This window comes from Sphaeramia orbicularis, chromosome 11 (genome assembly GCF_902148855.1).
Source record: "Sphaeramia orbicularis chromosome 11, fSphaOr1.1, whole genome shotgun sequence".
Lineage (NCBI taxonomy): Eukaryota > Metazoa > Chordata > Actinopteri > Kurtiformes > Apogonidae > Sphaeramia > Sphaeramia orbicularis.
In genome coordinates, this window is record NC_043967.1 from 3,269,084 (window position 1) to 3,508,851 (window position 239,768).

General features: G+C 38.9%; 4 protein-coding genes and 1 long non-coding RNA gene across 8 annotated transcripts in view; 2 read left to right on the top strand and 3 right to left on the bottom strand.

The window, feature by feature from the left end:
• The window catches only part of LOC115428002 (uncharacterized), an 18,360-nt gene extending 8,926 nt beyond the window's left edge, over positions 1-9,434 (top strand). Inside the window, exon 3 of the long non-coding RNA XR_003936568.1 lies at positions 9,293-9,434. This is a non-coding gene — a long non-coding RNA (uncharacterized LOC115428002). The remainder of the gene's footprint in view (positions 1-9,292) is intronic.
• Positions 9,435-17,796: 8,362 nt separating this feature from the next.
• Positions 17,797-52,156, top strand: dgat1a (diacylglycerol O-acyltransferase 1a). Of its 2 annotated transcripts, none has more exons than XM_030146763.1 (17): positions 17,797-18,263; positions 22,550-22,637; positions 30,578-30,618; positions 33,458-33,543; positions 34,078-34,130; positions 34,472-34,577; positions 39,959-40,087; positions 41,849-41,923; positions 42,008-42,111; positions 42,220-42,258; positions 43,931-43,972; positions 44,111-44,155; positions 48,415-48,527; positions 48,810-48,875; positions 49,019-49,106; positions 51,541-51,603; positions 51,678-52,156. In XM_030146763.1, exons 1-17 carry the CDS (start codon positions 17,965-17,967, stop codon positions 51,816-51,818), a joined length of 1,578 nt encoding a protein of 525 aa, XP_030002623.1. In that variant the 5' UTR covers positions 17,797-17,964; the 3' UTR covers positions 51,819-52,156. The 2 variants fall into 2 exon arrangements, with proteins under 2 accessions (XP_030002623.1, XP_030002624.1); XM_030146764.1 differs by having other exon boundaries at positions 48,496-48,527.
• A 3,471-nt stretch (positions 52,157-55,627) lies between these two features.
• Positions 55,628-61,626, bottom strand: cfap20 (cilia and flagella associated protein 20). The gene is made up of 6 exons (XM_030146769.1): positions 61,390-61,626; positions 59,291-59,370; positions 59,087-59,198; positions 56,781-56,963; positions 56,546-56,659; positions 55,628-55,781 (listed from the first exon to the last, which is right to left on the bottom strand). The coding sequence occupies exons 1-6, from the start codon at positions 61,471-61,473 to the stop codon at positions 55,776-55,778; spliced, it is 579 nt and encodes a 192-aa protein (XP_030002629.1). The 5' UTR covers positions 61,474-61,626; the 3' UTR covers positions 55,628-55,775.
• A 13,957-nt stretch (positions 61,627-75,583) lies between these two features.
• Positions 75,584-163,826, bottom strand: slc45a4a (solute carrier family 45 member 4a). Of its 3 annotated transcripts, none has more exons than XM_030146757.1 (16): positions 163,667-163,826; positions 162,656-162,714; positions 127,534-128,907; positions 96,593-96,781; positions 92,367-92,546; positions 88,970-89,160; positions 88,674-88,860; positions 87,552-88,013; positions 86,974-87,245; positions 84,958-85,119; positions 83,510-83,609; positions 82,156-82,236; positions 81,922-82,052; positions 81,675-81,743; positions 79,089-79,243; positions 75,584-78,000 (listed from the first exon to the last, which is right to left on the bottom strand). In XM_030146757.1, the coding sequence occupies exons 3-16, from the start codon at positions 127,832-127,834 to the stop codon at positions 77,820-77,822; spliced, it is 2,661 nt and encodes an 886-aa protein (XP_030002617.1). In that variant the 5' UTR covers positions 127,835-128,907; positions 162,656-162,714; positions 163,667-163,826; the 3' UTR covers positions 75,584-77,819. The 3 variants fall into 3 exon arrangements, with proteins under 3 accessions (XP_030002617.1, XP_030002616.1, XP_030002618.1); XM_030146756.1 differs by having other exon boundaries at positions 77,820-78,000; positions 162,656-162,720; XM_030146758.1 differs by lacking the exon at positions 162,656-162,714 and having other exon boundaries at positions 77,820-78,000.
• An 8,854-nt stretch (positions 163,827-172,680) lies between these two features.
• On the bottom strand, positions 172,681-232,408 carry dennd3a (DENN/MADD domain containing 3a). Its single transcript, XM_030146768.1, is given in 33 exon segments — positions 172,681-173,464; positions 173,467-173,635; positions 175,825-175,962; positions 176,066-176,184; positions 178,973-179,045; positions 180,854-180,920; positions 182,052-182,206; positions 187,317-187,414; positions 192,937-193,044; positions 195,260-195,389; positions 199,181-199,221; positions 199,224-199,350; positions 200,478-200,657; positions 202,950-203,029; positions 204,573-204,792; positions 205,042-205,198; positions 205,416-205,575; positions 206,179-206,384; positions 212,727-212,830; positions 212,936-213,032; positions 214,713-214,868; positions 215,312-215,427; positions 217,940-218,059; positions 218,161-218,174; positions 218,177-218,258; positions 218,983-219,102; positions 219,223-219,334; positions 219,421-219,542; positions 219,671-219,786; positions 221,285-221,422; positions 221,567-221,720; positions 224,292-224,390; positions 232,287-232,408. Coding segments are annotated over 32 exon segments (3,783 nt in total). The 5' UTR covers positions 224,373-224,390; positions 232,287-232,408; the 3' UTR covers positions 172,681-173,441.
• Between the last annotated feature and the right edge of the window lie 7,360 nt (positions 232,409-239,768).

The following is a 239,768-nucleotide window of genomic DNA, read 5'->3' on the forward strand; positions in this document are numbered from 1 at the left end:
AGTCAGATCCGTAACTTCAGGATAAGGATTGGCTCTAGGGGCTGGGTCGGTCGGGCTGGGGTTGCGAAGCGGGGCTGGGCTGGGCTCGTGCCGTGGCCGGGGGAGCAGTCGCCCCCCTCTCCCCGATGTCGGAAGCGCGGCAAGCGACCCAGTTCGCTGGGGCCCTCGGCCGTGGTGCCTCCTGCGTTGCAGTTGTGGGGTTTCTGGTGGGCCGGTGTCTCTATTTGTAATAACTAGTAGAGAGTAGAGAAACCTCTAAGCATATTCCCCTTTAGAGGATGGTAATGGATTGTTTATTTGGTTACTGTGTACTTCATACTCTATTAACCAATACCCATATGTGTGCCCCTTTTAGTGTTGACCATGTCTACCCCGAGAAGGAGACCTGCGCCTCGTTGGGAGCTCCGCAGATCCTTGTCATCCCCGAGGGCCCATCATGTCCCGCCCCCAGTACCTGACAGACATCTTGTACATGGAGAGACTGAGAGCCCTGTTTCCCAGGCTTTCTCCACCCCCAGTAGACCGCATTGGACTCTAGTCCCTAGAAAACCCTATTTCCTCCCAGCAAAGAAAAGGGCATGTTGGTTTTTAGTTTCAACAAAGATTGGCGTCAATCTTTCACCAACAAAACCTTACCTCAGTCAGTCACCTTGGGACTTAAGATTCCTTGGACCGCACAAAAGTGTCAATTTTGCCCTATAAACCTCCCAACTGCGAGAGAAGTGTGGCGGCATGTAAAACAATTGTATAGGTCTTGTAGGGTGTCTTTCTATGCACTAAATGTGCGGGCTACTGGTTGTCCCTCCGGCAAGCTCTCACTCATGCCCCAAAATGGCGATCACAGACTAAGAGTCAACCCAAACCCATGGCAGGTCACAGCTGCGGTGATTGGTCTAGGGCAATCTCTATCTTGAGGAGTCTCTCTCTTCATAGAAGGAGAATACACCTGGAATCTTACCTGCAGCATCCCGACTTCTCTCATCCCATCACGCGGAATATGCCTCGTGCTCCGTGGGCAGACTCTGACATACATCCTAAAGGACATTCTGAATGCATACCCAGATGATAAAACGTGTGTCGAACAGGCAATGGAGGTCTTGCCTATGTGTACTAAAAGTCAAATCTAATATTGATGCAAGGTTCTATGTAAAGTACAGTATTCTCTTAAGAATACTCCCTGCCATAGGGGTCCTGGACTTACTCAGGTAATAGACAATCTCAGATTGGAAATGGACCCCATTCGCCCGGTCTCTGGGGTCAAGGACAAACTCTGGTTAGCTTTTGAGAGCCCCAAGTTTGAACATGTAAAACCATGGCCAATGACCCTCATGCAAATTGGGAAATTGGTCAGATGCGTGATAGATTCCTTAAGGAATCCGAAGATAAAAGCAAAAGTCAGAAAGATTCGCACCGGGCCCCCTAACAAATTTGGCTTAGCCCACTCACGGTTGACATACAAATTGAGGCAAGAAGCTGCAGAGAAGTCCTTCGCAACATTGGCATCTGATATACTTGATGGACGGACTGGGTCACAGTGTACCATCGACTGTGAGGAAATCCTCAATGTATGTAAAGGTATCTGGGAGAGGGCGGATACCTTTCAGTCTCTGGGCCAATTTGGTAATGCCACGTTAGCGGATAACTCCCACTTCTCCTCTCCTATCTCAGCATTTGAAGTTGTCTCGGTTATCAAGAAGCTGGATCAGGAAAGTGCTCCTGGTCCGGACAGCTTGAAAAGAAATGATGTCCATCGAAAATGCTACTCTCGGATTCAGACGGAGAAAGGGCTACCTGAGAAAATCTTTCTCCAAGTCAGTGTCAAGCAGGGGGATCCCATGTCCCCCATGCTTTTCAACCTGGCCTGGGACCCACTTCTCCACAAATTGGAAGAATTAGGCAAGGGATTCGATTTGTGTAACGGTACCTCTGCCTCGGCCATGGCTTATGCTAACGATTTGGTTCTCCTGAGCGACTCGTGGGAAGCTATACACATGAACCTCAAAATTCTGGACAAATTCACTGAGCTGACAGGGTTGGCGGTCAATCCTGCCAAATGCCACAGCTTTTTGAGTCAGAAAGGGAAACCAATCGTCAATGCCATGGCTTGGACACTAAGAGGTCAGCCTATTCACTTAGGTGGTCCCTCAGACTGGATCACGTACCTCGGCGTCAAAATTGACCCTTGGAAAGGCTTTTTGAAACCCACTATTAGGGAAAACCTCTGGGTTCTCTTAAATAGGATTTCAGAAGTGGAAGTCAAACCTACAATCAAACTTGACATACTATGTACATTTGCTATCCCCCGATTGTCCTATGATGCTGACTTTGGCATGGCAAACAAAACACTTCTGGAAGATTGTGACAGGGACATTTGAACAGAAGTACGTAAGTGGTTCCACTTACACCCCACCACGGCTAACGGCCTGCTCTACTCATGTTATTGTGATGGGGGACTGAGTATCTCTGGACTCAGTGTGGTGATCCCAGCCACTCAGATTAGGAGACAGGTAAATCTGCTCCAATCGTCAGATGTTCTCACCTGGTTTGTTGCCAATTCCTCGATTGATAGAGGTTCTCTGTCCAAGAACCTTAAATCCCTGACGGGGGATTTGGAATGTGAAACAAAATTCATCCACCAGGTTGACCTCAGTAGAATTTCTGGAAGGACACTCAAATCCAGAGAATTTAACAGGTGGAGGAAATTCAAATTTCATGGCCATGGCATCAGATACTCTCGAGATGATAAAATCTCAAAGTGTTTGCTCCGGGATCCAGTGGCGGCAGGCTTCACTCAGTCCAAATTCATTCTCGGACTTAAAATTTGGTCCAACTCCCTTCCAGTGCAGGCCTCAGTCATGTATGGAGCACACGGTGATACCCCCATTTTCCGTGGAAAATGAACCATTCAGGCATGTCATGTGTAACCCATGTTACTACTAGGCCTTGAATAGGAGAAAGGAATTAAATTAGACGTTTCAATTAAACTAATCCACTCTGATGTTAATAGCACATAAATTTCTGATATAAGGGAAAATGTCTCCATCATTTACATGAAGGGTGTGTTTTATTTCAAGGTGGTTGTAAACAAAGAGGTGATAATGGGAATTAAAATGATTGAAAGTGATTTTAGAGATAAACGCGCTATATTTTACATTGAGGAATCAGAATGCTGTATATTGACATCACCGACGAATCAGCATGCGCCTTCTTGGCATTCCAGGAAGTGCCAGCCACGTTTTGTGTCCACCTGGTGCTGCGGTGAGAACGGAGATGAGCCGTGCCTCTTTTGCTCCATTAAGCATGTTAAAAGAACTTAATTCTAATCCATGTTAGACAGTGGATTCCGACAGAGATTTTCATCATCTCTTTATTTATGATCGGTTTTAGCTAAAAGCTACCAGAGTTTTTTCCCTAGATATCATGGCACTCCCTGCTATAGTTAGCCAGCATTGTAGCTGCTAATTAGCATGCAGCTAATCACCACGCAGTGAAGCAGAGACAGCGACGTGAGTTTTTATTTGATTTACTCTTCAGTCATCGTGCTGCGTGTTAGCACACTGTTCGAACATGTGCCGGCTGTTTTGTAAAGCTAAATATTAATATTATTTTTATTCTCATGTCACCTGTTGCTACAAAGTGGATTGAAATTCGGGTGTGTGAGCTGTGCTAACGTCCATTAGCAAAGCTATATTCCAACATCCTGTTCTGGTGAGTGCACTTTATTTTGTGATAGAGTTTGAAATATTGATTATTGTTATGTGATACTCTGATAGTGTAATTGATTATCACACTGAAAGTTAAGGCAGACAGAGGATTAGAGCAGGTAATTTGTATTGTATGTTTAAATTCCAGACTAAAAAAAAAAAAGGGAGAAACTGAACACAATTATAATTACTCTTATTTTCTTTCATATTCATGATCATTGTTGTGTGTAATGATTTAATTAAAATAATATTGCTAGAATAAAGTAGTTTATAATAGATAAATGAGTAATTGTGTTTGGCCTATCCAGGCCGGGTCTTTTGTTATCCCTGTTTGTTGTCAGCGCTGGATTTGTTTTGCTCTTGGAGTGGATTTCTGCTGCTGTTCTGCTGAACTACAGTTAGTAGCCACAGAGGACAGTAGTCGTGGCGGGCCAACCCAACTTTCGAATCTGAACTGAACTGCTGTTGTTCCCGTTGCTTTCACCTGGAGATCCGGTAGGACTGATCTTTACTAGAGACTCTGAGGATTTATTTGTGAACTGGAGATCCTAACTCTTTGGGGTTTTATTTTTCCCTTTTCATTGGACTGAGAAAAAAAACAACAACAACAACAACACTTCAGTTATCACTGGTTACTGTGAAATGTAAATTGGTTGTATTCTCTTGTTGTTTTTCTGTTCAGAGATATTTTTTTGTTTCTATGTGTTATGCACTCTAATGCTCAATTGGAGCCGACAGGCTGTTCCAACTAGTCTGCCTCTAGGTTAAAAGTTACTAAATTTCAGCTTAGAAACTAAAAGGGGCCATCAGGTGCAGTGTGTATCAGTGAAAATAGATTATAAATAGATAATACTTAAGTTCATTTCAATAATAAATATAAATTAGATAGTAATAAGACAGTTATAATAACAAACAGATGCTAACTGTAAACAAATGTGCTCATTTGAGTAGCCAATTAGTCAAAATAGGGTTTCTAGTATAAAGTGTGCAAATGCCTTTGGAAGGTAAATTGGTTTAAACATTTATACATCATACCCTGTGGAAAAAAAACAATACTGTATGCCTGTTATGTTTTTCATTATTTTGTTTATTTAAATTTTCTTTTATATACAACTATGCAATACACTGTTATACTTACCCATAGGCTTCTGAGCTTTTCTTACTTTTGTTACTCCATAAGTATCTATAACACCACTCTCTCCTGTGAGCTGAATCTAGTCTCTGAAGTACTGGTCCAAGTAATTGTCTAATATAAACTGTCCACATTAGGTTAACGCTGAGTGTGGTTACACATGTCTAAATGTGAAGGGCTCAAGTCTACCCACATGAGGTGACACAACAATGTGTGTAAGGTCCTAGGCAAGGTGTGTCGAACCCGCAAATGGAAGGTTGTTGCCGAAAAGAAATTGGTGAAGAAAGATGGCAAAGTTGGGATCCCAGACTTGATTGTGTTCAAAGGCAACAAAGCCTTGATCATAGATGTCGCAATCCCACTTGAATCCAACGACATGTCGACTCTTACAAATTAGGCAAAGTCGACAAATACAAGAAATTAAAATAAGCGGTGAAAAGACAATTTCCTGGCACCACTGTTGTCTCGGTTTGGGGCTTTCCAGTTGGTGCCAAAGGAAAATGGTATGATCGTAACACCACTCTCCTCCGAACCCTGGGTGTACCATCCATATCATGCAGATCCATCGTGAGGTGTTTCTGCAAACTTGCACTATGGGGAACAATCAAGTTGTGCAAAGGATTCAGAAACGCTGCCTCGGAAACCTAATGTCACCTTACTTTCAACAGAAAGTAATTCTTGACATGTTGCCCTACTAGTCTAACACTGAATGCTGCCCCGGAACCCAATGTTGCCTGTTGCCTTAGAAACCTAATGTTGCCTTACTTTCAACAGAAAGTAATTTCTGACTTGTTGCCCTACGAGTCTAACACAGAATGCTGCCCCGGAACCCTAATGTTACCTTACCCTCACCAGAGGGTAACTCCTGACCTGTTGTCCTATTAGTCTAGCGCAGACTGTATTCCACCCGTGAAGTGGGGATTACAAGGGGAGGCATATCCAGCATGATTTCTGCATTGTGTGATATCCGGTGAGTTGGTCTCAATGGAAATGATGATTCCAATTACAATTCCCTGTTGGAACGCCTACCCTCCTCGGCTTGGTGTCACTGGCGCTGGTGGTGACATTTGGGTACCATTCATTATTCACTGGCAACGTCATATGTAGAGTGATGTATCTTGCCACCATTCACCAACACTCTCTAATGTCGTTACATCAAGAGGATGAACAGGGAACAGCAACCCCACAGTCAATGGAGGCTTAGTTCTGAAAGCGGGTCGAACTGTGTCTTATGTTCTATAGCTCTGCAGTTCCCCAACTCACCAGGGCGCCTCGGATCGGATGTGTTGGGCATCCTTGACAACATTGGTTCCCTACTTGTAAAAGCAAGGGATGATTACCGCCCATGCTGCTGTGTTTCCACGTGGAGATTCACAGTCCCTTAAAGTGCGTCGACGGTGGTCATATCTATGACCCTCTTAAAATAGCCAAATGCCTTGTCATCTAATTAGTGATGCGCATGAATGGATGAACGAGATTCCCACTGTCCCTACTTGCCCTCTAGCAAAACCACAGCCAAAGGAACGGGCTTGGCAGAATCAGCGGGGAAAGAAGACCCTGTTGAGCTTGACTCTAGTCTGCAACTGCGAAGAGACATGAGAGGTGTAGAATAAATGCGAGGCTCCGGCCACCGGTGAAATACCACTACCCTCTGGCACGTGCAAAGCAGGGGGCCGGGGGGGCTTGAGCCTCTGCCGCTTTGATCCTCTGATTACAAGTGCCCTTTTTACTCTTTTTTTTTTTTTTTTTTTTTTTCGCAAAAAACTGCATGACTAAAATTTTTGTGACTAAAATTTTGATCAATGATAATAAATGTTAAGAGTGGTTTAATTTCGCCGTCACTTGACCTGGTCATGGTGCCCTTTCATCTCTGTCACGCCGCGCCCCTTCCTCCTGTGCAACCTTGCTTGCAACACACACACTCGCACATGTCATGCGGTCTGGAGAATCAACGAGGAGGAGGGAAGAGCCGCGATTCAAGATACGTGAGAGTCCACCCCGCTATCTTTCAAAAACATTCACATGTCGCTTTTGGTCCTGGTCCTATTCTTCAACAACTACAGTTCTGGGGGCCAAAAACCGATCGTGAGTAAATAATTCAATATCATCATCATGTCATGGAATTAGCTCACAGACTAGCACACTCTAACAGCTAGGTGCCCACCTGAGTCTCAGTCCTCGCTGAAGTAGTCACAAATATTTGCTTATATTTTATTGCCATGAACTGTTGAGTTTTAGCGGCAAAATTGTAACACATGCTAATAGTCCTCACTTTTGACACTGAAAGATATATATTTTACATTGTAGAAAATGCACATCTTTTACAGTAGCCTAATGTAGCCTACTATACACAGAGTAGGTGCAGCCTGAGTCTAGTCTAATTAGTCATATGAATTTATTGAATGAAAATAAGCAACAGCCACCCCACAGTTTTCAAATAATTTTAACAAGGTATTTCCAAGGACTTGCTTGAAATATGGAGTCTGGAAAATAATGATAATTCTGAATGATAATAATACTGATAATGACACTAATAATGATAATATTGAATGATAGTAATAAATATAGTAATAATAATGATGATGATGAAGATGGAGCATTAGTATTATATATCTTTTTTGGAAACTCAGTGACACTTTTTATTCAATTTTGTATTCATTCCATACACATTGGTGGCAAGCTACTGTTGTAGCCACATCTGCCCACCACCAACCACTCACTCACCCCTTACATTCACTCATGAATAATAAAAAAAAACTTGACATGCATGGTGTGTATGTGGGTGCATTGGTTGTATTTCTTATATATTTTATTGTTTTGTTATTTAGTTTGAAGATGCCTTGCAAAGAAAGGTGCATTAAACAAAAAAGAAAGGAGCTACTTGAAGCTGCTAAAAGTAGCGGATCCCTTACCAACGGGGTGAAAAAAAGTACTACAGGTAAGCACAATATAAGGAATAACATTACATACTATTCATGGGCATTATGCACACCATTCACACACATTAATTATGTTTAAGTTGTTGTAGCCTGATTTAAACGTATTTGTATACTTTTTAATCCTAGATGGACAAACAAAGTGATAGGTCAGATGAGGAGATGAAATGGAGCCACCACAAAATTTGCAAGGGACATCAAGTCATCAGACAGACTTAATAGAAGGCAGTGACAGTGAGATACAGTCTGAAGGTGTGCAAGGGACATCAAGCCATGAGACAAAAATAATTTAGGGACATGGCCAACAGGAGACTTCTGTTGTGAATCAACATTTCAACCTTTACTGAACCTAAAACAAGATTTTGATTTTTTGTAAATAATTACCAAGATTTCTATTTTTGCATATGTTACAAAGAAGAAGATTTAATGAGAGAACTGGAAAATAACTATTTTGTATCGAGACTGAACCAGAGAAGACGAAAAATTCAACAAAAAGAGTCAAAAATCAAAAAGGAAAATATAAAAGTTGAATTAGGATCAGTTTCAAAGGGATGAAGAGTGGAAAGGACTTGGAGGAAAGAAAGAAAACGTATACAGGTATTTACAGAAGTCTTACACACAGACACCCATACAAACATCTTTTAACCATGGGGGGCGGGGGGTTACTTTTTAGCAAAGTTGGTAAATATTGGTCTGGTAATATATCCCTCATGTTCCTGTAAATGTCTGCAGTTCCAGAATTTGCCACATTTGGGATGGGGATTATTCAAGATCAGTGAGACCATCCTTTTCAGAGTGATCTTCACCTGGCCTGCAAGGAGGCTACAACAAGGAAGAATTTCAAACCTAATTTTTATCACTTTATTCAGCTGTGTGAGTTATTACATAGTATTATTGTAGCTGTCTGCCAAACTACTGTAAAAATGTATACTTTGTGTAGTGAGTTATTAAACATTTCAAATCACATGTAACTGGTGGTTTTTCGTTTTCATGTGCCCTTTTGGAAGTTTGAGCCCCTGCCCCTTTATAGCTCTCTGCATGGCACTGACTTATTGTTTTTTCAGTTACCCGGTGAGGAGGGGAGGCGAGCCCCGAGTGGGCTCTCGCTTCTGGTGTCAAGCGCACCACCGAGCATGACCCACTCCAGAGACAGTGGCAGGTGGGGAGTTTGACTGGGGTGGTACACCTGTCAAATGGTAACGCAGGTGTCCTGAGGACAGAAACCTCCCGTGGAGCAGAAGGGCAAAAGCTCGCTTGATCTTGATTTTCAGTATGAATACAGACCATGAAAGCAGGGCCTCACGATCCTTCTGACTTCTTGGGTTTTAAGCAGGAGGAGTCAGAAAAGTTACCATTGGGATACCTGGCTTGTGGCGGCCAAGCGCTCATAGCGACATCACTTTTTGATCCTTCGATGTCGGCTCTTCCTATCATTGTGAAGCAGAATTCCCCAAGCGTTGGATTGTTCACCCACTAATAGGGAACGTGAGCTGGGTTTAGACTGTCATGAGACAGCTTAGTTTTACCCTACTGATGATGTGTTGTTGCAATAGTAATCCTGCTCAGTATGAGAGGAACCGCAGGTTCAGACATTTGGTGTATGTGCTTGGCTGAGGAGCCAATGGTGCGAAGCTACCATCTGTGGGATTATGACTGAACGCCTCTAAGTCAGAATCCCACCTAGACATAATGATACCGTAGCGCCACGGATTTTCAGTTGGTCTCGGATAGCCAGCTTTGGCCAGTGAGGAGAGCCGTTCGTGGCAGGGCCAGGGCGTGGCCAGATGATGGCTGCCCCTCTCCTATCTTGCATCACATGTTTGTGGAGAACCTGGTGCTAAATCACTTGCAGACAACCTGATTCTGGGTCAGGGTTTCAGACGTAGCAGAGCAGCTCCCTCGCTGCAATCTATTGAAAGTCAGCCCTCGAGGGGCGACACAGTGGTGCAGTGGTTAGCACTCATGCCTCACAGCAAGAAGGTCCTGGGTTCGATTCCAACACCAGTCGACAGGGGTGGGACCTTTCTGTGTGGAGTTTGCATGTTCTCCCTGTGTTTGCGTGGGTTCTCTATGGGTACTCCAGCTTCCTCCCACCATCCAAACACATGCACTGATAGGTTAATTGGTTAATCTAAATCACCCATAGGTGTGAATGTGAGAGTGATTGTTTGTCTCTATATGTCAGCCCTGCGATGAACTGGCGAAGTGTCCAGGGTGTACCCCGCCTTTGCCCTTAAGTAGCTGGGATAGGCTCCAAGCGACCCCTATGACCTTAGTGAGGATAAAGCCGGTTCAGAAAATGAATGAATGAATTTAGGTACCTCAGTCTCCTCTTTTTACTTCCTTGTAACAGCATGAATTCTTCTTCTGTCACAGCAAGTACTTTCCTTGAGTTTTGCTTCCAATATGTTGATCCTGTAGAGTAAGTAGTCAATTAAACATGAAAATAAGGGCAGCATGGCACATGAGGAAGGGTAGTTACTATGAAACCAGAAGGTCCATGGTTCGATACCCCGGTGTACCTGAGCAGGATGCTGAACCCCTAATTGCTCCTGACAAACAGGCTGGTGCCCTACTTTGATGTCTCTGTGATCGGTGTGTGAATATGTGTGAATATGTGGAGCATGAATTGTAAAGCACTTTGGAAAACTAGAAAAGCACTGAGAGAGCGCAGATCTCCGTCAAGGCAGATCAGTCCCCCCCACCCACGCCCCATCACCACCAAAATTGAATCATTTGTTTCTTGTGCCAGTATCAACATTTCCTGAAAAGTTCATCAAAATTAGCTTTTTTAGATATCTTGCTAACAGACAGACAGACAGACAAACACCTGATGAAAACATAACCTACTGACAGAGGTAAAAATCACTATATGAATGGCACACCAGTTAATGACACTGAATTTAACTGCTATCTTTTTTTGCACCACACTGATTCAACTCTCAGTGGTACCTAACATAATGCTTATATAACACTAAAATTAGTGACGTCAGTGAAAAAAATATAAAGGAGGTGCACAGGGGAGCTGAATGGCAAAATGACTACATTTTAGAACTCTTTTCTACTTTACTGGCTACTGAAACTGCTTTACATTGACTGCCTCACATTCACACATCGATGGTGGAAGCTGCCATGCAAGGTGCCGACCTATTCATCAGGTGCAGTGAGAAGTTGAGCATCTTGATCAAGGACACTTCAACATGCTCTAGAAGAGCCCAGGATCAAACCAGGAACCTTCTGGTTACTAGACAACCACTCTACCTCCTAGCCATGCTGCCCCCCCCATGCCATTAAGTATGTAGACATAAGTAAATTCTAAAATGGCAACAAAAAAAGTATGGTGGAGGCGTGCTTGCGATTGCATCAACCTTACAAAAACAATTTAAAATATTCAACCATACCTCTGGTTCCCTCAGAGTCAAGAATTTGATTTCCCTGACCATCAGTCAGGATGAATGTGTCCTCTTGTCCAAGGGCATTTTTGACTTTACAATGCCTCAAATTCAGACAAACGGACTGTCAGTCTTTGTCTCCAACTTGCCTTCCACAATGTCAGCAACAAAGCCATTCCTGAAAATAAAAATATAGTGCCATGTTACATTGGCTAGTCCTTTATACACAATTAGTTACAATAGAGAATACATCTATGCAGCCTTTTAATTTGTCTGGTTCAACCACCAAATGATGCGTGGCCATACAGGTAAATACAGCCAAGGTGCATCCAGGCAAAGGCCAATGATGCACATATAGATGCGTGTGTGACTGAAGGACATAAAGTAGCTGATGTATTGACTGCAGGTACTTAACGCAGCTGTGTTATCAATGTCACATATGATCAACTCAAATTTGTGGATAAATGTTGTACTTGTGTTACTGTTTAAAGTAAAGGCTAGCATTATTACATAGGCTAGCAGATACTGATGACTTGAGTCAATGGGTGATCATTTAATATACTCTGTATGACATTCCTACCATGAAGTACTATTATTATGTGACAACACAGTTTTCATATTTTAACGAAGAGAAACAGTTTTATTAGATCACCCTTGGAAAACTTACGCCCTAGTAGCTTTTAGAATTGCAGCAGCCCCTGGTGCAGAGCCTGCAGCTGCACTAGACGAACAATGGAAGACAAAGCGGGTAGGGTTGCGCGGTAGTGGCACACTGGGTGAGTCCTCCATGCTGATGCTTTCGCTGTGGACCTCATAATGCCCCCTTATGGTGAGGTCAGGAGAGCTGAAGGTGCCGTCAGTCCCAGGAAACAGAGCCACATTGCTGTCATCGGTGATGTAGAGGGTTGGGCCATGTACCTTTGACGAATAGGTTTTCAAGGGGAAAAGAAAGAAAGAAAGAAAGAAAGAAAGAAAGAAAGAAAGAAAGAAAGAAAGAGTGGGGGACAGGGATGACATGTTAGTAATTTTATAATCACTGTAATTCTGATAGTTTACTAAATTATCTTAATGGATTAGACAACAGACAATGACAACAAAACAACAACGACGCCAACGGACGCCACATGACGACCATAGCTTACGGCCTGGAAGATCCTGACCAGTTTTTCAGTTGTCATGTCGTCCTCCCTCACAGTAGCTCGTTTTCTGCCTCTGAATGCCACAAAATTCTCCATGACCGCAGAATGTATTAGACAGAACACTAGCAAACCCACGATTGTCCAGCTCAACACACGAAGAAGTCAGTAACTTCCGAGTCATACTAAATTAGATATAAAAAATGTCAACATGAAACCTGACATTTGGTGCATTTGCTTATTTCCCATTTTTAGCTTACCGGCAGACAGGCCATAAGCTATTGTCGTCATGCGTCGTCTGTTGTCGTCGTCTGTCGTCCATTACAAAAATTTCAATCATCTTCTTCTCCGAAACTACAATTCCAATTGACTTCAAACTTGGTATACAGCTTCTTTATGATGATGTCAACAAAAGTTAGAGAAATTATTTGGATCCGGATCTGATTCTGGATTTGGTGCGACTTTGAAAAATTTCCCCATTATAAGAGATAGGAAGTGGATGGAAGCAATAACTCAGTAAATATAAATGATATCCAGTGTAAATTTCTACAGTCCAGCCCTGATGGGGAGATGACCAAAACATAATGTCCACATGCTGATCAGGATCTTCTTCTGGATCTGGGAACTTACGGAAAATTTAACATGGGCTCTTATGGGGAAAACATTTCAATCGTCTTCTTCTCCGAAACTCCAGTTCTGATTGACTTCAGACTTGGTGTACAGCTTCTGTATGAGGATGCCAACACAAAGTATTGAAATTATTTTGATCTGGATCTGATTCTGGATTTGGTGCAACTTTGAAAAATTTTCCCATTATAACAGATAGGAAGTGGATTGATCCAATAAATCAGTATCAATGATATCAAGTTGGAATTTGAATTTTTTACAGATGAATATGACCAAAACATGGGCTATTTCTGTAATAGAATAAATACACATAACTGGGTGATAATAAATGGCATCTGGATACATTTCCCAAAGCTCTTCATTTGGCCAGTAAGCTACAGGGCCATTGGTCCTATTTTTAATTTGTACATACTATCGAAAGAATGAAAAGCAATTTGTTTTTTGATTGTTGATTTGTGAATAATGAAATAAAGACTCAGTTTTTCATTTTCCAATTGTGGATTCTCAATTGAATATGAAAAGAATGAATGTTACATGGATTCCATACATCTCCTGTTTCCCTTTGAGAAATGAAAGTGAAACTTAACAGGTGTTCCTAATTCCTCTGCGTCTGTAATGAAGCTCATTTACCTTTTCCCTACCTCCTGAAACTTCGCAAACTTTCTTTTTTTGATAAATTAATAATCAAGCTCATTGAATTGCACTGCATATTCATTTACCAGAATGAATATGTTGAATCAGAATGTGCATAATCACTCTCTATCATGGTTTTGGTGTGAATCATATATTGCATCATAAGATGCCACACATGTATTTTTAATATATCAGATTAGAGATGCTATATCGATATGAATATCATACCAGCCTTACAACTCAGATTCCCAACCCTAGAATACGTATATAATGTGATGCAGGTGGCTGCTGCACACAGAAACGGTGCTCAGCTGAAGGGCATGTCAGAAAGTCACAGATACAGTGAAATTCTGAGAGAACAACAGTATTCACAGAAACCCCTACAGGTGCAGCAGAGACCGAGGAGGGTTGTTTATTTCCTCACAGCTCAGAAACGGACGGCAGACAGTGAGCTGCTGAATGAGCAAAAGAAGCGCTCAGGAAATGCAAAACAACAATGACAACCAATCACTGACAGAATAGGGCGGGCTGTAGGCTTTCCATCCAATCACTAATAAGACCCAATAGTTGTGTAGTCTTTTGTATTTTTCTATTGGGTAAACGTTTTCCCTTAACTTTTGATTGGGTGGACAAGACAGACATTTGGGTGGGCTGAGCCTCTGCCTATGCCTTCCACCAGTGTCGAACTCCATTGCCTTAACTTCCCCAAAACTTGTGGGTAAGTAACACTGAGCTGTGTTCAGCTTTTCAAGATTCATGAAGTCATTTTGCCAACTCTCCCATTTTTGTTTGAGCGGGTCTGGGAGGGGGTCGTCCCAACCAATCCCATGTTGGCACAGTCCTGAAGGTTTCTTTCCCATTGAACACATCAGGTGCTAAGGATCCGAGTGGGTTATGAATTGATACAAGCGTGGATTGAATACCTTGGCGTGTTGTCAAAGTTGAAACAGTCCTTGTCAATGTTCAACTGAATGCCTAAGGCACTCTCTAGTCTTTGAACATGACATTTTTTGTGTTTGTGCTGTTGTGTGTGTGTGTGTGTGTGTGTGTGTGTGTGTGTGTGTGTGTGTGCGTTTGTTTTCCTGCAAACATTTTGACCAGACAATAGTTATTTTATGTGATTTTAATATTCCTGATCATGTCTGAGTAGGCTTACGTGTTCTGTTCCAGTGTTATGTGCTGTCCAATAGAAATGCCTGGAGCTGAACCCACTGAGTCCCACTGTGGAGCAGGACCCTCTGTCAGCTGACCCTGATAGTAGGCCCTCACCTCTGACTGACAGGATTCAGACAGTTGGTTCACAGAGGATCAAGTAAGCAGGGGCACAGATAGGACCAAGCTGTATGTGTGTGTGTGTGTGTGTGTGTGTGTGTGTGTATACATATATATATATAGATAGATAGATAGATAGATAGATAGATAGATAGATAGATAGATAGATAGATAGATAGATAGATGTGTGTGTGTGTGTGTGTGTGTGTGTGTGTGTACAACATTAGAATCTGGAGTTTTCAGACAGACTGAATGAATATTGGTAAACAAATCAACTGACGCACAGTCATGTTTGAACAGGAAGGGGCCATCCTCAAACTGTTCCCACAAAGTTGGGAGCGTGGAATTGTCCAAAATCTGTTGGTATGCTGAAGCAAGAGATTTTGGACAATTCCATGCTCTCAACTTTGTGGGAACAGTTTGGGGATGGCCCCCTCCTCTTCCAACATGACTGTGCACCAGTGCACAAAGCAAGGTCCATAAAGACATGGATGACAGAGTCTGGTGTGGATGAACTGGACTGGCCTGCACACAGTCCTGACCTCAACCCCATAGAACACCTTTGGATGAATTAGAGCGGAGACTGAGACCCAGGCCTTCTGTCCAACATCAGTGTGTGACCTCACAAATGCACTTCTGGAAGAATGGTCAACAATCCCCATAAACACACTCCTAAACCTTGTGGACAGCCTTCCCAGAAGAGTTGAACCTGTTATAGCTGCAAAGGGTGGATCAATGTCGTATTAAACCCTATTGATTAAGAATGGGATGTCAATTAAATTCATATGCAAGTCAATCCAGGTGAACAAATACTTTTGGCAACATAGTGTATCTACATTTGTATTTTTATTTTCAAATACTAAACACAATTGATTAAAAAAAAAAAAATTCCCTCTGCAGCCAAACACATGTACCCTCTAGAAACAGACTCAACAGACCCCAAAAATATCTCTCCTCCTATCATTTCCCTGAAGATATTGATGGGTGATTTCTGGGTGATATGAGTCGAGGTGGTGCATTGGAAGTTGGAACATGGAGCTCCGAAAACATAACGTCTGAACTTAGCCCTTCCCAGTTTAAAAACTGGGACATCAGGGAACAGGGAACATGGGTCATTGAATCGGTGTATCATATGCTGATCAAATTGGAGTGGGGGGGGTTTGGTCACTACACATCCATCTGGTCCCCAGTGCTATCTGCACGCACGGAAGTAAGGCACCACCTGACTTTGTTTTCCATAGGAGTGACAGTGATGGGAGGAGTAGCCACCACCAATATTTCAAGAAGACATTAGTTGGTGGTGAAAAGATGGTTAGAAGTTAGCTGAGATATTCAGAGAAGAACAACAGCCTTTTTTTTTTTGCTTCTGCTGCAAATTATTTTGAAAGAGGATTGTTCATTTAACAAGTTCAAGAATGGAAAACTGGAAATGTGAGCACTTTATCACATAACAATAGGCAATTGTCTATTGAATTTAAATTATATATACATATATATATATATATGTGTGTGTGTGTGTGTGTGTGTGTGTTTTTTTCCTCCACCCACACATCCGGTTACTTTTTCTATATTTTTAAATGTCCTTGTGGACATATTATATACACATCACAGTTTGCTCTACCCTGATTTTTTTTTTTTTTTTCTTGGGGGGGGGGGGCTCTTGAGGGGGGGGCTTGCCTAGGGTGTCATTCAAGATAGAACTGCCGCTGCTCTGAATTCACTGTAAGCCTTTTCCATGTCATTCACAGTCTTATCAGTATCGTCTGTGATTTCTGCTAACTTAGATCACTCTTTAGATTTTCTCTGTATATTCTCACTTGGTCTTTCCATGGTTCATCATATATACATAGCAGCCTTTTTTCTCTTTTAGCCTGTTCTTCATTTTGGTATGCAAGATTTTTTTCTGTGGGCATACTGACCAGTGTAGCTCTGATTCACTTGTATCCATTTTATGTGATTTTTAGTTTTAATGGCAAAAAATCCTTAAATCAACCATAAGAGTTAAAGGAACACAGAGGAAAACATGTGTAAGTACAAAGCACTTACATTTCACATTAGCAAAACAACTATGAGGATTAGCTTGACTGAAACCCAACAATAAACATTAATTTCGACATAAATGATGAATTAATAATAATAATAATAATAATAATAATAATAATAATAATAATAATAATAATAGATCAGATTTCTAGTGCTAGTCAAGGCACCCAAAGCACTTTACATTATTGACCCATTATTCATTCACTCTCACATTCCCACTCTGGTGGAGGTAAACTATATTTGTAGCCACAGCTGACCAGACTGACCAGTAAGAGACACAAAATATTCCATTAGACTTCTAAATTTAACACAAACTTTTTTTTTTTTTTTTTTTTTTTAACAATTTTTCTTTTCAAAGTCAAGTTAGGAAGTTTTTCTTCAAAACAAAAGTACACTATATCCAAACCGGAAGTTGCCCTTTTTTTTAGTCAAAATGAAGACAATAAGCCAAGACACAACTACAGAAGTGAATTTAACAATTGTACTCAGGGTTATTTACATATTTCATGTTTCACTCTTGAAGATTTCTGTGTGTCTTATCTGCACTTTGTTTTGCTTTTTATATGTTTTTTTTCTGCATTAAACACAATTTCCCAACAGTGTGATCAATAAACTCTTATCTTAAAGCTAAAGGAATCCAGTGAATATCGTGTGTGGGACTTTTTTGTACAGTGTATTTTGAATTGTCAACTAGGCCTAGAGCATGAATTATATGTTTTCCTTTACAAACAGACAATGCCATCTCTAAGTGATACAGAAAGTGCATAAAATGGTGCATAACATGTCACTATAGTGCTGAAAAAACATACGGAGCTTTGTGGAATATAATTCAGAGTATGAGGACGTGTACTAGATAGGGGGATGTCAGCTGAAAACACAGATCTGGCAACCCAACAGGAGCACCTAGAGTGAACGGCTGTGATAAACCAGACCCATGAAGGCGGACTGGGCTGCGGACTGAAGGACAGAACCCTCCGCCCTGGGACCTGGACCTGGACCCGGACTCGGATCCGGATCCAGCTTTAAACAGAGACGGAGGAGACAAACGGAAACAGCCGGAGCAGGAATGTCCCGCAGGTGAAAAACCGCATGACGGACGCCGACGAAATGAGCGGAGGAGCCGGGATGGCAGGGCCCAGCTCCCGCAGGAGGAGGACCACCACGGCCCCCCCCGGAGGAGCCCCCCCTGGAGGAGCAGCCGGCGGGGGCAAGGGGAAGGGGAGCAAATGGAACGAACCCCCACCGGGACCGGCTAAAGGAACGGAGGCCACGGCCGGACAGAAGAAGAGCAGCGGCAGGGTGGACAGGGAGGGGGGGGCACTGCCCCTGGACCCCCCCAGCCCCAAGAAGAGCAGGAGCGGAGAGGGAGGCATGGACGACTGGCTCAGGTAAGGGGGGGCATGATGGTTTATTTATACCAGAAAGAAAAAGTTTGCACGTCTTCATTTTTTTTTCCCTATTTAGACATTTTGTTTTTGTTTCTTTGCACAGAAGGAGTAGGGGTCACTGCCCCCCCCCAGCCCCCTGTGTTTAGTCTGGTTCTATTGAATACACTGGCCTCTGAACCTGCTTCAGTTGGACAGTGGGTTTAGAGACAGGGTCATGTCTGTGATTGGGTTAATTTGGTCACATGGGCAGTGACCCGCCTGTCCTACACACAGCTCGTGCAGTGGACACCCACCTGTCCAGGTGTGCCCTCAGCTTTCAAAACCTACAGTTTTCTACTAATGCTGGACCCTGTGAGTGTGACTGAGGACTGGTCTGGTGTCAGAATAATCTGAAGTGACTGGTGTCATTCAGTCCCACACATTATCATATATTATCACATATATAGAGTATCATATATTATCACATATATAGAGTATCATATATTATCACATGTATAGAGTATCATATATTATCACATATATATAGAGTATCATATATTATCACATATATAGAGTATCATATATTATCACATATATAGAGTATCATATATTATCACATATATAGAGTATCATATATTATCACATGTATAGAGTATCATATATTATCACATATATATAGAGTATCATATATTATCACATATATAGAGTATCATATATTATCACATATATAGAGTATCATATATTATCACATATATAGAGTATCATATATTATCACATATATATAGAGTATCATATATTATCACATATATAGAGTATCATATATTACCACATATATAGAGTATCATATATTACCACATATATAGAGTATCATATATTATCACATATATAGAGTATCATATATTATCACATATATAGAGTATCATATATTATCACATATATAGAGTATCATATATTACCACATATATAGAGTATCATATATTACCACATATATAGAGTATCATATATTATCACATATATAGAGTATCATATATTATAACATATATAGAGTATCATATATTATCACATATATACAGTATCATATATTACTACATATATAGAGTATCATATATTATCACATATATAGAGTATCATATATTATAACATATAGAGTATCATATATTATAACATATGTAGAGTATCATATATTATCACATATATAGAGTATCATATATTATCACATATATACAGTATCATATATTATATGTAGAGTATCATATATTATCACATATATACAGTATCATATATTATCACATATATAGAGTATCATATATTATCACATATATACAGTATCATATATTATATGTAGAGTATCATATATTATCACATATATACAGTATCATATATTATCACACATATAGAGTCTGAATGAGTGTGTGAAGGGACATAAATATGTGGACTATGGAACCACAGCGGCTCTCACACTACTGTCTACATCTGTGTATGTTTCCCTCCTGCTTTGGTCCATGACTCCTCCATCCTGACAATGATAAGCTCATGTATTAAAATAACTGTTATCAGGATATTCGAAATATATTACAATTATTGTAGTATCCATTTTCTTTAGGGTTCATTTCTTAATTTTCAAAGTGTCAGTGTTTTATATACTGTACATTGAATATTTTGATGTTGAAAAAACATTTTATTACAATATGTTACAGTTTGTTCTGAATGCTCCGTTATGCGATTGTCATGTTTAGAGAAGCTTTAAAATGACAAATCTTTAATGTTGTTTTTGTCATGTCTTGAAGCTCATTCTGGATTTTGCATCTTTTATCTACACGATTTGTCATTTTTGTAACAGTAAAGGTTCTATACTCTGTCCTTCTCTTTACATTGACATTTATTTGTTTTTTTAATAAGTCTTCTTCTGGGCATGTCCACGTGTGTAGAAAACCTTCACAGACGACTTGCGTCTTTTTTCATAATTCCAGTTTTGTTCTGTGGTCAGTACCTTTAACCTAATTTTACACAACACTTTACCCTCTTGTCACAGTTGGTGGATTAGTTGACTCACTATGAATAGTCAGTGCTTCATAATGAGTCGTGCAACCTTTTTCAACCAGACTGGAACACTTAGAAACCCACTGATCTGTAAAATCATCTATTTATCCATGACAACCTTTAGTTTTTAGCCATGGTTAATATGATCCAGTTACAACTAGGATTTGGTAATACAGTCAAAATGACAATATTAATATCTGTTAATGAAAATAACCACAAGAAGGTTCTTTCAAGTCTAAAGACTTCATGATCCCAAGTGAAAGTTGAAGAAACTGGATGGTGATTTCCTTTTTTCAGACATTTGTAAAAAACAAACAAATAAAATGAAACAAACAAGAGGTAAATGAGGTAAAGCACATAACAGGAAATAAAACACAAAGGGCAAGTTGGTGAAAGTGGTGTAAAAGACATGACAAAAACACATCTGCAGTTTATGATTGTGTATTTAGTGCTTATTTAGTTATTTTTTCTTTATACTGATAATGCATCAGGGTATTTTTTAAGGTTCTGATAGCAATTCTAAAGTTTTAGCAAAATGCAGACCCGGCTTGATTTCAAACACTGCTTTCTAACTTTAAAAACTGTAAAGTTACTGAATTATTAAAGTTACTGTATTTTTCAATGATTTATTTAAATATGATTTAAAATCATTAATCATGCACCAGCATCTTGGCATCTGTCTGTTCTGGCTCAGGCAAAAAACAATCATTATTAACCCTTTGTTTTCATATATAATAGTTTATCATTTTGCAATCTCTCTCTCTCTCTCTCTCTCTCTCTCTCTCCTCTCTCTCTCTCTCTCTCTCTCTCTCTCTCTCTCTCTCGCTCTCTCTCTCTCTCTCTCTCTCTCTCTCTTTGTGCATGTAAGCATGCGGTGCGGGGAAGCCCCGCCCATCTGTGACAGACAGTGGACAGGGAAGCAGCTTTAGACTCAACACACGTCAGAGTCCTGCACAGGTCCACCACTTTTCCACAACTGGCCCCCACCCTTACCCACGAACATTACACCCATGACCCGACCCATGATTAAACACATTGTCTACACAGTAACTCACTTCTAAGTTCCCATGTGTACCTGACCCAGTGCAGGACTCTGCACGGGGGTGCGTTCCATGTACCCCACAAAGAGTATGTGCAGTGAAAGTGAAACTTAAAATGTCAGGGCAAGTCTATTTTAAGGGTGCTGGAGACTTACGTGACCAATTTTTCATCAAATCTGTCAAACCTCAGTCATATCCTCAGTATCAGGAATCTGTTCGTCTGTCTGTCATTACTCACCTGAATCTCTTGCACTACGGTGAACAGTTTCTTAGTTCCATCCACCAGAAACAAACCATGTGTTTACAAACAGAGCTGGGAGGGAACTCGGGCATCTGAGGAATTTTGTCACGACATGCATTGTGGGAAACGCCGGTTTGCTCCGCTGTCTGACAGCAGCAGCTGCTACAGACGACGCGGAAACGGCAGGAGCGCCCTTCCTTCTATGCATATTCCTCCAGCCATTTGCACGTTCCAGCCCTTTCCGCATCGTGTTTCATCCATATAATATCATATGCTCGTGCTGCCGCTGGCAGGTGGCTGGACGAGCCTTCGCTTCCCACAATGCACATCGTGACAAAATTCTGAAGATGCCCGCGTGACCTCCCTGCACTGTTTGTAAACACCAGTTTAGTTTTTCTGTTCAACAGTGCACTTAATCATAGTCTTATTTACATTTTAGTATGTTTGTGTCCTCGGCACATGTTGGCAAAATTGCATAAACTAAATTAAAAATGTTCTGGAAGGTTCTTTGGGCTAAATTATTTTTCTTTTAGGGTTATGTTTTACATTGGGTAGTTGTTTGGTTGCACTGTTCAGAAACTGGCAAATTAGTTCCCAAAAATCAGTGTAAAGAATCGTGATAAAATCGAGATTGTGATTTTATTTTTTAAAAATCGTGACATATTTTTGCCCTGTCGCCCACCCCCATCATAATCATATCAAGGACAAATACGATAATGCCTCTAAAGTTGTATGGTGATATTATATAATGTATAGTGAAATAATACTTTATAGTATAGTAAAAGTATAATGTATACTTTAGATTTAAATCAGTTTCGACAGGCGGCTGGCAGATGCCTTAGTCTTAAATGACTTTGTCAGAATGGGTTGATGTCAGTCTGTTGTTTTTATGCCTGAGGTTTTTAAGACAAAAGTGTAGGAAACTGGTGTCTGCTTGAATACTTTTGTAAAACTCCTCCTTAAAGTTGTCCACTGTGTGTTTGCAGCTGTCACACTCTTCAGGAGTCTCTCCTGAGCTCGGCCAGTGGCTACAGCAACTACAGGGGAATCCTCAACTGGTGTGTGGTCATGTTGGTGAGTTCAAACACATGGGCCTTAGTTGTGAAAATCAACAGTTGAATGGTTAGTACCAAGGTTATTATAGTTAACGAAATGACGAAAACTAGAATTGAAAAAACATTTTCTTTAACTGAAATAAATAAAAACTTTAATTGAAAAAAAACCCTATAACTAACTGAAACTATATTGTGTACTTATAAAACTAACTAAAACATATAAAAATTATGGATAAAATTCCCTTCATTTTCGTTTTTGTCAATGGCGGATTGATATGAAATTGATTTATTTCACTCCAACAATTTTAGTTGTTGGCACTGTATGACACTTCACTGTCTGTCACCTGGTTTACAGTCGTCTTCTGGTTCCCACTTTACCTGAAAACATGGAGACTAAAGCAGCAGAGTCCTGTGTGGGATTTATGTGAATACGACGGCGAATAAGAGAAAAGATATAAAAAAAACTAAAACTGATACTAAAACTAATAAAAAACTAACAAACCTGCTCTAAAAACAAATTTAAACTAACTGAATTAGAGAAAAAAAGTCAAAACTAAATAAAACTAAACTATAATGAAAAATCCAAAACTATTCTGTCCTTGGTTCATTCTGCATAATGTTAGTGATCACACACAGACACACTAGTGAACAAACTATTTCTGCTTCTCCTGCTTTTTCTAGTCTCCTACAGTCACACACACTTACACAGACAACTGCATTAGCTGCGAATAGTTTTGACTGTTGCCTAAATTGCCCAATAAGTTGCCTTTTACTTGAACTGTCTTCACACTAGTACGCTGTGACTCCTCTGGGCAGTTGAACAGCTGCTCTAACTATGGATGAATTTGTTTCCTTCCTTTACTTCGGGTCCAGATCCAGCGGTGCCATGGGGACACATGTCCTATTCAGTAGTGTTTGTGTTTAAACTAAATAACTGATCTCTATGTTTAATACGTGTATGAACAGGTCTGAGTAAGTACTTTCACATGACACATTGTACAACTGACAGAAGTAAAATTTGGGGTAAAAATACTCAAATTCCTGCTGCGTGACACAGGGACTCAAAATCCACATCTTTTTTTTTTCACTACACTCAAATGTCCAAAACATGCTGTTCTCATCATAAATGGATCCTAAATGAAACATAGGGCTTTAGCTCTGATGTTCAACTACAATTGTGATCAATATTGGATCAAAATGTTCAAATGATCAGTTTTTATGAACACAAATCTGTTGTGGAGATTTGACAGCAGTTTGGACCTTTGTTCAGTCTCAGAATAAAAGACTGACTGGAACTACAACATGACAAATATGATCATAAACTTACTGAACAGACATATTACAACCGAAGTGATATATACAGATAATAGCAGAACATTTTGGACTAATAATTGGATTGGACAGAACCTTTGGATATTCATGTACTGTTGAAGAATTAGTTCAACAGATTAACAGTAGACTTCAACCGATTAATGGGCCGGCCGATTATGTATAACCCGTGTGTGTGTGTGTGTGTGTGTGTGTGTGTGCGTGTGTGTGTGTGTCAAAGTTATTATTGTTAAGGAGAGCTAGCGAAATGACGAAAACTAGAATTGTAAAAACATTTTATTAACTGATATAAATAAAAACTATAATTAAAAGAAAAAATGATGACTAACTGAGACTGTATTGTGTGTTTACAAAACTAACTAAAATGGATAAAAATTGTGGATAAAATTCCCTTCATTTTCGTCTTTGTCAATGTCGGATTGATATGAAATCAATTCTAGCAATTTTAGCTAGTGGCACCATATGACACTTTTTGGTCCGTCACTTGTGTTCACTGGTGGTTTCCAGTCGTCTTCTGGTCTCCACTCTACCTGGAAACATGGAGACTAAAGTTGGGGGAAAGCAGCAGAGTCCTGTCTGGGATTTATTTGAATACGACAGAGAAGAAGAGAAAAGATACGACAAAACTAAAATTAATACTAAAACTAAATTAAAACTAAGCATTTAGAAAATAATGAAAACTAATAAAAACTATCAAACCTGCTCTAAAAATGAATTAAAATGAACTGAATTAGAGAAAAAAAAGTCAAAACTAAATAAAACTAAACTATAATGAAAAATCCAAAACTAGTAGAACCTTGGTGTGTGTGCGTGCGTGTGTGTGCGTGTGTGTGTGTGTGTGTGCGCGTGTGTGTGTGCGCGCTACACGGAGAGTTAGAGGAATAGTAAAGCGTGTCAGTTTCACTTCCGCTCTGACAATCACGCTACCACCCCCCACACGCACACACAGATAGACCGCTCCCCCCCCCCGCACTCTGACAAGGATGGACCACTAACCCCCCCTCCCGGTCATATAAACCATTCACCCCCCACACACACACCCATGTCTGTGCTTCCTGTCTACCTGGGTGTTCACACTGTTACAGTTCATGCTGGCTGTCTGCCTTGGTCCTCCTGCTTTTGTCTGTTTGTGTGCGCTATGTGTTGTTTGTTGGTTTTTCTTTTTGTATGTCTTAGTTCAGTTATAGGATTATGTGATCTATAAGTTGGGGTTTTTTTGTTGTTGTTTTTTTCTTCTTTGTGTCTCTTTTTTTACCTGCCAATAGGACTCGAGATTAGGGCTGTGTATTGGCAAGAATCTGGCGACGCGATACAAATCACAATAATAGGATCACGATAATGTTAAAAAGGCAATTTTTGTTTATTTCTTTTTTTTAATGATTATTTCCTTGAAGAATTGAATTACACCAGAAATATTCAGAAACACTGAACACATTTTTATTTGATCACAACAGGATCTAATACTATATCACAAAATGTTCCTGTGTTCAAACTTAAATTCTGTTTTACAGACATTACAGTTTAAGATTCTGTTCAAATGTTCATATTCTATTAACACAATAAAAGTGCTTTTAGGATGCTTCAAATAACCATTATTTAACGAAACAGTGTTAAATAATAATAAATAAGATATAAGCAATAAAGAAAACCAAAAAACAAACATGAACCTCCACGATATCTGCATTTGAATAAATACCTAAAAATATTGATACAGTAATTTTTAATATCGATACAATATTGTGAAATGAAATTTCATGATATATTGCAGAACTGATATTTTCTTACACCCCTACTCGAGACGGAATTTAGCCATATGGCTGTAATCTCTGTTTATGTGTAAATGTTAATTAATACAAACTGTCCCATTTTAAAAATTAGTCAATAAACAGAAAACCACCCTGCTGTTATAGATCTGAAGTATATATGGGTGTTTTTATCCTCACTAATCTGCAAAAACAACTCATTCAAACAAACTCAGCAGAAAAGGTCAGCTGTTGGCAAACACTGCTGAACATTTGTAAATGAACTGTGTAAAGACTCTGCACAGGAGATGCACGACTGTTTATGGTGTTAATATGTGGTAATCCACTTATGTCCATGGTAAAGGTTACTGATGTCCATTTGTGGAGGGTCTTGGCAGGCCTACATATGTCCACACAAGTCCATGACCTTGTACCATTTCTGTCCTCTTTATCTCATCACACTCTGAACGCCATAAACATTATCTACAGATGTTATACGTATTGGACATATGCACTTCACTCCTCTGGACTGAGCAAGTGATGGGATTTATGACAGAGAAACAAATGACTGTGATAATGTTAGACATAGACTTTGAGCTTTAGTACATAATATAATAATAAACGTAACGTAATTGTCAATATGAAACCTTGGTTTGTGCAGCTGTTCAGCTCTTTAACTGTGTTCTTCTATTGTGTTTCTCTGCATCAAACACTGACACAGTCTGGGTGTGTTTTATGGACTGACCTTCTATTCCTGTAAAGACACAGTTACCAGTTTTGTTCACTCACCACATGCAAACAAGTATTTAGACCATTCAAAAGTGGAGCAAAGAGCAAAGGAAATTATAAACCAAATACAGTTGGAAGCAGAATTATTGAAACCCCAAGCAAATGTTGCTAAATGGCTGAAACTAGCAATAAAAAAAATCCATTTCAGTCATACCATCATTTAAAGACAACTTTGTACTGAAACAAAATAGTTTAGTATGACAGCATATTAGGGTCACATAAGAAAATAAAAACACTTGTCATTACGAGAATAAAGTCGTAAAATATTGAGATAAAACTCGTAATTTTCACAACTTTCACTTCTGTTGGACCAGACAACAAATGCTAATGTGTTGATGGTGGGCGGAGCTAAAAGGCTCAATGTTTGGCCTTTGTGCGTAAACCCCCAAAGAAAGTAGAACCTCACTAAATGTTCCAAGTTCTCCATTATTTGATGAGTGGGTACAACTTTGTTCTTGTAAATTATATTTTTCCCACCTTTTTTTAAAATTACAATGTTATTCTTGTAATATTATGACTTTATTCTCAAAATATGATACCTTTAATTTCAGAAAAGTATGACATTATTTTCATTAAATTATGAGTTTTTTAAAACTACGACTTTATTCTCATAAAATTACGACTCTTTTTGTATATGACTTTATTCTCATAAAATTATGGGTTTTATCTTAATATTTTATGACTTTATTCTCATAGTGGCAAGTGTCTTTAATTTCTTATGTGACCCTAATACACTGTTGTAGTTTTTCAAAATGTGTCAACATTTTTAAATTATACTAAATCATCCACCTGCAGAATTACTGAACCCCCTCCCTCTACTCGTGAATTCCAAGCAAATATTATTATTTTTACTTAATAATTGACCTTTTCTAAACATTTCCAACCTTAAATGATTGTTTGCCAATATACACTGCCCGGCCAAAAAAACAACAAAAAAAAAAGTCTTACATGCAATATTTCATTGCATTACCTTTGGTTTTGATTCCACGAGACATTCACTGTCACCTTTTTTTTTTGCCACATAATGCTTGTAATAATAATAAGAAGAAGAATACATTTTATTTATAGGCGCTTTTCTTGGCACTCAAGGACACCGTACAGTAAAACAATAAACTGGAGAGTATAAAACAAGCAATAAAACAGACTAAAAAACAAAAGGCAGGTTAAAAAAATTGGACAATGCAATTGCGTTCACAAAGAAAAAGCAGATCTAAACAGATGGGTTTTGAGTTTGGATTTGAAAAGAGGGAGTGAGGTGATATTTCTGAGCTCCGTTGGCAAGGAGTTCCAGAGCTGGGGAGCAGAGCGGCTGAATGCTCTACACCCCATGGGGGTGAGACGGGCGGAGGGAACAGGGAGGCGGATGGAGGACGAAGATCTGAGGGTACGAGAGGGAGTGGCAGCATGAAGGAGATCAGACAGATATGGAGGGGTGAGGTTATGGATGGCCTTGAATGTCATTAGAAGGATTTTAAATTCAATCTGGAGCTTAACTGGGAGCTGTTGGAGGACAGGAGTGATGTGGTGAGTGGAGGGGGTCCTGGTGATGATGCCAGCAGCAGAGTTCTGAACTAATTGAAGTTTATGGAGAGATTTGTGTGTGAGACCAAAGAGGAGAGAGTTACAGTAATCCAGACGAGAGGTGACAAAACTGTGAACAAGGATAGCAGTGGTATGGGGGGTAAGGGAGGGGTGGAGGCGATTAATGTTACGCAAGTGCCATAAGGTGGCATATGTAGTGTAACACTAAGGTTCACACTATTTTTCCATCCATAGCTCCATTAATATTTGATTATTGATGATGGAGAATTGGACCTTTGTATCATGTCCTCATCGCATCCCAAATTAGAGTCTGGACTTTATGGAGGCTAATCCATGTGTAAATGATGTCTGATTGTCCCTGAGCCATTCTGTCCCAGACCTGATGATCCTGACCAGTCCTGGCATTGTCCAATCTGTATGACATTAGAGACAAGAGAGGACACTGACTGTAGCAGGTAGAGTTCAAGAATCTGTTCCAGCTGAAACATTCTGAACTGCTGCACTACTGACCCATGGAAGGATGGGAACTATGTGTTTAGTTAAATCCAGGCAGTTCCTTTTTTTGTCCAGGCTGTTTATTGGTAGCGGTGCCCCAGGGTGATAGTAATGTGGTTTAAGGCTGGAAGCACCAGGTATAAAACAGAATAAAGATGACGAAGAAGTCCATTCTGAGCCGCTAGAGAAACCTGGCAACATTTGTGTTCCGTTCATTATTTCAGAGCAGATTCATGTATATACTGCTGAAATGTCAGATTTATTTCCTTTCTAATATGAATATTAATAGTGTGTTGCATGGCTGCAGTAGTCAAATAATCAGGTTACAACTCAAAATTGTACTTTGGTATCACTAAATGAATCTGAATCAATCAATTAATACTGAATCGAATCATGATTAATTGATTCAGAACCTTATGGCTCGCATCTATTAAGTAATTTGGCCTTGATACCAAGCCCTAACTGTCGTACAGTTTTGTGAATGACAAAATTTGCATGGGGGTACAATAATAGTAATGGGTACCTACATTTAAACCGATCCTGGGAACTGGTACTGGTATACAACGGTACCTGTTTTAGCTACTTTCTGTGTGTATGTGGGGTGATTAAAGTCATTATGTCTGTAAAAAATAGTAAAAACTTCTGAATTCTGAATATTTATTTCTCAACATCACAAGTGAAATAACAACATGAAACTTGAGAAAAGTATGTGTGGGGGAGGGCAAATAATTTTTTAAAAATATCTATAACAGAGTTTTTCAACTTTGGGGTCGGGACCCCACATGGGGTTGCCTGGAATTCAAATGGGGTTGCCTGAAATTTCTAGTAATTGATGAAAATTACAAAAAAAAAAAAAAAAAAATTACAAAAAAAATATGGTGAGTTGATAGAGACAATCACAATCCATAAAAGACATGACAAACTGTGAGTCTGAAACTGCAGCACTGTGGTTCTGTTTATCTGTCAAATGTTCATTGTGGTCAGTTTCAGATGCTGCAGCTCTTTCATAATTCATAGTTTCAGTTTTTGTTTGTTCAGTATTAATTGTCAGCCTTGTAAATCCAAGCTGGACTGACTGTACATATCCTGACCAAGGAAAATAAAATTCTCCCTTTGTGCAGTAATCTACACCGGGCTTTACTGCCTACGTCCATAATAATATACATTATATAGACTAAATGTCCTCTAACATTAACGTTTATTTGCAACACAGTATATCAAACTATTACATGATCAAAACAAATAAATTTTAGCAACAAAAAAAGTCTGTGTTTTAAATGTCTGGGGTCACCAGAAATTTGTGATGTTAAAATGGGGTCACGAGACAAAAAAGGTTGGGAACCACTGATCTATAACGTAGCTAGCATTTTTCAAACTAAAGTATTCCAACCTAAAACACACGACTCCCTCTAGCACGAACTGTACTACACATTTTTAGCAGTTCTGTTTCAGGAACACCAACATATTTCTGGCAAGACCCAAGCCCGCTCCACACTGGTTTTTTTTTTTTTTTTTGTTAATGCCACTTCTTCTCCCCTGATGCTGGCTGTAGGTGAGGAGGCGCCGGCTGCTGCAGGTGCAGTGACGGTGCCTGGTGCTGGAGTCATAGTCTGCGCTCCTTTGGGCCTTCCCAATATCGTCCATTCCTCAGCCTTCAGGTGTATTTTATGTTTGACTGTTTCCTCAGGTTTGAGGTGTTGCCGTGGCTGACTTTACATTTAGCGTCACAGATATTGTCGTCGTCTCCTCAGGCAAACACTCCTCCTGTCTCTCCCTGACACACACAACACGAGGATGCATTCAAGTACCAAAATGTGATGCCGTTTGACTTTACGTAAATCAATTCTCCATAGTACAGATGGAATTCTGTTGGTATCAATAACAGTTCTGAATTTGGTACCCATACCTATTCAATAATTCTGTTTCCAACTGTGTATAGCAGAGTTCCTCTTAGGAAGAAAATGAGGTCATTCTTGTCTGTTAAACAACAAAAAAGTCAAAAATGTTCTTATTTCTTGAACTGTGCTGATTATTTTCCATATGTTTTTTTTTTCCCCCTCAGGTGCTAAGTAATGCTCGTCTGTTCTTGGAAAACATTATAAAGTGAGTAAGAACACACATTCAGTCGTCAAACCTGACATCCAACCTGAGTAGTAGACAGATTTATTCAGTGTGACTGGGAAACTCTTGTTTCATAATGTCAGTAACATGGAATAAACATGATAATGATCTGGAGTTGCTTCCAGAAGGCCATCAGTGGTAGCTCACAGATATGAATGTGTGCTAATGCTAATGCTAATACAGGGTACTGTGTGTGTATACTCCTGTTGGTTAGTTAGCTGATTGGCTTCATCAGGTTTAATTGATAAATATAATGGGCTCTCTGCACAGCCACACTACTTCCTGAACTTCAGGTGGGTCCTTTATTTCCTGTCTTTCATTATTAGACACACTGATTAATCCAGGTGTGTCTGCTGCTTCTTGTTGTGACTACTGATTAATTAACCTGGATTAATCAGTGTGTCCAATAATGAAAGAGAGGAAATAAAGGACCCACCTGAAGTTCAGGAAGTAGTGGGGCTGTGCATAGAGTCCACTGGGTATCATCAGCGTGACAATGAAAGTTGACAGAGTGTTTCCTTATTAAGTCACCTAAAGGAAGCACGTATAAGAAACAGTATTGATCCAAGAACCAAGCCTTGAGGAACTACGTGACAAGCTGTGGTGCACTGAGAAGCTTTATTAACATTAACAAACTGGAAATGATCTGTTCAATAGGATTTAAACCACATTAATTCAGATCCTTTGATAACAACTGATTGTTCCAATTGTTGCCGAAGGATGTTATGGTTGACAGTAGAGCTGGGTAAAAAAATCGATTTGATTCATTTTGGATCGATTTTATTTTAATTTTGTGTTAATGGACAAGATCAATTTTTCAGAGCAGGACCCCAAGTTGTATCCTCCTGGCCTCAAACTCAAACCCTTGTGTGGAGGAACTGGCCACCCAGACCGTCTGGTCGGCAGTGGCTCTCCGAGTCGGGTTGCGAAAGCCAGTCGTTCTAGGAATATTAACTTGGATCCACACTCAGCCATAGGTGATAGTATCACCTTTGGCTGAGTGTGCAGTTAGAAGAACAGTAAAGTGTCTTCAGTTTCACGTTCACTTTGCACCACTCTTGCAATCACGGACCATTACCCCCCCACACCAGCTCCGACAGATCGTTTCCAGTGACTTTCTTGTTACAAAGGCCCAACATGATTATGTTTCAGGGGAGCCAAAATTGGTAATGGTGCCCCAGGGTGATAGTAATGCGCCTTAATGCTAGAAGCACCAGCAATAAAACAGAATAAAGATGAAGAAGAAGTCCGTTCTGAGCCACTGTAGAAACATAGAAACATGGCAACGTTTCTGTCCTGTTCAGAATTCCAGAGCAAATTCATCTATTTACTGCTGAAATGTCATATTAAGTTCCTTTCTAATGTCAATATTGAGTCTGTGTTGCATGGCTGTGGTAGCCAAACAAACATGTTACAGCTCAACATTGTACTTTGGAATCACTAAATGAATCTGAATCAATCAATTAATACTGAATCGAAACGACATCAGATCAAATTGAATCGTGATCAGTCAGTTCAGAACCCTGTGAATCGAAATCAAATCGATTAAGGAAATTGACCATGATACCCAACCCTAGTCGACAGTGTCTAAAGCCGCACTATGGTCTAATAAAACCAGCATAGAAACCAGACCCTTGTCTGAAGCAGTTTGAAGGTCATTGGCAACTTTGACCTGTACCATTTCTGTTCTATGATGTTCCCTAAAACCTGACTGGAAATTCTCCACTAGCCTGTTGGACTGAGGGAAGTCACAGAACTGACTGGTTACTATTTTCTCCAGAACCTTAGATCTGAATGTTAGATTGGATATGGGTCTATAGTTCAATAAAACTGCAGGGTCAAGACTGGGCTTTTTAAGAAGAGGTTGGATTACAGCTCCTTTAAAGGACTGTGGTACATGGGTTTGTTGGAACAGCCGAGTCATCAGAAAACTTCTGCAGATGACGTGACTGAGAGTTGTGCTGGAGGTCTGTGGTGTATTGAAAAGGAAAGGGGAAAGCACAGTCCCCTGTGGAGCTCCTGTACCACTGAGCACCACATCAGAAAGAACACTGTCCAGATGGACAAACTGTGGCCTGTCTGTCAGGTAGTCTGTAATCCAGGAGATCAGTGAGCTGCTGACACCCATCACCTGCAGCTTCTAGCCCAGTAGCAAAGAATTAAAAGCACTGGAGAAATAAAGAATGTGATCCTCACAGTCCCTCCTGTACCATCCAGGTGCATATGAGCTCACTGCAGCAGGTAGATGACAGCATCATCAAATCCCAAATGCATTATGGGTAAAATGCAGAGACTGAATTTCCCCTCGGGGATAATAAAGCAAGTTTTCCATTAACATTTAATGCCTTCCTTTGTCATTTTAAACCATGAATATCAGTGGAAATAGTTGGGGGGGGGGTTCAGCACTGAATAATAGAATAAATAGAATAGAATAAAAAAAAAAACTGTCAGTCACTTAAATACTCTCACCAAATTTTGTGCTCCGAAAATTAAAGTCCTTACAAATAAGGCCATTACAACAAGGCCACAGGCAAAAATAACTGTATTAGTGCTAAGGTTGTGCAACACCACTGAAGTAAACAGGAGTTTTACTGCCAAAAGAGGGTTTGAGCTGGAAACCAAAGGTTTCCCCGTGTTTTCACCTGACCTGCTTTTTTGAAAATGATTTCACTAACGTTTTCCAGCATTTTTATCTTAAATCTAGTATATGTGTTCTCACTCTGTACCTGCATTTAATCAGTCTCAGGGTTTTTACCTGAACACATGAATGACAACAGAGTTGTGGGATTAATAATTTAATGTTTTCCTTTTTTTCATCCAGATATGGCATCTTGGTTGACCCAATCCAAGTGGTGTCCCTCTTCTTAAAGGACCCCTACAGCTGGCCAGCAGCCTGCCTTATCATCGGTATGGACCACCAGAGCCACTGGTCAGAGATGGTCAATGACTTTGTCCTCAAGTGACATTAGGTTGAATTCTTCAATGAAAAAGCACATCTTGTACCCATATTTACAATGCTTGAATCCAGTGACCTTTGTTCTGTGAGTCATTGTTGACGGTCGTATAACCTGGTGTTTATAGTGTCTCCATGTCCCAGATGGATGAGTCCACAAAGCAAGACACAGTTTTGATTGATTAGAAATGTTAAATAGAAATGTTTTGGCACAGCCTTAATGGACTTATGACCGTGTGTTTACCCAGTTTATCTGCCCTTACCTGCCCCTCCCTTTATCAGCAGTACTTCCATTATTCTTTCACCACTAAAGTTGAAAAGTTCTGCATGCATGTGCACATGTAATTGTATTTATGATAAAACAAAATGCTCTTATTTAACTTCCAGACTGCTGATATGATTCTCAGAACATTTGTTTTTGCTACAATTAAGTAGTTGCCCTGTTTTTCCCCTGGCGCTGATGAATCACTTGTGTCTCTGTTTGTCAGTGTCCAATGTCTTCATCTTAGGAGCCTTGTACACAGAGAGGCGTTTAGCTGTGGTGAGTGATTTGCCTTCGATTTCCCCCAAAATACAAGAATTTACAATATATTATAAAACTTCTGAACCAGTTAAAACAACCTAAATGCAAAGTCAGAATGTTTTGTTGCATCCTGCCTCCACATTAGTTGATATGTTGAAATGTTTGTCCATTTACAGTCGGTCATCAGTCACAGATGTTTGCTAAACCACTGTTACAAAACCAGTTGTTTTTATATTTGCTCTTAACGCTGATAAGAACACTAGTTCAGATCCAGATTAGATTAGATGTAACCTTAGCACTTAACATATTGTTAACATCTTGGTGTTCTCTACTTTACACCCTTTCTTTGATTTTTCCAGGGCACCATCTCAGAAACTACAGGACTCATCCTTCATATTTTTAACTTGACATCCCTGTTGATTTTTCCTTCAACCACTGTCCTCACAGTGCCCTCCATGACCCCAGGTATGTGCTTATGTGTTGAGTACACATGTACTGTAATCTGTGACATTCTAATCAATGCATTGCATCATTGTTTCCCTTAGAATTTTTTGTAGCAGTGGTGGTGTGTTGGTAACCTAGCAACAGTGGGGGGGTCCAGAGGCATGTTCCCCCGGAGGAAAATTTTGTGAAATAACCCTTTAAATTGTGAGTTTTGTGGAAAGAAATTGACAAATTTCAACTTACCAGTCACCAGATTCAAGTTATCTTGAACTAGTTACCTCACTTAAGGACTGTTTTGCGAGCCCATGACGTGTCATCAGCAGAGGCCATTGCTTCACCACCAAAAAAAAGGGAGATGTCGAATTGCTACTGTTTTGTCCCTCGACACTTACCGTAGATGTAGCAGGACTGATGCATGATGGGATAGGTTGTAGGAAAAAAAAACCCGCATGTTTGCAAATGAATGTATGAGCGGCAATAAAGATTTTTTTTTCTTGTTTTTATTTTTTTTTAATTGATTTATTTTGAATATGGAAATGATACAAGCTTGCCCATTGCTACTAATTGACTTTTTTGCACAACATAATATACAAATGAAAATTCAAGGAAGCATAAAATAATAATACACACAAAAAGAAAAAGGAAAAAAAAAAGTCATATTGGAAAAGGAATGAGAAGAAGCATAGTTTATTAGCTCTCATCCCTGTCTAAACCAACAATATGTACACATACACATACATACATGTATATACATACATATACAGACACACATATTTATACATGCATATATGTACACATGCATACATATACACATCCACATATCCCATCATATACATATATATATATATATACATACACGTACACATACACATACATACAGTCGTCCTCAAAATTATTCATACCCCTGCCATTTTTTGTGACTTTGTTTTTGTGATGAAATGAATGACTTTTGTCAAGTTTGTTTGTGACTTATATGTGATACACAAGTGAGGAAATAAGAACAAATGATACTTGGAGAAATACTTTATTTCAGGAGTATTTTATTAGAGGATTTCCAAAAAATGCCACGTTCAAAATTATTCATACCCTAGGTTTACTAAGTCCAAAGTCTTTTCTTAATAGTCAATAGAGTAGCCTTTGTTCTTGATAATGGTTCCTGTAAGTGTCCACAGGTTCTCTTCTGTCTCCTGTGGGGTTTTGGTCCACTCTTCCAGGACCAAAGCCTCCAGCTGGGTCTGGTTGGATGGTCTCCTACCCATCACGCTAGTCTTTGGCTCCCTCCACAGATTCTCTATATGATTTAGGTCAGAGCTTTGACTGGGTCATGTCCTTGAACCACTACTGCACCACCTTGACGGTATGCTTGGGGTCAGTGTCCTGCTGGGACGTCCAGTCAGGACCAATCTAGAGTTTCTCAGCAGACACTTCCACATTGTCATCCAGGATGTTGATATAATCCTCCTTTTTCATGATGCCCTGTATCTTGATGAGGTTCTCGGTGCCACTAGCAGAAAAGCAACCCCATAGCATTATGTTGCCACCACCATGCTTGATGGTTGGGGCTGTGTTTAGCTTGCGTTCTTCTCCTTGCTTCCTTCAGATGCAGTCAACATCCATGTGGCCAAACAACTCCATCTTTGCTTCATCAAATCACTGGATTGATGACCAAAAGCTTGGATCTTGGTTAAGAAGAGCTCTAGGAAATGCCAGATGAGCCTCCTGATGTTTCATCCTGAGTCCTGCCATCTTCCTGTGTCTGCATCCATGGAGGACTCCTTTGTGCAATACTGGCTGGATGGTTGTCTGTGATACCTTCATTCCTCGGTTATTTTGGTGGCAACATAAGGCTATGGTTATAACCTATAATGCTAGGATGCTTCTCTGCTAGTGGCACTGGAAACCTCATGAAGTTACAAGGCATCATGAATTTAACATAATTATATCAACGTCCTGGATGACAGCGTGAAAGTGCTGAGAAACTCTAGACTGGTCCTGACTGGACGTCCCAGCAGGACACTGACCCCAAGCATACCACCAAGGTAGTGCAGTAGTGGTTCAAGGACATGACCCAGTCAAAGTCCTAACCTAAATCATTTAGAGGATCTGTGGAGGGAGCTAAAGACCAGAGTGATGAGTAGGAGACCATCCAACCGGACCCAGCTGGAGGCTTTGGTCCAGGAAGAGTGGACCAAAACCCCACAGGAGACAGAAGAGAACCTGTGGACACTTACAGGAACCATTATCAAGAAAAAAGGCTACTCTACTGACTATTAAGAAAAGACTTTGGACTTAATAAACCTAGGGTATGAATAATTTTGAACATGGCGTTTTTTAGAAATCCTCTAATAAAATACTCCTGAAATAAAGTATTTCTCCAAGTATCATTTGTTCTTATTTCCTCACTTGTGTATCACATATAAGTCACAAACAAACTTGACAAAAGTCATTCATTTCATCACAAAAACAAAAAGTTACAAAAAATGTCAGGGGTATGAATAATTTTGAGGACGACTGTACACATATATATATATATATATATATATATATATATATATATATATATATATATATATATATATATATATATATTTATACATGCATACACATGCACATGTACACATGCATACATACACACACCCACATATCCCATCATATACATATATATATATATGTCAGGGTAGAGACTGCGATCTGGTAGGATCGGCGATTCTACCAGTAGAGACTCCGATCGTAGTCTCTACCAGTAGCCCAGTAACCCTAACCCTAACCCTCTACTAGAATCGCCGATCCTACCAGATCGCAGGCTCTACCCTGACATATACATACACATACACTTACATCAGAGGTCGAGTTAATCGAAAATATTCCGTCATTGACCGATTTTTTTAAAAAATGACGGAAAATTCTGAAGGCCGTCCGTCATTTTGACAGATTCAAATACTGAGGGTAATCTACTGTTAACCTCTCCTGCTCGGCTCGTCCGACCGTAGTCAGCGAGCACAGGGCAGATTTCCTCCAGGGCCGATGTCGGGTTAACTCCCTTGCCAGTAGTGGAAGACAGCAGCTTTTATTTATGCACAGTATATCGATGTTTGTACACTTTTTCCTTCTGTCCTCTTACACACTCATACTCAAAACTGCCGCTCCCTCACCTTGCTCGACCACTCACACTATACGTTCACGCACGCACCACACACCGCTCTCGCACTTAAAGGAACACACACACACACACACACACACACACACACACACACACACACACACACCAGTCTCATACTACCAAAGAAAGTTTTCACACAACACTGTGAACAGAACCTGTTCGCAGAATTGCTGGTCTCTGTCTCTCTTAACGAGGCATCAAACAGTCCATAACAGCATCCACCTGTATAGAACCAACATCCACCTGTATAGAACCAACATCCACCTGTATAGAACCAACATCCACCTGTATAGAACCAACATCCACCTGTATAGAACCAACATCCACCTGTATAGAACCAACATCCACCTGTATAGAACCAACATCCACCTGTATAGAACCAACATCCACCTGTATAGAACCAACAGCACCACTGTTCACAACTCCACTGAATACAACAGCAGTACTGCAGTCACATGACTCACCGTTAGTCCACCTGTAGTAGACCCCCTGTCCAGTTAGTCCACCTGTAGTAGACCCCCTGTCCAGTTAATCCACCTGTAGTAGACCCCCTGTCCAGTTAGTCCACCTGTAGTAGACCCCCTGTCCAGTTAGTCCACCTGTAGCAGACCCCCTGTCCAGTTGGTGCCAGTGTGAACATTAATCAGTCAGTGTCAGTCTTGTGTTGTTGTTTTGTTGACTTTAGCCAAAATTAGATGCTACTTCTCTAGCGCAAACTGTGAAGACAGCTGAGTCTCCTTAGTTATTTTAGAAAGCCCAGTTAAATCCGATGTCATTAATAAACGCGGTGGAAAAAAGAGGGACGGATGCGGTGGAGGATGACGGAAAAGCATGGAATACGCCAGTGGCATTTGGTGTGCTATATGTACGCATATTCTACCTTTCATGTGGTATTTGATGGCATTTCAATTTGTGCGTAGATCTCTGGTTCATATAACCTGAACCCTAACCCTCAGTGCATAACACACCAATTAAAAGTGGCGTATATAATTATGTGAGTCGTGATATCACGTTGGTTTATCAGCCAGCAGCAACTACAGCTGCTGCATCATTGAAGTGTTTTTGAACATTAAATACTACTAAATATATCTTTTTATCATTAAAAAACAAAAATTTGAAATAATACGTTATGACGGAATTTTTACGACCCTGTCCGTCAAAATGACGGACAATAAAAATGTCTAGCGCAACCTCTGACTTACATATACATACATACACATATATGCATATACATACACATGCGCATACACTTACATATACATGTAAATCTGATGACACAGAACTATCCAAATATGACTTTTATTTACTGCGACACAGAACCTTACAACTCAGTTTCTCTGCCATTTTCACTCACGTTTTCTTGGTTTGTTTATTTTTCTGCTTCTGACGTGGACCAACCTGGCGACGTCCACTCATGTCGTCACGGTTCACTTAGAAAAGACAAGTTTTACTTGTTGCTCGTCGGGAACCAAATTTTTGATCCCTGAACGCTCTGACTTTCAATGTGAACACGTTGGTCAGTTCGAGATTAGATGTGGGTCTGAAAACACTGCTACAGTATACGCCTGGTTCTATAATGTTTCTGTTCCGTTCTATATGGATTCCAGATCGTTTGCTTCAGTCACGTAGGCAGAGAGGGGAGGGAGGGAGGAGGTTGGTTATGATGCCTAAAGCAATACCCAAGTTGGTTAAAGGGCGGCAAACAACTTACATTAAAATTTAGCACATCACGTTACTTCAAAGTCAGTGTTTTTTTTGTTTTTTTGTAGTGGGGCTGAGAATTCAGTGTATATAGGGGAACCCCTGACGCATGTATCTTAAAGCAAATATGGTTCATCATTAAATGACACGAATCATTGTGTTTAAAACTAATCCAAGAAACAACCTGTTTTATGAGATGAATGTTAAATAATGATAATAATAATAATAATAATAATAATAATAATAATAATGGATTAGATTTCTATAGCGCTTTTTTAGCCACTCAAAGTGCTTTACATTATTGACCCATTATTCATTCGCTCTCACACTCCCCCTCTGGTGGTGGTAAACTACACCTGTATCCACAGCTGCACCTGCACGTGGGGCAGACTGAGCGTGGCTGACAATTTGCGTTTATGGCCCCTCTGACCACCACCAAACATTCATGTGCATTCATACAATATGTGTGTGTGTGTGTGTGTGCGTGTGTGTGTGTGTGTGTGTGTGTGTGTGTGCGTGTGTGTGTGTGTGTGTGTGTCAGTGGGTGGTGTGCTCTCTTTAGGAATCTACACAGTGTTGTTTCTTAAGCTGTATTCCTACCAAGATACAAACAGATGGTGCAGAGAAATCAGACGAGCCAAAGCCAAAAGACTGACACGCTCATATTCATGTGAGTATAAGAACACACAAACAACCACTGCAATAATAGGAATGAAACATTTGTGATGTGGCATATCAGCGTGGCCCTGCTCCTATTCAAACTGATCCAGTCCATTTCCCACTGATACCTGGCTTTTTCCTGCTGATTCTTTGTGTAGGAAATCCCCACAGTTGTAGCTTTGGAGGATCTGATGCTCTGTAATATATAATTCTGCTCCAGGAAGTAAAAACAGGAGGGAATATTTGTACTGAAAGTTACACAGGACCAGTTTCACCAGTACAGGATGATGAGTCCATCCTGAATGTTCCTGTTACAACTAGGGTTGTGTATTGGCAAGAATCGGGCGATACGATACAGATCACAATACTAGGATCATGATACGACATATCATGATATATCATGATACTGTTAAAAAGGCAATTTTTTGTTTGTTTCTTTTTGAAATGATTATTTCCTTGAAGAATTGAATTATACCAGAAATGTGCATAAATACTAAACACATTTTTATTTGATCACAACAGGATCTAATGTCACAAATATCACAAAATTTTCCTTTGTTAAACCTTAAATTATGTTTTACAGGCATTACAGATTAAAATCCTGTTCAAATGTTCATATTCTTCATAACATTATTATTTGTGCGATCCCAACAAAGGAACTAACATTATGTATTATTTATTTATTAATTATGTATAAATTAGTTATGATAATAAATAAAATATATACAAAAAGAAAAACAAACAAACAAAACAAACAAAAATGAACCTCCACAATATCTGCATTTGAATAAATACCTAAAAATATCGATACAGTACTTTTTAATATCAATATAGTATTGTGAAATTAAATATTGTGATATATTGCAGAACCAATATTTTCTTCCACCCCTAGTTACAACACAGGTGTCAAACAGGCGGCCCGTGGGCCAAAACTGGCCCTTCAAAGGTTCCAATCCGGCCCATGGCCTGAATTGAATGAAAAAATTACACTGATATTAACAATCAAGGATGTTGAACTGGTTTTAGTTCAAATTCCACATACAGACCAATATGATGGAAAGTAAAATAATAACATAATAACCCTTTAGCAATAAAATGTAGACAAAATGAAAATGAAGTGGAATATTAACAATATTCTTCCTGTTACTAAATGTGCATTTGTAGATCCACTCTGATCTGTAAGTTGTATTAATAATAAGCTGACACATAATATTGTAGAAGTTGTTCATAGTTTAGTAAGGATAAGTTGAGGCATAAAATTGTTAAAATTGCACTTATGCTTAAGAAGTGTTTGTTTTTTCAGGTTATTTACACCTTTTTTGTTTGTATAGTTTGTAAATGTAAATATTTTTGTGATTTAATGTTTTTTTATTGCAATGAAAAACAGTCATTATTTATAGGTTATAATGCTATCATTTTACTGGTCCGGCCCACTGGAGATCAAATTGGGCTGAATGTGGCGCCTGAGTTACAATAATGAACTCACTGAGCCAAACTAAAGGGTACAGTGTGTATGTGTGTCCATACCTGGTCAAATAATGTTCAAATACACCGTAAACCTGATTAGACACCACATCAGCCTCTGATGCACATTCCTGAAGGAGGTCCAGGAAGACACTGGGTGGACTGTCTGTGTCTGAAGGTCGAGTACAGACCAGAAGGACCCCACAGTGGCTGATGTGTACAGAGCTTTAAGGACCTGAATGGAACATGAACACACCACGCCTGGAAGAAACGCAACAAACTGAAACTGAAAAAGCTGTCGTTTCAGGTCCGTCTGTGACCCAGTCCAACGGTTCAGCGGTCCACAGTAACGTGTCCTACCCAGGAAACCTCACACACAGAGGTGAACAGCACCGCCACATAGAACACTACAACAACAGCTTTGAATTAAACAAGTAACGTTATTCTGTCCTTTCTTTGTCACTAGACATGTACTACTTTGTGTTTGCTCCAACTCTGTGCTATCAGCTCAACTTCCCACGATCTCCTCGAATACGCAAACGGTTCCTGATGAGAAGACTCTTTGAAATGGTGAGAAAACACACGGACGAGTTGAACTGACACAATGGGAAATGAATAGTAAACAGTGGCACAGATATGAACACTGACCGTTTTAATCCAATCTGCTGTCTGTTCCAGCTTTTCTTCATGCAGTTGTTGGTGGGATTAATACAGCAGGTATGAAGAACATTTACCACAGTCCCTCTGATAAACAAATACACTGAGCAAAAATAGAAACACCCCATGCACAGTATTTGTGTGTAACCCGAGACGCACGGCCCACAGTGAGCTCATGATGTTTTAGAATTATAAAACATGGTTAATTGTCTTGATTTGTAAACCATCTAGTGATTCCACCCACAGCACAGGTGTGTCATGTCCAGATGCTGCTCAGACGGCGTTAACAGTATTCAGACACTTCTTATACTAGGGACAATAGAAGGACACCACAAAAGGTCAAGTTCATCAGATGACGGCATGTCGGAAATCATGCAGGAACGTGACATTGGTATGAGATAATGCCCTCAAAGAGCAGTGGAATAATATTCCACAGGCCACGGCTGACAACCTCATCAACTGGATGAGAATGATTTTATGATTATTTACAGATTATTTCATGTTTTATAAGATTGTCCTATCACATTCTCCTGTGGTCCGAGGTGTGTTCAGAGTGAATTTGTCCCGATAATCAGCTCTGAAATGGGTCGGGGCCAATAATCGTAAATATTAAACTTGTTCAATATTTATGATGAAAAATCTTCATGTGTGGGGAAAGCAGCCAACTCCTGAGTAGAGTCCTGCACAGGTCCACTTTTCCAAACCCACACCCACCAGTACCCACATACATTAGACCCACAGCCTGACCCCACCCATGATTAAACCCATTTCCTACACAACTTTTAAGGCCTTCATTTTTGACTAAAACACACGTCATCATTAAATCTCTAACATGTGCTGTTCAGTGACATCTGTGGGTGGATGGAAACAGATGTGAAGCTCAGTGCAAAATCGACACACCTGTGGATCAGCCATAGTCAGATTAGATGAACATCATTAAATGTCCTGACAATTATTTTAAACCACAAATTTTAATTTTTTCACTTCCTTGCCTACTACCCACCTACTCTGCCCATACCCGCAAAAATTCTTCTCTTTTCTTTTTTTTTTTTTTTTTTTTTTTTACCCATCCCCACATGTTTTTGTAGGTTACCCAACCTTTTTTTTTTTTTTTTTTTTTTTTTTGGAGGGGGGGGGGTGTCACCTGACCTGATTCAGGACTCTGCTCCTGAGTCATGCTATGTTTCTTATTCTTCATTTTTGTTAAATCATGTTTGATCATGCAAGATTTCTGTCTTGGACTAGATTCTAGATCTGTGGTGGGACAGAGTCGTTGTGTGTGTGTTGTGCTGTGTTGAGTTTATCGGAGCACAACACACACAGTACGATCAAAACTGTTCAATGCCTGATTTTTTGTCTTCATGTGTGGGATGTGGAACAGATAAAAAATCTCTTCAGCTTGAGAAAACCCTTAGGTGTGTACTCCGCCTTAAAGGTGGTTTTTCCTTCCACTGTCACCAGTGTTTCCTCCTGGAGGATTCTGTTGAGTTTCTGTAAATTGGCTTCAGAGCCTGGTTTGTTTCAGCTCTACATGTAAAGTGTCATGAGATCACTTTGATGATTTGGTTCTATATAAACAACATTTGATGTGACTGATTGTGTTACATGGGACATTTCTATTTTTGCTCAGTGTGCATTGAACAGTAATGTTCAGGAGTTTGGTTTTGTACAAATACTGGCCTACTTGGGTTAAAATCATGTGTCAAATCACTGTGTTGTTTGTTTGTTTCAGTGGATGGTTCCCACTATACAGAACTCCATGAAACCATTCCAGGTGTGTATGTGGAGCTCAGACTGTTCTACTGTAGAACAGACACAGTGCTGTCGGTTTAATGTCCTTTAACAACAGCTTTGTCTGCACATCCTCCACCACATACCCAAACTACTACTGTCATTCCTTGTACCTTGACAGGAAATGGACTTTTCCAGGATGGTGGAGCGCCTCCTGAAGCTGGCGGTGAGTATCACAGCAGAACCTTCTACCGTGGCAGTGACTACTGAAGGTCGACTTCAATGACCGCTGGATTATCTATGCATCCTATTCTATATGATCATCACTGCTGTCCTGTCAGAACCAGAAATGTGTAAAAACTCAACTTTTCATGGAACACACTTCATTTAAGTTTTGTAAGTTTATTGTAAAGCTCATGAAGCAAAAATTGAAATTGAAATTTATCAAAGTAGAGAGAACCTCAGTGGAAGTAGTGAAAGTACAGTGAATATTTCATCAGTTAAAGGACGAGAACCTTTGAGCTCCAACAGTTCTGTTCAAAGACATCCTCTCCTCCTCCTAGACTCAGCACTGTCCAACAACTGTCAGATTAACCCTGTAGTCAGCTGCAAATATGGCCTGACCCCAAAACAATCTAACAAAAGGTTTCTCAGTGGTTTACAATAGTATCAGATGAACTTAAAAACATACTAAAAGTTTACCAAAGTTTGACTCGATGAAAGGCCTCATTTTCAGTGGCGTCTGTCAGGTGGTTAAACTGACCATTCCTCCTTTGTATTCCTCCTAGACCAGGAATACTGGTGCCTGATGCATGTTTTGACCATGCAATATTCTAATTAGCATATCTGCATGATAGATAAGTGATTACAAGTACAATTATATATTAAAGCAATTGGTTATAAGCAAACATAAGTACAGTTTCCCTTCAGTAATTGCATATTTCTTCTTTCTCATATCGTTTTGCCCAGTGTTGGTGGTTTCTTTAGTTCATAACCATTTTTTAATTCCAAAAAAGAATAAATTAATTAGAACTGTGTGGTTCTGTAAAAGTAGTCAAAACAGGGCTGCCATGTGAAGGCTCAGTACTGCTAACCCCTTTTATTTTTTTGTGTTTTATTACCTCCGCCAAGGAACGGCAGAGGTTATGTTTCCATCTGGGTTTGTCTGTTTGTCTGTTAGCAAGATAACTCAAAAAGTTATGGACGGATTTGGATGAAATTTTCAGGAAATGTTGATACTAGCACCATGAACAAATGATTAAATTTTGGTGGTGAGTGGGGGGTGGGGGGCTGATCTGCTGTGGTGGAGGTCTGCTGTCTGAGTGCTTTTCTAGTTTTTATGTGTTTTGGGTTTTTTTGCCTTTTGTTTTTTATACTTTTCTAATTCATACATCTTTTTCTATTTCCCTCTATTTTTTTCTTTTTAATACTTTTTTACTCTGTGATCTTCACTAGATTTACCATTAGTCGTCACATTCTTCCTCCTATAGAGGTTGATTATAGGGATTCTCACATTCCCAACTTGACATGGTCCACAAGCAGACATGCATGGTCGTCCATATGAAACTGCAACTGCACCGCTGTGTTCGGCAGGCAGTCGTGCATTTACAGTGGATCATCTGCAGGAGGCTTTCTGGGGCAGCAGTCTTATCAAAATAATGGATTGAATTTTCTATTGCACTTTACATTATTGAGCCATTATTCATTCCCTCTCACACTCTGGTGTTAAAGTACGTTTGTAGCCACAGCTGCCCTCCGATCAAACATTCATACACAAGTGTGAGTGACACTGGAGGCAAGGTGGGTGAAGTGAACATGACTAGGACAGAGCAGGTTTTGAACCACCAACCCTACGATTATTGGACAATCTGCTCTACCTCCTGAGCCGTTGTCCACCAGATTCCATCCCCAATCCACTGTGTTCATGTCACCGTTCTTTCCAGTCCACACCATGATCTGGAGTAAACTGTGGCAGTGGTCTTTGGTTGACACCGTTGGAGGCAGACGTTCTGGGGTAACAAATGATAATGGTATAAATGGTATACGCTAGGGACGGGAAGATTATCTGATACGTATCGATACACCGATGCGTGCGTGCACGATCCCAGGGCACCAGTAGAGAAGCTGCGAGTGAATGAAAAGTTTGGAATGATATCATGATGAAACGGTTATTGAATGTTTATATCAGTAAAATTCAGCCCATTCAATAGAATATATTTTTACTTGCATTTAAAAGTCTTACTCTTTATTTGGGTAAAGTTATTCTTTTCTTCAGACCCACATTAACGTGCACCACAGATTCGTGGATGTGTATACTGTACACGACAGTCTGAGCTCCGCCTATGCACTGAGCACGTGCACCACCAGTGAATACTGTACTGTGTGTATGTGAATGCGACAGACATAGAAGGAATAGACCACATGTGGTTTATGAACGGGTACTTTTACTAGATCACCTGTACTGAATACTACAGTACATACCACAGGTACTTCCTTATACAGTGTCATACATATCCAACAGCACATCCCATAATACCTTGCACAGGTGTGTCATAAAGTGACAGAACCTTTTTCTGTTTTACCTACATTACAAATACTTTACATTACAAATGGATTCAGTGAAGGAGCAAGAAGTTGAGTGGAAGTCCGAACTTTTTCACTGACTGTATGTGAGGCACGTGTTCTGAAACTGAACTAAAGACACTTTGTGAAAAGTCATGGTCTTATTTGATAAACTAGAAGCACTCGGAGAGCGCAGACCTCCGCCAAGGCTGATCAGTGGCCCCCCCCCGTGGGCCCCCCCCCGTGGGCCCCCCCACCCCCGATCACCACCAAAATTTAATCATTTCTTCCTTATCCCATTTCCAACAAACCCTGAAAATTTCATCCAAATCTGTCCATAAGTTTTTGAGTTATGTTGCACACTAACGGACAGACAAACAAACAAACAGACAAACAAACCCTGGCAAAAACATAACCTCCTTGGCGGAGGTAATAAATAATCAGCTCATTGAATTGCACTGCATAGATTTTTTTTTTGTACCAGAATGAATGTGTTCAATCAGAATGTGCTTAATTGCTCTGTATCGTGATTTGGGTGTGAATCGTATCATATCGCATTGTGAGATGCCACACATGTATCTTCAATATATCGGATCGGAGATGTTGTATTGAGATGCGTATTGTATCGGCCTTACAACTCCGATTCCCAACCCTAGTTTACACTGTGCTGCCAACATTTCAATGAGGCCAGCAATATCAAATGTCAGTATTCTCTTCTAATTCTCTAATTCTCTTCTAATATTCTAATCTAATTTTTTTTTTGTTGGCTTTCGTATAACATCTATAAAGGATGCGTTACATATGTATGACCTTATTCAAATTGGAATGAGTGACCATTTTAGATGGTTCACACACAGGCCTCTGTTCACACTTTTTTATGATCAGTTATACAACTCCAATTTAAGTTACTTGTGGGTGCAAAACCTTCTACATTGGATGTCAAGTCTGTATTTTAGCAAAAAAAAGGGTACGTATCCAAAAACACATACTGAATAGGAGTTTCATGGTACGTGCTAAATCGTTTACATCTCTGGTTCACCCCAAACAAAGATACAGTCTTACAGTGATCTCACCAAATCATGTGTTCCATTAGTATGTAATCATGTCAGTGCAATTTAGACAAGTCCAGTGGATTCATAGACTCAGAACACATGGGCTGAGACACCAGGAGGACTTTTATTTGGTCGAATAATGAAGGAGTTCAGATATTTAAGGGCTTCCTGCCCATCTTGGACGCCATCTTGGAAATTACACCTTTCTAGTGATTAAACTTGGGTAAACTATATGATTAAGGACCCCTAATACTACAAAAACCAGCTGAGGAACCTTTTGTTAGAAGTTTTTTTTTAGGGTTAGGTGTTTTGTTTTTGTTTTTTTTGTACACTCCTGATCAAACTTTTAGACGAGCTGAAAAATTGTATGAATTTACATTTTTCACTGTTGGATCTTCTGAAGGTTCTAAGTATAGAGTTTAAAATACAAAAAGAAGAAACGGGAGAGAGACAAAAATATGAGTAAGAGATTTATTGAAAACAACAATCAAACTGAAATAGGCTGTTCATCTCCTCCTCCTCCTCTCCTCTACTCCTCTCCCCTCCCCTTCTCCTCCTCTTCCTCTCCCCTCCCCTTCTCCTCCTCTTCCTCTCCCCTCCCCTTCTCCTCCTCTTCCTCTCCCCTCCCCTTCTCCTCCTCTTCCTCTCCCCTCCCCTCCCCTCCCATCCTCCTCTCCTCCTCTCCCCCCCTCCTCTTCTTCTCCTTTCCTATCCTCCCCTCCCCTCCCGTCCTCCTCCTCCTCTCCTCTCCTCTCCATTCCTCTCCCCCTCCTCCTCCCTCTCCTCCTCCTCTCCTCTCCCCCTCCTTCCTCATCCTCCTCTCCTCCTCCTCTACACTCCTCCTCCTCTCCTCTCCTCCTCCTCCTCTCAGGTCCCTAACCATTTGATATGGTTAATATTTTTCTATTGGTTTTTTCACTCGTCTATGAACTTTGTGGCAGAACTGCTTCAGTTTGGAGACAGAGAGTTCTACAGAGACTGGTGGTGAGTGTCCTACATGTCCAATCTGTCAACTATAGACACAAATATAAACCATTTGTTCAAACTAATGAAATAACACAATCTAGTTCATCTCTAGTGCAATTTAGCAGTTTTTCCACTAATACGGTTTACTGGTAAAGCTCTCTTCTGCAGATTTTCTTCACTAAATCTTGTTTCCAAATGCCAATAAAACAGTGTTTGTGTACAGATAAGTGGGGATTTGAATCTAACATCCATGTGTCACACCACAGTTCCATATTAAAACTCACCCTTTGTTCATTTCAGGAACTCTGAATCTGTCACATATTTCTGGGCGAACTGGAACATCCCAGTTCATAAGTGGTGCCTAAGGTGAACACTAACCCTTCACACACTCCATATAGTGTGTTTGACCTCATTTCTTCCAGTATTTCCATCCTTACTGAGTAGGCCTGTGTGATTTATCATCATTTAGAGTTCAAGTATATTTATTTCTCTGTCTTTGCATCTTCCAGACATTTTTATAAACCCATGTTGAGGAAGGGGATCAACAAGTTTCTGGCTCAAACTGCCGTCTTCCTCGTATCTGCTTTCTTCCATGAGGTACACCCACATTTTTACAAAACTGTCCTTTTACCTCAAGTATTACATTTACCCACAGATCTGCCAATACTTGTGTCCATCCATTAAAGAAGAAAAGAAGAAAACGTTGAAATTATGTTAAATTGAAACAAGGAAGTCCAATGAGTGGTTTATTTACAGTGCAAGAAATGAACAAGTCATTTCGTAGTGGTTTCTCTGATTTCACAGCAGAATGCGCGACGGTATTAAACTGAACTGTGTCAGTGAAGCAGTAGATCTCAAAATAGCTGTCAATCAAACGGGATTCAGCCTTTCAACTGATCCTCCAATCAGCACATGGAAGCCCGGCATCCAGCCCGGCCAAGCTCCGCCCACAGCTCCATTCACCCACAGAGACGCCGGGTGTCCAGGGGCGGGACAATATCGTGGCATTTATCCAATTACCGTCCAGTTTTGAGCCAATGAAAAAAAACAGTTCCACTCAGTCCCATTGAAGTGCATGGACACTGAGCGTCTACAGACAAATGCACTCAGCAGAGATCGAATGAGAAAACAGAGACACGAGAATGGAGGAGAAGTGAACAACATCCAGTCCGTTGATTTGTGATAAAGCTGATTCTGAACGATCTCGTCTGTGAGATGAACGTGTTCTAACACATTTGGAGTCAATGAAATGTCAACATAACTGAACATATTTAACCATTTAATTTTAGGGGAAGCCGAGCTTCCCTTGCAGTCTAGGAGAAATCGCCACTGTACTACCACTACAAATACAAGTACTAACAGTGGATATACTACTACTACAATAGTTAGTACAAATAATAGAAACCTCTGCCATCTACGGAACTGAATAATAAACACTATCATAACTATATGGATAAGTGAGTGATGACGATGAAGGCAGGAGAGAGGCAGGACCACAGCAGCAGGTTCAGAGATGATCCAGGGAAAACCTGTGGTGACATAAAGCACAAAGACTCCAGGGAAGAAGTCAAGTCTGTAACATGTATTCACTGTTACTGACTAAATAGAAGAGAAGATTAGGAGAGAAAAGGTCATAGAGGAGGAGGATCAGAGCAGAGCTCAGTGTATCCAGATGCGTGTCCATCAGTCTAAGCCTATAGCAGCAGAACTAAGAGCAGCCTGAGCCATCATATAGGATTCATCATCTGGCATGGGTATTTTGGGGGTCGTGAGCGTTTGGGAACCCCTGATCTAGAGGGAGACCCAAGACCAGATTTATGGATGGAGTGAAACAGAACATGATGGTAGATGGTGTGAGAGAAGAGAATGGAGAGGATAGGGTTAAATGGAGGAAGATGATTGGCTGTGACCACGCCTGGAGGGAACCGCCCAAAAGAAAAGAAGAAGTACAAGTCAAAGTGACACAAAAAATACGACTGAAATGAAAGGACAGCATCAGTGGGAAAACATGAGAAGTTAAAGTCCCAGACCGTCCTTGTGCAACGCTCTAATCCAGTGGTTCCGACCTCTTTCCCTCCTGACCCCATTTTAACATCACAAATTTCTGGCGACCCCAGACATTCAAAACAGAGACATTTTTTTGCCAAAATTTATTTGATTAATTTGATCATGTAATAGTTTGCTATATTATGTTTCAAATAAACATTAATTTTAGAGGACATTTAGTCTATATAATGTATATTATTGTGGACAGAGGCAGTAAATCCAGGTGCAGATTACTGCACAAAGTGAGAATTTTATTTTCCTTGGTCAGGATATGTACAGTCAGTCCAGCTGTGATTTACAAGGACAATTAATACTGAACAAACAAGAACTGAAACTATGAATTATGAAAGAGCTGCAGCATCTGAAACTGACCACAATGAACATTTGACACAAACAGAACCACAGTGCTGCAGTTTCAGACTCACAGTTTGTCTTGTATGTATTAGGATTGTCTCTCTCAACTCACCATATAGTTTTAATAAGTAAGTTTTTTTTTTTTTTTTGGTTTTTTATCAATTACTATAAATTTCAGGCAACCCCATTTGAATTCCAGGCGACCCCACGTGGAGTCCTGACCCCAAGGTTGAAAAACACTGCTCTAATCTCTGTTCAGACCAAAAGACTAAATAGAAATGCACATGACCTGGGGTTCCAGGAGTTCCCTCAGTCTGTCTGAGATTTTTGTCCGACCAATTTCTCCAAGACTATTCATCTGATTGGTCAGACAAAGTGCGATCAGATTGAAAGTTAAGACTCGGGCAGAATAATATGTGTTGGTTTGACTGAACTGCCCAAAAAGGACAGCAGTTTACTTTTATCTAGCTTACAATCATCTTTAATTTCAAATCCAACATTAATCGCTGACTACGCAGGGTATCGGTGAGCAGGAGGGGTACTAAAAACTATGGAGCTTTAAGTTCACGAGTCTTTTCCCTCAGTACTTGTATTTAAAGTGTAAAGCTTGATCATTCCCTCTGTTTTTCAGTACTTGGTGAGTTTTCCTCTGAAGATGTTCAGGCTGTGGGCGTTTATGGGGATGATGGCTCAGGTACGACACTAGAACACACCTTCCACATTTATACACAGATAGAAAGACTAACTGCTGTTTGTTCATGTTCCTAGGTTCCGCTGGCTTGGTTTGTGGGTCGTTATTTGAATGGAAACTATGGCAACGCTGCTGTGTGGATCTCACTGATCATTGGTCAGCCCGTGGCAGTGCTAATGTACGTCCATGACTACTACGTCATTCATTATGGGACATAATTCTGGACAAACACAACCAGAAACATGCATTTGTCATGTTGTGTACACATGAAATAAACAGACACACAAACGGTGGCTGCTGTTAATCCGATAAGTAGACGTACACTTCAACAGAAACTGGCTTCAGCAGAAGGAAACCTACTATTTGCACAAAAGAAAAGTGGACCTTTGGTGTGATAGATCAGGAAAGTACTTGATTTAAAGGGATGTTGTACGTAAGAGGAGGTGTGGATAAGCAGACGGACCAGGATATTTCCTTCTATGATGAACCAGCTGTCAGTGGCCTTTATTTATACATTAGGGTTAGATTTAACTTCTGTGTTCCTGGACTCAAAATTTTAAAAAACCAAAATCATTGCAAACTGATTCTGCAAAATAAAATGGGGTGGGTTTCATGAGTGGTTTGTAGCAGTTCATCAGCCTAACAACAACTGTGCCGGCTGTTGAAATGGGATTTCTGTCAACATAAAAGCACTGAAGTTCATGTAAATGTGTGAATATAACTGGAATTCCAAACACACAATCACATCCAACCACTGCCTAGTCAGCACAAAGTCCTGCCTAAATATCGGAAAAGTCTTATTTCAAGGGCTGTCCACACCAGCAGATAGGATTATGAAAGGAATCCTGTTTCCATAAAATGTCATGAATTTTAAACAAATTTTCAAAAGAACAAAGAAGGTGAACGGCTTTGGAGCGAATGAGTCGGCTGTGCGGCGTAGGTTACGTCACTCATGACTCTGGTAAACTGATCTGACGTAGAAGAGCGCTGGGACGCCGTTTCCAATCAGTTGGTCTCTTCATCAGTCCATATTATCTGTTGTACAACAAATAAAGTGCTTTTTACACTTAAGCAGAATACATACATACAGCAAACAGCTGATCCAACAGCTGATCCAACAGCTGATCAGTCAAATGGAAAAGGTCTTCTCATTTGCCCTCAATGTGTTTTGTTTTGCTTGTTTGTTTGTTTTTTAAATGCAAAAGTCCGTTCAAGTAATTATAAAAAACACTTTTTTGCAAACAATGTGAATTGTCATTTTCTAATGCAGAATTAGACAAATACATTAATGGAAACATACGTATTGTGAGAATCCGTATTATTGAATGAAGTGTGAACAGCTACAGCGGTGTCTGACTTCAACGTGAATACTCGTTCCATCAAACTGGACGAACATGCAAACTTTAAGCCCCCGCTTCTGAACTTTCATCCACAAAGCTCAAATCATAGAAAATGCTTAAACAGTAGGATATAAAACCACTTGTTAAACTAAATATTCCAACACAAAAAACTCCCATTTATCTTAAAAGGTTTATTCAAAATTCTCAAAAATTCCCCCAAAACTTCTTCGTCCAATATGTCCAACAGTGGCGTCCCAGTCCACCTTCACTTCCCATGTTCTTTAAGTTGACACTAACGCTGTGGATGTGTGGACCAGCTGTTTATTATTCATATTCCTTTTAATAAGACTTCAGATCAATCAAAGCTGGTTCAGTGATTGCAGTGGTCATGTGATCTACCCACAGAACGTCCTCTACGGTTACAGTTGTGTTGTGGACAGTGAGTTAAATGGAGTTTAAACACCATAGTACTTGTACTTCTGTTCCATTTCTACTCCTAGTACTCGGTGTGAACAGCCCTTTGGTGGTTGAAAATCAGAAATGACATTCAACAAAGAGAGTTTGTTTTTCCAGAATAAGACTGGAAATTCCAAAAACCAGTTTAAGGGTCTTTAAATTTACTACTAGTATATATTTTTAAGAACACATTTATTCTGCAAATGAATGTTTCTGTTTGTGATTCAGTGTATCAGTTGAATATCACTAAAGTTTATATAAAAATGTATAAAACAACCATTTGTTTGGTGTGGAAGCCGACAGGATGCTTTTGGAGTGTTTGTGTAAATGTGGGACAGTTGAACAGCGTCAGTGGAAGCTGTTGGTGTTCAGACATGTTCATGTTTGTGATTTGGCTTTAGCTTCTGTTCTGTTCCACCTCAGTGATCTCTCCTGCCATCTTGAAATTATTGAAATAAGTTTTGATGTGATTTGATGCAGTATTTTCTTTACTGATTTGAACTCATGAATGTTTTGCACTTTAAACACATGCATGATGTCGACTGAAGCAATAGACCTGAATGAATGTCTAATATAGAAATCACGATTGTTCATATTTTGTTGTAGATTGTTGATAATATTTCTCGTTTAAAAGTAAACTGGCCACAACCCATTTACTTATGATTCAGGATTGTATATGAGGGGTTTCATTGTTTTTCTATATTTAAATAGTGTCCAACACTGTTGTTGCCATATAATAATTATTTATATTTACATGTGTTTAATACTGTCAAAATACTCTGTGACAACTTTAATTTTTATTTCATTTTTTGATCTATTCCTTTGTAATTTGAAACATTATTGACATTAAAAAATATATTGTCCATGTATCTTATAGAAAATTGATAAAGTGCCTGATTTAACGAAAAAAAGAAAAAAAAACAACTTAGATCTCAAAGTGTTATAAATAATTTCTACCCCAACTCCAAACTGGGGCCGAATATGTACGATTACATTGAGCTTGTGCTGTATGTAAACAATTGACTCAGAATTTAGATGTAGTTGTAACTTAAGACATGGTGGAGTTTTTCATGTGACAAAGTGCAAATCTTTGTCCAGATGTGGAACATCATTGGTTCTTATTTCCTTCTTTTGTTTAAAGGAAAACCACACATCAGCTACGTTAACTATATTTCTGTTTGTTAGTTGTTCCCTACTCTATTCTGCTTTATTCGCTGTGACAGCACAGTCGAAATCAAAGATGAAAATACTAAAGCATTAAACAACTTCATTTATAGTGATGAAAATACTAGAGCTTGTCCAAAAACCCTTAATGGTCAAATGTTTTATGGGCAGACGTTTTGGTAAATGCACCTCTCCTTTGTTACTTCATTAGTTTTGACGCTGCCTTAAAATGTTCTTGAATGGAATGTTTCAAATGTCAGGATGCATAAGCATAGCTTTACTATATTTCACCAAAACCTTTGTTTTTCTACTGAATTGAGCCGGTTCTTGAGGTGAAATCACACCATGTATTTCAGATCTGTTCATTCTGTGTATAGCAATCTACAATGAAGCAAAGAATGAGTTTGTGTTGTTTTGATAAAGATTGTGTATATTTTTGATGGAGTTGTCTGTGTTTATTGTATTGGATTTTATTTTATAAAGGCTGAACAGTGAAGACTTAGTTTATCTGTTGGTAAAAGTGGAGAAATGGACAAAGTTGACGTCAAAGTACAAACCTCAGGAAAATCAGTACATTTTCTGACAGTAAAAAGTCAAATCTGTGTCTTGTTACTTTTTAGTGTTTTCACTGACCAAAAAAAGGCATTTTGTAAATACACAGATTTACATTTTGATGCCTGCTTCACACAAACAAAACACTAAATTAAAGCAGTTTTTAACTGTTTTGGAACTGAAGACACTAGTTGTTGCACTTTGGCATGGAAGTCGAATGTTCATGCACATTTTCCATTTTTAAGACTTGAGCTTCTGAACACTGGAACAGATCGTCGGCTTTTCTTCATTCTGTCCATTTTCAGTAGCAGACAGATGTGGACTGCATCTGTAAATCTTTGCTTTGCACTTTTGTCAGTTGAATAAAAGTTGAAATGATGGTTCAGTTTTATTGTGTTTTATAAAATGGCCGATCTCTGGGAATGGAGGTTTGTAAAATTTTGCATGACTTTTAAATGTGTAGTTTTTGGCAGCAGCTGATATTTCTTAACTGAAAATATAAAAAAACAAATGAATGCAGTAGAAAAAAAAATTTATTGCGTACAAAGCAACATACGAGGGCAAAACAAAAAAAAAACATATTTCGAAGTCAACATATATGTTTAAAGTGAACACGTTAGAGCTCAACACCACATCAGGTCAGGGGACTCCAGGCTCCAGCTTCTACTGCTGCAAGAAACAAGCACAGAAAAACTTCAACTGTAGATACTCATGTTTCTTAAAGAATAAATAAAAAAGGCCAATGTCTGGGGAAATCCAATGGTACCATTGTTCTTTCTCCATCATGAATACAAATTCACCAACGTGACTACTGTCCAAAATCCGTCCCCACTTCACAGACATTATTTCTGGAGCAGAGGATCCATGGATTCACAGACTGACCATGAGTTCAGGTCCAGATCAGGTAGGATCACTATCCCAGATGGACGACCAAGTCAGAGAACCAAACCAGGTCCAATCCAACCATTAGAACATAGTTGTGTCCACGGAGGAGGACCCTGAACTCATGGTCAGTCTGTGAATCCATGGATCCTCTGCTCCAGAAATAATGTCTGTGAAGTGGGGACAGATTTGGGACAGTAGAGTCACGTTGGTGAATTCGTATTCGTGATGGAGAAAGAACAATCGTAAAGTTACATTTCCTGTTTGTAATTCTGTCCAAACTTATTCATTCATATTCTGATCAAATACACACATTTAATGTACGACTGAACTCATTCAACAGTTTACACAGATTTATTTTTTCCACAACTTCAGACTAATATGCACACAGATCTGTCTGATGCACATGAATATTTGGACACCAGTCTAACCCCATACCAACGACTCCGGCCACTGGTCCACACACAGGATGAACTGTGTGGCTCTAACGCGCACACACACACACACACACACACACACACACACACGCTGCTGTGGGTCTGTGGACTCACCTTGGCCTTCTGGTTCTGGACGGGCAGGTAGAGTTTAAACTCTGCCGGCAGCTCATCCTCTGAGTACAGTCTGTCTGAGAAATACACTCTTCTAATGCGGCAGTTGGCGTGAATCTGAGACCAAGACACACCACACATACGCTCAGTGAAAACCACCAGATTAGTTTAACCTTCAACATATTCTTGAATAATTAACACGACTATAAAAGAGCATCTTTATTTAGCGAGTCCAAACCTGTACTCGCAGCGTCTCGATATAGTTGGTCCCATATGCTCTCCTGGTGAAGTCGGACAGGTTGAACTGGATCTGGTTCCATCCGTCGTCTAGTCTCATGGGCATAGTGCAGATAAACGGCTTCACTCGGGTCGTGCTCTGATAGTTACTCGCACGGAATCGCCGGCGAAACATTTTTATCATCTAAACACCTGAAGTTGTAAAAATGTAAAGAGATAACGAGTTAAGTAAAGTATTAAACAGCTCACAGATTCTGGGTAAAGGTTTTTGAATCACTGTCCATCCTCCTAGGCTGCCACACTCCTTGCTCCCCCTCTAGTGGTTGACCTGGACGTACACCATCCTTAGGTTTAAATCTATCAGACAACAGGCTAGTCCTTGTCACCTTAACTGGCTTTTAACCCTTGGCACTGAAACACTATTAGGTTTTAATCGGTGGTCTCTTTTATCACTGTGTGTTGTGTCCTGTTGCTTTGTGCATATTTATGGTACTTGATTAACCTGTTTTTCATCTTATAATTTAATCATGCTTTTAGATGTAAAGCACTTTGGGCTTCGTTATGTTGTTGTAAAGTGCTATAGAAATAAACTTTGATTTGAAATAAACTTTAACAATCACCAAGAAAACCATCATTAACTGGAAATCAAAAAGCAAGGCAAGTTTTTTTGTATAGCACTACTCACACACAGGGTAACTCAAAGTGCTTTACAAAGGCACAAAAAAACATCACAGAAGAAAAAAGAAAAAAAGCAAGACGTTGAAATTACATTAAAATCAAAAAAAGGGAAAAGATATTAAAATCATTAGAGATAAAACCTGATTTTAAAATGCATTCACAGAATAAAAGACAGACATTAATTATTTTAAAATCATACACTAAAATTAACATTAAAATTAGAGTAAAGCAAGACATTGAAATTAAAAAAAAAAAAAAAAAAAAAAAAAGGGGCATTCAAAAGACCAGACTGAAAAGACTTTACTCAAAAGCACACGAAAAGAGGAAGGTTTTGAACCTGGATTTAAAAATGTTCCCATTTGGGGCTGATTTCAGGTCAGTTGGTAGTTTGTTCCAGTTGTGTGCAGCAGAACCAGGTTTAGTCTGAACTCTGGACTGGACTACGGTACCAGGGTCAGTGCACCTCAGAGTTCTACTGGGTTTATATTCTAAACATCTCATTCATGTATTCTGGACCAGAACCATTCAGTGACTGTAGACCAGTAGCAGAACTTTAAAATCTATTCTGCAGTTGAATGGGAGCCAGTGTACAGACTTTAGAACCTCATAAATATCTCTGTGGAAAAATCTACTCATGGAACATATCACACTGGAAAATCTGTCCATCTGTGTAGAATCTGACCCATCACCATCACTCATCCTTTTTATTCAGTCTTGATCCCCGTCCTATTATTACTCCACAAATATTATACACTCTTCATCCTTTTTTCTTTGTCTGGGGACGGGGACACCCCCCCCCCCCCCCCCCCCCAGTGACACAAATATTAACATAAAAATCTGAAAATTAGTACCTCATACCCCCCCCACACACACACAGCCTGTAACACTCAACATAATGTGAACATTTACATAACTAAATAAATAAACATCTACATAAACACCTCTCCATACCAACATACGAGGGCTGTTCAATAAGTTCATGGCCTCACCCAGAAATACTGGTTGTTATAATACAGGATGTTACATTCTTTCGTGATGGGATAGTGATGCTTGAACATCGATGGACCAAGTGCATTGCTGTAAATGGAGATTATGTTGAAAAATAAAATATAAATTATCAGTCTGTGTTGTTCTGTTCTGGGTGAGGCCATGAACTTATTGAACGGCCCTCGTACATATTCTGTTTTTGTTTGTTGTTTTCTTGTGTGTCTCAAATGTACCAGTGCATAATTATTTTCTATCATCATAATTTGCCTGTCCTGTCTATCCTTCCTCTTTCTGTTCTCCTCTCCAGCCTGTGTTACATGTGTACATACATACAATTTCAGGACACTAGGTTATGAACTATTTTGGCGTTATGTCTATGTACTATGTTTATGTTAAGTTATGTCTGCATGGTATGCATGGCTGGATGTATGGCTGTGATTTCAGTTTTGTGTAACTTCTGCTGCTGCTGTCTTGGCTAGGATACTCTTGAAAAACAGATTTCTAATCTTTATTAGCTTTTTTTCCTGGTTAAATAAATGTTATAATAATGTATGTCTTTGCATATCCCAAAAAAAAAAAAGTATGTAACCACTCAGGCTCAGATGTCTGATACGTGTCACATGTAAAGCAGTGTTCATCTACCTGGACCTCAAAGGTGAAATACTTCTTGAGGTTTTTGATGATCATAACCAGATAAGGAAGCTTGATGCCCAGTGTCTTCTTGGGGTCAGCAGGACATGTTATATAGGTGGTACTGCAACAAGAAGAATGGAGGAACATGCCAAATACTTCAAATACTCAACATTGTACAAGACAATATATGAGAATCCCAGTGAAAAAACGTACCTGACGTTTGTTCCTTCCACCTCTAACACCAGTGAGTGGATGTCATTATCTGTGATTCTCTTAATGTGACCATTCCTCACCTGCAATTACAGAAAAATATTATTTCCCTGGTATATAAACCAGCTGTTTATCCCTGGTACAGATCAGATATTACTCTGATATCATAATTATATCAACATCATGTGCAACCATACTGCAAATATATAAATAATATCTATATATACACACAAAAAGTCATTTAATTGCAGATACTCTCTATATGTCATGTTTCACTCAAACACTGTCATTTCCCCAATAAACTCATATCTTCTATTATCTTTATCCATTGAAACCATTCAGACAAATTAGTGCCTACTAGACAATACTAACCTGTCACCAAAACTACAGCCTTTTAAAGTGTTGTTAGTGGTAAACACAGCCTTAATACATTCAAGTGTTTATTCATTCCACCGTTAAATACACTGGTCTAGAAGTCAAATGCTTCCAGAATAAAAGTAGTGAAATTTGACCAGGTGTGAGTCCCTGATACAGACTAATCCAGTCCTAAATGCTGGTTGGCAATAATCTCATTCCAAACCTGAAATGGAAGAAAATCTGGTGTCTACCCTCTAAATATTTAATTAACAAGATAAAACAAGTTTCTCTCAAATTATTTCATCGTTTCTATCCTTGCAAACTGTTCCTACAAAGATATAAAAGGACATCAGTGTGGATTGCTCCTTTTGTAATCAATCAGAAGAAAATGTAGATCATCTGTTTGGGTCCTGTCCCTTCTCAAGTGGTTTCTGGTCAGATGTCTGTTTTTTTATTTGTCAAAATATTGACTCTGATTTTTCTCTTACTTATGCAAAAATATTGTTTGGTATTTTCTCATATCCTGCTAACAAATCAGATCAATATTACATCATCAATCTAATTCTATTTTTAGCAAAATATCTCATTCATAAATCCAAATTCTCCAATCACAAACCCTCCTTTTTAATCTTTAAAATTGAGCTTACCCCTACATACTTCAAGTATTCAATGTTCTGAAAATAAAAAAAGCTATCTAAACCACTGATCTATGGAAACACTTATGATCTTTGCGTAAACTGATATTTTATTTCTGCTTGCATATTTTGTCCCCTGGCTATGTTCTGTTCTGTTCATGTTGTTATATTAATATTGTATTGTACTTTATATGTTTTCATTGTATTCTGTATAACAAAACATAAATAAATATGTTTTTTTTTTTTAAATGCTGGTTGGCTGAAGTTTCACAGATACAGTCTTGGGTCAAAATGTGAAATTGTTAAATTAATGATAGAATGAGTTTCACTCCAAAGGAATATTAGCGTCAGATCTACCAGATCTACTTTAAAACACTGTCTGCACATGACAATACATGGACTGGACAGGTTCTATCAGTGGAACATTTAGACATCTATTGGATAAATGGACACAAACCAGCATATGTGTGGAAGAACACACCATCATATAGATTAGAATCTAATCTATATGATGGTGTGTTCTTCCACATATATGCTGGGATAAATAAAGTACATCTGTCCATCTATCTGATCATTAGATAGATGGACAGATGTACTTTATTTATCCCAAACTGGGAAATGACAGTGTAGTAGCAGCATGACACACATTCAATACTAATATAACACCACAGCAAACAGGAGTAACACAAGAGCAAATACTATACCCTGTACACTATAAATTAGTACAAAAGATGTGGGTAGAATCTGAAAAACTGTACTGTGCTGAAAAATAACTGTAATCTACTGAAAAATAACTGTAATGTACAAAAAAACCTGTAATGTACTGAAAAAGAACTGTAATGTGTTTGACACAGAACTGTCAGGAGCAAAACCTGGAATACCTGGAAAACATGAGGTAAACTGCACTTTGGTCATTTGTTTTCTGATTCATCTTATTAAAATACGTAACACTTAGCAGAGTTAATCTCTGATGCCCATCATTTCTAACAAAAATAAATCAGAAACAGACTTGTAGATCAGTGATACTGGCTGGTTTGTCTGTTTTCAGACTGAATCGCGGCTGCATTAGCTCATTAGCATTAGCTCATCGGGCTAACAAAGCTAGCTTACCTTCTTATCCCATATCTGAAGAGGTTTACTGCCAATGCTGTAAAGAATTGACAAGAACCCGCTTTGAAATGTGTTCTTAAACATGTTTGTGTGTCAGCTGTGTGGATTGTGTCCTGTTGCTCTCTGTCGTTCCGTTTGTTTACAGCTTTAGCTTCCGTTCCCAACGCGACGGCTTCCGTATCCGCTCCACGTGACCACGGACAAACGTTCCAACTGCAAGAAATAAAACAAATGGATCGCGACCGTCACACCTGTGATATATCGGGATATCCACATTTGTGTATCATCGGTAATGGACGTCAAAATTAAACGAAAACAGACCACGTCTTTACTATTTTCGTGTTGCTAAGGAACCAATGCTTTGGGCTTCTGTTGACTCCGGCGCTTAAATGATGACGCAGCTTGGTCGCCATGGCAACGGAATGCCGATTAAGGCGCAATAGAAGCTACTCGTTGCTGAATAAGTATTATAGATACTGTGAGAGATGAATAAAGGTGTAAACGGTGTTTAAGTCCTCTGTTTTCACCACCTTCAGATTGTTTAACTCATTTATAGTTTCTTTAAAAGAAACTTTCTCCTCTTCTTCAAAATATATTTCATACAGGAATCATTTCATATATAATCCCTACAAAGTACTTGTCTACACCCCTCCCATACACCTACCTCTGATTTAGCCTATTAATGGTCAGTCATCTTATAGTAATGGACAGAATTTGTATATTTATTTTTTTCCTACTTTATTTCTTTTATTTCCTCCCCTCTTTTGCTCCATGTTATCCTCTAATTGGTGTTGGTAATGTAAGATATTTTGCTGACTGCCGATGAAACCCAAAGAAGAAGAGGGATATAGTTAATGATATATAGTTAGTTTTATTTAACCTTTGGTTTTACTGATGATCCAAACGATAGAAATGTTTTTTATATCTCCAGTCAGCTGTGACATATCTCAGTCTTTCAAATGTGCTTCAGCATTTTTAACCCTTAAAAACCCAGTGCTACTTTTACGGCAGGTCCTAAATGAATTTTTCACTATATATAACCTTTCTTAAGTCATTTTTCAGCACTGATTGTAATATCATCATCTTTATTTAGCATTTTTCAGTGTTAATCATGCCTTTTCCTATATTTGATTTATTGATTATGTAGCTCAGGGGTCACCAGCCCTGGTCCTCGAGGGTTCCTATCCTGCATGTTTTAGATGTTTCCCTCTTCCGGTCCACCTGACAGTCATTATCAGTCTTCTGCAGAGCTTGAGGATAGGCTTATCATTTGAATCTGGTGTGTTGGAAGAGGGATACATGTAAAACATGCAGGATAGTAGCCCTCGAGGACCAGGGTCGGTGACCCCTGATGTAGATGTTCACATAAACTCAGATTAAAGTCTAGGGTTATTATATCAGAAACAGAAAAAAATAAAGAAAAACTGACTTTTTCAGCAAACATTTCATTAACTGAACATAAACCCAGTGTGTCCATCCACTGTCATTGATCCAACTCCATGGGTTTTACTGGTGAATCAATGTTGTAGAAGATGACGGTGTTCCCATGGTAACTATGGAGCCTCTGAACGTCCAAATGGGTCATATCTGATGACCATGAAAAGATGAAGAACCAATTATTTACAAGGGTTAACAGGATTAGTGGATCAACAGGTATTAAACAGTTTAGATCAGTAGATGCTTCTGGTAAACGGTGGATCTTTGGGTCTTTAAGGGTTAAAAAGCCCTGAAATCACTTCTAAACCAATATAGTCCATATGCTCTCCGGTTGAACCAACATTTCATCACCTTCTTCTTTAGATGTAAAGGCTTTATGTGAGTTAGTTCGTGCTCATCAACCTGACTCTAGAAACACTGATGTTCTCATAGAAACTGTGAATATTACATTCATGCAAATATGAGAGAATGTCACTAGTTTAGATCAGGGACGTCTTGGCAATTCTCTTTTACTTTTTCTTGAATATTCTGTATTTTTATCTTTTTTAATCTGTAAATAAATTCAAATTTAACCCTATAACACCAAACGTATCATATCTGATCCATGAGTTTTGAAGCCCTCTACATGGTCAGTGTGATTTTTTTTTTTTTTCTTTTTTTTTCTTTTTTTTTTTGTTGAAAAACCTGATGTATTCAATAAGATCCATGCAATACACAGATAATCCACCAGGGGGAGGAGTTCATTCACCAGAGGCCTTTCCAGTGACACTGCAAGACTGACATTAATGAGGAAGGAGGAAGAACTGGGACCATTTAGAAAAGGAATTAACTATTTATTAGACATGTTTGTGTTATATTATGTTTTGTTTGTTCAAAAATAATAATATTTGAGCATTGAGACCCAATGGATCAAATATGATACAAAATTGAAACTCATACATGGAAATTGATATTTGAAAAAAATGAATTTTTGGTTGTTCAGAAGGACCAATAAAGGCTCCAGTTTCAAAGAACTGGGATTTTCTGTCAATTATTTAGTGGTTCAGGCTTTACAGGGTAAAACTCAGTGTCATGTGTTTTTTTCTCTCTCTCTCTTTCCATTTTATTAAACAACATATGGACACATTTTTTTGTGTTCCATCAATGCGGCTTTAATATTATTCATTCATTTTTTTATGTTTGTGTGTATACCTCTTTCTTTTTTTTCAAGTTGAATTGTTTTCTTTAACTATTTCTTTGTTTTTTTATTTGGGTTTTGTGTGATTGGCTGTGGGTGGTGGGTGAGAAGGGAGCTGACATTCTGGTCAATGAATCGATGTTTACTCTGTTTGTTTGTTTGTTTGTTTGTCTGTTTTATACCCTATGCTGTGTGTCACTCTGCCTGTCTAAAATGTTCAAAATGTTCTATAAATAAAGTTTAAAAAAAAAAAAAAAAAAAAAGCAGAACTCCCTGTTAAACTACAGACCTTCCTGGTTTTTAGCTTTCCCTGGATAATCCCCTGTTGACCTACTTTGAGCTGATCTTAAAGCCCAGCTCTGTTTTGCAGACCTACACATTTTCAGAAACTATAATTAGTAAAGATACACATAAATGAAGCCTAATTCTTAAGGCTTGATTGTTAAATTATGTAATTACCAAAAAGTGTCTATTATGAAAAGGACTATGGAAGTAATTTTTTTGCCTAAACTTATCAAATAAAACATGTTTTATGAAAGGCCTTATGATGAACAAACTACAATATTTGGTTTTGGAAATGAAAAAAATCCCTATCGAATAAATGCTCAGCATATTTCTAATATATGATAATTCACTGGATAACTACTGTAGTGGTTCATCTGTTTCTGCTCCAACACATTATTTAACCCTATCTGATGTGGTGAGCAGCTCCTCATTTCTCTGCATCAGAGGTGATTTCTCATAGACTGCAAGGGAAGCTCAGCTGTTACGTTTAACTTCACTTTAGTAGACCATGTCCTATTTTCAGGAGATACAAACATGATGGTCTATTGAAAAAAACACTCCAAGATGAGTGAAAAACAATATATCAGTGATGTGCAAAAAACTCTTCTGATTTCATCAAACATGTATCCCCAGCAGCGGCAGCTGGAGAGGATCATTGTAGGCGGGTCTGTGTACGGCAAGAATTCACAACAGTAACAAGAAAAGTACTCAGAGAGCGCAGACCTCCACCAAGACAGGTCTGCCCCCCCTCTGATCACCACCAAAATTTAATCATTTCTTCCTTGTGCCAGGATCAACATTTCCTGAAAATTTCATGAAAATCTGTCCATAACTTTTTGAGTTATCTTCCTAACAAACAAACAAACAAATAAACAAACAAAGAAACAAAGAAACAAACACGCACACAAAGCAAAGTGATCACAATACCCCCTGGCGGAGGTAAAAATACTACAATTACACAATAGTTTATTATCCTTCTAGAAATCTTCTGTTTCACAGATGGTCAATGAACCTTTTAGTTTGAAGACTCCATGCACAAGCAGGAAAGACGAACTCCAACATATTGTAGTTGTTGAAGTTTACAGCTACAGTCTAATGTAAAACAGAAATCAAATGTGTGTGTGAAAGGAGACTAAGACGACTGAGAATGTAAATGACCTTTAAATACAAGACAGAAGGAGCAGAGAACCTCTCCAGTGGGATCTCCTTGTCATGCCAGTAACGGTGGAAGCATCAGGACCATCATGGTTCCATTTGTCCTCATCACAGAATCCAACTGTCTTCCACCTTCCACTGTCCCATGTCTGGTGTCTCTGTCCACGTCCACATGGAAGTTCAGTGGTTTGGTTGAAGGACACCAGGCCTTTGCACATGTTTGTGGTTCTTAAAGTCCTTCTGTGGCAGATGTGGTCTGATGGTTCTTGGGCTTCAGTCAACACCAGGAACCGTCTTCATCTGTCCAGGATCCTCCCCTGTCTGGACGAACAGCCAATCGGATCCTTCAGCTCAGTGCTGGGGACATTTTTTTGGGTCGACCACTTGACTTTTCTATTCCATAACCTTCAGGATCTTTAAAGGAATTCAAACTGACTGTGTTAGTGCATCCACCCTCAGCAGTGATGGTGCGTTCCTTGTTTCTGCAGCTCAACAATCTGACCACATTCAAACAGACAAAGCTTTGGATCCTTTTCCATCAGGAGGTCCTGACAGTGGAACAGCTGACACTAAAGGAACTGAATCCACATTTATGCACAGATGTGGTCTGTTAAAGGCTGGGCTCTGAAACTGTTGATGGGCTGATGAACAGACTAGTTCAGTTTAATTGTTTTCAATAAATTAATGACTCAAAAAATGTGTGTTTCTGTCACTCCCATTTCTTCTTTTTGTATTTTAAAACTCTACTTAGAACCTTCTGAAAATCCAACAGTGACAAATGTAAATTCATATTGATGTTTAATTCATATATATATATATATATATATATATATATATATATATATATATATATATATATATATATATATATATATATATATATATACATATATATATATAATTAGGGTTATATGAATACCAAATATGTTATTTTTCTCTTTATATTTAGTTTTTCACTCATTTGTTGTTTTTTTCTATCTGTCTTTTCTCTGCACTTGCTTGTTGTATGTCACTGCTGTTTAACTGTGAAACTTATCTTATCTTATCTTATCTTATCTTATCTTATCTTATCTTATCTTATCTTATCTTATCTTATCTTATCTTATCTTATCTTATCTTATCTTATCTTATCTTATCTTATCCAGCAGTAGCAGATTTGTCTTATTTGGACATTTAGTGAACATGGACAAAACATAGTTTTCTATCTACAATGTTGACTCACCGGTAATACCCAACAGTAGTTTGACAAATAACAGCGGATGGAGACATTTGTGTTTATGTTTAACCCATAAGGACCCTGTGCTACTTTTGTGGGACCTTCCAAGTGATTTTTTTTTCCTCTCTTTTTAACCTTTCTTAAGTAATTTATCACCATTTATTCTAATATTATCCTCTGTATTTTGTGTTTTTTCTGTGTAAATCCTTAATTGTCCTATATTTAATTCACTGATCATGTAGATGTTCATTAAAGCTTTATGGGTTAAAACAGGTTTTTGAATTAAATATGAAGAACTTTCCCAAAGTTTTCTTGAAGTGGTTTCATCAGTTTTCATTTTGATCATTTAATTGAATAATTATGAAAAGTCATTTATTCGTACACATTAAAACACATTTCACCTTTAGTCAGATTAGATTCTCAGTTGGAAAGGGGCCTTTGTGTTTGTGTTTCCGCTCCTTCACATCCTCTGTTATGTTTGTTTAATGAGCTCCTCTGTGTTCTGGACTGAGGTACTGGTCTGGATCTGGTAGATGGTCCAGATCCCTGGCACCACTGTATTCATACTGGACTAGAATGGATCCCATTCATTTCCTTTTGGGGAAAATAAGTGAACCTGACAAAGATGGGCGCTGGTGGTGGTTTGGGTCTGTAAGGGTTAATGACATTTTTTTTTTTTTTTCTGAAACAGTAACTTTTCAGTTTTCTCTGTTTGTATATGACAGATTATCTTTGGATTTACTCTGAGCTTTAATGAACATGTACATCAGGAGTGTCAAACTCATTTTAGTTCAGTTCCACATTCAGCAAAATTTGATCTGCAGTGGGCCGAACCAGTAAAATAATAACAGAATAATATATAAAGTCAACTCCAAACTTTTTTCTATGTTTTAGAGCGAAAAAGCAACTTTAGATTATGAAAAGGTTTACATCTACAAACTGTTCTTTCAAAGGATGTGAAACACATGAACAAACTGAAAAAATAAGAGTAATTTTAACAATATTCTGCCTCAGTTTATCATTTCCACATGTACATTAGAACTTACAGATCACAGTGGATCTACAAACACACAAAACATTTACTTACAGACAAAATATTGGTAAAATTGTACTTACTTCTTTTAAGACATTTCAGGTTGTTCATATTTGTTCAGGTTATTCACATTTTTTGCGAAATTACACTTTGTTTTCATGTAAATACATGAAAATATTTACATTTACAAAGAGAAACATTTGCAGTTGTCATTATTTCTGTTATTATGATAGTATTTTACCGGTCTGACCCACTTGAGATTGAACTGGTCTGAATGTGGAACCTGAACTAAAAGGATTGTTAATATCTTAGTGTAATTTTGGCATGTCACAAATTCATCCCAGGGACCGGACTGGACCCTTTGGTGGGCCGGATTTGGCCCCCAGGCCACATGTTTGACACCTGTGATCTACATGATCAGGAAATTAAACATAGGAAAACACACGATTTTCAGTAAATGAAATACAAAGTGGAGAGGAAAATATTACAGCAAATAAAGACTAAACCGTTAGGAAAGGTTAAATATAGAGAAAAATGTACTTGTTGCCACAAATAGTTGTAGTTGTTGAAGGGTTAAGCGCCAGAGCAGAAATGTGAGTCATTAAATGAGTGATATTTGGCTGTGATCCCTGCAGAGGGGAGCAGGTCAGTACAGGTTACTTTATGTAATGTTCTGTAACTGTATATCTGTGTAAAAGTCCATCCCTCCTGCCCTTCAGCGCTACCACCAGCCAGTCCTGCGGTCACATGATGAACACACGCTCACACCAACAGTTTCAGGTTCCGTCTCCTGTTTCTCTGCAGGGAAACATGGACCCAGACAGACGCACAGACTGGAACAGGCTTGTGTACGTGACAGAGAATCCTGATTTTACAGGACGTTCTTGGTCTTAATGTCTGTCTGTGAACCACAAAGCATCATGGGAGACCAGTCAGCTTCTTTAAAGATGCTTATTTAAGATGTAAAAAAAACAGACCTGAAACTGCAGATCAGCATCGGTCACATGACTTCAGATCAGAAGAATTTAAAGCAGGGGACTCAAACTCATGTTCTTTCAGGTTAATAATAACCTATAAATATTGACAACTGCAAATATTTGTCTTTGGTTTAGCACAAAAAACTCAGTTAAATTATGAAAATACTTACTTTTATAAACTATCCAAACAAAAAAGAAGTGGATAACCTGTAAAAAAAAAAAGAAATTTCTCAAGAAAAATACATGCAATTTTAACAATATTCTGCCTCAATTTATCATTTCTACATGTACATTATGGATCAGATCTACAAAAACACTAAACACTTAGTAACAGGCATAAAATAGTTCAAATTGTGCTGAATTTTCTGTAGACATTTTAGGTTGTTCATATTAGTTCAGGTTATTCACATTTTATTGTTACAGGATAGTTTGTAAATGTAAGTATTTTCATAATTTTATGTTATTTTTTGCACTAAAACAAAATCAAAGCTTTGAAGTTTTCATTATTCATAGGCATAATAACATTAAGTAACATTATTTTTTTCACATCAAACCGAAAAGAAAATATGGAGTCCTTATTTTTTGTAAATTATTATGCTATTATTGGTCTGTATGTGGAACCTGAACTAAAATGAGTTCAACACTCTTGACTGTTGAATTTTCACACTTTGCAAATTCATCCCAGGGGTCGGATTGGAACCTTTGGCCTCATGTTTGAGACTCCTGGTATGAACCAAATAGACTGAGTAAAATGTGTGCAATCATGTCCGAACTACAATCACAAAAAACAAAACAGTTCATCCAAACAAGACAGTGTCACACAGGAAACTAGACGTTAGTGTGTCTTCACCACATACATGCTGGTGAATGTTTCCCTTCAGTTCTACTTTGTGGCCTAAAAGTTGGAAATGCAGCTTGTGACTGAAGGGTTGCTGGTTCAATTCCCCAGACTGTCTGCTGATGATGTGCCTCAATCCTGCCCCCCCACACCCCCCAGGTCCCTAACGTGGCTGTCCACTGCTCCAGGTCTGCATGGTCAGCTGGTTATGGGTCAACCTCAGTGTGTGTTTCATGTACATATCAAATATCTAAGAAGTCTGAACCAGAGCCATAGAGAGAGAGAGTTGCGACATGCTTTGATGTCGCCGCTACAGTGATCCCGTGGTTCATGTAAGCCTCAATAGTTCCAAACAAACGGTGCACTGTCAGGTTCTTCTATGGGACAGACAGCAGCGAGTGGGTTATTACAGGTAAATAAACAAATAAACCACACACTAGTCTATTTCCACCTGTTGTTTCACGACTGTAAGTCTGTTTAACCTCCTCAGACCCTGCTGTGGGGTTTTCTGTCCACATTTGTGGACAAGAGTTTCACAACTTTCTATGCAAAAAAAGAAAAGAAAACTGTCCACCACGAAGGACATTCTATAAAAAATTTTAAAAAACTGCATCTGAAAAAACTGTTGCATCATGTTTCTTCCAATATAGGCACCTATTTAATAAAAAACAAAAAGCTGGGACTTTGCTGACATTTCCTGGGTCTTAGGAGGTTATAGTCGCTTTTCCATTGACCCTCAAATTGCACAAATATAACTTGCGCCTAAAAATCTACCTAATGGAAAAACAACAATTTCACCAAAAGTCTAATTTTTCGATTAAAAGTTTTTACACTGGAAAGAGGAGGTTTTTTGGGTGTACCGCAAATAGTATATCACACGAAACTGCAATGGAAAGACCTTTTTTCGCAACTAGAGTCAGGTGAATTTAAAAAAAAAATGGATGTTGACGTATTTTACAACAAGCAAAGAAGAAGAAACATGTTGCGGTATGTGTGGACACACTGGGAAACCCAATCATTTTTTAATTTAGTATTAGATAGAGGGGTAATATATAATAATAATGAATATATCTGTAAATCAACACCATATTTACGTTTGTCGCCATGTTTATGGTATGACTTCTCGAGTCATCTCGCGATTATAAATAAATAAATCATCGTATTTGTGATTTAATGGAAAAACCGACATTATGCACTTGTGTTTTTTCAACATTTAGTAAATATCGGTAAAGTTTTGCGCATATGTTTAATGGAAAAGTGACTAGTGTCCGTTGTGCTTTTGAGTAGTGAGGTTGACCACTGAAAAGACTGACTTCAGTACGGTCAACAGGTTTACATTTAGTAGTAGGTTTACGAAACAAGTGCAGGACAAATAAAACTACATACAGGCATCACATGAAACTATTATGAAACATTAATAAATGTCAGAGTGGACCCATATTTGTACCACAGTAAATGACACTAATGATCACATGACCTCAGCTGACAAACTGAACCCAACACCACCAGGTTCAACAGAACAACTACACTGAACAAAAATATAAACGCACCACTTTTGTTTTTGCTCCCATTTTTCATGAGCTGAACTCAAAGATCTAAAACTTTTTCTATGTACACAAAAGGCCTATTTCTCTCAAATATAGTTCATAAATTTGTCTAAATCTGTGTTAGTGAGCACTTCTCCTTTGTCCTTTGCTGAGATAATCCATCCACCTCACAGGTGTGGCAGATCCAGATGCTGATTAGACAGCAGGATTATTGGACAGGTGTGACTTAGGCTGGCCACAATAAAAGGCCACTCTAAAATGTGCACTTTTACTGTATTGGGTGGTCCAGGGGGGTCAGAAAACCAGTCAGTATTTGGTGTGACCACCATTTTCCTCGCACAGTCTTCTTCATGAATTCTCTGAAACAGCTTTGGAGATGGCTTATGGTAGAGAAATGAACATTCAATTCACAGGCAAAAGCTCTGGTGGAGATTCCTGAAGTCAGCATGACCAGTGCATATTCCCTCAAAACTTGTGACATCTGTGGTATTGTGCTGTGTGATAAAACTGCACATTTTAGAGTGGCCATTTATTGTGGCCAGCCTAAGGCACACCTGTGCAAAAATCCTGCTGTCTAATCAGCATCTTGATCTGCCACACCTGTGAGGTGGATGGATTATCTCAGCAAAGAAGAAGTGTTCACTAACACAAATTTAGACAGATTTGTGAACAATATTTGAGAGAAATAAACCTTGTGTGTACATAGAAAAAGTTTCAGATCTTTGAGTTCAGCTCATGAAAAATGGGAGCAAAAACAAAAGTGGTGCGTTTATATTTTTGTTCAGTGTAAAATAAAACCCACTGAGAACAACATTTGGACTAACGGTACCTTACCTCAGAAACTCCATCATTTGTGGTTCTAGTGGTTAAATCTGAACAGCTGAACAAGTCAAAGTAGCAAACTACAGAACTACAGCTGAAAATCCAACATAACGGTTGTGTAAGATATAAAAGTATACAAATGGTAACACGTACCAAGAAAACAACAGAATTTACAATAGAAGTGTCACTAATACAGAAAACACACTGGATTAATTGAAAGATGACCATGTCTTATTAACTTAGTGCTGGAGTTGCTAGATCAGCTGAAATATAAATGAATGTGTTCCGACAGCGCCATACTCAGTGTTTGGAACTATCACTGCCTCTATAACCCAGAAGGACGTCCATATTTCCTCCACCATTTTTCACAGTGGGAGTCTATGGAAGTGTCGCCGCTCTGTTTTCTCTACCGCTCTGGTCTGAGTGTATTTGGTTCTGAATTAATAAATACAACAAACATATGTCAGTTCTGTTTTCTGGCCCCATCTTTATTCATGATTCTTGTCATTTTTGTCTGCACAACAGTACAGAGCACTTAGAATTTTTCCCATTGTACATATTAAACTCTTGATTTGAAATCTGGTTAAAAATGACTGAAGGAGCGATTGTTGTTTTGCTTCTGAACAGATTTTAAAGGTGCATTCCATACAGTGTTTATCCAGAGTCCTACATATGAAGGCTCAAGCATATTTACAGAACATAGAGATATATACAGTCTTTATATAGAAAACAAAACTACTAACAAAAATAATCATCTTTTTTATAGCAGCAAAAAAGAAGAAACTAACAGAGAAATATGTATATTTACATCTTTTTTTCTTCAAATAACAAGGCATATTATATAGTACACTGCGCACACTCGCTTTCCCATTCTTTAAGGATTCTTCTGGATGTAATCTCTGTAAAGATCCAACAATATTGGCATCTTTCTCGTCCAAACTGAACATGTTTACTGAAGGCAGAGCTGCACACAGAGTTGGACCTGGTGGCATGGTCCCACAGCTGCTGGGACACAAAAGGGAAATGTCGCCACGTCGCCATGGAGATGATTCATTCAAACATTCAATCAAAAATCAGCTGGAACCTGTTAGGACAGCGACACCAACATGGCTGCCACTTCAAAGTGCGAAGGTCAAACTCTGTGCGGCTTGGCCTTCAAGTCAAAGAACACGCAAAAAAAAAAAAAGACATTTTCTACTTGAGTTAAAACAAAAGAACAGAGACAATAAAGACTTGTAAAGAGCCTCTGGTATTGCATTCATTGATTCCAGAGTTTAGCGTAAACCAGGTGATTCAAAGAATAAAGAACACTGAGATGACATTTTTAACACACCTTTGCCTTTTACGTCTCACCTGAACAGCTGTGGATCAACACAAATATGCACACAACTGTTCACACACACATTTCCAATCGCCTTCTGGAACAACTCCCAAAACGTCAAATAGAATAGCTTTAATATATTCATTTAGAAACTAAGTGAAAAGTGTCGTTTATAGACAACAAAGCTAAAAAAATAAAATAAATACCCACAGTTCTTCCTTTTGCAAGACAATGCTATTATCGTTTTTGTTTGTTTTTTTTAAATGTAATGTGCAAGTTCTGTGCAATGTCAGACTCCCACCGGCTTCGCAAACATCGAAAACAAAACGGATTTCAACTGAAATCACTGAACATTCATCACCTTTCACAACAGTAAGTCACCAGATGGAATCAAAAGTAGGAACTCGATCTCCCAGCAGGCCGAGCGACAGGCCACGCTGCCTGAACATTCTAGAGTCTACAGTTAAAAAAAGGCTTGGGATGAGAAGAAGAAAAAACCCTCGACTTTCCACTGCAGCGGAAAACAGAAACACTCAAGTTGCACTTCAAGTATTCATGGCCCGCCGACACTTTTAACAAGAAGTCCACACACATCTCCTGCAGTGTTGAAACAGCGAAAAGACGTGTCATCTGAAAGTTGTTAATGTGCAAAAAACCTTTAAGAAGTCCATGCTTGTTAAGAGTGTACTGACCCAGGCCGAGCACAATGCTTCAGCTTTAAGAGTACAGACTTTTTTTCACACATTTAAACAAAAGACAAATATCCAGCCATGCATTTGGAAACATATCCCTGACCTATCAGGACAAAGAAAGAGTGATTTATACAGACTTTGGTGTTGCACACATGCATATTGCTGTTTTCGCATGCAAACCTCCCAGCCCCAAAGTGTGTTTGTCCTTAAACCAAAGATCCAAGGCTCTGTCTGCTTTTTTTTGTTTTTTTCTTTATCAAGGAAACTGTATTGCCCGTGTGGTTATAAAAGCCATACAAAGGACATCAATATGTTCAGAGACTGACTGAATGTACCTGAAATCATGAAACTAATGATTGAAAAAACTTGAGATCAAACTCCACCCAAGAGAGAAAAAAAACAAACACACATCTGTGGGTGAGTTTTCTTCTAAAACCAAAAAAAAAAAGGAAAACATTCTCTAAATATTTTTAAGTCAAACTCAAACACAAATGTTCTGTCGTGTACATGTACTCACTTCCTGCATGTTTCAGCTGATTGAGCTGAAAGGAAATCCACCCAAATCTATAACTTTTGTCCTGAAAGAAGGAACGCAAAACCCTGACCCGAACACAAACCCTGCTCCGCTCACATTTGTCACTTTTCCATTGACCCTCAAACTGCGTGAATATAACTTGTGCATAAAAATTTGCCTAATGGAAAAATGACTATTTCACCAAAACTCTCATTTTTTGATGAGAAGTTTTTGCGCTCGCAAGAGGTGTTTTTTTTGGGGGGGTAGCGAAATTGGTATATCACACAAAACTGCAATGGTAAGACCTTTTAACGGAACTAGAGTCACATGAACAAAAAAAAAAAAAAACAGATGTTGATGGATGTTTGAACAAGAGAAGAAGAGTTGAACCCAAACGTGTGTGTATGTGTGGATCCACCAGGAAACCACATCAGTTTAGAAGTTAGTAGCAGACAGAGGGGGAACCAGCATTCTAAATTCTAAACAACACAGATTTATGTTCATGTTTATGGAATGACTTCTACTGACATCTACCAGAAGAAAGAAACTAATCAGCACATTTGGAATTGAATGGAAAAACTAACATTATGCACTTGTGTTTTTTTGACATTTAGTAAATTTGGGTAAAGTTTTACGCAGATGTTCAATGGAAAAGCGACTAGTGATTAACACAGGCCGGTCTGATCTGACAAAAAACTATCAAACCATTCACTGAGCCTCAGTCTTCACTTCATCATAGTTTGATTTTTTGTTTTTCAAGTCCAGCATTGTGAGCTATGGAAACCAAAGAGAAATGTACTTAAGATCACAATTATTCACTCAGTAAAAATGTGACTAAAGCTTTGTTTCATTCAACTTGCATGGATCCTCTCTGTAAAGTAACATATTCCATATCAGACCACCAGTTAATGGAAGAAAACTGGGTTGAAGTAAAACTTCTTTGAACAGTTTTACTTCTTCATTTGCTACCACAGCACTTACCCTCAAACAGCACTTCCAGTTTGCAAAGTCTATATCACTAATATATATATATATATATATATATATATATATATATATATATATATGTCTATATTTAAATTGTCAGAAGCATCTCCTGCAGGCGTTCATAAAGTCAAATGAAAGTCATGCTACATTCAGTGGGGAGTTTTTGATCTTTTTTTTTTTTTCTTTTGGAGGAAAACTAAAAAATCAGATTTTTGAGCAGAAACTGTTTATTGTCAAAGCAGGGCTGTGTGAAATGTAGGGTTTTAAATGGTTTCACTGTCAGCGTCACATGACATTATTAAGTCTATCCTCATAGTCAGCATTTTATCTGTGCTGTGCCGTTTGGTCAGTGTTTGTCATGATCTGACCATAAATATTTGAAAGAATTATCTTTTACATTGTTTTCATCTTTCTAAAGACACCACTTTAATTTATTTGATCAAAATTTCAAAAAATTAAATCACTACACACTAAACCAAGCGCCTACGCATGTGCACTGATGTGTCTACACTGTTTTCATCTTATGTGTTTAATGTAGTTTTCATATTTCTGTCATATTTTACTTTTTTTTTAATTAACAGTCTGGTTTCTTTCACTCAGGACTGAAAATGAGCTTTTAAACGTTAACAGAATAATGCTTTGACATTCACTGTGGAATCATCTTTCTAGTCCTTTTTGTGTCGTATCAGTTTATGTATTAAAAACTGTTGAGACGTTACATTTTTCTATTTGTTGCCCAGTCCTGCACAAAAGGGGCCTCCTTCATCTTACTTGTACTAACAAAAGCCAAATTAAAACATGCTTTTCCAAATTTGCTTAAATACTACTGATTATTTAAAGAAGTCAAACATTTCTTGGTGCCTCTTCTCTTTAGTAAACGTCCATTCAGCGTTCTACACCCACAGAAGTCTTTCACTTCCTTCTACTGACTATATTTGACCTAGAAATTATGGTCAGGACCCTGACCCTGGTACAACAGGCTACATATTGTCAACACAGAGGCCTCTTCACTCACATTTTCTTACAAGGTTTCTTATATTTTTTTTCAGGTAAAGTTTCCAGAGGAGGGTCAGGAAGCCCCGCCCCACTGGTGTCCAGCACAGAAACCTCCAATAACTCTAACCCAAAGCTTGCTGAGTACTTTTTAACGCTGGTTTGTCTACTCCAGTGGTTCTCAAACTGTGGGGTGGACAACGGACAAGGACTGGACTGGAAATGGGATATGTTTGCGTTTTGGACCAGTTTGGACATTAATGTTCTCAGATGTCCAATGGAAACAGAAAAACACTGAGAACCACTGGTCTAGTTAGATAGTAGATAGTGACAAATGTCGTGCTGAGAGCATTTTCTAAAAAACAAAAATTTCAAATGAGAGTGACTGAACGAAAGCCTCTCCTCTGCTGTTTGGTTTGTCTCTCCTCTCCTCCAACATTTCCTCTGATTTCCTCAAACTCAGCGTTATTCTTTCTCCACTCTGGGTCCTCACTAAATAACATTTGTGATTGTAATGCCCTGTATGCTGCACATATTGCATCTATGCTCTTTTGTCCTCAAGTTCATGTCAATAAATGTACATTAATATACATCTGTAGGGGATATTATTTATGGTGAATATACAGGCTACTTTACGCTCATGCTAGAAACTTTAGAGCAGAGTCATTTAAATATTGTTATCTTGCCCTGAAACAAAGACTCTAGTGCTCCTGTTCTGTAAATGAGGGCACAAAAAAAAAAACACTCAGACATTTGAGGGACCAGGTTATCCCTACACTCCACACTTTAGGCTTTTAGTTTAAGAAAAAGCCACATCCAAAAGTCTCTAGAGTCTTAAAGCTACTGCTGCAGAGTGCTGTCAACGTCCCACAAAGTCAAGTGTATTGTTTTTTTTTTTGGTGAACATCACCTCTGCGAAAAACAAAACAAAACAAAACACAAAAACAATCAGCAGATACACACACTCGACCAGTCAGATCGGCTTCGGCACCACTGAGAAAAAAATTCAATCGAGCCGACTCCAGCACGGAAGAACGATGTCCAGCATTATTTGAACTGCTTTCAGCTCTTCAGCATCTAGGGCTACCATTCATCACCAGCGTTCATCACTCAGCTAATCACAGATGTTTGTACATGTGATGGTATGAACAGACGTTTCTGATCCAGGCGGCTGCTCAGTGGCGCCCCCTAGAGGCCCTGAGAGACACAAACAACCTCTGCTTAAGAACCAATACATCGATCACTTCGGGAGGATGCTGATGGATCGATCAAAGTCAAAACAGCCTGAAGGATCGACCGCTGCTTTGCTTCGTGTCTGTAAACGGCGCCAAAATGAGGACGGAAGCACAGCTTGAAGTGTTTTCCTGTCGTTAATGACGATTTTTGAGGAGTGATTTTATGCATTTTCCCGTCGTCCGTTGAGCCTAATTAACCAATCACAGAGCGGATTCGTTCTCCGTGTGACATGATGTGGTTGTGGTCGTGGCCTTTCCCTCCTTGTTGAGTTTCAAGAAGCTGGGCTTTTCTATCACCACGGTAACAGCCATTTGGTCACTGTTGGGGATTTCCAGCGTGGTCAGGGCCCGTTTCTCAGACGCTTTGGCTGAATCGCCTTCCCTGCAAATCAAAATCCACATATAAATGACGACTGTGGGATGAAAGTCACAATAGTCAAACTCATTTTCATTCAGGTTCCACGTACAGCTAAATATGATCTAAAGTGGGCCGGACCAGAAAAAAAATAGAAATAATAGGATAAGAACTTACAAATAATGTCAACCCCAAAGTTTTCTTCATGTTTTTGACTGAAAAAAGTAAAATTCGATTATGAAAATGCTTACATCTACGAACTGTACTTGAACATAACATGAACAAATATGAACAACCTGAAAATTCTTAAGTAAAATAAGTCCAATTTTAACAATATTGCACCTTAGTTTCTCATTTACACATGTGCATCATAACTTACAGATCACAGTGGATCTACAGATACACCAAACATTTAGTATCAGGCAGAATATTGTTTAAATTCTACATACTTCTATTAAGATATTTCAGGTTATTCACATTTTTCATAAAGGACTAGTCTGTAAATGTAAACATTTTTGTGTAATTTTCCTTTTTCTTAAACACTTTCCTTTTTTTAAACACCAAAACAAAGGGGAAAATTTGCAGTTTCCTTATTTCTAGGTTATTCTGATAGGATTTTATTGGTCTGACCCACTTCACACTGAACTGACCTAAAATGATTTTAACGTCCTTGATTGTTCATATCTTTAGTGTAATTTTTGCATTTCACAAATTGGAGCTTTTGGTGGGCCAGTTTCAGACCCTGGGCCGCATGTTTGTTTGACACCTGTGCAATAGATGATTTAGTTTTTGATGAAGTCTTGAAGTAAGTAGTTTGTAAGAATGTATGATTTATATATATATATATATATATATATATATATATATATATATATATATATATATATATAATGAAAGTCTTGATTTACAGAAGTTGATAAAGGTCAGGTGAGAAAATGTATGACACCTAATATAATTTACAAAACCACTGTCAATTAATGGTCCAATGAAAATGTATTCTATGGTGTGGCAGGAAAACCAGAGCAGATCTAATTCCTCCGTCTATTTACTGCCCGTTGCATTGTTTAAACTGCTCCATATGTTATAGTGTAGCAGATAAAAGCGTGTGTTCTGACCCATTGTTTGGAGGGGGGTAAATGACCAGGAAGCAGGCGGTGAAGAATCCAAGCAGGGAGCCCCCGGAGGCCACCATGGGAATGACACGGACACTGCCAACGGCCTCCACCACCGCACCCAGAGCAGACGCCACCAAGATCTGACTGATGTACACCTGCAAAAGGACATGGAGCACGTTATCAGAGGACAGTAGAATGGACGAGCATGATGAGGCAGCCGTCCTGATGTCGGCATCAGAGGAGGAGGTTCTTCAAGATGGACACCACTCCATAGATGTCACAATCTGACAGCAGTTTGTTATTATTACTGAAAGACGACTCAAAACTATGGGGTTTGGAAGCTGTCAAAATATTCATGTGTATATGACAGATATGTGTGCATATTAGCCTGTAGTTGTGCAAAAAGATATAGTTGTGCAAAAAATAAATATGTGTAAACCAGTGGCGATTTCTCATAGACTGCAAGGGAAACTCAGCTTCCCCTAAAATTATGAAAATTAAATGGTTAAATCTGTTCGGTTGTGTTGACATTTCATTGACTCCAAATGTGTTAGAACACGTTCATCTCACAGACGAGTTTGTTCAGAATCAGCTTTATCACAAATCATCAGACTGGATGTTGTTCACTTCTCCTCCATTCCCGTTGCGCTGTTTTCTCATTCGATCTCTGCTCAGTGCATTTTTTCCGTAGACGCTCAGCGTCCATGCACTTCAATGGGACTGAGTGGAAGTGGTTTTTTCATTGACTCAAAACTGGACGGTAATTGGATAAATGCCACGATGTTGTCCCGCCCCCGGACGCTTGGTGTCTCTGGGGGTGAATGGAGCTGTGGGCGGAGCTCAGCTGGGCTGGACGCTGAGCTTCCACGTGCTGATTGGAGGATCAGTCAAAAGGCTGAATCCCATTTGATTGACAGCTATTTTCAGATCTGCCCCTTCACTGACACAGTTCAGTTTAATACCGTCGCACATTCTGCTGTGAAATCAGAGAAACCACTACAAAATGACTTGTTCATTTCTTGCACTGTAAATAAAACACACTCATTGTACTTCCTTGTTTCAATTTAACATAATTTCAGCGTTTTCTTCTTTACTTGGTACAATAAGGTCACTGACCATTTTCTTAAAAAGGAACAGAGGGATGAATTTTTGTTTTAATAACTTGACTTTTTTTTTTTTATGCAAGCCGACAATGAGCTTCCCCTGTCTGAAAGACGAGCAGCCGCCACTGGTGTAAACTATTGAATGAGTTCGGTCGTACATTAAATGTATTGTGTGTATTTGATCAGAATATGGATGAATAAGTTTAGACAGAATTACAAACAGGAAATCCAACTGTACCATTGTTTTTTCTCCATCATGAATATGAATTCACCACTGTGACTCTACTGTTGTAAATCTGTTCCCACTTCAAAGACATTATTTCTGGAGCAGAGGATCCATGGATTCACAGACTGACCATGAGTTCAGGTTCCAGATCAGGTTCCAGATCAGGTCCAGATCAGGTCCAGATCAGGCAGGATCACTGTCCAAGATGAACGACCAAGTCAGAGAACCAAACCAGGTCCAATCCAACCATTAGAACATTGTTCTGACCACAGAGAAGGAACCTGAACTCATGGTCAGTCTGTGAATCCATGGATCCTCTGCTCCAGAAATAATGTCTGTGAAGTGGGAACAGATTTACAACAGTGGAGTCATGTTGGTGAATTCATATTCATGATGGAGAAAAAACAATCGTAAAGTTGCATTTGGTGTTTGTAATTCTGGCTAAACTTATTCATTCGTATTCTGATAAAACACACACAATATATTTAACGTGCGACTCAACTCATACATACACACATGGGTTAAAACCTATATTTTCTCCTTGGGCTTTGAAACCATGTGAGATGTTTGAACGTATTACTTCTATTCAGTTGTTTTATTTGGTATTGGTTCATTGTTCTTATTTGTTATTGTATTCAATTGTACAGCTTTTTATGTTTTTAATCTATTCTTGTATTTTATTCTTTTATTTAGGTTTTATCTATTCTTCAGTATTATTTATTTATTTTATTTAATTTTTTACAGTTGTTCTATGTCTTTTAATCTATTCTTGTATTTTATTCTTTTATTTAGGTTTTATCTATTCTTCAGTATTATTTATTTATTTTATTTAATTTTTTACAGTTGTTCTATGTCTTTTAATCTATTCTTGTATTTTACTGGTATTTTGGTTTTTATTTATTCTTCTGTACAGCACTTTGGTCCACTGTGGTTGTTTTAAAGTGCTTTACAACTAAAGTTGGATTGGATTGGATATTTACACATATTTATTTTTGCACATCTATAGACTAATAAGCACACATTTCTATCTTATGCACATAAATATTTTGACACCATCCTAACCCCATACAAAACTATTCTACTGTTATTGTTCATTTGCTAACCTCATGCATCACATCAAACAAACTTTTTAAATTCAATTCAAATTTTTTAAAATACAACTTTTTTTTCCGTGAAGAATGAAGAATAACCCCATCATGCTGTCACATTATGATCCTCGACCTACAAACAGAAAATAAATAAAGCTTGGATGCGCACCTGGCAGGATAAGATGGCACAGTCGATGCCAAAGCCTCTGCGTGAGTTCCCGGGGCTGTGTTGGATGTACTGCACAGAGTGAAGGAACACACACACATACAGGTTAACAGGAGCAGGTCAATAATACCATCATGTTCTCATCACATTTGTCATTTTAATCACGGAAATAATCACAGAAATTCAAAGATTTGGGGAATTTAATAAGTCATAAATCTAATACCAAATTCCAGTCTGAAAATGTGTGTACCTCTTTCATTTCGTGATATTGTCCCAACAGAGCGTATGGGCAGTAGGATATGCTCATAGAGATGATCCCCATGCTGCTGATCATCACCATGGCCACATACACATTAGGAAAGATGGCCATGATAGCAGTGCCTGCGAGGACAAACGGACAGCAGGACATAGGAGTTAACTGGGCCCCGAACACTGAAGGGACACAATGTTGGGATGTTGGGTTGTTTTCTTTTTTTTTTTTTACCAATGGAGAACCCGAGCGTTCCCAGGATGTAGATGACTTTGATGCTCAGGTCAAAGTTGTCCAAGTACTTCTGCAGCACAGCTGGATGAAACAATGAAAAAAGACAGAAACAGACATATAATAGGCCATAATGGTACAGGGCAGGGCTCATTTTAGTTCAGGTTCCACATTCAGCCCAATATGACGTCAAATGGGCCGAACCAGTCCAATAATGACAGGGGGAAAAAAACTCTAAAGCTGTGAAAACTAAAGCCTTATGTAACAAATTTAATTATTTTTTTTACTTTTATTTATTTATTTAATTTACTTACCTATCTATGTATTTGTATTTAATTTCTTCCTGCCTCACCTCGAGCATTATGTTTTCCATGTTATGTTTATTACTGTTGACTGCTGTTGATCTATTTTGTATATGGCATTATGTAAATAAAGTTTTTGGAAAAAAAAAAATGACAGTGAAAAAAGTCACATTACAAAATGAAAATATTTACATCTACAAAGTTTCCTTAAAAATCCAAATAACATGCACAATCTGAAATGTCCTAAGAAAAATAAATGCAATTTTAACAATATTCTGCCTCAGTTTATCATTTACACATGTACGTTACAACTTATATGACAATTACAAATGCAAAAAACATTTAATAACGGGCAGAATATTGTTAAAATGACATTTATGTCTGAAGACATTTCAGGTTGTTCATATTTATTCAGGTTATTCACATTTTTTGTAAATGTAAACATTTTCATGTAATTTCACTTTTTTTACTCTAAAAAAAGAGAAGATTTGCATTTTCATTATTTCTAGGTTATTACCTCCGCCAAGGAGGTTATGTTTTTGCCAGGGTTTGTTTGTTTGTTTGTTTGTTTGTCTGTCTGTTTGTTTGTCTGTCCGTTAGTGTGCAACATAACTCAAAAAGTTCTGGACAGATTTGGATGAAATTTTCAGGGTTTGTTGGAAATGGGATAAGGAAGAAATGATTAAATTTTGGTGGTGATCGGGGGTGAGGGGGCCCACGGGGGGGGGGCACTGATCAGCCTTGGCGGAGGTCTGCGCTCTCCGAGTGCTTCTAGTTATGATACTATTTTACTGGTGTGATTCACTTTAGATTGAATTGGTCTGTATGTGGAACCTGAATTAAAACTATTTTGACTCCGTTGATTTTCAGTGTCTTCAGTGTAATTTTTGAATTTCACTAATTCATCCCACAGACCAAACTGGACCCTTTGGTGGGTCTGTTTTGGCCCACGGGCCGTATGTTTAGCATCTGTTCAATAGGGGTTTGTAGCAGTGTACTTGTGTTTGTCTGAAGGATGTGATGCTGTGTGTGTGTGTGTGTGTGTGTGTACTAACCTGAGCATGTAGCTGCTGTCATGGCGTATACAACCAGACCCCAGCAGCCCATCTGGACTCCTTTGTTGTAATTATCCAACTCTGTAGAATTACTCGGAGCCTGAAAAAAAGAAGTCACACACTTAAGTTTCTATGTGAACTGCAGACGAATTAACTATCATACAGAAAATACAAAGACATTAATGATTTGGGCCCATTGAATTTACCAGCATCAGTTATTAAAGTCAACTAATGGTCTCAGTGCTGGTTCTCACTGGAGGCTGGAACTAATAAAATATGAATACTTTACTTTCAGACTGCGTTTCCTCTGTAGGCTGTTTGGTGTAAGTACTAAGGTCATGCATACTTTTTATAATGCGGTGCTTAAAAGCCTAATCAGATTTGGGATGGCAGCCTGGTTCAGTTCACGCACCGTTCAGTCCAGATCTAGGATTAAAGAAAAACTACCATGGAAGTAATAGGAAACAAAGACTACCAGTCCCTCCAATCAAAATATGAACGGACAGTTGTTCATCAGGCTTGTTAAAGAAATCGTTAAAGATCCATCCATATCCTCCACCCAGAATATGAGTTATTACCCTCAGGGAGGCGCTACAGAGCAGGTACAAAACCAACCGCTATAAGCTCTGTTTTCTCCCAACATCCACGGCACTGTTAAGTAACAAGACTGCTACCATTAATGGACTCTGAGTCTAACCCTAAACCTGAGTCTAACCCTAACCCTGAGTCTAACCCTAACCCTGAGCCTAACCCTAACCCTGAGCCTAACCCTAACCCTGAGTCTAACCCTAACCCTGAGCCTAACCCTAACCCTGAGCCTAACCCTAACCCTGAGTCTAACCCTAACCCTGAGTCTATTAATGTATGTGTTTGAATGTGAATGCAGTAACATGTAGCACTGTTGTCCAAAACAAATGTCCTGTATGGGACAATAAAGTTTATTCTGATCCTGATCCTGGTTTTCAGGACTTTGTGCTTAGATGAGTTTTCATTTTTCTGATAACTTCCCTGCTTTGTAACACAAATATCTGTGCTTTCGACTCCGTACACTTTCAAAACATTACTTTACAGATGTAAAGTAAAATAACTGATTATAAAATAATTGATTGATAATTACATGCTACCACAGCCTCCACAGATGGCACATGGAGAACACATAGAAAGGACAATCCCTGGGCGATGAAGCAATGAATATGACACATGACTGATGTAGTGACATAAATAAACTAGAACAGAGCAGACAGGGCACCTGGACTACAGGGCTGTGTTAGTTTGAGTGTCTTTTATTTGACTTGATAAGAGGATTCAGTACTTCTATGATCTTACTCCAGTATTTCTACTTCTACTCCACTAAACAATGTCTTACTTTTGCTACGTCTGGTTTCAAATCAGTAGAAACTAAACTACGGAAAAGGAATGTGTCTGTTTGTGTTTTTCTGTGTCCGTACTGTCGGATCTCCGTGGTAAATGACTTGTCCCATGAAATCAGTGAAGAAGACGGCTTCAGCGATGATGGAGAACCAGGTGAGCAGGTGGCACGCGCACAGCCGCAGTAGCTCCGCCGGCATCTTCAACATGGACAACCACAACAACCGCACGGTGGTCTCAACCTGAGGACAGAGTCACAATCCACAGCTGACAACAACAACAAGGCTCTTTACAGTTTGGAAACAAAGGGCAGAACTACAAGGGGCCTTCAAAAAGTCCTAAGGAAGAGGACAGCTGGAACAAATGCTTTAATCCAGTGGTTTCCGACCTTTTTTACTCCTAACCCCATTTTAACATCACAAATTTCTGGCGATCCCAGACATTCAAATTTTTTTGCTAAAATTAATTTGTTTTTGATCATGTAATAGTTTGCTATATTATGTTGCAAATACAGGTTAATTTTAGAGGACATTTAGTCTATATAATGCATATTATTATGGACACAGGCAGTAAATCCAGGTGTAGATTACTGCACAAATGGAGAATTGGATTTTCCTTGGTCAGGGTGTGTACAGTCAGTCCAGCTGTGATTTACAAGGCTGACAATTAATACTGAACAAACAAGAACTCAAACTATGAATTATGAAAGAGCTGCAGCATCTGAAACTGACCACAATGGACATTTGACAGATAAACAGAACCACAGTGCTGCAGTTTCACAACCACAGTTTGTCTGATATGGACTGGGATTGGCTCTGTCAACTCAACGCTGACTTTTTATGAGTAATTTTTTTAAAAATTTTTATCAATTACTAGACATTTCAGGTGACCCCATTTGAATTCCTGGTGACCCCATGTGGGGTCCCGACCCCAAGGCTGAAAAACACTGCTTTAAACTATGATGTTTATTTTTCAACATATCATTAGCCTCAGCATAATTGCTTGAGTCATTGTTTTTTTTAGGTCATAGCCAATGATCCAAATTGAAGAAGCACTGTTCAGAGACTAAACTTACACAGATATCACAGTTTGTCCAAAAATATGACTTTTACTGGTGTGTTGACCTGCAGGGAACCACGGGTGCTAGATGTGGTAGTTTTTATGCCGGGGAGAGCAGACTTTTGTTATGTTTTGTTATGATGTTAGTCTATATTTAGTACTATATTTATGTACTATACTATACTATACTATACTATACTATACTATACTATACTATACTATACTATATAAGCACTAACAAAAAAATTATTTGGTAAATCATTCTTTAAAATCTAAACAACAATTAATCTATTAATACCGATATCTTGGGACTGAAGTTAGTAAATGCGTCGTTCCTGTTTTTAACTTCATTTCCCATCATGCAGTGTGGTACTGCACTTCCTGTCAACCGTCATGGCCATAGCAACATGAATGTAAGACTACTGGATTCCAAAATGACTAATGTCTTCCAAAATATGGGTCCTATCAACTTGTTGTTTTTGCTCGTCTCTTCCTTGACTGTAAATACATTGTTCCTGTTTTTAACTTAATTTCCCATCATACAAGGCTGCTTCCTGTCCCTCCCCCAGCAACTGCTTAGCAACGGGAATTAAATCAGTCCCTCCTGACTTTAAAAAAGGGAATTTTAAAGAAAAAAGATATTTAATGTGGACTATTCCTCAACTGTAGGTACCAAATTGACCAGTTAAAAACATCTCAATTTCGCAGACAGACAGACAGACAGACAGACAGATGCTCTGAGACCTTCCAGTATTATGATAAAGACGATATTATGCTATAAGACTATGGATATGCGCCGTCTAGGTCAAAACACTTCTGCAAGCGTTGATACCAGCCTTGGGTTCCATCTGTGTAAAACTGAGGGCCATGCCATTTAAACCATTTTAAAGCTATGTTTTTTTTACACAAACATTTTGTTGCCATGGTTACCTAACCCTAACCCAAGACAAAAACCTTCAAATCCATCCTTAAACATCACCATTGTCTGTGTTCATTTCCTGGCTGGTGCTCTAAACGGTTCCTGTTGGTCTCCTCACCTCCCCCTCTTCACTCTCTGTGTCACCGCTGGAGGAGTTGGTGTTTCCGCTGCGATGCCGGTTCCTCTGCCTGTTCCTCCTCCGGTGTCTGGCTTCCACCTCATACAGGTCGTTCATGCTGCGAGACGGTTTGATAAGGAAGGCGGCGTTGGCGCGGCGGTAGCGGTAGCGGTGACTCCCCACCCGTCCATAGTAGGAGAAGGTGCAGGACGGTTGACGGTAGAAGGTGTGACTGTGACGGGACTGTCGGACAGATGCTCCGGTACTGGCAGCTGGAAAAACACACACACGTTCACAAAGAAACACTTGATTTGGATTTTCCACATTGGAAACTAACCCTCTAAAGAATAAATGGTTTAGAAAATGACTGTTTGGAGTGGTTTAGAGTTCAACTTCTGTTTAGCTGCATTTATTTGACTCATTTCAGTATAAATTCCAGAGAACATTTCACAAGCAAATAACAGACTGGAACCCAAACTAGTTCAACACAGTCAGAGAATGAGAGTATTTGAATATTTAAATGTTTGAAACTGTATGTACTTCTAATAACTCCTATCTTGTCAAATGGCAGTACTGACCTTTGACCATCCCAGCGCGATGGGCCTGTCCTTTTGCGCTCATCCTGTTAGCGCAGGTGTTCGACCTATCAGAATTGGCCAATCCTGCTAAAAGTCGCCCGTTTAGTGTCCGCTGCTCATTGAGCTGGTTGTTCAACAACGCCTCCTGGCCGTCATCATTTTCCATTTCCTGCAGAAATGCAGACAGGCGGGACATCCTGGGGATGGGAGCGTGTGTTTGGTGGTTGTTGCTTTGTGGGCGGAGTAGATCCTGACTTCCTGCGCTGCTGCTGCGTCTGATGCTTGTGAGGTGTGGAGGTGGAGTGGTGTGGTTAAAAAACGACACGGCGGGTGGAGGTGAGCCATGGTACGGCGAGAGGCGGTCAGCAAAGATGGAGGGCTCAAGGTGGCACAAGAAAAACGCATCATGGTCCAGGTGGTCGAGGGTGGCATCCGCCATGGCGAGCACGCTGTCACTTTTACCTGGAAACAGACGGGGAACAGACGGGGAACTCTGTCAACAAACAGAGGAGCTACACTCCATCCTGACCAGCTGCATCACTGTGTGGTACGGCAGCGCCACCATCATGGACCACAAACACCTACAGAGAGTGGTGAAGAGTGGACCCCTCTGCCCTGCAGAGCATCTACCAAGGCAGAGTCCACAGGAGGGCGCCTCCATCGAGGACCAGGACCCCACCCACCCCCACCACAGACTGTCCACCCTCCTCAGGTACAGGAGTCTGAACGACTCAGGAACTCTTTCTTTCCCTCCGTCATCAGGCTCCTTAACAGCTGACAGGAGTCGACAACGGCCACACTGACTGTTTACAGTGTTTACACTATATATTTTCTCTTAGTTATAGTACTTTATATGTTTTATATATTCTATGCTCTTTTTCTCTTGCTTGCAACTTTTTAAATGCCACTTTGTTTTGGTTGTTGTAATTTCCTAGTGAAATTATTCTATTTCATTTTTTACACTTTTATACTTATCTTAAATTTGTGTTCATTCAGTGTGGACGGCAAAATAAGAGTTTCATTGTACTGGGAAACCTGTTTCTTTACTGAACACATGACAATAAACACTTTGAATCTTGATCAACCTTTATATGAAAAGACTCATTCACACTTTGAACTTACTTCTTACAAGCTCCACCTCTAAGAAGTCCATGTCCATATCCCCCCGCTCTGACTGGTCATCTCCGTAAGGGTCATAGAGGTCGTAGCTATCCATCGTTTCATCTTCTCCAATCATCTCTAACTTGGGGGCGAGTAGTCCAGTCCTCCCATTGGCTGATGGGTGCAGGTTGGCAGGATCTGGACTCTCCTATGATCAAACAAAAAACAGGAAGAGAACCAGAGGAACAGTGTTTTAAAACCTGGTTGAGTCTCTGTTCACCTCTGCTCCAAGTCTAAATCCAGACCTAAACACACACCTGGTCCAGCCTGTCCTGCTGGGGGGTGTACTGCTGTTCGTCGATGCTGAACAGATGCAACACCACCGACACAGTGAAGAGGATGGCTGTGAAGAAGAACAGGATCTGCTCCTGAGACTTGAAGGCAGCGCCCAGGAAGGTGTGTGTCCAGTCCAGACCCCCAAGAGCATATCCGACTGCACCACCAAGACCTACAAGCACACACAGGAGGACCAGGTTGGACTAGACCCACCACAGAACAGTCAGCTGCAAATATACGGCCTGGCCCAACCAAAGTAAAAGCAGAAGGTCAACACCTGGATCTGACTACAGAAACAGGTCAGAGCTGGGACAGTTACAAATGAATATGTTTCAGTCTGCACCAACTGGTGTAACCCTTTGACTCAGGGCCGTCGAACTCATCTGAGTACAGGGGCCACATTCAACCTAATATGATCTGAAGTGGGCTTTGGAGTGAAAAAAGTACAATTATATTATGAAAATGTTTGTATCTATAAACTGTCCTTTAAAAAAATGTGACTAACATGAACAACCATGAACAAACTAAAATATATGAAGAAAAATATGTGCCTCAGTTTACCATTTACACATGTTTATTACAACGTACAGATCACAATGGATCTACTAATACACAACACATTTAATAACAGGCAGAATGTTGTTAAAATTGCACTTCTCTTAAGACATTTCAGGTTATTCACATATTTTGTGAAAGAAAGGATTGTTTCTAAATGTAAACATTTTCATGTAATTTTACTTTTTGACACTAAAACACAGAGACAAATTTGGAGTTGTCATTATTTGTAGGTTATTACGTTAGTATTTTACTGATCTGAGCCACCTGAGACTGAAGTGGAACCTGAACTAAAATGACTGTTAATACCTTAAGTGAATTTTTTGCGTTTATAAATTCATCCCATGGGTCACTTGGACCCCTTGGCGGGCCAGTTTTGGCCCCTTGGCCATATGTTTGACACCTTTGCTTTAAGTGATGGAGTGAGGAGCTTCTAAATATCCATCAGTTTGCTGGGGAGCATAAAAGTTGGACTGTATTTCAATGGATAAAGGTCATGTGGTCAAATGAGTCCAGACTGACCCTGTTCCAGAGTCATGGTTCATCAGGGTGAGATGAAAGGCAGATGAGAGGACTACCCATCATGCCTAGTGCCTACAGTCCAAGCCTGTGGGGGCAGTGTTCTGATCTGGGCTTGGTTCAAGTGGTCAGGTCTAGGTTCAGTAACGTTATTTGTCCAAAAACCCACGTCAGTTGAACCTAAATGAACTGAAATACCAGGTTTTCCATACATGGATTTTTTCTTCCTTGATGGGTGCACGCCAACATGACAATGCCAAGATTTATCAGGATTATTGGGGATGTGAAAGAGTGGTTCAGGAACAATGAGCCATTATTTCTATACATGAATTGGTAACCATAAAGGCCAATGCAAATGTTTTAGTCCAACTCTCCTATCACCAATAAAAGATCTTGTTTAAAAATGAATGTAATGGAAATAAATTGTGTGACCTTTATTCTGACACTCCATCAACACTGTGTGATATAAATCATTTATTTCACAGTGACTGCATTGTACAATCAAAGCTAAAGGTGGTCCAACAAAATATTGTGGGTGTGATGTGTTTTTACCAGGCAGTGTACATGAATGAACTGGTACCTGAAAAAAGGAGCCAAGAGGGGTAACTAATTGTTCGCTATTGCTACGACGATGTTACTTCCCATGAAGAAGAAAATAAATGAACATATATTTGTTATCAAGAGTCTGGTTAAGACCAACTCCAAATGTAAAGTGTCATGAGATAAGTTTTGATTTGGCGCTATATAAATAAAATTTGATTTGATTTTGATTTATGCCATTTCTGTTGTATATTATTATCTGCTCTTATAAGTAGTAATAGTAACTTCCACAACACTAGACATGAGAAGTGTTTGTTCGCTGAGCCCAAAACTCCTCCTGTAGGTGACGATGGAAACATGCTGTAATAAATTAACATGATATAAGATTTTAAAACAGCTTTCATTGATTCCATTCCATTTGTTCCTCTGGTGGTGGGCACAGGTGTCCAGTATATAGAAAAACATGTCACATCTCCTGAATCTGATGATGCTTACACTGTCGGGGGCCGACAGCATGAGTATATCCCAGATATCCCCCCAATCCTCTGCTATATAATAAAGCAAATAAAAGATATCAACTTCATTTTGGATGATCCATATGAACCAAATTTGACCTTGATTGTCCGACTATATCTATTAATAATGTCCAAATAAACAGATATTTCTACAGAAGCACCTCCATCTGGACAAGTGATAATATTCATGGAACGTCCCAAATCAATAGGGTTCTTCCCCCAGGGGTCACCGATGTTTGTGCTAACGGGGGATAGTTATCACATTCGCACCAAGGAGATCCGATAGCCTGAATAATGTCAGAAAAGATATCAGGTATTTGTTGGACAATCAACATGAACCAAGTTTGAGCTTGACTGGCTGACTATTTCCTTAATAATGTCCAAAAAACCAGATTTATCAACAGAAGCTCCCCCAACCATTCGGAAAAAACACACCCCCTGGTGTCCAAATATGGCATCACGTAAACTCAAGGTAGTGGCATGAAGAGAGAGAACTGTTAGACAATGGATCTGAACTCAGAGCTACATGGACCCGATAGTGGCAGAAAAATGGTCAGAACCCATTTAACCATAAACTCTACCTAGTGAATGAAAATGAGCCCATATGAACTCTGGATGGTGGAACATGGACATTTGGAAGAACATCAATATAAGCCAAATTTGATCTCAGTTGCCCTACTATTGATGATTTATGTCCAAAAAACTAATTTTCAACCACAGTGCCCCCTTGTGGATGACTGATAATACTGATTGAAGCTGAAATCCACAGGGTTCTTCCACTAGGGGTCCACTATGGTGGTTATCAAAGAGAAGAAATCCAACCAAATCTGTACAAGTTATCGCCAAAACACACAAGGATACTCAGCGGCAGATCCGGTGGTGGCGGTCGGGGTAAAACCATCATATCAGTGAAACTCCATTTTGGGAATATAAAAATTGTATAAAGTAAGGTCAGTCACATGTCCTTCTCTCTTCTATTTCCTAAACCCTCCCACTGTAAGTGTCCAGTCACAGTCCAACAGACAGCTGATCTGAGGACAGCTACAGCTTCATATCACTGAGCAGAGGTTTGGGTTTGGGATGTGAATGACATCACTTTGTCATGACTCAGACATCTTTCATGTGCATTTATTGTGTTTACTGCGTATGTTCCTATCATTAAAGTAGGGTTTATTGGTCACATGACCACAGTGCATGTGTTTTCTGCTAATGTCCTTTCTGTAAAATCCTGGTGAGGTGGTGTTCCTACCAGCTGAAGCAGCGTGGATGTTGAGGGCCATGTCTTGTTCCTCTGTGTCGGCCACATCCAACAGGTACGCTCTGATTGGTCCCTCTGTGGCGTCTGCACAGAAATCCAGTACCACAACTCCCAGCACAGTAAGAACAATTCCTATTGGTTGTCGCCCTTGTTGATCACCTAAAGACAGACCTGAGAGGGACAGAAGAGGACAGATAAAGACGGGTTCAGCCTGAAACGTGTTTTTTACACAGTGTATCTGATTATCAGACAGAAGTCTGGTCTCGTCTGCATGTTTAAATGCACATGTTAACATCTGTGATGGTCCTGCACAGGTCACTGCACATTTCCCAGACTGCTTTGCAGGCCATGTGTGTCCTTATGCCCCTCCTGTCAGGCAGCTGTGTGTGAATGAATGACAGAACTGTGACAGGACGCCCACGGGGAGTGTGATGTTACAGTGAAATCAGTGAATGTTTCAGTGAATGTTCAATGTGCAGATGTGTCCACGTATGTATATGTGTAATTGTGTGTGTTTGACAATGGAGCCGTTCTGCTCAGTACCAGCCAGGCAAACAGGAAGTGAAATGTGATTGGTGGAAAGGGGGAAGCAAACAGGAAGCATATCCCTGTGAACTGCCTGCTTCTGTGTTCCCATATCAACAACACACACACAAACACACACACACACACACACACACACCTCCCTGGATGCCCCGTCCTAATGCCCAGTCTTTGACCAGACTGTGTGAAATCATTCTTTATTCTGTTCCACTTAACATTAAGAGTACTCTTAATGGTCAGAACTTGAAACACATTTAGGTTACTTTAGGTCGTTCCTTTATCATTCAGTACATTACACCATTTATTAATGACTCATTACCTTTTATAATTGGTAAAAACAAAGATTAGGTTGGAAAAGTTACTGTGAAATGTAAAATAAAAAACTTCATCTGTAAGAATTTAAGATACCCAAGTTCCAGTAGTGTCAGTAAGAACACCCATAAAACAGCCAAACTTTATATCTTTCTTTATAAATCCAGCATCTATGTCAGTATTTGAAAGAAATAACTCTGAAACATGTTCGTGTGTTTGCAGTCACTGTTATAATAGGACTTATTACACAAGAGTAAAGCTCACATGTTTAGCTAAGTACTACCAGCATAAGTTAGAAGAAAACAGCAGTTACCAAACTGTAACTGAGGCTCCGTTCACAGCAGGTCTAAAGCACAATTTGGATTTCTTGGTGAAATCCGATTTTTTTATGTGCTGGTTCATATTCCACATTAAATGCAACTTCTGCCAGTTTTGAGTCTGAACTGAATGTGACCCTGAAGTGACCCACATGCACTAAAGAGGTCCAGATGGAATACATGACCACACAGACACACACTGTGTTTACAGAAGTTACACTCCTGGGACGCAGAATTGTGACGTTTGTCACATTTCAATGAGAAAGGTCAGATAAATGTGACGTGGGCGTTCAGACTGAAGTCACATTACAAAATATCAGATATGTATCAGATCTAGGACCACATATGAAAACGGTCTGGGTTGGATTAGAAAAAATCGGATTAGTGCTGTTCAAACTGTCTTTATCAGATCGAATACAGGTCACATATGGGGACAAAAACTGGGATTTGGGCCACATTCACCTGCAGTCTGAACGTAGCCTTAGACATCCATATTAAAGAAAACACCATCTCAGCTCATAATAGAAGGAGCATTCACTGTCTTTGTGCCCAACTATAACAGTGAAAGCTTCCATGTGGTTAGAGTGTCTGTTTAGTACATTATGATGCTTCTTTGTGTGCTCTGTCAAAGCTCTGGTTCTTCTAATCTATTATTCCTTTGACAATTTATTTCATTTCTATTTTAATTTATTTAAAGTCCCAATCTGTGATTGTTAGAAAACACAATTTAAGCCTTGAAACATCCCAGAGTCACAGTTACAGCTGTACTTCAGCCACAGTCCTGTGTTTTTATGCACTCTACCATTAACAGTTAAAGCCGATATCTGTACAGAAGGCTCAGCTTCCAACATGTGTACCCATCTGGCAATTTAACAAAACACTGATTATATAAAACTGTGTGTGTGTGTGTGTGTGTGTGTGTGTGTGTGTGTGTGTGTGTGTGTGTCTGCATGTGCGTGTTTACATATGTTCACTGATGACATATGACTAATGACATTACAACCGGACACAACTGATCCAGAAGGCACAGATCCATACTTGTGTAGCATAGCCCTGCACTGATCAATATATTTGATCAGATGCACATGACCTCAGAATGACATTAGAGTGATGTAAGTTCAGGGTAACCTCAGTCTCTGAACAGCAGGAAAAGCTCTGGGCATGTGATGCTCCACTGCCTCCTGCATGGACACAGTCCTCCAAACTCCACTGAGGGAGAAGTGCATTCTGGGTACAGCTACAGCGGTCTGATGCAGGGACCCTCTGGGGCTTTTCTTCCCTCAGGTGGTTTTATATTCACTCACTCATACTGTACGTATGCTTTAGCAAACACAAAATGAAATGCAAAGGTTTTAGTGTCAGACCATGGATATCTGTTTTCATTCATTCATCATTTAAAGTGTTCAGTAGATTTTTGGCATCACTGGGTAAAACTTCCATGGTTACCTTTGAGCATTACTGTAAGTCAAGTGGTCTGAGAGGGAATAAGGACTCCTCCTGTAGACCCTGTGTTGAAGCCGTAGAATCTACCTGTGTCTGTTCACAGGCTTTTCAGACAGAAAAGGGAATAACTGTGTGAAAGGCCTCAGGGTCACATGAGGTCACACAGTGAGTTCAGGGGGACAGAGGCGTTTAAGGACACCTCAACCGTCAAATAGGTTTAATCCAACCAGTTAAAGACGATTTGGCAGAGGGACCTTGGAGGAGAGACTGAAAGTGATAAATGGACAATAATTCTGGCTGACTGTGGTGAATATGTGAGAAAGGAAAGGGATAAACTTATACAATATAACGTATTCCATAGATATTATTACACACCATCTAGACTGTACAGGGTGAAACTATCAGGTGGTGATTTATGTTGGAATGGCAAGGAGGAAACTGGAACTTTCCTTCACTGTATGTGGGAATGTGTTTTTATCAAATCTCTCTGGACTCAAATTCTAAATATTTTAAGTAACTGGCTCAGAGCAGAAATCTCCTCAAATCCAGAGCTCTGCTTAATGGGGGATAAATCTCAGTTACTCAATATAAGCAAATGTAACTTTTCGATAATTTCAGTGGGTACAACAACAGCTTGTCGAGTCATTTTCAGACATTGGAAGACACAGAAACTCCACAGATGAAAGAATGGGTCTGTGCAATGAATGAAACTGCATCCTATGAATGTATTAGTGGCTTTGCCGGGGGGGTGGGGGGGTTGACCCCTTGGGACAGGTTTTGGAACTACATAAAGGTGGATAGGTCAGCATGTATGAATGTATGAGTGCATGTACAGGTGTATGTCTATACAGATTCATGTATATATTAGTTGATATTATTATGTATCCATATTCTTTTGGATTTGACACTTTTTTATTTGTAAGTTCATAAGACAAAGACAAAAATATGTTAATTGTTCATTATATTCAGTTCAATTCAGTTTTATTTGTAGAGCCCATATCACAACAAGGTCCCCTCACAGAGCTGTACAGAATTTGTTTAATTAATAAAAAACACAATGAAAATAAGCAAGCAGTCAAATAATTAGTTAATTATATACCACCTGTTCCTGTATGGAGAAACGCATAAAGTTTGTTATGTACCAAGCCTTTGAAACAAAGTTTTAATCTTGGGGAAAAAAAAAAAAAAGAAGCAGAAAAGTAAATAGAGCACTGTGGTTCTATTTAGATCTTCTTAAAAATAAAAACTGATGTGTGATATATATCCATCAGAACTGTACAGATCTCAAATCTGTTTGTGTTTAAAGGTTTAACTGGATCAGCATCTGTGTAAACACTGAAGAAGAAATCTCATCCATGTACCTGTTTAAAAAAGCTTATAACTGTTGATGTTTATGCATTAGGGATCTGTCCTTTTCTACTGTAGCGCTCTGAGATTCACTGAATGAAAAGTGCATTATAAAAAAATGGATTATTATTATTATTATTACTATTATTATTATTATGTAACTTCAGCCAACGATTCATAACTAAAAACAAATCCAAAATAACCACCATTCAGCCCAAGCTTTCCTCCTTTTTGACATCCCTCCCACATCCTTACCAATCAGGGATCCGTTCAGAAACAGTGCCACTCCTATCAGTGTTCCGATGCACAGAGCCAGGATGAAGGGCCTCCTCCGACCCCAGGGCAGGGTGCAGCGGTCACTGGCCGAGCCGATCAGAGGGGTGAACATGAGGCCCAGAACGGGACTGAGGAACCACGTCAGACTGTAGTACTGCTCTGGAAGACCTAGACAAAGACAGAAGGACCGTTAGACCCAGAAGTCACAACAGATGAGAAGCATGGGCTGTGTTCAGACTGAGGCAAATGTGGCCCAAATCTGACTTATCTGTCCATATGTGGCCTGTATCCGATCTGGTAAAGACAGTTTGAACAGCATTAATCCGTTTTTTTCAACTGATAACTCATCTGATATTTTGCAATGTGACTTCAGTCTGAACGGCCAGGTCGCATTTATCCGACCTTTATGTCATTTAAACAAACATGAACAAACATCCAAATTCTGCGTGAAGGAGGAGGAGCAACAGGAAAAACATATTCACTTCTGTAAACACAGTGTGTGTCTGCGTGGTCACGTATTCCATCAGGACCTCTTTAGTGCATGTGGGTCACTTCAGGGTCACATTCAGTTCAGACTCAAAACTGATAGAAGTAAATAAATAAATTGGATTTCACCAAAAAAAATCTGAATTGTGCATTAAGACCTGCAGTGTGAACGGAGTCATGGAGAGGACTGAACAGATAAACAGCAAAGATGAACAACGTCAAACCACCGGGGGAATGAGGAACAGCACCTTTCAGATCAGCTCAGTTTTACTACAGTTACCAAAAGCCTCACATTGTATTAAGCATCAGTAACATTTGAAGTGGTTTGTACTCGAGTCCATCACATGCAGATATCAGAATCAGAATCCTTTATTAAACCCTGAAGAAATTATGTGTTACAGTTACTCTGTGCAAGTACAATAAAAGCAGCAGGAAAGAAATGATCAATACTACAAACAAACAAACAGACAAATAAATAAATAAAGAGCTCTAAATATACTAACATATATACGTATATAGCTCTAAATATACACTAGTGCATTGACCTGTAGTTTTTAGGGGGGTGTTTATCAAATCCACATTCCGACCCTGAGGGGCAGCATCCCGGTCCCCCACCACGGATATTTGTTGTGTATTCACACATGCTGTACTGCAGCAGTCACCGCCAAAGTGTTCACATGATTCTGGCCATAGCAACACTATTGTAAGGTTATTGTAAATGACTAATACCTCCAAAAATATTGGTCCTACACTGGAAAAAATAAAAATCTTACCAAGTGTATTTTGTTATTTCTAGTCCAAATATCTCATCACCCTTAAAATAAGACATAACTTCCTAAAGCACAGGTGTCAAACATGCGGCCCGGGGGCCAAATCCAGCCCGCCAAAGGCTTCAATCCGGCCCGTGGGACGAATTTGTGAAATGCAAAAATTACACTCAAGATATTAACGATCAAAGATGTTAGAATCATTTTAGGTCAATTCAACCTAAAGAGGATCAGACCAGTAAAATACTATCATAACCTATAAATAATAAAAACTGCTCATTTTTCTCTTTGTTTTAGTGTAAAAAAAAAAAAATTACATTTCACAAAAATATTTACATTTAAAGATTAGCCTTTTACAAAAAATGTGAATAACCTGAAATGTCCTAACAGAAGTATGTGGAATTTTAAAAATATTCTCCCTGTTGTGAAATGTTTTGTGTATCTGTAGATCCACTGTGATCTGTATGTTGTGAGGCACATGTATAAATGATAAACTAAGGCGTAATACTGTTAACATTGCACTTTCAATTTTCAGGTTGTTCATATTTGTTCATGTTATATTCAAGTACAGTTCATGGATTTAAACATTTTCATTACAGAATTTTACTTTTTTCATTCAAAAGTTCTTATACTATTAGACATATTATTTTACTGGTCCGGCCCACTTTATATCATATTAGGCTGTAAGTGGTCACTGAACTAAAATGAGTTTGACACCCCTGACCTATAGACTAACTTTTCAGTGAGATATAAGAACTTATTTTTAGACAATATCTGGAAAATCTGATTTCAAGGAATCTTACCAAGATCATTTTCACTTGTTCCATTGGCAGATTTTTTTTTTTTTTTTTGCTTAATTCAAGCAAATAAATCTGCCAGTGGAACAAGTGAAAATTATCATGGTAAGATTCCTTGAAATCAGATTTTCCAGATCTATTGTCTAAAAATAAGTTCTTATATCTCACTGAAAAGTTAGTCTTTAGGTGATTATGTCTTATTTTAAGTGTGATGAGATATTTAGACTAGAAATGAGAAAAATACACTTGGTAAGATTTGGATTTTTGCAGTGTGTCAACTTCCTGCTTTCACTAGTCTGTTCATTGACCAAAAACACATTAGTATGACAAACTGCAGCAGTCAGCTGTGTACGGATTTAGTGTGATGCCCGAGACGCGCACACACACACACACACACACACACACACACACACACGCACACACGCACACACACACAAACAGAGTCCACTTCCCTTTCAAAATATCAGATACCAAATACACATATTGAAACAGTCTATTAAACACAAATAGAACGGCATTTTGTGCAATATGTACTTGGCAAATGTTATCAATATGATAAGTAAATGAAGTGTGCACAAATACTGTTTGTGTGCAACAAATAAGAGAAACAGATTTATGACAGAGATGACTGATGGGGTGGGAGTCTTAGAAACAGAACTGACGTCAGTGTTTACCTTTATCAGTAGACCAACACTGACATAACTGTTGAGTATTTGATATTAATGGGTAATTAAATCATGAATGGAGATATTTAACTCATTTCTACACACACTAACAGATACCTTTTGCAGCAGCAGGTGAATTCTAGTACATCTGAACTCGTCTACTGTGTTTGCGTTGTCGCCTCAGTTACCTGAAACAGGACCTGCACCTGACTTATTTCAACACCTTGTGCTGAAATCCACACAAAGGGAAATTGGAAGAAACTATAGAAACCAGCTGGTGAATTTATCTGAGGCCTACTGAGAATGTGTGTGAACGTTTACCCTGGATTATCACACAAAAGACTAAGACATCATCTCCTGTGTGCTGGTAGATGCAGAGGAAATGAGCAGGAGCCCAGAGACTCACTGATCAGGTTTCTGAGGCCTTTATGACAAATAGACACAAGAGAAACCCTTAAAGAAAGTGGGCTGTCTACCAAGAACAATGTCCTTATGAGTGTGTAAACGGATAAAAGCCTTTGTGTTACTTATACTAACTGAGCAGCACAAAAGGTGGAAAAGTCCTGCTGTCGTCTCCGTCAGATGGCACTAATAAACAGCCCTGAAACTAGAAAAACTGAAAACACAAGTACATGAAATGTGCCTAAAAGCAATGAATAAGAGACAGATAACAGCAGCTTTTCCCTACACAGCAAAACGTTGCTTAACATGAGGAAAAATGGTACGTTTCTTACTTAAATGTCAGGTAAAAGCCAAAGTCGAAATATTCTGTGTCTTTGTTTCTAATTCTAATAATAATAATAATAATAATAATAATAATAATAATAATAATAATAATAAGTATTATTATTATTATTATTATTATTATTATTATTATTGCTGTTGTTGTTTATAAGCACCTTTCAAAAAACTCAAGGACACTGTACATCAAATAAAAAAAATAAATAAAAACAACGGAAAAAAAGATTCTATGGTTGAATCTTGAATTTGGAGTCAGTTGAACTTCGGTTAAGCCAGTGTTTGTCAAACTGTGGGGTGGGTCCTCTAGGGGGGGCGTGAAGTCTTCCCAGGGGAGTCATGAGAACAGTCCTGGGTGTTGTTTTTTTTTCCCTTCAGGTTAGAACATGTATCAGGTGGAACTAATGTTTGATGGTTGAAGCACCCTGGACTCATTTTATGGATGGACACCAAACCAATCTACTGCCATGGTGATCTGTCACTAGACTAGACAAAGAGTTTAGGTTTGGACAATGGACAAGGACTGGACTGGAAAAGACACATGGACACACAGGTTTGTGTTTTGGACCAGTTTGGACTTGAATGTTCTCAGATGTCCAGTGGAAACGGGCTCACTGACCCACTGATATTGGTCACATGTTCATCTGTGGAACCAAAATTTGCTTATTTGAACAACAAATTATTCAAGGTAAAGCAAAAAGTACTGTTACAATATTGATGTTTCAATCAAAGTTCTAATTGCACCGCTGTTATAATGTTGTTGGGGTTGAGGGGGGCCTGGAGATTTTTGGACCTCTAAAGGGGGGGGCCAAAGAAAAAGACTGAGAACCAGTGGGTTAAACAGACCCACATCGGACACAGCAACACAATGGAAACTCAAAGTGTGCAGTAGATGTGATTTCAATACGTCTAAATCAGATCAGACAAAAGCTTGTAAGGCAACCCCCCACCACCGCCCCCACCACCAACACAACCAGAGCTGTATCATGTGTGTATGTAGCTCAGCTTGTACCTGTTGAACACAGAAGGCATAAGACAATGGACCATGTCCCTGGAGGTAGAGGACAACAAAAACAAATGACACTTCATCTGCCTGTAACTTTAGATTTTTTTGCTAAAAAGGTCTATGCCTTTTTCAGCTGCAAAAAAACACACACCCCTCCCCTCCGTCCAAAAAAACAAAAACAAGTACACTTTGAATAGAATTGCCCCCCAAATCTGGATTTGTGTCCAAAACAACAAGAACAGAACTGTCAGTTACAGTTGCTCTACAGCAGGGATGTCAAACTCATTTTAGCTCAAGGGCCACAGACGTACGCCCCAATAAGACCTGAAGTGGGCCGGACCAGTACGACAGTATACAACACAGAAGAAAGTCAAATTCAGGTAAAAATAACATTATGAAGGTGTTTACATCTACAAAATGTCATTAAAAAGTGAATAACTTGAACAACCTGAAATTTCTTGAGAAAAGTAAGTGCAGTTTTAACAATATTCTGCCTCAGTTTATCATTGACAAATGTTCATTACAACTTACAGACCATAGTGAATATACAAAACATTTAGAAACAGGCAGAAAATTGTTAAAACTGTACTAATTTTTCTTTAGAAATTTCAGGTTTTTCATATTTGTTCAGGTTATTCACATTTTTCTTTTCAGTCATGTGGGCCAGTAAAATAATAACATAATAACCTATAAATGATGTCAAAAATGGATGAAAATTTGATAAACAGAAAGAACAGAAAAAACCCCAAAAAGTAACCCCCCCAAAAAAATTAACAAAATATATAATAAGAAGAACAGACCATGCTCAAAAAGGAACAAAAATTTGAGAAACAACAAAATGCTAAAATTGCATTTGGTTCTCTCAAGACATTTCAGGTTGTTCATATTTGTTCAGTTTATACATTATATATTGTAAAAGGATAGTTTATAAATGTAAAGATTTTCATGTAATTTTACTTTTTTACACTAAAACAAAGAGAAACATTTGAGGTTGTCATTATTTAGAGGTTACTATGATAGTATTTGACTGGTCTGACCCACTTCGGATCATATCGGTCTGTATGTGGAACCTGAACTAAAGTACCTATTCCGTCAGGACCTCTTTTGTGCATGTGGGTCACTTCAGGGTCACAATCAGTCCATACTAGAAACAGATAGAAATCGCATTTAATGTAGAATATGAACGAGCACACCAAAAAAATTGGATTTCACAGAAAAATCCAAATAGTGCATTAAGACCTGCTGTGTGAACAGAGCCTGAATGCCTCTTCTGGGTTTTGAGCTGAAAAAGTTTGGGTATAACTTTAAGTGACTTGAACTAAAAGCCACTGAACTGTATCTTGTTTTTTCACTTAAATTGAATTTGCAGCGGCTCCAAGGAAGAGAGACAATGAAGATGTGAACTGAGACAAAGTGGCTGCAGATCAATGTGAGCGCTCATTTCACTCTAGTCATTCTACTGACGTCATTCCACTGTGTTGGTCCAAAGGAGAGGAGAAGAGCTGCAGAGGGAGGCACTTAAAGGCACCTCATCTGATTAGGAAAGGCATTAGAAGTGTACATTCAGACCCTTTCAGATCCTCATCACTGTCTAATGATCAGGAGCTCTTCTCAAAACCCACTGATACTGAGCTGATGTGGTTGGAAGTTTAAGTTCTCAGTTACTCAATGGAGCTACAGTGTCAGGAACTCCGACAGATTACATTCACAGTACATCCTGGTCAGCGGAGCCAGACGTACGATAATTATTATATTTGTTCGATAATTTCACCCTTTGTACAATGTACGATCAATAATTCCAAAAATCAACAAAATTCATAATAAAGACGTAAGAAAATAAAGGGGATATGACGGCATATTAGGGCCACATAAGAAAATAAAAACGCTTGTCACTACGAGAATAAAGTCATTAATTAATGAGAATAAAGTCATTAATTAACGAGAATAAAGTCATTATTTAATGAGAATAAAGTCGTACTGTTATGAGATTAAACTCCTAGTATTTTGAAAATTCGACAGAGTTTCCAGTTTTACAGTGAAGGCAATAAGTGAAGCAGATCCTTTCCCTTCTGTTGGACTCAAACTCAGTTTCATCCCCACAGTTTGTTCAGAAACAAACAGACCCTCTCAGTTTAGTTCTCTGCTGTTTCCACTGATAACCCCACAGCTGACCACTTCATCAGTTTCTTCTCCACAAAAGAGGAAATTTACTACAAATCAGTTCGGTTCTTACAACAAACCCAAATGTGTGCAAACTCTCTTTAAAGTCCTTAGACTAATGATAATGTGTTGATGGAGGACAGACTCAGTATTTGGCCTTTGTGTCTAACCCCCAAATGAAAGCAGAACTGCACTAAATGTTCACAGTTCTACATTATTCGATGAGTGGGTACGACTTTATTCTCATTAAATAATGACTTTATTCTCATTAAATAACGACTTTATTCCCATTAAATAACGACTTTATTCTCATTAAATAATGACTTTATTCTCGTAGTGACAAGCGTTTATTTTTTTTTCTTATGTGGCCCTAATACGCCGTCATAAGGGGAGCCTCATATACTTTATGAAGTTTCCTTTGGCAAAGCAAATCTGTTCAGCACAAAAAGGAGCCAGACTACCATTCTGCTGTTATGATGATGGACAAGACAGGTTATGATAGATTAGATAGATAGATTAGATAGATAGATTAGATAGATTAGATAGATTAGATAGATTAGATAGATAGATAGATAGATAGATAGATAGATAGATAGATAGATAGATAGATAGATACAAAGTCCAAAAATCCCATAATGTACAATAATTTGACCCCTTCAATACATTTACATTTTTCCAAAGCGACTTACAGGGGAAAACCAATCAAATCAATCAATCAATCAAATTTTATTTATAAAGCGCCAAATCACAACAAAAGTTATCTCATGACACTTTACATGTAGAGTTGTTCAAAACCAGACTCTAAGCCAATTTACAGAAAAATACATGGCTATTAACAAACACAAATGGGATCTGTTCTGCACTGAGCCTGATGCTGACCACTGTCTCACGTGCCACTTTACAAACAACACAAACGTATCACGGTTTCAGCAGCTCAGGTCAAATGTTCTTTGAAGGGACACATGATTGTGATTTTAATTTTGGATTCTCAAAGTTTATGGTTTCAGCAGCTCCAGTAAAGTGTTGTTTGCAGAGACACCTGATTTTCATTTTTGATTTAGAAAGTGTGTTTTGAGCCCCGTGTCTGCGTGGGTTCTCCTCGGGTACTCTGGCTCCTCCCACCATCCAAACACATGCACTGATAGGTTAATACAGTGGTTCCCAACATTTTATGGCTCGTGACCCCATATTAATGTCACAAATTTCTGCCTAAAATTAATTTGTTTTTGATCCTGTAATATTTTGCTATACTATGTTGTAAATACAGGTTAATTTTAGAGGACATTTAGTCTATATAATGTGTATTATTATGGACGGAGGCAGTAAATCCAGGTGTAGATTACTGCACAAAGGCAGAAGTTGATTTTCCTTGGTCAGGATCTGTACAGTCAGTCCAGCTGTGATTTACAAGGAGGACAATTAATACTGAACAAGCAAGAACTCAAACTATGAATTATGAAAGAGCTGCAGCATCTGAAACTGACCACAATGAACATCTGACAGATAAACAGAACCACTGCGCTGCAGTTTCACAACCACAGCTTGTCTTTTATGTATTATTATTGTCTCTGTCAACTCACCATATATTTATTAGGAAGGTTTTTTTTTTTAATCAATTACTAGAAATTCCAGGCAACCCCATGTAGGGTCCAGACCCCAAGGCTGAAGAACACTGGGTTAATGGGTTCATCTAAATCACCCATAGGTGTGAATGTGAGAGTGATTGTTTGTCTCTGTATGTTCAGCCCTGTGATGAACTGGTGACATGTCCAGGGTGAACCCCACCTTCACCCATAAGTAGCTGGGATAGGCTCCAAGCGACCTAGTGAGGATGAAGCAGGTTCAGAAAATGAATGAATGAATGAATGAATGAAAGTGTGTTTTGAACCCAATCAAACTGTCAAACTCTTCCTTCAGCAGGTTCTTCAATTGTCAGCATTTTAGTGGTTGAAGTGAAGTTTATTCCTAATGTATAATCAGATTCAGTTTTAAATATTGATGCTACAGGACCTTGATCCATGATGATTCATTAGATGGTTCGATGTGACTGATATTCTGTTCAGTGCAGCAGCTCCTCCTCCTCTACAGTTGGGGGCGCTGTTCTAACAGAGGCAGCTTTGTTCCAGCAGTGTGTTAGTTTAATTAAAGGTCCAGCTGCATTAGAAGACAGACTATATATGGTCTGGGCTCATGTTTTGCTGAAGCACATAGTCCTGAGCAACGTCAGACTGGGTATGTATGATCATTTTCCTCAAAATACGATAATTTTAAGTTTCTGGTACGATTATTTGCCATTTCCCCTCTGGCAGAGCTGATCCTGGTACTCTTGGTGAGACTTGTTTGGTTGGTGCATTCTATTCAGGAGCGTGTGCATGACTCAGCACATTCTGCTCCATCAGTTAAGGGTGTTGTCAGTTTGTCGGGTTTGGACGTTAGGGAGGAGACACCGTCATGTGAAAACATTATTGTTTACAAGTTTTGACAGCTACAAATGAACTGCAGTATATTCCAAAACCGAGCGTACAGAGGTCTGCTCAGCTTCTCCTCATGTCACAGCACCGATCGACAACACTCATCAGCAGGAATGAAAAAGCGCTGCTGAATAAAAACACTGAGCATCAGAGCGGTGCTTTGGACTCGGAGGTTTGTACATGTCTCTGCACATCTCTGTCATCAAACACATCATCTTTAACCACCAGAGTAAATCTCTCTATAATCCTGCATTTACAGCCTCACCACAGCGATGAGGCTGAAGAGGCGGGAAAAACATGATTAGTTCCAATCAAACAGAAGCAGATGAATGTGGAATATTTCATTTGAGTGGGAATGCATTGAACACTTGATGCAATAAATAATGCAGCTTAACTCCAAGAACATGATGATTCATTTAGCCAGTTAATTAAGTTCCAGAACTCCAATAATAACATGAACTGAACTAAAGTGAAAAAATATATAAATATGAAGAATTTCTAAAAACATGAATAACTGAAGCAAACTGGGATGTGTGTTTACAGAACCATCTAAAATAAACTTAAATGACAGAAAAAATGCCTTTCGTTTTCAACTTTTCTTCTCACACATTTCTTACCGTTTTGATAATTACCTCCGCCAAGGAGGTTGTGTTTTTGCCGGCGTTGGTTTGTCTGTTTGACTGTCTGTCTGTGTGCAAGATAACTCAAAAAGTTATGGATGGATTTGGATGAAAATTTCAGGAAATGTTGATACTGGCACAAGGAACACATGATTACATTTTGGTGGTGATGGGGGGGGGCACTGATCTGCCTTGGCGGAGGTCTGCACTCTCTGAGTGCTTTTCTAGTTCTATACATTTTTTAGTAATGTTGTTTAGTAATGTTCATTTATACCACAGATTACTAAAGAAGCCACAACCCAACACTGACACTCAAATCTGAAACTAAGTTCACTTCTAAAAAAGAAAAACTAAACTTACAAACCTGTTTTAAAGTGGCCCAGATATGTGAAATAAAAAGAGTTTTATTTCTAAGGCAGTGAAATACAGGGTGTCAGCCTTAAAGAGACTGATCTCAATAAATGGCCTTGTATGTCACGCCAGTTCTTATGACATTTGGTGTGCTATATGTACGCAGTCTTTATACTTTTGCATGTTAGTCAACGCCATTTGATCACAAGTCAATTGTATGGTATTTGACATGGCATGAACATACATGTGGAAAGTTATATAATGCGTACAGATAACAATTATAACGCCAATTAAAACTGGTGTGTAAATTTACACAAGTGGTGCTTTCATGTTAATCTTAAAATACCCAATACAGTCACAACACAGACACATCGATGACAGAGACAGTGGAAACTTAAAGTGTCAGGTCGACATGCTCTGAATACCTGTTAATAACACTGGTCACACACACACACACACACACACACACACACACACACACACACAACCGGTTCTTAATTATGTCTGTATGTACCTGACATTGTCACGACAGCTGACAACACAGTGAAGGGAAGGGACCCGAAATCTGTTTTTAACAATATTTAAATATTGTTTTATTGAACTAAATGACAGTTCAGAAGCTAACTGACATCCTGCATCGTCTGTGATGATGCAGATACTAATCATATAGACCAGGGTGGCCAACCCTGCTTCTGGAGAGCCACAATCCAGCATGTTTTAGATGTATCCCTCTTCCAGCTCACCTGACGGTCGTTCTCAGTCTTCTGCAGAGCTTGATGATAGGCTCATCATTTGAATCAGGTGTGTTGGAAGAGGGATACATCTAAAACATGCTGGACTGTGGCTCTCCAGAACCAGGGTTGGCCACCCCTGACATAGAGTCTATGGTTAGACCCGGACAAGTATAATAACCTTTACTACGGATGCACAATAATTGTTTTTTACAATTGATACCAATAACTGATAACTTCCTGCTTCTCATAACTGAAACTGATACAAACACCAGTATTTCCCGTTCTTCCAGTTGTTTTCTTCTTGTTTCCAGTCAGTGTTAAACTCTGTTAATAGTCTAATAAAGGCTTCTACAGAACTTAAAGCCTACGTCTGCTTCACATGGACAATAAACCAAGTGTTTTCAGTTCAGACTATTTATGGAAACATACAAAATTTGGTCGTTTCGCTCATCATTTCACTGTTTTCAGACATTAAACTCTGTGGACTGAAAGCATTTCTTGTGTTCTTCCTGTAACTTCTCCATTTTTCATGTTAGTTACAGTCAAACAACAGGTGAAAGTGAATTGTTTGTTCCATGGTGACGTCAGTGTCAAACAGAGTTTCCTTCTATACTCTCCATCTGTCGGCTTCTCTTGACCCTGTCGCTGCTCTGACCAGGTTCCCAAGACCTGAGACTCCACCACCTTCTCTTCCTGTTTCCTAATATGGCCGTGTCATTCACAAACTACTTCCTGTTGTGGGATTTTTTCTTATTAAAAATGATTTGTTTTGTTCCCTTTTGTCGGCTTCAATTTATTTTCCGCTCCTGTCTTATTCATTATTTCTCTACTATACAGAAAAATAGACAAATACCTGGGATATGAAATAAATAAATACATGTAAACAGAAATATTGAACATTAAGTATGAATGCATAGTGCATTTAGTCTGCCTAAACACACTGATGTGAACACACACACACAGCTACAAAAGGACAAACACAATTCTTTTAAAAGTCAGTGACAAAGTCATAAAGACGGAGACAAAGACGCTGATAGGAATCTGTCTGTCTGTAGATTTGTCAACATCAAAACAGGAAAACAGTTTCTAGTAAATAGTTCCCACACACACACACACACACACACACACACACACACACACACATAACTCCTGTTCCCACAAAGAACCACATACGGACTCACCTTCCAAATAAAAAAAACACACACACAGCTGAGTTCCCACACACTACGAGGACATTTAAAGACACACACACACGGAACAATACTGAGAGAACCGGGACACAGGATGTATTTTAGAAACAGAGAAAAAGAAATAAGTGTTGTCAGAGACATGGAGGGAGGAAGTGGACCAAAGGAGTGTGAGAAAGGACTGATAAAGGCAGAAGAAAGGACTGGAACAGTGGACAGAAGAGGATAAGGGGACAGGACGGAGAGTTCTAATGATGGAAAGACTGTCAGACTGGGTCAGGGTCTGGGTCTGGGCCAGAGTCAGGGTCTAGGTCTGGGTCAGAGTCAGGGTCTGGGTTGGGGTCATGGTCTAGGTCTGGGTCTTGGTCAGGGTCTGAGTCTGGGTCAGAGTCAGTGTCTGCGTCAGAGTCAGGGTCCGGGTCGGGGTCACAGTCTAGGTCTGGGTCAGAGTCAGGGTCTGGGTCTGAGTTTGGGTCAGTGTCAGGGTCTGGGTCGGGGGTCACAGTCTAGGTCTGGGTCTGGATCAGGGTCAGAGTCAGGGTCTGGGTCTGAGTCTGTGACTCAAGTATGTTTTGTGTGACATCAGCATCAGCTGACATTAATCATGGTAGTTCCTCGGTTTGAAGGAACCCTAACCCCTACCCCCAGCCCCAGGCCTAACCCCTAACCCTAACATCTATATGTTTTACAGTTACAGACTGATGTTCTCTTCCAGACTTTTTACCTTCGTACTCGTCTTCTGACTGTTCAGTTCAAAGGTGAAGTACCTCAGTTCAAAGGTCACATCAGGTCCTTTGTAAAGACTGTGGAGGTTCATCCCATGAAAACCTGCCATTTGGAAGGTAAACATCCATAACCACATATTACCTCCTACTGAGGCAAACACAGAGAACTTGAATCAAATTAGACCCATGCACATCAGCGTCTCTGATTTACAACATTGTTGGTTTCCTCAATGTATTTTTTTCAACAAGATAACCATGTGTTTGTATTTACAAACACATACCAGCTTCATGGTTCTGGGTGCAAATTTATAATAATCGGATGGATAAACATGAAGGCGTCAATGTCTGGAAGTGGAAGTTCAAATCCATCTGAACCAGGGCGGAAAGTCTGAAAATTCAAGTCCAAAGCAGACCTTAGTCCTGTCTGCATTAGTCCACAGGGCGTCAGAGGGTTGTGATGGGATTATTACTGGGGAGTAGATCTGACTCAAACTATGGTACACATAAGGCCTTTAACCCTTTAAGGACCACCACTAGAACAGGCCTACATTTATTTACCCTATTATTGCAATAAACGTGTCAGAAAATATCTTTTTCACCAATTGATTTGCACCTTTTTCCAGAAAAAAACGTAACTTTCAATATCCGTCCATTAATTGTCATTATTATATATAATGAATGCTTAGAACAGTGTGTTATAGTAAAAAAACAAAAAAAAGAACATACATTTTTATCATTTATTACATTTGCATATTGAAACTTTATGAGATAATAGAAATAAACGTTCAACTATTTTCCATGTGTTCAGACATTTTTGTTTGTCTAAATGTTCCAGCTTCTTATTTTTAGTTATTTTGGAAAAATACAGATAAAAACTATGGAGAAAAAAAGGTGAAAAGAAAACAGTGAAATTTGACAAAAACACGTCAAAACACACAAGTAGAACTCTCCAAAACAGCATTATCACCATTATAGAGAATTATTCACAAGAATTCACCACTAAAACCTCACTAAAACGCTCCTAAAATAATAAAAATCTTCCATCTGTCCACTGGAGATTTTTTTGCTTTTTGTCTTCAAAATCATGGGTTATGGTACACACAATGCTTTTTTTTTATGTTTTGCTCAATCAGCACCTTGTTGATGTCTTCTGTTAAGTTTTTCTCTACATTTTATCTTTGATGATCAGAATAATATTGTGTTTCTCTCCATTCTTTGGCCTTAGTCAAAAGTGAGTGATCTTCTTGATATAAAAAATAAATAAAATTAATGTCCAACTCCCCTAAAGTGAAACTGAACAATGGCGCTGTGTCCAAATACAGAACTGACCTCCTTTATCTCTCATCTCTGTCCATTCCCATTCTCAGAAACACTAAACAATCCTTCATATCCTGTACAGCCGTGAGAAACGCACAAGAAAAATGACAATGAGCGTTTTGAAAAGAGGGAAAAAGAAATAGTCGAAAAGCGAGAGTGGGGCAGAGGTGGTGGAGGGAGAAACTGGAGGGGAAGGAAGAAGGGTGAGAGCGAGAGTGGGAGGAAAAGCAAGAAGGAAGCAGGTGTTTGACGAAAAAAAAAAAAAAAAACATGAACAGAGTCAGGTGTAACAAGGGCTGGAGGAGGAACAAACACCACTGGGGAACATGGGAAATGTTCAGAAATACAGATTTGATGATTGATCAGCATCTGAGTGGAGGTTTGACTCCAACACTGGCTCCAGTCTATCAGTCAGTGCCTTGTCCAGCAGGGCCGTCTTAACCGCATTATGGGCCCCCGGGCAAGGTAATGTACTGGGGCCCCTCCCACAACTACTCACAGGAATTATGATTGGATGGAAGTCAGAGGTCTTCAGGATGTTATTTTCCATGAACATACATGGAATCCAGTTTAAACCATGCTGCCCCATTGTGATACGAAGATGATTTTATTAAGTTTCAGTCTTGAAGAAGAACGTTCTCCTGTACAGCTGATCACCATCACATGCACAAACATTCTGAGGGACACGTCAACAGTCAGGAAAACAGATTTCAAATTGTCTGAAATTATTTCTCTGAATGAATTCTAGTACAAAATTTTTAAAAATCTCTATAAAATGAATGAAAAACTTTAGTCCAAAATAAAAATTTGATGACTACAGCCTGGTGATGTCCTAAAATACCCAAGAACCCTCAGTATGAGTTTGCAGGGATGGTTCTGTATGGTTCAGAACAGGGTTAAAGGAGTCGAATGAAGGTTTGTGGGCAAAACTGGTACTGCCATCACATTCCAAATACTGTAGAGCCTGGTAAAATAAAAATAAAATAAGACATAATCCCTTAAAGAGTAACTTTTCTGTGAGATATAAGAATTTATTTTTAGACAATAGATCTGGAAAATCTGATTTCAAGAAATCTTACCAAGATAATTTTTACTTGTTCCACTGGCAGAATTTTTTTTTTTTTTTTTTTTGCTTAATTCCAGATATTTTTGCTTAAATCAAGCAAAAAAAAAAATCTGCATTACTTTTGTCTTTTCATTTATCTTTCCTGATGAGCTAAAACATCAGAGGTGATTTGTAAAATGCTTTGCTTCCTAAATCCTGTAGTTTGCATCCAGAGATTTGACTGTTGTGTCAGACTGAATATGAAACCGAGTTTGACAGTATTTATTACCCACAGCTTAGAAATACAAACCCTTAGCTTCTGCTTCATTTTTAAGGTTAGTGTCTTCAATTAATGCATGTAAAATGATGTGTGAATTCCATTATTTTTATGACAGATTTTTATGAAGAGGCAAAGTGAGGAGTGAGTCACTGTACAGTAGAGACATCAGTCACACAACAGCCCACATGACGCACAGCCAAGGTCATTAAACACAGCATCTACTACTGTGAAAGATCAGCTACGTGTCCCACAGCCGGTGGCAACAAACTGCTGATGGAAAAAAAAAAAATGGATTTGAAGGAAAAACAGATTGACTGCATCTCAAATAGGCTCAAATCTGATACCATTGATTTTAGACTGATTTATTCAGTTTACTTATCACAAAACACAATGAATAATATCACTGAGTCTGTATGTGTCCAAGTATGTGTCTTTCAGAAGGATAAAGGCCCAGATTAGACATCCTTCCTACGTAAAAGGTGGCATTAAAACTGCATGAATCCTTCCCTTATGCACACATATGCACACACACAGACACACACACACACATATACATACACACAGCTCAGTCAGCAGAGTTATGTAACAGCACTGCAGTGAAGCCGATGCCTCCGACTGTGTGAGAAAGACACAAGAGACCGACACTGACAAATGAATAAAGGTTATCTAGGAAATGCTTGTTTATATATATATATAAATGTAAAAAAATAAATAAAGAGTCTGCTCTGTCACAACATGTTCCATGCACATAGATGTCAAATAATCAATAAACAACCATAGGTGACTGACAGCAGGGGGCGTATTGATGATACTCCCACCAGCATCATCTAAAGGTGGTGGTGGTGGTGGCGGTGGTGGTGGTGGGGGGAGGGGGGCTGATTTTTATATGTAAGGCACTTTGTGTTTCATTTCACTGTATGAAAGTGCTATATAAATAAAGATTGATTGATTGATTATGCCTTTTCCTGCCTAAAATGTTTTTTTTTCTGTCTTGTTTATTCAATTCAAAACATCAGAAATGTTAAAGAACGGCACTGGCTGAATAAGAACATTTTGGAAAAAACATATAAAACTACGCTTTGTCTTCACAAACAAAACTTGCAAAGGGTTCAAAATGATTGCATCTGCTTCCAAAGAGGTGTTAATGCAGCAGTTATCACAGGCCTGCTGGGAGTTTTCATCAGTTTTGTGTTTTGGATGGCTGACTGTAGAGGAAAATGCAATGTAAACAGCACTTTGGCTTAAGAAAATTAGAACCTATGTGGTTTTTGCCATTCAATGATAATTTGTGGTTAGTCCTCAAAAAACTGGAAAAAACAATTAAAATAGATCATGTCTAATGTCTGGTTAAGTTCAAATCTACTTTGGTTTCTGGCATATTTGTCTTTCTATACACTATTCTACATCTGTATTACAACATTGGACCACTGGTGATTTTCTGCTGATATCAAAATAATCCTCCTTCATATAATCTTTCTGCTTTTTCAACATCATCCACATGTGTCTGTGTGTTACTTTAAATACCCCTTATTACTTTAATAAATCTATATAGAACACCTTTAGTGTGTATTTTGCCAGATATTTGCCTAATGTTTTGTAGTTCCTCCTGATTTTGTCATTGTGTTGTGGACCTATGACTGGATGTCGTCCTCATCCATCCATCCTTTCATGTCTGTTCTGTCAAAGGGAACAAGCATCAGTGAAAGAAGATACTTTTCTTTTCACACACATATAATATAACCCTGAGGCCAACCATTACTGGCTCTTCCTGACCACGATTAGCCTGTGTTGTATCTGGGAGAGGGTATATATGTGTGTGTGTGGTACATATGTACGTGTGTGTGTGTGTGTGTGTGTGTGTATGTGTGTGTGTGTGTGAGAGATGCTTTCACTGCAGATCTACATGCATCTGTCTCTGCTGTTACCCTTACACTGAGATCACAGATCACTGACTATGAACAATCTGTGAGTGAAATGTTAATACATCGAAGGTGTATTGTTCACATTTAATTTGTCTGCATATCAGCCTTTGCAGAAGTCATGTGAAATTCATTACACAAACATCTGTAATGACGTCAGTGATGAAGTTGCACCCAGGGTGTGTATACAGACAAACATGTGAGTTATTACAACCACACATGGAGGCTCCATCCGGCTGCTTTGAGTGGGAAATGATTCATTAAAAAGGTATATTTACTGACATTTAACCATTAGATTGTAATTAAACACTTTCTTTTTGCTTATCACCTTTTCATTCATTATATTCAGGTTCATCTGACCTCATTAATGTTGCCGAACCTAGACCTGACCACCTGAACCAAGCCCAGATCAGAACACTGCCCCCACAGGCTTGTACTGTGGGCACTCAGCATGATGGGAAATCACTTCATCGGCCTCTCCTCTCACCCTGATGCACCCATCACTCTGGAACAGGGTCCGTCTGGACTCATCAGACCACATAACCTTTATCCACTGAAACCCAATCCAAACTTTATGTTCTTTATCACACTATGGATGTGTTACACATTTACACACCTTCTTGTGTCTCATGAGAATCTAATCAGTGCATCAGCTGGTGTTAAAGAACCTGCTGCAACATGAACTTGTTGAAACATATTAATGACTGCAGTAATTATCCAATGGGAGGATCTTATCTATTTGCTTGGTAAAATTCAGGGCGTCAACCTTTGTTTTTGTTCCAAGCACCAGGTGTAGACTCTGTTTACACCTAGTACTTGGGTGTACAATGTCAAGATTCAGATCACAAAATACAGGTTGTGTTAATGCCAGTCCTAAATGAATAATAACCAGATTTGACTTGACCTCATGTGGAGGTTGTCACGCTTGTATTATTTCTGTAAAATGTCCTCACACCTGTACTGAGTTCTGGACTTCTGACTCACAAGAAACACTGAGCACTGAAGAAAATGCATAGAAATGGAAGATTCATGTCCCTGGAGTCACAAGGAACACAATGGATTAAAATGACAAATTAATAACTTTATGTGGTGACAGTGATGTTGAACCAAAAATGGAAGCCAAGCTGTCAGCAGATATAAAGAAAAATGTCTGCAGGTGGCTCATCATGAAGCTAAATCTAATGATAATAATGTAAATACAGTGAGGAACAAGACTGGATACTGGACAGAGGATATCCGAGGGTCCAACAGGTCAGATATTTGACATAATACTGACTTCACTGCTGCAAAGAAGAGGAATATGTATGTATGTATGTATGTATGTATGTATGTATGTGTTTGTGTGTGCGTGTATATATATATATATATATATATATATATATATATATACACACACACACACACTTATGTGTGTGTGTATGTATGTATGAGTGTACGTATGTATATGTGTGTATGTATGTATGTGTGTACGTATGCGTGTGTATGTATGTGTGTATGTGTGTATACGTGTGTGTGTATGTGTGTATGCATGTGTGTATGCATTTGTGTATGTATGTGTGTATGTTTGTCTATATGTGTGTATGTATGTGTGTATGTGTGTATGTTTGTCTATATGTATGTATGTATGTATGCATGTGTGTATGTTTGTATAAATGTATGTATATATGTGTTATATATGTGTACAAATGTATGTGTGTGTGCATGTGTGGAGAACAAAGTGCATAAAACCTGCAGCCACCAGACCATCTGCAGCTGAGTAATGCCGACGGTCCTGGTAGAACAGCCTCAGTTCAGCGTCTGCTGCCACCATCCACTGTCCACATTACCACAGAACACTCCGGGGGCAGATTGGCCTGGTGATTCATCAGCGTACCCAGAGCCCCAGGATGACTAGATGGTCCTCGTCACTCCGACGGACGAACAAGATGGAGAAGAATCAAAATGTATTTAATGAATGACTATTGGAACCACTACCACTGTCATTAAATGCATTTATCAGCTCTTTAAAGGCCTTCATTTAAGGACAGGCTTCCTCCTTTTTCCTCATCCTAATTTCTTGTTCCTAGAGCTCAGCACTGGCTTGTTTTTGATGACTTGGTTTCCCTGGGGGAGGGGTGGGAGCAATGTGCTGACAAACAAATGCACCAGCAATACATTCAGTGCAGCATTCCTCACGTATGTCCCAGCTGCAGCACACGCATACCTGGCTTATCTCCGGTATCATGGGAAAACACGCTCAGCCATACGAACACACAGAATATGGCTTTGTCTTGAAGACTGAAGTATCTGCTGACTGTGTGTTTACTTCAGCACACAAACACAGCACCTCACAGATAACATACTGGTCTTCCTACTTGTTTTGCCTTTCATGCATGTGTATTTCAGCCATGCGTGGACCCCATGTCAGCAAACAGCCTCCTGTAAAGTCCTCCTATGTCTAAGCATGGACACACCGCTAACATTAATGAATGAACAAAGCTACTGCAGCGATTATATAAAAGGTCTATAAATAGCAAGGTTTTAAATAACTGAGACTTCTGAGTTTGTATTCAACACGTCCACCTCTTTGTGTAGATGTGGACAGATCTGGACTGCAGTGGAAAAGCCTCACAGGCTGGAAAAACACACCTCACCTGTAAACGGCTTCTCACAGTTCTCCTTGTAATTGTTTTTTGACGCATATTTCATCATAAAATACACTGCAAAACCGCAGAAAAAGTTATAAGCACCTTCAGCTTTTATCTATAGGATGAATTTGGTGTGATTTATGCTCCACAATACTTATGCAATATCACAATGAAAGTCACAACATTCACTTCTGTCCTGAGCTGCATAAATTTTCACTACAATCTTTTACCGATGTGACGTCTTCTCCAGCTCATCCTAATGACGGTTAAGGGGGTTGAAGTCCTGACTGGTTATTAAGAAAAGAAAAGAAAAGAAAAGAAAAGAAAAGAAAAGAAAAGAAAAGATAAGATAAGATAAGATAAGATAAGATAAGATAAGATAAGATAAGATAAGATAAGATAAGATAAGATAAGATAAGATAAGATAAGATAAGATAAGATAAGATAGTTTATTTGCTATTTGTACACATTTGGGTACATAAGAATTATTCCACAGAGGTCTCATACTACAAGTAAATAAGAATAAAGGATAGAATCTGAATAAAAGTTATAAGATATAAGCAGTATAAAAGCAGTGTAAAAACACTTATAAGGGTAAAAACACTTAAAAGAGTTATTAGTTTTAAATAACTTGATGAATCATACAGTATTAACAAAAGATATGGTCATCGATTCTAGAAAACAACAGGACAGGCATGGAGTCACTTTAATTAAAGGTCAGACTATAGAGCAAGTGCAATCATACAAATACCCTGGGACTATAATCAATGAAAAACTGTGTTTTAATGAAAACTGCAGATGTGTGTGTAAAAGGGCCATCAGCGCCTTCACTGTCTTAGAAAACTGGAACACTTCCACATGGACTGAACCATTTGAACATAGTTTTATCGTTCGTTTATTGAGTCTGTTTTATCTTTTTCCTGGTGCTGTGGTTCGGTCAGACCTCAGTTGCAGAGAAACTCACTGAATCAAATAGTCAGATGGTCCAGTCGCCTGATTGGTCAGTCCCAGTCTTGTCCCTCCTCCCTGTCCACTAAACAGGTCCAGAGGATGGTTTCATCAGTTCTTAATAATGACTCTCATCCTTTACCAGGTGAATTTCAGCTCCTTTCCTCTGGACGGAGGTTTTTAGTCCCAGGTGCAGGACACAGCGTTTATAAAAACAGCTGTGTTCCTGTCGCCGTCACTGAGCTGAAGAAGAAATAGTGACATTGCACTTTATTTATTTACTTACTTTAGTTATTTATCCTACTTCTTTGCTCTATTTATTATTATTGTGACTTCTAATTTTTAAATTTTAAGTTCTTATCCTGGTTTTTATCCCAGAGACTGTTTTTATCTTCTTCAGTTTTTTTTTTATTGTGTTTTACTGCATCTTGTTTTCATTTATTTGATCTTATTTATTTATTTTATCCTTTTACTTATCCATGCTGCTGTACTGTTGAATGGTGGAACACTGAGCGCTTTTTGTCTTGACACTCGATCAAGTACCTGCTGAACAGGTTCAATGTATGTTTTGTTGTAATGCCAAATGAGATCACTATGTCTGCCAAACAAATCTACCCACGGGTACAAATAAAAGAACCTTGAACCTTGTATTAATCCCTGCAGTGATGTCCTGTTACTGAGTTGCTTAGTTTACGTCCTGTGGTGTCTGTTTTTCAACGGGGCGGTTTAAAGCCCACATCCTCATGGCGCCTCAGCTCAGATACACATTTTATCCATCACCACTGTCCCATGAGTGACTGGGTCAGATTATGGTGATTAGTCACTGTGTGACATCCAGCCAGTCATTTCTATAAGCCTGTATTACAGTTGTGTATGCCTGCAAGGTCATCTGCTGGATTAGACCAGCGAGTGTGATAGGATAAAGCCCAGCATTAGGCTGCCTTACCTGGCACGCTTCACAACACAAACAGTCTAAGATCACATTCACCAAACTACACTGCAAAAAAGGTTTCTAAGAAAGGGGAAAAAAGCTGAAGCTGCTGAAGGTACAGTCAAGAAAAAAAAAAAAAATCAACAAATGAGCAGCACATACAATTAGTCAGACTGTCTTTCATCATGTCTCCATAAAAAAACTAAAAATAAGCTGTTTTCATAAATGAGAGGAAGAACTTCCACATTCCCACATTTCCAGTTTCCAGTGTCCATTTGTTGTCGTAGGCATGTTTTCACACTTTACTGACTATCTGGGAATGTGCTGCAAACAGTTCATTAGTCCTGTGACTTACATATGTTTAATCTATCAAAAGTGATTCAAAAAGGTATTCTTATTTCCCATTTACCCTTTTTTTAAAGGGAAAAAAACACAACAAATGAAGAAAATGAATGAAAAAAAATCTTGAAGTTTAAAACATAAAGTTTTGAGATCAGTAAATTAACTGTCTTTGAAAATCTTTTTTTTTTTTTACATCACTATAAACATTATCTTTCAATGTTTAATGAATTTTTATGAATGTAAGTTATTTGTTGCATTGAAAGGCATCAAGTCTGAGCATGAGGAGAGTGGTTTAATGTTCCACTTCATCTTCACCATCACTTTGAAGTTCAATGTAAGTGGTTCTGTTGCTCCTTCAGTATTTCTCAGTCTCTTTCTGACTGAACTCACATTAACCTGCATTAAGTCATTGTCTGACTCTCAGAACGAGGACAGGTTCACAATAAATAGAGTTTTCAGCATACACTGTTTTTTCTAGTCTCTGGAATCAAATAGTGAAACTCAGCCATGAACGACTCCAGTGGTTGCTTGGCAACCGCTGAACTGATCAAACTCTGAGAACATACAGATTCTTTTGTGCTGCTTTAACAAATGACAAACGGCCTCATAAGTCAATTCAGAGCAATTACCGTTTTTCCGTAAATTTCAGTAAATCCTGCCGATTGAACTGCTTTATTATTGTGAATAATATTTGGACAACACGTCACCTGAGCACTTTAAATCTCTTTTAAAGACGCACCTATTTGCACTGGCTTTTAACACAAGTGTGTGACTTTGTTTTTCTTCTGGTTGCGTTTTTAGATGCTATTTATCCTATTACTGTGTATCCGTTTATTATCAGTTTTAGTAAATATTGTATTTATTCTTATTTTACTAGTTTTTATAACATATCTTGCATTTGGATCTGAAGATTTGTATAGCACTTTGAGTTGTTTTAAATGTGCTATATAAATAAACTTGACCTTGACCTGGACAAAATGTCGTTATGTAAGCTATTAATCCTGAGACTTGTCTTAATGAACCAGTGGTGAAAGGACACTGATCAAATATGAGCATTAGGACTCAGTGACTGAATTCGACAGTCAGTCACAGCCGATCCTGTTCTGGTTTGTCATGTGACTATTTCCAGGAGAAATTAAGTTGTCATCCTTGACTACCAGCTGTTAATTCAAGTCAGATACTGAATTAGAGGGGATTTAACCCCCCACCCCACTCCAATTCATCCCAGATGTGCTTCAGGTCTGACACTATGTTTGGTGGCGATTTCAGAAAGTTTGCTCATAAACTTGTGCGGATAGAGAATTATTGGGGCAATTATATTTCTGTGGCTGTTGGCTAATGTCAGGTTTCTTCACTGGAATGACATTCAACATTCCAGATTAAAGATTCTTTTATTTATTTCGGCCTTTCTTACTTTGCTGTTGATGTTAAGCTCCACAGTGATCTAAAACAGACAAATATTCTGCAACATTAGCTTTAATAGGCTAGCTGTTTTTCCGTCATATAAGCCTTAAAATAAGGCTTGTTGTAGTCCTAAAATAAGTGTATATATCTAATCTATTCTTGACCATTCCAGAAAGAAAACTTATTTTGTTATAATTTTTTTTTTCTTATTTGCCAAGGTTGAGATAAGTTTGAATACTACAAAACTACAGGACCATAGAAGTCTCATAAATCACCTACAGAAAATGTCTACTGTCATTAGGGTGACCAGATGTCCTGCTTTGTGTGGGACAGTCCCACAGTTTTATTATTTTTCACATGTGCTGCAATTTGAGATGTTGTCCCGCATTGTTATTACCAGTCAGGCTACAGTGTTGAAACATATGTTCTATAATCTGGCACTTATCAGTTGCCTGTGTTGACAGAGCGGAGAGAGGGAGCGCTGTCATCAGGGTGCAGGGGGCGGGGCTCAGGGTGCAGGGGGCAAACTGTGTGATTGTGTCAATCGAACTGTGACAGGGAATACCACAGGTTAAGGGCATGACCGCCAAAAGCAAACTACCAGTATACAAAATAGTAGAACACAGAGGAAAGGAGGAAACAGTGAGCCAAGAGAAGGAAATGCAGCTCCAGTAAAGACTGGGAGACTACCTACCTGTGACTGAAACCAGTGAAATGAGAGTCTGAGAATGTTTTTTAAGAAGTTTGCCAAAGTCAATTTTCAGTCACTTATACCTGAGAGATTGAATAGCAGCATTGACTGAATGTTGTGTTGGACTGTACACTGTCAAGTCTGTTTATAAGAGGAACTGTCAAATAGCACCAAAGCCTCCTGCCACTATGTTTTCTTATGTGAGTGAACTTAGAAAAGATGCCTTTAAATAAAATATATGAAGTTTTCATTTCCATAGTTGTTAAAGTGCTACCAAATCAGCAAGACATCAACGACCAGTAATGTTACAAACTAAGGGGAAAAACATAGTATTTATTTTTTAAGTTACCTTGCTGAATTTCCACTACATGGAACCGGCTCAACTTGCCTCAGGTACCTGGTCGTCATAGCAACGCAGCACGTAACTTCCGTGTCGTCTGCTCAGAGAGCTGCTGATAAATACGTTTGTTGTGTGTTGTCCCGTCAAACTCACGCTGAATTTTTTTGTCAGCCACCAAGAACAGAAATGTGTGAACCTCCTGAACCGACCACGGTGTGGTTCTGTGGGCTGTGATCATGGATTAACCTACTGGTATATTTCCTGTAAACTTCAGAATCTGTTTTTTTTTTTTTTAATAGTGGGTCACACATTGATGATGCAATGATGCAGAGACAACTCTCTGACCAATCAGGGGTCTGCTGTGTTTACACATCACATTTTAGTATCTCTTCCCCTGTTTTTGAACCTCAGTGGAGCAGATACCAAAAAACTATTACCAGGTACCAGATTCCAGGATCTTTTACGTAATGGAAATGCAAAAAGGCTGAGTCCAGTCGAGTCGAGTCAGTACCATGTAGTGGAAATGTGTCATTAGACTAGTTCCATGCATTGGTGTCCCACACTGTCCCACTCAAACATAGTCTCTGTCCTTTCATCTGCTGAGTTGGGGTCTGGTCAGCCACTTTAAAGTCTGACTATCCATTAACCAAACAGCAGAATCAACAGTAACGAACAAGTATTTCACTCAAACGCTGTACTGACCATCAACATGAAACATGTTTTGAACCCCCCACCAACACACACACACACACGCACACATATTCCCTCCGTTTCACAGACCAACGTGTTGTGGGGTTATGTACACAATGGTTTCACTCAGCATGAGCCAGGCAGTCGGCTTATTAGCTCTGGAGTTAATTCCAGTAGATATGGGGGGGGGGTGATATTATCCCAGTACTTGAACCTCAGACACAGGGGTTTGTTTTTGCTGTGTAATGTCTTCATCGTAGGTAGATGGTGGATTCAAAACAATGAGCTCCTAAACGGCCTGTTGCTTAACTCCAGCTCGGTCCTGAATAAAGCCTCGTGTGTTTGTTTACTTGTGTTTATTCCTCTGGTTTTAGAATTAAAGTACCTTAAGACCACCTGCTTGCACAGCGCTCAGTACAAATCAGTCCAAGATGACACTGAAAACAGGCATTTACACCAAATACCTGCATATGTGTATGGTTTATAATCTGTTTCCTATTCAGTGGTATTCAGAGGAAACATGAACATGAATCACTACATTTCTACTGGGTTACATTTGACTGGGTGGAGGAGACAGATATAAATGTCCACACTTTGAACCTGGATTTATGTCAGTGATAAATAATAACAGGGAGTCCAGCACTGAAGGAAAAGGCCAACTGTGACCATCATAGGAATAGGCTTCAAACTTTGGAAACATTAAAACTAAGAATCACAATTTCCATTAAATAAGACAGAGATGTTTTTGAAATTTATTCGCTTTGCAGGGGTTCCCAAACATTAGACCCTGTGAACCCCAGAATAACAGTGCTGGAGGCTGGTGACCCCCACTATCCCTGAAGTGACTGAAACATTTAGAAAAAGCATAAGCACAGGACTCATGCAATGATACTGTGGCATATCTGCAGCGTTGCATTGTGTGTACTGGACATTTTACTCATTGTATTCTATTTGATGTGCAGGGGTTCAAGGGGGGAGTTGCGTTAATGTTTATTTAAGTTAATGTGTCTGTATTACAACATTTAATGACCTTTTTACGTTTATTACCCAAGGGGTATTGTTTTTTGATCAGTTTGTTGTTTTTTTTGTTTGTTTACACTTCAGTAGCAAAACTATTAGCTGAATTCAGACCAAATTGGGTTTATAGATTGCCAGTGACACAGAACAGATGTGATTACATTTTAGGAAAAGTAGGTCAAAGTTCAAATTTTTATGAATTTTTAAAATCTTTTTTTTTTTTCATTTACTTATAATGGGTGAAATTTCACATCTATAAAAACACCAATTTTGTTTCAATTTACTTCAGACTTGGCACATATATAGAGGCAACTGATATGCTGACATCAGCACACAGAGACACGATGACATCAGCTGTATCAATGTCCAAATAAGACACAACACATGCAAGGGGCAGGGTTTGTTGTGCCTGGAACCACTTATTTTTATCTTTATTAATGTGATACCATTAGTCAAACCTGTAGGCCGAACAATGCTTTACCTGTTTGTCGATGTTAAGTTGTTGTTCATGCACTAGTGCTGAAACTGCTGCTCATTCAAAGTGAAAGCTCTTCTTTTGTTACTTGAAACTCATACATCAAATTGTTAGTGCAGCAATAAAGCCCGTAATACAGTGGTTCCAACCTTTTTTGGCTTGTGACCCCATTTTAACATCACAAATTTCTGACGACCCCAGTCATTAAAAACGGAGACATTTTATTTGCTAAAATTAATTTGTTTTTACCTCCGGCAGGAGGTATTGTGATTGCTTTGCTTTGTGTGTCTGCATGTTTGTTTGTTTGCTTGCGTGTTTGTTTGTTTGTTAGTAAGATAACTCAAAAAGTTATGGACAAATTTTCAGAAAATGTTGATACTGGCACAAGGAAGAAATAAATACATTTTGGTGGTGACTGGGGGGGGCAGATCTGTCTTGGTGGAGGTCTGTGCTCTCCGAGTGCTTTTCTTGTTGATCATGTAATAGTTTATTTACTATGTTGCAAATAAGCATACATTTTAGAGGACATTTAGTCTATATAATGTATATTATTATGGACAGAGGCAGTAAATCCAGGTGTAGATTACTGCACAAAGGGAGGATTGGATTTTCCTTGGTCAGGATATGTACAGTCAGTCCAGCTTGGATCTATAAGGCTGACAATTAATACTGAACAAACAAGAACTGATACTATGAATTATGAAAGAGCTGCAGCATCTGAAACTGACCACAGTGAACATTTGACAGATAAACAGAACCACAGTGCTGCAGTTTCACAACCACAGTTTGTCATGTCTGTTATGGATTGTGATTATCTCTGTCAACTCACCATATATTTTTTATTAGTGTGTTTTTATTTTTATCAATTACTAGAACTTTCAAGCAACCCCATTTGAATTCCAGGTGACCCCAAGGTTGAAGAACACTGCCTTAATCTGTCGTAATTACTTCAGGGGTCACTTCAAGAGGTTTCTGAAAATCAACTCCCGACCCCCCGTTGGTGTCTCCCCCTTTGAGAACCCCTGCTCTATGGTCTAATGAGGCCCATGATCCACATATGAAGTCCATGCAGTTGGAGCTGGTGACCGTAGTGACATGTGTTCACGTCTCACTGTGGACAGAACTACTGTTCCAGCCTTTTCCAGGCACGCACTTGACCTGTCCACAGTCATATTCATCCAATCCAAGTAGATTTAGTTCATAATGAGTCATTTCTACATGTTTACCTGTGCCAGAGTTTCTGCAGCACAGAACGCTTCAGTGTAATTTGACTCACCATGACCTCACAATAAACTGAAAATACTGAAGCCAGACTCTGAACAGAAATAGCTCCACAGTTTGGACATCTTTCTACACACTTTTTACTTTAGGAGCATCACTCTGTTGTGGTCCTCCTCTCATCTAAGACTACACCCAGACAACTGTTTAACCTGATATTACCACCTACTCCTAATAGATGCCGCCAAAAAGAACATTTGAGGTGTCTGTCCACAAACCTCATGTTTACCTTTCAATCTATCAATGGACAGAAATTCAAGAGTATTTGGAAGGGTCTCTGTTTTCAGTTCATTTGAACCCATAAAGACCCAGCGCTACTTCTATGACAGTTCCCAAATGAATTTATCTCTTTAACCTTCCTTAAATGGTTTATCACCATTTAATGTAATATTATATTCTATATTTTGCATTTTTTAAGTGTAAATCATGTATTTTCCCAAATTTAATTCACTGATCATACAAATGTTCATTAAAGCTCAGAGGATAATTGAGGGTTATTTTATCAAAAACTGAGAAAACTGAAGAAAAAAAGACTTTTTCATCAAAATATATCATTAACTGAATATAAAACAGCTGTCTCAATCCACTGTCACTGATCCAACTCCATGGGTTTTACTGCTGAATCAATGTTGTAGAAGATGATGATGTTTCCAAGTTCACTACGGAGCCTCTGAACGTCCAAATGGGTCATATCTGATGACCATGAACAGATGAATAACTGTATTTTACACCAAGTATTGACATGTATTGATAGGATTATTGGATCAAAAGGTATTTTAGACGATTTTGTTCAATAGCTGATGTTTGGGTCTTTGTGCGTTAAAGAGGGTCGGCCCTTTCTGCTTTAGATCAGTATAAAGGTCACAGTGAAAGGAAGTCACTTAGCCTAACGAGAAAAGCCTGAGCCCCCAGGATTAACTTTGAACATCAGCGATGACACTCCACGCAAAGTCAGCTTTCAGTCCACTAGATTTCATTTATTTCATTGTACTAATCTGCGATGGTTGTGTACAAAAGTGGTTTCAAATCTACTTAGAGGGGCTCAGATATCCTCATTTAAAACAAGTCATTTAGGGCAGCTAAATCAGGACAACAACAAGAAAAGCCAACAAAAACCATGCAGTATCTCCCTGATACTACTACAGGATACAAGTATGCAAGGTACAAACTGGTATCAAACCCCAGTGTCCTCCCTTAGCGATAACATACTGGAGAACAGAACATCATGGTAACACAAAAAGCAACGACCTTCAAAATGGAAGAGACTTTCCCACAATCCTTAAGCTGAAACATGCAGTGGGAGGGCAGCGTTTCAGAACCAGTTCCCTGTCGAGGCTCATCCTTGGAAAACCAGCCAAGAGTCACGGTGGAGGCAAAGCGACCTGCCACTCATGTCGCCGTGGTTACATAAGCCAGGAGATCACACTGAGAGGGGACGGAGGAGAGTTGACCAGAAAAGGAAGCAGACACAGGAGGATTTGAGCGGTGACTTTGGATTAAACACAAGGTTAGGGCTGCTTTTATCTCCCCACCAGCTCTGTCTTCCGTCCTCCTTCCCTCTCTACCTCCCACATCAGAGGGCATCGGCGTTCTCGGAACTAAATTGTACTTGGCATTTTGTCAAAGGCTGTCAGATACTGGGTGTAAATGACAGCGGTCCCACTGGGGGAGGCCTGTGCTTGTATGTGAGTGCGGTGTGAGTCAGCTAATCTGCAGGCAGATCCACTGGTCACCATCTGAACAAGGTGAACAGGAGGTGGGACACAGGACTGAGCAGACAGACAGACAGACAGACAGACAGACAGCTGCCACCTGGGCCTTTAAATGTCAGTGTTAAGACATGTCAGTAGTGGTCTTAGCTCCATGACACACAACTGTACCCACACACACACTGGACTCTGAACAGTCAGGATGTCAGTAAACACAGCTACCATCACAACATCAATGAACCCATTTATGTTTGGGGCCTTTGTCAAAGAACCACAAGGGCTCTGGGTTCATTTCTTTATTTGATCTTAATATGAACATGTCTTCACTGTAAAGACATTTTAAGACATTTTAGGTTTACATTTACTAACATGAATAATGTCAACAAATATGAACAACCTGACTGTCTTAAGAAAATTAAATGCACTTTGACCAACATTGCACCTGTTACTAAATGTACTGTGTATTTGTAGATCCACTGTGATCTGTCAGTTGTGTAAATAATAAGCTGAGGCATGATGTTGTTGAAACTGCGCTTCAGCTCATACATCATTGTTCAGGTTATTCACATTTTCTTAGTGTGTTTTTACTTTTTTCACACTAAAACAGTGAAAAATTCTGAGTTATTTACAAGTTATTATGCCGCCTACGGTGTTGACTCGTGGGGAACCATGGGGTCTAGATCCTGGACTTCATCATTGTCTATACCAAGGGTGGGATGTGAAAGGGGGGGTGTTTTTAAAATCCACATCCTGACCCTGAGAGCCAACATCCCGGTCCCCCAGCATGGATATCTGTTGTGTATTCACGCATGCTGTACCGCATTTGTCCAGCAGTCACCGCCAAAGCATTCATGTGATTCTGGGCATAACAACGTGATTGTAAGGCTATTTAAAATTAAAAATAAAATTACGAATATCTCCCAAAGTGTTGGTCCTATCAACTTGCCGTTTTCACCAGTCTCTTCCTTCACCAAACATACATAAGTATGACAAACTGCAGCAGTCAGCTCTGTATGGATTTAGTGTGATGCCCATGACACACACACACACACACACACACACACACACACAAACACTCACAAACACACAGTGTCGCCTTCCCTTTTATAATATAGATTATTTTAGACTGAATGTGGCCCCTGATTGACAGCCCTGTTCTATAGAATCATGTGACAGTGTTGGTGTGGACTCTTTTCTCACCAATCTGCAGCAGCACCGGCGTCACCAGCGCCGTCTCCATGGCGTAGCAGAACTCCCGGCCGAACATCACGGCCCCGTGCATCACCCATCTCTTCAGCGGGATGCCTTCGATGGATCCTTCACTCACAGACTCCTCCCCTCCTTGACCTCCACTCCCCAATCCATCCGTCTCTCCTGCTGCTCCACCCTTGTCCTCCTCCGAGCTCGGTGCCGTGGGGTTTTTACCGCTGACCCCGCCCACCAGAGATCCGACCTGCATAGCGTCAGCCTCCGTGTTCTGGGGAGGCATGGTGGAGGGCATGCACGCCAGGAAAAAACAAACACGCCGCCTCCAGCACACGCAAAATGATGACAACAATCAACTGTAGCTACAGAAAAAAACAGCACTTCTGCAAAAAACTAAAAACAAAAAAACACACTTCTGCAAAGTATTCCTTTCAAGTTACATGGACTTGTCTTAATAGTAGTAACTTCCTAGAAGTAATTATACACTAGTAACTATGAGGAACTGTAAAATGTATTAAGCTTCAAATTGTAATTTCTAATAGTAACTTGCTGGTAATAGTAGTCAGTTACCTGCAAAATGTGAGCAATGACTACCAGACTGAAAACAAACAAACTTCAGAGCTTCACCTTGAGAGGTAAAGTCATTTAACTAATAAAAAAAAGGATGCAGACATTAAGAATGAAAAAATGAATAAAAATGACCACACTACTGTGTGCAGATCTACTAGATCAGTATTCGCAGATCAGTATATGATCAGATCTCAGTTCTCCAAAAACACTGTAAATCCACCTCCCAGTTTAAAACAAAAATAAATAAATAAAATTAGCTTTCCAAAGACTTGTAGAAAATCCCCAAAAAATGAAGGAAGCAGTTGAATTTTCACAGGAAGAGTGTGTAGTACATTCCAAGAGTGAGTTTGTGCGTTTTCTCAGTGTTTGTGTGTTTGTGTGTCAGGTGTGTGAGATCAGGCCTAAACTCAGTCAGCTTTATTTGGTTGGTTTGTGTGTCTGTTTTATATGCCTGTTTGTGTGTATGTGAAAATATGTATGTTTATAGTGTGTGTGTATGTGTGTGTATGTGTATGTGTATGTGTGTGTATGTGTATGTGTGTGTGTGTGTGTGTGTGTGTGTTTATGGCTTTTTTGTCATTGAGGTTTCTACCTCTTTTTTACTGTCTATTACAGGCTGTAAAAATCCATATAGAAGACCATTCAGTGAGTTCCAGAGTCATTTTTTTTTCTATCGAGGGCTGGATGATGGAGTGGGGGGGTGCGGTAAAGAAGCCGCAGGGGGAGGGGGGAGGACGAGGGCAAGTGGCGAAGGTTGGCGGAGCTCCTCTGAAAATCCCCATCGATTGGCTGATCAATCTGGATGAAGAGGAAGATGAAGAGGAGGCAGGAGTCGTCCCATTGGTCAGGAGCCGACATGAAGAAAGAAGAAAAAACAGAAAACACAGGCACTCATTAAACTTTCATATGAGCTTTGGAACACACTGTATAAAAACTTTAACAGCCATATGTCAGAAAGCCGAAAGCAGAATTACATAATTTCCCAACAAGGTCAACATTCAACATTTACTTTACTATCATACAATATAAGGGGTGATCAGATCAGCTTCCTGAACTTTGACAAAACACTCTTATACAGAGAATCAGCTCAACTCACCTTAACCGTAACGCTAACCCTAAATGTTAGAGTTAGGGTTACCCCACCCTTACCCTAACCCCTAACATTCAGGTTGAATGTCAGAATGCAAAACACTAAAATACAATAAAATCTATTGGTGCAAACTTTTGAATATTGATGGTGATAACAACCATCTCTTAATATAATGAACAGAGGAGAAAAAAGAGCTGATTTTCTACAAACTGGATTATAATTTGACACATTTGTCAGAACATGAATGTGAGGTGGATGTGGAACTGGAGTCTGTGTTTCTGTTTCTGTGGAGGGTGCACCCATTAACAGGATTGTGTTGTGAGGGTCCCAAGCCCCGGCTGCAGCCCCCAACAACCAGATATGGGACATGAATATCCACTTATGATTGGGTAAAGTATCCCATTTTTGGATTTGTGTAAAAAAAAAAAAAGAAAAAAAAACATCACATCCTGCTTCACTACCCTGGATTTTCTTTTCCACCAGTTCTGCTGCATCTGTACTGGTTTGTGATGAACACTGTCTTTATGTGCAGATGGAGCTTCAGTCCAGTGACTCCACAGACACAAAATGCCATCTATCCTTTTTTGTAAATGTGTAGCAAACAGGCTCCAGGATGGGGGGGGGGGGGGGGGGGGGGGGTGTAACGTCAGGTCATGGTCCACTCTACAGATATCAGATGTGGAAGGCCATGACGTTCCTGCTGTATCTGCTCCTGTTCACACTCACCCTGTTCACACTCAGTCTGTTCAGTTACAGCTGCAAAAGGATGTGGGGGATTTTTAAACTCCACTATTTTTTCCACTGATTTTGATTCCTGAAGGTTTTACAGGTTTTCAAGATTTGCCATAGGATGCAGCTCTCTGCGGTATAAACACCACCGTCATTAACAGTCTAAGAAAATATCGGTTCTGCAATATATCGTGATATTTCATTTCACAATACTGTATTGATATTAAAAAGTAATATATCGATATTTTTAGGTATTTATTCAAATTCATTTTTGTTGTGTTTTTTTTGTTGTTTATATTTTATTTATTATTTTTTAACACTCTTATTAAATAATGTTCATTCCCTTGTTGGGATTGAACTAAAATACTGTTCTGATGTTAGTTCTGAACTAATAGAATATGAACATTTGAACAGGATCTTAAACTGTAATGTCCGTAAAGCAGAATTTCAGTTTGAACACAGGAACATTTTGTGATATAGCATTAGATCCTGTTGTGATCAAATAAAAATGTGTTTAGTATTTGTGCATATTTCTGGTTTTAATTCAATTCTTCCAGGAAATAATCATTAAAAAAAAAGAAACAAACAAAAAATTGCCTTTTTAACAGTATCATGATATATCCTATCATGATCCTAGTATTGTGATTTGTATCATATCGCCAGATTCTTGCCAATACACAGCCCTAAGTAACAGTGTGTTGTTGGTTCTTTTAAGTGACTTAAACTGTTTCCCACTCACAGAAAACATAAATATACAGAGTTTAATCTAACCTTAAACTCAGAGGTTGATGACACATTAACAGGTTTTAAGTGTCTAACTCCTTTGACAGTACACACACACACACACACACACACACACACACACACACACACACGTGTATGCTCGCCTATGAAAGAGTCTATTTTTTAAATAGTGTAATTGCTTTGAGCACATGATTGGTACTTGCATACGTTCAGACAGCCTTTGAACCTGGATGTGACGGAGGAAAGACTGTGATGTGTTTGAAACATTTTCATACTGTACTGCTGTTGTAAAGACGGTGAACAGAGGGCCTGTGTGTATGGAGGAAAAAAAAAAAAACTAAACAAAAAAAACAAGGAATACAGGCCTTCAGCAAACAGTGTCATAGGGAGAGAACAACACTGCATGGATGTTTAACACTAATTCCCACAGAGTTGCATTCCTAAGTGTGTTTTTGTGTTGAGGGATTATAACCAATGGAGACAACACATTTCATCACACACACAACAGTCACTAATACACAGCACGTGAACGAAACAAACACACACACATACAATAGCAGTGTTAAGAGCTTAATCAAGCCTCTTAGGAAGAGAGTGAGAAAGAAAACAGAGGAAAGAAAAGGAAAGGATAGGTGTAAAGTGGGAGGAATAAGAACTGAAGAGAAAAAAAAAAACAGATTGATGGAGGAGGTTGAAAAGTTTCCAGTTGTGCTTCTATCTTCCTCTCCGTCTCCTCCCCTCATCTCTCTGATCCATTTTCAGTGCTCTCACATGTTCCATTAACATTCATGATGCACTCAAGATGGCCATGAATATTTCATAGTCACAGACAGCCCCCTCCTCACGTGAGCCCACACACTGCGGTCCATTACATAACTGACTCCTCTCCACATGGGTTCAAGGGGCTTTGTTCCTCCGTAGACCAGTATGAGGTGGGACCAGTTCCTTCCACTAAAACACCACTGACAAACAACTGTCCCTGGTTAACGTGGACATGTTTATGCAGCTCTACTTTCATTTCATACTCATGAGGATAAGTGATGTTTTAAAGCTTTTGTAAATCACAGGGTTTACCACACTGATCTGTTTTTTTTCCTTCAAGTCCTTTAATTAATTGCCGTCTGTCTAAACTGTCCAGCTAATATGTCTATGGTCACTTGAACTTATGGTATATTTCCTAATTCTGAAGAACTGTTTCTCTGACAAAGTTACAGTAAAGTTGGTTACAACACTGTTTACCATGATAACTGTCATTTTCCTCAATAACATCATTATTAGGATTCCTAAATCAGGCATGTGAAAAGCAGCATGGTACAGCTTTCACCACATTTTGATCCAGGCTAAACCCTGCATACTAATTGTTTTAGTTCCCTGAAAAAGAAAAACAAAAACCATTGCCAACAGACAGAGAATGATCCCTGACACCAAACCAATGGCTGGAGGCCTTTATAGCATAACGTGTTACAACAAACCAACAACGACAACAACATCCAACAGTTCAGACCGGGTTAACCACGCTCATGTTCAAGCACATACTCTGTTGTGAAATGGGGCTGGAGGTCAGGCCAGGTCTGGGTGTGTGATGCTCTTTTGAATTGAACTGGTTTTTGGCATCACTCTGCAAAAATTCTGTGATGACCTTTTAGCACATTGTAATCTAGTGGTGTGACAGAAACAAGAGCTGTATGCCCTGTGTTTTCCAACAGACGGGGGTTAAATACAGTACAGAGCTGTAGCCGTAGGTACAAACTGCAGTTCAGATTCCAGCTGTGTTTATCAGTTTGCATTTTCACATTCTCTAGTCCCGTAAAAAGTACTTACACACACACTGAAATAATGCAACCAAGTTTTATTTTGAAAAAAACTAATCAAATAACAGGCACAATGTACTTTCTTTTGGCAGAAACATTATAATATTAAAACGGAAACATCAAACATACAAATGTGCATTAAAGATGGAACCTTATGGCCATAAGAGATAACTGCACTTTATGCAAATTGTAGATAAGAACCATGAATACTTTTGTTTACATTCAGCGCTACAGACTAGATCTAGTCTGACAGATGGCAGAATTGGTACAAAAAGAGCACTTTCACTGTTTCATGGACCTGATCTAGAAATCAAATGTGCAGATAAAAGCTACACTTCTATTTTCAACAAAGTAATGTGGCACAAACAATACCCACATTAAACCTTTTAGTGTGGAAAATCCTCCATAGTGCTGTCAGTGCAGTGCCTTCCACCATGTTTTCAGAGGCCAAACATCACAAACTGCACATGCACACCTGGAGTCCTGTTGTGTCTCCAGGAAATGAGCAGTACCACCGTGAGTTTCTCAAAGTGTAGTAATTACACACAGTTTTAATGATAATTAGAATTTGAAACAGTAATACTAACTGTCAGGAATTTTACCGCGGTTTATCATTACATCGATAATCGTTACATCCTTAGTGTCACAGAAACTCACCACTGACATTACATGCTGCTTGATATTGATACTTATACAGACTAACACCCCCATTTCTGTCTCAGCACCCCCTTCTCAGCTTTCTCGGTCCAAACACTCCCTGACAGTGTCCCAACGCCCCCTGAGGAGCGGTGCCGCCCCTGTTGAGAAACACTGCCCTATTAGGTAAAATCAGAATTCAGAGTAAAGTTATTATTAACCGTACATCTAGATCTGCGCTGCTGTAAAATGTTAACTACAATAATTTAACCACACAAACAAAATAAGCTGCAACTGAGCAATAGTTATTTCCTGCACTTCAACCAGCAACCCCAGGTCTTTTCCATAAACTTTATCCTCATATGCCTGAAATATTACAGTAAGCATTTGGAATGAAGTAATACTTTCATGTGAAAATAAGTAGGAATTTACAGGCTTAAACCCATCTTAACGATTAAACAATTCCATTCTTTTGAAAGTTCGTATGACATTTTTTGAATGGCATTAAATTGCTTGGTTTTCCATCTATTTCTAGGTTAGTGTCTGTAAGTAAGAACAGTTGCGTGACTTTAATATCACAGTGAACAAGTGGAAATAGGGGTGAAGGTGCTGGTGTCGTCCATGAGCTCTTTCATGTCCCTTTGTGAACTTCGGACACTATCTGGCCTGCATCTGGAATCCTTCAATTAGGCACAAAGCAGTGAATGCTATCAGATTAGATGTCTGTACACATGAAGCAGCAGTCAGCTGGGCTTTTCTGTGTATCTTTGTGTTTGTGCAAGTGTGTGTGTGTGTGTCTGTAACATGAGCTCATCTTATATAGAATTACACCTCAGCTTTTTTCAAAGGCAACATAAACAACTGTAGCCTCACGTGAGAGCAGAGTGGGACAGAGGAAAGGTAAGATGAGGGCAGAGGAACCAAACCTAAATACACAAATACAACAGAAAACAACAGAAAGGGAGGAAAGAAGGAAGGAACAACTTCCACTGCCTTCCATTACTGATGAAAAACAGATACGGTGTGTATGACATGAGTGGACGTCATAACCCTCGACCTCCATGAACCCCAAAATGTTATCATCCACATTATGTACCTGGGCATAATAACACTACAGTCAAATCATCTAAAAAAATCACCACAGTACAGGGGGATCCATGGACCACAATACTGTGAAGTTAATGATTCAAATTTGATACAATTCTGATTCATAATAGTTAGAAACTGTGAAAATGCTGCAATGAAAGAACAAGAAAAAAGTTTCAGACAACAGTCCTTTGTATATGAACAAAGCGATGTAAGAAATAATCTGATAAGACAATAAATAAGACATGAACATAATACTGAAGTGGTTTGGTTCTAGTAGGGCGGTGGACAGCACTGAACCTTTTGCCTGTCAAATGGAACATCTACGTTTACCACTTTGTGTTGGATACATCCTTAAAGCAGCGTCTGACTTTGATCCCAGATGTTTGTCCAAATGTGTCCAACTCCAGTCAGATCCTAATTCTCTCTACTCCATTCGTCTGTCTGTGCTTCTGCACCTGAATCACTTCCCTCACACTGAACACCTTCGTAGATGACTCCATCATAAACACAGTCCACTGGTTTACAGAACAAACCCAGACATCACTCTGACCTTTTCGGAAATGTTATCGCGAAGTGCATTGTGGGAATGGCAACCAAGTGAAAGCGGTTTCTCACAGATTCGACAAGAAAACGATCCTAATATTCATTCATTCATTTATTCATTATGTGAACCCGCTTTATCTTCACTAGGGTCACAGGGGTCGCTTGGAGCCTATCCCAGCTTCATCGATACGATCTGATCCTAATAGTTCCACCTTAAACTCCTCCAGTCCACCAGGGCTGTTTTCCAGAATGAGTCCAGTCGGTGGATGAAAGTAAAGGACACATTTGGGTTCAACTTCACCAACAGACAGACAAACTGAACCTGCAGGGAACTCACATTCCCACAATGCACTTGTGACAACATTTCCAAAAAGGCCTGTGTGACGTTTGGGTTTGATCTGTAAACCAGTGGACTGTGTTTATGATGGAGTCATCTACGAAGGTGTTCAGTGTGAGGGAAGTGATTCAGGTGCAGAAGCACAGACAGACGAATGGAGTAGAGAGAATTAGGATCTGACTGGAGTAGGACACATTTGAACAAAAAACTGTGATGAAAGTCATACAGCGCTTTAAACAATACAAACGATCACTGCTGTGGGACATGAAGCAACAAAACACAGAAAATAGACAGAGCACAGATAGATACTCCTTCATTCTTGAATCCTTTTCCTTCTACAGTTGCAAATATTTTTAGACTTTGAAGATCAAAAACTAAATGTCAGACAATTAAAAATAATTTTCTGTAGAACTACTAAAGATATTTTACTTGCAGCAGACCAAATGGAAAGGGACAGCCAGAAAACCCAGAACAAGATCAAGATAGGATTGAAAGAAGATGCCTGGAAAGTTCAAGGTCGTGTCCAAATTAAGAATGTGTCGTCTCCTGTGTCTGACAGATCAACACACGCTCACAGAGGCTTCTGTTCCCGTGGCTACACACACCTTCTACGTAGGCCGGGGCTATTTTAGTGGCTGTTTATTCTTGTGCCATAGATTACCTGTGACACTAGCATGAAATCAGGACGAGCTTCAACCACAGTCAGCTGTTTGCTGCAGGCTCAGTCATGTACGGGACACGGTGTGAAAATGTCATTAAAAGTGAGAAAAAGAAGTGGCTTCGTCAGTCTAAAAACATCCCTACATCCTGTGAGTTTATGTGTCGTACGTCTGCAGAGACCATGCAAATGGTTTGCAAAACCTGGCAGTGATCAGGGTTTAGGAGACGGCCTTCAGGAGCCATAACTGCAGGTGCATTTGAAGCAGTTTTAGGCTTAAATTCAACAGTCAGTGAAAGAGTAAAAGCCTAAACCACCACCTACCAACCACCAAAAAGCTTTAAGCCATAATTACATTTTATTGTGGGTGAATAACCTGACTCAAAGTCCATACTTGCTTTTCCTGGCAAATGAGCAAATTCATTAAGTATAACGCAAGAAAATTGTCCTTGAAGTGCTTTTTTTTTTTTTCCCCACATTTCCCCCCCCCCCAATCATAGCAGCAGCAGCAGCATTTAAGCTAAGCTAACCTTTAATTTGAACCACACATTGTTTTATGTGAATGTAATGGACAAACATAGAACTAAACTAGTCATTTCTTTCACTAATCCTGTCAAAGTAATCATGTACCGGTAACTGCTGAAATGTCAAAGGTTTACTGGAACATTCTCGTATCATTAAGATTCCATTTACACCTGGTACTAAAACACTGAAACCCCCTTGCTTTATGTATATTCAAGCCTACATCATTATTTTGCACAAGTGTTTGTTTTTCATCACTGTTCCATAAGCTTGTACCTAGACATGAATTTTGGTGTCACGCACCAGCCAGGCACCTGAACACACTGTGAACAAGACACATAAAATAGCACTGACCCATATAGGCCTGGATATAGATTACAAGGCTGCAGACTGCAGGATCAGGTTCACATACTGACGGGGGTATATGAATGTTCATATGTGTCACAGAGGTGTGGGACCAAGAAACAAAGATGCCTATATAGTAAACAAAAATAAGAGTCAAGTATTTTGTTACTGTGATAACGGTTGAAAGGTCATGCTGATCTGATGTAGTATGTATCTGACAAAGTGGTCTGAGTTTGAGAACTCTGTGGATTCAGTCAGTGAATAATGCTGGAGCGTTGAGGTATCACTATAGAGTCTACACATTTCCTCATGTGTCCTATCAGTTTGCTCCTAGAAGTTTTTTTTTTTTCTCCAATCGTGACCGAGCGTTTCTAAAAAAAACATGGAATATGGAGTATAAAGTATGGACTGTGACCAAAATAGGCATAAGTTAAATCTGAAGGTCCAGTGTAGAAATAATATGAACTTTACTGTGAGATGTCATTGTCAGATGTGTACTCCTGTGTGTGGCTTGTTTCCATTGTTTACTGAGGGATGGTCGTAACAGAAGCCCCTCTCAGGTAAACTCTAGACCAGGGCTGTCAAACCCATTTTAGTTCAGGTTTCACATTCAGCCTTATTTGATCTCAACTGGGCTGGACCAGTAAAATAATAGGAGGAGGAGGAGAAGGAGGGGGCCCATTTGATAACCCAGGGGATGCCCTCATTCACTTGGTCATCCCACAGAGTCTCGGTGGTGTCGAAAGTATGGATATTAATATATAGTCCTACATAACAGATGGTTTGTGTTAGGGTTAGGGTTAGATTTCAGACACTTCTGGGACTGTAATTCACTGGTCCAGCACCTGACATCTGACGTGCAGTGAGTCAATTTTTTTTTGTATTTGGCACAATACATTTATTGACTTTTACTTTTTAGCAATATACAAACACATCAGACATACATACACAGATACACACACATTTAATTCTCCACATGATAAATTTGCATGTTTCCCCAAAACAGTGGCAACAGAAATACCATCAATATTTAAATTGTAGTTAAAAAATTATAATAATAAATCAAAATAATAATAGTAATCATTATCATCCTCAAAAATCAAAGAGATTACACGTTTCCATCACTTATGATGTTCGTATATGGTTCCCAGAGCTTGTACAAGTCCCTCCTTTTGCTCTTTATAATATGTTAGCCTTTTCAGTCCAATTCAGCCAGAAAGTTCCTTTAGCCACATGGTTAATGTCAGAGCATCCATCCTCTTCCAACAGAGCACAATAGCTTTCCTGGCCTGAACAAGTCCAAAGTCCAACAATCCAGATTGTTTTGGTGTACATAGAACTTCTGAGTATATTTCGGCATTGAAGGGGATAGTGGTTTAAAAAGTCTCTGACAAACATTTTATAATGTTTCCAGAATTTTTGGATCTTCTGACATTCCCATATATAATGAAACAAAGTGTCCTTCTCTTGTAAACACTTAGAACAAACATGGGGGATATGAGCAGACATACAGTGAGTCAGTGTATAATGTTGTAATGATCCCTGGGCCCTGATACCCCAGTTGGTCCCTGCTCCCCCTCCAGTATCACCACCACCTTCTATCTGCCCCATTCCCAGGCACTGACCCCGAAACACCCGAAAAACCCAGGTTAACACTGACGTCCAATTTTGATGCATTCACCCCATTTGACTTTGAACATAAAGGTCAAGGTTGACGCCTACAGAACTCATCCAAGAGCTTCTTGAGTTGCACCTAAATACCGAACACGAAAGACATCGGATGATTTGGTTGAGAGGAGGACAGACAGACGATGGCCGAGGGGTAAAAACGTTGAGGGCATCCTGGTGGGTCTCCTGGATGAGCATAAACCAATAGACTCAGGCTTTACCACAGTAACCTGGGCCCATTGGTGCATGTCATCCCCTGATCCATTTCCCACCCTCTTGTATTTCTCTCACTGTCCTTAATAAAAGGCAAAAATGCTTACCAAATATAAAGAAAAAAGTGTAGAAGGTGTAAAAGGGTTAAAAAAAAAAAGTATATGTTATTGTCCATATATTTCATTTGTGTGAAGGAATGGAGATGGAGGCTCCTCAGTGTTTAGTTTAACATCTGACACCGTAAGAACACCTACAGAGAATCAAACAAATACACAGAGCGCTTAGAAAAACTCTACACATGCCTCAGTATTCCCATTCTGCATGATACTGGAGATATTCCCATGAAAAATAATCCTACTCTGAGTGTTGGGAAGCAGATGGCAAGAATAAGCATTAAAGAAGGGGTGGGGGTGGAGGTGGAGGTAAACAGAGGCCTGATGTGTGCATTATGGTGCAGTGCTGCTGCAGTGCAGTCACTGTGCACATGTGTATCAACGTGCACAAGTGTCAATGACAAATCCCTTACTCATAACACAGGCCTTATATCACCACACTGGCTGTTATGAACGTGACGTAACACACCTGCTGTTCACATGCACAAACATACTCACACATACTTGGTACAGTATTATCACCAGCCTCCTACTGACATGGTTTCATCCACTTGACATCTCTAAATTAATCTCCTATCTTCACCTCACCTGAACCTCAAAGGCTGCATGCACTGGAAATATGAATCTAATGTCTTCAGTCATGGGGATAAACTTAGCTGCAGCAAAACAGTTTGAGTCTTTTGTCAGTGATGACTTAAATCAAGGTCAGTTAGTAGCAAGGTTATTATCGTTAACGAAAACGAACGAAATGACGAAAACTAGAATTGTAAAAACATTTCCGTTAACTGAAATGAATAAAAACTATAATTCAAAGAAAAAACCGATACCTACTGAAACTGTATTGTGTGCTTATAAAACTAACTAAAACGTATAAAAATTATGGATAAAATTCCCTTCATTTTCGTTTTTGTCAATGTCAGATAGATACGAAATAGATTTATTTCACTCCAGCAATTTTAGCTGTTGGCAACTTACGACACTTTATGGTGCGTCACTTGGTTTAGCGCCGTCTTCTGGTCTGAACTGTACTTGGAAACATGGAGACTAAAGCAGCAGAGTCCTGTCTGGGATTTATGTGAATACGACGGTGAAGAAGAGAAAAGATATGAAAAAACTAAAACTACTAATAAAACTAAGCATTTAGAAAAAAACAAAAACTAATAAAAAGTAGCAAACCTGCTCTAAAAACTTATTAAAATGAACTGAATTAGAGAAAAAACAAGTCAAAACTAAATAAAACTAAACTATAATGAAAAATCCAAAACTATTAGAACCTTGGTTAGTAGACTTACACTGATTAATCAGTCATGCTCAGAAATTGGCTGATTTTCATGTGATCGGTTATGACCTGCGACCAGCCAGTCAGGATGAAATTGACCTTGGTCAGGCAGGTCAAATTCTTGCCGTGCCACAAAGCCAGACCTGGGGCCGGTTCCAGATAGTCATGTATGAGGCGGCAATCAGGAATGAGAAGGGGGCACATGTCACTGATGAAGGCAGCAACATGTAACTATGGAAAACTATTGGACTTGTGCTTTGACAATGTTCCCAAACTCTGAGTTGGACTGGTTCTTCTATCAGGACAATGCTCCTGTCCTCAGCTAGGCCCATAAAGGTGTGGATGATGGACCACTAGATGAAGACCCTGTCAGGTCCAGTCCAATCTCCAGACCTGAACCCACTTTGAAAACTTCTGGAGGAACATGGATGGTCCAAGCCCTGGAAAAGCTCTGAGCTTCTGGAACTTCTGTGCCAGGAACTGCATAAAGTCATCCAACAGCAGTGGAGGACAGAGAAGACATGTGGAAGCTGTCACTGAACATCAGGGACATTCCACCAAATATGGATGTGTGACCTTTGACCCAGGTCCAACATTAGTTTGTATTGTTTACAAATGAATATGAACCAGTTCAATTTGCATTATTTGAGTCTGAAAACACTGCATCTGTTTGTCATTTTGACCATGTGTCATGTTCTGCTAATACACTCTTGAAATAATAATTTTATTTGGAATTTGGGAGAAATGTCAGTAGTTCAGAGAATAAAACAAAATGTTCATTTTACTCACAGACCTATAAATGGTCAAATCAGAGAAAGGGATCCTTCTGCAGTGGTCTCTGATTTTCTTTAGAACATATATATCATATATATACATATATATCCTCTCTTAAAATCATTCAGATCATAAATACAGAGTCATTTAATTCAAATACTAACTCCAATACAGCCTGTTTTCATACAGAAAAGGAAAGAACAGTAAAAGAGAAGGGTGAAAAGATTACAGAGTTACCTGCTGTGCTCTATGAGCTTAGCAGCCAATAATAGTCCTGTCATCCCACAGCACAGGTTTAGCTAAGCTAATACACTAGTTAGTTAACAGTGTAACTGACCCACACACACTGCAGGAAACACTGCACAGCTGGTTTAAGGAGAACAAAGAACATGTGATCGTGGGCTAAAAGGTAAAGTAAAAACAGCAGACAGCGCCTCTGTGCTTGTGATGCTCATGTTCCAAATGGATGTATGACAGATTATTAGAAGTGAACACCAGACTCAGCTGTTGTTGCAAAAGGAAAACTCACTGCACAGACTGATCTCAATAAATGGCTGTTGTATGTCACACCAGTTCTTATGGCATGTCGTGTGCTATACGTACACATTTTCAACTTTTCGCATGTTATTCAACGCCATTTGATAGCGTCTCAATTTACGCCAAAATCTCTGTTCACTGAACTATAACCCTAACCCTGAGTGCGTGGTGTTTGACACATAGATTCAGGTTGGACAGGGGGCTGATAACGGCGTGAACATACATGTGGAAAGCTCATAATGCATACAGAAAACAACAATTAAAAGTGGTGCGTATATTTACGCAAGTCATGATATCACGTTGCACTGCTATATAAAACAGAAAGTTTCCAGGTTCTCTTCTAGAGAATGGGAACATAAACTTGAGTCCTACGGTCCATGGACTCTGTTGAGACTTTTAAAAAACATCTTAAGACACTCTTGTTTAACAGGTATTTTAATTCCTCACTGACTCAGGGCTGCTACAACCGGTTGCACATTATGTATTTATCACATTTTAATGGGATTTTAATGGGATTTTAATTGTATTTTGCACTGTAAAGCACTTTGTGACTATCTGTGAAAAGTGCTCTACAAATAAAATTTGCTTACTTACTTAAAGATACCTGTTATGTGAAAACCTTGGTTACAGGCAAGCAAGTTGTAACTTTAGAACAAACAGCACAAGGATCCCTAAAGTCACTGGACGATGCAAAGGTTTGGAAAGAAGAGTGTCATTTGTGCTGCGATGGTTGTGTGGGAGACGAATACCTAATCCATAAATCAGGCGCATTTTTGAAAAGGGTTTTACCTCTTCTTCAATGAATTTTGTTATTATTGAAAGTATATTATTTTTTCTATTACGACACAATGTTTGTGCTCCATACCATTTATTTGGTGATGAGCAAATAAATAAATAAATAAATAAAATAAAATAAAATAAATAATGTTTTACAATATCGGCATCATTATCAGTGGGATCTGCCTCCAGTAATGATATTACTAACCATTCATGTAAAAATCCTAACTTTGAGACAGGCCTGTCACATTTGTTACATAATTCTGAAGTAAAAAAAAAAAAAAAAAAATATTTCCAAGAGTTGTGATTATTTTACATATTTGTAATAATCTTCTACATTCACCTGGGTCAAAACATGAGGCTGAAACGAACAGAAATAACATTTCCATTGGGCTTTGTTTCCTCTTGTATCTGCCGTGTTCAATATTTATTAACAAAAGGCAAAGACAAATATTCACTTTATGGGTTTCAGAATTCTATGCCAAGATATATGCACATAACAAAACTAGTTTAATACAGTGGTGTCAGAAAGTTAACAGAGTTATGAAAGTGGACTATAACAATTACACACAATTATTTGTATGACAACGAATCATAACCTCAAATTAAAATTTTGTGACAGGAAGGTAACAGCTGGAAAAATAAAATAGAACAAAACATATAAATATATACAAATGCACAGGACCACCTAGATTTTTGCAGTTTGCTATTGAGTGCCAGATTTTTACTTTGATATGTACTTTGACAAAGCTGTTCAATTCAACTCATTATGTAGTTTCAGTCCAATATGAGTCAACTGTGTTAGATGTTTTCCAGGGTGATGCTGATATTAGCTGTTTACTGTTTGAAACTATTACTTTTATAATACTACTCAGGGTTGATCACTATTGCCTCGTCCACACCAGTTTTGATTAAACACCTCCATGTTAGATTCAAGACCTACACATTCTAAAACAGCAGAGTAATATGTGACCTGTGTGCAGTTTTACACATGTCTGTCTGTGTGGTTCATGCACTTACACAGAGGCCAAAGCTACTTTTTTCATTACAGTACTATAAATATACTAGCGCGTTGGCCCGTGGGGATCCAGGGGTTCTAGACGTGGTTGTTTTTATGCTGCTGTGTATTTGTGCATGCTGTATCGCATTTGTCCAGCAGTCACTGCACTCTGGCCATAGCAACGTGATTGTAAGGCTATTGGATTAAAAATAACTAATATCTCCCAAAATATTGGTCCTATCAACTAGCTGTTTTCACTAGTCTGTTCACTGACCAAAAATAAAGAAGTATGAAAAACTGTAGCAGTCAGCTGTGTACGGAGCTGGTGTGAATCCCAAGACACACACATGCACGCACACACACACACAGAGGCCACTTGGCTTTTATAATAATAATAATAATAATAATAATAACAACAACAAGTGGTTCCAGGCACAATAAACCCCACGCCTTGCATGTATTGTATCTTATTATGGCATTGATCCAGCTGATGTCATCATGTCTAGGCATGTGCTGATGTCATCATATCAATTGCCTCTATATATGTGCCAAGTTTGAAGTAAATTGAAACAAAATTGATGTTTTTATAGACATTTGAAATTTCAGCCATTGTAAGTAATTGAGGGGAAAAAAGATTTAAAAAGTTAATTAAAATTTTTGAACTTTGACCTACTTTTCCCAAAATGTAATCACATCTATTCTGGGTCACTGGTAATCTATAAACACAATTTGGTCTGAATTCAACCAATAGTTTTGCTGCTAAAGTGTAAGCAAACAAACAAATAAACAAACAAAACATACCAAAACCAATACCCCTTGCCTCCCCTTTGGGGGCAGGGTAATAATAATATAAATGCCCTCTGGAGGAACTGGTATCAAGGCTGAGCTCCACACTGTGTTCTCTTAAAGCATCCATGGTACACCAAGGCAAAGATGACTACACCTTCAGAACAGAACACTGGAGTGTTTTCAGTGTCTGTCAGTCATTTTGTGAGTAGAATAGAATAGAATAGAATAGAGTGCTACTCCAGTCAGTGCAACAACATTAATAAAACACCAATACTTCAGAAAATAAGAACACAGCAAATACAAAATTACAAAAAAACTAAAAATAAGACAAGAAAATAGAATATAACATTTTAGTAAGATAGGAACAGAGCTAAGTAGTAAAAAAAAAATTGACATAAAATATGAATAAAAACAATATTTACAATATTAGCAGTATGTAACAGTGTGTACATCTATGAATAATATTAACCAAATTGATAGTATCCATGAAAACAGCACAAATATCTATGAACGCGGTGTAATAATAGTGCATTTATATTTTGATAAATATTGAATAAATATTACATTGTTATGGCAAGAAGAGAAGATTATTGCACGACTTATTGCACATAATTCACATTTGCAGGGTTATTGCACGGCGCACAGCTGACATATACAGAACAAACAACCATTCAGTCTGACATTCACACCAATCAGCCAATGGAGGGGCGTGTCTTTGGGTGGTGGGAGGAGCCCAGAGTACCTGGAGAACCCATGTATTCATGAAGACATGACAAAGGCCCACGCTGCTCCACCGTGCCCAGTATGTTCAGCTTTGTATGATCATGGATGTGGACGTTAGCGCTGGGCGCCCTGTGCACACAGACGCAGTGTGTTTTAATCTGTCAGACAAAGCCAAGCTGCCACTAAATCTGAGCCTGTCTAGACAGCCACGTCAGCTCCAGTCCAGTATCACACAAATTCATTTGAAATGTTATGTAATACACTGACCCCAAAACTGTCCAACGCCAACCAGCACGCCCAAATATGATGATGATGACAACTGAGGTCTGAGAGGTCTGCTCTGACCGTTTGGACCTGGACACGGGGGGGGGGGCGGGGGGGGGTTGACAAGCTGCTGCTCACAGAACCTTGGCCTAGATCCACATCGGAGTTAAGTTACTGACCATCACCCCGGACACATCATTCCCATCTCTCACACACAGACACACACCTACACACACACACACACACACACACACACACAGATACATAACTGTGACTAGTGTACCCCCTACAGTACCCCCTACCTCACATCACATTACACCCCCCCACCCCCACCTGCAGCTTGTGTCTTGACCCATGGGACATGCCCCCGTTTGGTGGTACTGTGTGTGTTTGTGTAAGAGTGAGTGTGTGTGCGTTTGCGTGTGTGTGTGTGTGTGTGTGTGTGCGTGTGCATGTGTGTGTATTCGTCTTGTCCACAGCCCCCTGGGGTCCATTTAAACACAAGGGAACACTGTTGATCCACAGTATGTCTCTGTTTGGTTGTTGGTGTTTGTTTTCAGAGGTTTTCAGTTCTCTTCAACTACCTGTGTGTCACACGGAACAGCTGATAGTAGCGCCTCTGGCCCACTCAGCCCCTCATGGTAAAAGCCAACCTTCAGCTTCAGCCTGTTAGAGAAGCTCAACACTCATGAATAAGCTGACAATCTAATCTGGGGTGTCAAACTCATTTTAGTTCAGGGGTCACATTCAGCTAAATTTGATCTGCAGTGGGCAGAACCAGTAAAATAATAACATATTTATATACAAATAATGTCAACTCCAAACTTTTCTCTACGTTTTAGAGCGAAAAACTAACTTTGCATTATGAACAGGTTTACATCTACAAACTATTCTTTCAAAAGATGTGAATAACATGATCAAACTTAAAAATAAGTGTAATTTTAACAATATTCTGCCTCAGTTTATCATTTCTACATGTACATTAGAACTAACAGATCACAGTGTATCTACAAACACACAAAACATTTAATAACAGGTGGAATATTGTTAAAATTGCACTTGCTTCTCCTAAGACATTTCAGGTTGTTCATATTTGTTCAGGTTATTCACATTTTTTGCGAAATTATACTTTGTTTTAGTGGAAATACATGAAAATACTTACATTTACAAAGAGAAACATTTGCAGTTGTCATTATTTTTATGTTATTATGATTGTATTTTACTGCTCTGACCCATTTGAGATTGAATTGGTCTGAATGTGGAACCTGAACTAAAAGGATCGATAATATCTTAGTGTAATTTTTGCATTTCATAAACTCCTCTCAAGGGCCAGACTGGACCCTTTGGTGTGCCGGATTTGGCCCCCGGCCCACATGTTTGACCCCTGTGATCTAATGTAATAACAATGTTTTAACATCCACATGTTTGACAATGACCCCAAAGAATGATGTGGGCCTGCACGGACCTGTTCAGGATTTAGCAAGACCTAAGATGGTACGTTCTACCCCTACCCACACGTCTAATGGAATATTCCACTCTAGAGCACACAAAACACACACACACACACACACTCCTCCTCCTCCTCCTGCAAACAAATGCTAGATGGTGATAAAGCCAACTGCAGTGACTGCCTAACGTGCACCTTACACAAACAGGTCTGGCTGTGGAAGTAAACTTCAATAACTCAAATGTGCTCAATAGCATGTGCAAATACCTGCTAATCCTGGCGCTGCAGCCGACACAATACATGTCGAAATAATCTATCAGAGCAGTAATATTTTGGTGACACTGGCAGAGCTTTAACCACAGAAGAACATCTTGTACAGATCATTTCCTGTGGTAAAGTTGGCACAAGATACAGTTATGAAGTAAACGAATGACAAGTTTGGGATTCTTTCTATTTGAAAAAGAGGTTAGATTCTGTTCTTTATCCTTTGTTTTCTTTCCTGACGTAGTTTCTGTTGTTCCATTGTCAGTGCATGACATGAATTACAGAACGGCACAAGGAGGACATTTAGTCTGAGCTGCACATGAACCGAACCGTCTCCTGCAGTCTCACCTAAATCTACTCCTCAACACTTCTGCAAATACTGATTTTAAGACACACACACACACACACACACAACACGTTTTCATAAACATGCATGTTTAACCGTCAAGATGTCAAATATAAATCAGTAATGACATGACTGTACAAACATGAAGACATGAGAAAATCATTATGAGGACTTTTGAAATGCACTGAGTTTGCACTGTTTCTAGGCTACAATAAGAGCTGTCACTAGTCTGTTTTCCATTCACCCTCAAACTGTGTGAATATAACTTGTGTATAAAAGTTTGCCTAATGGAAAAATGACACTTTTGCCCAAACTCTTGTTTTTTGACGCTTGGAAGAGGTGGTTTTTTGAGCGTCATGAAATTGATATATCATGCAAAACTGCAATGGAAAGACTTTTTTGTGGAACTAGAGTCACATGAACAAAAAAAAAAAAAACAGATGTTGATGGACATTAGAACAAGAGAAGAACAAGAGTTCAAAACAAACATGCGTGGGTATGTGTGGACACACCAGGAAACCCAATTAGTTTAGAATTTAATACAAGATAGAGGGGTAATGAGGAAGACACTTCTGTTTTTCGACATTTGGTAAATATCAGTAAAGTTTTGCACGTATGTCCAATGGAAAAGAGACAACTGGTTATGTTTAACAAACTGTTTTTGTGACATGGACACCAAAGTCACATAAGAGTGAAAGAATGTACAACTTTGACTGTGATTTAGCACTTTCAGAGTGTTTTGAATGAAAAGTGCTTATCAATATAATTTTTTTTATCCCTATTATTCTTATTATTCATAATATTATTTGTCAGTACTCAGAGTTGTGCTGAAACAGAACAGATAATAAATGGCCGTCTGTTTCAGTCATTTTTTTTCCTCCTTCTGCAGCATCAGATGAATCAGCTGACAAACCAGGCCTTTCCAGCCCATGTGTGGAAGCGTCCGTGTCCATTACTCTGAGTGCAGTATTGTTGACAGTGTTAATGACATTATTGGCACACAGCCTGTTATCTTCTTTCAGCACAGATACATGACTACATGGAGGTTTGTGTCTGAACAGGGTTCAGTCTGAAGAAACTCTCTGGTTCACCTGTTCACATCTCCATATGATTTATTTGATTTGAGTAAAAATCTGAATGTATAATTGTCTAGAGCTGGGCAACATGGGCAATGTTATGGTTAGTGCAAGAAACGCTGCCATATTAGCCAATGTCTGCAACTGTCATGATCAAAGATATTTTGAGAATTTAATATTGACATATTTGAAACAAGACAGGAGGATTTTGAGGAGAACTCCTACAACATTAACTGCAGAACAGAACAGGACAGGACAGAATGGAACAGAACAGAAACAGAACAGAAACAGAACAGAACAGAAACAGAACAGAATAGAAACAGAACAGAATAGAAACACAACACAACAGAAACAGAATAAAACAGAACACAATAGAACAGAACAGAACATGAACAAATGACCCAAACTGTGTTGAGGCCATATTATTGTAAGTCAGGGGTGTCAAACTCATTTTAGTTGAGGGGCCACATTCAGCTAAATTTGATCTGCAGTGGGCAAAACCAGTAAAATAATAACATAATATATAAATAATGTCAACCCCAAATTTAACTGTTTTAGAGCAACAAAAGTAAGTTTACATTATGAACAGGTTTACATCTACAAACTATCCTTTCAAAAGATGTGAATAGCATGAACAAACTGAAAAAATAAGTGTAATTTTTACAATATTCTGCCTCACTTTATCATTTACACATGTACATTGTAACTTACAGATCACAGTGGATCTACAAATACACAGAACATTTAATAACAGACAGAATATTGTTAAAATTGTACTTCTCTTAAGATGTTTCAGGTTATTCACATTTTTTGCCAAATTATACTTTGTTTTAGTGTAAATACATGAAAATATTTACATTTACAAAGAGAAACATTTGGAGTTGTCATTATTTATATGTTATTATGATAGTATTTTACTGGTCCTGCCCACTGGAAATTGAATTGGTCTGAATGTGGAACCTGAACTAAAAGGATCGTTAATATCTTAGTGTAATTTTTGCATTCCAAGGGCTAGGCTGGACTGGACCCTTTGGTGGGCCGGATTTGGCCCCCGGGCTGAATGTTTGAACCCTGTGTTGTAAGTGTTAAATTCAATTAATTACTATCACTAATTATTCAGTCCCCATGGTTTTTGTGGCAGATACAGTTTTAAAACTGAAAAGGGTGTTGATTTGATGTGATCCAGCCAAGATTATTAAGAAGGAACAGAGAATCCAGCTCCAGTTCGGTGGACAGCAATGGTATTTCCTCACATGTGATACTGAATTGGATCTATTAATAAGACTTCTAATGTCCAAAACCTCAAAAACACCAGGTCAAATGTCATTTCATTTAGGAGATAAAACCCTCTGACGTGGTCAGGCTGTGGTCTGTAGGCAGGAGTGAACATCACACAAGTACAAACACGACTGAAACTGTTGTTCATTGCATTTATTTATTATATTTATTGTTTATTTTTCTATTTTTGCATCATAGCATGTCTTCCCAACATCATATAGAGTTCAACCTCTGGATGGAGCCATACCTCACAGACACGGGTTAGGGTTAGGGTTAGGCTGTTACAGACTAATACTTATCAGTCACAACAGGGCAGCGGAAAAGACAAGAGACAAAACAGACGAAAGAGTGAAACCTGACCATGGGAAAAGGCCCAGAACATCTGCACACATGGACAATGGGGTTCAGTAGCTCTGCATAGACACACAAACTGGTTTCATTTTCTACTGTTATTTTGAGGAAAGAAGTTAACGTGCACTACTGTTTTAAAGACAGTGAGTCTGGATGAGTCGGGGAAACACTCCTACCTTTATATTTATCATACTTACAACTTAATAAACCTAATAAAACACATTCTATATACGGCAAAGTGTAAAAGTACCATACCACAAAAATACTAGTGAATAAAGACTCTATGCTTATCTTTGAGGAGCACATCCATATGACATCAGTTCATGGTTCTGAAGCTTTAATCTAAAGGGTCTGCAGCTCCATCTACAGCAGCTGATAGTGACCTGATAACAGCCACTGACCAACAGAAAAGCACCCAGTCATGCACAGAGTGGTGCTGATAGAGAGCACGAGCAAACACACACCAGCACAAACTAACACACACCAACACAAACCAACACACACCGACACAAACCAACACACACCGACACAAACCAACACACACCGACACAAACCAACACACACCAACACACGCAGCTTGAAGTTTTCAAATACACAACTGACATAACCAAACCTCTCACTCAAATACAGAGGAACGAAAGAAAGACAGAACAGCACATCAAACAGACAAAACGACATAGAGGACAATCACTTTTAGTACAGCAGCAGCTATTGATTAACCTACTGATCATTTTGTTCAACAATTATTTGAAAGGGCGAAAAAATAGTAAAAACAGACATGACTGAAAAACCACCTGTCGTTTATTCCAGAACCAGCTGAAATGACAACAACAAAAAGTATAAAAGTAAAAAAGGATATATACAAATACCATTATAGAAATAACAACAACAAAACCACCAGTCTTCAGTCTGTCTATAAATGTGTGTAGATGTAAACTGGTCCAGTTCCAGATGTAAACTGGTCCAGTCCAGTCCAGTTCCAGATGTAAACTGGTCCAGTCCAGTTCCATCTCTACCCTCTAATCTGTCAGCTCAGTCTGAAACACATTTGGATCCAACTGACTAACTTAGACCAACTGAACGTGGAACTAACATCCAACTGAAACAAACACACACTCAGATTCCTAACGTCCTGTGCGTCACAATAAGCGTCCGTGTGAAACACAACAGTGGAACCAATGTTTAACAGCAGAGAAATGAAGGAAACACAGCTTCCATTCAGGAAAATTGAAACTGAAAAAATAAATTCAAGTCAATAAATCGATTAATCAGCATCATCAGCTCTAATATCTAGTCATGTAAAAACTAAACATCAGACCAGATTTAGTGAAAATCATGCCAGAGTTTATGTACTAAAAATTCATATTTTTTCATTTGCCGACAGGGTGAGAGGAATATTAAAAAATAAGTTAATTAGCAGCTAGCTGTAAGTGTGGATCAACTGCTGAACACTGTCATGAAGTACAAATACACACCGATTTCAAGCTGTGCGTGTGTGTGTGTGTGTGTGTGTGTGTGTGTGTGTGTGTGTGTGCGTGCGTGTGTGTGTGTGTGTGTGCGTGCATGTGTGTGTGAAGAATCAGATAAAGAGAGGCTATTGATGGTGAAAACACAACTGAAGAAACACAGATAAATTCACTCTGATTAGACATGTTTGGTTTTTTTCTCTGCCCTGTCTCACATTCAGGCACAAAAACTTCCCACTAGTCAGAAGTGGGTCATCTATGCACAGGACAAGGGATCAGGACACACATGAGACCAGCTGTTTGTGTGGACCGTCAAGGGGAAATGTGAGGCAGGTATTCGACTGAGGAGACGAACGTCTATGTTCATATAACTGTTTCTGTTGGAAGCTTCACTGTGACATTCTGAAGACGCCGGGTGTCCTCAACTGTAACCTTTACAGACTGAGCTGGACAGTCACTGCTGTTGGCTCATATCCTAGTACTCTACAGCAGTCAAAGAACACGGCAAATCCAATTTAACCTCTACTCTAATACTCAAAATCCCATTCTGCAAGATAACTTTGGGACAGTCATCCTTCTCCTGTAAGAGTATGAAACTGTGGAACTCACTGCCATCAGAAATAAAATCCATCTCAGAGTTTCAGATGTTCACCACCAGAACCAAAACCTGGTTACAGACAAAACACAACTGTTCTCATCTGGAAATGTTGTGTGTATTGTGTGGGAGAGTGAGTGAGTGAGTGAATGAATGCTTCGTATATAAATGCAATACTGGATTATCGAATTGTATGGTATGACCGTTTTAAACGATGTATATTTTTATACTGTACTGCAATGTTGTGGAAGAGCCCAACCAGAGACTGGAGGGGAATTAGCACTAGCTAAAAACTCTATGTGCATCACATCAGCTACAAACTTGTAACTATGTTTAACTGCATTGTCCCTGTCAAATCAATCAATCAATCAAACAATCAATCAATCAATCAAGAGGACAAAGCCCTGGCCTTGGCTGCAGGTGGACAGTACAGAACCAGTGGGTTTGGGACACACATTTGCACAATAACACTTGTTTTTAAACACACAAACATCTGATATATTCACTCCTTTTCTGAATCACTTAATCCTCCAGAGCAGGGGTGTCAAACATACGGCCCATGGGCCAAAAGCAGCCCACCAAAGGGTCCAATCCAGTGCATGGGTTGTATCAGCAAAGTGTAAAAATTACACTGAGGATATTAACAATCAAACTCATTTTAGTTCAGGCGCCACATAAAGCTCAAATGACCAGGCAAGGAAAATAATAGGATATAAAAAATAAATAACAACAAATCTAAAATTTTCTTTTAGTGCAAAAAAGGGAAAATTGCAAGAAAATGTCTAAATTTACAAACTAACACTGTTCATTTTAATGGACAGTGTGGGGGATACCTTTTTTCTTCTTCACTCGTATTCTCATGCTCCTACACACCTGTCCACTGAAGACTTTTTAGCTGCGCACCAGCCTCCATACCTTGTTTACATTTACAAACTAACCTGCACATATATGAACAACCTGAAATTTCTTAAGAAAAATAAATTTAGTTTTATCAATATTCTGCCTGTCACTAAATATTTGTGTATTTGTAGTTCCACTGTGATCTGTGAGTTGTAATGTACATGTGGAAATGATAAACTGAGGTAGACTATTAGTAAAATAAACAGATTTTTCTAAAGAAACTTCAGGGCATTTGTGGTTGTTCAGGTTTTATTTTATGAAAGAATAGTTTGTAAATATGAACATGTTCGTAATATAATTTTACTTTATTACACTGTAACAAAAACAAAAAATCAGAGTTGTCATTATTTAGAGTTTTATTTATGTTATTATTGTCCTGGTCCGGCCCACTTAACACCAAACTGGACTGCATGTGGCCCCTGAACTAAAATGAGTTTGACCGCCCTGCTCTGGAGCGCCTGTGCCCCCAGACACCACCTATAAAAGCCCATGGCAGTCAGCGCCGGAGTCCAACCCAGGTCCCCTCCTGCCCTACATCTGATAGAGTTCACTTTCAAACTCTCAATCTCATTCATACCATGGCTGCTGAAAAGTAAGTAAGTAAATTTTAATAGAGCACTTTTCACAGACAGGGAGTCATAAAGCGCTTTACAGTGTAAGACAATTAAAATACAGTTTAAGATACAATTTAAAATGCAACAAATACATTAAGTGCAATCAGTCTGTAGCAGCCCTGAGTCAGTTTGACAGAGTGGGATGTGAGCGTCACTGTTACCGTCAAGTCTGAGGTGATTCATCCACACATCATGTCTACAGGGGAGTCCAATTAACATCAGATTTAATGAGCTATATGCACATTACGGCAAACAGCTTTAAGTACAACACCAATTCCAAAAAGTTGGGATGCGGTGTAAAATGTGAAAAAAAACAGAATGCAATGATTTCCAAAAGCTGAAGGATGTTACACACTGGTATGGGTGTAAGAAAATATCGGTTCTGCAACATATCACGATATTTCATTTCACGATACTGTATCAATATTAAAAAGTACTCTATCGATATTTTTAGGTATGTATTCAAATGCAGATATTGTGGAGGTTCATTTTTGTATTTTGTTTTTCTTTATTGTTTATATTTTATTTATTATTATTTAACACTGTTTTATTAAATAATGGTTATTTGAAGCATCCTAAAGCACTTTTTACTGTCTGAGAGGCAGATGTTAGTTCTTTTGGAAACGAGGAGAATTAGAAACATTTTTGTGATATAGCATTAGACCCTGTTGTGATCAAATCAAACTGTGTTTAGTATTTGTGCAGATTTCTGGTGTAATTCAATTCTTCCAGGAAATAATCTTACAAAAAAAAAAAGAAACAAACAAAAAAATTGCTTTTTTTAACAGTATCATAATACATTGTGATATATCGTATCGTGATCCTAGTATTGTGACTTGTATCGTATCACCAGATTCTTGCCAGTACACCGCCCTACACACTGGTAAACACCACCTCTCACCAAACGTTTTACAGACAAGCTGCTTCTTTCAAATATCCTTTTTCTGTAAATGGTGCATTCTCAGTTTAAACATTTGATATGTTTTTTTTGTATTCTATTGTGACCAAAACATGAGTTCAGGAGATTTACAAAGCACTGGATTCTGTTTTTAAGTAGCTATACTTTATACAGTGTCCCAACATTTTTGGAATTGGGATAATTAAGTAATGAAATAAGTTGCTCATCTAATAATCTGATTGTGTAGATGTGAAAACCAATGTGAAGAACATCCAAACTAAGACTAGCTGCCGATAGCAGTTGGCTTCTAGTTGACGTTTAGCAAGTTTCGTTTTTACAGGCAAAGTATGTCATATTTCTGGCTTTGGTTTGTTAACAGGTCTGATCAAATGTGGCTCCTCCTCTAAACTCAGAGAATGAGGAAGACCAACAAACAACAATAAATGGAAGAGTGAGGGAATCAGAAAACCAAAGCATTGTTTCCTGATTGTGTTACAACAGTTACATTCTAAAAACACACATGAACACACCCCACCCACACTCCACAGGAATCTTCTAGAGGCAAAAATTCAGCTGAAAAACATGCTCCTCATTACTGCTGGCGGCAACAGGCTGAAACGTCTGCTCTTGTGTGAGCTTTGCCCAGAGTTTTGTCTCTCAGATAGACTGAGAGCACTGTGTGAGCTGAGTCCTATCATTTGAGTGTTGTTCCGCCCATGTACGCTGTATGATGCTGTTATTGATTGGCTACAGATACAAGCCCACTGAACACTGATGCATGGAAACGTCCTAAACACAGCAAAGCAAGAGTAAAATAGAACATTCAGGAAGACGGATGGGACTGTGAAATAATAATTGACAAGGATTATTATAGTATAAGGCCATAGTGTTTTGTATTTTGCGTTACATTGTTTTGGATCTAATGGATAATTTACTATCTGCTGTACCATTTCTGATTCTTTCTGCAAATTTGGAAATAAAAAGGTTTTAAAATAAGATCAAATTTAAATATACCTTTAATTCAAAAAGCCTAAAACTATATACTAAAAGGGGAAAACCCCCCAAACCCTCGACCCATGTACCTTTAAACACTGGGACACACAAACCGGGGGAAACCCTGTGTTATATGACACATTCACTTAGTATCAGACAGGATGTGTGTTTTAACACTGTTTACATGATCCAGATAGAGCACCACTGAAATAGATCAATAGAGTTTTCAAAGATTCAACATTCAAAGATTTTTATTGACTACTCACTAGATGCACAGGACACACAGAGAATTGACCGATTGGTGGACTCCACCCTGAAATGGTCATTGTCCAATCCTACATTAGCAACTGTTACTAGGGAGTGGAACCTGCGACAAACAATTAGCATTGACCAGGACGTTGAAGCGGTGTTTCTATGGAAGCTGTAATTCTGACAGCAGATATCCTGAACGTTTGGAAGGAGGTGTTCTCTTCCACCTGCTCACAAAACCTAAAACTCAACTACACAGATGTCTGCTGTGGATTCAACATTAGGGCAGACCCCACTATGAACATCCAAGAACCATGTTACTTACAGCTAGCATTGTTTGTAGTAGCTACCATCAGCCTTAGCTTAACTAGTATTCATTGTCATTTGTCCTCTAATGAGAAACTGATCTCACGAAATTGCGTTGTATGTAATGCCAGTTCTTACGGCATTTGGCAAGCTATATGTACGCATTTTTTTCTTTCTTTTTTTTCTGTCACGCGTTATTCAACGCCATTTGATTGTGAATGAATTTACGCTGGGACTGCGCTGGAACTCCTTCACCACTGCATGGACAGATTTCCCTAAGGGGGTTGTCCTTCGTTCACATTTCTACTTTTATTTTTTTCTTTGTGCTATGCTTGTGCTTTTCTGTATCACAAAGACATGGTCTGTCAACAAATGACAGTACAAACAGTAAGAGCATTAATGTGACTCTTGTCCATTCTCTTGCACTCAATCTCCCACATACACTAAGGTTTAACTTACAATTTACAATAACTGTCATCCAAACTTTAGCCGTAGCTGACATCAAAACATCCCTCCAGAGCCCACCGTTACATTGACAACATGACTAAGCAGTTGGACTGTCTTATCTGTACACAACGACACATGGACTTGTCATTCTGATGGCAGCGACATGTTCACTGACACATATTTACTTTTGAGAGATGAATTTAGGATTTTGAGAAAGGCTTTTGGCTTTTGCAGGTAATCCATGGTGTTTTGCTATTTGTACGACTTGTTTTGAGAAATGCACTTACTGTTCTGCAAATGTCGAGGATGATTCCAGAAATGTACTAAAGCAACTGAGAAAAACTGGAATGTTGTGAATGTAGCTCTCGACTGCATATTACAGTCCCTTCTCGCTCAATCCTGATGAAATCTTGGCGCTTTTATCCCAAAAAGCATCACTGACACTTGAAGATACAGTTGCCCATGCCATGAGTCTGAACTGAATGTGACCCTGAAGTGACCCGCATGCACAGAAGAGGTCCTGACAGAATATGTGACCACGCAGACACGCACTGTGTTTACGGAAGGAAATATGGAAGGACCCAGAACTGTGACGTTTGTCTCATTTCAATGACGTAATGGTCGGATAAATGCGACCTGGACGTTCAGACTGAAATAGCATTGCATAATATCAGATATGTATCAGATTTAGGACCACATATGAAAGTGGTCTGGGTCGGATTTGAAAAAATTGGATTAGTGCTGTTCAAACTGTCTTTAACAGATCACACACAGGTCACATATGGGCACATGCAATGATTTGGGCCACATATACCTGTAGTCTGAACGGAGCCTAAGAGGCAACAGTCAGACATTTGTGATTCGTCAACTTACTAATGAGTCTCTAACAAAGAAAGACATGAAACTTTCTTTCTCTGTTGGGAACTTCTTATATAATACAGAAACACAAGTAATTTTAATGTGGAAACATTGGGCCCTTTTCCACAGCACTTCTATTCTGGGAATATTCCACCTTTATCCCGGAACAACATCTGTGTAAATGAAACGGTGGATCATTTGGTCCCACCTGTGCCCCACCTGTGCCCCACCTGTGCCCCACCTGTGCCCCACCTGTGTCCCACCTGTGTCCCACCTGTGCCCCACCTGTGCCCCACCTGTGTCCCACCTGTGCCCCACCTGTGCCCCACCTGTGCCCCACCTGTGCCCCACCTGTGCCCCACCTGTGCCCCACCTCTGTCCCACCTGTGCCCCACCTGTGCCCCACCTCTGTCCCACCTCTGTCCCACCTCTGTAACTCCTCTGGAGGTAGGAGCAGAGCCCTGGTAAAGGTGATTCTGGAACGCTATGGAACAGGAACATCTCTCATTCCGTTCTTGGTGTTGTTTTGATGACATATTGCATGTGCGTCCCCCATGCCAGGAGGATTTAAAAATGATAATGGGCTTTGTACAGTAAACAAAAATATGAAAAACGTGACCAGAAAGATGTGGAACTGGGGAGGTGCCCACATCCACCAGCTGTTGTCACTACGGGCAGAGGACTCTATCCATGCTAACATTTGTGGAACGGTGAAAGACGGGCTGACTCTGGAGAGGTTAGCAACACCGCTATGCTCAGGGTATTTTAGACACAAGTTATATGTCACACTATACGCTGCGCTGTGTCACCCCCCCTTGGATCGGGGAACTCAGGTCCACTGTGTAAAAGTCCAGCTGGTCTCACCTCTGTTACTCCTTTGTCTTGTCTGTGGAAATCAGACAATGGTGGAAAAAAGGTGGGATCACCATCTGACCTTTTTTCCGGGATCTGTGTAAAAGTGGCTGTTATATTAAACCTTTAAAGCTTGTTTGTATCCTAGATTAGAATAAATGCATATAAAAGAATACTAATAACAAACAGTACTAATAATAAAGTACACATTAAGTTGGAATAATATTGTTTACAGACACATTCCTCCTCTTAGTTCAATTTAATCACCTTTGAACTGGTACAAGGCAGTAGGTTTGATTCTGACATTGGTGTGGACACAAAAGTGCTCCAAGGCAGCACTCCAGAAAGGTGATGTCTTGCCTTCTTAAGCGATTTCAGTGATTTCCTTACATCAATAATAAAACTGGAGAAGATTTTAATTCTTGGGGATTTCAATCTGCACATCGATAACAATTCATCCAGCCCAGCAATGGAACTTTTAGCCATGACTGACACTTTTAACCTCAAACAACATGTATCTGGCCCCACCCACAAGAAAGGACATACCCTGGACCTGGTTTTCTCATTGGGCTTACACGTCACAAATGTGTGTGTTGAGGATGTCCACTTGAGTGATCATTGTGGTGGGTTTTTTGACTTATGTGTGCCTCTTGAGCCCAAGCCTGCACCTAGAAGGGCCAAGAGGAGGATCATTACAGAGTCCACAGCCCAGGATTTCCGTGCCCTGTTTAACCCTAGTCTTCTTAATGAGTGTCCCGATGTTGATGAGTTTATCCAGTGCTTTGCCACACACTGCAGCTCCATTCTTGACCAGGTGGCTCCCCTGAAAACTAATGTCACTCGTAAGTGGTCTTGTCCCTGGATAAATGAAAACATCTTAAACCTAAGGAGAACTTGTCGCAAAACTGAGCATCTTTGGAAATCAACCCAGTTGGAAGTACACAGGTTACATCTTAAAGATCTCATAACCTCATTAAATAAAATGATTAAGGAGGCAAGATCCAGCTACTTCCACAAACTCATAGCCACAAACAAGAAAAACCCCAAAGTAATCTTTGACACAATCCAGTCCATTGTGTCCCCTGCTGTCCCTGCTGCCCCTGTGCTCTGTAAAGCTGACAGCAATGACTTCCTAAACTTCTTCACAGACAAGATCAGGGATATTAAACACAATATCCCACCACCCTCTGGCCGTCTGACCCGAGCTGATCCCCCTCTGCAAACCTGGTCCTCTTTCGACCCTGTGACACTGGAGGACATCTCAGCACTTTTATCCAAAACGAAACCCTCCTCCAACTCTGCAGACATCCTCCCCCATAAGCTCCTTGTCGGTGTCTTTGACACTATTGGACCATGGGTCACAAAGTTTTTTAACCTGTCGCTCTCAACTGGTTTGTTTCCCAGCTCCTTCAAACAGGCCATCATAGAACCTAAACTAAAGAAAACCACACTGGACCCCACAGACTTCAAAAGCTACAGGCCCATTTCAAAGCTCCCCCTATTGGCCAAAATCCTTGAGAAGGCAGTGTCTAAACAACTTACAGCTTTTCTGGAGACACACCAGATCTATGACACTTTTCAGTCTGGGTTTAGACAACGCCACTCAACAGAAACCGCACTATTAAAAGTGTCTAGTGACATCCTGATGGCGGCTGACTCCGGGAAATCCAAGGTCTTGGTCCTGCTAGATCTCTCCTCGGCCTTTGACACAGTGGACCATACCATAATGATTGAGAGACTGAGGGACCTGGTAGGGATGTCAGGTCCTGTGCTAGACTGGTTCTCCTCTTACCTGACCGGCAGAAGCTTCACTGTGTCAATAAACAACTTCCAATCTGACTCAGCGGATCTACTGTGTGGTGTGCCCCAAGGCTCTGTCCTGGGACCAGTCCTATTCTTACTCTATGTCCTCCCACTTGGCCACATTATCCGACAGTACAGTGATGTCTCCTATCATCTATTCACAGATGACATCCAGATGTACTGCTCCTTTAACTCCTCTGAGCCCCACAAACTGAGTTCCTTAATCAGCTGCTTGTCAGAGCTGAAGCAGTGGCTAAATGAGAACAGCCTCCAGCTGAACTCCAGCAAAACTGAGACCCTCATCATTGCCCCGGATAGTGCAATCCCAGGGATCAAACATCACCTTGGAGACCTGAGTTCCTCGGTAAAGACAAAACTGAGGAATCTGGGTGTCATCTTTGACCAGGATATGTCTTTAGAATTCTACTCCAAACACCTAGTCAAAAACTGTTTCTTCCACCTACGCAACATCTCCAAACTCAGATCTATGGTGTCCACAAATGAGCTCGAGATGATCGTTCACGCTTTCGTATCTTCTCGCTTAGACTACTGCAACAGCCTGTTTACATGCTTAAACAAGAAGGAGCTGGCCCGTCTACAGTTTGTCCAGAACTCTGCTGCCAGGCTCCTGACCCGCACAAACAGGAGAACCCACATCACTCCCATCCTTAAATCTCTCCACTGGCTCCTGTTCTATATCGTCTTCATTTCAAAATTCTTGTGCTAACTTTCCGGGCCCTACATGGCCAGGCCCCTGCATACATTGCTTCCCTGATCCAGCCCTACAGCTCGACTCGTAGCTTGAGGTCTTCAGGACAGCACCTGCTGATGGTTCCACGCACCTGTTTTAGCACACGTGGTGACAGGTCTTTTAAAGCTGTGGCACCACGTCTCTGGAATGACCTGCCTCTACACCTACGGTCCATGGACTCTGTAGAGAGCTTTAAGAAACACCTCAAAACCCTCCTGTTCAAAAAGGCTTTTTAGTCTCCCACCTGACCCAGGACCACCACAGACTGATTACACTCTATGTATTCATCATAACGTACTCCATGTGTCATCCCCCCCCCCCCCCCCCAGTCTCTCTATATCTCTATCGCTCTCTCTTTTCTCCTTCTTTACTCTCTCTCTCTCTCTTTAACCCCAACTGGTCCAGGCAGACGTCCATCCTTCAGGAGTCTGGGTCTGCTCGAGGTTTCTGCTGTTAAAGGGAAGTTTTTCCTCGCCACTGTCACCAATCACAAGTGTTTGCTCCTGAAGGATTCTGTTGGGTCTCTGTAAACTTAATTTGATTCTGATTTGAATTGATAAAGCACTTTGTGACTCTGTCTGTGAAAAGTGCTCTATAAATAAAATAAAAAAAATAAAAAAAATAAAATGTTTTTTGCATTTGCAATCATAATCTCACGTCATGTAGAGTTGATCAAACAAGGAAACAATCAGAGTCAGAAAAAAATTAAGTAACTGACAAGTTTATAATGCATATCTGAATATTTAAAAACAATACAAGAATTTAATGCATTCTGCAAAGTTATTCTCATGACGAACATATGCATTATTATTGAACCTCATCTGTGAATTTACAGCCTCTCCTCCTCTACCTCCTCCTTCTTCTCATCCTTCTCCTCCTCTACCTCCTCCTCCTCCTTCTTCTCTTCCTTCTCCTCCTCTACCTCCTCCTTCTTCTCCTCCTCCTCCTCTCTACTCTCTGTCTCCTGACATAAATATGTTGATTCATGACATATGAACAGATTCTGGATCCACTGTTCATACAGTTTGATGGTACAGTTACTGTCTGAGTAAAAAAGGCTTTTACTTTCTATTATTACATGTAATTTATTCCCAAAAATATGAATAAAATCACATCTAGAATCACATTTAGAATCTGAGGTTTTACTGTATTTTCCCCACAAATTTTCTTTGTGTTTTTTAAACAGTTTCTCTCTTCCATAGAAACACATGAAAATAATAAGTAAAATAACTTTTAAAAGTGTATCTGTTTGTCATTAATTAGTATCTTTTATTCAGTATCTGTGTTGAGCCTCTACAGTTCTATACCCTTGAACTAACTTACACTTTGACTCCTACAGAAGTGTCTTACATCCAATTTTCTTTTTTTTGACATCCTTTACATCCTAAATACCAAGCACACATGCACGGGCGCGCGTCCACACACGCATGCAAACAAACACATGTACAAATGTACATGTAAATGACACCACTGATATTCAAATCCGTTTAGCTGACATGACTCAGGCAGAACAAATGCCAAACATATTGACAACTTACGTTAGGGGTCCAACTAGCAGGTTCAAAGTGTTATGAGATCACTTTTGTTATGATTTGGCGCTATTTAAACAAATTTGATTGATTGATAGTGAGTCCCAGTTACATTTTATCTACCAATAATAAATCCCATTGTCACAATCATTTCATGAGAACAACGAAAAATGTTTCATTCCAACTTTTCGTGCAACAGTGTATACTGTATCATACTCATATCATCACAAAGACATGTTCATGTGTGCACGAAAATACGACCCAGATCAACATGAAAAGGATCAAATATCAGCTCCTCACTGTGTCATTGTGTGAATGTATGCAGGGCATGTAAGGATAGAGGCTCTGTTTGTATAACGTGTGCATATGATCATGAATCTGCGTGTGTTCATGTGACTGTCTGCATGTGATCTGTTTTGGTTGGACGCATTTTGTGCAGGTCAGTAAAACCCTGCGCTGACACAGCAACAGTTGACAGTGAGCACGCATTTCATCAAGAGGAAGTCGACTGCTTTCACTTCAGCATAACTGACTGGCATCAAGCACAAAATCTGAACCTGAAACTGCATCAGTGCATGTTAAAGAGGATGTTCTGGCACAAAGAGGCATCGCTCTAAAGGCACACATGTGCAACAGGGTGAATGTGTATTTGAGCAAATCCTGAGTCTGACCCTCAGATCATCATTAGGTCCCACAGAAGCATTACATTAGTACTGTTCAGTACTATTATGGTTGTGGTTGGCAGCAAAACAGAAACACACTAGACTTGAAAGAAACAAAGGAAGCCCACCCGTTGGTCATGTAAACCACACATTCTATGTTATTGACAAACTATAATGGAGCTGAAAAAAACAGTGAGTAAAGAGGGTTTATCTGACTCACCAAAAGGCTTCATAAATGTAGCTGAGATGTCGCTGTTTGGTCCAAGCTTCAATCTAACACTGGTCCTACACACACACACACACACACACACACACACACACACACACACAAAAGTTAAAACCCAGCCATTATCACACATGTGGTAGCTCATCTTACACTGTACATTAAATCAATACAGCAAATACACACATGCATTCCAAGTCCCTTAAGCACAAAACACCAAAATGAATCATTTAACATGTTCTACTGCAGTGTCTTCTCTCTGTTCTCCTCCGCAGCATCAAATGTGCACACATCATCATGTCAAGTCAAACAAAAACACTGTACAACATTATATATAGATTTGTTTTTCCCAATGAAATGGAAAAGCTGAGCTTCCTGACTGTTTAACCCAGAGATTTAAAGCATTGTTTACAACCAAAGTTGAACCAGTTGCCAACCCGAACTCATGCTGATGATATGTGAATGCCCCCCCCATGAAAACACCACTGTCCCCTGTTTCTTATGTAACTTGAATCCAGAATCCACGCATCCCAGTGGATGTGATGCTTCTGCCTCCTTCTGTCACAGGTGTGATCCACAACTAAACATTAGAAGCTGCTTATTCTGGGTCAGTACAAAGGTAAACATGAGACAAATGAATGCAAACTGTCACCTAGAGGCTCCTTCTGTTTTTCATCCGCATTTAACAGCATTTTACAGAGTAAACAGACCTGCTAATTATAGTCAGTTTATAATTAGGACAACCTAATTATGCAACCTGCCTGGTCTCCGTCAGTCTGGATCTTCGAGTCTTTGTCATCTGGTTTTGGACTGAGCCCACTTCAACTACTGTATATGAACCAGACCCCCCTGCCCCCCCCACCAGCCTCCTCCTCCTCCTCCTCCTCCCTCTCCCTCTGCAGCAGCAACCTGAGATGCTATGTGTTCGGCCGGAGCAGAGGACTACCAGCGGCTGTAAAATGTTGGGTTCGGTGCCGTGTCAGGCTTTTCCGCGGCCGCCTGTCTCACCTCTCCGGGTCGGTTCAGCCGCTGTCCCGGTGTCGGTGTCCGGTCAACTGTCGGACGGTGTCTCTGCTGTGCAGCGGCTTTTGTTGCATAGGTTGACGCCGCTCCTGCATCTGAAGCCAGGGTTTTAAATACGCCTTTAAAGGAATATCTGTCGGGAGAAGAAACGTAGCACCGCTTCCGGTTACGTCACTGATCATTTGCATAAATGGGCGGAGCCTCACTGCAGTACACAAACAGTGGACGGATCTTAAAGGGGAAGGTCCGCATTTTTCAAACCTTTACTTTGTTTACGCTTTTTAGACATCACAGTATTTTCTTTTATGAATAAAAAAACACAACAGTTTTCTTTCTTTCTTTCTTTCTTTCTTTTCTTTCTTTCTTTCTTTCTTTCTTTCTTTCTTTCACAAAACAAAACAAGTTGGCAACATTTGACAAGTACCAAGTACAGCAGCAGCTGTTTAATAGAACAAACCCATGGTGATCACATATGCTTTTACATGTACTGTCTCACAGAGGAAGAAAAATCACCAAACTCATAAGGTGAGTTTTATGTACATTATCATTATCACAGGAAAAGGGATTTGAAATACATTCTTAAAGTCTCATTTACATTAATTCAATGGACTGTGAAAAATATTGCCAGACATAACGTATGATACACCAAAGTTATGAACATTCGCATAACAAAATATTTGAAAGTGCATATCCTCCTGTTTACATGTACATTTGACACCTATACTGTGACTTGTATTTGGGCTCAGATTTGACCCACAGATGATTTGATAATCTCCAACACAGTAAAGAGTCCTGATGTTGAAGGTTGAACATCTTCGTGGCCTTGCAGTTGTTACAGTAAAGGTGGACATTTCATTCAAACCAGAGCGGTAGAGAAAACAGAGTGGTGACACTTCTACCAACTCCCACTGTAAAAAATAGCGGACGAAATATGGACCTCCTTCTGGATTCTGGAGGTGCCAAAAGTTCCAAATATTGAGTATGGTGCTGTCGGAACACATTCATTTCTATTTCAGCTGATCTAGCAACTCCAGCAGTAAATTAATAAGATATTGTCATCTTTCAAATTGTGCAGTGCATTTCCTGTATTAGTGACATTTCTGTTGTAAATTTGGTCTGTGTCAGTGTTTGTATACATTTATATCTTGTACAATCATTATGTTGGATTTTCAGTTGTAGTTCTATAGTTTGCTACTTTGACTTGTCCAGTTGTTCAGATTTAACCACTAGAACCACAAATGATGGAGTTTCTAAAGTAAGGTACCACTGGTCCAGATGTGGTTCTCAGTGGGTTTTATTTTAGTTGTTCTGTTGAACCTGGTGGTGTTGGCTCAGTTTGTCAGCTGAGGCGATGTGATCATTAGTGTCATTTACTGTGGGTACAAATAAGGGTCCACTTTGGCAGCTATTCTATTCTATTTGTCATTTATTAACATTTCACAATGGTTTCATGTGGTGCCTGTAAGTACTTTTATTTGTCCTGCGCTCATTTCGTAAACCTACGACTAAATGTAAACCTTTTCCAAGTGATGAAGTCAGTCCTGTCAGTGGTCAACCCCACGAATCAAAGCAGAACTGACACCAACATACATACAGCACTGACACAACGGTTGGAAACAGACGTGTGTGTGGTTTATTTGTATATTTACCTGTAATAACCCACTCGCTGCTGTCTGTCCCATAGAAGAACATGACAGCACACCATTTGTTTGGAACTATTGAGGCTTACATGAACCATGGGATCACAGGAGCAGCGACACAAAGTGTGTCACAACTCTCTCTCTCTATGGCTCTGGTTCAAAATCGTCCTCAGTGTCACTGCTGCTTTTGTAATAGAGTTGTTTTTGTTAGTTTGTCACAGTCTAGTATTTTTATTGTGGTTATTTTGTTGTGGTTTTTATTATAACTTCCATATTACTGCGGTTGTTCTACACAAGAAAATACATGACAAGTGGTTCCAGGCACAACAAACCCCGCCCCTCACAGGTATTGTAGCTTATTTTGGCATGGATCCAGCTGATGTCATCATGTCTGTGCATGTGCTGATGTCAGCATATATATTGCCTCTATATATGTGCCAAGTCTGAAGTAAATTGAAACAAAATTGATGTTTTTATAGACATGTCAAATTTACCCCTTTATAAGTAAATGGGAGAAGAAAAAATATTTTAAAAATTCATAAAAAATGTGAACTTTGACCTACTTTTCCCAAAACGTAAGGACATCTATTCTGAGTCACTGGCAGTCTATAAACTTAATTTGGTATGAAGTCAACCAATAGTTTTGCTGCTACAGACATTTGAAATTTTGCCCCTTTATAAGAAAATGGAAAAAAATAAATAAATAAAAAATTGAATTCATAAAAAATTGGAACTTTGACCTGCTGTTCCCAAAATGTAATCACATCTATTCTGGGACAGTGGCAATATATAAACCAAATTTGGTATGAATTCAACCAAAAGTTTTGCTGCCAAAGTGTTAAGAAACAAACAAACAAACCGAACCAAAAACAGTAGCCCTTGCCTCCCCTTTGAGGGGTGGAGTAACAAATAAAACCATGGGATTCTGCACCAGTCATGCACCAGTCACACTCAAAGGATGCAGTGGCATCAAATGCAAAGAAGTTTTAACAGCTGAACATGAAAACACAGGAAACTCAAACTGGCAAAGCTTCACTGCAATTGACGCAACCTACGGCAGGTGTCATTTCCCGAGTGATATTTATATTTCAATGAAAAATGAGATGAAAATGAGCTGCTTTCTTCTTCCTTTTGCTCTGTAAAGGCTGATGTGTGAACAGCATTTCTGATTATATGTTACAACTTCTGAAGCCTGTTTTGGGAGGAGCTCATACCAAGACACAGAAAAACAAGAAGTGACAGCAGACATGGGTGTAAACAAGGCTTGGAAGAATGTTCTCTAATAAAATGTTAACATCTAGTGCAGTCAACTGTAAAAATAACAATAATAATAATAGTTTTTAACCCATAAAGACCCAAACAGCCATTGGCAACCAAAACCATCTACTGAGCTAAACTGTTTAATACCTGTTGATCCACTAATTCTATCAATACATGTAAATAATTAGTGTAAAATACAGTTATTTATCTTTACATGGTCATCAGATATGACCCATTTAGATGTTCAGAGGCTCTGTAGTTACTGTGGAAACACTGTCATCTTCTCCAACATTGATTCACCAGTAAAACCCATGCAGTTGGATCAATGATGGTGGATGGACACACTGGGTTTATGATCAGTTAATGACAGATTAGACTGAAAAGACAGTTTTTCTTCAGTTTTATCTGTTTCTGATATAATATATATAAATTTATAATATATATCCAGAATATCTTTATTATCCGGATTCTACCCAGATCTTTTACACTTCTGATTTATAGTGTACAGTATGCAGTGCTTGCTGTCATGTTATATTTCTCTTTACTCATGCTTGCTGGAGTATTAAATCTCTCTATCTATCTATCTATCTATCTATCTATCTATCTATCTATCTATCTATCTATCTATCTATCTATCTATCTATCTATCTATCTATCTATCTATCTATCTATCTATCTATCTATCTATCTATCTATCTATCTATCTATCTATCTATCTATCTACCTGAAACCTATGAATTTACTTTACCTTTAATGAACATCTACATGATCAGTGAATAAAATATAGGAAAATACATGATTTACACTGAAAAAAAATGTGAAATATTGCGGATAATATTACAATAAATGGTGATAAGCCGCTTCAGAAAGGTTAAATACAGAGAAAAAGTCATTAGGGAAGTGACATAAAAGTAGCACTGGGTCTTTATGGGTTAAGAACAAATAGAGCATAGCAATATACATATTTTCCCATAAAGTTAGAATATTTTCACCTCTTTTCATGACAAATGTGATTTATTCTTGATGGATAAAATGTAACTGGACTCACTGTGTTTCATTGTATCTGGTCAAAGGTGATTTCTGATGTGTAGAATTAGGAATAAAAAGGGGAATGTGTCTGAAAATTAAATTATTTCAACTTTACGAACAACAGTGGATTTCAATGCACCAACCCGTTGTACCAGTATATACATCAAATATATGAAGACAGTTTCATATACAGCTAAACCTGTATGTTAATGATTTCTTTAAAGTTTGCAAGGCCCAAGCTTATTCCACATTGCTGTTGTGGTTCAGCACGTACAGTCACCAAATCAAGCTTCCAACACTGTCAGTTGAACTTATATTTATGGCTGCAGTTCATACACATAATGTGTTTTTTTCCTCTTCAATGGAGCAGGCACTTCCTGTAAGTTAAAGTTTGTGGATTAAAGGAAACTGCTTAAAAGCTGCAGGACAGACAGAAAACAACTTATCTTTGGCTGCAGCTGTGGACCTGCATGGGAAAGGATTAACAGTAGCTTATGGCTTTATGTAACGCCATAAAGTCCACGGTATTTACACAAATGCAAAGGCACTCTATGTTCATTACTATGTGCATTATTATAAGTATGAGAAGGAAATCTAATGGACGCTTTAATGCAAAAAAACAAGCAAACAAACTTCTTCACAATGTTTTTTTTGGATCATTTTCAGAGGACGTTAAAAGTATCTGAGTAGGTGGTGACAGCAGGCCTCAGTTTCAAGAGCGGTTGTGTCAAATATTACCTGTGAGTTTTGTTTGTCAGGATTTTCAACATATTTTTCATATTTTTCTCAGCAGAAAGAGGATTCATCGATGGAGCGTCCCCTTAACTTATATTTATGTCAAACACTGACATCTTCTGGTAAAATGATGGAAGTGCAAGAAAAGGGGATGAGCTCTGACCTGATGGAGATATGAACCATAAGGGCCCAGTGGGACGTTTGTGGCTGTTCCCAAATATTTCAAGTCCTTAAGTGGTTTATCACCATTTATTGTAATATTATCTTCTGTATTTTGTGGGGGGGTTTCAGTGAAAATTAGGTATTTTCTAACATTTAATTTACTGATCATATAGATGTTCATTAAAGCTCAGAGTCAAGATGAAGGGTCTTCTATCAGAAACAGGTCAAACTGAATAAACAGCGTCTTTTTCAGTCCAATCTGTCATTAACTGAACATAAACCCAGTGTGTCCATCTGCTGTCATTGATCCAACTCCACATCTGCAGGGGCCGCCATTGTTGTTTCATGGGCTACGTGATGTCAGAGCTCGGAACTGGGAGAACATGGATCTAGTACCAGTTCATGGGTGGGACGTCACAGGTTTGACTGAACATTCCAGTGCATTTTCACATGTAGAAGGTTGGAAAAACACAGGTTACAGCTGGACTGGAACGCAGCATTACTGTCCTCACTGGAACTGGTGATGTCACTGTCTTGTAATGTGTGTGGAAATGACCAAAAATAGTCACTTGCCTGATAAAAGGTAGAGGGGGGGGGGTAAATAATGACAAAAGAAAACTGAAGAAAAAGAAAGTATCATCAGTTTTAGCAACAACCACCGGACAAGAACTCTGTAATCAGTGCATCTGTTTTCCAAATAGTTGAATTATTTTTAATAATGATGATTTCTGTTTCCGTAGCATGAACTGAGCAATAAATAACTCAACCAAAATCCTAATAATTCGAACCATACACTGTAAAAAAAAAAAAAAAAAAAAAAAAAAAACAAAAAAAACGGTATTTTTCTGGCAGCAGGGGTGCCAAAAAATACTGTTAAATAACAGAAAATAACCATCTCATAAAATACGGTAATTTTCCATAATTAAAATACAGTTTTTTACCCTGACTTTACATGAGATTTTTGCATATTTTTTGACTTTTTAAAGTTTAATAAAAAATATTTCATGTATTAAAACAATCAAATTATCTATTAATATTTATATAAATACTTTTCAATGAGACTCAGTTGTCCGTCCACTAATAAAAACTGTTTGGACAGTTTATCAGTGCTTATAAGATAGATAAGATAGATAGATAAGATAAGATAAGATAAGATATTCCTTTATTGATCCACAATGGGGAAATTCACAGTGTTATCAGTAGCATGAAACATACACACACATGCACATACACGTAAGAGCAGTCATATAAATTGAATAAAAAAGTGTTTAAAAAGGATAGTGCAAATATGGTTTGGTATGATGTAGTGCAATGGTTAGAATATAAATTTATATATATATATATATATATATATTATATATATATATATATATATCTATATATATATATATATATATATATACATATATAAATACAGATTTGAGTATATACAGCATAGATGGGATAGAGGGAGGGTTGTTATTACTCCACATATGTGGTGATCTACTGGGAGCAGGACTGGTTGTGAAGTCTGACAGCAGAGGGAAGGAAGGACCTGGGGTATCTCTCCTTCGTGCAGCGTGGGTGAAGAAGCCGGTCACTGATGGTGCTTTCCAGGGCTCTTACAGTCTCATGTAGGGGGTGGGAGACATTGTCCATGATTGATGACAGCTTCGCTGTCATTCTTCTGTCCCCCACCACCTCGACTGGATGGAGACTGCAGCCTAGGACCGAACCGGCTTTCTTCACCAGTTTGTTCAGTCTCTTCCTCTCTGCTGCCGTGATGCTGCTGCTCCAGCAGACCACACTGTAGAGGATGGCAGATGCTACTACAGAGTCGTAAAAAGTCCTCAGGAGAGCTTCCTGCACTCCGAAGGACCTCAGTCTCCACAGTAGATGTAGTCTGCTTTGGCCCTTCCTGAAAAGGGCCTGGGTGTTGGGAGCCCAGTCTAGGTTATGGTCCAGGTGAACACCCAGGTACTTGTAAGAGTCCACTATCTCAATGTCTGTACCCTGGATGTTCACCGGAGAGGGAGGGGAGGCCTTGTGACGGCGAAAGTCCACCACCAGCTCCTTTGTTTTTCCAGCATTAATCTGGAGGCAGGAATACATGTTATATGTATGTTATACATTCACAAAAATACATTTATTAAACATTTTTGTAGTGAAACCTCCCGTAATTACACCAGATACTTGTCAATTAACAAACAAGTCTTGTTAAACTTACAGAACAAATACTTCTTTTATGGTTGTCAGTAATTTCATCTGGTTGTAATATTTTTTTTTTTTTACAGTATTAAACTTTAAATTAACAGTTTAATATCATAAATAGAAAAGAAATATTTGTGAAATTATGATACACTTGCAAATGTATTTTAGCTGTATTTTTCTGTGAAAAAAAAAAAAAAATTAAAAATTGAAATTTTATTGTTATTCAGTTAGTTTTTTCACGCTATTTTACATTTGACATGTAAAATCACAGTCTATTTTTGTAATTTCATTGATATTTTCCTGTATCTTAAAAATACAGGAAAAAGTTGTTAAATAAACAGTGAAAATTCTGTTAAATTACAGATTTTTTTTTACAGTGTTGCGTCTGCCATTCCTCACCCATATGAAAAGGAGACAGATGAAGGTGTCCATCTGGTCCAGACTTTCTCTGGATGTCCAACTGGGGGGACGGGGCTTTAGAATCAGCCTAGATTGTCACCTGTCCACCACTCACTTCACCTACACAAATACTTTATGGCTTACTTCATTGTTTTGATTAGTGCCTTGGACAAAAAAAAGTGTGGAAGGGTTGAGAAATGACTGCACAACAATGGAAGAACTTTGTTTATTCAAGTGTATTAATGTCCAGTTGGATTATACAGTTACAAAAAAGCCATTGAGATAAAAGGCACATCGACTGTTGACTTATTGTGTTGTCATCAGTATGGTTTACAAAAGAATGACTTATGCTCATAATTTAAAGTCATAAATACAGTAAATGATTAATAAAATTGAGATGATTTATACACACTGCTCTCCAAGTTAAAAACATATGGAACAGAGCAGTGAAACCTTGTAAAATGTGAAAACATGCAAATTGTCTGACATTTGAACCTCTATTTTCTGACAGTCACAAAAATGTGGCTTTTCTGAGACAAAATAGTTCTAAAACTGTAAACAAATGTATGAAACCTGTGTTCTCTACATGTGTAGAATGAAAACAGTGATTTCAGTCTTTCCAGGAACAGTTTAACCGTCACTGACAGAAGACAAAGCAGAACAAACAGCAGAACCAACACTGAGGGATGAACAGCATATGGAACGGACACAGTCTGACGGACGGATGGAGAAAGACAGACGGACAGACAGAGACAGACAGGCAGATGGACAGAAAGACAGAGGAACAGACAAACAGATAGACAGACGTATAGACAGACAGAAGGACAGACCGATACGAGACAGACAGATGTACGACGAAGGACAAGCACGCACCAGACTATGGACAGACAGTGGACCAGACAGATGGACAGACTACAGGACTGGGAATATAAATGCTGACACTTTTAAACTTCATGCATCTTATACAAATATTCCAACTCTTCACATCCTTATTTTCTTACTGTTATTTGTTAAATGTTTTTTTTTAGTAAATGAATAAATGGTTTGGCACCATTTTCATTTTATTTTATTTTTTTTAAGAATTTCAGCCACAGATTCCAGTGGATGCAGAACTAAACCAGTTTCTTTGAGCTGTGTTTCTGTTGTGTTCACGTCCAGCTCTCATTCTGATCACCTGTCTGCTGTCATGGCCTGACTTTGTCCTTCATTTAGAGTCCACATAATACTAGTGGTTTACAACTTCAGGTCAAGTAGAACATTTCCAGAGAGGACGGGGTTAATATTATGAGTGGGTTGGGTTATAACCTAGAATACTTAGAAATTTACATTCTTATTCAGTTTTATCAGCTTTCAGCCATAAAACCACCTGCTTGAGCAAAGACTGTGGTTTGTTTTAGGTCAGGGCTCATTTTAGTTCAGGTTCCAGATTCAACCCAGTATGATCTGAAGTGGGCCGGGCCAGTCCAGTAAAACAGAATAATATAGAAATGATGTCAACTCCAAACTTTTATGTCTAACTTCTGTTTTAGAGTGAAAAAAGTAAAATTACATTATGAAAATGTTTACATCTATAAACTACCCTTTAAAAAAAATGTGAATAACATAAACCTGAAATTTCTTAGGTAAAATAAGTGTAATTTTAACAATATTCTGCCTCAGTTTATCATTTACACATATACATTACGACATACAGATCAGAGCAGATCTACAAAAACATAAATCATTTAATAACAGGCTGAATATTGGTCCAGTTACACTGACTACTCTTAAGACATTTCAGGTTCTTCATGTTTGTTTTGTTTTCTGTGTGATGTGTATATGTATAATTTAAGACAATTTGTTGTCATATCTGTTGTTTTAATTTCCTCTTATTACATAATTATTATATCATTTGTCCTCTAAGAATGAGCTGCAGCTTGATATTTTGGGGTTTTTTTTCTCTGGTGTCTGTGCAGGAGAAACCGAACAAAAAGTCCGTATTTAACTCTAATTCTTTTGGTCTATTTCCACCTCGTCCTGCAATGACCATTTGTAGGACGGCATTTAAACCTCACAGGAGTTTTTCTTGTAAATTCATATGCCTTTCATCGAACACACTGTTGAAGCCCCTTATGTTATGAACACACCATGTTATTAGTATGTTAGTACGTTTCAGTTCGAACACCACTTTAAAGCAGGTGGAGCTGCTGAGCTGGTCACATGTCGTGGAAACAGTCCTTTCATTGGTTACTTCCAAGACTATTATGTGAATCCTTCATATCTGAGAGGAAGTGAGGGCTTATCGGGGTTGGAGTTCTGATTCTCCACTGGATGCTCAGGTTTGGGTTCAGAAACCTGTGGCTTTTCTATTCCACCTTCCAGATTGCAATTTTCCATCTTGTTTGGCGCCTCCGCTGAGAACGTAGCGGTCCTCTGCAGAGCAAAGCGCCGTCACCTTGTCATTATGTCCATGAAGCTCTTTGAGGACCTGATGGTGTTCCACATCCACGATGTAAATCTTTCCTTTGGTAGAACTGCGGCCCACACCTCCAACCCACACCTGGACACACAACATTTAAAGGAAACTTACAAGATGGACCAGAGCTGGACGACAAAACAGGGACGACCGCTATGACTCAACAGTTCGACATCAGATCACAATAATATTTGAAAATTATATCATGATAATTGGAGAACACCACACTGAGCCTGTTTACATGACCATAACAGTCTGATAACTGGGAGTAATCAGATAATTCTAATAATCAGATCTGACGCGGTTACATGAACTTAAAGCAGCATCTGACTTTGATCTCAGATGTTTGTCCAAATGTGCCCTACTCCAGTCAGATCCTAATTCTCTCTACTCCATTCGTCTGTCTGTGCTTCTGCACCTGAATCACTTCCCTCACACTGAACACCTTCATACATGACTCCCAGGTTGGGAGCTCACAGGTTGTGTGGACCTTCCTTTATTTTTTTCTTCGTTTTTTTTGGGATCCTGCACACCTCTTATTCTTTGGATGTGTGTGCTGATCACCTCTCTCCATCAGAAACACAGTCTGTTCGTTTACAGAATGAGGAAGAAGTTTATACTTCTTCCTACTCCTTTTCGACCATGCAAAATTCAGACTTGTATGTACTTGAAGAAAGATACTGTTCATTTAAATGCTCTTTTGTTTTTGTCTTAATTTGCTTTGTTTAGTTTTGTTTTGTTTATTTGCATGTAATAAATAAATGAACAAACAAACAAACAAACCCAAACAGCACTCTGACCTTTTCGGACATTTTGTCACTAAGCGTTTTGTGGGAATTCCACACTGCAGCAACAAAGATGGCAACCAAGTGAAAGTGGTTTCTCACAGATTCAACAAGAAATCAATCCAGATGGTTCCACCTTAAACTCCTCCAGTCCACCTGGGTTTTTTTCCAGAATGAGTCTAGTCAGTGGATGGAGGTAAAGAACACATTTGGGTTCAACACTCACCAACAGACAAACTGAACCTGCAGGGAACTCACATTCCCACAATGTACTTTGCGACAAAATTTCTGAAAAGGCCTGAGCGCTGTTTGGGTTTGATCTGTAAACAAGTGGACTGTGTTTATGATGGAATCATCTATGAAGGTGTTCACTGTGAGGGAAGTGATTCAGGTGCAGAAGCACAGACAGACGAATGGAGTAGAGAGAATTAGGACATGACTGGAGTTGGACACATTTGGACAAAAACTGGGATGAAAGTCTGACATTGCTTTAAGAAATGTGATAATCAATAAACCTTGGTTTAGACACTCCAGTCCATGTTCGTATGTAAATAGTGATGGGAGAATCAAACGTACTGTTAGTGTCTTCTGCTCAAGTTTGACTACGTAACTTCTGTTTTCTACGATTTCAGCTGTTTATACACATGCTCAGATGTAACAGAACTAAACAAATCAGATGAACCTGTATACATGAAGGAAGACATCAGAGTATTGGGGACTAATCCAGGTGTTTTAACCTGATTTATTATAATCAGATTACTGCTGTTACCTGATCAAGCAGATCAGATTAAACTGTTTATATGATCAATAATAATCTGATAACTCCAGAAACCAGATACTGACCAGAGTATTAGTATGGACGTAAACGGGCTCACTGATTAGTAAAATGTATAATTAACACAATAATTAACATGTTTTGTCATATGAGTGAATGGCACTGAAACAGAAAATATTTGTTTTACTCAAATCATATATTTTCTCATTTGAAGTGTTTCAAATGTTCAACTAATAGATTGTTGAAATGTTCTAACCATAAGCAAATTTTAAAATCAGAAATTAGTGTCTGATTTTTCATTTATGCTTTCACTCAAAATCAAAAATCTACTTTTAACCTTGAAAGAAATAATGATCTGTTAAGTTCACAACAATTAAAATGATCAACAACTATTTTTTATTATGAATATTAATGACATTTATAAAGCAATGAGAACGATGATAATAACTTCCTTACATTTTTCAAACAGTGGACAATAACATTTAAATATGACGTCACAGTTCTGTTCATCTGTTCATCCAGATGTTTTAGTCCAAGTGAATGAAGACCATTATCAGAATGTTTCAAAAATAATGTAAAATAATGGTGAGAAGACAAGTATAGGACAACCGTGACTGGCAAAGCTTTAGATTTCACCTTCTGTTTTTATTTCTTCTGTGTGTGTGTGTGTGTGTGTGTGTGTGTGTGTGTGTGTGTGGGTGCGTCATATCTACCTGGTTTTTGACTTTGATCATGCAGTAACATCCTGAACAGTCCTGTAGAACCACTCGTTGGAATGGCTTGGACGTGTCCTTCAGATGCCAAACACACACTTCTCCTGCATTGACACACACACTCCACAGCTCCTCCCACTGACACACAAACACAAATCAAAAGAAATTAAAATACAGTTAATATGCACAGACAATGTAAAGGTGAAGGGTGTGTGTGTGTGTGTGTGTGTGTGTGTGTCACCTCAGGTAAAACTAGGACGGAACTAAAGGTGCTGGTTGATCCTAGCATCTGTTCGGGCAGATTCAGCCGATGCTTTAATGAACCGTTCCTCCAAACCTCCATGATGCTGTCCCTGGAACCTATACACACACACACACACACACACACACACACACATACACACAAACACACACAGCTTCAAAGTGGATTCTTGACACGTGAAAAATAAAGCGGTGCTTACCAATAGCCCTGCCCACTGATACCCTGCCTACCCACAGATTCATTTTGAGTCTTAAGTTTCAATGTTTTCAAAAACTTTTCCAAAATTTGTAAAAAAAAAACCAAAAAAAAAAAAACAAAGCAACAAGTGGATCCAGGCACAACAAACCCCGCCCCTCACATGTATTGTATCTTATTTTGTCATGGATCCAGCTGACGTCATCATGTCTATGCATGTGCGATGTCAGCATATGTGGGCGTGTCCTAATATAATCATGTCTATATACATGTACGTATGGTGAAGTCAGCATTTGAACCAAAAAAGTGTTAACACTGAGATAATTTAAGGAAAATTTAGTGTTTCAGTTCTAAAATATATGCATTAGCTTTATGTCAGAGTGATGTACAGTACAGGCCAAAAGTTTGGACACACCTTCTCATTCTTGCATTTCTTTATTTTCATGACTATTTACATTGTAGATTCTCACTGAAGGCATCAAAACTATGAATGAACACATGTGGAATTATGTACTTAACAAAAAGTGTGAAATAACTGAAAACATATCTTATATTCTAGTTTCTTCAAAGTATCCACCCTTAGCTCTGATGACTGTTTTGCACACTCTTGCCATTCTCTTGATGAGCTTCCAGAGGTAGTCACCTGAAATGGTTTCCTAACAGTCTTGAAGAAGTTCCCAGATGCTTAGCACTTGTTGGCCCTTTTGCCTTCACTCTGCGGTCCAGCTCACCCCAAACCATCTCGATTGGGTTCAGGTCCGGTGACTGTGGAGGCCAGGTCATCTGGCGCAGCACTCCATCACTCTCCTTCTTGGTCAGATATCCCTCACACAGCCTGGAGGTGTGTTGGGGTCATTGTCCTGTTGAAACATAAATGATGGTCCAACTAAACGCAAACCGGATGGAATGGCATGTCACTTCAGGATGCTGTGGTAGCCATGCTGATTCAGGTTGCCTTTAATCTTGAATAAATCCCCAACAGCGTCACCAGCAAAGCACCCCCACACCATCACCTCCCCTCCATGCTTCACGGTGGGAACCAGGCATGTAGCATCCATCCGTTCACCTTTCTGCGTCGCACAAAGACACGGCGGTTGGATCCAAAGATCTCAAATTTGGACTCATCAGACCAAAGCACAGATTTCCACTGGTCTAATGTCCATTCCTTGGGTTTCTTGGCCCAAATAAATCTCTTGTGTTTGTTGCCGCTCCTGAGCAGTGGTTTCCTAGCAGCTGTTTGACCATGAAGGCCTGATTCACGCAGTCTCCTCTTAACAGTTGTTGTAGAGATGTGTCTGCTGCTAGAGCTCTGTGTGGTATTCATCTGGTCTCTAATCTGAGCTGCTGTTAATTTGCGATTTCTGAGGCTGGTGACTCAGATGAACTTATCTTCAGCATCAGAGGTGACTCTTGGTCTTCCTTTCCTGGGGCGGTCCTCATGTGAGCCAGTTTCGTTGGAGCGCTTGATGGTTTTTGCGACTGCACTTGGGGACACATTCAAAGTTTTTGAAATTTTCTAGACTGACTGACCTTCATTTCTTAAAGTAATGATGGCCACTCGTTTGTCTTTACTTAGCTGATTGGTTCTCGCCATAATATGCATTCTAACAGTTGTCCAATAGGGCTGTCAGCTGTGCATCAACCTGACTTCTGCACAACACAACTGATGGTCCCAACCCCATCAATAAGGCAAGAAATTCCACTAAGTAACCCTGACAAGGCACAGCGATGAAGTGGAAACCATTTCAGGTGACTACCTCTGGAAGCTCATCAAGAGAATGCCAAGGGTGTGCAAGGCAGTCATCAGAGCTAAGGGTGGCTACTTTGAAGAAACTAGAATAAAAGAGATGTTTTCAGTTATTTCACACTTTTTTGTTAAGTACATAATTCCACATGTGTTCATTCATAGTTTTGATGCCTTCAGTGAGAATCTACAATGAAAATAGTCATGAAAATAAAGCAAATGCGAAGAATGAGAAGGTGTGTCCAAACTTTTGGCCTGTACTGTATAACAATCATCCCTATATATGTGCCAAGTTTCAAGTAAATTGAAAAAAATTGATGTTTTTATAGACATTTGAAATGTCGCCCATTATAAGTAAATGGGGAAAAAAAAAAAAAGATTTTAAAAATTGATAAAAAATTTGAACTTTGACCTACTTTTCCCAAAATGTAACCACATCTATTCTGGGTCACTTTTAATCTATAAACCCAGTTTGGTCTGAATTCAACCAATAGTTCTGCTGCTAGAGTGTTAACAAACAAAGAAACAAAGACAAACCGAACCAAAAACAATACCACTTGCCTCCCCTTCAGAGGCCAGGGTAATAATTGGAAGAAAGGCACATGTAAAGAACATGTATGTGAAATTTGAAAAGAATTTGGTAAATAATGTCTGAGCCTGGATAAATTACCTATGCGGACATTTAAGAAAATGTATTTAAAAAATCCAAATCTTGAAATTCAGCCATTTAACCGTGCACTGCACTTCTACCAGGGGTAAAGAACATGTGTCCAGTTTGAAAAGAATCAGGTGAATGGTGTCCGAGAAATGGAATGGACCAAAATCTATCTAATCTTTTCAAATGTTGGACTTTTTTTGTATAATCCTTTTGTGGTTTGGTTTTAATGCAAATTTGAAATAAAAATAAATAAATAATTTTTGAAAATCTAATGAAAGTGAAAACTTACAGCACCACAGGGTTCCATTCCAGCTGTGGACAGACTGCAGACGATCACAGGACAGACGGAAATGCTTCTTCACCTTGGTGACGAGACAGACAAGAATAAGTCAGAACTAAAGCTGAACCCACAGATCTGTATGGAAAAGTAGAAACCAGGGCTGTCAAAGTTATTTCAGTTCATTTCCATGTTCAGCCCACTATGATCTGAAGTGTGCCAGACCAGTCCAGTTAGAACAGTGAAAAAAGTCAAATTCAATTCTGATGTTTTCATCTACCAAGTTTCCTTAAGAATCTGAAAAACAAGAACAACCTGAAATGTCTTTAGAAGAAATAAGCCATTTCAAGAATATTCTGCTCGTTTATCATTTACATACGTGCATTACAACTTACATTACAATTACAAACATACAAAACATTTAGTAACAGGCAGAATGTTGGTACAATTGCACTGACTTCTCTCAAGACATTTCAGACTGTTCATATTCTTCCGATTACTCACATTTTTTGTAAAAGGATGGTTTGTAGATGTAAATATTTTCATGTAATTTTACTTTTTTTACACTAAAACACAGAGAAAATTCTTTTTTGTTTTCATTTTGTTCATTATTATGATGGCATTTTACTGGTTCGACCAACTTGAGATAAAATTGGTCTGAATATGGAACCTGAATTAAAATGATTTTGCACCATTGATTGATAATTTCTTCAGTGTAATTTTTGCATTTTACCAATTCATCCCATGGGCCAGACTGGACCCTTTGTCGGGCCGGTTTGGCCCACGGGCCGTATGTTTGACACCTGTGGTATAAACTTGCTGAGCTGAATAGAGCTCAATGAAGTTATAAATACACACATCTATTCCACACACTTTGACGACAACAGGAGAAATTTAAAGCCACTGATCAGTAAATGATATAATGAGTTGAAATAAATAGGATTTGAAACATTTTATGATTTGGCACAAAAGCAGCCATGGGTATTGTTAAGGCTTTATCAGTCCTGCTGATTGATATCTGGTGTTTTAACAGTGTTACAGATGTTTGCTCCTTTTTTCCCTTTGTGGCTTATAACATCCACCATCCATTTTCTTCCTATCCGGGCCGGGTGGCGGGGGCAACAGTCTAAGCAGGGATGCCAGACTTCCCTCTCCCCAGACTCCTCCTCCAGCTCTTCCAGGGTTCCCAGGCCAGCCCAGAGACATAGTCTCTCCAACGTGTCCTAGGTCTTCCCTGAGGACTCCTCCCGCGGGACATGCCCGGAACACTTCCCCAGGGAGGCGCCAGGAGTCATCTGAAACAGATCCACCTCAGCTGGCCCCTCTGGATGTGGAGGAGCAGCGGCTCTACTCTGAGCCCTCCCCCTATCCCTAAGGGTGCGCCCAGCCACCCTGCGGAAGGAAACTCATTTGGACCGTTTGTATCTGGGATCTTGTCCTTTCGGTCATGACCAAAGCTCATGATCATGGCTTATATAACTAATATATAATCAATATTGTGGAGACAGAAAGTGCAATAGCATTGTTTTGAACTAATCACTATCATAGATTCTGATTTTGTTATGATACTAATGTGAAACAAATATATAAAAAAAATTATACAGCAGAGAACGTAGTCTTTCATTCATCACTTTAGTTGTAAAAGTGAATGCAGGGCTTTTTCTTCAGTAGTACTTTGACAGTGTACTACAGCCTCTATTCTATAATGTTCCTTAAAAGCATCTCAAAGCAGAAAACCCGAATCAATCAGTCATAAAAACATCTACATCCAGACGTATCCTTGTCCATTCATTTCTCCCTTTAACACACTCTCATACATCTTTCATTTGAGTTCATACTCTTGTTAATGTGAGCTGACACTGTCCTTCCATAAAGAACATTCTTAATACTGACCTGTAATGTTGAGGTGTCCCACACCATAATGCTTCCCTCTGCACTGCAGGAGTACGCCACCCTCTGGCTGAAGAAGAGCACACAGTCAGTACCATGTTCAGTTTGTTCATTTCACTGAAGGCCTGTGCATGTGTCTGTAGTCCACAGTGATTATCAGTGGAACATGACAATACACTTATACAGAAAAGATGAAACAGTGAACACTCTTGGTCTTGGGATGATTTTAAGTAATAAAGTACAATGAGGTGTACCAATTTAACTCTTTATTGGGCAAGTGACTATTTTTGGTCACTTCCGAATACATTCCAAGACAGTGGCTTCACCAGTTCCAGCGAGGACAGTGAGTCCCCAATCTGAGGTCCAACGTGGTCTCCAGGGTCTGTAAGGTCCATGTGTTCCCTGTATTTGTCTGTTCGCTGTGTGTGTTCCCTGTGTGTGTTACTGTATTTGTCTGTTGTCCTGTGTGTGTCCTGTATTTGTCTGTGTTCCCTGTGTGTGCCTGTATTGTCTGTGTCCCTGTATCTGTCTGTTCCTGTGTGTGTTCCCTGATGTCTGTCCCTGTGTGTGTTCCCTGTATTTGTCTGTGCCCTGTGTGTGTTTCCTGTATTTGTCTGTGTTCCCTGTATCTGTCTGTTCCTGTGTGTGTTCCCTGAGTGTGTTCTGTATTTGTCTGTGCCTGTATTGTGTGTTCCCTGTGTGTGTTCCCTGTATTTGTCTCCTGTATTTGTCTGTGTTCCCTGTGTGTGTTCCTGTATTTGTCTGTGTTCCCTGTATCTGTCTGTTCCTGTGTGTGTTCCTGTATCGTGTTCCCTGTGTGTTCCTGTATTTGTCTGTGTTCCCTGTGTGTGTTCCTGTATTTGTCTGTGTTCCCTGTATCTGTCTGTTCCCTGTGTGTGTTCCCTGAGTGTGTACTGTATTTGTCTGTGTTCCCTGTATGTCTGTTCCCTGTGTGGTTCCTGTATCTGTCTGTCCTGTGTGTGTTCCTGTGTGTGTTCCCTGAGTGTGTTACCTGATTTGTCTGTGTTCCCTGTGTGTTTCCTGTTTGTCTGTGTTCCTGTATCTGTGTTCCCTGTGTGTGTTCCCTGAGTGTGTTACCTGTATTTGTCTGTTCCCTGTATTTGTGTGTTCCCTGTATGTGTTCCCTGTATCTGTCTGTTCCCTGTGTGTGTTCCCTGTGTGTGTTCCCTGAGTGTGTTACCTGTATTTGTCTGTTCCCAGTGCCAGACCTGTGACCTCTGCTCTGTGCTCCGTCAGTTGTCGGTTACACACCATGGCCACCATACTGATGATGTAGATCACAGAGTCCTCTGATCCCATCCACACCTGATCCCTGTCCACTCCCAGCATGCAGTTCTGAAAACAAGACATCATGAAGTCATACTTATCACAAAGAAAGGTAAGACAAGTAGCATAATTTCCAAGTTTAGTTTATTTCAGACACACATAATAGAAAACACTGGGGAAAAAAAAATTAATGAAACAAAACAAAAATAAAAAAATAGAATAATAGAAAAGAACAACTGTTGTGCCTGTGTGGCCTCTCTCTCCATTTTGCAGTGGTCACATGAATGTTTTTTAGGTTCAGAATCACCATCAAACATCGTGGGAATATTCTACATGAAATCCGTCCAAAGCACAACCCTCCACCTCTGCTGTCTGGATCTGACATTCATTTCATAAACACACTTTCGTAGTTTTAGAACACAGTGTCAAATATATGGCCCACCAAAGGGTCTGTGGGATGAATTGTGAAATGAAAAAAATTACAGATAAGATGAAGATATTAACAGACAATGGTTTAAAAATCTGTTTAGTTCAGGTTCCACATACAGACCAATATGATCTAAAGTGGATCAAACCAGTAACATCCCATCATTAGAGCCTATAAATAATGAAATTTCAAAATGTTTCTCTTTGTTCTAGTGTAAAAAAATAAAGTTGCATGAAAATGTTACATTTACAAACTATCCTTTCACACAAAATGTGAATAACCTGAACAAATATGAACAACCTGAAATGTCTAAAGAGAAGTCAGTGTAATTGGACCAATATTCGGCCTGTTATTAAATGTTTTATGTATTTGTAGATCCACTGTGATCTGTAACTTTAATGTACATGTGTAAATGATAAACTGAGACAGAATCTGGTTAAATTGCACTTATTTTTTCTTAATAAATTCCAGGTTCTTCATGTTATTCACATTTTAAAGGAAACTTTGTAGATGTAAACACTTTCATAATGTAATTTTACTTTTTCCCACAGGTATTACTTATTGGTCTGGTCCACTTCAGATCATATTGTGTGAATGTGGAACTGAACTAAAGTGAGTCTGACAGCCCTGATATAGAACCTACTCAATAATATTAGTCTTATTTCATCATTGGCTTCAACAATGATGTTAAATGGGTTGTATTTGCAGTACCTCATCACTCCATTAGATGGCAGCATTAACACACAGACCACACTGGGATAGACCTGGCAGGTCAAAACAGAACGTCCAAGACTGCTGTCATGTATTCTAAACAGGGATGGCAAACTCATCTTCTGTCAGGGCCCAAATTCAGCCCAGTTCAAGCTCCAGTGGGCCGGACCAACAAAAATAACAGCATTACAGCATATAAATAATGACAACTAAAAATGTTTGTCTTTTGTTTTAGTACAAAAAACAAACACACAAATTAAAAAATATTTACATTTACAAACTATTCCAAAAAACAAAACTGAAATGTCTTAAGAAAAATTAGTACAATTTTAACACTACTATGCCTCAACTTATCATTTATACATGTGTATTACAGATCAGATCTACATTTAAAAGGCAGAATATTATTAAAAATGCACTTCACTTTCATCAGACATTTCAGGTTGTTCACATTTCATTGTTTAAAAAAATAGTTTGTTAATGTAAATATTTTCAATAAATGTTATTTTTTGCACTAAAAGAGGGAAAAAATTGGAGTTGTTCTTATTTATAGGTTATTATGCTATTATTTTACTTGAGATCCTGTTGGTCTGTATGTGGAACCTGAACTAAAAGGAGTTTGACACTTTTGACAGTTAATATCTTCAGTGTCATTTTGCACTTGCTGTTCATCCCCAGGCCCGACTGGAACCTTTGGTGGGCCGGTTTTGGCCCACAGGCCGCATGTTTGACACCCCTGTTCTATATTATAAAAAAGCAGTGAGTTTTAACTGGTGTAAATGAAGGAACACAGACACAAATAGGGCTGTGTATCGGCAAGAATTGGTGATACAAATCACAATACTAGGATCATGATACGATATATCACGATATATCATGATACTGTTAAAAAGGCCATTTTTTGTTTGTTTCTTTTCTTTAAATGATATCCTGGAAGAACTGAATGACACCAGAAATCTGCACAAATACTAAACACATTTTTATTTGATCCCAACAGGATCTAATGTTATATCAAAATGTTCCTGTGTTCAAACTGAAATTCTGTTTTACAGACATTACAGTTTAAGATCCTGTTCAAATGTTCATATTCTATTAGTTCAGAACTAACATCAGAACAGTATTTTAGTTCAGTCCCAACAAAGGAACTACCATCTGCCTCTCACACAGTAAAAAGTGCTTTAGGACGCTTCAAATAACCATTATTTAATAAAACAGTGTTAATAATAATAAAATAAATATAAAACAATAAAGAACACCAAAAGTGAACTCCGCCATATCTGCATTTGAAAAAATACCTAAAAATATCGATACAGTACTTTTTAATATCGATACAGTATTGTGAAATGAAATATCGTGATATATTGCAGAACCAATATTTTCTAACAGCCCTGGACACAAATGCTGCTTTTTCAGCGGCTCTGGTTTATGTGAGCACAGGAGTTGAAACAGTTGAATCCATGAACAGCTGAAGTGAGTTCAGGTGTGATGGTCTGAACTGAACCACGGTCTTTGTGTCTCTGTCACACATCATCTCAGATACTTTAACATATTTCATGTGACTGTGACCTTCATGGTTAAAGCAGATTCACTGATTCAACACAGTCCTAACAAGAAGTTTTTTTCTATTTACAGAACACAACGTCTTAAATGGCTTCTTACTATGTTCTGCTGTTTCTTATTTCTTATGAAAGTCAAAGTTGGCAAAGAAAAGGCTTTACTTTTAAGAGGAATGACAACTATTTGAAAACACAGTCTACACCCTTAAACAGTGGTTGGAAGTATGTAGATAAAACAGGCTCTGTTTGAAGTAAAGGAGCAGGAGCAAAAACTCAACTGGAAGAAAACTGGAAGAGAACAGTTTTATTTGGATCTGATGTCCGTGGAATGTGGAGTCTGTCTGGGGGTGAACGGAGGAACACCACTATCTGTTCAAACCACTGCAGGTTCATTTATGGAACAAACATCTAAAACTTATCTGAAGAAATAAGAAGGAAATGCAGCCTAAGGACAAGTGTCTACTAGTTTTAGGATTCTAGAAGTCATTCCATAAACATGAGGTCAAACATAAATCATGTTGATTCACAGATATCTTTATATTTGTCTCACAGCGCCCTCTAGGTCCTGGAAAATGCTGACATTTTTCTGTTGTTATCTCCGCCAGGAGGTAGTGATTACTTTGCTTTGTGTTTGTTTGTTTGTGTGTTTATTAGCAACTTTACGGGAAAACTATTCCAACCATCTTTCCCAAATCTTCCCCACAGGTAGGCCTAGGCCCTGGGACCAACCATTAAATTTTGGCCAAGTAGGCCAAAGTTCAAGGTCACAGCAAGGTCACAACATCTACAATTTTCCTGTCTTTCATCATTGAGCCATTTTCCAAAATTCATACAAATTTCAAAACGACTCCGATTAGCCTCCAATTTGATCCACCCATAGCTTAGAACAATATCTTGTATCTGGCACAAAATTGTCCACATCCACTGTGGAATGTGGACTCCATGAACATTTACAAACACTGAAAATCCCATTTACCACACATTTTTCATTATAACTCAACAAATATTGATTGGAATTTAATATACTGTAATTTGACAGACACATGACTGGTACCAAGCTTCAACTTTTTCTGCTGTATGGAACAACCTGGAAACTGTTGAATTTAAAAAGAAATAGTCGATCCACACATGCACACTGTTCAGAGTGCTTGGCGGAGGTTTGTGTTCTCTGAACACTTGTTTGAATCTAGAATGCTGGTTCCCCTCTATCTCCTACTAAATTCTAAAATGATGTGTTTCCTGGTGTGTCCACACATACCCTCACATGTTTGTTTTGAACTCTTCTCTTGTTGTAACATCTATCAACATCTATTTTTACCTCAGCCAAGGACAGCGGAGGTTATGTTTTCATCAGGGTATGTTTGTTTGTCTGTTAGCAAGATAACTCAAAAAGTTATGGATGGATTTTCATGAAATTTTCAGGAAATGTTGATACGGCACAAGGAACAAATGATTACATTTTGGTGGTGTGATCGGGGGCTGATCTGCCTTAGCAGAGTCTGCGCTCTCTGAGTGCTTTCTAGTTTTGTTCTGGGACTCTCGTTGCACAAAAAGGTCTTCCATTGCAGTTTGTGCAATATACCAATTAACTACACCCCAAAAAACCACCTCTTACAAGTAGGGATGCACAATACTGATACCAGCAGGGGTGTGTATTGGCAAGAATCTGGTGATAGGATACAAATCCCAATACTAGGATCACTATACGATATATCACGATATATCATGATACTGTTAAAAAGGCAATTTTTTTTTGTTTTTTTTTGTTTTTTTGTTTTTTAGGATTATTTCCTGGAAGAATTTAATTACACCAGAAATATGTACAAATATTAAACATTTTTATTTGATCAGAACAGGATCTAATGCTATATCACACAAAAAAAATTCTAATTCTTCTAGTTTCCAAAGTAACTAAAATCTGCCTCTCAGACAGTAAAAATTGCTTTTAGGATGCTTCAAATAAGCATCATTTAATAAAACTGTGTTAAATAATAATAAAAATCTTAACAAAACAAAAATGAACCTCCGCCAAATCTGCATTTGAACAAATACCTAAAATACTGATACAGTACTTTTTAATATTGATACATTGTGAAATGAAATACTGCAATATATGCAGAACCAATATTTTCTTATACCCCTAGATACCAGTATCAGGTATCAGTCCAATACTGAGTGTGTGTACTGATACTCATACTTGTAAAAGTGCTCCAATACAAACACACGATACCACTTGATGGCAGCGTGACGTTCACCTCATAGTGCAGCAGGTACGAGGAGGAGTAATGTCAGCAGTGTGGAGATTTAATACTGTATGTGGAACCTGAACTAAATGACTTCGACAGCCGTGGTCGAACTGAATGAAACTCTGGTCTGTGGTTTCAGGTCACATGTGCTGATCAGGTGTGTACAGTTTACAGGTGTGTGTGTGGTGGTGTGTGTGTGTGTGTGTGTGTGTGCAGTGTGAGTGGGTGTATTGTTTTACCAGTCTTGCATTCCCGACTTGACAGGTGGTTGTGAGGGACCAGCTGGACGCATCAAACACCATCACCTTCCCTCCACTCACAGACACCCACAGCTGACCTGAAACACACACACACACACACATACAGACACACAGACAACACACACACACACACACACACACATTTACACATACTTATTTCTCTGCAGTTCCCATGTTTACTCTATGCCAGGGGTGTTAAACATGCGGCCCGCAGACCAAAACCAGACCACCAAAAGGTCCAATCCAGCCCGCAGGATGAATTTAGGATGTGCAAAAATGACACTGAAGATATAAACCAGGGGTGTCAAACATGTGGCCCGTGGGCCAAATTCGGCCTGCTAAAGGTTACAATCCGGCCCGCGGTAGAAGTGCAAAAATTACACTGAAGATATTAACAGTCAAGGCTGTCAAAATCATTTTAGTTCAGGTTCCACATACAGACTCAAGTAAAATATAACATAATTACCCAAAATAATGCCAACTCCACATTTTCTCCTTTAAAACTACGTGGAAAAAATGTAAGTGAAAAAAATCACATAACACTTTGAAAATATACCTTTACAAAACGATATTTCACAATAAAATCCAAATGAATGAATTAATAAAACAAATAGGAAAACCTGAATTGTGCCATTTTACCAATTTCTGCCTGTTACTAAAAGTTTTGTGCATTTGTAGATCCACTGTGATCTGTAATCTGTGTTAATAAAAGCTGAGATGTATAATGTAGAAATTGTTTATTTTAGCTCCAAAGTCCAAAATTTTAACAATATTCTGCTTGCTACCAAATGTTTGTGTAACCTTCTGTGTAATATTCATGTATAAATAATAAGTTGAGGCATAATGTTAAAATTGCACAATTTTTTTCCTGTTTTTTTTTCCAGGTATTCACTTTTTTTTTTTTTGTAAAATGTAAATATTTTCATAATTTAATGGGGGGTGGGGGGGGGGTGGGGGGGTTGTTCTAAAATAAAGAGGACCTATTTATGTCATTATGTGACTGGTCCGGCCTGCTTAGAACAACTGGGCTAAACCTGGCCCCTGAACCAAAATGAGTTTGACACCCCCGATATAAACAGTCAAGGGTGTGGAATGTGTTTTAGTTCAGGGGTCACACACAGAACTATGTGATCTCAAGTAAAATAACAGCATAATAAGCTTTAATAATAAAAACTACAAATTTTCTCCTTGGCTTAATGTGAAAAATAACATTATACAATGAAAATATGTACATAAACAAACTATCCTTTCATAATAAAATGAGATTAACTTGAACAAATATGAACATCCTGAAAGTCTAAAGAAAATGAAGTGCATTTTCAACAATATTCTGCCTGTTACTAAATGTTTTGTGCATTTGGGGGACTGAGCCTTCGCTGCAGCCGCCCCCACCCCACCCTATGGAACTGACTCCAAAAACATCAGGAACTCAGACTCAATACAAAACTTCAATCACTACTGAAAACTCACCTGTTCGAATTTGCATTTTCTTGAGCCCCTTTGTTCTTTTGTTTTGTTTGTGAAGCGTCTTTAAGCGTCCAAAAAATTGCTATAAGTGTGATTATTATTTTTTAACAATATTATGACTATTACCAAATGTTTGTTTAACATTGTCTTTAATGCATGTATAATGATAAGTTGATGCATAATATTGTTAAAATTGCATTTATTTTTTTGTGAAAGGATACTTTGTGAATGTAATATTTTCATAATTTAATGTTTTATTGCACTAAAACAAACAGAAACACTTGAAGTTGTCATTATTTACAGTCAATTACACTATTATTTTTCTGGTCCGGCCCACTTTGGGTCAAATTGGACTGAATGTAGAACTTGAAAGAATGAGTTTGACAGAAGTGGATGTATTTGAGGACCTCACTGGTCAGTATTCATTCATTCACTTCAAACTCCACTTACACAGATGACTGGATGGAAACAAAGACTTTACACCTTCAGTCATTCACACACACTAAGGACAGTCCAAAACTGTGTCTTCTGGGGCGCTTTAAGAACACACACATGGAGTTTCCAGTGGACAAATAAAGGCTGTTTTCCAGTGGTGATCCAACCTCAGACTGGAGCTGGAACCCCACCCAGCGTCAGCCAACCCTCTGGTCTCTAATAACCCATTCATGTCTATTTACAGACCACCCTGAAAAAACACAACGTCCTGTATTCTGTTAGAGAGAAAGAGAAAAATAAGGAGGAGTACGGTCTGACGTCTGACGGTGAGAAAGGAGCACGGGGAGCGAGGAGTTGGAGTGAACTGGACACAAGCCAGGAATCCAATTTACTGACCTACATTCACGGGGGGGGGGGCTCTGAATGGGGACGTGTGTTCTTTTAAAAACCAACGTCCAAAGAGGCGACAGTTGACCAGTGTTTGTATGAGTGTGTGTGTGTGTTATATGAGTGTGTTTAAGTGTGTGGTGTGTTATGAGTGTTGTTTAACTGTGTGTGTGTTATGTGAGTGTGTGTTAAATGTGTGTGTTATGAGTGCATGTTTAAGTGTGTGTGTGTTATATGAGTGTGTGTTAAGTGGTGTGTGTGTGTTATATGAGTGTGTGTTAACTGTGTGTGTGTTAGTGAGTGTGTGTTTAATGTGTGTGTTATATGAGTGTGTGTTAAGTGTGTGTGTGTGTGTTATATGAGTGTGTGTTTAACTGTGTGTGGTTGTGTGTTATGAGTGTGTGTTTATATGTGTGTGTGTTATATGAGTGTGTGTTTAAGTGTGTGTGTGTTATATGAGTGTGTGTTTAAACGTGTGTGTGTTATATGAGTGCGTGTTTAAGTGTGTGTGTGTTATATGAGTGTGTGTTTAAGTGTGTGTGTGTGTGTTATATGAGTGTGTGTTATGAGTGCGTGTTTAAGTGTGTGTGTGTTATATGAGTGTGTGTAAGTGTGTGTGTGTGTGTTATGAGTGTGTGTTATGAGTGCGTGTTTAAGTGTGTGTGTATATGAGTGTGTGTTTAAGTGTGTGTATGGTTAATGAGTGTGTGTTAAGTGTGTGTGTGTGTTATATGAATGTGTGTTTAAGTGAGTTTAAGTGTGTGTGTGTTATATGAGTGTGTTTAAATGTGTGTGGTTATGAGTGTGGTTTAAGTGTGTGTGTGTTATATGAGTGTGTGTAAATATGTGTGTGTTATGAGTGTGTGTTTAAGTGTGTGTGTTATATGAGTGTGTGTTTAAGTGTGTGTGTATGTGTTAAATGAGTGTGTGTTTAAGTGTGTGTGTGTATTATATGAGTGTGTTTAAATGTGTGTGTGTGTGTGTGTTATGGTGTGTGTTAAGTTGTGTGTGTGTGTTATATGAGTGTGTGTTTAAGTGGTGTGTGTGTGTGTGTGTGTGTGTGTGTGTTATATGAGTGTGTGTTTAAGTGTGTGTGTTATATGAGCGTGTTAAGTGTGGTGTGTGTGTGTCATATGAGTGTGTGTGTATGAGTGGTTTAAGTGTGTGTGTGGTGTATGTGTGTTAAGTGTGTTTTAGTGTGTATGTTGTATGAGTGTGTGTTAAAGTTTATTTGAATAGGTGAAAAGAAAGTAGGCGGAGCTTACTAATACCCCTACCTGAACGCTGATACCCTGAATACCCAGGGATTAATTGGAGTCTCAACTTTCTTTTAAACTTTTCCAAAATGTGTAAAAACTATGCTAATAGAATTGGCATCAGCTGGACAAACTGTTAAGGTTGAAATTTTGAAAAATGTCAAAAAAAAAAAAAATCCCAGAATTGAAATTAAACCATCAAAACTGTACACTGTCCCTCTGCTAGTGACAAAGAACATGTGTGTAATTTGAAAAGAACCGGGTGAATACTGTCCAAAAAATGGGATGGGACAAAAATCTCAGACTGGACGGACTTCCTGGTATATCATTTGTATTTACATATATTTTTTATTGAAGTGTGAAACAGACAGACTGAAAATGACAAACAACTCGCCCTTTATTCCAGAACCAAAATAACAACCACAAAAGTATTAAAGTAAAAGGATATATAAAAAAAATATCTATAGACAGGGTTCGTACACACTTTTCAAGGTCAAATTCAAGCACTTTAAGGGTTATTTTCAAATGCTTCCAGCACAGCCCCTTATCACTGGAGTTAAACACATATCTACATAAATACATCTACTCAGGATTATTTTTGTCTCTTTTTATCACAATGATGTACATCATATTATGTATATACATCTAAAATTACATTTTATAACAGAAAAAAAAGTTAGAAATTAAAGGAGAACACAAAATTTAATCTAGAAAAAGGGAACCCACTTGGTGTTCTTCAGACACACTCACACCAAACAAACAAAGATTAAGATAAAAAAGTACCTGGAGTCCACCTGAGAACACCTGGAATGTTCTTTTTAGACATAAAGTTGTATTTTCTAAATGTATCACCTCTGTGTAAGTAGCTTTGGTTCTAATCTAAGCACTTTCAAGCACTTCAACTAAAATTCAAGCACTTTCAGACCCTGAAAACACAACTTTGAAATTCAAGCATTTTCAAGGATTTCAAGCCCCCGTACACCGTCCACCCTGTATTAGAAATAATAACAATAATACCAACAGCATAAAAGTCTGTCTCTAAATGTGTCTAGATGTAAACTGGTCCAGTCCAGTTCCATCTCTACCCTCTAATCTGTCAGCTCAGTCTGAAACCCACTTGCATCCACTGCCTAACTTAGACCAACCGAACATGGAACTAACATCCAACTGATTCTGGCGTCATGTGTGTCACATTAAGTGTCCGTGTGAAACACAACAGTGGAACCAATGTTTAACAGCAGAGACATGAAGGAAACACAGCTTAGATTCAGGAAATTATAACTGGATAAATTTTTTAATCAATTCAATGAATGAGTGAATGGTGTCAGCTGTAGTTTTCACTGTCCAAACAGTTTACAGGTTAACTGGGTCCAAATGGGCCACATGTGTGAACGTGACAGTGAATGGTGTTTGTTTATGTCAACACATGGTGGGAAGGAGAGGATTCAGCCTGTAAACACTGCTCTACAATTTTTATAGAAATGATCTGCCTCAGATTAAATGTGTTAAATGTTCCATACTTCAGTCAGATTACATGTACATTTACATTTATGCATTTGGCAGACACTTTTTTTCCAAAGCGACTTACAGGGGAAACCAATCAAATCACTCAATCAATCAAATTTTATTTATATAGTGCCAGATCACAACAAAAAGTTATTCATGACACTTTATTTATAGAGTTGGTCAAAACCAGACTCTAAGCCAGTTTACAGAAACCCAACAGAATCCTCCAGGAGCAAACACTAGTGACTGGTGACAGTGGAAGGAAAAACTTCCCTTTAACAGCAGAAACCTGGAGCAGACCCAGACTCCTGGAGGATGACCCGTCCTGCCTTGACCAGTTGGGGTTAAAGAGAGAGAGTGAGAAAGAGAAAAAAGAGGGAGAGCGATAGAGATAGAGACTGGGGGACCCTGTGTGAAACTGTGGTTTGTGAAATGGCCCTGGAGTTTCAGACAGCCAATCAGAGGACAGAGAACTAACAAATCAGAAAACTGTGCAGACTGAGGCCTGAGCCTGCGTGAATAAGAAGGATGGAGCAGCGCAGACGTACCTGGGGTGTACAGAAGAACATCGACAGCCTGAGGGGTGACCAGTTCCAGCGAAGGGTTAATTTTGTGCTTGAGGGTCTCTGCTGTTGTCTTGGGAACCATCATCGGCACTACAGACACACAACCACCATTAAACACAAGTACTACACAACTGTATATGTGCACACTATTCATCTACTATTCTATTATCATATTGATTATATTTGATCTAACTGTATTACAGTGTTTCATTTGTATATTTTGTGTGTGTGTGTGTGTGTGTATATACAGAGTCAGCCAAAACAATGTATACACACATCAGGAAAAGAAAAACTTCCATAAATATTTAATTTGTATAAGTCAGTGGTTCCCAACCTTTTTGTCTCCTGATTCCATTTTAACATCACAAATTTCTGGTGACCCCAGACATTCAAAATGGAGACATTTTTTGCTAAAATTAATTTGTTTTTGATCATGTAATAGTTATCTGTACTATGTTGCAAATAAACATTAATATCAGAGGACATTTAGTCTATATAATGTATATTATTGTGGACGGAGGCAGTAAATCCAGGTGTAGATTACTGCACAAAGGGATAATTGGATTTTCCTTGGTCAGGATATGTACAGTCAGTCCAGCTTGGATTTACAAGGCTGACAATTAATACTGAACAAACAAGAACTCAAACTATGAATTATGAAAGAGCTGCAGCATCTGAAACTGACCACAATGAACATTTGACAGATAAACAGAACCACAGTGCTGCAGTTTCACACTCATGTTTGTCATGTCTGTTATGGACTGGGATTGTCTCTCAACTCACCATATATTTTTTTTAGTAATAAGTTATTACTATTATTATTTTTTTTTTTTTTTTTTTAATCAATTACTAGAAAGTTCAGGTGACCCCATTTGAAATCCAGGTGACCCCAAATGGGGTCCTGACCCAAAGGTTGAAAAACACTGGTATAAGTACTTCTATACATGTAGATACCTCTTTCGAAGTTTTATCAAATTCCAGTAACACTGTGTGCTGTTGTATGATGTTTTCCCAACAGACGGCATTACCCTCATGAATTTAGCATCAACAAGTGACGTCTACAACATGGCGGTGGTACAGTTGTCGACTCAGGAACGTAAGATCATTTTAATGTGGTACTTCAAATTTGAGAATGTTGTTGAAGTCCAAAGACAACGGAGGCATGAGTTTGGTTCAGAACATCCTACACGTCTGACAATTTCACGGATTCATGAAGTTCGCTGTCCACATGAATGTCTGGAAGCCAATGGACACTTTGAGCACCTCTTGTAATATAGAGGCCGAAGGGAACTTGTATAACCTCGTGATGTCTGAATAATTTGGTACTGAAATATTAATTAAGTTTTTCTTTTCCTGATGCCTATATACATTATTTTGGCTGACTCTGCATATATATATATATATATATATATATATACTATATATATATATATATAGTATATATATATATATATATATATATATATATATATATATATATATACATACTTACATACATACATACACACACACACCCACACACACACACACACACACACAGGGTGTCCCAAAAAACATGGACATCATTTGAGATGTCCATATCGGAGTGACTACGTGGTCAGGAGAAATGATACTTAATATGATTTATTTTGGACATAAAATGTTTATTCTACAAATGTCAAACAAAAAATTCTGGGTGATGGTAATTTTACAATGTTCCACAGTTTTTACAAATGTTCAATGTGTGCACCGCTTGTGACGCAGCACACATCCAGTCTGTAGTGGAGTTCCTTTCCAACACTAACAGCCCTTCCTCTTGAAACTTCTTATGCCACGTCCAAATCTACTTTCCTGGTGGTGCTTGTTTATGAAATTTTCTAACAAATTCATGTTGCGCATTCACATTTGACTGAGTCTGGACATACTTAAATACACAGAACACCTTTTCTGTTGCAGTAAATGGCATGTCCACTCCTGAAACCACAACAATAAAAATGATCACACTTTCTTGAGCAAAAAGGGCAAACAATTTTAAACAAATTATTAGGTGGAGAAATTATGTAATTTTTTGGGACACTCTGTATTTTGATTATACTTGCATGGAGCAACTGTAACACACAATAATGTCCCCTGGGATTTATAAAGTATTCTGATTCTGATTCTTCACCTATCCCAGGTCAGGAGTCTTTTCCACTGACATCACTGTCTTTCTGGTTCATCTGAGCCAGAACTGATTCAGTATTATAAATTCAGTCATAATATGGCAGGTCAAACCGTTCCTGTATGTTAGCAGCAGCTGTAAAAGGCTTCAGACTACGGCCTCTACCTTCCGTCTGGATGCGGTCACAGTGAGCCAGTTTGGAGGCAGCGTAGATGGCCTTACTGCTCTGAAGGCTTCCCACCACAGCATCCATTAACAGAGCGTTGGTCAGAGCCTGCTGCATGTACTGAGGGTCCTGAACACACACATGGACAATGTCAGCAACTACAGGTACAACATGGGAAAGCACCATGTCCCACCACACACATGAGAATGTATTCAGTCTGACCACATGTCAAATATCAAACTTCACAGATCAAAATGGGAAATATTAAAACTACTTTCCAATGTGGCTCTTAAATAGTCATAGATCTAACGGACAGAAAACATGACTGAAGGCAGTGCTGAAAAAAGACCGTGTTCAGTTCCAGAACTAACACTGCTGGTGTTAGCTGGAAGAATGCCTCTTTTTTCACTCCCAATAATATTTGCATTATTTATTACTTACAGCTTTGATTCTAAACTATATCTTCATGTCACGGCAAACAGTAGATTAATGCAGGTCTCATTTTCATCTTGTAAACTGATTTGAGAGGGGTCATTCCATGGCAATTCAACCAACGCTCCCCACATGACTCCCTCAGAAAATTCTGAAAAAATTCACACTTATTCACCTACCAGATAAACGAACACATCCAAAATTTTAATGTCATATCTGAAATAGTTTAGGAGATACAGCCCTTTGAAAATTTTTTTTTTTTTTAATTTTACAAATTTGCCTTTCGGCTAACTTTGAGGAGCTATATCTCCTTAGGTATTCAAGCCACACTGCTGAAACTGACTGTCTGGGGTGAAATCCCCCTAAAAAAAAGACCATATGTGGCATCAAAATAATTGTAGGTGCCTTCATATTGCAGTATATTGTTGCATTTTGACCATAAGAATCCATGCAGAAAAAATTAGGTCTGTACATTCATCCATTCTGGCACAGTGCAAGCCTGAAGAGAGAGGACATTTTGAAGACTTAGCCTTTTGGCCTGATTTCAAGGCCTCATGGACCAAGCATGAAGGCACCTACAATTATTTTGATGCCAAATATGGTCTTTTTTTAGGGGGATTTCACCCCAGACAGTCAGTTTCAACTTTTTCAGAATTTTCTGAGGGGGTCATGCGGGGCACTTTCTGAAATCTGGTTGATTTGGGATGGAATGACTCAGAGGGAATGTATCAGTAGTCCCTTTTCCATTGGACATCTACGCAAAAGTTTACCCATATTTACTAACTGTTGTAAAAACAGAATGCATAATGTCATTTTTTTCATTAAAAAACCTTCAGGCTGGTGTTACCATGGACCTCAGAGGAGAACTAACAGACATTCAAAATCTTTTATTCCTTCAGCTATCACACTTTTAAACTCTGACAAAAGCCATTTTAGCCATTTTAGTCATTTTATGAGATTTTTTTTTTTATGTTAGTAGAAACAATAGGGTCTTTTAGTCATTTAGTCTGCACTGGTATTTATTCATTATTTACTGTTGATTATTTAAATGCATTTATTCATAGTTGCTTTCAATTATCTTGTATTAGTGCACTAATTTATTTATGTTTGTCACATTGCACTTTGAATGTGGGCTGATGTCTGTGATAAGCTGCAAATAATTGCCCGTAGGGATAAAAAAAAGTTTTCTGAATCTGAATCTAAATCCCAAATGTGCTGATTAGCTTCTTTCTTCTGGTAGATGTCAGTAGAAGTCATTCCATAAACATGAACATAAATCTGTGTTGTTTTGAATCCAGAATGCTGGTTCCCCCTCTATCTCCTACTAGATTCTAAACTGATGTGGTTTCCTGGTGTGTCCACACAAACACACGTGTGGGGTTCAACTCTTCTTCTTCTCTTGTTCTAACATCTATCAACATCTGTTTGTTTTGGTCATGTGACTCTAGTTGGACTAAAAGGTCTTTCCATTGCAGTTTTGTGTCATATACCAATTTAACTACGCCAGAAAAACCACCTCTTGCAAGAACAAGGGTCAGTGAGGGTCGACAGAAATGTGACTAGCTGAAACTAGAGTCGAAACAGGAAATATATGTCAATAATAGTGTAATATGGTAGAGCTTTCAATTTTTATGGGAGGGTGTCAGCCCACACCCTTACATTTAAACCAATATTTCAGGAACAGTTTGACACAATGTCTCAAATTTGACTCTAGGGTGAATTGAAAAGGACAGCGGTGGCCAAATATTAATGGTCAAGGTGGTGTTTGAATCTGAGTTTGTCACTAACTCTTTACTGCCTGTAACTGAAAGAACCCTGGACAGTTCATGACATCAGGATGCATCCTATTCAGCGTCAGTACTTCAGTACTCCAGTACTTCAGTAAACATCTGAAACTGCTTTGACCTTATCAAAAATTTAAAGGGTTGAAAAAAAAAAGAAACTACATTTGCACCGCAATGTGGACTTAATTTTTGTTACAACTCATGTTTATTCCAGTCTGCAATGTTTTTTTTCTTGTTGCTGATAATTTAGCTCTCTTACTGTATTATTATTATTATTATTATTATTATTATTATTATTATTATTATATATCATTGTTATGCTGCTTGTTTCTACTAGTACTTTATAATGTGCAATTGCCTGTTTTTTGTTTTTTTTTCTCAATACTGTTTTTCTTTTTTAGAGATATTGTTTTGTTCTTTTCTTGTATTATTTCATGTTTGTATATCTCGTGTTTGTGCAGCTATTGGAACCTCGATTTCCTGAGGGCTCTGCCCAAAGGATCAATAAATTCTATCCAATCTAACCTAATCTAGTCTAATTTTATTAACTGCTTTTGAAAAAAAACTGCATCATTCATGAACATGCATCAATCATCACTATTTGCAATAGAATTGAAGTATTTCTGAACGACGTCCAGCCCAGAGCGAAGACAATAACATCTGTTATGTTTCATATTATTTACAGGTACAGACTCAAGCAGGGTAATAGGTAAGACAGAAGAGAAAAACCAACAGACAGTGAAGTGACAGACAGAGTTCCAGTTCCACATCTGGTTTCAAAAGGAAACCCTCGGTGTGTGTTCAAGTATGTGTGTATTTACCGTCACTGAACACAAACCCCACCCTTAAAGGTCACTGGGGTTCACAATGACAGGAATACACACAAAGACTCACACACAACGAGACTGATACCAGATTAAAAAACACAATACATGAGCAATAACTGGGACATAGAGCAGGGGTGTCAAACATAAGGCCCGTGGGCCACACCGGCCCCACAAAAGGGTCCGATCCGGCCTGTGGGATGAATACAAGAAATACAATCATTACACTGAAAGTATTAACAGATGTTAAACCATTTTAGTTCAGGTTCCCCATACAGACCAATATGATCTAAAGTGGATCAGACCAGTAAAATACTATCGTAATAACCTATAAATACTGACAAAATAATGACAATTGTCTTTGTTTCAGTGTTTAAAAAAAGTAAATTGCAAATAAATCTTTCCATTATAAACTATCCTTTCATAAAAAATGTGAATAACCTGATCAAATATGAACCTGAAATGTCTTAAGAAAAACAGGTGCATTTGGACCCATATTCAGCCTGTTATTAAATGTCTGGTGTATTTGTAGATCCACTGGGATCTGTCAGTTATAATGTACATGTGGAAATGAGAAACTGAGGCAGAATATTGTTGAAATTGCACTGATTTTTCTTAGAATTTCATGGCCGCTCATGTAATTCATATTTTTTGAAGGACAGTTTGTAAATATAAACATTTTGATAATATAATTTGACTTCATTAGATTATTACTGTGTGTTCTTACTTTACTGGTCCGGTCCACTTGACATCTAAATGAGGTGTGTGTGGCCCTGAACTACACTTTGACTACACCCTAATGTCCACAGTCCAAAATAATGCAGTTTTTCCAGAGTTTCCAACCGTTCCGCCGACATATGAACTGATTGACAGCCTTCACCTTGTGCTGGTCGGCCATGCTGCGTCCCGCCCACATCTCTTAACCATCAGGTTCCACAGTTCAGTCTCTGTTTTCAGATTGGCCTCGAACGCCTCCTTTCTTCCTCGAACGCGCAGCTTCAGGCTGGGGATTCGCAGAAGCAGGAAGGGAGCCGAGGACACTTTGACCTCCTGAGAACATAGCATCAAATCAGCTGAGTGAATGAGAGCTTTGACACACACACAAAGAGGACTTTTGGACTTTTTTTGACAGAGCTTTGGTACCGAAAATTTTTAATCTGGAGTTTTTTCCTGGTTGAATAAAAGATAAATAAATTAAATAAAAATTTATTAATACAAAGTCAGGGTAAGTACCTTTACATGTGTCTATGTCAGTGTTTCTCAACCTTTTTTGAACAAAGCCCCACTAATGGCATCATGAGCCTCCTGCCCCCCCGCCATCCCTGAAAAAATTTGAGATGGGGGGTGAGGGGTACGTCATAGTAAAGTAACGTGACGAACCCGTATGTGGAGGATGTGGTGGGTTGTATTGGTGGGCTTCTATTACACGACGGACCTCTGTTATACGTTGGAGCTTACGTGGGGTCTTTACGCGGGGTTGTTTGTTTATTTATTTATTTACAATTAGCATTAAAACCAAACAACAAAAGGTTTATATAAAAGAAAGTCCAACATTCAAAAAGGAGCAGGATGAAGAACTTGCATTTTGACATGGGGGGGGGGGTTTCTCTCCATCTCCTTTGTACTAATAAACAACCCCCATCCTGTGCTCGCACCCCTCTGGGGCGCATCCCCCCAGTTGAGAACCACTGGTCTATGGCTACGTCCAGATGACCACGCTCGTAGTATTTTTCTTTTGCAGATTCTAACAGTTTGTGGTCCATACTCGTATGGTTTCCATAAATATGTACGTTCAGGTGGAAACGGTCCAACTGGGTTCAACAGTGTCATACATAGTCCACACCTGTATGTGGCACTGTACACAAACACAGACAGAGCCTATGGCAGGAGACACTCAAACCACAGAAGAGTGCACTGAGCATGTGCAGGAGGTTCCGTCCTTGGGTTTTCTTCTTCTGGTCACATGGTACTATGGTTGTCATGGTTTCCATACAGTGGTGTTGGTCCTGTCCATATGCCAACATCAGGGCGGAGCTGGGACATGTTTACGCTCTGGGACCCGTTCTACAAAAATACCATTTCAGGCACCGACAATGCTTGGTGTCATGTGACCAAAGGCCAAACCATGTGAAACTGTAGTGGACTGACATAATGTGGTTGTGGTGTGTACGTCTTACCTCTAAGTCCCTGTACTGTGCCACCTCCACATATCCTGGTCGTCCATCCGTCAGCAGGAAGAGGCGGCGCTGAGTCATAGCGATCTTCCCCACACCTCGGCTCGTCTTCACCGATGACGACAGTTTGAAGACGCATTCACTGGGCTCAATGTGTTCCAACACAGATGCAGGCAAACACACCTAAAACACATACACATACATGTGCAGCCACTCTGTAGACCAGGGTGTCAAACATAAGGCCTGTGGTCCAAGACCGGCCCACGAAAGGTTCCCATCAGGACCAGTGTTATATAAAGTACTGGACAGTCCCACTGGGTGGAAGTACAGGTACAGACCAAAAAACGACTGTGGTAGAAGTTCAATTGACCAACTGAAATACTAATCAAGTTAAAGTCTTTAAATATCTAGTATTTACTGTACTCAAGTATATCAAGTAATCTACAATTAAATGGACTTATAATGAAAGTACTACAGCTCACCCTCCGGTTGAGTGAGGACCATCACCTGTATTTGGTCAATGACAAATCCTCTTCCTGACGTAACTACAGTCATCAGTAATCTCAGCGGTGAGAACACCACATTTCCTGTCATTTATTTTTTGTAATGAGTAATGATACTGTGCATTAAAAATGTATCTGAGTAGAAGTATGCAGTTGAGTAAGGAAATGTAGTGAAGTAAAAGTGAAAGTAAATAGAACAAAAAGTACTCAGTAAAGTACAAATTCTCCCAAAAACATGAAGTATTTGTACTTCGTTACTATACAACACTGATCAGGACTACAGGATGAATTTGCAAAAAATTACACTGAAGATATTATCAGTCAAGGATCCATCCATCCATCCATTGTCTTCCTCTTATCTGGGGCCGGGTTGCAGGGGCAACAGTCTAAGCAGGGATGCCCAGACTTCCCTCTCCCCAGAAACCTCCTCCAGCTCTTTCGGGGGGACCCCGAAGTGTTCCCAGGCCAGCCCAGAGACATAGTCTCCAGTCAAGGATGTCAAACTCATTTTAGTTCCAAACTCCAATCCCATATAATACATATATATAACAATATACTGCCTGTTCCTAAATGTTTTGTGCATTGTAGATCCACTCTGATCCCTAATGCACATGTATAAAGGAGGAGTGGACGTATAGTATTGTATTATTATAAATTTCAGGTTTTTCAGGTTACTCACTTTTTTTGGAACTGGAAAGTTTGCAAATGCAAACATGACAAAAACTTAATTTTACTTTTATGCTTGTTTCTTTATTTTTTGTTTGTTTATTTCAAATTTATAACCAAAAACAACAAAGAAAGACTATGAGAAAAAAAAATATTTGAAAAGGAGCGGGAAGAAGTGCTACTTATTTCCTCCTGCCCCTTACCTCATCTATTTCTGCTGGGCACAAAGTCCCATGAAGCTCCACAAAATAATTCCAAAAATATGACCCATATCAAAAATAAACTCTGTCCACGCCTATATACATGATTTACATTGTATAGCATAATGCATTATTTATAATCATGTAATACACATTATATACTATATATTAATACATTATCCAATGTTATTACAACATTATCAAATAATTAGGTTTACATTGTATAATAATACACATTATAATACATTATTTATAATCATATAATACACATTATATAAATTGTGCTAAAACAAAGACATAAATTTCGAGTTCTCATCATTTATAGCAGGGGTGTCAAACATGCGGCCCACGGGTCAATTTCAGCCCATTAAAGGTTCCAATTTGAGCCACGGGATGAAAGCGCAAAATGCCACGGAAGATATGAACAGTCCAGGTCCAAATCATTTTAGTTCAGGTTCCACATGCAGACCAATGTGAGCTCAAGTAAAACATTAACATAATAACTTATAAATAATGACAATTACACATTTTCTTCTTAAAAAATTATGTTAAAAAAAATAAAAAAAGTGAAAAAAATAGCATTACAACTATGAAAATATTTACATTTACAAACTATCCTTTCACAATAAAATGTAAATAAATACATAAAAAGAAAAAAACATGAACAACCTGAAATGTGCAATTTTAACACTATTCTGCCTGTTACCAAATATTTGTGTAACACTGTGTGTAATGTACATGTAATAATAATAAGTTCAGGCATAATAATGGTAAAATTGCACTCATTTTTCTAATGAAATTTCAGTTTTTCTAGGTTATCACATCTTTTTGTAAAATGTAAATATCTTCATAATATGTTTTTTTTCATACTTTAATAGAGAAAAACTTGAGTTGTTATTACTTATAGGTTATTGTGTCATTATTTTACCAGTCCGGCCCACTTGACATCAAATTGAGCTGAAATGTGGTCCCTGAACTAAAATGAGTTTGACAGCCCTGCTTTATGGGCTATTATGCTTTTATGTTGTTATTGTTTTACAACCATCTTGAAATCAAAATTCCTTTACACACATTACTGACTAAATACTGTATATGTACACACTGACCTCTTGTGCTTCAGCCTCAGTTTCTTTCCAGATGGTGTAAAACACTCTGAACAAGTCTGGACCGACCTGCTTCTGGTGACCTGCCAAATGCACACATATGAACAGTCAGATAAGACAGACAACAAACAACCACCGACAGAAGCAGAATTCAGATCCTTTATTCAAGTTAATTTACTATTACCACACTGGCAACATACTCCAGCTTAAGTCCAAGTGAAGTCCAAGTTGTTACTGTGCAGCAAAATACATTTGACAACTCCAAATGATGGCTAGTTCTAACAGTATAGAAATGAAGCTCTCACTTTACAGTTCCATCTGTGTTCCTTCTCTCATTGATGGTCATGAGCTGTGGGCAGTGGCCGAAAGAATGAGACGGTGGAAAGAAGCAGCAGAAACAGGTTTTCTCCACAGGGTGACTGGACTCTCCTTAGAGGAACGGTGATGAGTCCAGTCCTCCAGTAGAGGCTCATGCTGCCTTCAGGTGCTAATGGAAAGAGGATCTTTCCACTAGTGCATTGTTTCTTAACCTTTTCTGAACAACCACCTGCCACGTCATCATGAGCCTTGTGATGCCATACGACGTGTACCGTTGTACCCCTACTATCCATACGCCAGCGCCAGGGCGGCATTGAGAGATTTTTCCGCTCTGGGACCTGTTCTCCAAAAATACTGTTTCAGGGCAACGACAACGCCGGTGTCATGTGACCAAAGGCCCAAATCATAGTAAACTGTAGTGGACTGACATAATATGGTTGTGGTGTGTACGGGGGTGGGGGGGTGGGGTATGCTCCATATATGAGCACAGTACTGTGGACACAAGAGGACAAAAAGTTCATGGAACCGTGTCCATGAATGGATCTAGGACAACAACACGTCCTCACTGCTGATTGGAACAGGACAAATGAGAACATCTGATTGGCTCTGGGGAAATAGACACACCCATATTCTGAGTCACAGTACTGTGGACGTAGACACTGCCATAAAATAAAAACCATTTTTACTTTCTGATATTTCCTGTATATATACAGTCACTTTCCCTCACTCACATCTCTTCCTTTACCAAGATCTTATCATAGCATTAAAAAAAAAAAAAAAATCACAGTTCTTGTGATTTGAATATCTTGTCTATGTAGCTGACTATCCTGAGATCAAAGGAATGTCATCAAATGAGCTCCAACACCACCTGGAGATAAAGCTCATTGTATTGAAAACAGTGTTCTCCAAATGAGAATGGATGCCCACAGTGTCACTCCCAATAAATGGCAAAAGTCAAACACCAAAAGAAAACAGTGACTGGACCAAAGGAAATAACATAAAAGTATGTCGTCCACTGGCGCTTTGGAGGAAGTCTGCAAGACGGGGTGAGGTAATCATTAACTAGACGACCAAATGGAAAAGGGGAGAATGAGGAGAAGGAGGAGGAGGAGGAAGAGTGTGGTGGAATATTTGTGTGCAGTGGTGTGTATGAATGTGTGTCACAGTCAAGAAAGTGGGAATAGTTTAGGATTGCCTGCAGTTTCATAATGTGCATTTATGTTCTATTCATTTGATATTCATTTTTGCACAAAACGTACACATACAACGGACACACACACACACACACACACACACACACACACTTACCTATAGTTAGAGCATCAAACAGTCTGTGAATGGTTCCTTGGTCTTTCACAATCCCAGACTCCTGGACACATTTCACAAATTCCTCTAGCTGCATGTATTTTTTCGGCAGCTGAAAACGCTTTACAGCACCTTCCTCGTGCCCGTTGCCATGTGCACGTTCCCTCTCCTGGTCCCGCTTGACCCGACTGATGAGCCTTTTGAGTTCTGGCCGTCTTTCTGTCTGTGTAGAGGTTTTGTTGTACAGAACAAATAGAACTGACTGATGTGTTTTATCAACATGTGTTTGATAACCACAGATGTACACATACGAACATACATTCATCTCAACCAGCTTTTTTTCCTGGTGAAATGAAGGTTAAGAATGTCCCCATGGTTTCTAAAGCCCAGGGGTCCATGGTATACAGCGTCTACAGCTCCACATGCACAGTGAAGCACAACACATCATGTGTATTTGTGATGTGGAACTGACCAGTAAACGCTCAGCTTCAGGCAGAGAGTCCACCAGAGACTTCACCATCTGGGACGGAAAGATATCTGAGTCGGTTTTATACAGACTCTGGAAGTCCTCCAGGGCATCCAGACACCGATTGGACACAGTGTTGACCAACCCACGGAGGTAATGGTACCTGGACAGACACACAGATGACTGGGCTTCAGTGTGTGTGTACACAGGTGTACTGTTACTGTACATAAGTGTGTGTGTGTGTGTGTGTGTGTGTGTGTGTGTGTGTGTGTATGTGTGTGTGTGTGTGTGTGTGTGTGTATGTGTGTGTGTGTGTGTGTATGTGTGTGTGTGTGTGTGTGTGTATGTGTGTGGGTGTGTGTGTGTGTTCCATCCTGTACCTGGCCAGCAGAGCAGATCCATCCGGTGGTGTAGCACTAATAGCCTTCCCCAGGGAAGCAACCATGTCAGAATAATAGTTCTGGACATAATGATAGGCCAGAGGAGGAGGAAACTCTGGAAGATGGAACACTTTGACAGCCTTTGTAGGAAATTTGAGCCCTGCAAAGAAAAAAAGGAAGTTACAAACTGATTATAAATTAATTTCTTCTACAGTGTCACTTTATTGCATATTGCATATATTTATATCACTTTAACTCTGTAACTCATCTATTACCAATAACTCATCTGTTCACTTCACTGTTGCACTTTTATTGTCTATTTATTGTCTACTCAACCCCAGGATGTTTATAGTTATATTCTGTTTGTATTATAGTCTGTTTATAATTATACTGTTTATAGTTATATTGTTTATAGTTATATTCTGTTTATAGTTATATTGTTCATAGTTATATTCTGTTTACAGTTATATTGTTCATAGTTATATTCTGTTTATAGTTATATTGTTTATAGTTATATTCTGTTCGTAGTTATACTGTTTATAGTTATGTTCTGTTTATGGTTATATTCTGTTTATAGTTATATTCTTTTCTATTTTTATATTTTTTTTGTACTATGTTCATTTTACACCCTGGGGTCTTACAGTTTGGTCATTTCTGTTTTCTGTATGTGATGTACATATAGACAAACTGTCAATAAAGCTGACTTTGACTTGAATTGACTTGTGACTCATAGGTCAGTCTGTGCCAGTGCCATCAGTCTGACCGAAATCAGCGGTGATCTTCCTGAGCGAGGACGGTCTGTTGGTGCGGAGGCCGGTCCCAGCGTCGGCGGAGGGCTGGTCCAGGTTGGGCAGACTGGCCCCCAGCCTCTTACTCAGTCTGTTCGGAGGACTGACGTAGCTGTTGTAGCCACTCCTCGACAGCTCGGACATAAGAGGCCGACGAGGAGACTCGGTCATAGCTCTGTTCCTGCAGAACACACACATAAATGTAGACATGAGGGAGCTGAAGCTGGTGACCACACACACACAAATCACATGTTCAAAACCTACAACAGTCATTTAACAGAGGGTACTTTAATACTGTGCAAACATTTCTCAATACGCGTTCTTGTCTGTCCTTCTGTTCTCACATTCTCATGACACGTCATCAGTCGTGGCCAAGTATTGTTCCATTTGAAAGTTCGCATGAACCAAGGACACATGGAATACCCTGATATTGTTGTTGTCTGCTAGTTTAAACCAAGGATGCACTGGTTGGTGACTCATGTAGACTTGGCTGTAAATATCCCAAGATGCACTTGGTGCTACTGTCCAATGCTACAGCGGCTTCTGTGAAAACTGAATTCAGAAATGTTTAATTGAGTAGATGACCGTAACGAGATGATGTGATATAATGTTAGAACGGAAATACCTCTGTATTATCATGATATGGAATTCAACTAAATGTATTACAGCAGGCATGTCCAAAGTCCGGCCCAGGGGCCAATTGTGGCCCGCGGTCAGATTTTATACAGCCCACAGCTTCGGTTTTAGAATGTACTATTTATGGCCCTCTTGGACTGTTGAACTGAGTACATGAATCATAAAAGGTTCAAAATGCAGTTTCTCCTTTCACCTCATGGTGGCAGCACCACTATAACTCTATCTGGCTCTGTGACCATGCCATGAACTAGGTCTGTAACGGTACACAAAATTTTCGGTTCGGTACGTTTTCGGTTTTCAAAGCCACGGTTCGGTTTTTTTCGGTTCGGTACGGGAAGAAAGAAAACCCCTCAAAATATCTTTAATACGTTTGAATTTTTGAACATTTTTCCCCCAATTTTTGGACACAATAGAATATAGAAAAACAGGAATAATATAATTCTGCTACTATAAATCAAATAGAAATAAAATAAATTATTAATATTACTAAATGTATTTTAAACATTAGTATTACACTTTTCCCTGACAGGTAGTTTTGAACAAACAACAAAAATCTAATCACAGTTCTGTCAGTTCACATTCTGCATAAAATATCAACAAAAAATTCTGCATGTAGTGCAACATTAACAGGAGGGTAAACTGGTATTCTGTTTTAACAAACTGAAGAGCAACACTGACAACAAACTGAACCAAATTATTTATTTTAGGACAGAGAACAAACTGTTTAGGACACTTTGTGTACTCGTGTGTGTGCGCGTGTGTGTGCGCGTGTGCGCACACGCAAGGTGCGATTTGTCTGGGGGATGGTTTGTTTGTTTGTTTGTTTTTTTGTTTTTGTTTTTTTTTTTTGGTCGGAGCCGGGGGCGCGTGTGGGGGAGGGGGGGGGCGGTCCGGTCCATAACTAACGTAACTAACGCTGGCGTGAAACGAAAGCGAAACTTTATTTTTATATACTTTCAACGTCCAACTCCGAGTTCTATTCCTCTGGTATACAGCGTGCGTGAGAGAGAGACAGACAGTTAGTGTGTTTTAGAACTACCGTAGCTCCCAGGGGCCACACAGCATTCGTCTTATCTCCGTCTCTTTCCTCGTTGTTGTCTTTCACCGGGACCTGAAGTGATCCCAAACTGGACTGTACTGATGGTGGAGGGTCTCCAATCTCTTCCTTCCAGGTTCTCATCATATTTTTTTTTATTTATTTATTTTTTTTACCTTATATCAGCTGCTATTTCATATTTAGGGTCAATGTATGCGTCCTTAAATATGTCCATGTGAAACTTGCGTGTATTTAACGTTCCGCATCAAACAATGTCTTTTGTTCCTTTTTCTTTTTCTCAACAGACTGTGCCGTTTCGGTACAGCTGTGTACCGAACCGAACAGGTGTGTACCGAAACAGTTCGGTTCGGTACGTGTACCGTTACAGGCCTACCATGAACCCTTTTCGCTAATTTCTAACCATGGCGCCTGTAAATAAAAAAACGGAAGTTTGACAGTGAGGGCCGCCGCCTCCAGGAGAGATGGGAATTACAATTTTTTTTCACTGAAAATCAAGGCGATTATGTTTGCCTAATTTGTCAAGAGACTGTTGCCTAGTTTAAGGAATTCAATGTAAAGAGACACTAGCAGACAAAACACGCTAACGCATACGACAAGCTAGCAGGGAGTGAGCACTCCGAAAAAGTGAAGCAAATTCCAGCTGCTTTAAACTCACAACAGTGACTCTTCATGTGAACCTGGGAGTTCAATGAATTCGCCACCAAGGCAGGATACCAAGTTGCCAGGTTAGTTGCCTATAACTGCTGGTGTGATGTACTTGTAGATGTGACACAAAATATTACTTTCTGAATGATTTTGTGAAAGACAAGAGTAAGAGTCATATGTTTTCATCTTAAATGTTAACAGACTTTGCATTACTGAGTAATATATGAGTAATGATTACTCATATAAGTCATGTTTAAAATGAATGTGGGGTTACGATTTGTATTAACTTGGAAGTTTAAGATACTCCATATAGTTTGTTCTATGTTATCTGACTCCAGATGTGAAAGGAAGGCAGAATGTTTTTTTTTTTTTTTTTGTTTTTTAAATTTGTTCACACCTGAGTGGCTTAGATTTGGTTACATTGCCATTTAAAAAAATTATATTGTGACAATGAAAATAAAATTGTTGTAGAACAGCGCATTTATATGTAATTTTTACTGTTTAAAAAATGTCTGAAGGGACCACTGGCCCCTGGCAATCTCCACATTATCAGATCTGGCCCTCTTTAAAAAAAGTTTCGACACCCCTGTATTACAGTTTTGAAAAATGCACAAAATATATAAATGACGTGTAAATACTAGTCCAAATGTATTGAAATCAAATCAGTGACACTGTGGTGATTTAAGGGAAATACGTTATGGAGCCGATGACAAATACAGCAGAGACAGAGGAAAGTTCACCAGTACCAGCCGTTCAATAACAGACTTACATTCTTAGGAAGTCTGTTCTCTGGGACCGTTCTGACCATGACTGTACTCTGTGTTCTTGATATTGACAAATGGCCTAAGTATATCATTTTTTAACTGGTAAGAACCAGCTGCATCGATTATAATATCCATATGGTGTAAGTTTATGAACCTAATTAGGAGGAGAGTTACTGTAGAGCTGAGCTCTGATAAATAAAAGTTCATTAAAGTTATTATTTATGAGTTCAAGGAGGCCAGACTTCTGTCACTTGGCGTTTGTAAGATCTGACTCATCCTATAAGAATTCTGTTGAGTTTTGAGTTTGTTAATGTTGAGTTTTTAATGAGTTTAGCGTCCGTCCTAATGCTAACATGCCAAGTTAGCCTGTATGCTATCCTGTGGTTAATGCCGTATTGTGTGTGTTATCAGAGCAGAGCTTGGCAGACACACAGTGTTCACAGATAAACACTGTTTTCTGATTGGACCACAGTCCTAGAATAGGAAAACTGAAAATGGTAAATTGTCTATCTCCTTACCAGAACAGTACAACTACAGACTGAATGAACTTGTAATGTTAGCACCACTCACGTAAGTAGCCTATCCAAGCTAACACCAACCTTTCCCCCTAAAATTTAAGTTTTCTAATAAATTCAGTCCTGTCAGTGGTCAACCCCACTACACAAAAGCACAATAGACACTAGCATACATACAGTAGTGAAACAACGGTTGTAAATAGACGTGTGTGTGGTTTATTTGTATATTTACCTGTAAAAACCCACTCACTGCTGTCTGTCCCATAGAAGAACAGGACAGCGCACAGTTTGTTTGGAACTATTGAGGCTTACATGAAGCATGGGATCACAGTAGCAGCGACATCAAAGCATGTCCTAACTCTCTCTTTCTCTGGCCAGTTCATCGCAGGGTTGACTAATTAACCTATTAGTGCATGTCTTTGGACAGTGGGAGGACTGTGGGAGTACACAGACAGAACCCACCCAGGAACGAGGAGGTACCGAACAACCAAACAAAAGGATGACACACATGCTGAACACTACATCACACTGCATTTCCATGCAAAGAGGAATAATAGGACAATACAGAAGAACTTAAAGCCAATTCATTTTTACATACATAGACAAACAAGACATGCAGCTAATTATTTATTATTATTTATTGTTTATTTGATAAAGTCAGATACATGTACAAAGAAACTGAGAACAGCTACCCCATTTGTATATCAAAGTGTTTGTAGTGAATGTTAATTTGTGACATTTGTCCCTAAAAAGGCTTTTACAGAGAAAAAAAAGTAAAATATTACGTATGCCCCGAGTTCAGTGTAAAAGAAAAAAAAAAACGCTAAATATTGTTAATGACCATTAAATATGATTACAGCAGGATACCAAGAATACACATTTAACTCCACATGTGTAAAGGTATGTTAGTGCATAGGAGGAGGAGGAGGAGGACGAGGACGAGAAGGAGGAGGAGGAGGTGGTGGTGGTGGGGCTCTGCTGCAGGTTTGCAGTTATTTATGTATTTACAAAGAGGTTATGGAGCAATTCCATTTAAATACTGACTTTACGTGGTTAACCTTCAGAAGTGGTCATTTACGTGTAGGTTTTTTTTCTCCCCTTATTTTATTTCTGACTCTAATTGTAATCAATATCTATTGCAAATATCTATTTTTTTTTCATATATTCCACATAGGGATGTTTGATTAGATATATTTATGTATGTAAAATGCCTGGTATATTTTTTATGAGCAAACTAAATAAAAATTAAATTAAAAAAATAAAATAAACATTTTGCAAACTTAATATCTGCTATTTGACTAAATTGTGGCAGTGAAAGCCTTTTGGCCCTATGTAGACACTCTGAGATGAAGAGCAGACTAATCCCAGAGCCTGTCCACGCCACAACCAAATTAAGCCAATCCACAAAACTTTAATATGGTTTGGGTCTTTGGTCACATGACACCAGCGTTGTCGGTGCCCTGGAATGGTGTTTTTGGAGAATGGGTCCCAGAGCGGAAAAATGTCACAACACTGCCCTCGTATTGTCGTGTGGATAGGCACTTCTTGGAAACAATGATGCCATAGAACCACGTGACCAGAAGAAGAAAACCCCAGATGGAACATCCAGTAACAACAACAACAACAACTGCAGATTCCAGAGTTGTGTTTGTGCTGCAGGCACTGCTCAGTTTATTAGCACTAGTCCAACTAAACCTGGTACTGCTGTACCAACTGGACGACCAGAGGAGACGCAGAAACAGATCCATACCTCAGATCCTTTTAAATCCACCACAGTGTCCTGATAGAAGGACGACCCCGACCCTGCATTCTTCTGTGGTTTGAGTGTATCCTGCCATAGGCTCTGTCTGTGTTTGTTACAGCGCCACATATAGGTGTGGCATACGTATGACACCACTTTAACCCAGTTTTCCCATTTCCATCTGGATGCAGATATTTATGGAAATGATACATGTATGGACACCAAACTTTTAGAACCCGCAAAAGAAAAATACCAGGAGCATTGTGGTGTGGACGTAGCCTCTGAATAGACTGATTGGTCTGAGACTAGACAGTCAAACCACATGACAAATTTAAGAAAATCATTAAATAATTACCATTAATTACCTTGACATCGATATGACTTGAGGTCATCACTCTAGCAAATATCCACAAGATGTGTTCAAATGGTATCGAGTTATTTTTATACTGTACGTCCAATTTCACATTTGTTGGAATGACAAAGATAGCAATACTTACAATAATGTGGTTATTATTCACACAAGGTGTTTGTCTTTTAACTGTATTAAATTAAGCCTAAAAGACCCAAATGTTCACCTTTAACCCTTAAAGACCCAAAGGTCTACCTTTAACCTAAACCACCTACTGATCTAAACTGTTTAATTCCTGTTGACCCATTAATCCTATCAATCCATGTCAATAATTGGTGTAAAATACAGTTCTTCATCTTTTCATGGTCATCAGATATGACCATATTTGGATGTTCAGAGGCTCCGTAGTTACCATGGAAACACCGTCATCTTCTCCAACATTGATTCCCCAGGCAAACCCATGAAGTTGGATCAGTGACAGTGGATGGACACACTGGGTTTATGTTCAGTTAATGACAGATTGGACTAAAAAAGACAGTTTCTTTAGTTTTCTCTGTTTTGATAAAACAACCATTGAATTTACTCTGAGCTGTTATGAACATTTACATGATCAATGAATTAAATATAGGAAAATACATGATTTACAGTGAAAAAAAACAAAATATAGAAGATAATATTATAATGAATGGTGGTCAGTTGCTTGAGAAAAATTCACTTGTGAACTGACATAAAAGTAGAGCTGGGTCTGTATGGGTTCATATGACTGTTTCACTTTTCCAGCCTGAGTGTTGGTGTCCCACAGGTGTGACATCTTACCTGTGGGCGTGGTTACGCAGGTTCTGTTCCATACAGCTGAAGCTGTCCCGTTTCCTGTTCAGCCTGTCCCGCAAGAATGAGTGGAAGATATGGGTTTCTAAGACCTGGTGACAATAACAAAAGACATGCACTGTAAGAGTCTGGGTGTGTGTGTGAGACTGTGTGTGTGTGTGTGTGTGTGTGTGGGGGGGGTTAAGTTGTGATGGTACCTTCGTATAAAAAGGCTGGTCTGCTGCTTCCCTGGTTCGCAGAAACTCCTCACTGTTAAAAACTCTGTGTTCATGATTTAAAAAGTCCTGGACTCCTCTGATACATCAACAAATAGAAACAGAGAAAACAGAGTGTGTATAAGTAACACAGCATGAGCCCTTTAATATGTGTATATATGAGTATTAATATGTGTAATATCTGTCCAGTATCTGTGATGGAGACTGCCGACAGTGACCACAGCTGCACAGATCTGCTGCTTATATGGACCAGTTATCTATCTATGAGGACTGTTTAATAATTCAATCACAGTATTTCACTCAACTGGAGACACTGGAAATGTCCAAGTTACTATACAACAGGTAACAAAACATGTAGAAAACCATCAGTACTGAAGGTTCAAGATAAAGACATTTCATTTCAATTCATTCAGCTGAGGATACGACTTACAGATGGACAAAGAATGAAGGCTTCAGGTACAATTATTTGTTCTAGCAGCTTATTATTCATCACTAATAGAGGAAAATAAGAACAATCACAGGTTTGTGTTCAGTACTGGATCCAGACTGACACAGAACCACAGTGCATATGAGCCTAGTATTCCTGCTTATCGCCATAGCAACGACTTTATGAACTTCTTCAATAATCAGATCTTGCTCATCAGAGATCAAATTAATGGCCTCTTATCCTCCACAAATTCTGGTCCACCTTTAAGTCCTTCAGACCTAGAAACGACAGAGTTGACCTTTGACCCATCTGGTTTTATGGACTGCTTTTGTCCCGTACAGATCAGTCAGCTAACTTCAATAGTCTCTTTATCTAAATCAGGGGTCTCAAACTCAGATCCTCGAGGGCCGGTATCCTGCATGTTTTAGTTGTTTCCCTCTTCCAGCACACCTGACGGTCGTTCTCAGGCTTCTGCAGAGCTTGATGGTAGGCTTATCATTTGAATCAGGTGTGTCGGAAGAGGGATACATCTAAAACATGCAGGATAGTGGCCCTCGAGGACCGGAGTTTGAGACCCCTGATCTAAATGGTCTACCTGTCTCTTAGACCCAGTTCCAACTAAACTCATCACAGATGCTTTACCTTTACTTAGCTCCACCTCCTTTACTTAGCTCCACCTCCTTGATATGATGAACCTGTCATTATCAACAGGCTATGTACCACGGTCCTTTAAAGGAGCTGTCCTCCTCCTCCTCCTGTCTGTCTCTGCCCCTCTTCTCTCCTCCTCCTGTCTGACCTCCTCTCTTCTCCCCTTCTGTCCTCCTCTCTCCTTCTCTTCTCTGACCTCTTCTGTCCTCTTCTTTGCTCCTCCTTTTCTCTGACCTCCTCTCTCCTCCTCCTGTCTGACCTTCTCTCTCCTCTTCTGTCCTCCTCTGTCCTCCTTTTCTCTGACCTCATCTCTCCTCCTCTTCTGTCTTCTTCTCTGCTCCTCGTCCTGTCTGACTTCCTCCCCCCCCCCCATCTGACCTCCTCTCTCCTCCTCTTCTGTCTTCTTCTCTGCTCCTCCTCCTGTCTGACCTCCTCTCTCCTTCATTTCTCTGACCTCCTCTTTCCTCCTCTTCTGTCCTCTTCTCTGCTCCTCCTCCTGTCTGACCTCCTCTCTGCTCCTCCCCTTCTCTTAAATCTCTATCCATACTGGGGGCGTTCATGTCCAGTTTTCCAGTTTAAAAGTAGTAGTTTCCATAATTCCCACAGCACATGAAGGCAGCATTTCAACGGTCATTGTCACGGTTCACATTGGATCAGACATGAGTCCACCACTAACAGCTTTACCTGAAGATGTTCACCACCAGTTCCAGAGCGATGTTCTGGATCTGTGTGTTGAGTTTTCTCTGCCAGTCTCTGCGTTGGACCCTCAACAGGTTGGTGTCGGTTCCTGCTCCCAGGTGACACATCTCTAAATCATAGTGAAGCTGAAGACTCTCTGCCCTGGACACATCACACATACACCAGCAACACTAGTTATTATTCAGTCCAGTTTGTTGTCTTTGTCATTTAATTTAGTGCTACAGTCACACTAGTGTGCCTTCATTTTAAAACAGCATCATATCACTGTGTGTGTGTGTGTGTGGGGGGAGGGGGGGGGGGTAACTCCACTAGACACAGGAATGATGGCAAATTGTTTCAAATTAAAGCTCAACTGGTGTTAATGCATTCAATAGTATCATTGAAAAATGCAGAATTTGAGCTGCTGAAAGAGACAGTAGCAGGTATCATAACAAATCCATGGTCACTGGTCAAAGATTTAAATGTACAGGTCAGTTTAGCGCAATGTAAAGCATTAAAACTTTATTTCACATAAACTCTCGTAAAAGAAACAAAGGCCAGTGTTTTTTGCGAACAGTCTACTGTTACAGTTTAGTCAGTGTTACCTTGAAATAAAGCTGTCGGCTGCGGTCAGAGGGATGCCTGGGAGGTCAACACTTTCACACCATGACGACTGAATAATGCCGTCATCAATATTGACCAGGATCAGGTCTTCTGTCTCCTATATTCAAATGTAAACACAAACTAATTGTCATTTCTAGGTAAAATGGTCAGGGTTGAACATGTGACTAAAACAGGCTGATGCTAATGCTGCTGCATCAGGCCCAGTTGATGATTTTTTTTATTCTTTTCCTTTTTCCTGTGGGTTAAACAGAATGTTCCTGTTAGGCTGTCACACAGACATCTGACTCACAGTCAATGCCAAAGGTGGCACTTTGGAATATTTTTTATTATGTGATGATGTAGCAGTTACTTTGAAATTAAATATAACCTCATAAAATGGTAATAATCTAATTTGATCTGTATATAACTGTATTCTTTAAGTGATGCTTAAGGTGGATTTTCATAATAAAAATGGATGGTAATTATATTAAGTCAAATAAGGCATGATTTCTTATTTGGCCAGTGAAAAATATTTTTGGCTGGTAAATTTTTGGAGGTCACTGGCCAATGGCAGATGAGGTAAAATGTTAAATTTATGCCCTGAGTAGTGGTAACAGTAGTAGTAGTAGTAGTAATAATAGTAGTAGTAGTAGTAATAGTAGTAGTAGTAGTAATAGTGGTAGTAGTAGTAGTAGTAGTTGTAGTAGTAGTAGTAATAGTAGTAGCAGTAGTACAGTAGTAGTAATAATAGTAGTAGTAGTAGTAGTTGTAATAGTAGTAGTAGTAGTAGTAGTAGTAATAGTAACTGCAGTAGTAGTAGTAGTCGTAATAGTAGTAGTAGTAGTAGTAGTAGTAGTAGTAGTAGTAGTAATAGTGGTAGTAGTAGTAGTAATAGTGGTAGTAGTAGTAGTAATAGTAGTAGTAGTAGTAGTAGTAGTAATAGTAGTAGTAGTAATAGTAGTAGTAGTAGTAGTAGTGGTAGTAGTAGTAGTAGTAGTAGTAACTGTAGTAGTAGTAATAGTAGTAGTAGTAGTAGTAATAGTAGTAGTAGTAGTAGTAGTAATAGTAGTAGTAGTAGTATACATAGTAGCAGTTTCAGAAAATAATCTCATTGTGAAGGCTGGAAATTGCAGGTTCTTGTCTGTATTTATATATTCATCTTTTACTTCTATTGCTAATATGTAAATTTTTCATTAAACACCACAAAGACTAAAAAAGTTTAGATTTTACCCATGATTTATTCAGTTGCACTCGCCATACCATTTTAATATATTCAATAAATTTTAATATCCATTTTCAGGGAGACCCTGGGACGACTCTTGGCTGCTGTGGAGGCCAGTTGGACGACCTGTGAGCTGGCAGCTCAAGGCTTCAGTGTGCAGATCTTGACGGGCACCTTGGCCCTTATCGACACTTGCATTACTGACAAAACTGAACTGAACAAAGGCCAGAAATACTTTTCTGAAAAATAAACACAATGTGAGCTTTATCTTGATAATGTTATTTTGTTTTCATGTTAGAAGCAAATCATATGATCTGGACTGGACACACGATTCCTCCTCAGTAGATCTGTTTAAAATAAAATATATTAAAAAGCAATGGACTCTATGCACAGCCCCACTACTTCCTGAACTTAAGGCACCTCCTTTATTTCCTGTCTTTCATTGTTGGACACACTGATTAATCCAGGTATGTCTGACCACAGTATCACAACAAGTAGAAGGTGAAAAATTAATTAAATAGTGAAATAATTATATATGCTTAAATTGCTATTTAATTAATTCATGTCACATTTAAGTAATTATCATTCATTCATTCATTTTTTTGAACCTGCTTTATCCTCACTAGGGTCACGGGGGTCGCTTGGAGCCTATCCCAGCTACTTACGGGCAAAGGTGGGGTTCACCCTGGACATGTGACCAGTTCATCACAGGGCTGAACATACAGAGACAAACAATCACTCTTGCATTCACACCTATGGACAATTTAGATTAACCCATTAACCTATCAGTGCATGTGTTTGGATGGTGGGAGGAGCCAGAGTACCAGAGAGAACCCATGCAGACACGGGGAGAACATAAGTAATTACTGATAGATGTATTTATTTATTTAATGTATGTATTTCCAATTTTAATTACTTGATGACACATTTAAGGCTTTATTTAATGATGTATTAATATATTTCATTTTGGCACTGCTGGCATGCCATCAAACCTGATTTATTTCATTCTTTTACGTCTGCACATGTGCCAAATCAAAATCGTACAAAATGGAAGTTATGTAGGCAAACAAGAGCGGATGACAATAACAGGAAGTTTGATTCTACCATCACTATGTGTGTACGTACTCGAAAGAAATCCATTAATGGACTGGAGCGTCTAAACCAGAGTTTATCAATTATCGCATTTCTTAAACAAACGCATCAGATCTGATTATTACAATGATCTGATTACTGCCAGTTGTTGGATTGTTATGGTCATGTAAACAGGCCCAGTGTCATCAGGAAAAAGGTCAGTACTGTCCATATCATGTTGATTCATAAGGTTTACATCCAGAAAGTCCAAATGTAAACTTGATGTTGATAAGACAACGTCTGAGGGTTAATGGTGGTGAATGGTAGTTGTACTCACTGCAGCAACTTCTTCCAAATGACTGACGTGACAACCCATCAGGAAGGCAGTAGGAGCCATGAGGAAGTCCAGCATCCCTCGAGCCAGAACCGGAACATAAGGCTGCTGCCAGGAGAGAGGCTGAAGCAGAAACACCACATATGAAGCAATGGGCACAGAAAAACTACAGACACTTTATTTAGACTGAGTAAAATATATACTAGTATTGGTTGTGCACTGACATGCAGGTACAACGTAGACTCTCTGCAACTAGAGTGAGTCTGGACCAGTCGCATGAGAAGAAAACCATCCTCTGCTCCTGGAGGAGGCACGACAGGATCTACAGATAAACCAGAGTGTGACACAATTAACTGCACAATAATGCACATTCTGGACTGGATTATAATAAACTAGGGCAGGGGTCTCAAACTCATTTTCTTTCAGGTTCCACATTCAGCCCAATTTGATCTGCAGTGGACCGGACCAGTAAAATAATAGCACAATAAGAACCTATAAATAATGACAGCTCGAAATTTTTGTCTTTGTTTTAGTGCAAAAAACCCCCATTAAATTATGAAAACATTTACTTTTCTAAACTATCCAAACAAAAAAAGATGTGAATAATCTGAAAAAAATGAAATTTCTCATGAAAAATAAGTGGAATTTTAACAATATTATTCCTCAACTTATCATTTCTACATGTGCATTATGGATCAGATCTACAAAGACACTCAACACTGAGTAACAGGCAGAAAATTGTTAAAATTGTGCTTAATTTTCTTTAGACATTTCAGGTTGTTCATATTTGTTCAGGTTATTCACATTTTATTGTTACAGGATAGTTTGTAAATGTAAATATTTTCATAATTTAATGTTATTTTTTGCACTAAAACAAAGACAAAAATTGGAAGTTGTCATTATTTAGAGGCATAATGTAATATTTTTTTCACATCAAACCGAGAAGAAAATACGCTAGTCTTGGTTTTCTAAATCAACTAAGGATATTGTGTTTTATAGCCTATTTACATTTATCGAGGTCTTCTGCACATTCTAAATTTCTTTACCAGTAGCAGGTTCGTGTGTGTGAAACAAAGGAATGGAAGATGCAGGTCAATGTCGATAAGTGGGCTGTCCTGGTCCTCCCTGGATGGAAGAACCACCTGAAGTGGACGGAGGCTGAACGACTAACAAACACAAACACATATATGCACGTTACTGTTAAGATGTAGCACAGGAATATTCTCAAAACAGAAAGGAGAAGACAGGTGAGGTGAAAGTCAGAGGAACATGCTGGGGGTTTTCACCACATGGAGCTGTCCAGGAGGCGGTAACGGCACCAGCGACAGTTTGGCTGAAAACTCCTTGACCGTCTCCTCAAAGTCAGATTGTCTGGAAGGTCGTAACTGAACCAGGAGACTGAAGCAGGAGAGATGAGGAGAAACAGAGGGCTTCAAACTACTGATGTTTTCATCTTTTAGCTCCACAGAAACAGATGTATCTACCATGACAAGCAGTCCCTCAGGGCATTGTAGTATGGAAACTTAGAGATGACGCAGATAGCGAAGGGTACAAACAGACGACATTTAGACGAGTTCCACCGATGGCCATTGTGAAGAACCCCCTCCTGACACGACAGAAAACCAAAGGACAAGCAAGGATTTAGACACGATCAAAGCTGTGCACTCCAAGGACAGAACATCCTTTTTCTTTAGGTTTATATCAAATAAATTCATCACATGAGCGTGTTCTTACCTGAACAGCTCTGAAGTACTGCACTACCACTCCATGGGTACGGTTCCCAAACAAGTCAGTGAAAACCAAAAAGTGATAAGTGTCTTCTGTCTGTTCACTGGACAAGTGAAGACCACCTGGACAAATGGAAACAGAAGTAAAAATATATGTCAGGTTCATGTTATAAGAGGGACAAAACAACTGTAAACCTGACAAAGCAACATGAAACTGTGAATACACAACCAACAAACATTTTCATTCACCGAAATAGCATAGACGTGAGGCGTAACAAAAACTATAACATAAATAATATCTGATGTGTTTGTAGATAGTTGTTCAGCTGTCCTCAGAGAACAGATGCTAAATGAATAGATAGCATCTTCATTATAAAAGATAACTGACGTATTTTTAAGTGTTTTAAGCCTGTATCACAGAACCTTTACATATGGAATTCTGTGAATGTAACATATATTTGAATGCTTTACTATAACACTTTGAAGGAAATATTTTTGAAAATGCACAAAACTCAAATGAAAAAAGAAGTTAATGGAAAACACTAACCATTAAATATTGATTTTAATATGAATATTAAACTATTAAACTTACATTAAACTGACTTAATTAATTTTGACAATGGGTTTGAGTATTTTCTTTGTAAATCTAAATTCTCTGATTTCAACTTTCATCCCGCTACACTAAACTGAACACCTTTGGCTTGTGGACCAAACTAGACTTATCTGAGGACATCATCTTAAGTTTTGGGAAACACTGGTATTGATGGTTCTCAAGGTGGTGTCATCTGAGAGATCACTGTGTTCAAATTTAACAGATGCCATTCTGTCTTTCTCTGAGAACCCTTTTGAATGTCATGCAAACACACACACATATATATGGAAATTCCACGCAGCAACCAAGTGAAAGCAGATTCTCACAGATTAGACAAGAAACAATCCAGATGGTTCCACCAGGGTTGTTTTCCAGAATGGGTCTAGTCGGTGGATGGAGGTAAAGGACACATTTGAGTTCAACACTCACCAACAGACAAACTGCTGCCGCAGGGAATTCACATTCCACAATTGCACTTTGTAAGAAAATTTCTGAAAAGGCCTGAGTGCCGTTTGTGTTGTTCTGTAAACAAGTGGACTGTGTTTATGATGGAGTCATCTACGAAGGTGTTCACTGTGAGGGAAGTGACTCAGGTGCAGAAGCACAGACAGACAAATGGAGTAGAGAGAATTAGGATCTGACTGGGGTTGGACACATCTGGACAAAAAACTGTGATGAAATCAGACGCTGCTTTAACAGGCTGCATGTTTTGGTGGTTGAATGTTTTCAGTAACACAATGTATGCAATGTAGTGACACAAAAATCATACTGACGTATGATTATGATTATTATTATTGTAAACAATTATTGCTGATTTACTGACTCAGCAATCACACAATTATCATGATATGACATTAATGAAGACCAGCAGTAAACCAGGCTTTGACGTGGTACATTCTGAAGAAACAGGGATGGGATTCTCATCCAAAACCTGCATGTGTCTCCACGGTAACCAAACAGACAAGTGTGTTGGCCTCAGATGCTGTTTATTTGTGTCTGCCATGACTGTCAGAGTAAAAACCATTTTACCAGGGAAACAGAGCTGTGGCAGGGCGATAAGGTCCAGATCCTTTGGAACGCTGATGTCTTCAGCCACAGAGGAAACTTCAGCTCGACTGGCTGATTCTCCGTTGGACACAGGCTCTGCAGCACGATCTCGCCTTTTCTGGAAAAATAACAAAACAAACATGCATTTACCTCTGAATTTAATATGATACAAATCCCTATAAAGTTCATTCTAAATGAACGGGTATGGTTTTTGGACTTCTAGAGCAAACTTTGAGCTTAATTAAAAAACTAAATTATTTTACCTTCTAATGAAGCTCCTCCTCCTCTGGACACGGCTAAAAGCTGGACCAATCACCTGACTGGAGTTGGTCTCCTTAGAAACAAAGGGCGGGGCATGAACCTGCAGCACCTCCGCGTCCAATGAGGGGAGTTCATTTGACTTACTGTGCTGATGGATCTGAAACCAAGTTTGAACAGTTTTTCAGATGGTTTGATTCAATCTGTAATTTGCACCATATGTTTATAATGTACTTTGTGTTCATACTGTACATTCATTTCTAGGTGTTTAGGAGACAAAGGCCAATTCAAAATACATCTGATAAGAAAACTATCCTAGCTGACATTTATTAGAGACGTCCTCTTTCTCTAATCTTAACAGTGTTTTCACAGCAGAGCCACTAGCGTCTGTATTTGAAACATAGTAAATCTGTGGCCATGCTGAAATACAAATCAGTTACAATAAAGTAGAAGGACTGATAACCATTTTACTAGGGATGCACAATAACTATCGGCACCGATAATTATCAGTCCAATACTGAAAAAATTTCAACGGTACACAGTGCACGTTGTTGCCATGCCAACCACCATAAAAACCAAGAAGAAGAAGAAGAAGAAGAAGAAGAAGAAGAAGAGGTGTGGATCAGTCCATTGTTTGTCAAAGAGTTTTCAGTTCCTTACACTGTTACAGATGTAAGACCAAGAGGAAGGTCCAGACCCAGAGGCAGATCCAGTGGTTGTTTTGTCTGTTCTGCTCCGATAGCAGCAGAAGAACAGGGACATTTGAAAACACTTAATGTCAAAAAAGCTGAACGTAGCTTTATGCCCCAGAACAGTGACCAGTCAGCACCAAAGTAGGTGTGGACATCTGTAACCACCAAGGTATTATCGTTAACGAAAACTAACGAAATGACCAAAACAGAATTGTCCAAACATTTTTGTTAACTGAAATAAATAAAAACTATAATTAAAAGAAAAAACAATAACTAACTGAAACTGTAATGTGTGCTTACAAAATTAACTAAAACGTATAAAAATTATGGATAAAATTCCCTTCGTTTTCGTCTGTTTCAATGTCAGATTGATATGAAATTGATTTATTTCCCTCAAGCAATTTTAGCTGCTGGCACCATATGATATTTAACGGTCCATCACTTGTGTTCACTTGTGGTTTCCAGTCGTCTTCTGGTACCCACTCTACCTGGAAACATGGAGACTAAAGTTGGGGGAAAGCAGCAGAGTCCTGTCTGGGATTTATTTGAATACGATGACAGAGAAGAAGAGAAAAGATATGAAAAACTAACTTAACTAAAACTAAACTAACTAAAACTAATGCTAAATCTAAGCATTTAGACCAAACAAAAACTATAAAACAACAAACCTGCTCTAAAACTAATTAAAACTAACTGAATTAGAGAAAAAAAGTCAAAACTAAATAAAACTAAACTATAATGAAAAATCCAAAACTATTACAACCTTGGTAGCCACACCCACTTTTACCTCTACAAAAATCCCAACCACAACCCCAGTTTAATGGATGTTATCCACATTCAGCCTTGTCCTCTCCATATGGACACATTATAGAGACAAAGATGAACGGAGGTGAATGTTTGAAAACAGCAACAGTTGATCACCAAATTCTGTCTGTGACATAAATAGAACTGAAAACCCGTGGACTGTTGTCCATCTGAAGCAGACAGAGGCTTTAGGTTCTGGAGAAGCCTTTATTGGACTATTAACGAAGTTTAATACTGACAAGAAGAAAACAACTGGAACTATGGGAACTATTGTTGTTTGGTATCGGTTTTGGTTATGAGATGCAGTAAGTCGCAGGTGTCAGACATGTGGCCCAGGGGCCAAAACCAGCCCGCCAAAGGGTCCAATCCGGCCCGTGGGATGAATTTATGAAATGCGAAAAGTACACTGAAGATATCAACAATCACTGGTGTTAAAATCAACCAATTCAATCTAAAATGGGTCAGACCAGTAAAATACTGTCATAATAAGCTACAATTAAAGAAAACCACAAAATTTTTTTTTTTTCTTTGTTTTAGTGCAAAAAAGGTAAACTTACACAAAAATGTTTACATTTACAGACTAGCCTTTTACAAAAACTTTCAATCATCTGAAATGTCTTAAGTGAAGTATGTAGAATTTTACCAATATTCAACCTGTTACTACATGTTTTGTGTATTTGTAGATCCACTGTGATCTGTAACTTATGATGCACATGTGTAAATGATAAACTGAAGTGTAATATTGCTAAAATTGCACTTATTTTTCTTAAGAATTTTCGGGTTGTTCATATTTGTTCATGTTATGTTCAAGTAGAGTTTGTAGATGTAAACATTTTCACTATGGAATTTGACTTTTTTCACTCAGAAACATAGAGAAAACTTTGGTGTCATCATTATTTATCCGTTCTTATCCTATTATTTATATTATTTTACTGCCCTGCCCACTTTATAACATATTAGTCTGTATGTGGCCCCCTGAACTCGAATGAGTTTGACACCCCTGCACTAAGTTATCGGTAGTAAAAAAAAACAATTATTGTGCATCCCTACGTTTTACCCTTTAACTGGCCATTTCCTGGATCATGACAGGGTTACCAATGATCCATTAGATGAGTCTATGTTGGCAGAAGAAGCCACAAAGCTGCAAACATCTATACTCTGCATGACTGTTTAAATGTGACACACAGATGTGAATACTCTGAATGTGTGTGTTAATGTGTATGCAGTGGATGTACCTGGTAAATGTCTCGGAGTTTATCACTGGGCGCTCCGACCACCACACATGCCTCCAGGAGTCCAGATGGAAGCTCAGCCATCACACACCAACATCCAACCTGACACAAACACACACACATTAGTCATGTTGGATCCGAGAACAACCGTCAAAGGGACTGTGTCACATTTTTACTGTGAAGTTTCAAAAGATTTCCAACTGGACACTGATTTAATCTGTGTTCAGCAAAATAACCCAAGCATGAGTCACCCCCACCCACACAGAGCCACTGAATAAAACGTCAAATCAAAGTTTTTTTTTTTTAAACAAGTTGACACAGATCAGTTTGGATATGGTCCATAATGACACCATGGCCTCAAAACAGTGGTGGGCTTAATAACCCTTGGTTGATCCTTCGATTCCACCTCCATCTGTCTGTTTCTGGCAGATTCAACAAATAAACATCTGACTCACATTAGTTGACAAAACAAGAAAAATCTAAGGAATTGCTTTCTTTCTTCTTCCTTCTGTATTGCATTCTCTTCACCCATCCTCATTTTGTTTAGATTCTTCACCTTTATGTCCAATATTGCCAATATTTGCCTTTTTCTCTTGATTCTTCATTTTAACACGGTTGCTTGTTTTTCTTTTCTTTTCTCAGTCTACTGTACTGTGTCACTGAAACACGTCATTCATTCCCAGAAAACTCCTATTTTTGTAACCCTTGTGTGTTTCAAAGTGTGTAAGTATTCAGTGCTCACATACTCAGCCAAAGGACATCGTTAAAGCGGTCACCTTCTTCATATGAGTAAGTCTTTCCAGACACTCACAGTAAATAGAAAACAGATGTTGAATGGACAAACCACAAAGATAAAACCAAGTCAGCCAAGATATTCTGACACGCTTTGCTTCTTGGATTCATAGAAATGCTTCTATTTCAGTTCCTGGTTATAAAAACCTTCGAAGCCACCTTTGTGCATAGACTTCTCAAACACTGTGAGAGGCAGGACTAATGTCACAAACAAGTCTATCCTCATAGCTTTCACTGATAAACCTGCTTTGACATTGACAACAACAATTTGAAGAAGCTCTCTCTAGCAAACAGATAGTGTGAACACCAATGGAAGGTGTTGAATGGGAAAGGTTCACATATGAAGAGTAATAACACCTCCTCTCCGACACTGCTCCGACCCCAACACCTTTAAATCCCTTTTAAAAAACTCACTTATTTAAGATTGCTTTTAATGTTTAATCCTAATGTTTAATGTTTAACTGTTTTATATTTGTATACCTGCCTTTGCACCTGCTTTTAATCTGTTTTTAATGTGCCTGGTTTCTGTCTTTTTCTGCTGCATGTAAAATGTCTTTGAGTTCTATGAAAAGCGCTATACAAATAAAATGTATTATATATACATATATATATACATATATATATATATATATATATATATATATATATATAATATATATATTTATTTATTTATTTATTTATTTTTTTTTTTTTTAAGAAACTTCACCTGTTATTTCTGACTAATATATAATATATCCTATGTTTCTTCAGATATTTTGCAAATGTAATAAGAATTCAAATCTGCACGTTTTTCAATCAGTCAAACCTTTATTTAACCCTTAGATTAACAAATTGGTCAAAAATGACCTGGTGAGGTTGTTTTATTGCAATATCTTTGTAATGAAAAGTTCCATGAATTCCTCAAAAAACATGTTATGGACATAATACCATTTACCTTTTAGACTTACCTTTTCTAGATTTTATGAGATTGTAGTTGTTGTATTACTACCCCAAGCTTCAAATGAGAGGAGCTGATGTTGCATCCGACTAACACATGATCCTGGCAAAGCTGAGGTTGAAACTAAGAAGATATGGCCAAGTCAACACTGGAAGTCGCCTAAAGTTCTAAGTACGTCTCCTTAATGACCCAGCAAAGACAAAATGGATTTAGGCAGGAACTGACAAACAAATGCCAAACTCTTCAAGGCCTGAGACTGAGATCTACGAGACCATAAACACAACCTGCCAGGAGGTGCTTGGACCACAAACGAATAACAGTAATGAATGGATCACACAGGATTCCCTGAACAAGATAAGGAAACAGAGAGAGTTGAAAGCAAAAGTCAACAACAGCCACACTTGTGTCAAAAGACAAGCTGCACAGGAAGAGTACTTAAGCACAAACTGGGAGGTTAAGAACTCCATCAAGAAGGAAAAGAACAGGTACTTAGAAGATTTAGCTGAAAAGGCAGAGAAAGCAGCCGCTGACACATGAAATTGTTCACCAAACAATCAAGACTCTCTCAGTGAAACTGAGCAAGCACACTCTGCCGGTGAAGGACAGGGAAGGAAACACTATCTTGGACCAGGACAACTAAACTGATGGTGGGAGCACTTCGGTCAACTTTTGAACAGACCACCCCCAGACAACCAGCCAGACATTCTCCCAGGAAGAAAAGACCAGTCAATAGATATAGATCCGCCCATAAAAGAGGAAGTAGCAGATGCAATTAAACTTCTGAAGTCACACAAGGTTGCAGGACCTGAGCACACACCAGCAGAAGCACTAAAAGCAGACGTAACAACAACAGTTGACATACTACATGTGTTATGAAAGAAGAAATACCTAAGGATTGGAAGGAAGGACACCTGATCAAACTGCCAAAGAAGGGAGACCAAAGCAACTGTAACAACTACAGAGGCTTAACACTCTTGTCCATACCAGGAAAGATTTTCAGTAGAATTATCTTAAAGAGGATCAAACAAGCCGCAGAGGACAAGCTCCGTGACAACCAGGCTGATTTTGCAAGAACCAATCATGCGTTGACCAAATCGCTACCCTGTGTATCGCTGTGGAACAGTCTGTAGGGTGGAACTCGCCTGTATTAGTCAACTATGAAAATGCATTTGATAGCACAGACAGGAAAACACTACGGAAACTCATGAGACACTATAATACCAGAGAAACTTGTCACCCTTGATAAGGCTATCTATCAGGGAAAAAATAGCAAAGTTTTTCATGAAGGGAAACTTTCCCAATCTTTTCATGTACAGAAAGGAGTATGACAAGGATGCCTGCTGTCACCGTTTCTCTTCATCCAGGCAATGGATTGGGTCTTGAAGGAAACAACCAAAGGAAGACAAAATGGACTCCATGGCAACAAGTTGATGACCTAGACTTCGCGGACAACCTCATGCTACTGTCTCATACACATGTACAGATACAAACAAAGACAGATGAACTGATCCGTCTTTCATAGAGTGTCAGCCTACGAATCCATCCAGGAAAGTCCAAAATTCCAAAGTTAGGCAAAACATCAAGTAATCCAGTCACAGTGGATAAAACATCAATGGAAGAAGTGGAATCTTTTAATTACCTTGGGAGCATCATTGACAAACAAGGCGGAGCAAATGTTGATATAAATGAAAGAATCAGCAAAGCAACAACAACATTCACCCAATTAACAAAAGTTTGGAAAGCCAGAAAGATCTCACAACGCACAAAGATATGGCCTTTAAATCCAAATGTGAAATCAGTTCTGCTGAACAACTGTGAAACATGGAAGACAACACAGACAGTCCTGAAGAAAGTCCAGGCACTTGTCTACCAATGCATGAGAACAATTCTTAAAATCAAATGGTAAGACAAGGACACAAATGAAAAACTGTGGAACAGAACTGGACAGAAACCAATAGAAGAAGAAATCGGACTGCAGAAATGACGCTGGATTTGACGTACACTCTGAAAGCCAAGCAATAACATGGCAAGACAAGCACTAGACTGGAACCCACAGGGAACAGGAGGCAGGGGAAGACCACAGCAAACATGGAACTGGTGTGTAGAAAACCACATACACAGAACGAAGAAGAGAAAGATGAAAGATGGAGAAAGATGGAGTTGGCTTGTGTGTGTCTTTTACCCTGCCAGCGGTGGACTGGCCATCGAGGTACCAGGAGTTTTCCCAGTGGGCCGCTGGGTCAGTGGGCCGGTGCGGCTGGTGAGAGGAAAAAAAAAAACTGTTGTTGCCAGAGCCTAGACGGCCCAAAAGGTGATGCCCAGTGCCCCACAACAGGGAGAGTACTGGTGCAGTTGGGCGGACGGCCTTTAATGTGGTTTCCAGTGTTTTATAGGCTAGTTTCACCAGTGACAGGCCAGATAACGTTGGTCCACATGGGTGTGTCACACCTCTTTCCCCCTTTCACTTAATGTTTGGGCTGTCTCGGCCAATCACAGCCAGAGTCCACGGTCTCAGGGGCTTTCATGGTCATGGTTACTCAGCGTGATGTTTTGAAGATGCAAGAAAATGACACAATAACAGATGGTGTTGCAGAGAAAAGTGAGCTTCTGCAAAAATTATTAACTCTGTAAGGTGATTTATGTTCAGAATTATCATTATTATTATTTATTTATTTATTGTGTGACTTATTCATCTTGCAAATACTAACATTGTTTGTTTGTTTGTTTTTTTAACTTGTCTTGTCCAGCATCCTAACAGCAGAATGGTAGTCTGGCTGCCTTTTGGTGCTGCACAAATTTGCTTTGCCAAAGGAAACTTCATAAAGTATATGAAGCTCCACTTGATATTCTACTGACTTTATTATGAGTGTTGTTGAACAACATTTTGATACCGGACCTGACATGGGGGGTGGGGGTGGGGGAGCAAGAAGGAAGAAGGTGTCGAAGACCCTCACAAGAAAGTATCATCAATACAAACAGTAACAACCATGGTGATAAATATAATGGAAACAAAAACTACAACCAGAACTGAGTAAACTGGGCAGAAGAGAGAGAGAAAAAAAACAAACAAACAAAACTACAAAAAAAATACAATAAAACACATAAGACCTATTAAATGATGAATATAAGAAAAGAAAGTATGCACAGAATTTCATACACCACGTCTGCTCAAATAATACCAGTAACGAATCCACACAACATCAGCTGTTCACATTCATCTGCTGTGACAGAGTGACGTGTGTACAGCCTAAGGTCTGTGTGTCAAACACTAATTATTCTGTTGTGGGCTGATTTGTGCTACATAAACTTAAATAATATCAATGATTTATGGGACATGACATTTTTACGCCCCCCAGGAGAGTGGGCCGGTCAGGTACAGATTCCTGGGCTGTTTTGTTGCCCCAGTCTGCCCCTGACCAGGTGTGAAAGGTGATGATGATGACCCCACCCTTCCATAGGTGGGTCAAAATGACCCACATTCATTTTCAATGGAATTTCTGAACCTTTGATTCATTCTACATTTATTCATTCCATATTAAGATTCACCCTCTCACATACTAACCAAACAGATGTTGACATTGTTCTGTTACTGTTATATACTATATATTATATATTATATATACTTTGCTTTTCAAATTTATAAAATATATTAAAAAAAAAAACATTTAAAAATGTTTGGTTTTTTAAAATATTTTAAATAAAACACATTTCAAACATGAAATCATTGTTTTGTGGACCAAAATATAATACAAATGATTATTTTTATCATGGCAAAATAACACACTGATTGTATCATGGGTTAATTTTAACTGACTTATGGAAGAGTGGAGCGTCCAAACACTGAGGCATCTTGAATTTAACTTTTTAAGTTAAAAAAAATAAAATAAAATAAATTTGATGCCTAGAACATAGGAGGACATAATCAATCATAATCAGACATATACTCATGGTAGAGGATACTTTATTTAATTTAAAAAGTGAGTTTTTAATATCATGTATGTAAAACAGAACTAACAGCAATATTTCTATAATATAAAATATGTAACATTAACTTTTTTTTTGGGGGGGGGGGGGTTGTTTGCATGAAAATTTGCATGCATTTACTGAAAGCATGTATGTAATAACTTCTAAAAATGGAAGTGGTTAGGAGGGGAAACATACACAGTGATGAAACATTGTTAGGAAATTGCACATGTGCATGGCATCACTTTGCTGAGAATAAACCAGGTTTATCATCACTACTGTCTTCATATTAGGGTGGACTAGTTTAGTTTCTATTACATATTCTCCATGGATTTCCACTTCAAACACAGTCTTTTAAATTCGCATTAGTAACAACAGCCCTGTCTGCACTGATTCACCGCAGAACCGAAACCTCCTCACACTCATCAAGTCAAAGCTGAAGATGAAGTCAATGGTTTGGAGGCGTTGGACTTCATCAACTCTCCAAAAATGAAAAAACAATCAACATTCACCTGTTTGGAACCAAGCAGTGTTTACCAGGTTTTGGCAAAGTACAACAACTGGTTTGTGAGAAAAAAAACTGTAAAAAAACTAAAAACATTAAAAAAAAAAAAAAAAAAAAACTGTAGAATTTTTCATTTTTTGTCTCCCATCTGACATATTGCAATTATTATTATTATTATTATTATTATTATTATTATTATTATTATTATTTCATTTGTTTGTTGTTTTTTGCACTATTTTGTGCTGCAGATGTTTTCTTGTATTTTATCCTGTTGCTGCCTTCACCAAAGAATTTCCTGTTGTGGACCTATAAAGTTTCATCTAATCTAATCTAATCTAATATAATATAATATAATTTAATCTAATCTAATCTAATGCTCTCTGTAGGACACAGGTGTCAAACGTACGGCCCACGGGCCAAAACCGACCCACCAGAGGGTCCAATCTGGCCTGTGGGATGAATTTGTGAAATACAACAACTACACTGAAGATATTAACAATCATGGATGTTCAAATCATTCCAGTTCAGGTTCCACATACAGAATAATTGATCTCAAGTGGATCAGACCAGTAAAATACTATCATAACAACCTATAAGTAATGACAACTCCATATTTTCCCCTTTTGATTTAGTGTAAAAAAAAAAAGAAAAAAAAGAAAAAAAAGTCAAATTACATGAAAATATTTACATTTACAGACTATCCTTTCACAAAAAATGTGAATAATCTGATCAAATTTGGACAACCACAAATAAGAGAAGTAAAAGCACTTGGACCAATATTCTGTCTGTTATTAAATGTTTGGTGTATTTGTAGATCCACTGGGATCTGTCAGTTATAATGTACATGTGGAAATAATAAACTGAGGCAGAATATTGTTCAAACTGCACTTATGTTTCTTAAGACCTTTCAGGTTTTTCATTTTATTCAGATTTTTAAGGACACTCTGTAGATTAGATGTAAACATTTTCATCATATCATTAGGGCTGGGTATTGGCAAGAATCTGGCGATATGATACAAATCACAATTCTAGGATCACAGTACGATATATCATGATACTGTTAAAAAGGCAATTTTTTAAAAAAAGATTATTTCCTGGAAGAATTTAATTACACCAGAAATATGTACAAATACTGAACACATTTTTATTTGATCACAACAGGATCTAATGCTATATCACAAAAAAAAAAAAAAAAAAAAAAAATCTAATTCTTCTAGTTCCCAAAGGAACAAAATCTGCCTCTCAGACAGTAAAATGTGCTTTTAGGATCCTTCAAATAATCATTATTTAATAAAACCATTTTAAATAATAATAAATAAAATATAAACAAACAAGAAAAACAAAAAAACAAAAATGAACCTCCGCCATGTCTGCATTTGAATAAACACCTAAAATATCAACACAGTACTTTTTAATAGCAACACAGTATCGTGAAATGAAATATCACAATATGTTACAAAACTGATATTTTCTAACACCTCTACATAACACTGGACTTTTTTCACTGTCATTTTTTGCCTTTTGACACCGGACTGGGGGAATGTGCAGTTTGACAAACCTACTGCTGGAAATGAACACAAGTCTGTTTTTCCAAATGACTGTTCTTTGGATTTTTACTGAGTCTAAACTCCTGTGGTGCAGTTTGTATGACACACACACATTTGTGTTTGGATCCGGTGCTTTTTCCAAGTGTTTGAAGGCGTTGAAAGTGGACCAGAACCAGAACCATGCGGACAGAGACATGGACCGGGTTAGGGTCAGGGTTCCAAACCGGACTGAGCAGGTACAAGAACAAACTCACCTTTAAGACTGGATCAGTTCCAGATGCACACAGAACCCTCTGACCCGGACCAGCAGTCAGCTCCGACCCAGTGTCCTCAGTCTGTCCAAGGGAAGAGAAGACAGCCCCGGTCCACCAGTGTCTCTGTCCCACAGCCCCGGTCCACAGACAGTGGGCTGAGCCGGTGTTAGGTTCAGCTTTCGGCGCCTTCACAGCTTCAGCTCAGATTGACTTCCTGTTGACGACCGTTCAAAGGCCGAACAGCCTGTGGAAGAACAGCAGGACAATGGCGCACTCTGCCGGTCAGCCACAGTACTGCAGTGTTTTTGCTTTGTGTTTGTTTGTTTTTTGTTTGTTTAAAATTGGGGTTTTTCAAATACAAGTACATTTCAAACAAGGTACAATGAAATACATCTGTGTATACTAGAAGTTCCCAAAAGGGGAAACAGAAGATGAGTGAATAAATAAACACACACATAATATATGCTCCTAAACAAACAAAACAAGACAAAACAGAGTGAATGGACTGAACTTATATCACACATTTTCTACACCTTAATGGTGCCCAAAGCGCTTTACAATTCCTCACATTCACCCTTTCACACACACACTCATACACCAGTAGGCGGCTGCTGCCATGCAAAGTACTGCCTGGTCCTACTGGGAGCAGTTTAGGGTTCAGTGTCTTGCCCAAGGACACTTCGACATGTGGACAGTCAGAGTCAGGATTCAAACCGCTGACTCTTCGGTCAAAGGACGGCCTGTTCTACCAACTGAGCCACAGCCGCTCTATGACTCCAAATTTTGTTAATGTTAAAGTAACAGGAGAGAAACACACACACACACACACACACAAACACACATATATAGATAGATAGATAGATAGATAGATAGATAGATAGATAGATAGATAGATAGATAGATAGATAGATAGATAGATAGATAGATAGATAGATAGATAGATAGATAGATAGATAGATAGATAGATAGAGAAAGAGAGAGAGAGAGAGAGAGAGAGAGAGAGAGAGAGAGAGAGAGAGAGAAAGAGATATTAAGGAGAGCTGCAAATGTATTGCTCCAGCCCTTAACAACTGTCAGAGTTCCTCATGTGGCCCCATAGGAAACTTAATTGCTATAAATAATGATGCCAAATTTTGTTAATGTGAAAAAAGTAATATTATTTTATGAGAATATTTACATTTACAAACTATCCTTTAATAGTAAAATGTTAATAAATTGAACAAATATGAACAACCTCAAATATCTACAGAAAATTAAGTGCAGTTTTAACAGTTTTCTGCCTGTTACTAAAGGTTTTGTGTGTGTGTGTGTGTGTGTGTGTGTGTGTATATATATATATGTATATATGTATATATATGTGTATATACATATATACATATGTATATATATATATATATATATATATGTGTGTGTGTGTGTGTGTGTGTGTGTGTGTGTGTATATATATACATATATATATATATATATATATATATATATATATATATATATATATATATATATGTGTGTGTGTGTGTGTGTGTGTGTGTGTGTGTGTGTGTGTGTGTATATATATATATAGACTTTACTATAATACAAAAACAGTAAATGCAACAATAAAATAATAAAATGAAAATGTAGAGCACAGAATACAACTATTTAATGAATATTCACAAAAAGACTTTCAAAAATGTGCAAAACCAGCTCCACATTAACTTTGCATGAAAAACTATAAATGCATCCAGCTTTGTTTGTTTGCATATCACAGTTCCTTTTCATTTTCTTTACCTCTGACTTCAGAAAAGAAATACTTACAAGTCCATGTTTTGTGAAAAACTCTGCATTAGGAACCAGTCTTTCTTTTTTTGCTGTTAGCTGACATCTTCATGGGCTGAAACTGACCAACAAACCAATCAGTGCATAAGCCTTATTCAAGTGCAGAAAGTATGTGTGGGGAAAAAAAACAGTAAATTAGCAGATCCTTCAAAATAAAAGCAGTGGCGTTGTATTGGTTATGTCTATTATGATGATATATTGCACTGACTTTTAATTTGCCAATGACCTCACATGGGCCAGTTAGGGTCAGCTGGCATGTGGCCCCCGGGCCTTACAATGTCCAGGTCTGCTTTAGATCATATTGGTCTGAATGTGGGACCTGAACTAAAACCAGTTCAACATCATTGACTGTTAATATCTTCTGTGTTATTTTTGCACTGATCGGGCCGCATTGGAACTTTTGCCGGGCTGGTTTTGGCCCGCGGGCCGCATGTTTGACCCCCCTGTAGTACGTCCTCCTCTTCTTGTTGTACAGTGGGTCTTAAATGGGCTCAGTACTCATAGGTGTCAGTCTTCAGTCCTGTCATTCTCTTCACCATAATTCTCTCTTTTTTTTTTTTTTTTTTTTACAAATATCAAAACGTCAATATTTTATTGTTGAGGCACCTTCCACTGTCCTCTGTGTTGCCTTCATTTCTGCAAAGAACACTGTGACTAGATTAAATTACATCAAAACAAATTAAATTGATAAAAACTTAAATAAATAAATAGAACAGTTTCTTAAAACTTAAAACTCTGACGTTGGCAGCCTCCCAGACTGAGATGATCCTTTTTATTGTGTGTTTGCTGATGCATTCAGCTGTGACTGTTTCCTTTCTTCTTCTTTTTTTCCAGTATATTTGCATTAGTGTCATTTCATTTTGAAGTATGACTCCTTACCACTTTCACATCTTTTCAGACTAAGATGAAATTAACATTAGGACACATTTCTACACTTGAGTTTAGCTTTACTGTGAGTCTTGAACCCTCAGTTCACTCATAGAAATACTCTGAAATTCTAAATTCCAACCTTGGTGTGTTAGTGGAGAACAGAACAAGACTTTCTTACTTTTATCAAATTTATTTCTTTGGTTTTATGTAGAAAATCAAGGTTAATGAAGTTACCATATTTGGTTCTTTACATGGCACAGCAAACAGCAGCAAATAAACCTGAACAGAGAACCTCTGGGCAAAGTGGAACCTTACTGTTATGACAGTGTCGGGGATCAGAAAATAAATAGAAAGTAAAATAAAAAATGAATACATTTACAGCCTTTGATAATTGTCCAGAAACACACCCTTTTACCTTCATGAACCCAAACATATAAATGTCTATATGATGCAAAACCATCTTAATGTCTTATAAAGTCAGTCCAAAACAGGTCATTAATGGGTTCCAGCTCGTCTTAAATCAGACCATGGTCAGGTGGAGCTCTGCTGTTGTTTATTGTTGTTTATAATCTGATGACTCACTCTTTCCATTGTCCAACAGTAGGGGTCATGGCTTACACCAACACAAAGTTATCATCTTTTTTTGCCACAGAATTTTGAATAAAAAAATGTTTTCTTCACACAAAAATTCGCAAGGAAGCACTCCAAAAATAAAGATGAGTGGATCCCAACCAAGGTTATTATCGTTAACGAAAAGTAACGAAATTACCAAAACTAGAATTGAAAAAACATTTTCGTTACCTGAAATAAATAAAAACTATAATTAAAAGAAAAAAAACTAACTGAAACTGTATTTTGTGCTCATAAAACTAACTATAACATATAAAAAAAATTATGGATACAATTCCCTTCGTTTTCATCTTTGTCGATGTTGGATTGATACAAAAGCGATTTATTTCACTCTAGCAATTTTAGCTAGCAGCACCATACAGTACTTCATGGTCCGTCACTTGTGTTCACTTGTGGTTTCCAGTCGTCTTCTGGTCCTCACTCTACCTGGAAACATGGAGACTAAAGTTGGGAGAAAGCAGCAGAGTCCTGTCTGGGATTTATTTGAATACAATGGAGACGAAGAGAAAAGATACCACAAAACTGGAAACCATTTATGAAACCATTTATGAAGCCATTATGATGCATTTGAATACTTTAAGGACAAATAATCACTGTAATTTACAAATGAATGAGTCAGTAAATAATACTACAGACTAAATACCACCACATACACAGTCATACTGAAGTAACCTGTCTACACTGTAAAAAATGCAGTATCAATATGTCAGAGTCAAACTATTTGAATCTAGATAGAGTATTTATAGCTCTGTGGAGAGTAAAGCAGCTGTAACTGTAGAGTTCAAAGTCAGTATAAAGTTGTGCACAGATGCAGTGTCAAAGTCAACAGCACCCTGAGCAGGGACTGCCTGGGTTAAAGGTTGTAAAGAGGTTCTATGATACAACAGGCCTCTGAGAGGAACAAAGGAACACTGCAAAACAGACTGAGATGGAGGACAGAATTCACACATTTGAACCCAAACTAAAAAGAACATGAACCCTGAGGATATCAGTAGAACTAACACAAGTCAAACATGAACAGAACGTCTACGATCACAGGAAAAGGAAATCCACCAATTCAGGAAGAGACCCAGATATGAGCAATCAGGTGGAAAAGAAGGAACACTATTAGGAAACGGAAGCGGAACAGAGAACAGATCAGAGAACATAGAACACAAACTAGTAAATAGAACAGAACACAGAACAGAACCTAGTGAATAGAACAGAACACGGAACAGAAACTAGTAAACAGAACAGAACATGGACCAGAACCTAGTAAATATAACAGAACACGGAACAGAACCTAGTGAATAGAACAGAACCTAGAACAGAACCTAGTGAATAGAACAGACCTAGAACAGAACCAATCAGGTGAAAAAGAAGGAACACTATTTGGATATGGAAGAGGAACAGAGAACAGAACAGAGAACATAAACTAGTAAATAGAACAGAACATAGAACAGATCCTAGAATAGAACCTGGAACAGAAACTCGTAAATAGAACCGAACATAGAACAGAACCTAGAATAGAACCTAGAACAGAAACTAGTAAATAGAACAGAACATAGAACAGAACCTAGTAAATAGAACATAGAAATGAACATAGAACAGAACCTTGAACAAAACATAGAATAGAACCTAGAACAGAACCTAGAACAGAACTTAGTAAATAGAACAGAACATAGAAATGAACATTGAAAAGAACCCAGAAAAGAATCTAGTACAGAGAACAGAACCTAGTACATAGAACAGATCATAGAACAGAACCTAGAACAGAACCTAGTAAATAGAACAGAACCTAGAACAGAACATAGAATAGAACATAGAACAGAACCTAGAATAGAACCTAGAGCAGAACCTAGAACAGAACCTAGAACAGAACATAGAACAGAAAAAAGAATATGTCAAGTCTGACTTGAAGAGCTTGACCCAAACAAACGGGATGGGAAGGTTCCCAGTATAAAGTGATTTATTTACATCAGAGCGTTTAAACTATGTCTAAACATAGAAGAAAATGTGGAAAAAGAACTAAGTGAAAAACAAAGGGACACAAAGACAAGGGGCCTGTTTCATGAAACTAGGATTCCGTCATCCAGGATGACTGACTGAGCCGCGTTCAACGAATCCAAAACATGGGAGTCCAGGCTTAATCGGTTTCACACAGACCAAGCCAGGATGAACGGACACGGATTCACCAGCCAGGTGGAACTCATCCTGGAGAAGTGCGCGCACCCGGCTTCCTCAATACACCCCGACATCGATCACAGATTCACCAGTTCACCATGGCAACGAGAGCAGCGAACTTTCCCCCGTCGGACACAAAACTCCTCATTTTGGCTAACGAGGAAGTAAAGGACCGACTCAAAAAGAAACACCACCACAGTTACAAAAACAACCAGAGACAGTGGTAAAGGACTACAGACCACCTGAATGAGTAAGCAATGCCCAAATACACACCGACTGTTTCTCTGAAACCATCATAATTACAGCCCAAATAATTAATTAACACCTCCGAAAACGGAGTTGTGAAATTGTAAGTTAAACAGACTGTAGATGTGAGTGAAACTGTGTAAATGTAACTGCATCAGACTGAAGAACTCTGATAAATAGATGAGCTTACTGACTTCAGTGAAATTACCTTTGGGGTAAATAAACTTATCTTATCTTATCTTATCTTATCTTATCTTATCATGATTCATGACTTTATGATATTGTCAATTAACCCATAAACACCCAAACATCCATCACCAACCAAAACCACCTACTGATCTAAACTGTTTAATTCCTGTTGATCCACTAATCCTATTAATCCATGTCAATAATTGGTGTAAAATACAGTTCTTCATCTTTTCATGGTCATCAGATATGACCCATTTGGACGTTCAGAGGCTCCGTAGTGAACATGGAAACACTGTCATCTTCTACAACATTGATTCACCAGTAAAACCCATGGAGTTGGATCAATGACAGTGGATGGACACACTGGGTTTATGTTGAGTTAATTATAGATTGGACTGAAAAAGACACTGTTTATTCAGTTTTCTCTGTTTCTCATAGAATAACCATCAACTTTAATCTGAACTTTAATGAACATCTATGTGATCAGTGAATTAAATATAGGAAAATATCTGATTTATACTGATAAAATACAAACTACAGAAGATACCCAGATAGCAAATATTTTGGCAGTATTATGGCATACATTTGGCATTTTTGGCTTTCTTTCAGCATTATGAAAACCTTTAGGCTTAACTATGGTATGATTAAGGTTATCCATAATAGATATGGAGGCACCAGCAATATATGGCTGAGTTCTGGCATATGTCTGGTGAACCAAAAGACTGGGCAAAGAGCGGGATCAAGTATAGGGATGGTATGGCATATTTATGGAAAGTCAGAAGATTGACTAAAGAGCAGCAACATCTTATTCCATATATGGATATGTTTTGGTTGTGTTTTGGCATATTTACCTCCGCCAAGGAGGTTATGTTTTTGCCAGGGTTTGTTTGTTTGTCTGTCTGTCTGTTTGTCTGTCCGTTAGTGTGCAACATAACTCAAAAAGTTATGGACAGATTTTGATGAAATTTTCAGGGTTTGTTGGAAATGGGATAAGGAAGAAATTATTAAATTTTGGTGGTGATTGGGTGTGGGGGGGCCCACGGGGGGGGGGGGGGGCGCAGACCAGAAAATTTCATCAAAATCTGTCCATAACTTTTTGAGTTATGTTGCACACTAACGGACAGACAAACAGACAGACAGACAAACGGGGGCCCACGGGGGGGGCCACTGATCAGCCTTGGCGGAGGTCTGCGCTCTCCGAGTGCTTCTAGTTCTGTAAAGCCAAAACACTGCGCAAAGAGCAGGAATTTCTGCCCAGTAGAAAACCCCACTTCATTTTAAAAGCATGATCAACACAAATTTTGGGTGAATTTTGGCCTCCTTTTGGCCTCTCTTTGGGTCAGTTTTTGCTACTTTTTGGCTGGATTATGGGGATTTGGGGCTTTTCTGGGACAATTATGGCTATATTTTGGAAGTCCACAATAAGTTTTGGGTGAATTTTGGCTTCTTTCTTGGTAATGTTTGAAATGTCTGAATAAACACAATTGAACTGAACTGATCTAATGATTGCAAAACCATCTAAAATTATCATTTATGTAAAATATTGAAATTAATAATCACAAATGTTTA

Excerpts from the sequence above, each read along its gene's own strand:
- cfap20 (XM_030146769.1), bottom strand. The coding sequence starts at position 61,473 with ATGTTTAAGAACACATTTCAAAGCGGGTTCTTGTCAATTCTTTACAGC. Across the intron at positions 59,199-59,290 it reads GTGGAAGGAACAAACGTCAG|TACCACCTATATAACATGTC; the intron begins GTACGTTTTTTC and ends TTCTTGTTGCAG. Across the intron at positions 56,660-56,780 it reads TCGAGACGCTGCGAGTACAG|ATTCACGCCAACTGCCGCAT; the intron begins GTTTGGACTCGC and ends TCTTGGTCTCAG.
- slc45a4a (XM_030146757.1), bottom strand. The coding sequence starts at position 127,834 with ATGCCCTCCACCATGCCTCCCCAGAACACGGAGGCTGACGCTATGCAG. Across the intron at positions 96,782-127,533 it reads GCCGGTGCTGCTGCAGATTG|GTCTTCCAGAGCAGTACTAC; the intron begins GTGAGAAAAGAG and ends GTCTTTGTCTAG. Across the intron at positions 88,014-88,673 it reads AGAGGTGGAGCTTGTAAGAA|GTAAAAGTGACAGCGTGCTC; the intron begins GTAAGTTCAAAG and ends GTCTGTTTCCAG.
- dgat1a (XM_030146763.1), top strand. The coding sequence starts at position 17,965 with ATGACGGACGCCGACGAAATGAGCGGAGGAGCCGGGATGGCAGGGCCC. Across the intron at positions 34,131-34,471 it reads CAGAGAGGCGTTTAGCTGTG|GGCACCATCTCAGAAACTAC; the intron begins GTGAGTGATTTG and ends TGATTTTTCCAG. Across the intron at positions 44,156-48,414 it reads AGCGCCTCCTGAAGCTGGCG|GTCCCTAACCATTTGATATG; the intron begins GTGAGTATCACA and ends TCCTCCTCTCAG.